We start from the raw sequence: 245669 nt of genomic DNA, 5'->3' as shown, positions 1-245669 counted from the left end.
GGGCGCCCAGTGCCAGGCAGCCGGGGCTGGGAGCAGAAGGGGCCAGGCTCACCCCTTTGCCCTGCGGCCCAGCTGGCGTCGGGCCGGCCGGGGAACAAGGCAGCCCCTGGCTGAGCGCAAACAGGCACAGGGAGGGCTGGGGGCCTGACCCATGGGGGGGGGGGGGAAGAGGGACTTGCCCTAGACCCAGCTCGCCAGGCCAGTGCTCTACTCACTAGGCCACACTGCTTCGCGCCCCATGTGGTTCAGGGCCGGGCCGAGGGGCCCACGCCCCGTTGCTTGTGTCCTGCCGGGACTGGGGCGCTGCTGCTCTCTCCAGAGGCAATTCCTGGGGAAAATGCTCCAGCCCCCCCCCCCCATTCCCTTTGGCTTCCCTGCCACTCCCTGCCCCCCCTGGGGGAATATTCCAGGCGCCCAGAGTGGATCGGTTCCGGGCCCTGCCTGTGTGGGACGGGGGGGGGGGGCTGGAGCCACTGGCTCTGAGCAAACCGGGCATTGATTGTGCTCCGGGGCGATCGAGACACCGGCCAGGCCGCCTGGGCCAAGGGCCTGAGTCCATGTGACTGTAGGAACCGGGGGAGAGAAGTTCCCTGCGAACCGCCCTGCTTGATTTATTTTTAGCGCAGCTTTCTGCACCGGCGCCGGGCTGCCTTGGGGAGAGAACCAAGCTCCCGCCCCGCTCGCTAAGGGCAGCTGCCCTTCCCCCGCCAGATGCACCACCAAACTCTTCCGGCTGGGGGGAGGAGGGGGGGATGATTCTGTGCTAGAAGAGTCGCCGACCAAGAGCAACCTCATCCGCATTCGCTAGCTCAGGCCAGGCCTGTGCCCAGAGCGAGAGCGGGGCCTGGCACTCGCAGTCTAGCTCCAGGGGAGAAGCAAGGAGGGGGAATTGATCCTGTTTCACAGATGGGAAAACTGAGGCCCAGAGGGGCTAAATGGCTGATCGGGCTCACACAGGGCATCCATCTCAAGCCAAGGGCGGCGCCGCTGTGGGCAAGCGGAGGTGGATAAACACCCTTGCAGGGGTTTAGCGATTCATTAGTGGTGGTTTCCGAACCCTGGCTCCTAGGCCACTGCCAGGCCCCGAAAAGAGGCGAGTCCGCCCTCAGCCAGGCAGCGTTCAAACAGCGCCCGCCCCCCCAGGAACGACGGGGGCACTGAAAGGCCCCCCGGCCCGGCTGCAGCCCTCGCTCCACAGCAGGAGCTGGACACGGAGCGGTGCAGGGCGCTCGGGGAAATCCAGCCGCGCGTTCAGACTGAGCCCTTGTGCCAGCTTGGGGGCCAGGTTCTGCGTGCGAGGGAGCCCCGGGGCATCGGCGCACGCTGCACAAAGCTCCCACGGGCCCCGGCGGCTGGCTGGCGCTGGCCGGGGTAACGCCGGTTCCTCTGCCGGGGCAGCCTGCCGATCACACCAGCTGTGGAGACCACGCGCCGGGGATCAGAGCAGAGGGCAGCCCAGGCCAGAACTCACGTTTCACCCTTTATTTGTACGACACGGCGCCTCCGCGGGCAGCAGACACGCGCGGGAGCAGACAGGCCCCCCAAGCCAGGCCGAGGCACCGCGAGGGGCCATGTGCCCCCAAGGCAAATGGGAACCCCCCGCCCCCCACGCTCGCTGGGCAGAGGGGCACTAAGGTAAACGTCCGTCCGAGGCAGCTGGGCCCTTGGTGTCAAACCTGCCCCCTGGCGCCGAGCGGGTGGAGGGGCTGGCGCAGCGCTCGGCCCTCCGGCACCAGCACACGTCGCATGGAACCAGCACGGCTTCCTGGCCGGCTGCTCCTCTCTTCCGGCTGAGCGTGGGAGAAGGTCCATTGGGGCCGGATCCTCCGTCCTGCCCTGATCTCCCCCTGAACTGATCAATGCGCCACGGGCACCGGAGAGCCAGCCCTTCCCAGGCCCTGCGGAGGGAAGGAGCCCAGAACGAGACTGGCCAGAAATGCCTGTGGCGAGGGCAGGGCCTGCCCAGCTACTCCTCTGCCACCTCCCCGGCCGTGCTAGCGTCCGGCAGCCGCTGGGGGACAGGGCTGCGGCTCGCCCGCCGGGCCACCTCCTGCCGAAGCCTCTCCAGCAGGCACTGGGCCGTCTGCGTCAGGCTGTGCTGTGGGGGAGGAGAGGAGATTTCACCCCAAAGATCGCAAAGGACTAAAGCCACAAACACAAAGATCAATTCACCTCCCCCGGCCACAAGCCACCTCTGGGGGGGACGCAGCAGCTGTGCACACAGGGAGGGCTCCCCCCCCGGCCACGCAGCCACCTCTGGGGGGGACGCAGCAGCTGTGCACACAGGGAGGGCTCCCCCCCCGGCCACGCAGCCACCTCTGGGGTGGGACGCAGCAGCTGTGCACACAGGGACGACTCCCTCCCCCGGCCACGCAGCCACCTCTGGGGGGGGACGCAGCAGCTGTGCACACAGGGAGGGCTCCCCCCCCGGCCACGCAGCCACCTCTGGGGGGGGACGCAGCAGCTGTGCACACAGGGAGGGCTCCCTGCCCCGGCCACGAGCCACCTCTGGGGGGGGGACGCAGCAGCTGTGCACACAGGGAGGGCTCCCTGCCCCGGCCACGCAGCCACCTCTGGGGGGGGACGCAGCAGCTGTGCACACAGGGACGGCTCCCTCCCCCGGCCACGCAGCCACCTCTGGGGGGGGGGACGCAGCAGCTGTGCACACAGGGAGGGCTCCCTGCCCCGGCCACGCAGCCACCACTGGGGTGGGACGCAGCAGCTGTGCACACAGGGAGGGCTCCCTGCCCCGGCCACGCAGCCACCTCTGGGGGGGGACGCAGCAGCTGTGCACACAGGGACGGCTCCCTCCCCCGGCCACGCAGCCACCTCTGGGGTGGGACGCAGCAGCTGTGCACACAGGGACGGCTCCCGGCCCCGGCCACGCAGCCACCTCTGGGGGGGGGACGCAGCAGCTGTGCACACAGGGACGGCTCCCTCCCCCGGCCACGCAGCCACCTCTGGGGGGGGGGACGCAGCAGCTGTGCACACAGGGAGGGCTCCCTGCCCTGGCCACGCAGCCACCACTGGGGTGGGACGCAGCAGCTGTCTCATGAGGACAGCAATCCCTCGCCCAGCTAGGCCAGGAAGCGAAGCAGGGTTTGCAGCCAGGCAGGCTGCGGGGGCTGGCGCCGGAGCCCATGGAGAGCCGCGGGGGCTGGCGCCGGAGCCCATGGAGAGCCGCGGGGGCTGGCGCCGGAGCCCATGGAGAGCCGCGGGGGCTGGCGCCGGAGCCCATGGAGAGCCGCGGGGGCTGGCGCCGGAGCCCATGGAGAGCCGCGGGGGCTGGCGCCGGAGCCCATGGAGAGCCGCGGGGGCTGGCGCCGGAGCCCATGGAGAGCCGCGGGGGCTGGCGCCGGAGCCCATGGAGAGCCGCGGGGGCTGGCGCCGGAGCCCATGGAGAGCTGCGGGGGCTGGCGCCGGAGCCCATGGAGAGCCGCGGGGGCTGGCGCCGGAGCCCATGGAGAGCCGCGGGGCCGCTCACCTGCAGAACATGCAGCCCCTTCAGACACACCACGGCCAGCTCGCAGAGCCCGTCGCCGGTCAGGTCCACGTACTCCATGGACAGCAGGGGGCTGGGGAAACTCCGCCTCCAGAGCAGCTGGAACCCCCCCGCCGAGGCTTCGCCAGCACCCGGGGCTCCCGCCTCCTCGTACTTGTAGCACAGCAGCTCCTGCAGCGGGGAGGGGGGGGGGGATGCTGGGAGCAGGCAGACAGAGGGGCCGGGCCAGGCTGCAGAGGGCGGCATAGCCAGCGGGGGGGGGGGGGGGGTAACTGTGTTCGGTAACTTCCCCCTCTGGCCCCCGAGCCATCCCTGAGCCAGGGGCCCGGGTCTCTGGGCACACGGCAGCGGGGGGTCCGGCTCGCGGGGGCCCCTGCCTACCTGCCCGTAGGTGCCCAGGAGGATCTCAGGCGCGCCGTCGAAGTCCACGTCGGTCACCAGGGCGCAGAGCACGCTGTCATACTGGTCGCTGCACGGCAGGATGAGCTGGTCGGCCAGTCCCTGGCTCAGGATGTCCCTGGGGCCGGAGGGGGAAGTTACCGGACACAGGCCGGGCTCTGCCCAGGCGAGGCCGAGGGAGGCTCCCCGGGGAGGAGGCTGGCTGGGTGTCACCGCGGTCGGAGGAACGTTCCGCTCCCGGCCACAGCCCCTTCGCCAGCGGAAGCTGAGGGGTGCAGGGGCCGTGCGCTCCCCTGGAGGGGCCCTGCCGGGCCAGGCTGTGGCGAGCTGGTCAGCGCCTGAGCCCTTGGCCCCCCGCCCGGAGAGGGTCCCACTGCGAGAGCCCCCAGCCCTGGCACTGACCTGTACACCACCGACAGCTCCAGGGTGCTGGTGACAAGGACGCTGTAGCCCTGCTCGCCGGCAGGCCCTGGGGGAGCAGACACAGCAGCCGTGACGTGGAGACCCCCCAGCCATGGCAGAGCTCGGGGCTGGCTCCCCCCACGCCCCGGCTGCCGCCCTGCAGCCCACTCCACACGGGACCCTCGGGGCCCAAGGCGCAGGGCATGGAGCCGCGCCCGTTAGCTCCCCCTCAGGCAGCCTCCAGACGTGTGACGGGTGCGAGGGAGGGGCTGTGTGGGGGGGGACATGCCCCAGTCGGTTTGTGCCCCGCGCCACGAGGGCACCGCGCATCCCGCCCCCAGCGAGTCCCACGCCAGCCTGCGCCATCCCTCCCGCCCCCAGCGCCTCTCCCTTACCGCTCGGAGCAGGGGGCCCCTCCAGGCAGGACGGGAGCCGGAAGACCAGGACCCTGGAGATGGGGCCGTCCTGCTGGATGCTCCAGGTCTGCAGCACCTCTGCGAGGGAGCAGACGGGGCTCAGGGCCAGGCGGGCGGAGCAAAGGCCCGGCCCACATGGCGGCTGGGCGGGAGTGTGGGGACAGGCCTAGCTCGGACCCATTCCCGGATCTGCAATCGAGAGCCGAACGGGCCCCGGCTCCCAACTCTCCAAGGCCCCGTGGGGCCACGACGTGCGGCAGGCCGGAGCCGGGGCAGACCCACGCCTGGGCCGTGGAAACGCCACCCAGCAGAGACCTGGTCGGCTGAGAGCAGGGCAGGGTCAACCCAGTGCCTCCACTCCCCCACCCCCAGCCTGCTGTCCCCCAGCCGCGCGGAGCCTCGCTTCGGCCGAGTCCCCTGCAGCCCCAGCGTCCGCCTCGGAGGGGAGGGGCTCTCAGCGGCCCAGGCAGGTGCAGCGCGGGGGGCTCAGCCTAGCCCCATGGGGCGGGGGCACCGGCTCGGCCCAGCCGATCCCAGGTCCGAGTCCCGGCCCGGTCCCTGCCCTGCGTGGCCTTGGAGGGGCAGCCCCGGCTCACCTCTGCTGGCCTGATCCACCTGGGCCACGCGCAGGTCACCGCTCTGGCACCCGAAGGCCGTGAGGCGCCGGCCGGAGCTGGGCATGTTGCAGATGTCCAGCCAGAGCACACTGCGGGGACAGGAGACGCGGGCTGGGTGCCTGGTGGGGGGAGGGGAGCAGGGAAAGGAGGCAGGAGGCGCAGGGACGGGAGCAGAGTCCCCGGGGTGCCCGACCGCCCTTCCCAGGGGCTGAGGGGGGAAGGAGGCCCCAGGCAGGCCCGGCGTGGGATGCTGGGGAGAGGCCAGGCACTGGAGCAAACAGCTGTCTGGACTCCCGCAGGGCATTGATGGGGGCCTGACCCCGTTTGGGATAATGAGCCCCTCCCCCCACTGCTGCTCCGCCCCTGTACTGCCCCCCCACACTGCTGATTCACCCCAGCACCGCCCCTCCCCCGCACTGCCCTTCTCCCCAGGGGACATGTCGCTAACAAACCGTTTCTCCTACTTGCTGGGCAGGTCCTGCAGCTCCGGGAAGAGGTTCTGCACCGGCTGCTCCTCGAACTGGTGCAAGCCTTCGTTCTGCCCGGGGGAGGCGGGCGTGTTAGCGTGGGAGCTGGACCAGGCCCAGCTCGGAGACACTGGGCCAGTCCCAGTTATTCCCGTTGACACCAGTGGAGCTACGGGTGGAACCGGCCCCAGCGTGTCTTTGAGGCAGCGTGGCCTAGTGGTTGGAACAGTCTAAGGAGACCCGGGATCTATTCTTGGCCCTGCCACCGGCCTGCTGGGTGACCAGGGCAGGTCATTTCTCCTGCCCTGTGCCTCAGTTTCCCCATCTCGAGAGGTGTGACGAGACTTGCCCGTGTGCAGTGCCGGGAGAGCGGCAGCGCTCGCATTCCCACCGTGCACTGGGAGCTCTCCGGGCGCTGCAGGGCTCTTGGCGTGAGAAGCAATGAAGGGCCCCGGCGGATTCTCCTGCGAAGAGCTTGGTGCTAGCTCAGCAAACGCGGGGCTGGGGGCAGAGGGACGGAGGGGCAGGCAGGGCAGCACAACCCCCCACTGCCCGTCCCACGGGATGGCTGGGGAAGCGCCGGCGACCTCCCCGGTGGGGGCTCCATTGCACACCAGGGCACGCTGCTGCCGAGTCCCCCGAGGCGGCTGCACGTCGGCCCTGCGCAAGGGACCCTCCCGCGGCGCTGCGTTCGCACGGGGCCCCGGCGCCCTCACCTCTTTGTACAGGTGGATGCAGGGGTCGTTCCCACTCAGCAGGAAGACGGTCTCCGGCTGGTTTCCGGCGTGGACCCTGCAAGAGCAGAACGGGAGCACAGTGAGCCGGGCGGGGCCGTTCCACGAGGTGCCGCGGCGGGAAGAAGCAGCGTGGCTGCGGAGGGACCCCCGAGGGCCGGATTAGTCTGGAACGGCGCTGAGCATGTCAGAATCCCGCGCGCAGTCCCCGCCCCCCCGCCACGCAGCCGCCTGCGGCGAGGGACACGGCAGCTCTTTGCCAACGGAGGCGAGACCAGGCGGAGACATGAAGTTGCCAGGGGGTTTAAGGAAAGCGGAGCCGTTTCCCTGGGTGGAACGGGAGCCGGGGCCCACTGGGGGCTGGTGCGCCTAACTGGAGAAAACTGAAAGGGCGCGAACAGTCCTGGCGCAGGACTACACCGAAAAGCTTAAGCTGCTGCAAGCTGCTTTGCAAGCGGCTGCATCTCCGTTTGCCTCCCGCCGACAGACACCCTGTGCTGGTGATGCCGTCGTGAAAGCCGACCCGACGCAGGGGGAGCGGAGACACTACGCCCCTCTCACTTTTGCCATCCCTGTGTGGAATAAATGTTGTGCTGTGCACCGAGGCATGTGCACAACCAGGAGGAATACATGCCGGCACTCTGCTAATCAGCTGGGTGGCATTTCAATCTCCTGGGTGGCCGCCCAAGCAGCCAGCTTACAGGAAACACGACTGTTCTCCCAAACTGCTCTGTTCCCTGCTCAGTGACCGCTCTGTCACCACTATCAATGCCAAGGGCCATGGAGACTGGAAGCCCCCTCAGGCGGTTCTGAAACGTCTTTCCCAGATCACCCCCGTGGCAGTGCCCAACGGCCCCACCGACCCCGCCCGCTGGACACGCCTGGTCTCCGAACGCTGCACTGGCAAACCCCTCGGTCTTCAACGTCCGTTTTACTGCTGCTGTTTAATGCCGGGAGGGGCTGGGTGGTCGTGGCACGCGGCGCGGGTTTGCTCGCGGGCGGCCAGGTGCGAGTGTGGGCGAGCAGTGTACGTACTCGGCATGGTAGAGCTGGAATGGGGTAAACTGCAGCTCCAGGTTCAGGCAGCTTTCTGGAGGGGAAGAGCAGAGACAGGTGAGCAGGTAATTTGCACCCACAGTCGGTGGGGAATTCGAACACCATGAGCCCACAAATCGCACCGCTGGCTCTCAGCGAGTTAGGGGTCCGCTCTGTAGCTTGGCGTCTCTAACTGAGGCTTTGACCCCACCTCCAAGGGAGGCAGTCGGGATCCAGGAGAGCGGCACTCGTGTCCCACCACTGGCACCGGCTCGCTTTGTGAGCCTGGCATGGCACACGTCAGTCTCCAAGCCAGGAGCGCCAGGTCGCCAGTGAAGGCAACAGCCAGTTTTCTGTTTCAAAGGGCCTCTGAAAGCTGCCGGGCAAACTCAGATTGCCTCCGAATGGGGTGCACCTCATGGGGGCGCAGGGTAGGGTCTAGTGACCATACTGGGGATCATGAGACAAAGGGGTTCCTAAGATACAGACACCCTCTCTCCCCACCCCCAAAACTGCTTTTCTGAAGGGCACAGATTTACCAGGATTTTCACACAGTGGCAGGAAGGGCCCTACCAAGTTCAGTCTATTTTGGTCAACTTCATGGTCACAGGATTTAAAAAATTGTGTATGTCATGATTTCAGCTCTTTAAATCTGAAATTTCACAGCCCTGCCATTGCAGGGATCCTATCCAAAGAGGATTTGGGGAGGGGAGGACACAGGGGTTACTGTAGGGGGGTTGCGGCGCTGCTATCCTTACTGCTGTGCTCCTGCAGAAGCCAGCAGCAGTGCAGAAGTAAGAGTGACAATATCACCCCATGTCCCCTTTAATCCATGCAGCTGTCTGTGGAGCTGGGCCCTCGGCCAGCAGCTGCCGCTCTCCGGAACTTTGTGACAACAATGTCATTAGCCAGGACTCCAGGGATCACAGCCCGAGCTCTAGGGAAAGCGCCAGGGGTCCTTCTGCAACCCGTAATGGGCCAGATCTCAGTTATGGCTTCTCTGAAAGAGGGACCATGGCAGGGGAGAGCACCCACTCGTCAGAGCACAAGCAGCTGAGTCACACCGGAACCTCTCTCCACAGCACCCAGCTTTCTCTAGAGGTCCCCCAGCTAAGTAAAGAGCCAGGCTGAAACGGCTTAGCTTGTGAGATGTGACAAAACCGCAGGCTTTGGGACGGCTGCCGGAGGCCAATTCTATTGCTCTCTGCTGCCATCGACAACAGCGCCAGGGCCGGAGGTCAGAGGTTAGCTCGCTTCCTTACGTGCGATGGAGTCCAGGTTATACTCCGATCCAGGCTCATAGTCACAATAAATGTTCAGAAATGGGCTAGCTTTGTCTCCAGAGTCCTACAGAGAGACAGAGGAGAAGAGGAATCCACCTGATTCTCACCAGACATGTGAGGAAACAGAACCTCTGGGGTTCATTTCAAAGCACAGCACTTTAGACAGGAAAAGTTATCATCCTATTTTTGTAAAGGGACGCTCGGTTCCGGGGAGCAGCAATGGAGATTCAATCCTGCACCTGGACTATTATTTATTGTCTAGGAGCCTGAGTCATGGACCAGGCCCACACAGGGCGAGGCAGAAACAGTCCCCGTCCCTTGGAGCCGACGGTGGAATTATCAGACAAGAGCTGGACGGAGAGACAGAGGGTCCCAAGGGAACGATGCTGGACAGGACCACAGGCAGCTAATCAGGGCCTCAAAGTTATCACTGCCCTGGAATGGTTCCGTGGCCTGTGGAACATTCAGCCCTTTCCACCGGCTGCGCACGACAACGTCGGAATCATTACTTCCTTGTACCAGTGGCACAGAGCAGGTCTCAGCCATTGGCATGCCGACTGTCTCAGCGAAGAAGCCTAAGAACTTGAGCTGAGTTTCTTCATAGGAGCCTAAGGGACTTAGGCACCCAAATTCTATTGAAACTTAGTGGCAATTGGGCATCTAAGTCATTAAACCTCTTTGGGTCTCCACTGCCGACCTGTATAAGGACAACAGCATGGACTAAGGATGTTAAATATCAACTAACTGACTAATCAAATAGTGGATAGAACTGTGAGGTATTCAGACATGACAGTAACTGGGGTCACATATGGTAACTAGATCAAACAACTGGGCTCCAAGTTCAACAGATTAGATCTTCACTCAGGACACATGGCAGAACTGGACACACAGAGCAGAATCTGCCCTGCAGCTGACTGGGTCACTGCTAGTTACTCCCTCTCAGATGTTACTACAGCCCCTTCCACAGAGCTACATGCGTTTTTTAAATGACAACAAATGCCATCTGCTGAAGGAAGTGGAGGCAGGAAAGCAAAAGCACATACCTTAATGAAAGTTATTCCCACCACAAGACCCCTTTTTGGGGGCGACTTGCTGAAAGTATCAATCGAGACAATTTCAGCATCAACTGCCAAGAAAAAAATAAATCATGTAAGAACTGGTTATTATTATTCACACTGGAGATCAGGTCTCACGGTGCTAGCGTTGCACACGCACAGATTAACAGAACAGCCTTGCAGAGTTTACAATTTTAGATTAACAGTTTAGATTTTTGCCAAAGTTGAATGTAATAGTAATAAACTACACAATACTGGACTCCTGTTTGCAGGCCTTATACAAACACAGGGTATTTTCCCATAACCTCTCACGTGCCTTTAAAAACAACGGCTACAGTGCATCAGAGGGTCTCAAACCACTTTACAAACGCAGTCCCGTTATCCTCCCTGAGCCACAGGCAGCAGGCCAGACAAAGAATCAGCAGGACGGCTGGGAGGAGAATCCAGGAGTCCCCGTTCTAACCTCTAGGCCCCTCCCCATTCCCAAACCCAGGGCTCCTTATTCCCAGCCCCCTGCTTCTATCCCAGCTGTGGTGGCCCCCTGCAGGGCTGCAGAAGAGGCGCACGCCAGGAGGAGCCGCTGAGACCGGTTCCTTCAGCAGCAGGGCCAGGGTAAGAAGGGCCGTAGGGGCCGCAGCCCGTCAAGCTCCAGGCCCGTCCTGTGGGGGGAAAGGAGCTGAGCACACGGCTGCTTCCTCCCCCGCCCCAGACGGTGGGAGCTGAGCCACCCTAAGGCCCCTGCCTTGGCCTGGAGCTCCACCCACGCAGCCCCCATTGGCCATGATTCCCAGCCAATGGGGCCGCAGGGGCGGTGCTTTCAGGTGAACATGCAGGGGGCGGGGCGGGGTGGGGCGGGGCCAGCTCTTCCCCCTGGATAAGGCCCCGCCCCCCAACCCGCAGCCCCCTCCGCCCAGCCCCATTCTAGGGCCCTCCCCCTAGTCCCCTGTGTGCCCCCTGGCCCCTCCCCATGACCTCTGACCCCAGTGACCCTTCACCCAGGTTGCAGAGAACTACAGCTCCCTGGCCCCTCCCCATGACCTCTGACCCCAGAGTGACCCTTCACCCAGGTTGCAGAGAACTACAGCTCCCTGGCCCCTCCCCATGACCTCTGACCCCAGAGTGACCCTTCACCCAGGTTGCAGAGAACTACAGCTCCCTGGCCCCTCCCCATGACCTCTGACCCCAGAGTGACCCTTCACCCAGGTTGCAGAGAACTGCAGCTCCCTGGCCCCGCCCCCGTGACCTCTGACCCCAGTGACCCTTCACCCAGGTTGCAGAGAACTGCAGCTCCCTGGCCCCGCCCCCGTGACCCCTGACCCCGGATGCAGATGGCCTGCGGGCCCACCCCGTGACCCCTGACCCCTCACCCGGGATGTAGGTGAACTGCAGCTCCCTGGCCACGGGCCGCAGCTTGGGGCGCAGCGCCTGGTACCGGAAGTGCGTCACCTGCCCCTTGAGCGTGGCCGCCAGCAGCCCGCGCGCGCCCGCCCCGCCCAGCGCCGCCAGCCCGTAGACGTTGCTCTGCGAGGCCAGGCGGCTGCAGCTGTCCTCGCGCAGCGGGCACCCGCGCCGCGCGCCCGCCGCCATCTTCCCGGCAGGCAGCGCGGGCAGCCCCGGGGTCCTCGCGCGCCGCCCGCGACAGCGGCGCGCGCGCGGTGACGTCACGGCCCGGCTCCAAAATGGCGCCCCGGGCGGAAGCGGCCGCGTCTGCTCTATGGGGGGGGGTGCCAGCCTGCCCCCCCCCACACGGGGCAGAGGCGGGAGGAGTCCGGGCTGCCCCTCACACGCGGGGGGGGGGTCTGACGGGAGCGCCCGCACGGCGGGGGGGGGGCACGTCCAGGCTGCAGCCGCGGGGCCCCCCCGCCGGGACTCGCTTTAGAGCAGCCCCCCCCCACACAGACTGGGGGGGGCAAGAACAGGCCCTTCCGTGCCAGGGGACATGGCGCTGGGCGCAGCGGGACTCCGCGCTGAGGCAGGGCCTGGGCTGGCCCCCCCCGGCGGTTGGGTGTTCAGCAGCTGCGGTACCCAACCCCCCCCCGGCTGCCAGGGAAAACGTTGTAAGAATTAGCAGCAGCTTTTTCCAGGCCTTTACACTTTAGAGCAGAGCTGGGTTTGTCGCTGCTACGCCTGTTTGAAGATGGGGTCACAGAACAGAAACAGCTGCTGTCTCATCACTGGAACAACTGCAGGAGGAGGAGGAAAAGCCCCCTGCAACACAGAAGGCTCCTTGGACCTTTAAAAACATGGCTGCAGGAGGGGCCGTTCTCAGCCAGGCACCCTGGTCCTGGGCCAGCTTACTCTACCTAACAATCAGCCTGTGCTTGTTTGTCATGCCAACCAGTCTCCACAGCTGCTTCAGTGTATTCCTGAACCAACCCTGCTTGAGCAACCCTGCCTCTAGAGTCCAAAGAGCTAGGCCTGTTAATGAACAGTTGGAACGCTTTAAGGCAGAATGTGATCCAAGGACAGGAAATACACACACAAGGTGAGCATCAGACCAACAAAAACACCAGATTAGAAAAAAGGTAAAAGCTCAGAGCTGTTAATTCCCATCGAGCAGATGTGCCCATGGATGACTGGACAGGCAGCTGGACTGCTAAAGGGGCGATTCGGCGATGATTCTGCACCCAAGGTGAAAAATATTATCCTCTTAAACAATTCTACAGAGAGTCACTATTTGTAACTGTGAAAGATGCTAATTTTATTCTAAGTAGTGACCATCTGTGGAGGCAGCCACAATTTTTATCTTTATCTCAAGTGATGAATCAAGCTTTGACAGGGAACGAAGCGGTACTGCTAATTTCCAGCCTTACCCCCGAGCCTGTCTTCTTTGTTCCAATGCCAAGACAAAATATTTGTGCTTGAATTTACTGAACTCAGCTGACACATTGCCAGCTCAGCTTGGGCTCTCTGGTGCTGACAGGACTGGATCTAACCAATGCCTCAATAACCAGAGCAGATTTAGAAAGTGATTTTGTTTGCTCTGCAGCCAGTGCTCAGAACAGGCTCCTGCTGTAAAGGGACTGCATGGGAACGGGAGAATTCAGTGGCAGCAAGAGGCACTGCTCCAGCATGCCAGGCCACAGGGAAGCATTGTGACTTTAGCTGCAGAGTTATGAAAATCTGCTTTTGCTCATGCAAAGTTTTATTTTTCTTGTGCAATTGGTCACTACACTCAGCAAGAGTCGCTTTCTGATGACATTAAAACATGCAGCAAGACTTCCTGTTTCTTCCAACAAACAATACAGAAGTGGAGATTACTACATGGTAAACCTGGAACTGCCTTGCCCCTCAGACTAGGTTTCAAAATCAAGAGAATGGTCCAGAAATAAAAACCTTTATGGCCACAAGTACTGTATGCACACAATACTGAATGGGAGTTCGGTTCCCTTCCAACCAGGTGCCATGCCCCCCACAGCAGGGGGCCTGCTGCCTCGGCTGGGAAGAGATTAAATTAGAGTCACCAAGGAAGGGTTTGCTAAGGTTATTAACGTACCAGAAGCACAGAACTATTTGGCTACCCACGCAGCATGGGAACGACCAGCCAGTCCAGTTCTCCCCTCTTGGGGCCCCACATGAAGGATGCAGCGCTCCCCCCCCCCCCCCCGCCCCCGGCTGTAGAGCGGCACTACAGCCACCCAGTCAGGAAAGAAAAGAGGTGTATTTCTCATGTCAGCACGTGTGACTGACAGTGAGAAGGGGGAAGGAGAGAACAGACAGTGAAGTGACTCAAGGAGCCTTGGGGAGCGAGAGGATGCCTGGGGAAGTATCTGCAGCCAAGATGCTAGGCACAGCCCTTGACTGAAATAAGCAGGAGCTGGGGAACTCCAGTTTGTGCTTCCCTCACATCCCAGCTCTCGGGTGGCTAGGAGAGGAAGCCACTACGTGTCACTTCCCAGCCTGAAGCCAGGCTCTCGGCTTGAGCGAAGTACTCAGAGCTCTGACAGTGGAGCGCCTACAAGGGTACGCTTGCAGGCTGGGGAGGGGGCACTCCTGTTCCCACGCCTGGTAGTGAGTCTGAAATCAGTGCTGGGGGAGCACAGAGGGGCCTGTTCTAAACCGCAGGAAGTGAGAAAAACCAATTTTGTGCTGTTTTCTGGAAGCAGCAAGAAGGGAGTCAAGGCTAAAGCCAGTTTAAGATAGTCATCTGTACGACTGACTATCGGCAGAGGGAACCCGGGCAGCGGGTTAGGGTGTTGGAGGATCACATCTGGGAGGAGTCTGCTGCCAGGCCGGGCACCTCTGCAGAGCAGAAAGTGATGTGTTTGGCCCAGGGGAAACAGCTCAGGGCGCTAGAGCAGCTGCGTCAGGTGGTTAGGTTCACAGGCCCCTTTGGGTTGTGAGGCAAAAGGGTTATGAGATACGGGGTAATACATCACTGAGTCAGAACCCTTCTCCTGCGGGCCCACCCCCCTCCCATCCCCAAAGAGATCCGTGCAGATGCTGCGGAGGAAAGTCAACAGTGACTGGGAAGGAGGGGTGGGGTTTAACGCAGATCCTCCTCTTCGCCCTGGATGGTTTTCTTGATCCGGAGCAGCATGGTGGTGAGCCACTGGTCCAGCCGCGAGATGGAGTCGTACTCCTTTACCTGCACGGTGGGGGAGAGCGCGACTGGCATGAGTGACACGCCACACGGCTGTGCTCCGCGGCTGGCCAGGCCCCATGCAGCAGGTCATCGCATTTTGGGATTCAGTCCCCTCACGGCGAAAGCCACCCAGTGCATGGCTGGTGAAAGCCAGCGTCTCCGCCCCCGCACCTGGGTCTGTAGCGTCACGGAGCTCTAGGCACGTGTCTAGGCTCCATGTTTTTAACCTAACTGGCGTTTTGTCAATTTAACACACAGCCGCATGCAGCCTGCTGTGCACGGATCTGCAGAAGGGCCAAGCTCCCCCGGTCCCCAAGGAAGCCAACAGGAGCTGCAGCCTGCGCAGACACAGACATCTAGACAAGGAAGTCAGGGGCAGTAACACCCCAGGGAAGTCAGGCAGAATCTGCCGGACACAGTGGGGCATCTCCGGGGCACCCTGACCCTTCACGTTTCACACCCACGTTCGCCCATCTGCGCTCACCGAGTCAGTGTAGTTGTCGATGTTCTGTTCCTCGTGAGCTTCCAGCAGCTTCTGAGAGGGGAAGAGAGGAACAAGGCTCGTTTCCATACATGGCAGGGTCTCCCAGAGTCCTGCTGCCCCTTCGGTGCCAAACCCAGATCACAAGAGCAAGCAGAGACCCTGCCGCTAGCGCGGTGTTTTAAGAAAGGCGAAACTCGCCGGGCTGGCGGGCAGCCTCAGCCAACCAGCGGCCTGTGCCTCAGGGCTGGATCTGGCGCTACTGGAGGCAACAGATTTAACGCACAAGTCGCAGGAGGGGCGGAGCCGCCCTGGCGGGTCACTGCAGTCCAGCACCCTCTCTGCACGAGTCCCTGTTGGGGAGCACCCAGCCCCCCGCGCTCCCCCGGTGACGGACCACTCGTCCAAGTGCACCAGCACCCTCCCACCTTGCTGCTTAGCAACACTGCAGCACAAGAGGCTTCCTGCACACCAGCTCGGTGCTCGGGGGATGGGTTCTCCAGAGCCAGACGGGGCCGGTGGCTCCTCATGCTGCTACGGGAGGAGGGGAGTCTGGTACGGAAGAGCTGGGGATTCAGGACGACTGGGCCCAGGGAAGAGCTGGTCTGCAAGTGCCCACCAGGGGCCAGCCAAGCAGGGCTGGCATTAGACTCATTGGGGCCCCACGCCCAGGGCCCTGCTGCACCAGGCCGAAGTCTGAGCAACTCTGAGGCAGGGGGTCCCTGCTGGCCCATCCCCAATGCTGGCCCTGGCCCTGGCCTTTCAACGCAGACAGCTGGGGCCCCGGTGGGTTTACAGGAGCTCAGGAAGGCGGCGGCCGAGAGCCCCCTGCCTCAGACCACGACAAGAGCCCTGCAAACGTCGGCGGTGGAGTCACGTCTCTGGGGATTCGCAGTGCGTTGGCTCTGAAACGTCCCCACCCAGCCATTTCTCCCACTGGCCCCTCTCCTGCCCCGAGGGGTCGGGGGCAGGCGCAGCAGGGTCCGAGCGCCAGGCAGAGCAGGGTAGAATGCCAGCGTCACTCACTTTCACCAGTTTGCACTCCCTGGAGTCGGAGAAGGCTGGGAACATCTCTTCATATTTCTGCATGGCCAGCTGGAAAGACAGAGGAGTGAGTCCCAACAGGAGCAGCCTAGACGGGAGGCTCCCTGGGACAGGGCCTTTGCTGGGTGTTTCTACCGGGTTCGGCCCGGGGCACCCAGGCGCTGCCAGGGTTACAGGTCACAGCATCCTCGGCCAGGCTGCTCTGCAGGCCCGTGGGCTGCCCTCGCTGGAGGGGCTGGCGAGGGGTGTTTCCAGGCCCTGCCCCGGAGCACCGGACCCACCTTGGCGTTGAGCATGTCGATGCAGAAGTGGCAGAGGGCCGCCTTGAAGAAATACTCCTTGGCGCTGTACTTCAGCAGGGGGCTGTCCATCGCACTGGTGCCCACCTGGAAGGCAGCGAAGAACCAAGAGGTGAGCGCCCGTCCGGGGCATGGAGCGGGGCACCCCCTCTGGATCCTCCTCCTCCACAGCAGGACAGGAGCAGCTGGCCCACCCACAGCCCAGCCACGGCCACTGCCAGGAGCTTCCGATGGGCCATCCCTCCCCTAACCGAGGGAGGCATCTACACAGCCCCGCTGAAAGCGCCTCAAAGCGAGCTGGGCCCCACAGGCCAGGCTGCCCTTGGCTCTCCCCGGGGAAGGGAGGCATCTGTGGGAGGACGACAGCTGAGACAGAGCCCCCACCTGCTCATAGATCTCGATGGCTTTCTGGTACTGCTCCAGCTGGGCGGCGTACGTGGCCACTTTCAGCAGACACTTGTTGGCAGAGCTGCAAAGAAACAGGTGCCAAGGAGCAGGCTGCTGGCGCCCACTGAAGCTGCTCTCCCGGCTGGCCCCTCAGGGGGGCGTGAAGCGCGCTCTCCCCTGCTTCGGGCTCCCTCAGATACACCCAGCCCCCCCAGCTGCCATGTGGTTTTCTGGTCCCCGGCAGCAAGAGCGCCCAGGATCCCCGCCTTGGGCGCGCCCCCTCCTGCTCCAATGCACACCGGGTGGAAGGGGCTTCCCCCACAGGGCCAGGCAGCCTCGCAGTGTGTTCTGTGAGCTGCCCCTGGGCCCAGAGGCACATGGGTTTGCCCGGGATCACTACGCCCATCAATAGCGGGGGACACGAGCGGGCTCCACACGGACCCTTCGGAGCGATACCACCACAGCCTAGACCCTGCACTGCACGGAGAAGGCAAGGGAGCAGGGGGAGCCACCGGCGCCAACGGGGCTCCTCCTCACCCTCCGGAGGCGGACGCGGAGCACGGGGAAAGCCAGGACGGGGACCCAGTTCCCAATGACCCTGCTGGCCTGGCCGGCACTCGCCCGCAGAGCGCCTGGCTGCGGAGGCAGGAAAGCAGCGAGGCTTACCTGTTGGACTCTTCCCCTTTGTAGTAATCAGCTGCTTGCTCGTAATGGGCTATGGCCTGGAGAGAAAGCAACAGGCCGTGAGCGCTCCCGGGGCACAGAGACCAGGACCAACGTCTCCCGGGGCAGCCCCGCACGGCACAGCTGTGGAGAGAACCCCACCCACAGCCCACTCGCACGGCCAACGCCAGACTGCCGGGCCTGTGCGGAGAGCAACGCAGCCGGGGGCCTAGAGCTTCCAGCCCCCGTCACACAACGGCAGCCCCAACTGAGACGGGCACTGCGTGAACTCCGAGTCCCTGACCAAGAGCGGTTACGCGCTCCTCCCCCGCGCCCCCAAAGGGGAACCAGAGATTCACTGGCTCTGGGCAGGTGCGCAGGCTGGAACCCTGCTCTCCTCGGTCATGGCCGTAGCTACAAGGCCACCCTGCCCCACCTCACGCGACAACGCAGCCGCTACCCACACAAAGCTGGTTTGTAGCCGTCTCCGAGTCGGCCCTGAGGAGCTGTTGTGGGACCACAGCCACCGGCCCCAGCAGGAAGCGTTTTCCTCCCACCAGCTCCCTAGCAGAACTTCACAAGAGACCTGCCCGGCCCCGGCTTCGCCAGCGTTGTGCCGGGCTAACCTAGGGAGTGATTTAAGCCGGGGACAAAGGCTCCTGGACACGGCCCCTCGCACGGGAGGCTTTGCCTTAGCTTACGGCAACGCAGAACAGGTGTGAGCTAGAGAGAAAAAAGCCACCATTGCCAGTTGGCCGCAGCACCAGCCTGCATATGGGCAGCCCCGGGGCAGCAGCCGATGCTTCAGCCCCCATTTCTCCTGGCTAGCGTCTGGTGAGTCATTTTCTCTTCCAGGAGAGGTGGGGGTCTCGTGAGCCAGGAGCGCGTCTAACAGGATTCAGCCCTAGGCCTCCCAGGCCACGAGCGCCAGCCACGGCAACGCTCCAGGCCAGCGTGCGCTGACCCTGTCTCCAGCTGAAAGCGCCACGAGACAAGCCGATTCATTCCCCTCCCCCGCAGCCTCAGGCCTCACCTTTTCGATGTCCACCAGCTCCGTCTCGTAGATCTCCGCTATGGAGATGTGGTGCTTGGCGGCGATGGTGAATCGGCCCTGGAAGAGGAGACACATGAACGCGCGCCCCCCAACACAGCCACTGCTGCCCTGGGACATCTTCTGAGCACGGCACCCGCGGTGGGGAGGGCGCAGCCGCGAACCCAGGCTGCCAAGGCTCACTGCCCCCTGGGCACCACAGTGGGCATCAGCGCACCCGGCGTGGCAGCAGATTGCGGAGCCACTCCAAAGCCTCGAGCACAATTCTGGATTCAGGCCGCCCTGCTCCGGTCAATCCCCAGGCCGAATTCTCTCCCTTGTGCCTAGTCACCGTGGCACCCTTTAGGCTGGTAGGGAAGGGCCAATCAAGAGACGCAATTCCAGCTACATTCATTATGTAGCTGGAGTCGATGTGTCCCTGCCATCCTCCCAACAGGAGGCCAATGGGCTCCCTTATTCCTCGGGGCTGCCCTCTGAGTTTGATTTAGTGGGTCTTTACTAGACCCGCTAAATCAAACTCTGGAAGATGGATCGTGGCAGCATCCTGTCCTCGGCTTCTGCCTCAACGTGGCCAAGAGCATGGTGGCTGCATCACTGATGCTCACAAGAAGTTTCATGGCACTTTTTGGGAGGGACTCGATTTGGCTGACAGCACTCTCAGCAGTGCCACAGGGCTGGGAACCCAGGGAAGATCACCCAACCGTTCCGTGGCAGCCCACAAAGAGAAAGCGAGGCAGTTACATGGACATTGCGGGACAGACTCACCATGTCTGTGTAGATCTCGATAGCTCTGATCAAACAGTTAATGGCCTCTGTTTAAAAAAAAAGAAGAAAAAAATTAGCACAGGCGTGTAGGGAAATAAAGCCACTCGGTAGCTCTTCTGACCTGCCTGGGAAGGATGTACCCATGTGTTTCTTTAGAGCCAACCCCTCCACAAAGTCAGGAGCCACCTAAGAGCAGCTGCTGAAGCGGACTTCAGGGAGCCGAGAGCTGGCGAGAGGCGGTACCTAGGCAGCTGGGCCTGTCGAGGAGCTAGTCAGGCGAAGGTGGGTTTATCGGATCCCCTACAGCTCCACAAGGCCACAGGGCGCAGTCCAGCCCCGCCTGGCCGCAGGGAGCAGAGCAGGAGGCTGCAAGGAGTGAGGGGCGCACGAAACAGCCCCTCACTCCTTGGCAAGGAGGAAGTGCTGTCCCAGGAGCTGTAGCGCTTGTTTTGGGTACAAAACGGTCCTTCTGCCTGGCTTAGGGCGTCCCAGCCAGCAGCCCACCTCTGGAAGGGAGCTCCACTACTGGCGAGGAGAGCAGAAAAAATAATCCCACTAATGAGAGGAAAAATACCACGAACCCCACTAGGACAGGAGCAAATCCCTCCCCCACCATCTCCCCCCCTTGCAGAAACACCGGCAGCTCTGTGGAGAGCCACGTGGCTGGGTAATCGGAACAAGCCGCTGGAAGATTAGGCAAATCCCCCGAGGATTACGTGTGTCGTCTCCTCGGGTTACTTCCTTATCTCTTCTCCCAAGCGGCTCTCGCTGTGCACTCGGCCTATGCTGGCGCCCACCAGGCCAAGGGGCACGGAGGCAGCACGCGAGGCCTACAGAGCACTCCCAGGCCTGCCTGTCAGCTGACGCCCCTTCCACAGTACCAAGGAGCGTTAGGTCCAAGAACCCCTCCAGTTCTCGGCTGCACAGAGCAACTCAGCTCCAAGAAGCTCAAGGAGGAGATGTCACCGTTTGCCGCATGGCCAGCCCCAGCGCCGCTCTGCAGGCTGCCCAGGCTAGCTCGTTTCAGCGGCTCTCCTGCTCCGCGTCACACCGAGCACGTCGGGGGAAGAGGGACGCTCCCAGGGGGCGGGGCTGGGCCGGGGTTACTGAGGCCCCGTTCCGAGCGGGAGGGTGCCTGCTGCGTCGTAGCCACCCCAGAGCAGGGCAGTGGCTCAGGCCGGACTGCAAAGCAGCCAAGCCAGGATGGAAAATCCCGTTGAACTGGTTATAGGCAGCGTTTAGCTGCTTAACTGATTGGGGGAGGGGGGTGCAGGCCCGTGTGGCGTGGGAGCAGCCCTTCGCCCAGTGGGCTGCTCCTGGGTACGGAGCAACCAGTTACGCAGTCACGGCCCGACTTCACTCCTGCCCAGAATTCCAGCTGCCGTCCGGCGAGACAGCCGCCAGCGCTCCGCCAGGGCAGCCGGCCCGGAAGCTCGCACAGCGTCCCAGTAACGGGTGTATCCCGGCGCAATGCAATTGTGCGTTGCACGGACCGCGAGCGGGGTGGCTCTCCGGCAGCTCTCCCAGCACGGCAGACAGCTCCTCCGGCTGCACAAGGGTTGCCACGAACTAGGGACCTCAGCGTGTCATGTGACAGGCCCACGGCCCAGCGGGGTCAACTCCCCCAGGCTGCAAGTCACCCAAGAGCGGCCAGATTGGGCAAGATGGACCTTTGCTCTGCCCCAGCAGCCTGTCTGCTCGCAGGGGCCAGTGCCAGGTGCTCCAGAGGGAGGGAACAGAACCGGGAATCCTCCAGCGATCCCACCTGTCGCCCATTCCCAGCCTCTGACACACAGAGGTAGGGACCCCATCCCTGCCCATCCTGGCTAACAGCCATCGATGGACCCAACCTCCATGAATTCATTTAGTTCTTTTTTGAACCCTGCTAAAGTCCTGGGCTTCTCAACATCCTCTGGCGAGGAGTTCCACAGGTTGACTGTGTGCTGCGTGAGGAAATCCTTCCGTTTGTTCGTTTTAAAACCTGCTGCCTGTTTACTCCTTCCCATAGCACAGGAACTGGGAATGAATAACTCTTCCTTATTTACGTCCATGCTGGCAAGCGCAGTGATCGGCTTCCAGTAGCGAAGGGTGCAAATCAGGGAAAGAATTTTTCCAAAAGGGGTCTGCAGTCCCTCTCTACCCCTCTCCGTAGGGATCTAGTGGCCACGACAGACCTAGAGCTGGATGCTGCGGCTCCAACTCAACATGCACGTTAGGTAGCCCCAGCTGACGGTGCAGTAAACCCTCAGCCAGGAGGCCAGGAACAGACCCGGGGGAGTTACTCCGTCCCAGCAGCCTGCCGGAGTGTGGCTCAGCTTCTGAAAGGACTCTCCCCGCCCCCCGCGGCTCAGCCCTCGCCTCCAGCCGGGACGTGACCCCAGAAGTCCCGACTTCCAGCTCCTGCGGGGCAGCCCCGGCAGAGCCGTTCCCGGCTAGCGCCTTACCTTGCGGGTCAGCTTTCTTGAAGGCGTTGCCAGCGTCCACGAAGCTGGTGGCTGCGTCGTGCTTGCTCTGCAGCTGCAGGTGGAGCTGGGCTGCCTGGCAGAAGGCATTCCCTGCAGCTGGAAAGGAAGCCACCAGGGTGAGGAGCGGGGCTTCCCGGAAGCGGAGCGCTTGGGCGGCCACTCAGGGGAGACCCCAATGCTGCCCAGCTGATTAGCAGGGACCTCCCCCAGCTAGGTTCTGTGGTGGTGCACATGCACACGTGCCTCAGTGCACAAGTGAAAATCATTCCGCACCGGGATGGAAAAGATTAGCGGGAGCACGGGTGAGGCCGTTTGCAACGCAGCCGGTCAGAGGGACACCCAGGGGTTATTTTGCAGGTGCAGCTTCCTCGTCCTGCAGAGCGAAGGAAGCCGACACGGAGGTGGCGCTGCCCGGCGGTGTCTGGCCACACGGCGGGGCTGTCCCCCACTCCGGCTCTGGGCATGCAGGGCAGCAGCAGCTGCTTCCTCTGACTGCGCGGTGCCTAGCCCCCACCCCGGGGCTCACTAGCAGGCTCGCGGCCTGGCTTTCAGAGCCACCGATCCCTTGCAGGACTCGGCACGCTGGGCAGAGACCAAGTTGCAGAGCCCCAGAGCCAACGGTTGCAGCTCGGTCCTGCTGGGGGACCCGCCCCCTCGGCCTGGCAAAGAGACCCCGCCCCAGAGCAGCCTACGTACCGCTCCAGTTCTTGACCATTTTGAACATGTTTGCCGCGCGGGCGTAGAGATCGCATGCTTCTTCTATCCTGGAGGAGCCCCTGCAAACAGACCAGCCGGCACCTCGTCAACTCACCGCCCTGGAGACCCGCACCCGCCATTCCAAGCCCCGGAAACGCCACGCCAGGGGACCATCTCTCCCCTCGTGGCCACAGGCCTCGGCCTACGATAACAGCTCCCCCACGGACATGGGCCAGAGTGAGCCTTTACCTCCCCAGATGCCGCTTCTAGCTGGCCTGCCACCCGCGCCCCCACAAAGACAGGAAGCCGTCACTGAAAGCCCAGAAGAAACAGGCGCCACTAGGCCACTGGTCACCAACCAGGAGATCAGGATCCACTGGTAGATCTTGGGGCCTCTAGCAGGGGATCCAGACTGGTTTGGCCTAGAGGCTGCCCCCCCCCCCCCCCAGCCGCTGCACATCTCCTGCCCTTCGCCTTGGAACTGCCCCACCCCGCTTGCAGGGCAGGGGAAGAAGAGGAGGCTGCGGATGTCAAGGTGCCTGTATCCTCTCTCCACTGAGCAGGGAGGGGGCACCAGGGCCGGGGATGGAGTTTCCTGGCTGCTTTGGGGAGTGGTGCCTGGCCAGGGCAGGGGGGAGCCCCACGGCTCCCACCCGAGGTAAGTCCAGAAGAGCCGGGAGTAACGGGGCATCGCTCACACCAGTGAGGCAGGGTCACCGGCTCAGGGGCTCAGCCAGGAGAAACACGTTCTGAACGGAGCTATCAGCTCCCGCCCGCTAATCCCCTCCCGTAACTGCGCTCAGCTGCTAATCGGGCAAAACAGCTGCTGGCGTGGGAGGGGCCCCATGAAAGCCACAGGCCTTCGGGATGGGGGGCCCCTAGAAATAGCACATTCCCCGGTGCAGGGCACTCAGCTGCCAGCCCATGCCTGCCAGGACCCAGCAGCGACAGTCGGTCTGCCCAGCAAGCCCAGAGGAGAAGTTCCCAAGCTGGGTCAGAGGCAGCCGGCTAAGACAAACAGGTCCAGTCAGACATTGCGGCAAGAAGGCACAGCCCCCAGTTGTGCTAATGAACACCCCCCACCTACTGAAATAATCGATCCCGACTCAACACACGGGGCCGAGGGGACTGGCAAGCCAAGCTGCGTGGTGACGGTGGGGTATTTCAATCAGGAGCGCTGAGCGTTCATGCTGCACTTTCCCCTCCATTCAGAACTCTGCTAAATTAGCGGCGGCAAGAGACGGAGACACCGGTAGCAGGGAGCGGTTTGCCGGTGCCTCAAGCAAGCCCTGCAGAATAAACGCTTCTATTGCCCTCCTCCAGGACTCTCAGGCACCCCGTGATCACTCAAAGTGCCACCTCTTTTACAGGTGGCTGAAACAGAGGCAAAGTAACTTGGTCTAATATTGCAAGACAGTGTGAGCGCCACAACTAGAACCCACGTACCCCACAGCCCAGCTCCTCTGTACCCCAATACGTGACTAACACCAGGGTGCTGCGGAAGAATTTCGACTTTATCTTCGAGACCATTTATACCCTGGAATCCAGACTGCCAGCTGGCTTAGCGCCAGGTGCGTTTGTTTGCAATAAACACGCTACTTTTACCTGACAAGCAACTATTCCCATGTCTCCCCCCGACAGGCGTTTTCGTTCCATTCGAAAATTGTTTGCACATGAGACAGACCTCGCCAAACAGCTTGTTGAGTCAGCGAGTTTTTCCAGTGGCTCGGATCAGCTTGCGGGACAAAGTTATCCCTCAGCCTCACGGTGGTTTCCAAAAAGGGGCCAAAGCTGGAGTCTCCATGGTTGCCGCCGCATGCGTTAACTGAACGTGCCGCTGCCCTGGGCGGCGCGTACACCACAGACCACCACTAACTGCAGCGGGACTGCATGAGCACCAGCGCTAAGCCAACTGAAGTCACAAGGGGCAGGACCATGGAAACTCTGGCCAATGGTTCCTCGCAAAAGCAGGAAAGAGACTAACGAGCTAAATACCCCGAGCTGAAAGGACTAACCCGGAAATGAGGCTGCCTGAGGAACTGGCTATTTGGAAAACAGCGAAGCAGCCCACTGCAGAGGTACGCCGTGCACCCAGCTCACGCCACTCCCCTGCAATCCAGCATCTCAACCCCAGCAGGCAGCTGGGCCCTCTGTGGGGTCCAGCTGGATCAAGGAAGTTCCATGCCACTCTGTGAGCCCTTACCCACCCGGGCCACCTGCTGCTGTGCGGATGCTGGAGTGGTGCAGTGTCCCCTGGGCTCCTTGGTCGAGTTGTTCCCCAAGGCTGGCCTTGCAGCTCTGCCCCACCCTTCCAGCTGAGAAGCAGCCACGGAGCGGCCCGACCGCTGCAGATTTCAGCAGCATCCAGCATGCTCTGCCACGAGGCGTTCGAACGTGAGAGATCAGCGCGGGAAGCCGATTATTCCACTGAAATATTGCAGCACACAATGTTCTACCCTATGTTCCCTCTTTATGTTGGTGCCACAAACTCGTAAGTACCAGGGTGCGAAAAGCAGAGAAACTGGACACTGCTCAGAGCGGAAGCGTGACCTGGTGGTTAAGGTGCTGGGCTCCAAACCCAGCTCTGAAACAGAGTTACCTGGTCCTCTGCATCGCACCTATGACAGAGAGCAATCGTTCCCTATTTCACAGGGCGAGGCACTCACACGACAGAGAGAACGGACCTTGCAGGTAGCAACATCCAGCATCTGACAAGGAAACTAGTATTGCTAGTTATGTCTGCAAAGCAGACTGCCGCAACTCACTACGGAGAAAGGCAAAATTCAGACTGAGGTTCCAGATCAGCGTCTGCGTCTTATTTACAGGTGCAAGTTTTAAGCATTTGACTTATGGAAGGCCAACATGTTAAACCTGAACAAAATGTATGTGGTAAGCGGTGAGATTTTGGGGGGAAGTATCCCTTGTTCAGACAAGCTGCTGCCAGTTAGCATTTCGCACAATGGGATCCGGTATTACATACCCACCACTTGTTTAACAGGAGTTGAAATCATCTCATTTGTGATGCGCTGAACACATCACTAGAGAATTCTGGTTGCTAAAAAATGTCCTAAAAGGTTTTCAGGGGAAAGATTTTAGCCCAAATCCCGGTGACTTAACAGGGCTTGCTCCCCTGGATTCCTTGGCTTTATTTAAAAATTCCCTTCAACGATGTCTCTTAAAAATAGAAGCTGTGCACGTGTACACCCACACTATACATATATACAAACAAGCTCAGCAGAAAACATTTCCCTCGCGCATTACAGGGCCACCTCTCTGTTCTGCTGCTTGTCCAAACTGCTGTTGGAGCACATACTTGGGAAGAGCAGAGCCGCACAGAACAGTACTACTGTGTCGCATGCCAGCGGGAAATCCAGGTGCCTAGAGCCAGGACACACCGGCCTGGAACGATCAGCTGGCAGCGTGTGCTGCATTCTCACTTGTTACAGGCAAAGAATGTTAGGAGGCAAAATTAACAGCCTCTTCTGGGGGAGTTTTCAGTTTCCTATTTTATTATTAATCACACTCCAGACATCAGCCACTTCCTCTCTGCCCTGGAGACCTGCCTGCCAGCCCACCCCGCAGCCTTTTTTTTGCGCTGGCGGAGAAACCCTTCTCTGTGGCAGCTCTCAAGGCCCAGAGCAGGGAAGCTAGTGACCCAGATGGGAGAACACAGCCTGAGTCATAAGAAGCTCATCCTTTGCTCCCCCACCCCTACTCCTCTGGTTGCTACTGCTGCTTCACTGAGAACCCCGCTGCAGCAGAACGAGATGCACAGCTGACAAGCTGCAGAGAAACAGTCCCCATGTAGGGCCCAGATTAAAGCCAAAAACGGTGCTGGCTTCCCACTCACCCCATCTGCCCCGATGAAACAGCATTTTAACCCCCCGCCCGTGCGCACACATGATGCATCCTTTTCAATGGGCAGCCTCCGGCCTCGTCGCCGCCACTCACAGCGCTCACTGCCAATCCCATTCACCAATAATGCAGGCCTGCTCCTCACAGAGCATCCCAAGCACCCTGCACAGCAGGGGTGGGGAACCTTTTTGGGGTCGAGGGCCACTGACCTGTACAAAGAGCAGTCAGGGGCTGCACACAAGTGAGAAGCGGGGGGACTGGAGCACCAGCACAGGCTCCCCAATACTGGAGGGAGGACCCTGAGCCTTGGGGGCCGGAATCAGGCAAGCCGGGGGCTGCACCTGGCCCTGGGCTTTAGGTTCCCCACCCCTGCGGTACAGTTTCTAGAATCCCAAGCAAAGGTATTTCTGCAAAAATCGACCCCCTTGCCAACTAGCTTTCCCTGCAATTTCTCCTATATTCAGCCCCCCCCCCCCCTTTTCCATTCAGTCCTACCCATTACCTCTGTATGTTACATTCCCTACTGTCGGATGCTTGCACCTGCCCATCGTTTGTAGACGGGACACCAAGCATGTTCAATTTAGATTAATCAACTAATCGAGTAGTCGATTATTTGCATCGACTATTCACCCAGTCGATCAGGGCGCCTCCACCTTTGACATGTAGCAACTGCCCCGCCAGCTCTCGCTGCATCTCCAAGGTGGACGCGTAGCGAGGAGCACGACCAGCCGGGGACTCAAGCAGGGCCCCGCACTCCCTGCTTTTGAAATGTACAGGAGTCCGGGGAGGCCTCTGGTAAATTTCAAAAGCAAACGGAGGCGGGGCCAGCGGGGGGCTGTTTGAGTCCCCAGCTCGGCCCAGGCTCCCCGCAGTGCGTCTGCTTTCGAAACGTTGCAAGAAGGCGGAAGCACCGCCAGTTCCCCGCTGCATCCCTGCCCCTTCTCCGCACAGAGGCGGTGCTGAGGGGAACCAGCTTTTACACCAGCTCCCCCAGCACCGGCTCCGCCTCCCTTGCTGCCTCTCTCTGATAGAGGCGGGGGCGGGGGGGGAGCTCCCTTGCTGCCTCTCTCTGATAGAGGCAGAAGGGGGGAGCAGCTAGTCAACTAGCATGCCAACTACCTGCTCCCATCCCCTACTTCTCCCGTCGCTTGCTGGCTCCCCAGAACACGGCCCCAAAATCTGCATCGGCTTTTCTCTAGCAGCCCTAGGGCTTGGTAAGCGCCTCGCTAATGTGACGCTCATGGTCACCCTCAAGCTGTTGGCCACTACCTCCTCCTCTGGCGAGGGAAGCCACGGAGCACTCACCACAGAACGTGCCTTTCGCTCCATTACGAAGGATCCGAAGGCCTAGTGGTGTTGATACCAGAGCTTAGGCTGGCTCAGCGGCCCCTCGCGAGGTGTGAATCTCTCACCCCCCGATGGACAGTCCCTCAACCCATGTTTCAGGTCGACACCAGGCCTAAGTGACAGTCGAGACATTGGCAGATACACTGGGGACTGGACAGGAAACCGACAGCGCACAAGAGCGAGCGGTGACGTTCTGAGCGAGACACCCAGGCGGTGACGGACTCTCACCCTCCACAGCCCAGACACACACACCTAGTTCTGCCAGACCCACCTCTACATGCAGGGGTCTCCACTTTTTGAATTGAAGTGCAATGCAAGATCCACCTCAAACCCAAACACGCTTTCCCCGCCTCCTTCCCACCCCTTCTGAGCCCCCCACCCCCTCACTCGGTCCTCTCTCCTCCACTCACTTTTATCAGGCTGGGGTGCAGGGGAGGGGGACGCGAACTCTGATCTTGGGCTAAAGGATTTGGAGTGTGGGAGGGGTTCTGAACTGAGCATGGGACAGGGAGCTGATGTGCAGGGGGGGGCAGGCTCTGGGAGGGTGTTTGGGTGCCTCAGGGCTAGGGCAAGGATTTGGGGAGCAGGAGGGGTTCTGGACTGGGGCCGGGGTTCGGAATGCAGCCTCCAGTTGGGCACCGCTCACTGCAGGTGGCTTCTGGGAGGTGGTGCAGGGGACTAAGGCAGGTTCACCCCGCCCCTGGTCCTGCACCAGTCCCAAAAGCAGCCAGCAAACTCTCCCCATTCCTGCGCCTTTCTGCTCTGTGGAGATGGGGTACAGAGTGGGGGGAGGGGAACCCTGACATCAGCACCCCCCCCCCCCCCCATCTTCTTCCCCTGCCGGCACAGCAAGCAAGAGGCTCCCGGGGGTGCAAGGCAGCTCCACGGCAGAGGGCAGGAGCAGCAGTGCTGAGAGGAGCAGATGAAGCGCCGGCACGGTCAGAGGCTCCAAGTTCTACCAGCAGATCCCGATGGACTGGTCGGTGACCAGGCCTCCGCTGCTCACGCCCCACGGGGTTAACCTCAGCAGATGGGGCTGTGCCCGCCCCAGTGCAAGCTAACCCAGGTGTCAGCCGCAATTAACGCTGCACCAGGGCAAGCGCACATCTTGATTCACTGCAGCCTCTCTCCCGCCGCCCAGCAGGAAAGGACTGTCCCCCGCCCCACAGCGCCTCCAAGCCGAGCAGCAGGGGGGCTGGTGTGTTCCTGTGATTAGACCAGGCCTCGCCGCCTTCCCTGTGCCTCGCCTGGGCTTCTGCAGCCAGGCAGCTGGCGGAGCTACAGGGTGAGCCACCTGGCAAGGCTGGATTCTCCCCCCCCCCCCCAGGGCTCACCCGGCCAGGGACCCCCCCCCGACTATCCTCCCAGGGCAGAGGCCACAGGGTAGACAGAGATTGTACCCCCCATCACTAGCCCCCCCCCGCACTAGAACAGCCCTCGGGGGTGGGGGGAGGGGCAAACCCAGGCTGGGCGGGGGGGGGGGGGTGAACCAGGCCCAGGGAGGGAGGATCGGTCGGGCCGGGGGGGGGGGGGGTCAGGCCCGGTGGGGGGTCGGACAGGCCCGGGGGGGGGGGTCAGGCCCGGGAGGGGGGTCGGTCAGACCCGGGGGGGGGACAGGCCCGGGGGGGGGGTCGGTCGGGCCCGGGGGGGGGTCGGTCGGTCGGGCCCGGGGGGGGGTCGGTCGGGCCCGGGGGGGGGGTCGGTCGGTCGGGCCCGGGGGGGGGGGGGGTCGGTCGGGCCCGGGGGGGGTCTGGCCCGGGGGGGGGGCCCCGCTCACCCGAAGAGGCCGGCGAGGAAGGACTGGGCGCCGCGCACCTTGCGCTCGGCCTCGGCCAGCAGCTGCAGCGCCTCCTTCTCCTTCCCGGCCGGGTCCATGGCGGGGGGGGGGGGCTGCCGCGAGCGCCGCGTCACGTGACCGCGCCCGGCCCGGCGCCCGCCCTTTTGTCACGGGACGGGGCCCTCCCGCGCCACGTGACCGCGGAGGGGGCGGTGCCTGGAGCACGTGACGCGGGCGCTCGGTTCCCCCCGCCGGAAGTGCCCTGGCTAGAGCGCCCCCGCCTGGGCAGGGGGCCCCTAGAGAGCGGCAGCGTGACGTGCCCCCTCGGTTGCTATGGAGACAAGCCCGAGAGAGCCCTATGGCGCCCCCTGCTGGCAGGCTCCTGTGGCAGGCCCAGTGCGCAGCGGGGTGACCTTGGAACCGCCCGGCGACCCAGCTGGGTTCCACGCGTGGCCGGCGCAATGTCGGTTCCTGTGGCCACGTGCCGCCGACTCCCCTCTCGTTTTTTTCCTACCGATATTACTAACGTGACGCACTGAAAACAGGGCCCATGCAGCGAGGGGCCTGCTGACTGCACACAACCAGTCAGAGCGCTGCTACCCTGCCATCCGGCGGCCCGTCCGGATAGGCCAACGGGGCAGTCGCCTACGGTGCCAAGTTAAACGGGGCGCCAAGTGGTGGTGCAATATCATTGAGGGGCTTGGGGCGCCAGTGGCTAGCAGCTAGTCTGGGGCCGCCCCTGACTGCAATCAGCACACCCCGCAAAATCTAGATACACAAGCACAATGAGCAATACTACCCTATCCTGGGGCACTGTCCTGGTTATGATAATCTTGCAGCCCACTGCAATGGACCACAGTCCAGTCCACTCACTAGCAGAGGTCGCTCATCACTGACTTGTAAGATTGAGCGATTCTTTAGGCCTCTCAGCAGAGAAACCCCAGCAGAGGCTTAGATTCTCATGGAGAGGGAGTGACGAAAGATCCTATGGAGATACATCTAATACCTTTATTCCCTCTGATGTATTTGCAAACATTCATGTTAATGTTTTCAGTGCAGCAGGGTTTTTGTATTTTGTTTTTGCTTATTTTAATATCCTCTGCCATTTCCCAGCTGCTACAGATTTCTCTGTTGCAGTGAAGATCCCATTTGCATGACTGCATGCTTTCAGTCCCTCAGTTTAGCACTGTAGAGGTCAAAGAAACCTTGCCTTGGGAATACTGTAGCTAGGTAGGCCATCATTTCTGACAAGGGAAAGAGTATAAAAGAAATGCAGTTATTAAAAAAACATCCTGACAGAAATTCACAATGACTAAACATTACTGTGCAATGCCTGGGTAAATCTAAAAGGAACACCAAGTGAATTCTTTAAAGATGTATAGTACTGTATTAATAAGGATTGTACAGCAGCAGCAAACAGAAACTATGGGGATGAGCTCTTTCATTCTACATTTTTGGTCCTCTGCTGTTGTATTAAATGTTGCTGCCCAGCTTTCCAGCCCATTGTTATTTGTATTAGAGTGGCACTTATAGGCTTCAACCAAGATTAGGACCCCGTCATGCCAGGTGTTGCACAGACACAAAATAAGAATCAGTCACTGCCCCCAAAAGTTTATAATCTAGAGGCTTATAACCTCCTATCACACATGGGCATCTGAGGCCTAGAATGCAAAGTGACATTGGGAGTGGGCTGCAGAATCAACAATGGAACTAGATCTGAGTCCCAAGTCAGATCCCTTCTCACCAGAAATCTCACATCTTGGGGCTATTGTGCATCACTACGTTGAACGTCTAATTCCAAATCCTTTGGCACTGGAGCTGCAGGCAGAAAACGGAGCTTCTATTCATTCTAATATTATTAGACCATGTCCCCATCAGGCTGACTTCTGCTTAAAAAGCAAAATCATGATGCAGCCTGTTATTTTTTATATGCATCATGAATGTACAATGCCACACTGTGCTCTTGTACTATGCACTGCCTGACCCCTTCTGATAGGACTGCAGGTTGCTTTTTTTTTTTTTTAATGCACACAGCTGCAGGAAAGATTATCCCTAAATACCCTGCAGAGAGCTGGGCGCGATCAGTTCTCAGTGATGACACTGTGAGTTGCAGTCACTTGGCAACTCCCATTCTTCAGTTGCTGTATTATTTGATTGATATAACAGGTTGGACCGCACTCCTACAATTGGGTTGACACCACAAAAGCCTAAGGAATTATTGCACTTACAGGACACACCATGGATTTGATGGGACTTTGCACGGTCTCAGTGATCCTGCCTTTAAGTCTTGAGCCTTGCCCAGTGGACCACAGCTGCATAAAGGGATATTTAATTAAAGTAGCATGTGCTGAATTAATTAGCTAAAGCCAAATTCTGGGTTTCAGAGACTCACAGATTTTAAGAAGGGACCTTTTGATCATCTAGTCCAACTTCCTGAATAACACAGGCCACAGATTTTGATGCAGCTATTCCTGTACTGAGCCCACAAATATGTGTTTGGCTAAAGCCTCTCTTCCAGAAAAGTCATCAAGTGTGGATGTGAAGACTTCACAAGATGGAGAACATGGAGGTTACTGACCCGTAACTGGCAGTCCTTTGAGATGTGTGGTATCTATCTATATTCCACATGATCTGCATGAGACAGATTTCTAGTAATTAGTGACTGTTGGACTTCCACAGTTCTCCTCCTCATGCTCTGACCGGACGGCATAAGGAGCAGTGCAGACTGACACCTCTCCAATTCCCCTTCTTACTGCAACTTGGGACGAGCCAAAGAAGAGGGATAGGAGGGCAGGTCGTGAAATACAGATAGGGTCCACACAGCTTGAAGAAACTCTCATTATAGGTAAGTTCCATTTCTTCTTCGAGTGCTGGTCCCTATGGGTGCGTCTACACCGCACCCTTAGCTCGAAATAAGCTATGCAATTTGCTCTACATGAATTGCATAGCTTATTTAGAGTGTATTTCAAAATAGCTTATTTTGTAATTTGGTACTGTCTACACAGTGCCAAATTTCAAAATAAACTGCTATTCCGAAATGTCCCTTAATCCTCATGGAAAGAGGCTTACAAGGACATCGGAATAGCGCGCCCGTTATTTTGAAACTAATTTGAAATATCAGGTGCACTGTCAAGACGTGGAATAGCTATTTCGGGATACTGGAAGTATCCCGAAATAGCGCTGCAGTGTAGATGTACCCTTTGTGTATTCCACACGTGGATGACTGGTAAGCGGTACTCGAACACAATGGAGGTGTTAGGAATAGACATGTGTAATGCTGCTGTCCCAACTGCAGCGGAGGCCTGGACCAATGCAGAATGCAGGGGAGGAATATGTGGCAACTGCTAACAAAGAATGATGCAGCCAGAAATCCACTTAACTAGTGTCACTGACCAGATGTCTGTCCTTGCAATCACTCCACTATAGCAACAAATCACCCAGGTAATGTCCTAATCAGCTTTGTTCTTTGCAGATAAAATGCCCAAACCTGTCTGACATCAAGAGAATGAAGTCTCTCCTCTCCTCGTTGGAGGCATGAAAATTTGGAAAGAATACGTTGATTCATATGACATTCAAAAATTAGCTTGGGGATGAATTTCAGGTGCAGCTGAGGAGAACCCCTTCTTGTGAAAAATGATGGTGGGTAAGCCACGAGGGCCTGCTGGCTCTGGCTGACAGGGATGGTAATCTACATGGAGAGGCAGGACACTGAATACATAGCTAGTGGTTTAACGGCTGATCTAGAGTGTACAGAGAGTATGAAGTTGCGTCCTATTGTGATGTAGGTTTCGTCACCACTAGGAATGTCCCAACGAGACCTTTGAGGGATCCAGTGGTTGGTGGGTTTGTAAAATGCAGTAGTCTTCTATTGCTGCTATGGACTCGCAGTGACCTAACAGAAAGTCCTGATGTCTTCAGGGTCAAGAGATAGTCTGAAATAGCAGGGATTCCTGTTCATGAGTCCTTGGACTTAGCAGCTCTGGCCTTTGCCCGAGCTTGTGCCTTGCTCATCAATGGAGGCTATTGTATGGCAGGGAAAGGGCGGGCGGGTCACCCTGACTTGGGTCCAACTGAGGTCTCCATAAAGTATTTCTTCAGTCAGAATTCTTATCCATGGCAGGCTTGGGAGGGAGAAGGGAGAGAGCATCAGAGGTACAGAGCAGAGATGAGACCTCTTCAAGGCAACAGAAGCTGTGCTCCCGGAGGAGCAGGGACAGGAGATATAAGATAGGTTCTTATACCCCAGGACTTTGGACACAGTCTTTGTCGGTGGGGAGAAGACTAAGCCATACTAACTATGCTATAATGATAAAGCTCTAACAACACTAATACCAAAAACTGTGTACAATTATATTTACAGCTTCTGAAGACAACGACACAGGCAGTTCTAGGCTCAGAGGATTCCATCCCAGACTATGTGGCGATAAGAAGGACCTGGAGAGGTGCTGATCCCCTAATTACCTTAGTTCAAGGAGGACAAGTGCACAGGTGCGGAGCAACGGACACATTAACTTGCTCGAACTCTCCGGTTTCGGGGTCATGATGTGCACAGGTGATTCGTGGCAGCACCCAGGAGGTGCACTGCCGTCCCGTGCCCCTGCCAAAATGTTGATTGATAAATAGGGTGCTCCCTCATGTCTCCTCCCTGCTCCTCTGGGTAGCCCTCCCTGTACCCCGTTCCCGCCTAGGCACGCATTATGGCATGCATGTGTACTCCCGTGTCAAATATACCTAGGGACCTGCATTTGAAGAAGCACCACTTCTCCATTTGGAAGTTTTTTTCCCCCAATGGCTAATTATCCACACGTTAAAATTTGTGTCTTATTAACTAGCTAGCCAAGGACAGAATTTTATTCCTTGATGTTGAAATCATTGATGATTAATTGGATTATTTTATACATTGAAGATGCAGAGGTATTATTATAAATATGAACCATAAGACCCCCCCCCACCCTGTTTGTACACAAGCATAAGTTTGTATGCATCTGTGCTCCGATGTGCCTGCAGCTTCATTGCCATCAAAGACTACATCCATTTCAGTTCAGATCACTTTTCATCCCAGTGTGAACTTTTGAGAGGAGCCCTAAATGAATTACTTCCAGATGAAAGGTTAGGTATCCCATTTCACTGCACAGAGCTCAGAGACTGCAAACAACCCACCAGCCCGTATTATGCCCATGGTAACAAAGCAGTGAGTATACACTATCATATGCCTGCTTGTTTCTTCATTTGTCTAAGTCTTGTTTCACTCTATGCACTCTAGGGTATTTTTCTGTGCTGAACACAATACCTAAAATTTACAAGTGTTTTAAAGCAGGGGAGGTAAAACAGTGATTCTTATAGCAAATTAATCTTGAGATTATTTTCCAGGCAGGGCTTCTTTGACCACAGCCTCTGCATATGACCAGCTGGAGGTTTTTAAAAGTGACGTCACCACTTTGGTTATTTCCACGGTCATCCAGCGCTCCTTTAACAATACAACGCGACTCTCGATGCATTGTGCAGCACCTTCCGTGCAAACGGCATGTCCTCCCCTCCTCGTAAGGCTTTGCAGAGTTAAATGAGGCAATTGCAGTAATGAATAGCAGCAGAGGGCAGGAAGAAACGAGGAGGCATTAGCATAAGAGATAAGCCTGGCTTGGACTTTTAAAAGACTCTCATGTCAAGCATGCTGAAACAGGTGCAAACCATGCAGAGACTGCAATTTTCGTTTGAAAATATGTCTTGCTCCCTTTGCTTCTTGCTGTCAAAGATGACCTAGCTAGCTTAGGTTTTTATATAGCCTCCATCACCATGGTATCTAATGTCGTCAAGAGATCTCGTGATTATAAAATAATAAATAGGTATTTCTAGCCACCCAGGAAATGCCACATCATTTGACATACAGCTTTCCTGTGAAATCTTCTGCACTATTTGGAGTGCATGTATCCAAGCGTTTTATAGGTGACACCGTAGAGTCCTGATTGCAGAGCTTTCTGTCCAAATAATATTTACATTCATGATTTATGATGCCTTCGAGGCTTGTTGGTCTTTGCCAGATGGCCCCTCCTCCTTGCTTGGAACGCTGCAGTGCAGTTGTAGATATCAGCTGCGTAAAAGATCACCTGTTAAAATAAGCTGCTTCTGTAAGCATCCCTTCTGATACTGACATAGGCAGAATGCTGGGCTTAGCTTTTGAATATGACGGAAGGAGGGAGGTAAAGGAGATTTAGAAGTCAGTACTTCACAGTGCACTATTCAGTGCTAGGAAATCAGAATCCTTTGCCAATGCAGGAAACCCTGCCCAACGGTCAGATCTCTTACAGAGGTTTTCCTTGGACACACCCATGTCTAGCCCTGCTATGCACCTGTTTATAGGACTGTTCCATTTTCTTGGGTTCACGGAGATATGGGAGCACCTACACAGAACAGACTGCATAAGGGAGAGCAATTTCCTCCACTGCAGGAATTACTGGGCGAAACTCCATGCCCTGTGCTATGCAGTAGCTCCAGCTAGATGAGTGCAGTGACCTGGAGATCTACAAATACACTGGCGGAAATGTTTACTGTACAACGGAGGCAATATTGACTTGCTTTGCAAATTCATGGCTGCCGGGGGCTACGTTAGCACTAATTATTACCATAGGAGAGAAGGACCGGGGCCAGATACTGATCTCACTTACAGCACTGTAAATCCTGTGGAGCCAAGAACAGAATCTGGCCCCCGCGCCAGCCACCCGCTTACTTGCCTAAGGCAGCACTGAAGGGCCCTGTCCCTTGTCGTTCTAATGATTGATCATTGTGTTTCCCCCCTTAAGAGCGAAATGGCAGATGTAAACTCCAAGAGGGCAGCTCAGTTCTTGCAGAAATGTATTAAGCCGGAGGACAGCGGAGGGGACGCACAGCCCAAAGAGGAGATAATAGAAGAGCCGCCTATGCCTGTCATCACTCAGACATACCCTCAGACAGTGCAAGGTACGTGCATTTCGCTGGCCTCTTTGTGATAATTAATTATACAGCAATGCCATTAGGTTGTTATCTGCCTCAGGCTTGGCTATGAAGAGCCAGGTCCCCGTGTATGGAGCTGTATAAATAATGGTCACACTTCACAGGAAGGGAACATTTTAAAGTAGTTTCCAAAAGATGAATAGATGTTATAATAGTTGATTAACCATTTGTTAAAGAGTCTCACAAGCCAACAGGTTATTCATAACCACCTCTATATGTTAGGAGCCATTCATGTCTGTGGCATGCTTTTAACATCAATGAAACCGGTATAAAGTATTTATAAATGCATCCCCGTTATATAAAGTGGGACCCAAATGGTACTATTAGAGCTTCATAACTAAAACCAAACATGTACAACTAATTTCTGCATGCTGCTGGGCAGTATGCTGAGCAGACCAACTTTCAGGAGGAACTTAGTTCCACATGGCACCAAGAAGCTCGGGAAGGTTGGCTGAACCAGACAGCTTCCACACCAACTCCTGAACTTACACACGTACTACTGGTCTCCCAGCATGCTCAATATTGATCCCTTTCCTACAGCTCTACCGTCCCTGTCCCTTATTTGTGTTCCTCGGCAGCTTGAGGCATGGTTTGCCTGCTGAGATCAACTGGACACATCTCACTTTATCAATTCCCTACTTTTGCATGAGGCTCTGGTGTTGATGGCACCCTGGGCTCTCATGTTCTCTGCCTGTGGCACAGTTTTAAGGCCGGAAGATGAAACGCTTTGTTCTAATTGAAGTAACTGGTCTCAACACAGGGGTATTTGGGTGACATTTATAGTCTGTGATGTAAAGGAGATCAGAGTAGGCAGCTCCTTCTGGCCTGACTCTCTATGCAGTCATGAAATGACCGTGCTTTCAGAGGTTGGGAGGGGGCTAGTACAAGTTTTTGGATTATATTAATAGCGACTTTGGCTTTTCTCCTCCCCCCAGAGGAAATATCAATGGTGTTCAACACCTACAGCGTGGCAACCAATCTCGGCCCTGCCGCCAGGAGGAAGAGAGAGAAAGGTGCGAATCACGACGGCACAAACACCTCCCTTTACGTGGACCGCCGCAAGTCCAAGGTGTGGAACTACTACACCAAGCTGGGAGATGCCTATGTCGAGTGCAACGTGTGCAAGAAGCAGCTCTCCTTCCACAACAGCACCACCACCATGCGGGAGCACTTGGTGAGAAAGCACAGCATTCGTGACACTTTGCTGTCGCAGCTGAAGGATGACCAGGCTTCTGAGTCTGACTACGTGGCTCAGGAGAACATGATAAAGAGGTCCCGGCAGATGACACCAGAAAACTACATGTACCATGCTGCATCCTGCTCGGAACCGAGGACTGATGTGATTCTGGAATTGGTGCTTGAAATGATATTCCGTGACCTCCACCCTCTTTCTGTGGTGAAAGACAAGGGGTTTGGCCTCCTCATTGGGTATCTAGAGCCTAATTTTACCCTCCCATCTCCTATTCAGCTCTCCAGCATGCTGTGGCATAGATACAATGTGGTGAAGCAGCACCTGGAGCGCTATTTGCAAACAGCCCAATCCATAGTCATCTGTGTGGAGTTCTGGGTGTCCCAGCCCAACCAGACATACTTGACAATCACGGCCAACTTCATTGATGGAGAGTGGCGCCGGGCAAGATGTACCCTGGAAACCCTGCTAGTGCACGAGACTAAAGGAGAGGGTGATTTAGGAGAGAAGCTCTACAGCATCCTGTCCGAGTTTGGGCTATCAAATAAGTCCATTTTCTGTGTGATGCATGACACCCTGCAGAACACAATGATGAATTCGCAGCAGCTCAAGAGGGTTTATGGCTGGACCAGCCTTTGCTGTGCTGCCCACATACTGCACTTGTGCATCAAGGCAGGGCTGGAGATTGAACAGGTGCAAGAGACTCTGACTGCAGCCCGGGGCATTGTGAGCTACTTCCAACAGGACGCAAAAGCCACCTGCTCGCTGAACAGCAAGTTGGAAGCGATCAACAAAACTAAGTTGAAGCTGGTGATGGATGTGGGGTCTCGCTGGATAACTACCATCGAGATGTGCGAGAGCCTCCTGGACCTCAAATGGGCAATCATGTCCTTGCTGGAGGAACATCCCAAAGGGACACTGGCTGTGCAGAACTTGGCTGACCACCAATGGAAGCTCTTGCAGGACCTGGTGCCAGTCATGAGAACGATTAAGATCGCCACATCGTTCTTGCGCGAGGAGCAGAACATCTCCATCTCTTCCCTGATGCCGTGCATCCACGGTATCGTCGCTGCCATTGGGCAGCAGTTGGAAGAGTCCAGTGATGTCATCAAGATGGTGGTGGGCAACATCAGGTCAGAGCTGATGCAGCGCTGGAGTATATCGGAGGACGAGAAGGTGCTGGAAAGCCCTGCGATTATTGCCTCATTTCTAGACCCCCGTTTCAAGGAGATGAGGTTCCTGAGCCCCAGCCTGAGGAGTGAGCTGCATAAGAGAGTCAAGAATATGCTGTCGCAGGTCTTCAACCACCAGTCCCCATCTTCTACTCAGTTCTGGGTGCCAAACTCAGATTACAAAGCGGAGGTAGGAGAAGCAGGGAGCCAGATGTCGGCTCATAAAGACAGAGGCCCAAGTGGCCAGTTCCAGAGCATGTATGACATCCTTTTGGGGAAAGACCCAACGGAGAGCATGCCAGAAATCCATCAGCAGCTGGAAAACTACATTGTGGAGCCTCTCTGCAAACGCAGCACCAATCCGCTAGACTGGTGGAAAACCAATGAGCACCGCTTCCCCGCCGTGGCAAGATTAGGCAGGCAGTATCTTTCCATACCAGCCACTGTCGTGCTGCCAGACCAGGCCTTTGCTGCCAACGAGAGCACGCTGGAGCATCGGAGAGCAGTCCTCGCTCCTGAAAATCTGGACCAAATTCTGTTCTTGCACCAAAATTTTGATTTTTTGGAATCAATGAGAAACAGTAATGAGATGCGGGGCAGAAATCCACTTGTCCAGTATTGAAATGCAGCAAGGGTGGGAGAGTTCAGAGGTGACGTGTAATAGTGTGTAATGTGTGTCTATCTTTTTGGTGGGATTTTGGAAAAATGTCTGGCCAACTTCATTGCCATTGAAACGATCCTTTGATGTCAATGGAAACAGAGTTAAGCCAATGCTGAGTGTTTCTCCAAAACCCTTCCTACATGTACAACCCTGTTTTGTTAACCACTTTGTGACCGTTTCATCCAACTCAAATACAACGTAATTCAAGAGCTGAAAGAAAATGTAAGTTCTACCAATTTGGACTTCATGGCCTCACCTCTGACTATGGCCCTCGGGTGTACTAGTAAAATCGTAAAGGATATAAAAATTCACATTGTAGCAACCTTTTTACAAAAGAAACGTCAAATATATTAATATATATAAATGTTACACTATTCACTGCTGCATGGATCCTACTGCTGCCTAGTCTAAAGCTGTGAGTTTTCATGAACCAGGCCACTGTCCATTATTTTGAGATGTTATTCAAGTTGCACTGATGGCTAAAAGCTTCAGCCCTCAGAGCTACTCTCCTCTTTACCAAGAGGTTGTTCTTGGTAACAGAGCGAAGCAAAGTTGTTCACCAAGGGCAGCCCTCAACAACACATCGTCCAATGGGTCACTACACTGGAGACAAATCCTGTCTTTTGTCAGTTTTCAGAGCCTGTAGATGGCTAGGCTGGGGGGGGAAGAGAGAGCAGAAAACTGCACAGAAGTTCCACATAAAGGGGCAGCACCTCCGCTGGTACAATAAATCAATCATCGAGTTATGCTGATTTATATCAGCTGATGACCTGGTCCATAAACTCGATTCTTCCCTCACACGCCTATTTTAAAGCCACGTAACTATCTTCAGTGGAGATATTCTTGTCTTACACTGATCTAAGTGGCTAAAGAACTGGATCATAGGAATTTTGCACACATGGTCTTGAAGCAGTTTAAAGTCCCCCTTTAATTAAACTGATGCAAACCCCCATCTGCTGGAACCCTGAACGCCTCCTCCCAAATCCCCATCTACCAGCTCTGTGGGCACTGGGCCATCCCCAGCATCGGTTCCCAGGACCAGGGCAGCTTTAGCGCTACCCCCAGAACTGAGTTGGGCATCAGTTGGGGGAGAGGATGGAGTATGGGCACGGCCAGGGCTTGGCTCAGTGGAGGTTAGGTCTCTCCTGGCCTATTATACTAACCATCCATCCCTGTGTGAATAGGGATCAATGTAGCTTATGTTGGTACATTTACAGGCCCATGCTAAATAAGTATGACCAATTTTAAATCAGTACACATATATTCCCAGTGGTTTGCACCTGCTGAACTAAACAGGATTTTAACTTTTTTTTTTTTAAGTGAAACCAGTGAATCTTCTGTGTATAGACAAGGCTTGGGGGCGTGACAGGCTTCAAAGTGAAGAGTACACTGAGCTAGCGGGAGGCAGGTTATGCTGATGCACTGCTCGAGGCTTTGTGTTTGTATTTTCAGAAGACAGCTGGTCGTACTTTAAGGTTTCCCATTGTAGCCACGAAGCTAGAAAGCTCTCTAGCTTCTTTAAACTTTAAAAAAAAAAAACCCTCAAATTCTGCAGAAGATAATTGGCAAATTTCCAGAAAAACTGTCCTACTTGCCATTGGTGAGTAAGTTTCTCAAGCCTTTGACCTGAACATTGCTGCTTCAGTAAATGGCTACAGAAGAGCATTTTGACTAGTAGGAGGAAGGATTTCATCATCTAGCCTCGTAAAACAACCTCCAACCCAGCAACACAATCTGTTTTCTGGTTCTTACCCAACGGTGGGGGGGGGGGAACCCTAGTTCTGTTTTACTCGCCATCCAAGCTAAAGAAATCCAACAACAATGCCACTTCACAGTTCTGCATTATTCTAGTGCTTGTGCAAACAATGTGAGAGGGGAAACTGGTGCAATACTTCATGACCCACTATGGTGCTTCACAATATTCTGAGATATTGACAGTGGGACTTGCAGACCGCTGATAAGATTTATAACAAATCAAACAGACCTTTAGTTTCATTGCTGGATCTTCTGCCATTCTCATCACTGTAGTATCTGAGTGTCTTCCAATGCTAAAATAAACAAGGGACTGACATGTCATGTGTGGCTCTCATTCTATTACTCTCCCTTAGGGGGAAAGTGCATGAGACTAAACATAAAAGGAAGAAGGGCTGGTGTGCTATATGTTATTATTTGTGACGGTCATGTTGAAGAAGTGAGGCTACATTTGAATTGGAAGATGACGAGGTTTGAAATTGCTCTGAATTCTTACAGAGATGGAAAATTCCACAGCCTTGGATGAGCCCTGAGAACGTTCCACCTCATGCATAAAGGAGAGTCATTGTTCCGACAGACAATGCCAGTGTTCCAAATAGGCCGAGTGGTCAGCTGGACTGACCGTCAGTTTTAATAGTCTTAAGATGCTAAAAAAATACCTCGAGGTCACAACCAATATCAAAGTAACTGTAGTAAAAAACAAAGTTCGGCTGGGATTGGATCTGTGGTGCAATTTTTAAAAACTCTTCTCTATCACTTGTAATTTCCAATTAACTAGTAAGCTCAGTTTACTCATGGGAATGGAAGACGTGCAAATTTGTTATTCCCACAGAGGCTGTTGGCTCCATGAAACCCTTTTGTTTTACTTTAGCATTTGCTCTACCTGAGAGAAGCTATGCTTTTTACTAAACCCCAAAGAAACATCCATTCCATTTTAGGTGGGTGTGCACCCTCCTGTCATGAGAGGTATCCGTAGGGCCACATGTGGCACACTCTGGTGGTGGCGCCTGGCCCTGCACTCTCCAGGTTCCTTCTTGTTGGCAATTCTGACAGTGGGATAGGAAAGTGGGAAAATGGACATGAGCAACACATCCCGAAGAAAAACAGTTACAAAAAGGTAGGGAACCGTTTCTTCTTCTTCAAATGCTTGCTCATGTTAGTTCAACTTTAGGTGACTCTCAAGCTGTAACCTAGGCGACTTGGAGTTGGATGCTCCTCCGTACCAGCAGTGAAAGGAATAGTGACTCGAATCAGGGTTTCTGCACGTACTAGGCAGGAATCTCATCGGGGACCTAAGCCTTTTGGCTAGCAAGCTGGGGTGCTGTGCTAGGGTCTGAAGTCAGTGAGAGAGATCTGCCAGTCTCTGCTGCTGCACCCCAATGGACTTGCTTTATAGTGCCAAGGATGGAGCCCCCTCTCTCTCCGGCATGGCACCTGTGAAGCCAGTCAGCTTTGCACTTTAGCCACCAAAACCACTTAGGGCACTGAAGGCCCCATTCTAGGCCCTGGAGCCCTGCCCGGGGTGGGGGATAAGTCCCTGGCCTGGCTTGGGGGTCTTACTGTAGCGATCCCACCGTGAAGGCCTAAAACAGATACATGGCCTGACACAGGTTCTTTGCCCGTAGGCCCTCTGTTCTTGGGCGCCGAGGGGCTCTGCTGCTTTCTGGGCAATGGCGAAGAGGCACAGTGCCGGGTTGAGTTTGGTGCTGGTGATGCGGTCTGCACTGAAATCAAGTGTACTCGGCCATGGAGGGCTCTGACGCAGGACAAACAGTCACCTCCATTAGTAGGGCTCTCGAGCAAATATCCCATTCCTGCTGGGACACATAGGACACTTGTCCTTCCTGTGGCTTTGAGACAACTGTCCTGTGGATCACTGATGGGCACTGGCCTGCTGCATGTTGAAGCCAGGCAAGAGAGGCATAAGTCCCTGCTGCTAACTAACAACAATACTTAAGAACTACTTAACTAATGCTATCAACCAAGTATTTACAAAAGCCTTAGAGATGAAGCCCACTGAGACAAGAATAAACCACCTACCCCCTTGCTAAACAAGGAAAAGTGCTTCGACTAACCACCAAGTGTGACACCAACCACCAAGTGACTAACCACCAAGTGAGGATGAAGAGCACTGCACAGAAGCACCTCTGCAGAGGGCACCACAGCCAGCCCTACAGATACTACTAAGGTAGAAATCTCCAACAAATGCGCACATGGGCGCATGCAGACTTAAAATGAAATCAACATCACATGAGCAAGCACTTGAAGAACTTTAGTTTGGCCTTTACCAGACTCTGCTCACCTGGCCTGTCACAAGTTTCTAAGGCATTTTAAGATCCAAGCAGATATAGTAATGATAATGACTTCTCTGTATACCTCATCCACCAAATAGCTGTATGAAGCTGGCACAGCGTATTGTTTAAACACACGGATGCATAAGATTCCATGGCCAGAAGGGACTGTTGGGATCCTGTAGTCTGACCCAATGTACAACACAGACCACAGATGAGAACTTCCCCAAAGTCACTTCTAAGCAGATTTTTAAGAAAAACAGACAGACTTAAACACTGTCAGTGATGGAGAATCCGCTTTGATAAGCTGCTCCACTGGTTAATAACCTTCAATGTTAAAAAAGTACACCGCATTTCCAGTTGTCTGAGTTGTCTGGCTTCAACTCGTAGCTCCTGGGTTGGTCTGCGCCTTTCTCTACTAGACTGAAGAGCATTATTAAATATTTGTTCCCCACCTAGGTACTCACAGACTGTAATCAAGTCATCCCTTAGCATTCTCTTTGTTATGTGAAATAAGTCTGATTCTTTCAACTCTAACATCCATGTCCTGCTCCATCAACATAGTATAACTAGTTTTGAAATAACCAGCAAAAGCAGTATAACAACTTTTACAACTAGAGCTCAAGAACCCAATTTAATAAGCTATGCAGTGAGCACATACAAAATAACAATACACAGATCATCACAGGACTACCTATTAAATCTGAAATGTAGGGCATGACCATCACGTTCCAGCAAAAAAGATATTAAATACAATGGCAATTTCTCATTGATTTTCCTATTCTGAGCTTTTCTAACAACAACAACTAAACCCAGAAACTGATGATAAGAAACAAGGGCTATACACATCCAACTTTTAAATGGAGGCAAGAGGGCTTTTTTTTAAATTAAACTAAAGCAAAAGTACAGAGCCTCTCATATTTGTAAAACAGCTATTTTACAGTCAACAACAACTATATTTTTTCAACCATGCATAATTGTAATTTAATGCCAGGCATGCATACTTAATTGAACACACAGGTCCTTGCTGTGTTAATGTAAGTGAAGATCATTTAATGCCTTCATGTCTCTTTTTAGTTAAATTTGACGCCAACAATGTTGTATTGGTGTAAATGCTAAAAACATGCAAATAGACGATGACATCCTACTGTATACTAATAGTTACAACTCGCCTTTCAGTACCTTCAAGTAGAGGTTTCTTTTCAGTCTCATCCGGGGCTTCTGCACTAGGAAAAATGGTGCATGTTTTCTGCAGTGCCCACAATGGTACAAGCTGAAGTGTGGGCTGGGCGTACTGTCATGTCAGCTAACCCTGCTCAGAGCTGATCAGATGCTAAAAACCATTTGCATGTTTTCCAAGTTCTGATAAGATTTCTACCACTGATACCCTGAAATCGAGGTTTCCCGGTTACCATTGGAGAAGGTCAATGTCTGAGTTTGTTTCTTTCATCTTTGGCTCATTTTTTAATGTTTTATGGGCCACTTAATATTTATTAGTGGCTCCATCTGCTCCTGCACGCGGTGGCATTTCATGTGAGCATTCCGACTTTTTATCTTGTCGAACACCCTACAAGTGGACAGAAAACAAGGGCCAGTTGTTAGTTTTCTTAAGGAGGCTAAACAGAATGGGAGTCCCACATAAAAGCTTTCCCTAGGAAATGAGTAAGAGACCCCCTTTAGTTTTCCTCTTAATTTTAGGGTGTGCAATGCACATGGAAGTGAGAGCCCAACGTACAGTGAGATACAGGTTAGTTTTATGGAAGCTTTTCTGGGCATCTTTGCAATTGCACCTCAGTTCTGACCCACAGCACTGCTTGGTAGTCTCCTCCCACAATCAGTTATGTCATTACAACTCAGTCCCTAGCTGTAATACTTTCTCTTCCTTTCCAGTGCAGCTTGAACAAGATCTACAAGTCATGTTGCACGGTGGTAAAAGACACATTTGTTTTGTAATGAAAGCAGACATGGAATTTGACCTCCAAGAAAAAGGAGATGATCACAAATGTGTTGGCAACAGCCAAAGGACCTATTTCTTTTTAGTCATATGATTCTCCCACAACATCAATGGCAGCCATGGAGCTAAACCCCCTACATCTCTTTAAACATGCAGGGCTTAGGCTGCAGATAAAATCAGCCATGAATCTACAACAGTGTTTCTCAAAGTGGTCCGCAGAGCCACTCCAAGAAAGCTGCCAATGGGCTGCTACAATTGGTTTATTTACTGGTGCTGTAGCAACCCACTGGCAGCCTTCTCAGAGTAGTTCCGTGGACCACTTTGAGAAACACTGAGCTACACCTTCAGGGTTCATTAATTGAAAGCAACATAAGCAACTTTGGTAAAATATGTTTTTACCTCAAATCATTTTGCCTTTTACAGTTAGAAATAACATCTAACATTACAACGTGAAAGAGATCAGAGGAAGAAAACACTTTCCTCCATCTTTTCTCTTTTTCCCCTTTTTAAAACTTTGCACACAGTTTTGTTGTTTCATTTTTGCCCATTTTCCATTTGTGAGGGTCTTTCATGCTGAAATGGGTGAGAAAAATATTTTTTTTTAAAGTACATGGTCATAAAATCACACAAATTGGCTAAAGAGGTTCAGGGAGAGATGCACCATGCATTTAGCTCATTTTTTAAAATCCTATTTTATATTTTAAAATAACTGGTGCACCTTTCATTAAGAATGTTTTATTTATAAATACAACTGAATTAATTAGACATGTAGAAATCTCTGAACAAAGCAAGATTAACAATATACCCCTACCTTTCGCACTCTTTACATGGAAATGAACCCTGATAGTCTGTGGTCCCAGGCTGGTCCGGCGTTCCCCTCTGACTGCATGCTGGACTATATGTCTTGTGTGATGCTTTTTTGTAATTCTTTGACTTTATCTTCATACCTTGTCTAGGCAGATAGCCATGCATTTTCTTTGGGCTGCACACACTCTGCAAATTATGGAATATTTGTTAAAATAGTAAATTCCACTTATTGACAACAAACCCAAATAAATGGTCATCCATTTCCATCACTATTCTGGATAATCTGTTGTCTCCAGGATGACCAAATCTGCAGATCTTATCATTTGAAAAAAGGAAATTTCAGGTACCCATGAATACAATTTCCTATTCTTCATCATGCCACGGTCACAGATCTGTTGAAAGGCATTTTAATAACTGTGTGCCTCAAGGATCATCCCCTGGGCGTTGAGGTGTAGAGAAGACTTCTGTCACAAGACAGGAAATAACACTGAGTAATACTGGATTACCAATATGCAGAACTTGATGAATTAATGTTTGCTCAGTAGATCTCAGAACAAAAGTTAAGACTGCTCTGCCCAGAGACTGTTAGTGTCCTAAAGGATTTGACTCTAACACTTGACCGAAGGAGGAATATTTATTGAATTTATTTAGAGAATGAATGTTCTAACAGTTCTGAGGACTACTAATCTGAATGAAAGGTACAATGCTGAGTCTGGTTAGAGTAAGCTTCCATCTTCAAATGAAAAACTCATCTCAAAGGCCATCATAAGGCTTACACTAACGGACAGGCGGCCTAATGACACCTGCGAAAGAGTTATCTGTTTGGGTAGAGCTTAAGGAACAGAATGCGGTTCTAAGGTTGAACTTTATGGCTTTGCAAAGTTAGAATAAGGTTAGTGCCCTAAGGAAACATTTAATGTTGGTATTTGTACATAACTTTGTCATCTTCAACATGCTGAGAACATTTTACCACAGAGGTCCGACCTTTGGCTTAGGCACAGGTAGGCATCTACGTAGGCAGGGCTATTCCAGGCTGTTTCACTGGCTTAACATGGTAGTTAAAGTGTGGACTTTCCAAGAGTCAGTAGACTAAGTTCAATATGCTGACCTCTCCTTTGGAATCCATGAGCACAATAATCACTTCATCCAACTATTCAGTTACATCATGCCCAGAAGAATCTGCCCAAGCATAGGGTCCGAACATTTCCACATCTGATCTGTCGTGGTGGCACTCTGTGAAGGTGACCTAATTGCTTTCTGTGATGAGATAACTGGCTCTGTGGCTATGGGAAAGCCAATGAGGTAAGGCAGAAAAAACTGGAGAACTTGAGGAGGTGAGACATTTTCCTCCTTCCAAGGACTGGTAGGCTTTGTTCCACTCCCAAGCTTCAAGCAGGCTGAAGTACTCATTGTATTGGATCTGTGGATCTCAGCACCAAGAACGGGCTTGGTTCTCATTAACATCTAAGGCTCTTTACACGGCTCTGCAACTTTAAAAGGGCCACAGTGTAAATGAGAATCATGCTCAATGGGACTCTAGTATATTTAAAGTTAAGCTCAGTGCTTTCTCGAACATGGACAGACCCAGACAAGTACTTAAGGTTTTCCTGACCTGGGGCCTAAAGTCTTGTCTACACTTGTTTTTTTGGCACTGCTGCCTGCAGCAGCTCAGCTCCACCAGTGGTACTGGTGTATTCAAGGCAGGGCCAGGCACTGCCGTTTTAAGCATCATGTCATGTGGAGCTGCTTTGAGCAGGGTCAGACAACAATGCCACACATGGAGCCCTATCTATACTAGTGCTCCTATCATTGCTAGCACCAGTAGAGCTGAACCTGTGACAGCCGTTGTGGATAACTGTTGCCAAAAAACCCTGGTTTAGACACCTCTAAAATGCCCTGGCTGCTAGAGTGCATCAGATCCAGGTTCTGAGTGCCTTCTGCAAGGTTAAAAGAACACTTCATTCTTACTGAAGCAACAGGAGGTGAAGGGGGCTCAGTTCGATTGTAGGACTGACCCTATAGCATTACAATTTCCCATCATTGAGTATCTTGGTGAAACCATGACAGACACATACACATCTGAGCCAAAGGCATTGATATCAATGGGGCGCTTTCCATTAATTTCAAATGGCTCTGGATCAAGTCCACTATCCTGATCAACTATCATAGTGATAGGTTAAGATTAGTGGCCACAAACCTCTGCAAGTGTACACTGGCAGAGCGCCATTGAGTGTAATGGAACTGTGCTAATCTACACCAGCAGAGAACACAGCTCCAAGCTTTCTGTTGTCTTCCGCAGGATAAAGGAAACATTTCTATGTTTAGCATTTGGAGTTTTAGGGTTCTATGGGCTTCCCCAGACCCTTCAGATTACCATTTGCTTGGAGTGAAGATACTAAAGCTCCTATAGTCAAGCCATTCCCACAGAATCTCTTTTTCTGCTGCTGTATTGCTGCTAGGGCTGGTATTCATAAAGCATAGATACCAGTGCTGAACATATACTTCTGTCTTACTTACAGACCTAAACTCACAGGAACCAACTTAAAAGGAATACTTGTTAAAAAACCAATCCTGCTGAAGACTACATTTTGCAGGCACCAAATTACCATACACAGTCACACTGAGGTGAATATATTTATACCATACATGAATCTGCCTAGTGAGCCCCTTTGAACAGTGAATAACCAATTAAAAACACATTCCTGTAAATGAACAGAACATGCCCCCCCCCCGATCTAGTTAGTAAGTGATTAAAAGTGACATTTGCTATTGCATGAGGTGAAACTGCAAAGTTCTCTAATGAAAAACCTGTTAAATGGACACCAAGCTATGAAAATAGCAAACATTTGGAGCCAGATTTGTACGGGTAGTTAGGCATTTACATGAATTTTCAAACGTATGTAGGAACCGACTATCCCTTGAAATGAATGGGTGACAGGTCTCTGTGTGCTTCTGAACATTTACATGGGCACATAAATACCTTTACAGATCGGGCCCTTGCTGCACTGATGCCAGGTTCTCATCAGGTTTCTGCTGCAAAAATAGTTCTGGTAAATTTTATTCCCTACGTGCAGTCATGACACAGCTCAATAATGCGTGTGCGCTGTGTCATGTACCTGGCAGGCTTCTGCATAACACTGGCACGTCAAAGGTGCCACTACGACATCAGCAGTGACAAGCTGAATGCTGACAGCACTACTAACGAGGAACTAGGGATTATTTTGAGGACTAATTAGGAGCGAAGAGTTGTCTTAATTCTCTTGTTTTAATTAGCCATGGTATCATAAAGTCAAGAGCAAATATTGCTACATAACTTCCTACAAGAGTAATGGGAAATGTGAGGCATGGTACAAAATGCTAACTAGTGAACATGGCTTGTTTGGGATTTTTTTTTTCAATATTATTCCATAGTTCTCTGCAAGTTAAACAAGGGTAGCATCAGAATGTTAACTAGGGAGGTGTTTCCTGAAAACAGCTTGCTGCACTCATGAACTCCACATCTCCTAAGGCAGTAGAAGATCTTTAAATTGAAAATCTGAATCTCAGACAGATTCCCCAATCGGTCTTTTTCTACCTCATCCTTCTCTTTCAACCTTCTTTCTATCACTTACTTTTGGTCGACTGAAGTCGAATTTTATTATTTTTTTCCAGATATAGTAATATTCAACACACTGGGACACACTCTTAGTCTGAATCTATCAGGAAAAAACAGAAGTAATCCACAGTTAGTATATCAGACTATCATTATTTGTGCAAAATACAACACAAAACCGGTGTCGGGGACGACGACGACTGTATTCACTCTCACCAACAATGGGTGTCCAGACACTGCAACAGCAGGAGCCACATAAGCACCTAGAAACATATATTTCTGATATCTACTCAGCCCAAGACTAGGAGCCAATCTGAGAGGTTTAATTAATTTATGTTTGTAACATGCTTTAATAGTCTTTAATACAATTTCATGCTGCCTCCGCTATAGTAAAGTAGTGTGCCTGAGCCCAACTCCTCTCCTTAGAAAAGACAGGAAGCTGCTGGTAAGGCATTCCCCCAGAGGGCTCTGGGCCTGGTTTCCCGCCTGGGTTGATACAGCCCAAATTTGGTAAACTTCCTGGCAGATTCCCTACAACGACAGCACAGAATTGCCTAAAGTTACTTGGACATATTGCTGCTTGCACATATGTGGTATAGCACACCAGGCTGCGACTTGGCCCAAGTTTACAGGCCAAACCGAAACCACCTGGACAGACTAGTCGCTCTTACACCACAGGTTCCCCAGTCCTTCTGGCAGTGGCTGGACCCACAAGCAGTGTGTATAGAAATATCCTTCTCCAGACCTCAGCCAACACTGTGGTGGGGAATCTGCTGAGATCTTCTATGATGGCCCTCATGACAAGGAAACAAGCTTCCAGAAGAAAAACTCTGGCCTACCTGGATCTAGCAGGGCTCTGATATACTCTACCTTCTCAGTGGGAGTTAAAGTTGATGTTACCACGTTCAGAATGAGTCTGAGCATGAGAAACATGGTCCTGCACACAGGCCCAGCCTTAGGGCAAGGCGAGCAAGGTGTTTGCCTTGGGCCCTGCGCCTTCAGGGCCCCGCGCTCGCCCGCCTGGCTGCTCACTTGCTGCCCTGGCTGGGAGCCCCCCGGCCACACAGTACAGCCAACCACAACATGCCGCCTTGGGCCCTGCAAACTCTTTGGCCGGGCCTGCCTCCACATGGGCCCAAGATTGGCCCTTGATTAGCCAGTTGTTCAGGTCGGGGGATACCTGCACTGGCTGCTTCCAAAGGAGGCCATGTACTTGGTGAACACGCAAGGGCTTGCTAAGAGGTCGAAGGGGAGGACCAGGATCTGATAGTGGGGTACTGTTTACCACACACTGAATGACGGAGATGTGAAAGTACGTGTCCTTCAAGTCAAGGGCAGCATGTCAGTCCCCCGAATCCAGAGAGGGGGATAACGGAAGCCAGGGAGACCACACAGAACTTCAACTTCTTCATGAATCTGTCGAGGTTTTATAAGTCTAAAATAGGCCTGAGCCCTCTGGGATTTGGAAATAACAGGAGTAGAAACCTTTGCCCCGGAGCGCTAGAGGAACCTCCACTATCACCCTGACTTGTAGAAATGTTTGCACTTCCTGTACTAGAAGTTACTCATAAGAAAGGTCCCTGAAGAGGGCTGGGAGAAAACAGAATGGGAGAGAACATTATTCAGCCCCAGGCATGGTAGAAATGGAACGGACAATTCACAAAAAGGGGGAAGGATCCAGGATGTGGACTGGCTGCACCTTCAAAAGGTTTACTTGGAAGCCCGGGATTGCCTTGTCAAGCCCTGGCCCTGGTTAGAAGAGGACTGTAGAGGACTCTGCCCATTTCTCCTACCCCCTTTCCTGCTATAACGCCGAAGTACTGCTTGCAGATTAGCGATTTGATGCTAGAGCCCCCTGGTGGATAGCTGAAGAAGTCCAGTTTCTTTGCATCCGGATTTCAACAGTTCTGTGTGTGCAGACAGTCAATGATGTGGGTTTTGCCTGGGCAGAAGCTGAGTGTCCCATCCCAGGATATACTCCCCAGGCACCATGTCGCTCCACAGCTCTAACAGTTGGCAAACGGTCTCAGTTCCTCTCCGCTTCGTATGCAACAGCAGATTGCGACTCATGCCAAAAGGATGCCAAATTTGTCTTGGGTTTTGGAGAGTGGTGGTGCCATAAGTCTTTGGGGGACAGGTCTTTTGCCGGGGCTGTGGCCTCCCTTACAAGACAGGTACCCTGCACTGCTGGGCTTTGGTGCTGACATGGGCGGTGCCATGTAGGGCCCAGGATGAAAAGCTAACTCCATAAGGAGGAGTTTAAGTCTGAAGATCCCCTCCCTTTTTGTTCTTGATTGGAAGCTCCTGCAAATCTCACCCTTATTGGTCTTATGGGCTTCCCCCAAACACTTGAAGCAGAAGTCGTGAGGCTCTCCCTTGGGCATAGGCTTCTAACAAGACCCACAGGGTTTGAAACTTGAGACTAAGGCATGCCCTGGTTCCCAAAGGGGAGAGTGTGTAGGGGCCAACCTGCATTAAAGGCTTAACTACCAACTAACTACACTAAAGACTAGCAACACTGTCACCCCCCCATGATTTATGAAAATTGGGTTATGAATATGAATATGCATAACTCGAAGATGCGTTAGACAAAATACCTCTTGTAGCCTATCAGTTTTAATCTTACAATCTGCTGAATGTGCATATCCGATTTCTGTGCATGTATCACATTTGTATGTGAAGTTAAAAAAATGAAGTGTTTATAGTTCTAAATGTGCTCAGAAGGGCCATTAGTGATACTTCAGGTTCTTAATGACTCAGTTCTCAAACCAAAGACTTGCTAATGGTCATGTTTGTCCTATAAGCCCAAACTGTGGTTGGCCCTAGAAAGACATGTGACCACACCATCTGGTACTGGAATCCATCTTGAACCTGATATTTTTCCATGGGGATGGGGGATGCCAAACAAAAGATTCCTGCCCTGGGAGAAAGTCAATCTAAGACTGGTCGACACTACACTTTTCTTCTGGAAAAAGCTACGTAAATTGCAAACCGCTATTTGCATATCTTTGTCCGCTTCTTTTTTCAGAAGAGGCTTTTCTGACATTTGGCCCGTCCACACTGGGACAAATGTCAGAAAAAAACCCTTTTTCAGAACATCCCTTCTTCCTTGTAAAATGAGGTTTACAGGGATGCCAAAAAAGTACATCTGCTCTTCCGGAAAAAAATTCAGAAGAGCAGACGTGTTCCCTGGACGCGGCAGAGTTTTTCTGGGATAACTCTGTAGTGTAGACATAACCTAAATAATGAGAAAAACTTAAAAAACAACCAATAGTCTGGTAGCACTTTAAAGACTAACAAAACATGTTGATGGTATCATGCGCTCTCGTGGGCACAGCCCACTTCTTCAGATGACCAGAGAAGCGATCTACCTTCAGCTGGCCTTTGAAACTTCCTGGGCCACCCTCCAAGGATACAAAGAACTTTGAAGAAGCTTTAGATCCAAGCTGATGTAAAGATCAACTCTGATTTGAAGCTCTTTACTGAAGATAAGAACAGCTGTTTAAGGTAAGAATCTGCATGTAACAAGTTTCTTGGTGGATTAGAACTAGCTAAGCGGTTTTTGTTCATTTTAATTTACTAACTTGCTTTGATCTGACCGTTTCACTTGCAACCGCATAAATCTTACCTTTCATACTTAATAAAAACACTTCTGTTTATTATCAAGTGCAGTGTAAATAACTGTTAGCTGGGGGGAAGAACCACTGTGCATTCAGTTGGAGTTTTGGTCCCATGTGGGGGTTGGTTTCCTGTGTGCTGAGAACTGAATCCTCCCAGAGCTGAACTGGATCAGTGCGTTGCTCTCCAGGGGGGGCGGTAACCCCAGCTCTGTGCCTGGTCTAGGGGAGACCAGAGGATCTGGCCCAGGAGGACAGGGAGGTAGGGAGTTCGCAAGAGCTGGAAGGTAGGCATCAGTGGCATGATCAGCATGCCAGGAGACAACCCCAAGGGGACTTCTGTGGCGTCAACCTGTCACAAATACTACGTGAATAAACTACTTACAAGACCAAGAAAGCGAATGCTAGGGAACTGGTTGCCCCAGGCGACAGACCAGAAAGCCCCAACCACCTCACTGGCAGTAAGAAGAAACTGAAGCAACAGCAGGGACCTATATATAGCTCCCTAAAGGCACCACTGCAGGGGGCTCCACAGCTGATCCAATGGGTACCGCTACCCTAATAATGACACGGACTGCAGCAGCACAGTTGGCTTTGTATTGCCTCCAGGAATTGCTTCTCCATGTCCCTTTTTCCATGGGGTATTTTTTTTGGGGGGGGTCATACCAATGAGGTCCTTGGCAACTGCAATGCTGTCTTTGGCCACTACAATCTCCTTGGAGAACAATCTGTCTGATTTTCTCTGCATGCTCAAATGCTGCCTCCACCTCTCTGCTATTTTAAATGACATGTGAAAACATTTCAGCCGGAGTTTTCTTTTTTCTTTCCCTCAGGTTAGGCAACTACTCAGCCATTGACAAAAGCCCTGTCCTTGACCATCTGGTTGGTTGGTGCACATGCCATGTCGGAGTTAAACATTCACAAGCAATCACTATTCGTATTGTAGAGAGGCTGTGATGGCATTTTTTTCTTATATGCATATCTGGGTTCTCTCCCTGAGATTCTTTCCAGACTCAGGAGAACCTCGGCCATGTATACTGGCATTTCTGTCTGTGCAGGGTATGCTGTGTGACCCTGCCATTGTGCCTGGGACACTGTCCAGGAGGAGAGACAGAGGTGAGGTTGGGAATGATAGTTCAGTTCTGGCACTGGAGTTTTGCTGTGCTTTGGAGGTGCTTATATGGTGTGAGAGGGGACATCAGGGCCTACATGGGAGTGAGCCATACAGTCATACCCTTTACATTCCACTTTGGCTGTCCTGGCTCTGCAGGACCTGAGACAGGTAAGGAGGAAGCAGAGAAGTGACTTAATTAAAAAGGCAAAGGGCACACCAGTGAGATGCCACACTCAAGTTATTCACCAAGATAGCCCCCCATAAGGGCTACAGAAGCAGAAGGGAATTGCAGACTGTTCCAGGAATAACCATGCAGCTTTTCCTCATAATCTACAAACAACAACTAAGCAATTTCTCAGTCTTACATTTTGCTTTATCTCCCCTGTACGGGGGAACATGGTGAAAAAGCAGAGAAAAACTGATAGGGTTCTGTGATGATTGCCTGAAGCATTTGCTTTTACCAGTTGAACTCTGTGTAAGTCTGTGAAAAGCTGTTAAGAGTTTTGTTATCCTCACAGCAAAGCATATTTACTATAAGAATGTGTGTTACAAGGCATTTATACTCAGCAGGGAATTGTACTCTTTGTAGCTTTATGGGCACACAATGTGCATGTCTACCTCACACAAAGTGAGAGCACTAACCAAACTGCTTTTCCTTTAATCACTGTCTCAATAAACTAGTGCAATTTGCACAAAATAATGTTTTCATTATTTGAATCTGCTGGGGGGAGAGGCTGAAGCTGCACCGTCCTGCCAACCACCATTCTGAGCTAGAGAATGGGGTGGGGGAGGTTGGTGGTACAGGCAGCCTTCCATAGCGTGGGCCTGAAAATGGTTAGTAGTCAGAGTTTCAGCATGAGATTGAGGTCAACTGCCCAGCTGCAGTCGCCACCATTTTGGAAAGATATATGGTGGAGGGGAGAACAGGCAGCCTGGGCTGGAGGCAGGGATCTTGGACTCACGCCTGTCTACAATGGGACACCTAGAACAGAAATGGCACAGCAGTGCAGTTTAACAATAATCAATTAAAACTTATATATTAAATTTCTAATCAATAAAAACACACATGCCAAGGTTCCCTCCATAGGATCTGGTCTGGGTTGCTGTCTGGGAATCATGCAAGCTGGCTGCCATCAGGGTCATGAGTCTTGAAGAGACTCTGACTTTCCAGGGAGATCTCTTTACTTGCCTCCTCATGCTCATTTCCCAATGAATTTTGTTGGTCTTGCCAGTCATTCTAAGAGATGAGGTGGCAGGGAGAAAGCAGGATCCACAGACCACAAGGTTCAAGTGGTCATGCAGTTATGTAAAGTCCTGTCCAGCTCCTCAAAACCTGGACAAGTTACATGTCCTCTGCCATGCTTTTTCCTTTATTGGACTAATGGTTGCTCGTGATAGAGACAAGCTTTCGAGATGACAAAGAGCTCTTCTAAGCTTGTCTTTCTCAGTAAGAGAAGTTGGTTTAACAAAAGATATTACTCACTCGCCTTGTCTCTCTAATATTCTGGTATTAGCACAGCTGCAACAACACTACATACAGCAGATTTCTTCCTGTCAACTTTAGTTTTAACATAAGTGCTCCTGAACTATTTGCTCTTTATTTGGCAATTTTTGTCTTCTCAGTCATGCTTCTTGAGGACATCTACCTAGCAATATCCACAAGATAATTATTCTGGCCACATGAACTTCCTGTATTGATGCTTCTCCCCAGATGGTGATGAAATCCAGGGTCTCAGCTCAGCTCCAAGTTTCTGCTCAAGGCATTTTGTAAGGCTTCTGAAATATTATTGCCACTAATGTGATGTACTAAAAAATGCAGACACAAAAAGACAGAATCTGGCACCTTTCCTGTTTATAAACAGGGGAGGGGCCAACTGAATGAACTGACCCCAGAGCAGCGGAGAGTACACAGATTAACAGATAGGTCAGTAATTGTCGCTTATGTGGGATACTCAATGGAAGACTGCCAGGGTGGACAATACATCAGACTAACTTGAATTTTTGCAAAGTCAGTTCAATTTGAAAAAAGACTTCAGAGTTCATGATAAATGTGGAGTCAGAGAGATATATTGTGTATACACAAGGATTTTCAAACAGGATTAATTTGACTTAATCCAGTTTAAATTACCTGTGTAGACAAGCCCTTAGCCTCGTCTCTTTGAACCCCTCACTCTAATAAACTCTTTTTTTCATTTGCTTCTGATTCTTGTTGGGAAACAACAACATTTTGGCTTTGAGAAAGAGTGTACCAATAACTCCTTTAATTAATCCATGAAGGAGTTTTAGTAATCTGAAAAAAAAAAATAACCTCTGCCTAGAGGTCTTACCTTCTTCTGTATCAGGTAAAAATCTTTTTTATGCAGACAAAAAGCTTTTTTAAACAACTGTTTCTCAACAGGTGTCCAAACATCTGAACCTAGTGGTAATAAGATGCAAATTATTAGATCACATTGCATGCTTAATGGACCATAACACAAAATTAAAACACTTGATTATTCATGTACACATTTTTCTCTCTCAGGGAAACTTAATTCCAGTCTATCAAAAACAGCAATCAGTAATATGTTATAAATGTCTGAAAAACTCCAATTACTACTGACACAGGAAATACCACATACTATAAAATATATGCACCACTGAAAAGAATACCACACGATAGTAAGCATCGATCATTGCCATGTTTCAGCATACTTTTCCCATTGGGTGTCACTGCAGGGCAGTGCATGCTAAAACGTCATGCTGTCACAGGAGAACTAAGGAGCTGAACATAAGAAAACAGTATAAACAAGGTTAAAATTGAAGAGGTGATCACATTTTGTAGCACTTCAGGGCAAGAATCTTTTGTTTGCATTTTTAAATGCATGTAGTTTTAAAGCAGAATTAAAGGCAAACCACAGTGTTATCAAATTATTGCATGACTATTAGTACCCCAGTTCACTGATCCCATTGTACAGATTTTGTTTTTAATTTACCTGTATAATGATAATTAGCAAGAGGGTGGGATGGAACTTTCTGAGGTCCTCTGAACAGCAGCATCTCTAGGGCCTCCTGCAACAATTTAATCCAGAATATAATCAGAGCCCTCAACAGTGAAGCAGGGAGATGAGTTTTGTTCTCAGCTATGCTGATGTAAATCTGCTGACTTTACTGATTCATGCCAGCATCACTGGCTATGTTCATGTAAAATTACACTCTCTAGGGGGCTAATCCAAAACCCACTGAAGCCCATGGGCGTTTTTCCACTGTTTTTAATGGCTTTAATTCATGCCTCAAGTGACTGAAGAAAAAAACATATTGCACAAACATCTTGTGGAGAAAGAAGCAGTGTGCTGCCATGTTAGGAGGGGTTCTGTGCTTCCATCATTTTGTGCCATCTATGCTAGTGAAAAGCAGCTCTACTGCAACTTAAGACCACACCCAGCTAGGGACATCCCAGGATGAGGAGTCTTCTCTGCCTGGCACTAAGGCAGACTACTCCCCCTCAGGAATCTCCGGCAGAAAAGACGCACCATGGGACATCTGGGGGCACGTTGCAGGACGGAGGGTGTGGCCATAGTGTTCTATAGGAGCCACTGTTCCTGGAAGCCCAAAGACTTAGTGAAAGCCAAAAGGCTGCTCTAACCTGTGTATTTAAACTCATGTATAAATCCATCCCTGTTCAGGAAAGAACATTGGAAAGGAGAAGACTGAGAGGTTAGCAGTTTTCAGGTTAGCAGTTTTCAGGTATCTAAAAGGGTGTCACAGGGAGGAGGGAGAAAAATTGTTCTCCTTGGCCTCTGGAGACAGGAGAAGACGCAATGGGCTTAAACTGCAGCAAGAGAGGTTTAGGTTGCACATTAGGAAAAACTTCCTGTCAGGGTGGTTAAACACTGGAATAAATTGCCTAGAGAAGTTGTAGAATCTCCATCTCTGGAGATATTTAAGAGCAGATTGGATAGAAAATCATCAGGGATGATGTAGACGGTGATTGGTCCTGCCGTGAGGGCAGGGGACTGGACTTGATGATCTCTCGAGATTCCTTCCAGTTCTAGTGTTCTATGTTTCTATGAAATATAATCCCATTGACTTCAATAGAACTTAAGTAAAATTTTAAACACATTCATGTTTTTATTTGAATAGATTTGTGTTGCTGAATCAGGAACATAGAAAAGAACAGAAATGAATCGTTGGCTGAACGACAGTGAAAACCCAAAGCAGTATTCAATAAGCTAAAGTGGAATAGCAATGGGGGTGTGTGGCTGATCCTGCATCCACCGACATCTCCAATGGAAACAATGATAAATCTTTCTTGATGGCCTATGAAATATGGCAGCATCACAAGTAGTAGTCAATAATTTTAAGATACGGAGATTCAGATAGTGACAATAGGATTCAGAAGGCTGCATTTAAGTTTAGAAATGCTGAGGCAAATTCTACTCTTAGTTGCAAGATGTGTAAATCAGAAACTAAAGGAATTACTTCAAATTCACACCAGCTGAATTTGGTCAATTATTACCGACAACTCAATAGCTACCTTACCAGAATATTGCCTTGTGCTTCATGCAGACAATGCAGGGCTAGTTCTAGATTGGTCCCTCCCCCGGGCATCGCACTGGAGCAGGCCACGTTTAATAGTCCTGTTACTGCAGCCACAGTCCGAAAGCAGAGTCAAATTCCGAGATGGAAATAGGAAACATGCATGAGAATATTAACAGAAAAGAACAATTGCAACACTCAGATGGGCCACCAATAAAACACTAAAAGAATGGCAAAATGTCGTATCTCTGTTTTAAACATGGCTTTGTCTCTGCTAAATCAGTGGACTTTAGCAAAACATCTCCTCTTTCAAAGTCACTGTAGATGAATTGGGACTAACAGAGATGTTCATGACTTTCTGTAATGGAGAGAAGCGAGTGAAAGCCCTATGGCTGTCTAATTTGTTTGCTCCAGCTCTACCAAAACTAAGCATATCACTAGTCTGTAATACAATTGTGTTGAAAAGAAGGTCAAAAAAAGTAACATTTTCCACAGCACAATGTAGTTAATGAGGGAGACAATGAAAAAAAACAAAGTTGCAATTACATCAAAATCATTTCCAATCATAAAATCTTGGGGTAGTCTTGAGATAAAACTTTTAAGACACCTCTGTCCTGTGTTTCCTGGTTGGTTGTGATGTCTCCCCAAGGTTTCCACACTAACGATGCTGCATGTTCATCATTTTCTAAAAGTGCTCTATCCTGGAGGTTTGGTATCTCTGCCTGAAACCGGTTTCCAATGTTAATATGTCTAAAATAATAAAAAGTGGGGGTTGGGAAAAATGAATTGGGAACAAATATAACTCATTAAGAATGCAGGTACACACAAACACGCACACGACAATACAGCTTTCAAAGCATATGAATGAGCAAGACGTAGTGTGATAAAAGTTATTTATGCTGTGCACAAATGTCTTTGCAAACCATAGCTAATGGATCTAATCTGTCCCAAGTAAACAGTAAGAGACAATGAGTATGCCTACACTGCCTGTGGGACTAAGCTTTCCATCCCATGTTATCAGGCTTGGACTAGCAGCATTTCTGCTATCAGTCTAAAATGTAGACTGTGCTTTAAATTTGCAGCTTGAGCTGGAGGGGCTTCTGAGTCTATTGTTCCAGCCCATTCCACAACTTCTAATTGCTGTCTACACTCACATTTCTAGATCGTTCACTAAGCCCTGCTAGCCTGATGCTGTTGACCAGGAAGCTTGCTTCTACAGGCTGTACCTGGTGCACTGCTGTATTATTCCAGTTCTGTGCCACTGTAATATCATCTAAAACAACCATGGTTGAACTCAGCCACATCAGGTCGATTTTATAAACAACTAACAGATCCCTGGGTCCTTCAGGGCAGGACCTTGGGGATGTGGGTAGACGGCATGCAATGTTTTTATTTCATCAGGTACTAGCAGCTTAACCCAGAATCCAAAGGGGCGACAGGAACTGTGAGACAGCTACCCATGGTGCATCACTGTCAAAGTTGAAAGTAGTCGTGCTATTGGAGATGCACTCCATTGACTTCATATGCACAGTGAATACACACGTATTTCTCACCTTCAACTATACAATACTGGGTGCTAAAATTCAACCTTAATAAATTCAACCTCTCTCGTAGTGTAGACATACCCTCAGCATCCAGGACAAGGAGTGAATGAAGCAGAGACGGAACACCTTACATCTATGGTGAGTGTCTCATGTGGTAAAGCACATTGGCAAGACAGGGAAGAAAAGCCTGAACTGAGGTACCTACGCTACTGTTTGTCTGGGAAAGCCACAACTCCAGTTCTGCTGCCAATCTTGAAATTACGAGCTGGTATTTTATATAGAAGAAAACAGTCCAGAGCTGTAGATCGTTCCCAGTGAGAGATATAACAGTGGGCTTAATAACTGATCTTTGGCTGGATTAAAGTAAGGCTTAGAACAGATGTTTAGTCTCAACTTATGGCCTCATTGCATGGCTTATTTCAATGCTATTTCAAAATAGCTTATTTCGTCATTTAGCACTGCCTACACAGTGCCGAATTTCAAAATAACTCGCAATTCCAAAATTCCTCTTAACCCTCGTGGAACGAGGGTTACCAGGATGTAAATTTTGAAATAACGGGCTGCTTCAATAGATGTAGAATAGCTATTTCGGGATAGCTCCACAGTGTAGACATATCCATATATATAATGAGCATTCAGTGAAATGTGTATGGTTAAAGCATTTTGTGTGCCTAAACTGTGTGTAAAACTCTTAGGATATCAGTATATTTTTCACCAGTATTGCTTTTATCTTCCTTAATTCTCAGTCAGCTCTGGCGACATGTGGTCTTCACACTTTTCCCTTATACACAGCTCGAGGGTTTGCCTTTACAGTTCTTGCTCTTGTAAACTGCATGAAACTCCTCAATGGTTTATCTTATTGCAAGATAATCCTTTCATAGAATTTCTTGTTACTAGGTATATTTAACCTAGATGGTGCAATCTTGTTAACAATGCCCCCTTCCAGATATGTTATCCAGATCTTAGCTTTGCATTACATTGCAAACCTACACAACACTGCTATATCCACTGCAGACAGAACTAATAAAGTCTTATTTCATTATTCCACCCACTATTGTAGCACTGTTACTCTGTCCATGTTACATATCCAATGACAAAGAAGACTCTGTCCTTCCTTAGCTAACCATAGCCCAAACAAAAGGAATATAATATCTATAAAGTTCCTGTTCAACTTTTTTTATTTAACAAGAACAATAATAACTCTCACACTATTAAACTCACTCTGTACTAATAAACTATTTAAAATTGCTAGCCAAGTATTTCAAACTAGCCAATTAGTCCGTCATAAGACGGGATTTTCTGGTCTCTTCTCCACGTCGGTCTTCTCTCCTGAGCCTCCGGTCTCTCGCTCCATCTCTCTCTCCTCCTCCTCTTCCTGCCTCCCCCCCTCCCTCTCTCAGCTCTCCTCCGCCTCCTGCCTCCCTCTCTGTCTCTCTTTCTCTTCTCCTCCCCCTCCCACCTCTCACTCGGGGGACCATGGAGCCCAAACAACCATTTGGGCTCCGCACTCCCTGTGCTGCATGGGGAGTGCGGAGCCCCAACGGTTGCTTGCGCCATTTGCTCCAATGAGGCAGCCTGGCTGAGCGGCACAGAAGTCAGCTGAGCGCCATGGCGGGAGGTGAAGCGGGGTGGTGACGTTCACAGCCAGGGGGCGGGGCCTGGAGCCGCTGTCATGCCGCACGTCACCACCCCGCCCCCCTTTCCCTCCCGTCATGGCGCTTGGCTGACTTCTCCACCGCTAAGCCGGGCCGCTGTGGGGGAGCAAGCGGCCGTTTGGGCCCCTCACTCCCCATGCAGCATGGGCCGCCCAGAGGGAACAGCCAGCATTTCAGCGTTACAGACTCACAGACATTGGGCTACTATATATATGATACCACCATCTGTCACCTCTGTTGATAAAAATGCAGTTCACAGAATTACAGCTATTAAAGATGGACATTTATATAGATAATAAGAATACTCAGAGTTATAACAGTAAGGATTTTTTAATAAGACAAGCTTTGAGAAGAGTTGTAAGCTCTCTTGCTTCAGGACATAAGCCAATCTAACTAGTGTGGGATCAGGAAAAATCTTTCCCTTGTGATGGGTTATGTAATAACTGCTTTCTGCCTGGTTTTTACACCTTTCTGTGAAGCAAAGGGTAGGAATACATGGGAAGTTCTCAGACTGGAGACAGGTAACTAGTGGGGTCGCCCAAGGGTATGTCCTGTCCTGGGACTAATCCTATTCAACTCTTTTATAAATGATCTAGAGAAAGGGGTAAACAGTGAGGCAGCAACATTTGCAGATGATACCAAAATGCTTAAGATATTTAAGTCTAATAGACTAGTGGAGCACTGATTGGATCCAGTGTGACAATTCCTATGTTCCTAGATCCTAAAGATGGAAAAGACCTAATATGTCTTAGAATGGGAAGTGACGGTCTAAGAAGGAGTACTGCTGAAAGGGATTTAGGGATCATAGTGGACGACAAGCTAAATATGACTCAACAGTGTGACACTGTTGCAAAAAAAGCAGACATGATTCTGGGTTGCATGAACAGGAGTGTTGTGAGCAAGACACCAGAAGTTATTCTTCCATTCTACTCTGCACTGATTAGGCCTCAATTGGAGTATTGTGTCCAATTCTCGGCACCATACTTCAGAAAAGATGTGGAAAAATTGGAGAAGGTCCAGAGAAGAGCAATAAAAATGATTAAAGGTCTAGAGAACATGACCTCTGAGGGAAGACTGAAAGAACTGGGCTTGTTTAGTTTAGAAAAGAGAAGACTGAGGGGGGACACGATAGCAGTTTTCAAGTATCTAAAAGGGTGTCACAAGGAGGAGGGAGAAAACTTGTTCCCCTTGGCCTCTGAGGACAGGACAAGAAGCAATGGGCTTAAACTGCAGCAAGGGAGGTTTAGGTTGGACATTAGGAAAAGCTTCCTACCCGTCGGGGTGTTTAAACACTGGAATAAATTACGTAGGGGGGTTGTGGAATCTCCATCGCTGGAGATATTTCAGAGCAGGTGAGACCGACACCTGTCAAGACAGTGCTTGGTTCTGCTGAGAGGGAAGGGGCTAGACTCAATGATCTCTCAAGGTCCCTTTCCAGTTCTATGATTCTATGTAACATGTTCTACTTTCCCTATTATACGCAGAATTGACACCTGACTGATTGCCTCTAATACATTAGATTCCTTGTAAATCTGGCACAACAAAAATGTTTAGACAAACAACCATTTTCCAAACTGAATTAAAACATTAATTTATTAATTCACACTAGCCAATCTCTCCCTTGTGAGGTAGGTAAGTATTGGTACCATTTTATATACATTGGGAAGCCAAGGGAGAGCGATTAAGTGGGTTGTCCAAAGCAGGGCCAGCTCAAGCCATTCCTGTGCAGCGGGCGCGCGATGCATGCGCGGCTCCGTTCCCGTGTGTGCTGCGCACCTTACAGCTGCAATCGGGTGCCGTGTGGCCCCCGGCCCTGGGTGTGCGGCGCCTGATGGCAGCTCTAAGTGGTGCCGCGCGGCCCCCAACCTCGGGTACCTGATTGCCGTTCTAAGGAGTGCTATGCGGCCGGGCGTGTGGCGCCCCTCACAGCTGCCATCAGGCGCCCCGCATAGGTTGGTACTCCGGGCAGCTGCCCGGCTAGTCCCCACCTTAATCCAGCCCTGGTCCAAAGCCTCAGTCAGAATCATTGTCAGAAATATGATTAGAATTTTGAATTTCCTGGCTTCTATCCTGGGCTCAGACCACTCCTCTCCACCTGCCTCACATTCATCCACAACAATATACAACAAAGCACTGAGGCTTGCCTCCCTTGATTCATCTTAGCACATTAACTTCTTTGCTCTTAAACAATCACAGTTATCACAGGAATTATTTCATCCCTATACAAACAAGAAAACAGATTCTCCTGCTAAGGTTTCTGATACGTAAGTGAGAGGCAGTGGATGAAATTAACAATGGCTAACTAGAAAAGTGGCTATGAGAGATGACAGAGCAGGATATCTAAACAGTCTAAGAAAAAAGGAAAAGACACAGAAATCTTTATTTATTATGCTTGCCTCATGCACAGCCCAGTCAATGTTCAATAGGGATGGCACTGGATATTTTGCAACTTCATTTTGGCCAGCGTCTGACATTATCTGGCCAAAAATGCTATTAATTCATCCAGTGATGCAAGACAGTGAGAGAGCCAGCCAAATGAGGGATTTGTGTGCGAGTGATGGAGGAGAGAGGTGGATGATGTTATTTTAAAAGACCTTTAAAACATTGTAGTTGCAATAGCCAAGATTATTAGCCTTCTAAAATTGTATTTTCCCTACTATGAATATTCTTCCAAGTTCCTTTTTTAATGGAGGTGTAGAAAAAAGGGATGCATCAGATAAAATGACTTGACAAACATCAGGAATTACACAGTCAAACTTTTTTTAAGGACTCTGTATTTCTCCAGTTCCTTTCCTCCAAACACTGAGGGTGTGTCTAGATTACAGGGTTTTGTCAACAAAAGTAAACCTGCGTCTACACTGCTGCTGAGTTCTGTCAACATAACGTTGACAGAACTCAACAGTTTTGTCGACAGCTGTAAACCTCATTCTACGAGGAATAATGCCTTTTGTTGACAGAGTTCTGTCAACAGAAGACGTTATTGCATCTACACTGTTCTTTGCGTCTACACTGTCATGTCGACAAAGCGGCTTGCTTAGTCGACAGAACTGGATGTAGTCTAGACGCTCTTTGTCAACAGAAGCTTTGTCGACAGTTTCTGTCGACAAAACTTCTGTCGACAAAAGCCTGTAGTCTAGACGTACCCTGAGTGCTTTACAACCATTTAATTAAGGATCACAACACAAATGTGAAGAAGGTATGTGTTAATATTTCTATTCAAGGATGGATAAACTGAGGACACAGAAAAAGGAAGTGAAATTTAAGCATGGTACAGTGGTTAAAACACAATAGCATACTTCCAAGTAAGAATATTCTAATTATTAGAAAATTAATAGTAACATAACTCTTATGAACAATGAAGCATCCTGGGGCACCTTAATTTACTGGAGCATAAGCTTTTATGGGCAAAACCCACTTGCACAAAAGCTTATGCCCAAATAAATCTGTTAGGGTATGTGTATACTGCTTTCCTCTTCCGAGAGAGGAATGCAAATGCAGCTGAGCAAAATTGCAAATGAAGCGCAGATTTGAATTTCCTGTGCTTCATTTGCAAAATTGCATCCAGGCACTATTTTGAAATACCCTATTTTGAAAAAAGAAATACAGTTTAGATGCTGTTATTTCAAAATTACCCGCAAATCTCATTTTATGAGGAGTAAGGGTAATTTCAAAGGAAGGGTTTTCTTTCAAAATAATCGCGTCTAGACAGCATTTCTTTTTTCGAAATAGGATATTTCGAAATAGCACCCGAACACGATTATGCAAATGAAGTGTGGGAAATTCAAATCCGCGCTTCATTTTCAATTTCGCTCAGCTGCATTTGCATTCCTCTCTCGAAAAAGGAATGCAGTGTAGACATACCCTCTGTCTTTAAGGTGCCACAGGACGACTACTTGTTGTTATATGCTCTGATACCTATAATTCATACGGCCCTTGTGAGGCTTTATTCATTCATGTTTGTAAGGCTCTTTTGGATCCTTAAATGGAATGATCTAGAAGTTCAAAGCAGGCCTCAATTCAGCAAAGTACTTAAGAATGTGCATAACACTAAGGACATTAGTAATCCCATTGAAGACAATGGGTCTACTAATGTGCTTAAAGTTAAGCATGTGCTGTATTGGTACCTGAACTTGACAGTACATTAGTGTCAAAGAACTGAACCCAGCAAAATGCGTCTAAACTCCTCTTTAGCCACTGAACAACAATTCATCCACTTGAAGCACTGTTTTCCACGTCATGTGAGTTCCATTCTCTCTTTCCCCTGGGATCGTGCTGCCCGCTTGGAGCCCAAAGAACAACTTTGAGTCTGTGGAATTACAGAAAACATAACAGCCCCATATGCAAATATTTTGCCTGTGTCTCTCTTTTTCAAACTCATGCACTGGGCTCTGTCTTGCATTCAAACTTTCTCATTCATTGACTCAGGCCAATGGTCCAGCTAAGTCTAGTTATCCCATCTGCTGCAATAGCCAGTAAAGGATATTGTAGAAGAGAATGGGAAATAGCTCTATTATCATAATGATCTACCCTATACAAAGCTATAGGACAGATTGAGGCAGCCCCACGCTTTGGGGGCCATGTGGCAGATGCCTCAACCGTCCTATGGGTGAGACAGACCTGGGAGATTATGGGGGCCTGGTGTGAGGCAGCAACAGGGGTCATACCACACACTCACCGCAATGGTGGGATCCGAAGTGGCCCAGCAGCCTGCTCTGCTCCACAGCCCTCTCCCAGCTGGCTGCAGTCTGCTTCACTGCAGCAGCAGGAAGCACAGCGCTGTGGCAGACTGGGAGGGTGGCAAGGCAGAGCAGGTGCTGGGCTGTTCCGGCTCTCACAGCCACGATGAGTGTGTATGGGGGTGACCAATGTTCCCTCTAAGTCAGTCAGCTCCCTGCACCAAGCCCTGAGCCTCTGACTGGGCGGGGCTGATTAATCACCTGTGAAGCTGCGCTGCTGCGCTGCTTAGAGGGAACACTGGGGGTGAACCCTGCTACTAGGTTCTGTAATCCCACGGCTCACATGGCTCAGGGGAAGAGGCAAGGGGCCAAAGCAGTGGTGGGGTGTAGGTAGAGCAGGGGTGGGGCAGGGTAAAGAATTGGCAGGGTGGGGGCAGGACTGCAGCAGGAGGGATACCCCAGGCCCTGCACCACCCTAGGGATGGCCCTGCTCAGTCACTTGTTTAATGCTACAATACAGAGTATTGGGGAAGGTTTTTTATTAATTGTTACTCTGTCCCTACTTACGGCTTTATGCTGATTTTGGTGTTATCTTTCACAAGAGAGAATCCAAAGTCTCCATCCATTCTGCCTACAAAAATATAAATACAATGAAGATAAACGCATTCACAGGACCCCTTCCCTTGGCCTGACTCGCCATGCTTATCTAAAACCTCTCAAAACCTACCTTGGCATTCTCACAGATTCCAGCGGAACTACTCCCATGATTATGTCTTTCAAGAACAGGCTCTCAACGTGAAACATCCTCACCCAATTTTTCGGGAGCTTGAGGGTTTTTTGACCACTCATCACAAGTTCTCTTCCAATAGCCATAACAGGCCTTTATTTTAGAATCATAAATGAAATTTAAATATCATACAATATGGGATCTGGAGCCAAATTCTGGCAGGAATTTTATTCCTCTTTTCAGAAACCAGCAGCCAGTACAGGAAGCACAAACTGGAAGATGTCTGCTCCTATTCTTGCTGGCTATCTATGACAGGAGTTGCAAACTCCTGAGCATTGCTGTGTATACCCCGAAGTCCGCCAACCACAGATTATACATGCTTTTAGCAGGAATAATCAGACTCTGGAGGAGGGAGAGCTATGCCCAAGGCTGCAGAGCAGAAAAATACAGATTTATACTAACTCAATTATGTACACCGCTGTTTTAGGACTGGTAATACTTGGCACTCAGAATGAGAACATATATAATGACTGAATATTGATGCCTCTATACTAATATTTGTACATTTCGGTGTAACTGTCAAATGCTAGAATGCTTAGACCAACACAACAGACAAGTAGTGCAAGAAACAATGAGGAGTCCTGTGGCACCTTAAAGACCAACATATTTATTTGAGCATAAGCTTTTGTGGACTGCAGGTCACTTGGTCAGAAGCATGAAGTTCTGACCAAGTGGGCTGCAGTCACAGGATTCCTCATTATTTTTGCTGAAACAGAGTAAAACAGCTACTCCTCTGCTAATTCAGTAGCATTTTACACCCATTCTGCATTACAGTAAATGTCTGCACAAAGGGCAGGGCAATAACCTGGGCCCATACAGCTAACGCCAGCAAACTGGATTTCTTTTCATTATATTATATTATATTAATTGTTGTTATTATTATTATCTGGATATGAACATTGTGATTTTGATTACCTAGAATGGTACTGTACAGCTTGTTGTGACCAGAACTAGTAGAGGAAGAACAGAGAGTGCTGAAATAAAGCCCTGATCCCTCCCGTATCGGGCTGAGCATAGGAGGCGGGGTATATGGAGAGCTTTGGAATAAGTCTCTCAGGAGGTGGTCAACTATGTAGACTGGTGATCGAAGATTACTCTCATGGCATCCTCCCACGGCTGGCTGCATCTCAGCACACAAGGCCGGAAGAGGTGGAATAAAGAGAGATTTGGGACGAGTTTGCCTCTTCCTCTTTTTTTGGGGCAAGCTTTTCCTGAGGTCCTTCTCATCATGGCTTTCCTTTTCATTAACCTGAGGAGACATTTTATTTGAAATGTTAATTGACCATAGGAACAAGTATGAGTCTCTGACATTTAAGATGTGTAGCTTATGGCCAACATGAGACACTTAAAATCATTTAACAGAGGAGAAAGCTTGAAATTACATGGGACTCATCTCATTTGCATGTTTGGATTTTTCTATAATCTCAATTTTGTGATTTATTTCTGGGACTAGTAATTAACAGTGAACATCAAGATTAATGAACAGAATTAAAGAAAGAAGAGGTTCTGCAGCTCTAATTCATGCAATTAGTCCCATTTAAGTTAATGGAAGTATTCATGTGAGCAAGGAATATAAAACAGAGCCTTACATAAGCTTCCTTGTAATCTTGTAGAGTTGAAAGAGTTATCATTGTGAATTCTTCCTAAAGAGTTCAGATATGCCCTAATTTGCCTTAAATCAAATGATTATCCTACACAATAATCAAATCCACCAAGCAGTGCTGATAGTAAAATAAAGTAAATATTTGCAATGACTTCCTTACAATTTTGCTAGGAAAGCATATTTGCTAACTTCTTAGTTTAAATATTCACCTGCTATTGGTGACAATTACCAGAGAAGGCAAATACTACCCAAATACAGAGAAAAATTATGTTTTGAATTTAACAAATTAAATAAACACAGTTTAATGTTGCCTTAACTGTGTAAATGCACATCATAATGTAGGGTATGTCCACACTACCACCCTAGTTCGAACTAGGGTGGTAATGTAGGCAACCAGAGTTGTAAATGAAGCCTGGGATTTGAATTTCCCGGGCTTCATTTGCATAAAGCCGGGCGCCGCCATTTTTAAATGTCCGCTAGTGTGGACTCCATGCCGCGCGGCTACACGCAGCACGGACTAAGAAGCCTAGTCCGAACTACCTAGTCCATGCCGTGTGTAGCTGCGTGGCACGGAGTCCGCACTAGCGGACATTTAAAAATGGCAGCGCCCGGCTTTATGCAAATGAAGCCCGGGAAATTCAAATCCCGGGCTTCATTTGCAACTCCAGTTGCCTACATTACCACCCTAGTTCGAACTAGGGTGGTAGTGTTGACATACCCTCAGATACTTCTCACAATCTTCTAGATGGGGTTACTGTATTAGCAGATTTATATATTTCCAACTGATTAATCTCATAGATTCTATTCATCAATCCCTTACACTGAAGTGAGATCCACTGCTGTGTAGACAATCACCATTGAAGTGCCACAAATTCTATTTTAAGGGTTTAAGTAGGACCTAAGTGGTGCATAGGCTTTTTCCTAACCATCTGGGCAGGGATGGATTTCACATATTGGTGAACAACTGCTCACAGGATTCATCACACCAAAGTCAATGTCGACCATTTAGAAAAACACAAATCACAACCCACTTTGTTCCTGGTCTGTTGGTTCACAGCTGTCACAGGTACAGAGACTGGGATGACTAGAGGTGCCACTGGTACATCTTCTAAAGTTTTCTTAATTTCTGATGAAGTGTTTCCATCTCCTAGAGACTTGAGTGACAATTTCTGAGGGTTTAAGTTTTCTGCATTGTACACCTTAACACAAAAAAGACTAATAAATAATGACAATAATAACAACAACAGGCATATCTCATAGCATCTTTCACTGAGAATCTCAAAGTGCTTTGCAAACAATTCTCACAATACCCCTCTCAGCTACATCACTATTATTATTATTATTTTATATATGGAAAAAAACAAAGACCCAAAGACTTTCTGCAAAGTAACATAAGTTAGTGACAGACCCAGGAATAAGTAGCAATTCCTTTTTATAACCATTATGCCACACTCCACTCCAAACTTGCCTCTCAAATCCTAAGTCTAGACTCTGATGCCACAGTAATTGAACTTAAAAATATTCTATTTTATAAAAAGTGACCAAAACGCAATATTTCTTATCTACGCAGTAGAAAATGTTGTAAGAAACAGCACTCTGGAAACATTACAATTGTTTAAAGTTGCCTACTAAAACAATAGTCACTTGAAGTATGTCTAATATGCTCACAATTCTAGATTCTGGCCTATTATTCTTAATTTTCAATACAAAGGTTAAGTTGCTTCAAGGCATTTTTATCCCCATAATCTAGGAACAGGTTTTAAAGAATCTTTGTGACTTTAATTCAAACTCCAATTAACTAACAAGCACTGAGGGATTCAATTTACTTTACCTGCTGTTCTGTCTTCCCAGGTGGCGAATGCCATTGTTCACTTTGGAAACACATATGGCTGTTCAAACCTTTTTCAGTATAGAACAGCTGACCGCAGGTCTTACAAACGAAACCACTTGCATATCTGTTACCATCTGCAGGGACACCACTGGTGTTATTACTAAGCATGGAAAGCAAGGTAAAAGGATGGAAAATTAACATTATATAGTTGAACTACTATTTGCAATTTAGTCTCTATCAATATTAGGTGCATGCTCGCATTCCCTTCTTCAGATCTCATTTTATGTCTAGCTGGAAAGAACTCTCTACAGTTCATTTATCAGTAAACTATGTTAACCAGAGAAAAATCCCCATTGGGACATAAATCATCCATGTTAGAAAGAGTTTTAAATATGAGATGTAGTGAAATGCCTTCTTGAGCATTTACACACAATGCTGTTACCACGTATGTATAAATGTCTCTTCCAAAGACAGACACACAAGATGGGTGAGGTAATATCTTTTACTGAACCAACTTCTGTTGGTAACAGAGACAAGCTCCACACCAATTCCTATAAAAATGACAGGACTGTGTAGCACTTTAAAGACTAACAAGATGGTTTAATAGGTGATGAGCTTTCGTGGGCCAGACCCACTTCCTCAGATCAAATAGTGGAAGAAAATTGTCACAACCATATATACCAAAGCATACAATTAAAAAAAATGAACACATATGAAAAGGACAAATCAAATTTCAGAACAGAAGGGGGATGGCGGGGAGGGAAGGGGGGAAGTTAAATGTCTGTGAGCTAATGATATTAGAGGTGATAATTGGGGAAGCTATCTTTGTAATGGGTAAGATAATTAGCATCTTTATTCAAATTTGAGCATAAAGTGTCGAATTTAAGCACGAATGACAGTTCAGAGGATTCTCTTTGAAGTGAAGTCTTAAAAGGTCTTTGAAGCAGGATGCAGGTAATCAAGTCGTTGAGACAATGTCCTTTCTGGTTGAAATGGCAAGAAACTGTTTTTTCTTTGTGATCCTGTCTGATATCTATTTTTGTGGACATTGACCCTTTGGCAAAGTGTCTGAAACGTTTGTCCAATGTACATAGCGGACGGACACTTTCGGCACACGACTGCATAAATTATATTTCTGGATGCGCAGGAATATGTGTTCTTGATCTTATAACTCGCTTGGCTGGGTCCAATAATGGTATCAGCAGAGTGAATATGTGGACAAAGCTGGCAATGGGGTTTGTTGCAAGGGAAGGTACCAGGGTTGGTATTAGTGTGGTATGTCCTGTGGTTGTTGCTAAGAATCATCTTGAGGTTAGGTGGTTGTCTATAGGAGACTATGGGTCTGTCCCCCAGAGCCTCTTGGAAAGTATCCTGTTCCAGTATAGGCTGTAGTTTATTGATAATGTGTTGGACAGGTTTAAGTTGGGGGCTGTAGGTGATGACAAGCGGTGTTCTATTGTTGGTTTTCTTGGGTCTGTCTTGAAGTAGATGGTTTCTAGGTATTCGTCTGGCTCTTTCAATTTGCTTTTTTATTTCTCTGGGTGGGTAGTTGAGGTTTATAAATGCTTGGTAGAGATCCTGAAGTTTCTGGTCTCTGTCAGTGGGATTAGAGCAGATGTGGTTGTATCGAAGGGCTTGGCTATAGATGATGGATCATATGGTATGTTCTGGATGGGAGCTGGAAGCATGTAAGTAACTGTATGAGTCAGTGGGTTTTCTGTAGAGAGTGGTGTCTAATTTTCCATTGCTGATTTGTAGTGTCGTGTCCAGGAAATGGATCTCTCGTGTAAAATGGTCCAGGCTGAGACTGATGGTGGGGTGTAGGTTGTTAAAATCATTGTTTAAGTTTTTTCTATTAGGGTGCGTCTAGATTGCAGGGTTTTGGGGTTTTTTTTTGAAAAATGGACATTTTTCTGAAAAAAACTTCACTTATATCCACACTGCTATTGCGTTATTTCAAAAGTAAATCGAAAAAAACAGAGGGGTTTTTCTGACATTGGTAAACCTCATTCTACGAGGAAGAACGCCTTTTCCAAAAGAGCTCTTTCAGAAAAAGGTGTGTGTGGATGTGGAAGAGAGAGAGATCACTTTTTCGATGCGCTTTGGCAGTGTGGATGCTCTCTTTCGAAAGAAGTTTTTTTGGATGATCTCTTCCAGAAAAGCTTTTTCCAAAAGAAACCTGCAGTCTCTAGACTAACATGGCTACCCCTCTGAAACTTTTGATATGTGGGTGATTGTTTTGATGTGGACACGTGTGACATTGTTTTGGGAGTGCCTTGTAACCCCTATATTCCTCATTTTTAGACCATCATGATCTTGTAAGGAATAAAGGAAAGATTGTGATCAGCTGAAAGTTATTTCTCTGTCCGTATATGTATAGCACCAATGCATATGAAATTACGTGAATGTGGTGTATGTCATTAAAACGTGATGTAAATTAGCCAATCAGCCAGATATTAGCTTACCAGAGACAACAGCAAGGACAGTAACCAACACCCAGGTGGGATGTCAGTGGCCACTGCCCAGCAAGGGAGCTACAATGCAATGACTCATTTGCACGAGGCCACACCAGCTGGGCTGTGTCTACACTGGGCCACTTATTCCGGAAAATCAGCCGCTTTTCCAGAATAAGCTGCGAGCTGTCTACACTGGCCCTTGAATTTCCGGAAAAGCAACGATGCTCTACTGTACAAAATCAGCCGCTATTCCGGAAAAACTATTCTGCTCCCGCTCGGGCATAAGTCCTTATTCCGGAACACTGTTCCGGAAAAGGGCCAGTATAGACAGCCCAGTAGTCTTTTCCGGAAAAAAGCCCCGATTGCGAAAATGGCGATCGGGGCTCTTTTCCAGAAAAGCGCGTCTACACTGGCCACAGACGCTTTTCCGGAAAAAGGGCTTTTCCGGAAAAGCTGCCTGCCAATGTAGATGCTCCTTTTCCGGAAAAACTGAAAACGGAATAGTATTCCGTTTTAAGCAGCTCCGGAAATTCATGCCAGTGTAGACACAGCAGGAGATTGCTTAACCTGGCCTGAAGACTCAGCAAGGCTGACCAGACATGCCTGGATTTCTATTTTCCAAGCACATGGTCTGAGGGCATAAAAAACAAACACAGGGGCCTATACTTTGCCTTTCTCCTGCCTCACCATGCTGCAAGCAATAAGGACATTCTGAACACTCCAACAGAGGGAACTGGTCCAAATTTCAAAGGTGAAATCTGTACTATGGATTGCAATATTCAGTAGTGTGAGGAAAAACTGCTTGATCTAGTTGTTGCCTAGTCTAATAGAGTTGTGTGCTTACATTATACATTTTTATTTTATTTTATTTTGATAACTACTCTGATGAATTGCCTAATTTATAGTCACTTAAATCTATCTTTGTAGTCAATAAACTTCTTTTACTGTTTATCTTTACCAGTGAATTTGCCTGTAGGTTGTGTCTACACTGGCATGAATTTCCGGAACTGCTTAAAACTGAAAACCGTTTTTCGAAAAAGTGCTCACACACGATTATGCAAATGAAGTGCAAGATTTGTAAATCCACGTTTCATTTGCATTTTTGATCAGGCTCATTTACATTCCTCTTTCGGAAGAGGAATGTAGTTTAGACGTGCCCTTAGTGGCACTGTAGGAAAGGCAGCTGTTTGTGCAGTTCCATGCGAACAGTCTTAATAAAGGATCATATTACATTAATCAATGCACTGTCTATAGAAGAATAAAATCAGTAGTCCATATTCTGCTCAAGCTACACTCGTGTAACTTCACTGAATTCAACTAGGCATGTGATAGTGTATACATGTAAATAGTTAACCAATGAAGGTAACATGGTTACATGCAGCATCCCTCCCCCTCCCCACCATGTTGCTGCCTCTGAGAACAGCAGTGCGAGTGGAGTGGGCGGATGACAGGTGGGAGTTCTCCGCATATACTGGCTCCCGTAGAGCTGTATGCCCCTCATCATGCTGCTGCCTCTGTATCAGAGGCAACAGTGCGGTGGGGGGAGGTAGGTGGGAACCAGTGATCATGGGGAGCCAGCTTTTAAGCAGGGAGCTGGGTCCAGGTGAGTACCGACAAGGCTTCCTCACAGTAGGAGCTGGTTGTAGCAGGGTGCATAACAGCCCTGGATACCACAGGAAGTGTCAAAAAGGTTCAGACTTAAGCACAGGGCAGCACATAGTTGCATCATCCAACGAGGAACCACAGGAATGAACCCAAAATCACAATTCCTCCTCTTCTTTTCCAGGGAGAAGTAGGCTTTGACACTCCCTTCCAGAGAACAGTTGACTTCTTTATTCAACAAACAATCAACTTTACTGGCTGGCACATAGGAAGATATACCCCAGCTTGCTTGCAGATGGAATATCAGGTGGGCAGTCCCTGCTCTCTAAACCAGTACCCCAGCTACCACAGAGATAAGTTCTAAGTAGCTGAACAGAGGGAGTGGAAAGGGAGCAACAGAGGACCAGGACACAAACTTGCTATAAAATAAATTACTGGTCATAAAATTATCCATCCAGTACTTTCCTCTCTGCCCCTACAATACATTTCAAAGGCTGGCTACTCATTGTGGATAGAATTCAGCACAACACCTGGGCTCAACTTAAGATCCAATTAAGCTCTTTTTGCACAGTGGTGAATCTCTTTTAATTTTATCTTAAATCTGCTTTTCATTCTTTTATTGCGAATCCTCATTCATTATGGAAATGTGTGAAAAGAAAAGGACTGGTCAGTTTTTATCATCTTTGTAATAACCTTCAATACTGCACTCAACTATCCCTCTGTCATACTTAAGATAAGTTACGATATAGCTTTCATGCTTATAGATTAGAGTCTGAAAATAGTTTTACGAAAGCTTTGTGGCTCTAATTCAAACATCTATTAATTAGCATAATCCCAGAGCTAGCAAAAAAAAAAAAAGGATACGTAAAAATCCAACCCTAAGGGAACAAATGCATCATTTGGACTTACTGCTAACCACACTTGAAGCCAAACCTAAATGTACAAATAAAAAACTGTCACACTATTTTATGTGAAGCTCTGTTAAGACTACAGTGCACCCTGCTTACCATCCAGCTGATCCAGCTGACAAGTTTTCTTCCCTCACTGCGTTATTAAGGCTGTAGATATTTCCACCCTGCAGTTTAAAAAAATCAAAACCAGATGTTATACTGTCCAAGATTGAAACTTACAATATAGTATTCCATCTTGAAACAAGACACAGAATGTCTGAGTTGTTTCATTTGTAAAAATAACACTTTGCAGTTATATTGTTTAAAATATTCTTAATGGGATCCCCAAGCCTATACGAAGATTAATGAATTTATCCTCATAACCTCTGTGTGCTTATACAAACAACACATGAATTCCAATCAATACCGTTTGTGTATCATAGGTTACATGCTTCCCATTACAAGACCCTCTAAAAGAGAGAGCAATTGTCAGCACAAAACCTCCTGCAGAGGAATGTCAGAGAGGGAGGAGACTTTCTTCCAACTTTCCAATCTCTCCAAGTGCTTGGTGGCCTCATGCAGGGATTTGTGGAGGGAAGCAAGATGTCCCATATAGACTCCAAGGAGCTCCTATAGCTTCTGGACCTTATGCAGGTATCCTAGAGCTGATATTCTTCTGTCCCAACTAGCATCTCACCCCTCCCATGGCAATGGCAGATGCCAGAGTACAGAAAGCCTTCTGCAGGGTCCCAGGAGAAAGGTGGGGAATAGGGTTGCCAGGTGTCTGGTTTTGAATCAGACAGTCTGGTATTTGAGCTTTCTGTCCGGGAAACAAATTGAGAAAATACCAGACATATAAATGTCCGGTATTTTCTAATTAAGTAAGTTTTATTATTATCATGAGTATCAGTACATAGTTGCATACTGCCTGGCTGGGACATGCTCACACTGTGTGAACGTGTCCACTAGCCAGGCAGTATACAACTACACAGTAGAGAGAAGCGGGGTGGGGCCAGGACGGGATGGAATCCCTGGGGCCAGACTCGTCCGTGCGCCCCACCAGGACCGTGCACGGGATGGGCAGCACCCCAGGATCTGCGTGCGCCCGGGCCAGCCCCCCTGGCCAGTCCCCCCTCCTCCCCTCGCGGCCAGCCCCGCTCTCCGCCGGCCAGTTCCCCCCTGGCCAGCCCTGCTTCCCCCCACTCCCCTCCCAGCTAGTCCTGCTTCCTGCCAGCCGTTTCCCCTCCTCCCCCAATCTCCCCTGGCCAGCCCCACTCCCCCCGACCTCCTCCCGGCCAGCCCCACTCCCCTCCCGGTCAGCTTCCTCCCCCCCCCACATCTGAGATCAAGTGTGTCCAATATTTTTTTGAAATCATCTAGTAACCGTAGTGGGGAATGGTACCACAGAGGCAGTTCAGAACTTGCACCCACATTATGGAATGGCCCTGTAGCAGAGTCCCTGCTCCGGCCCCTTGGGCTGGTCCACAAAACAGTCACAAGCCTTCTGATGCAAACACCTGGGCCTTTATTGTAGGTTCCCACCACCTTCTATTTACAACATTTACCATCCAGACAGCCAACTGCTCGCTCTCTCTCCACCTAGAAGCACACTGAGCCATGTCCTGGCTCCTTACTCCTCCTTCCCCTCTGTCTTCCTTCCTTTGCCTTATATAGCCCTCCTGCTGTAAGCCCCACAGCTGCTTCTGATAGCCCTGCCAGCCTGGGCTTGATCAGCTGTTTCCCCTTAACCAGGCTACTGTGGCAGAGCACTGGCTTAGCCAGCAGTCTGTCACAGGCCCATTGAGAATTGTCTGAATAAAGGTCATCTCTGTGCACAAGTGACCTTTCAGACTGCAGAAACAGCAGCAGCTCTTGTAGAGCCTAGTCAAAAGATGCATAAGACCCAAAAGGTTCCCTTTAATGCCTGATGATCTGGTGGACAGTTTCTCTGTGTTATCACAACTCTCCATCAGAGTAGTAGTTCATGAGGATGAACTGTTATCCAACTGCATGGGACAGGAAGTGCAACTAATAATGAACACAACAAAGAAATGATTCTCCACAAAACCTTGAGACTCAAAACTATTCAGCCACAGAACAGGTACAGCATGGATGGCATTCATGTGAGCTTCCACACCCCATTCCATCAATGACTACGTCTACATTGGCAAGATTTTGTGCAAATACTTTTAACGCAAGAGTTTTTGCATTAAAGTATTTGCGCAAGAAAGTGTCTACACTGGCATGTACTTTTGCGCAAGAGATGTGCTTTTGCGCAAAAGCATCCGTGCCAGTGGAGACACTCTCTTGCGTAAGAAAGCTCCGATGGCCATTTTAGCCATCGGGCTTTCTTGTGCAAGAAATTCATGTTGCCTGTCTACATTGGCCTCTTGCGCAAGAACACTTGCGCAAGAGTGCTTATTCCTGAGCGGGAGCGTCATAGTTCTTGCGCAAGAAGCACTGATTTCTTACATAAGAACGTCAGTGTTCTTGCGCAAGAACTTGCAGCCAGTGTAGACGTAGCGAATGTGTCTTGTATCTGACCTGAAAGGACTGTTTCTAAGGGTGAGAAGTTCACTATGTATAACTATTCAGCTTCTGCACTCACTGGTTATGCAAGCAATTAATTACCAATCATTCCCAACTGAGAAAGCGATTTGTACATATGTCCTTTACTATACTCGCGCACTTCACCCAGCTCACTGAACAGTCTGATGTTACCAATGCTTTATTACTGACTAGACAGATTTATCTGGCATTGCTTGGGTCCTTAACTGAAATAATTTTTGTTTTTCTTTCTGTTAATCATTACTCTATGGTGGACCTGGGGATGGGGGTTCAGAATGCAGGCTTCCTTGGAGAGAGAGGACAACCGTGGCTCTCTCTCACCGCAGCAGCTGGGGACAAGTGAGAAGCACCTCTCCATGGTTATTGCAGCTACAGCAGGCATAGAAGGGGAGGGGGGTGCATATCCCCCGGCTGGGGGATGAACAGACATACAGACAGACAAACTCTCTACAATATATAGAAGAAAGCAGTCTCTTTCTCCAACTCTGCCCCCTGCTGTACTAATGCGTTTATAGCTGCCCTGGTCACCTCTGGTCCCTTGTCGTCGTCCCCCTCGATCATTCTACAGTACAACTGTCCCTCCTGCCAGATTGTTCCCTTTCTGTTTTATGCAAAACAATTGAATTCCAGTCACATCCCATTGTCCTGGCACAGCCAAACCACTAACTTGTTTTTAAGTTGTAAGAGGAAGATAAATTTGTACAAAATTTGGTGATCCTTGCTCTTACAGTTTAGTATTTACTGAACAAAAAGACTCATAGACAAACACACAAACTCTCTCAAATATATAGTAAGCTAGAGCTCAAGTTGATTCAAGAAGCGAGTTGAAAGGGTTTGTATTACATTACTAAGCATCCTGTGTGACTCCATCTTGTTAAGTCATTTTAAACCTCTAACACTGGCTTAATTAGTTAATGCTTTTAATTCACTCTGAAATATGTAAAATGCCATCTAAATGCTAAATATTTTTAGTGACACTAAAGCTGTCAATGCTCATAAAATGCACTCAAAGGAACACAAAGAGATAATGAAGTCCATTAGCTAAGGCTAGAGTTAGGAATTGTAGGTCCTATTTCAGACTGGAAACTAACTTAATACATCATGTAACATATCTGTGCCTAAGTTTTCCAATCTATAAAACAGATATAATGTTAAACCCCCAAACAGAGGTAATTATAAATGTTTGTGAAGGGGATTAAAAAGTATTTTCAGATCTCAGGTTAAAAGCACAGCCTAACGTCCCATATTTTTATTCTTAAGCAAAGAAAAACATAGTTGTGCTGTGTAAAAGAATGTTGGGCCCACTTTATCACATCCTTCAAGCTGAATTTCAAAACAGCAACACTGACAAATAAGGCTTTTGTCAGACTACCAAGTGTGAAGGATGTCAGACCAAGCTTTACTGTTTTTGATTTATGAAAAGTAAAGAAATATTTCTGTGCAACCCACGGGAGCACTGAAAGATATCTTCATGATTAGTGACTAAGCCTAATACATAATTCACTAGAAGAACTGAATGAATTATGAGCTTTTCTCCCACATGTTAAAATAATGTAGTAATATGATCTTGACAAAGACATCAAGATCAACAGTAATGGTGAAACTATTTATTTATTCTGTGGAATACTAAATTTTTTTCAGTTCTGGTGTACTGTTTTTCGCCTGGAAAAAAGTTTATTCTGCAACCACAGTAACATTAGAACTTATCAGGTGAGCTGATTAGAATCCCATCACAATCCTGAACCAGATTTCAACTTGATTCCTCTTGGCAATACATTACTATAGCATAGTCTACCAGTACAGCCCTGTTAAAATGTGTATTTCCACTACAAACTGAAGTCTTCTGTACACGTTTGGTAAAGGAGGTCTTAGTTTTAAAATAATTTCCCCTATATATTTACACCCCAACATTTGTAAAGAAAATTTACGTGCTCGTTTTATTTTGTTTTTAACCTCAAAAGTTACAATGGTGATTCCACTTCTCAGCTAAAAAAATGGCACTTTGCGTCACTGCTCCAGTAATATGTCAGGACTTTTCAAAGGTTGGTAAGTATCATTAACCCCATGTTAAAGATGGAGAATCTGAAAAGGTTGGTTCAGGTTGAACCTCGCTAGTCCAGCACCCTCAAGACCTCACAGGTACTGAACCAGAGAATTTGCCGAACCACAGGAGGTCAATACTGTAGTGTAGGGTTACTCAACTTTGGAAGCCCCGGGGGCCACAATGATACTCACAGCACATGCCGAGGGCCTCAACTTAAGTGTGGTTGCATATACATGCCAATATATGCAAATTGCTTCTTTCAGACTGATGGGCATGAATACAAAGATTAAAGCAAGACTACATAACACGCAGGCCCATTTAAGTCAGTTTTGCTGATATTAATAAAATGCAAGATTTACCCAATTTCCACCCATATGACAGAACTTTTAATAAGAACATAAGAACGGTCATACTGGGTCAGACCAAAGGTCCATCTAGCCCAGTAGCCTGTCTGCTGACAGTGGCCAGCACCAGGTGCCCCACAGAGGGTGGACTGAAGACAATGATCAAGCGATTTGTCTCCTGCCATCCTTCACCAGCTTCTGACAAAGAGAGGCCAGGGACACCATTTCTACCCCCTGGCTAATAGCCTTTTATGGACGTAACCTTCATGAAATTATCTAGCTTCTCTTTAAACTCTGTTATTGTCTGTTACATAATGAGCAATGACAGTCCAGGAATGTAACTACTAAAACACATATCAACAGAAGACCATTATATTGACTCACCATTGTGGAGTGTGTTCCCAGCAGAGGCTATGTTCAAAGCATCCCACCTACAGGTCGCATGCTAAGCCCTGCATAAACCCAAACCACACTGTGGGCCGCAAACAAATGGCCCGTGGGTCGTGTGTTGAGTAACCCTGCTGTAGTGAGTGGGTCTCATTTTATTTTGCCGAGACAAATATATGGAATGATACTTGCAATGCATGACTGTACTGATGCACCATATATAAGCCTATGCCTAGCTACGACTTATCAGCTCTTTTCATAATAAAGTGTTAGTGTTGTATTGGCACAAGGAATAAATAGATAAAACATAAAAACCATGCTAATGCATACTGGCATTACCAACACTTCCACTGCTTGCATGGCTAATAGAAGATATTTGGGGGGAAATTAAAGCTAAATAATTGTCCAGAACACTGACAGCCAGTCTTGGTAGCTGTAAACAAACTTTACACAGCTGGCCGCGGGAAACTTGGCCACACCCATCATAAGCTGACATCCAGCAAACTAAAATCATGCAGGACCATGGATGTTACTGGACCAGAGAGTGCCGGACTAGAGAGTTTCAACCTGTATCATTATCCTTGTTTTAAAGATGGAGAATCTGAGATACAGATAGACAGATATACAAAGTTATTTAGCTACCTAAAGATGCAAAAACTCCCAAATGAATTAAACACCTACCTCCTAGTGACTTGCTGTAAGAAAAGCCAAGATTTCTGACTCCTCATTCTCAGCTTTAACCACTAAGATGCCATCTGTTTTCTGTTTATTAGTTTAAAAAATTAGAAGTTTTTTTTTCTTTGTTAAAAATAAAAGATTTGAACATACCTGAATCCTATTGAAAATGGTGAGTTTGTGGGTTTTTTCAGGCACATGACTGGATGAAGTGCCAGGTAAAGAAAAGGAAGCCATGGCTACTTGACTTGGAGAAGCTGAACAAGACAGGTCAAACTTTAGCTTCTCTTTGCGGACACTGGGCAAGCGGCGAGGTCTACCAGTACTGAAATGCAGTTTGCCACCTGTTCCTTTGCAAAATTCTTCATTCTTCTCTTTGTTGCTATATACAGAAGTGTTATTTTCCCGCTGACGTGATTTCCGATAAGTAGAGTTTCCCATTGCTTTATCACATACTGTAGGCTGAGGTTGGCTGGAGTTGGCAATATCTTTGAACCCCACACACCCTTTTAAGGGTCTAGTCTGCTTGGCAGAGTAAACAGTGTCTGAATTTACAACAGGGTCTGATGGGGAGTGAAAAGGTTGCAAAGTAAATGCTGCTTGCTGCCTTCCTTTATGGCCTTGTTCCTCACTAACAGATGCCACATCCTTCTGATACTGGGTCAAAGTCTTTTGCATAAACATAGGCGACCCTTCATGCTCTGTGCGCTCTAGAAGAGAATGAATCACATCAATCTGCTGCTGCTGTTGCAGAATACTTTGGAGTGGTTTTTCTACAGTCTGTTTCACCTCAGAAGTTGCTTGCTGTGATGGAGCCACCACCTGAGTGTGGGACAAAATGTGCTGAGTTTTGGTGAACATTTGGAGTAGGTGCTGCTGCACTTGCATATGCTCTTGGTTCACTGAGGATTCCATGAAAAGCTGCCTGAAGTGTGGGTTAGTGTCATTCTGTAACATACTATGCTTCTGAACATTTGGCCAGTGACAGGAATCAATGTCACATTCCTGTCTTTTTGCTGGCCTAAAGGTTTCCTCAAAACTGCTGAGCTTTGTTTCACTTGAGATTTCTCCTTGGGTCTTCACAAGTGCAAATGACACAGCCTCTGGACACTCATACATCTGTGAAAATGAGTCGAACACTTGCGAAGGTCCAGAAAATCCACCTGAAATATTCTGAGCTGTAACAGATGGATTATCAGTAATATAAACACTGTTCCCTTTGCTTTTAGTACAAACTGGCATGTTTCTGATCCACTGAAAATTACTGCCTGACTGATGGGAGGAGTTTGCAGAAATCTTCTGACCCCTAAATAATGGAAAACAAGGTAAAGTGCTGTTTGGCCAATAATCCAGCCCTGTAGTCTCTAAAGGAAACTGTGATTCTGAAAGCAGCGATGTATCAGTCAAACTGGTAAGTATGTTTTCTCCTGGTGCGATCACAGATAAATTACCAGGATTTATTATGGCATACACATTGGAAGAGGTGGCATTCTTTTGGCTAGGATAATGCTCCTTCAACATGTTCTCACCTGTCACTTCAAACAGTGCAGTCGTGCTAGATGGGATGCAAGAAACCTGATCAGAGGCAGAGGAGCAGGACTGCAGGGAACCTTTCAAGTCAGCCTCTGACTGCCCTGTAGAAGATGCTGGAGTTGATGGAAGCTTTTGATTTACAACGCTAACAATGCATTTCAGAAGGTCTCTATTGGGCAGGCCAGGATTTGGATATTTGGATTCGGAGTGTACAGCCAGCTTCTCCATTCTCATGCCATCTTGTCCATTTTGGACAAATGCATCATGAGAAGGTGATGAGACTTTACAGGCATCTTCATCACAGGTGGCCTCCTTCAATATAGACAAGCCATGTTGCATTTCATAATGTCGAAGCAATGAACGATGGTCACAGTAACTCTTATTGCAACCCTGTTCTACACACATAAATGGCTTTGTTTTCTGGTGTGTTAGCATGTGTCCACTCCTGAGGTAAAAAGACAAAAGACAAATGTGAAGACTCATATTTAAAATGGCCTGCAGAAATTAAATCACTTCTGAACTATTTCAGTTATCACTTCTACTGTTTTATTAAATCTTGAGGGTCAAATTCTGCCCTGACATATGCAGTGCGACTACAGAACTACAAAGGGTTTGCACAGAGTGGACCAGTACTGCTACATCAAGAAACCAGAATTGACCATTGAAGGTCCAATATGTCAAGACTCACTAGAGATCAGAACAAATGCTATATAGCATGTGAAAGCATGGAATCCCAGTTATAAATGGCACAAAAAAAATAATCTTTTACTGTAGTTCACAACATATTGGTTGCTAAAAATCACACAGTTGGTTGTCTAGTACAAGTGCTTCCAACACCTGTAAGTTTTTCCCTGGACCACTGATCAGAAAGAAAAATAAAAGGCTCTTAGTTGCTACTGCACAATACAAACTCAACAATTCTTCTGTAGCTGAACTATGTTTTATATGGCCCTTTGCGGCCCTTTCTGCACCAATGTGTTCTAGAAATTCCAGATATAACTTGCTTCTGCTATTGATATAGTTTTGTCATGTAATTTGATGGGGTCTGCTGACCTGACAAGTACCCACACAAAATACCAAGCACTGTAACTCTGCGTCTCACCCAAAATGAAACAGGAAAATGAAATACTACTGAAGTGGATACTATCAAATTGTTTTAAACATAAACTGAAAATAATTTTATGCCTTTATATTAGTAAAACGCCTACATACAGGTGGTCCTGCCGTTTAAAAGCCTTGCTGCAGATTTTACAGATGTATTTCCGTTCCTGGCTGTGAGTCAGGTTATGTTTGCTAAGAGAGCTGGCACTGCTAAACACCTTCCCACAGAGACTGCAATCCAGGACAGGGTTTTGAGAAGAGCTGTGCTGATGCTTCCCTTTCCTGGTACTACCAGAACGGGACTTGCCTTCTTGTTCAACTTCTTTAGGTGCTGTTGGGACTGGAAGCCCCAATTCTAAATAAAGGGTGAAAGTTATACTCATTAGATTACACACAGTGTAGTATTTAGCTACCCCAAAAATATAAGGTTTCTTAGATTTCCCTTTTTTAATTACCCTAATATTTTTGCTGGGAGCCTAGTTAAAGGGTAGGATAACTAATATAAACATGATGCATCAGTTTTATGTCTAACAATGTAACCTGTGATATGCAACACCTAGTTCAGGCCTATGTTCTCATACAGCTCTGACAATGCATCTTAGTTGCGGCTTGATATTTTAATCCTAAATCTCTTGAGTAGAGTCAAGTGTGCTGATTTCTGCCACAATGGTTTCCCCCTTTTGGGAAAAAAAGGGACAAAGGAGACTTTTCTCAATTATTTTGCCTTTATTGTGACCTAAGCAAGTTTATACTGTCTTCATAAATCTAAGATTCATTACCTATGAAATAGAATGAAATTCTGGAATATATCACCCTCTTTCCTATGAGCTGGCCTAATCAGTTAAATAAGATATGCACCAAATTTTATCAGAAAACTTGTATCATTCCCTTATTTGAACACTCCCAGTTGTACCTTTTCATTTTTTCTGTCTTCAAAGTTAAGCTATTGCATGATCACTGATTTGCATTAGCAGTGATGCTACCCTGTTCTTTTAATAACAATATTTTACTAAAGACATTCCCATTTTAATTTCTAATTGCAAATTTTGGAGAAAGTTCATTCTGCTAAATCCATTTCCCAGAGAACCAAGAATTAAACAGTATGTCTCTTTTATGCTTCAGTGAAAGCTTGTAATGTAGATGTTATCAGCATATTTAGCAAATCTATCTTTGTAATTTCTTTGAATTTTCCATTTGCAGCATGCGAGCAAGTTGCACGTGATTTGAACACTATATATTCCCAGCCTCGGGACAATTTTAAGGTGAAATAGTCCTATTATAGTTAATATTACAATTATTACTAGTAACTATTTTCTATAGAGCTATACATTTGCATGACAAATTACAAGACAAATAAAGACAACTGGCAAAATTTTCAAAAGCAACTAAGAAACCTATGTTTCATTTTCTAAAGGCAATTGAAAATTAGATTTTGGTTGCTAGTCACTTAGGCCATGTCTTCACTAAATGGAAGATCGCTGCTGCCATGATCAATCTTCCGGAGTTCAATTTAGCAAGTCTAGTTAAGACTTGCTACATCGAACTCAGAGGGCGCCCTCATCCCTCAGTGGCTGGTACTTCTGCTTCTGTGAGAAGTAAGGGAAGCTGACGGGAGCTGACGGGAACCTTCGGCTGGGGGGGACAGCGTGGAAACTCGAGACAAGGTACAACAACTCCAGCTATGTAATTAAAATAGCTGGAGTTGTCTATCTTGATTCAACGTTACCTTTTAATGAAGACTTGGCCTTAGTGTCATTTGAAAATGTTACCCAATGTCCCTGCCACAATGAGATTATCACTAGATTTACTTCAGCGTCTAAATTAAACTATTGAAGAATTGTAGTTACACTGAACTGTAAAAGGACATCCTCGTCACAACCCTGCAAAATTATAACCAAAGGAGATTCCAATGTACTCACCACACAAAGAAGGCTGTGGGCCAAAGTCAGACTCATCAAAGAGTTTAACAAAATCACAATCCTTCACAGAATACAAAGACAGTGCATCTAAATTGTCCTCCAAAGTGTCATTAGCCATATCTGCAGCTGAAAGGTTAGGATCTATATCTAGGCTGCTCAGACCAGTATACATTATGTCTCCTGTCTCTGAACACAGTTTAAGGTTGAGAGTGTCACTACAGTTCAGCCCTTGACTCTCTGAAAATCCAGGAATATGCATCTCTGATTGGATGAAGTTTTCATCAGTGAGGTGGTACTGGTCCATGTTTATCCACCTTTAAGGTCTGATCAGGGACTATGCTTTTGTTTCTGATAAACTAGGGCAAGACTCAGAGCTTGAAAAATGCATTAGTGTATATAGCAATATTCCTAAACAGAAGGGAAAAGGGAAAAGTTAGAGAATAGAGATGAACAGAGAATACACTCTAAAAATTAAAGCAAAACCACTATTGATGTACACCCATATGCAATCCTTATCATATAGGACTCAGGATAAATACTTCTGGTTTGTATTTTAGATGGAAATATGAGTTCAAATTAAAAGTGTTTTCGAACAATTGGAACTTTGCATGTGCAGCAGTTTAACCCACACTGATCATCGCGAACAGGTGTAGCAGAATTCATATTTTTAAAAATATATTTTTAATGAATACTGATGTTTATGTTTAAGCATTTTAAAAATGTTTATCAATTTAAATTTTCACAGTTGCACAAAATTGTTAGTTTTAAGCATTATTTTCTATTTTTATTTATTTAATTTTTCGTAAATGCGAGAAAATATGGGGGGCTAAATCAATAACTATTTAAAGATAGGATATGTTGAGATTCAAAAAGTTTGTTTTATACAATTAAAACACAATCTGTCAAAATCATATAAATCAAAGCACACAAAATGCATATTCTTAAATCAAACTCTAATATGCTCTCAAACAGCCATTTTCTTACTTTTTCTATGCATAAATTTCAGTTATCAATGGAATATTTGTCATAGGTTTATTATGTATGTAAGGTGAAAGTGAAATTTACCAGTAAAAATCTAATCCTTCCAAGATTAGTCATGAACATGAACATGGTGAGAAAGTTTAATCTCTATTATATTATTTTAGGAAATGCAACCTGCAGAAAAGATATTCAAATCAAGTTTGTGCACTGTATATAAAAAACATTATAAACAATTGCACTCCGTTAAATGCCAAATCAATGCATGTATCAGAACTCTGAATTATCCATGGAACATGCAACTCCTTACAATCACCCAGTTCTGCTGCAAGCATGAAAAATGTTCCCATTTATTCACTACATCATTTCAAAAAGTTCCGTGAATTACATGTATTTCACTGGGGTCAAAAGATTCCCATAAAAATATCCCTGTTGATATGTTTGTAACTTACGATACTATATGCCTAGAAAAAAAAAGTCTAGAGTACAGGATCTGCAGAGAGGTGAATTTCATCCAGTCTGCACCATCTCTCCAACAGAACATATGCATCTCAGAAGTACAATTTCCACAATCAACACAAAAACAGATTCTGCATATCTGAAAATAAAGAATTTCCTCACAGTACTCCTACCAAGGCAATAATATTTTCAAGGAATAGGTTTAAATCATATAGGAGATAAAATAATAAAAATGATGTGATTTTTGTTACAACTTCTTCTGTTTAGCTTTGTATATATTGGGTATGCTTCCTTTGTTTTCTACTTTCATATCTTGAATAACAGGAAAAATATTTAAGTCCTTTCCCACCCCCAATTTTTAAGTAATATTTTCATTTTAAGATCAAATATATTAAATTTCTTTCTCTCCCTCTCTATAGTTTTCTTTGTTTTAAAAGACAAAGAAGGTTGGAAAACTGATTCTATTAAATTATTACAAAAAATAATGCGACTAAAATTACATCCAACACTTCCATAATGGATCTTGCTGTTCAAGCAAACCTAATTTAAATCACTGGGAATTTCTGCTAAAATAAGGATGTAACAGGGACAAAGACTTCAGAAAAAAATAAAGACAATACTTCATTTTGTTAAATCAAGGGCACCCAAATTTGCAGAACTGGGGGTAAAACTAACTTCTACTTCTATTTGTAGAATGCCCCTCATGATAGCATTTAATGCCCAGCAATGCAAAATGTATGCTTAACTTTATGTACATTGGTCCCTTTGACTTCAGTGAAGCTACTTACATACATAAAGTTAAGCACATATGTAAGATCAGGGCCTAAATTTGCCAGAAGCAAAAGTACTGTAGCTAATTTACAGATAAAGGTCCCAAACATGAAGGCATTTATATCGACAAAGCTACTCACGTAAACTTGGCCTCAATCACATCAGGTTTTTAAATTAACAATAACACACAGAGCACTAATAATCTACTGATGCTCTAATCTATGTTGTTAGATTAAAAGCTCACTGCTTGCATTAGCCAACAATCAAAACCTGGAGTTGACTGATTTTGTCTTCACATTGTTACAGGTAGAGGCAGCTCTGGATTGCATTTTAGAACTCTTCAATCCACAGGCTGAAATGTTAGGATTGTGATCTGTTGGGTCAAAAGAATTGAGAGAATTTCAGTTCTCACAATATTTTTTTAATTCATCCTTTTAAAAATGGGGTATTAAGGAAATAAAATATCCTTAATATCCAGAACATCATTTATAATGTGTGGGGGAATGTTAAATTCTTTTTAACATGTTGTCTTTAAGGGCTGAAGACTAATAAATACATTATAATGGCAAAGCATTTGGAATTTTTGTTGTGGGGGTCTGAATTGCTTATGAGTAAGGAGAAAGAGCCTTATATTATAACCAGGGGAGATGTTAGTGGGTTGTAACTAGACAGTCAACGCAGCATGATAATGGGAGCATAGGATATTAGGGACAGAGAATCTTAGGTCACTGAATTTATGCTGTAACAAAGAAAGATCCTGAGATTACCCTAAAGTATGACCTCCTCATTCTTTTCTGAAGAATAAGAAGGGTGGTGGCACCTTTCCTAGGCTGAATTGAGGTGAAAGAACTTAATATTAACTGGCCAATGAACTAAACTAGTTGAATAAACTCAGCTGAAGACAGTATTCTTTGCACCTGAAGAGGTTATTGCTGTCAATATCTGGTTTAGCATATCAGCAAATTCTGGTTTTAGGTGCTTAGTTGGCAACTTCCACCAGTCTGATTGTTTTACTTTAAACTTCAATAGCAAACGTGCTTCTTGAATTATTTGTATTTAGTTTAAATGATTTTAATTTAGTAAATGTGTATGTCTTAATATAGGTTGAACATTTCAATTTTAATTTTCAATGGGTTTATTTTTTAAAAAGAAAAATGCATTTAAGTAAATACATCTGATTTCAATTTCAAAAGAATAAAAAAATGTTTAAATCACTTTTTATCCACTCTGACCCCTGGCCCTGTGAGAGATGAAAAGGAGGGAGGAGTCAGCCAGCCTCTGGCAAGGAGGGGGGATTGTTTTCTAGCTCTAGGCCCAAATGGGTTGGGACAATGCTCCTGGCACTGTGAGGATGGGGAAGACTGCTGTCCATGGTAGCAAAGGGAGGGGAGAGTTCCTGTTTGGGTAGAGACTACCTGTCCGGAGGGATGCAAAGGGACTGATATTACCCCTGGGGAGTTGCTCCTGGCTCTGGTGGTAGGACTCTGTGGGTTCCTTCCCCTGGTGGGGATAAGGCTGCTGCTCAAATTGGGAAGGGGGATGCTGCTCCTGACCCTTGTAGGATGGATACTGGACTATGATGGAGGGGTATCCTGGCCCCTGGAGGGAATAACTCCCTCCCTATGAGGGATGCCCCTAAGAATGTGTGGGACATCCCTACCCATGATGGGGATGGTGATCCCAACTGTGATGGGAATAGGGTGTCCCTCCACCTAGGGAGATGGGAGGGGGTCCCTGCCTATCATGGGAGTGATCTCCGCCCCAAACATATGGGCAGGGGAATTCCCAACTGTGCTGAGGGTGAGGGGGCAGAGAGGTCCCTGAGTGATGTGAGGGTCCCGGGCCCTGGAGGTGATGAGTGTGGAGGGCTTCCTGTCCATAATGGACGGGAGACTTCCTGCCATTGGCGGGGATGGGTGGGGGAGTACTTGTTCCCACAGAGAGGGGGGGTCCCTGCCCTAGTGGGTAGGGTGGGAGGTCCCTGTCTGTAATGAAGAATCCTGGAGGTGGCTGGCAGGGGAGGATGAATGGGAGTCCTTAACTGGGCCGGGGGTCCCATCCCTAGGGTGGGGGGGTCCCTACACCTGGCGAGGGGGTGTCCCTGCCCAGGATAGGGGGGCACTGCCCTGAGAAGTGGGACGCTGCCCAGGAAGGCGGGGGTTGTTGCCCAGGGAAAGGGGGGCACTGCCCCGGGGCGAGGGGCTGCCCTGGGGAAGGGGGTCTGTCCCGGGCGGGGGGGCTGCCCTGGGGAAGGGAGGGCTGTCCCAGGGGGGGGGCTGCCCTGGGGAAGGGGGGGCTGTCCCGGGCGGGGGGGGGCTGCCCTGGGGAGGGGGGGGGCTGTCCCGGGCGGGGGGGGGGGCTGCCCTGGGGAGGGGGGGCTGTCCCGGGAAGGGGGGGCTGCCCTGGGGAGGGGGGGGCTGTCCCAGGCGGGGGGGGCTGCCCTGGGGAAGGGGGGGCTGCCCTGGGGAAGGGGGGGCTGTCCCGGGCTGCCCTGGGGAGGGGGGGGGCTGTCCCGGGCGGGGGGGGGCTGCCCTGGGGGGGGGGCTGTCCTAGGGAAGGGGGGGCTGTCCCGGGCGGGGGGGCTGTCCCGGGCTGCCCTGGGGAGGGGGGGCTGTCCCGGGCGGGGGGGGGGCTGCCCTGGGGAAGGGGGGGCTGTCCTGGGGTGGGGGGGCTGCCCTGGGGAAGGGGGGGCTGCCCTGGGAGGGGGAGGCTGTCCCGGGCGGGGGGGGCTGTCCCGGGCTACCCTGGGGAGGGGGGGGGGCTGCCCTGGGAGGGGGGGGCTGTCCTGGGGAAGGGGGGGCTGTCCCAGGCGGGGGGGGCTGCCCTGGGGAGGGGGGGGCTGTCCCGGGCTGCCCTGGGAGGGGGGGGCTGTCCCGGGCGGGGGGGCTGCCCTGGGGAAGGGGGGGCTGTCCCGGGCTGCCCTGGGGAGGGGGGGCTGCCCTGGGAGGGGGGGGCTGTCCTGGGGAAGGGGGGGCTGCCCTGGGGAGGGGGGGGGGTGTCCCGGGCTGCCCTGGGAGGGGGGGGCTGTCCCGGGCGGGGGGGCTGTCCCGGGCTGCCCTGGGGAGGGGGGGGCTGTCCCGGGCGGGGGGGGCTGCCCTGGGCGGGGGGGGCTGCCCTGGGGAAGGGGGGGCTGTCCCGGGCTGCCCTGGGGAGGGGGGGGCTGCCCTGGGAGGGGGGGGCTGTCCTGGGGAAGGGGGGGCTGTCCCAGGCGGGGGGGGCTGCCCTGGGGAGGGGGAGGGGTGTCCCGGGCTGCCCTGGGAGGGGGGGGCTGTCCCGGGCGGGGGGGCTGCCCTGGGGAAGGGGGGGCTGTCCCAGGCGGGGGGGGCTGCCCTGGGGAGGGGGGGGGTGTCCCGGGCTGCCCTGGGAGGGGGGGGCTGTCCCGGGCGGGGGGGCTGCCCTGGGGAAGGGGGGGCTGTCCCGGGCTGCCCTGGGGAGGGGGGGGCTGCCCTGGGGAAGGGGGGGCTGTCCCGGGCTGCCCTGGGGAGGGGGGGGCTGTCCCGGGCGGGGGGGGCTGCCCTGGGAGGGGGGGCTGTCCCGGGCGGGGGGGGCTGCCCTGGGGAGGGGGGGGCTGCCCTGGGGAAGGGGGGGCTGTCCCGGGCTGCCCTGGGGAGGGGGGGCTGCCCTGGGAGGGGGGGGTCGCTGCGAATCGCAGCCGCCGCCTGAGGGGAGCGAGCCGCGCACGGGAACCAGCAACTTTACCCGTCGCCTCGCGCCCTTCTCGCCCGCTCCCGGCACGCGGCGCCGCCCCGCCCCGCCCCGCGGTCACGTGACGCCGGGCTGGGCGGGAAACGGGGCCGAGCGGCGGCGCCATTTTGTGAGAGGCAGAAACGAGGCGTTCTGGGGCGGGGAGGGGTGAGAACCCGGGAGAGGAGGTGTGAGGGGAGGGGCACGTGGAGGGGAAGGGCATGCGGGACGGGGGAGGGGCGAGCAGGTGTGAGGGGAGGGGCACGTGGAGGTGAGGGGTGAGGAGGTGTGAGGGGAGGGGCACGTGGAGGGGAAGGGCATGCGGGACGGGGGAGGGGCGAGCAGGTGTGAGGGGAGGGGCACGTGCAGGTGAGGGGTGAGGAGGTGTGAGGGGAGGGGCACGTGGAGGGGAAGGGCATGCAGGACGGGGAGGGGCGAGGAGGTGTGAGGGGAGAGGCAAGTGGAGGGGAGGGGCATGCAGGACGGGGAGGGGCAAGGAGGTGTGAGGGGAGAGGCAAGTGGAGGGGAGGGGCATGCGGGTCGGGGGAGGGGCAAGGAGGTGTGAGGGGAGAGGCAAGTGGAGGGGAGGGGCATACGGGTCGGGGGAGGGGTGAGGAGGTGTGAGGAGAGAGGCAAGTGGAGAGGAGGGTGGGAAGGGGAAGAGCTTGGAGGAGGGACATAGGGGCCAGGGGGGAGGGGAGAGAAGGCAGGAGAGGGAGGGAAGGGAGAAGTGGAGTGGGGGGTAATGGAGGGGGAGACGATGGGGAGGGGGCGGTGAGAGGAGGGCAGGATACATGCAAAGGTGGGAGGCTATGAGGGGACAGATGGCGGATGCGTGAGTGGGAGGAGAGACATGAGGGTGTTGAGAGGAGGAGGTGTTGTGGGAGGGGGAGGTGTGATGAAGAGAGGGGGAGAATTGTGAAGGGGAGCTTGGGAGAGACATATGGGAAGGTGCAGGTGGAGGAGTGAGAGTAAGTGTTTGGGGAGTGGGACCTGTGAGGGAGGAGTATGGAGACAGACTAGTTGTGGGGGGGTGGGGGGGAGGTAGGAACCATGCAAAAAGGAAGAAGCCCAAAGAAGGAAGGGGTTGGTTAGGGGTGGGGATGGAAATATGAGGGGGCTATAGAGGGAAATGTAAGGCGAGGGAGGAGGTTTATGAGACGGGAGGCAGAAAGTGTAACAGCACAGTTTGGAGAAAGTGTGAGAAAAGTGGAGAAAAAGCAGGTGAGACGGTGCTGTGACTGTTTCCTCACTCCTCCCTCCCTTCCCAAAGGTGGCTCATTTAGTTGTGAATTGAACATCTTTCTAAAGCTATAGCACATCACAAACCAGAAAAAAAAAGAAAAATGTGATGAATTTACCCCAATTTTAAGCAGGTGCACTGATTCTAATAATGGTTTTTGGACTTTTTACTCTGCATATGGTAGGGGTTTGCTCTTGGTAGGACATTTTACTCTGCGTATGGTAGGGGTTTGCAACTACACTCTTGGCTAAAAAGGAAGCAGATCACTAGTCCAGGCAAGGCTATAGAGAGGAAGACTCCTCTGTTGTGGGCATGTGATTCCAATGTCTCATGGTGTTACAGAGTAAAGTGTTGCAGGAGATGAGGAGAGTTGTACCATGCCTAACCATGATTGCCAACAAGTGTGGTTAACTGACATGGTAATGAAACTGAGCCTGAAACAGGACTACCCCAGTGCCTTGTGTAGTTATGAACAGTAGTGCAAAGGATAAATAAAATGCTATCACATAAAAATGATACCTCTTTCTACAAAGTGACATAGGGTTACATAGCTACATGGGGTGTAAGGGTGTGGGAAGCCAAGCCTAATGTTTTTATTCATGATCAGAGTTATTAACCTTTGTGTGCTAATGTAATTTTCATTGGGGTGTTACAATTCTATCTACTAAAACTCTTTTTGCAGTTTCATTTGAAGAAATAGCTGGTGTATTCTATCCCATAGAGGTTGCATTTCAGTAGAAAGCTGTGTGCATACTAATCAGTGAGCTAAAACTGGCATTAAATTGGTATTCAATATTACATGTTTGACAAGTGATCACAGCTTTGGTTTTATATTTTCAACAGCTAGCCCTTCATACTGTAAATTTCTCTAATGTACTTTGGTTTTCAGCTTAAAACATTCAGGCTGAAACATCACCAGGAGAGATGTGAACTTCCACCATTTACCTTAATACAGTATTAAGTTAATTTAATTTATTTCAGTTAAAATTCAAATGCTAATCATGACCAGTCAAATAAAGAACAATGTTAAATGTATCAGCATTTGAACAAACACATCAAGTTACTGCACTTACTATAACAGGGCCTATTATAGTCTACCATTTCCATGGTTATGGAAACATTCCATGTCAATAAAGCTGCAAGTTTAGAACAGGAAAATAATCAAATATCCTTTTGATTATGTAATTGTGACATTTGCTGCTATCCATTGCAATTAAATAAACGTAGATTTCAAAGTACTATTAGCAGAATAGATCTGGGATTGCCATGATGAGGTTGGCAAGATTATGTGGCATTTTTATATAAAATCCATTTTGAACTGATATAAATGACTACACAAGGTGAAGGGTTGTCCTGATTCAGATCCGGTTTCGTTACTGTGTCAGCTAACCACAATTGCTGGCAATCATGTTCAGACATGGTACAACTCTGTCAAGTAGGTTAGGATGAGAGTGACTCCCCTGAACTTGAGAATGCATGGAGAGGCCCCAGGCTTCCTATCTCTAGCTCAGGTAATCAAGCTGAAAGCCTTAAAAAGTGGCTAGACAGATTTCAGGAGAAAGCAGATGACAGCTTACTCTGGAAGCTGGGAAGAGAGCTTTGGAAATATGGCATGTCCTGTTCATGGTTTTTTTTTTAATGTTTTTGTTTGATTTGGTGTTTAAAGCCTGTTCATCTGAACAAAGGGAAAGTGGCCAGAGATGTTATTAACCTGCTTTAGTATTGGCTCCACCAGAAAACATGCCCATAAACTTGCAACTCAAAAAAAGTCCAGGTTTTTTGAACCATATGAACCCTGCCTCTAATATACTACATACAAAACTATGTGTGTAAGACAGATCTCAATAATTACATTTTATGTTTATATAGAGAGAGATATTCAGGACAGAGAATATCTAATTTAAAAATATATATCATTTAAATGTTTTTCCTGTCAAGTTAGAAATTAGAGGCCAAATTTATTTCTAGTTCGGCTCCAAACCGGACCTGAATTTGTCTCTATCTATATTTAAAATGTTCCTTTTTTTCTGATGTAACCAGTGCTAGAGATGTAAAATTCCAATGAACCAGGTAACCCATTAAATGGTAGGTTAACCTAATGTTTAACTGGTTAAGTGACTAAGAAGGATCCCAGGAGGGAGAATCGTTCTGGCACGGGACTATAGGTAGGGCTGCTCCCAGGGAACCAGTTAATTGTTACCTGATAGCATCACTGAGGAAGGGTAATGCTTATTGGGTAACCAGTTACCCCTTCACATGCCTAATAACCAGTGAGATTATTAAAACCAGTGCTTTTTTTGTGCTGGTAGTGCCCACAATGGCGTACTGTCACCTATTTTCCCAGCCCACAGAAAAAGAATGGGATTTTCCCTGAACATACTGGCACCTGTTTCCTGGGGCAGCTCGGCTCCTGACGGAAGCCTTCTTGGGACGCGCGGCATTTTTTTCCCCCGGCTCCCAATGCAGCACTATGGCTCTTAAAGGGGCCGTGACCACATTTCAGCCCCCGACATGAGGCTGGTTTTTTTGCTCAACAAGTTTGCCCCAGAGTACCTACACCTTTTCCCTTACAAAAAAAGCACTGATTAAAATTCAAGAGATTTTAAATGTCTTGTTTGACATCAATCATTACGTTGTTAGTTTTCTTTCTGTACTTCATTTGGATTGGAACAAAGTCAATCAGTTACCTTCTAGCGGTTGATTCTCATTTTTTAGCAAAATGCTGTCATATTTGATTTGCATACTTACAAAAAAATGTTTGAGTTCAAAAGACATTTTAATGGGCATTTTCTGCGTGTGGGTGTGTGTACTGAACCTTCAACCGATGGAGCTCATATTCTATGACACCGTTGGTGAGCGACTAAGCCAATGCTTGTTTGGCAAATCTGATTATAGAGGTCACATCAAAATCTGCCCTCTGTAGATGTTGTGAACTCTTCAGATCCTGCACTTTTCCTGTAATGTCTGGATACATTGACTCTTGAAGTGTTTGAGAGCCTGTTCAATAGTTTACTGCCAGAATAGTCTATCCTGAGCTATGATTTCCAGGTCATCGGGAGATACAGCACTTGACTTCACATTGGCCTTTAAAATATCTTTATAATGCTTATAATAACCACCAATAACAGAGTGCTTTCTATGAACAAGCTGGTCATAGAAGACCATCTTCAGCATCCATATATCATCTGTTCTCATGACATCACCATGAAACTGTTTTGTTCATAAACATTGCTTCCATGCCCATGACATCACACAGCCTGAGGACCTCTTTGTTAGGAATTTTGTCCCACCAATCTTCCTGAGGTAGCACACAGGGGCAGATGACCGTTTTGCAGGGCCCTGGGCAGCATAATTCCGTGGAGCCCCCCCTTTGCCACGGCGCATGCGCAGTGACGCTATGCGCATGCGCAGCGGTGCCACGGCGCATGCGCGGGGCTTTCTGAAGCGCGGGGCCCGGGGCAGCCGCCCCGTTCGCCCTGCCCTATATCCGTCCCTGGCAGCACATATGAAATTGATCGAGATTCAAAATGTGACAGTGATATATGGTCAATGACTCTGAGTGATACAGCAGGCTATTCAGGACAACTGCCTGATAAACTTCATACAAAAGTAACAATTTATCACTGTGGTCATTCCATAAGCACTTGGTCAGTATTCTGAAGGCAGCACTGGCTGTGGCTAGTCAAGCAGATACATCATTATTATCATCATACACAGGGCTTGGCGAGCCGCGCAAGCCCTGCTCACCAGCCGTGCTGTCGAAGAAGAGCCGAACCCGGCTCTTCCAGGTTGTAATCTACTCGCCACAGGCGAGTAGATTACATAGATTGTCAAGCCCTGATCATATATATATTTCCAGTGAATAAGAAGAAATGTTTTTATATATATTCACATATGCTGTATATATGAAAGTAGTTTTTCTCATTAGATTTTGTAAAACTTTTTAAAGTAAATTTTAAACTTTGTGTTTAAACTATTAGGAAGAAGAGTGAGTACCAACTATGTAAACAAAAAGAGCCAGGATCTTGTGTTTTCCTGGAAACTCTGCCATAGACTTACTGAAAGGCCATGGATGAGTTACTTAATTGTTCTTTGCTTCAGTTTGTCCTTTCATAAAAAGAGTATTCTATTGACCTATCTTAATGGGGAGCTGCAAGGTTTAATGAACTAATGTTTGTTATAATTATTAGAAATCTTCAGGTCTAGCAAAGGGAAAATACCATTATTATTTATAAGTATTCTTTAATTAATACCATTCTATTCCTTCCCAAATGTAATTCTTTTTACTATTATTCTAGAGAACTGATGCAATTTTAATTTTGCTGGGATAACCTTCTGTCCCAGAATGTTTTTTAAGGCCATTATTGCTCCCTCTGTAACCATGAAAAAGCTCTATTACCTATAATATAGTCCAGGTCATGCAGAGAGAGGAGTCATCTGCAGTCACCTGAATCACAGTAAAATAACTTAGAAGAGAAAAGAAAAGGAAAAAAATCAAAGAACTGAAAGAAAGTAGCCTACAGTGCTTTTAAAACTGCAGTGATCCAATATCCACTGACTGTTACTGACTGTTACTGTAATCTATTGGTTAAAGCAGATCATTGAATTAGATAATTTGAATTTATAATTAAATGCTTAGTCTTCATGTGAGATCCCTTCTCGTATGAGTTTCCCTAATAAACTAGGATGTTAGAGTATTAGAGGTGTCGAGCAGTTTATTTTTTGCAGTTTAAAATAAACAAACAAACAAAAATGCTTTTTTGAGACAGTGACAGAGAGTCCCAGCCCCACACTGGAGAAGCAGGCTTAACTAGACACACCTGGCTGAGGAAGTCCTGTCCCTGCACTCTTGCTGGGCATGGTCAGACTGCAGCTAAAGTATAAAGGCCTGGAGAGAGGCTCAGTCTGGGCTGGCTGTGGAGGAGGAAAGAGGTATTGCCAGGGTTCCTGGAGGCAAACCACCAATGGGACCAGACATAGAAACCAGCTAGCGAGACATCAGAGACACTGCTGAGGAACTGGAGGAAAGACCCTGCAAGGGGCCTGGTGGAGATTGGTAGGAAGTTACCCAGGCAGGAGGTTAAATCCCAAGGAACTTGGTGTGTTGCGGAAGGATTCCCTGCCAAGTTAGTGGTGGACCACACCACTGTTATTAGGGCCCTGGGCTGGCACCCAGTGAAGTAGGGAGGGCCCAAATCCCTCTGCCCCCTCCTCAATCCCCAACCCATGGGCCTGCACCCGCTTTTACTGACTCCTGCTGCTAGGTCGCACTACTCCAGTGAGAGAGGTGCTTGGCATTGACTCCAGCCGCTACGCCATAGCAAGAGGGCTGTGTGGTTAAGACAGCAGCTGAATTACTATATGCGTGGGGTTGGGGCGTGACTTCAAGAGCCCCAGGGACAAGACAGCACCTCCTGGGCACAGCACCCCATGACAACTGGTAGAGATTTCACCCTTGACATAAGGAGAAGAGTGAGCCGTAGAGAGATCAAGAGAAGGAGCTAGTAGGAAAAAATAAAAGTATCCCAGCAAGTTTTTTGAATGGTTATTGGAGAACCAGCAGAAACAGGCCGCCCAACAGCAGCAGCAATAGGCTCAGCTGTCCCAACAATCGGTCATCCAACAGCTACAGGCAGCCCAACAGCAGGAACAACAGCAGCTGCTGCTACTGGAGTCGGCCACCCAACAGTAGGCTCAACAGGTGCAACTGGTCCAGCAGATGGCAGCTCTGTGGCAGTCTGCACTGGCCTCTGTCCCTAATCTGACAGAGGATGGAGCCAAGGGCAATACGTCGAGGGTGCCCATATGCCTGAGCAAGATGAATCCCAGGGATGATCCAGAGGTGTACGTGGTTACCTTCAAGAGGGTCGCCACTGCCGCCCACTGGCCAGCTGAACTTTGGGCCACCATCTTTGCCCCCTATGTGACGAGAGCTGCCCAAACCACTTTCCAGAACTTAGACCCCAGGGAGGCGCTGGAATACCCCAAGGTGAAAGTGAGCCGTGAGACGTACTGCCAATGTTTATGCCAGGAAAGGTTCCTGCTGGTGGACAGGCCCAGGGCGGTAGCACAGTGGATCCAAGACTTTTGCTGTGATGGTTGGACCCCAAGCAGTGGTCTGAAGCTCAATAGCAGAGGTGGTGGCCCTACAGCAATTACTGCAGGTCCTGCCAAAAGGAGGCAAAGAACGGGTGCAATGACACACCCAAAGATGCTTGCCGCAACTGTCTGTTTAGCGGAGGATTATATGGCAGCTGAAAAGCCTGCAAAGCCAGACCAGAACCTGAATAAATGGCAGGTCAGGGGGCCCTGGAGGGTAAACGGAAGTGTGTGGCCCTCCTGCGCTGGGCCACCTCACAGCCCAGGACAACCCACCTAAATGAACCCGCTAGGGACACCACTGCCTGAGGAGGGATAGATGTTCCAATGGATTGGGAAGCTTCCCCCCAGGAGATTCCTGCTATGGCCAAAGGATACATTTCCAGAGTGATTGTCCCCTCATGGATTGCATTTATGGCCAAATGCTGGTGGTAGGGCAGAGAGCCTGCAAGAGAGACACGGCCAAGATAGTGGTGCCTGTCCAAATGAATGGAATGTACACCACTGCCCTAGTAGACTCTGGCTGTAGCCAAACCATTGTACTAGTGGGCGTGTTGTTTATGCCCGACCAACAGACCAGCTACAGCGCGTCCATGGGGAGGTGAGGTCCTCCCTGATGACCTGGGTAAAGCTAGAAGCCGGACATTGGGAAGGACTGTGTCAAGTCGTGGTGACTCCAAAACTGCCCTACTTGAGGGCAGGTCTGCTAGTACATCATCAATAGGCAGATTGCAGGACAACAACCCAGGTGAAGGACCCTATAGGCTCCGCAGACCCACCTGCCCCACCTCTTGCTGCCTCTTACAGCGGCCCTGGAGGGAGCTGTCTTAAAAGTCGGTTCCCCCCCAGCACTGGCTCTGTGGTGGCACCTGCCCTGCCTCTATATTGCTGCTTCTATCAGAGGTAGCAGCGCAGGGTGGTGGGGGTCAGGAGAGGTTGCCATGAAGCAGCCTCTGTCCACAGCAGTCCCAATCTCCCTGTGTACAGAGGCTGCTCCACATCCCATAGACAGCCTCTGTCTGCAGTGAGCTTGGGCCCATAGCAGGCAGAGGCTGCTTCACAGAAGCAGTTCCTGTCCGTGGTGGATCTGAGCTCCCTGCAGACTGAAGCTTCACCGCATCCCATGAAGCAGCCTCTGTCCGTGGGGCACTTGGACCCCCACGGATAACAGCTGCTGCCACCTAGCACTGCTGCCTCTGAATCTGAGGCAGCAGCACAGGATAGCAAGCAGGCAGTCCTCAAGGGGAGTTGGTTTTTTAAACTGTCTCCCCTCAGACTGGCTCTGTCTGCCACCCCACATTACTGCCTCTGTACCAGAGATGGCAGGAGACCTCCCAGGGAGTGGGGCCAGGAGCGCACTGGCTGCCGGCCCCACTCTAGGGGACTATCGAACAGTGGTGTAACTGATGAGAATTCATGTGGACTATTCAATTATGCAATAGCTAACATGCCTAGTAGTGTTGCCAACTTTTTGATTGCAGAAAACTGAACACTCTTTTCTCACCCATGATATGCCCCTTCCCCAAAGCCCTGCCCCTCACTCACGCCATCTCACATGTTTGCTCTCCCATATCCTTGCTTATTTGCTCATTTTTACTGTGGAGGGGTAGGGGTTTCAGGTGCAGAAAGGGTTGAAGGCTTTTGCTAGGATTGCAGGCTCTGGGGTGGGGCTAGGAATGAGGAGTTTGGGGTGTAGGAGGGGCTTTAGGGCTGGGCCATAGGTTTTGGAGTATGGGAGGGGGTACAGGCTCTGGGGTGGGACCAGAAATAAGGGGTTTATGGTGCAAGGGGGGCTCTAGGCTGAGCCTGGGAGGTGGGGTGTGTGTGGGGGGGTGAGGGTTCCAGCTGTAGGTGCAGGCTTTGGATTGAGGTCAGGGATAAGGGCTTGGGGAATAGGAGGGGGCTTCAGTCTGGGACAAGGGGTTGAGGTGCATGGGGGATACAGGCTCTGTGCTGGGAGGGTGCATCTCCTGGGGAGGGGCCAGAAATGAGAGATTCTTGGTATGGCAGGGGCTTTGACCTGGGGCAGTGGGTTGGAGTGCAGGGGGAGATGGGATGTGGGGCCATGGATAAGGGGTTTGGAGTTCAGGAAGGTGCTCTAAGCGGGGTTGGATGTGGGAGAGGGCTCAAGGCTGGGGCACAGGAGGAAGTGCAAACTTTGGGTGGCATTTACCTCAGGCACTCCCAGAAAGCAATTGGTATGTCCCTCCAGCTCCTAGGTGCAGGGGTGGCTGAGGCTTCTGCGTGATGCTACCCCTGCATCTGCGATTGGCTGCAGTTCCTGGCCAATGTGAGCTGTGGAGTTGGTGCTTGGGGTGGCACCTGTGCCATAGGAAGAGAGAGTACACAGTAGGGATGTAAATCTAACCTTAAACTGGTTCTTACTGCTCCTTCCCCCTTGTCCTCAGGGTTCCTGTTCCCAATTGCACTAGGGCTGGGGCTTGCTCTGTCAGCTCCTGGCTACCAGCCATCAATGTGGCCAGACTTGAGCAACACCCACTGCAGGCAGGGCCTGCTCTAGCTGGGCCAGAGCAGCCACTGCCTGTGACACCCATGAGGCACTGTGGACAGGGACTGCTTTAGTCCGGACAGAGCAATCCCTGCCTGTGACCCACTGGGTCCACTGCGGACAGGGCAACTCCAGATGCCCAGAGCAGCCTCGGTCTGCAGCAGGTCCCCATAGGGCTGGTGCAGCCCCCTGCCTACGGTGGGCGGGGAGTTGCTCCAGCCCCCATCAGTTAAATGGTTAACCTTTCACATCCCTAGTACAGAGACCTCCTGGCCATCTTTGCATCTTGGATCCAGAAGGGCTTGCAATCTGTTTCCAGGAACTGCATGCCACTGTGGCTAACCAGACTTTTAGGGGGGAGCCACCCATATCCCTTTTCGACCAGGTGTCTTTATTGAAAATTGGATGCTCAACAACCCTAGCTCCATGTGGCTTGAAAGCTTGTCTCTCACCAACAGAAGCTGATCCAATAAAAGACACTACCTCACCCATCTTGTCTCTCATTTTTAAAGCACTTTGAGGTTTAATAATGAAAAACAATAGGTATTATTTTCAGCAACAGTTGCTGCAGAATTACAATTTTTTTTTATTTATTCCCTTCTCCAGTGTTGAGCAGTGGACTTGTTGACCAAATTCTCTGCTTGTGTAATTGAGTGGCACTACATTGAAGTCAGCAAAGCTGCTCTAGTTACTCGGGATTGCAGGACCTAACTGTGGGGAGGTCTCCTGTCACTCTGATTAGCTTTTTGTTTTGTTTTGGGGCTTTTGTGTGTGTTTGTTTTTTAAGTGTATTGAAAAGAAAAGGAGAAATGATTGTAAAATTAGGGAAATATAATGCAATTTTAAAATCTGTATTTCTTTAAAAAAAATCAGTGTCACCTTCTTCTTCCCATTTGTAAATGTGCCCTGTGCATGAAGAGCTTGGTGGATGGGAACATCCTTTCAAGAACTACGTGGTTTGAAAGTTTCAGAAGGGTAGCCAAGTTAGTCTGTAACTGGAAAAACTTTAAAAACACCCAGTAGTCTTGCAGCACCTTAAAGACTTAACAAAACATGTAGATGGTATCATGAGCTTTCGTGGGCACAATCCACTTCTTCAGATGAAAGTGGTTTGAGTCATCTTGCCCCATGCTTAAGCCTAATTTGCAATTGTTGTGGGTTCTTGCCAGGACTTCTGGACAAGATAGACTACATTATACCTATTTAAATGTTCAGGTTGGGGTGGAAAAGCTCATGGGAACAATATTTTCATGTATGAATTAGGCTTCATTTAATTACTTTATAAGCAGTTCTGATTATGCAGGTGGAATGTAGTTATGAAGGGGAAACAATAATATCCGTCATCTTCATTTCCTTTCACAAACATTTTATTCAAACTGTTTTATGTTTAAAATTCCTGTACAGATTTGACAGTAGAATGCATAGCGTGGCCATTTGTGCTTTATAAAAGTTACATTCCTGACTAGGTTAGCTTTCAGCAGTTTGGCAAGCTGATTGCAAGGCCATTTACAGCCAGGAAATAGTGATGAGGCTGCAGGCGGCTACTGTGCTGCAAACTCTGTTCTCTCTCCTCCCTCTGTTAAACTGTCACTGCACTCAGTTTGCACTGCACTTTTATAGTGTAATGCACCAAAATAAACCCTTCCATAGTCCCACCCAGGTATAAACAGAATGTATATCTAATTCAAATTCAGCCAATCAAAGGGTATAAACAAAGCAGAAAGCCCTGCCTCTTGATTATTAATTGCCCACACTGGTCAATCACATTTAACCTGTCTAATCAGGATGCAGGATGATGCATATAGCCCTTCCCATTGCTTTCTGAGCTGCTCCACTTTTAACCAATCAGGAGAGGTCTTTCTCTCTCTGGTAGAACCAGTTTTTAATTGGTATGCTGAGGACCCTTGCTTGAGCTGTGCTTTGTACTGCCTGAACACAGCCAGTTTGAGATTGTGCTCGAATGTACAGTACTGGTAACCTTCAGTATATAAACTCAAAGTATGTAGACTGCTTAAATGCGTGTGCTCTTCCTGTATGTAGCTATGTCTAATATCCAAAACAATCATAAGGTTTTGCTAGCTACTTTGGCTTTCATGGCCATTAATAAAAAAACAAATATTGTAAACATGTAATATAATGAAATGAAAGACATTTTATTTTTTGTCTTAGCACTAATTAAGGAGCTGATTCTACAAATATTTACTGCCTAGTACAGTGCTTACTCTTAGTGGAAAGTCTTTGCAGAATTTGGCCCTAAAACTGTAAGTAATTGAGCCAGTTTTTTTGTTAAATATAACTTTGTGTTTTATATCAAAGTCAGTATGTTCACTTGATGTTAAAATATTAAAGAGAGCTTACATTTTAAAAAATCCTTTCTTTTTCATAGTAGTTAAATTATCCTGTAATTCCTTTTCATACTAATTGACTCCCATCAGCAAGACTAGATATTACTGTTCTTGGATGTCAGTTTAATCTTTTGCCAGTGTTACCATTACTAGAGGAGAGTGGGGAAGATTATTTTTTACCATTAGCCTGCTAAATGTCACTGGTTCTTGTGACAAATTATGGGTAATGTAACTGCATACTTATTTTGTCCAACACTAAAGTTCATGTTTTCAATCCATTTTGATTATGAAATACAATTATAAGAAACTATCATTTAAAACAAATGACTATAAATGGCTCCATGAACTATTTTTTTTGTTCCAGACCTGTAAACTTATTTTAAAATCTGAGGTACTTGCTGGACAGTCTTAAGAATCGCAGTAGCTAGTGCTGCTTGCCACTAAGGAAACCTTTCTTTATCTATAGTTACTAAGAAGTGCATCCCATACCCAACTGTAAAGTAACATAGACCATAATCCCACAAACACTTATGCACATGCTTAATTTTAAACACGTGAGTTAGGGACATGAATGTTTACAGGATTGGAGCTGATGTGACATACCAAGAGGGCACAATATGAATATAACTAATAATTGGTAAGAAGTACATACTGTGAGTAAAATCCTGGCCCCATTGAAACTTCTACTGACTTCAGCAGGACCAGGATTTCTCTCCAGTCAAGATTTAATATGATGGGAATTAGTGAAATTTCTCATCAAAATACACTTAATAATAGCTCAAGTCCAGAAAACCTATTTTAGGGGACGAAAGTAGCAGTCATTGAACATTATTTAAATTTGTAAATAAATTAAATTTGTATTCACTTACGAGATTTTTCTTTGCTTTCACAAAGCAGTGGTGGTCTGTGTTATCCACTGTAGACAGTTTAGTTTTAATGTTCCTTTTTTTCTATAATTAGTACTAGCATTACTATTCTGCATTCTTTCATGTATACCTATATTATGCATCCATTAAAATGATTATACATTTTATTGATTCGAGTCACTTTATTGCTGTTACAGAAAAATAAAATGATTATAATCCAGAGACTAAATTATATCAGAAGTTTCTATAGATATTAATCATTCCCATTTCCTTTGAAATAATATTTTCCTCTTAAATTGAGTGATCTTTATCATTCAAACTGAATTGATATAATGGGTTGCAAAGATTGGTGATTAATAAATAACAGTAGCAGCGCTATCTTAAACATTTTAAACAGTAACATTTAAAACTCAGTAATTGATTTTAGGGTCCCTTTCAAACTGCAAACTACAGATACGCTTCTTAAAATTTTACATATTAATGTTTTTACGGTGCTTTATAAAAATAAGCAGTTCCTGTGGTTCTTAAGCCTTGCTACTGTAAACACTTGCATACTTAAACTGTAATATTTATATGCGTAATCTAGTTTACTTCAGTGGGACTGCCCAGATACTTTTGAAGTTAAGAATGTATTTAAGGATTGCCAGGATCAGGGCCTTATACTCTGATTCTGCAGTGAGCTTTATGTGGATTCATTCCAGGATCGGGGCCTAAGAGCTAATTAAACAAAGGCAAGAAAATGAAGTTATCATTATCAAGTTGAAAACACCAAACACTGATTGAACCTTCTATTGAAGTCAGTGAAAAATGCCTATTGATGTTAATGGGATCAGGATCAAGTTAAATACATCCATCTCCCCACACACTCCCATCCAAATAAGTGACCTTGTAACCTAGAGGGAAAGTAAACTTGCTAAATTTTGTGCATTTGAGGCCCAAATGGCTGGAATCTTCTAGGCTTTGAGTATATTTTAAGGATCATTTTGAAATGCACAGGGAGTTTTAGTGTAGAGATCCTGTCAGCTGCTGAAATAATTTTCAGATCCATGTTGTATAGTTTTGCTTGAAGCAAAATTGGATAACTGGACCCCAATCCTACAATTACTTGTGCCCAGGATTGTGGGCCCGTGTTACTTGACTCTCTTGAGGACAAGTCTGTTCCACGCTGTTGACATTTTGTAGGTAACCAGTAGGTTGTATTGGGTTGCTTACCTGGGTGTTTGCAATTTTTTTTTTTAATTTTTACTATAGATAAAGCCAGCGAGACTTTCATTTTGGCCTTTTTTTCCAAGACCGTTTTAAAATTATCTTTGATGAAGAGATTTTGAAGTATGTGTTTCATCGAGACGTTCAGTGGAGTAGAATGATGTAACACCTGTTAATATAGATGCCTTTGAAAACATCTTTAAACAAATCCATTTTAATTTCTAGTCAAGCTGCAACAATTCAGAGCTTGTTTTTTAAAAATATAAAAGATTAGGTTTTAAGTGCTCTTGAAATAAACGCTCAGATGTATCCAGATGCTGCAAAATGTTTCCTCGTATGAGGGAGCTGCATAATAAACTGCCTTAAAATTACATTTGAAACATGAGCGACATTTGGCACGTCTGCCTCTTTAAATCTGACTCGTTCCAGCTTGACAGCCCGACGGTGCTTCCGTGCCGTCTCCCTGGCGCATGTGGCTCTTTCGAAAGAGGGGGAGGGTGGGGCAGCACCAATGCTTTGGAGGGGGGGAGGGCAAGTGAAACCTTTTTTTTTTTTTTTTTTTTTTTTTTTTGTAACTAGAGGCGAGTGAAGTTTTTTTTTAGCGAAGCCGAGTAACACTCGTTCCCTCTCCCACGGGCCGGGGCTTTTAGGAAGCGCCGCCGAAATGTGATCAGGCAGTGCGCTGAACCGCTATGTGTCTGTGCCTGCCGGGGTCCTGCCTCCGGAGCCCGTGCGGGGATGTCTCGGAGACCCCGCGCTGACTGCTGCTCAAACATCACGGTGAGTTTGTTACAATGTAGCAATTTCTCTTTAAATCTCTTAACTCTCTCTACCTGCAACTCAGGGCTGTGACAGGGCGAAAAAAACTGGGGAGGAGAGGGGGGAAGGGAGCCTTGCACCCCTCCTAGGGTAACATCCCTGTTCCCTTTCCATTGCTCCCCCAATCCAGTTCCCCCCCAAACAGCCTCCTGTTACTGCGTCTGCAGGTCACGTCTATAGAATACAATGTAGCTTTATAAAATGATACATAACGTGTTATGGTGTCGTGCACAAACAGAGCAATGGGAAGAGGGGTGCTGGGTGCCCCTTTCTCAGATCCCCACAGCCTTCTGAGATTACCCTTCTCCCCCTCCCTCTATAAAGGGGTGGGGGCTTTGGGAAGGAAAAAAAGAAGCTGTTAGTTTGCGGTGCTGGATGATTATGACTTGATTTTGATTTCTCGATTGAGGTTGTAAAGCCATCGTCTGTCTCTATTACCCCGCCCCCCACTCCTCCCAAGTAAAAATCAAGAAGGATGCCCACAGATTGGTCTTGTCTTATGCTCGATTTTAAAATAAATGTTTTAATGGAGAGGTGAAACAAAACGGATCTGGAGTGTCAAAAAAGCCTGGTCTTTATGGTTGCTGCTCTGCAAGGTATTACAAACGATACATTGGGATTTGACACGCTATGGAGCTCCACTGAGGGGGGAAGACCTGCCAGTTAAGGGTTATCCTTCACTTGCTCCTCCCTTATGAAATTTCATACTTGTGTTGTTGGAATTGCTTTGCAAACCCGTGTGTGTGTCTGCTCAGCCCTGATTTATTTAAAAACAATACAGTGCAGCTTTGGTTACGGTGTCTGGTAAAGAAAACGAAATGAACATTATTAACCTTTGTGGCAAATGGATGTCTCTCTACTTTTTTGTGGTCCTGAAGTTTGGCTGCGTACATTTAAAAATACATTTGGTAAATAAAATTGCAATTGATTATATCCATGCTGTTCATGTTTTCCGTTTGTGTGCCAATTATGGCTTGTCTTAAATTTTAGGTGGCAAAAATATATTTTTGACAGAGCATTGGCCTTATTTTGGGTGATGGAGGGATATTTTAACGCAATAATTCTGCTCATTTTTTTGTTAGCTTTTGCATATCTCTTTATTGTCAAATCTGGTAGATTTCTACTAAAATGTATCCAAATATCTATATATTTAAAAGGTTATCAAGGTAAACAACACACAGGCTTCACTGAAAAGTAATTGAATTTTGTGAATTAAACTTATTTGAACCAAAAGTAGAACTGACCAATTCAGACTGACTGGGACTATATGTTATTGATTAATTCTTTCTCTGTGATTGACCAGAACCTTTTGATTCAAACTCTTGTTGTCTGTATTGCTCTGTAGTGATATTTCTGCGAGCACAGGTGCTACATATCAAAACTGTTTACTGCCAGCTACACGAGGAAAGGTGTTTAGAAATAGCTAGATGCTGAGATGCATTGGTTCTGTTGTGCCCAAATTAGAGTTTTAAACAGCATTTAAAAAATAAGATCACATTATTATGCTCCATGATTCACTGAAGTGTATTTAGAATTTTATTGCTTTTCAGTACATAAAATATGATCAATTTTGCAATCGGTATTTTTTTAATTAAAATAATTGCACTAAACATCCATGATCTTTCTAGAACAAGAAGTCAAAGTGATATGGGTGGCTTTATTTCATTTATTTAGCCTCATTTATTGTTGAGCTTCAGAATAGTAGATATGTGGTTGTTTCCTTTTTAAGTGCTTGAGTAGTCAAGTACTTCGCTTTTAACGAATCTATTTGTGACTTTTTACAGATTACATCATTTAGAATCAAAACCTTACAATCTCTGCATTTTGTCCTTTGCTTTGTGTTCTTGCTAAGCTAAGCATTCAGTTATAATTGTAAGACTAATGCAACCTTTAAAATTGATCCAATGCAGCAGCTTTTAATTTTTTTCTTAGAGTTTGTGATTCCAAAAATGACGAATTGAATTGATCAGGGATCCTGTTTTCAGAGCTGTATAGTTTTGGTACATGTAGCATTTGTTCCTGAGCACCAAAGTTCCTGTCTTTTGCCAGATATTATTTGCTAATTTGCCACTTGATGCAGATTCACTGTACTATGCCAAGTGGGAACTGAAAGTATATAATTTTTTTTTTTAGTTCTATTCCAAGTGTAAATGTATTTCTAATGCTACAGTTAACTTTGATTTTTTCCCAAACCATTCTTAATTGAAAACATTAATATTTGGTGTTCCATTTTATTCTGAAATTACCATAGCATCCTTTTTTCTAAAAACCAAACACTACACTCCATTTTAGAGCCTTAATATGTGAAATATAAAACAATACACTTGTTTAGGTTTCTCCTATCCCTCTTTCACATTCAGAGTGAAACTACAACATGGAAGCTAAAAAGCCTTTATAGATGATATTTACAAAACATGGAGGAAATAATTCAGTGCCTAGAGATACACTTCTCAAAGTGCATACCCCCAGCTGTTTTATACACGAGGCAGGGTTTATGCCCTGTAGACAGACCAAGTTATTTGAAAGTGCACACTGACTTCTCTACTTTTAACAACCTGCTTACTTTTGACCCAGAATTTTCATTCCATTATTTTTGTAAAACATCAGGGGGAAGTCATTGTGTGAAGAAAAAGCAGGAAGATCATTTATACAGCATGCAAAGTGCATCTTAGGTGCTTTCAAGACAAATGAAATAAACAGAGCTCCCTATCCTAAAGAGTTTACTGTCATCATCCTGTCCTGTGGTGTGTTGTGGCTGGAAAGACTCAGGTTCACTAGGATTCTGGATGGGTGTGGGTAGTCTAGCTTTGGAACCTAAGGCCTTGATCCTGGAAACATTTAGGTATGACTACACTGGTGTTTACGGCCATTAATTTAGTGTGACTTCTCACCGAGTGAAGAGTCAAATGTGCTTATGTGTTTGCAGGATTAAGTCCTAGTTACAGACATGACACCACAAGTAGAAGTGTTAAATTATATGAGGGAAATAGGATGAAGGAAGGACAAAGGTTGTAATAATGCCGGGTAGTAGTTTGCAGTTATACAATTTATTTGAACTTATTACATACATTTTATATACTCATATATAACTATCTTTCTATGTTGTGATAAACACAAATATTTTTAAGTTGTGTTATCCTCATTTTAATATCTTGGAGAGTAGTTTAATGGTTGGGGTGAAGGTTTTTGGCGAGGGAATTTACATGTATAAAATGAGTTGCCTTTTTAAAGACTGAGGGAAATTATAGATAATCCAGCATGCTGTTTAGATTTCATTCCTTACAATTTTTTAAAAATATCTCACTGTTATACCCCAAGTCTTAAAAGAATTGGTACTAAGGATATGTTTACACTATGAAGTTTTTAGTAACAAAGGTGTGCAGCTCTGTTGCTAAAAGTCAGTGTATTTGTATACTGTCATCTCTGTTATCAACAAAACATGTCTACTCCTTATTAGGAGGTTTCACTCTGTGGACAGCAGAGTACTCCAGCTGTCAGAGCAGTGTTCACATTTTCATTTGCCATAGCAAAACATTGTTGCTCATGGATGAGGCAGGGATGAGCCTCCGTGAATGACAAGTTTTGTTGATCTGCTGCAAGTGTAGACATAGCCTAAGTAAAGATTAGTCCTCCAAATCTAATGGAAAAATTATGTAGATGGTGATGGATTTGGAGCTGTTAGAAAGGATGAAGATGCCACATTTAGTGTTAGTTTTCCCAAGTTCCTATTCTCCCCCCCCCCCCCCCGTGGTGGTGGTGGGGTGCTGCGGGAGGGGGAGAGTATGTCTATGTGAGGCACGGGCAATCCATGCCCTGGCTGGTATGATTTATTTGGGATTGGTCCTGCTTTGGGCGGGGGGCTGGACTTGATGACCTCCTGAGGTCTCTTCCAGCCCTGGGAGTCTATGATTCTAAAGTCTGGCTTTGTTTGTTTGTTTGTTTACTCACACAATGTACATCCACAGACATGGTTTGTTTTGCAAACATCTATCTTCCTCCTCTATCTTTCCTGAATAGAACTACTGCTTCTACTATAACTATTCACATTTAATCACTTACCTTCAGCTGATGTGCTTGCATGTATGTTAATCTGCATCCATTGGCAGACAACTAGGCTCTGCTTCCATTTTGGGTTCTCTCAACTCTGCAAAAAGTTGACACCAGATGGAGAAGTCTCTTAATGAATGAAGAATATGCAGAATATATGTGCATAAATGTTATATAAGTACCATAGGATCTGTTTGTAGTGAATTTTAATCTAGTTACATTCTGTCAAGCAATAGTGAAAATCCTGAATTATTTCATATGTGCAAACTGCAGTGCCAGTTATAAATTATTTCACTTTCGTTGTGCTGTGACTCTTTGCTGGTATTTCACATTAGTTGTTAGATTTTTTTTTCTGTGTACTAGTCAGGCCATATGTGCATATTCTCCCATTCACAATACTTTGTTTAAAAGAAATCACAACCAATTTCCAGTGGGTGATGCCTTCTCTGCATTAGAGAATTACACTGTGTGATGTGCCAGTCACACCCAGGCCAACATTAACATTTCAGAGCCTGAACAGTATGTCGTATTTCAGTAGCATTTATCTCCTTATCCACACAACTTGGCCTAGTGAAACAGCGCAAGCACATTGCCACCTGGAAATCTGTCCTATCGTTCATGGCACAGCCATAATGTTTAGTAGCTTGTGGAGATACAGAAAACAGACCAAAAACTTCCAAACAAGTGATGGGACGGTAGAGGACTAACTGTAATGTGCTAGTGAGTTTACCAGCATCCTTGCCCGGTTAGTAGTCATTATTTAGACTCCTAGAAGGGCCGATGTAAACAATATAAACTAGGGATGTAAAATTTTGATTAATTAGCTAATCAAATAGTCGATGCGGGCGCCTCTGTCTTTGAAGTGTAGCAACAGCCCCAGGGCCACTGTTACACTTCAAAGGCAAAACCGCTGCTGGGAGCACAGGGCCTATTGGGGACTCAATTAGTCCCCCTGCTGGCCCCATGTTCCCTGTAACGTTTCAAGGCAGCTGCACCACATGGAGCCAGGCTCCATGCGACACTGCTGCTTTGAAACGCCACGGGGAGCCCAGCATCAGGTATTTGCTTATCAATAGTCGACTAGTCATTCACCTACCTAATATAAACTATGCATTTAGAAAGTTTGTATGTATGGCATACAAAGGCTAATGTTATGTAATATGCTAAAATTCTCCAGTGTAGTCAGGGCCTTAATCTTCATGTTATGAGAACTACTTCCATACATTTGCAACCATAGTGGTAATCTCATTAGAAAGCCTGAATTTTGATGTGGAGACTGAGCTGTTTTCTTATTTCCTGAGATGGTCCTTCCAAATGAGTCAAGCCAGTTGGTGAGAGAGTGCAGGAGAAACCTCTGATGTAGGCTAGATAGGTTGAGGACTTCAGCCTTCCGTGTTGTCAAGCTACAATCCTATGCAGTTACACACTTCTCACAAAAAGTACCAGTACTGTTAGTTTATATACTCCTAATATCTGTGGTGGTTTTCTATTGAGGGATTCACAATGATATACTAGTGGCATTAGAATAATCAGGAAAGTAAACACACTCTTACACAATCTAGAGGGTAACTTCATAAATCACTTACATTAGGGACCATCTCTTTCCATGTTGACTCTCAAGGGAAGAAGGAAACTGTGCCTTCCTCTGTGTGCAGATGACTCCCATTAAAATAAATAGAAACCTTGCCAACATACATTTGAGGTATCATTTGGGCCGCAAAGAACCACTGTTTCAGAAGTAGTTCTGGTGCTGAGGCAAATATACTGGCTGTCATTCATTAATAATTTTCATTTATCAGTAATCTTTGCAGGATTGTTCTGTCTTTTCCTTCCTTCCTTTGAATAACATTTGATTTCACCTGCATTAACTGTTAACCATCAGAGGTATCCGTTCATCCCCAAAGCAGTGTTGCTGTCTCATTATTTGTGGTTGGAATCAGTCCATTTTTGCTTTCTCAAATCTGTGGATTCACACGTCTGTCTATTCAGTATCTTCCATATAAAGCATTCAGACAAGTTGATGGCACATCCCAGCCAACTCTGAATACACCTCAGAGTTTCCCCCCAGCCCCAAGGGCTTTGGAACCTCAACTGTAATTGTCATCCTTTCCATATCTGTCTCCTAGTAAAGACGTTTGAACAAGACTAACCTTTGTAGTACAGTAAGCAGCTATCCAGTCAGTCTTCTCATGTTCCCCCAGTTAGACTAAGGAAAGCCTGTTTTTTTTTAATAATCTTGGTTACCACTAAGATGCGTAATACATTTTCATTGAAAGTGCAAGTCACGGACTTTCATATTCAGTGTCCACTTTTATCCTTTTAAAAAAATAATAAAATGACCCAACTTGCCTTTATCAATGGATTTTATATGTTGGAAGATGTTTGAGGTCTTGTCAACACTGGGGATTTGTCCTGATCTCATCTGCTACCTACACTGAGTAGCTAAACTGGTATAAACCCCTAGGCTGTGTCTACATTGGCCCCTATTCCGTAATAGGGATGCTAATGTAGCACTTTGGAATAGGCAAATCCGCGGGGGATTTAAATATCCCCTGCGGCATTTGCATTAACATGGCTGCCGCTTTTTTCCGGCTTGTAGATAAGCCGGAGAAAAGCGCCAGTCTGGACGCTATCCTCCGGAAAATAAGCTCTTTTCCGGAGGATCTCTTATTCCTCTTATCTACAAGCCGGAAAAAAGCGGCAGCCATGTTAATGCAAATGCCGCGGGGGATATTTAAATCCCCCGCGGATTTGCCTATTCCAAAGTGCTACATTAGCATCCCTATTACGGAATAGGGGCCAATGTAGACACAGCCCTAGTGTAGACAGTAAAAGCCACTGTTACAAGTGGGTGAGTTTACCCCTTCCTTGATACTAGGGCAAACTTCACTCACAAATAGCTGATTTCCAGGTCAACACTAGGGGTTTGCACCATTGTAGCTATACTGGTTGCTGTCCATCAAAGGCTGAAATCCTCACTGTTAGAAAAGGACTTTAACAAGATTTAAAAAATTACCTGACACCACTTTACTTTAAGAGTAAGTTTATTAGTCAAGATGCAAATACCTGTGCTATCCACTGACCTCCCTAAACCCACATTCCCATAGCAGAGTAATGAAATAAAACAATTGTGTACTATATATAATTGTAACATTAATCAATCTTCTGTTTTGCAACTCTTTTCAAATGCAGTTTGCTACTGGAACTGATTGAATAGCAGAAAAAGTGGAATATATTTGTTGTTACACCGGTATTAATGTAGTATTGTTTGCCAAACAAGATTTTTCCAACTATAGAGGTGGTCTCAATATCACAAAAATTCTAGTTTTGCCAATATTCATTGTAACCCAATCTAAAACAAATAAGATATTGTAAATACATTATCTCCTACTTACTCCATCTCTTAAAAACAATGAGGAGTCCTTTGATACCTTTAAAGACTAATATTTGATCATAAGCTTTTGTGGATAAAAAAACCTCCTTGTCCGATGCATTGGAGTGGAAATTACAGAGGCTGGAGAATATATATAAAAATGGGTGTTACCTATCCTAACTGAATTGGCCTTAACACTGGTACTACACTTGATAAGTATGGCTCACTCCCACCAGCTGATGGGGAGGTGTGAATACCAATAGAGGGAAAATTTCCTTTGTAATGAAGTAACCATTTTAAATCTTTATTCAGTCCTAATTTGATCATAATTTTTACCCACAAAAGCTTATCCCCAACTGTTAGTCTTTAAGGTATCACCGGACTCCTCATTTTTGCAGATACAGACTAACACAATTACCCTGCTGAGACCTATATCTCTCTTGCTATTGTTTCTTTCCTTTCTTGGCTCCACTTTTTCTTTTTAAAAATAGATCAGTGGTTCCCAACCTTTTTGAGCATATGGACCCCTTTTCAATCTAGTAAAATGTCCGGAGCCCCCAAAGATCAATTTTTGCTAGTACAATTAAACCCTTCCCGCCACTCTAAAAGCTTTTGAATGGTAAGAGTGGGGTGACATATTCAAAAAAGAGGAGAAAAATGGTAAAAAGTGACTGACCCATTATCAGCCGCCTCCAGAGGACAGTCACAACTTGTCAGCTTCAGTGTGGGCTGAGAGACATGCAGACTGCAGGACACAGAGCTTCTCTGGTTCCATTGGCTGCTGTTCACCGTGCTTTCCTCTTCCCTCTGTTTCCTGCCCATCCATGAGCAAGGGGGTTCTCGTGGCCAACGGGAGCTCTGGAGCTGTTCCTCGGGGGTGGAATTTCGGGAGCATGGGGGGAGGGCAGCAGCCATGCATGCTGGGATGCTGCTTGCTTTTGATCCCGTTCTCTAGAAGCTAAGGGAGCGTGGGAAAGTGCTTGCATGGTGTGTGTGAGGCATACATGGGATGCATGCACTTTCCCCATGGTCCCTTAGCCTCTGGAGAACAGGATCAAAAGAAAGCCACGTACTAGCATGCATGGTTGCTGCGCGCCCTCCCTCTACCTCACTTCCCTCCAGGAGGGGGGTAGGAAGAAAAGAAAAGTAAGGATCAGGCCTACCTCGGTGGGCCCAATGCTTTTAAAAACTTTCTGTAGACCCCCTGCAGTGCCCTCACGGACCCCCAGGGGTCTGTGGACCACAGATTGTGAACCACTGAAATAGATCATGGTCTCTCTCTTCCAGAGTTGTCTTTTGGTATGTTTCCTTTTTCTCTCTTTTATTCACTTTCCAGGCATTGTATTGTCCATGTCTTCTGATATATTTTCTTCTCCCTCCAACACCTTTCTTCTTTTTTCTTTAACATATTCCATGAACCTCTTTCTCTTTCCCAGCCCCATCCATGCATGAAGAGGGCTTGAAAATTTTACCAGACCACCTAACAGCAAGATGATTGCTGGCTGCAGATGGATCTGAAAGAATGTGGGGGGGAGGGGTGTTTAGGGCAACTTTACCCCTCCATGAACTTTCTGGCTGCTGCAGGGAGCTGTTTTTGCCATTCCATTTCCCCAGCCTTCATGTTTTAGTCCCAGACTTCACTCTTTTACTCTGCTTTGACTTTTTGCTTTGTGAAGCATCAGCAGAGTGAAATTGACCTGATTCTTGTCATTTTCATTGCTGCCCAGAGAGAACTGGGTGTCAGCCATGAAAACTAACAAAACTTTGCTGGGTTTTGACGTTAGTGGAAGCTCTAAGCAGCAGCAGAGGCAGGAAGACAAAAATAATTGGTTCACATTCAGTTCAAAGTTTTATTTGTTACTATAAGCTGTTGAAATACCTGAAAGGTGATGTATTCACCAGACAAAGTTCCCTATTCATGCAGGGCAAATGACTTTTTCAAGTCTTTGTTAGAAAAGTAAAATGAAAATAATGAATAGATTTAAAAAACAGTATGAATAAGTGTAAAGCCAGTGGTCATCAAAAGTAATTGCTATCTGATCACCCTTCAACCATCCTCTCTGTAAGTAAAATATAGATTTAGCTCATTTCCTAGTAGGATGGGTGACCATCTCTTTCTCTCTCTTCCCCCCCCTTAATTGGTTTACATGGCTGCATCTACACTAATAAATAATGTGCTCCACAGTTCATCTTTGCTGCATCTATAGACAAAGCTGCTCAAGGTGGTTCATCCAGGTCTGGGTTGTAAGTCACACTGGCAAGAAAGCCACTGCATCTGCTTTATCTATTCTGTGGATCAAGGACATTAGTCTCCAGGGACTGTCATTCTGGAACCTTTCACCATCATAACATTCACTTATAGTATTTTTGACAACCAGGGTGATTAACAATGTCTAGATGCATTTGAACTAAGACTTTAGCAATGGGTCAGAAAACAGCCCATTGTTGCTCATTGTTTAGGCAAATCATGATGAGGGTTTTCAACTCAAGGAAGATTTCTGCCCTTCGCACAGCAAGTGCAGAAGAAGGCGTCCTTCCCTCCTCCTCCCCCCCCCCCTGGAAAAAAAAGAACACGTTGCTTCCTATTGTACTCCTCCTCCTGCTGTGGTTGAGGGAATGTGAGTCTGGAAGTGATTTCAAGCAAAATGTTACAAGTAAATACAGCATGTTGGGGGGAGGGGAAAGGCAGGGAAAGGAGAGACAGAAGGCAGTCAGGCTTGGAGTTTCATTGTTAAAAGGAAGGTCCCCAGACCTAGAAATGAGACATTTTAGTCACCACCTGGGGACATGGCATCAACTAGACAAGAACATGAAATTCTTTCAAACAGGGTTGTCGCATCTTTTTTAAAAATTGTGGTATCTTTCTAATAAGAGAGAGAATAATCCCTGATGCTAATTTGTATGAACAGCAGTAGATCCAGAAAATGTACTTGAAAATGTATCCTAACTCCTCCCACTAACCTTGGTTGTAATCATTGAGCACATTTCCATACAAAGAATCATCGGTCCCTCTTAAAGCTCCCCACTTGAAGTGGTCATCCTTCTTTTGACTTTCCACTGATGAGAGCGTATTCTATCATTTGTAGAACTGAGGCAGGCTGCTCCAGGCCTTCCCAAAATGAAAGACCCACCCCCTCAACTAAGTGGAAGGAAGCATTAAGCTCAGACTGCAGTTGAGTATGTGGGACCAGGAAAGAGAACACAGGAATGAGGGTGAGGTCAGAGGTTAAAAAGGAAGGAGCCAGAGAGAGAAACTGAGCAGAGAATCCTGGATAGCGCCCGTCATGTGTCAAAGGAGTCAGTGAATGCTGCCAACAGGGAATAGGCACCAATTCCCTCTCTACCTGGAGGTGTACTTGACCCTTGCTCCAGGCCCACTCCCACTCCATCTAGGGTAGCCAGGTGTCCGACTTTTGACTGGACTACCCAATTGAGAGGGGATCCTGGCTGCTCTGGTGAACGCTGATGGCTGAGCCATTAAAAGTCTGGGGGGCACAGGGCTCGCAGGCTCTGAACCTGGCTCTGAGTGGCTCCTAGGAAGCAGTGACGTGTCTCTAGACTGCTAGGTGGAGGCGCGGCCAGGGGGTTCTGTGTGCTGCCCTGCCCTGATAGGCATCTCCACAGCTCCCGTTGGCCAAAAAGCACAAGAACTGCAGGAGCGCCACCTGTGGGCATAGTCGGTGCACAGAGCTGCCTGCCTGTGCCTCCACCTAGGAGCCGGAGGGGTATGTCACTGCTTCCAAGGAGCCACCAAGATAATTGCTGTCCAGAGCCCATGCTCCTTTCTGCACCGCAACACCCTATCCCAGCTCTGAGCTCCCTTCTGGAGTCCACACCCAAACCCTGAGCCCCCCCCTGCACCCAAACTCCTTTGTGGAGTTTGCACCCCAAATCCTTTCCTATGCCTTCAGCTCAGTGCTTTAGCCTGAAGTCCCTCCCGCATCCTACACCCATCATTTCTGGCCCCATCCCAGAGTCAGCAGCAGTGGGAGGGGAGATGGAGTGAGGGGGGTCAGGGTTTCATGGTGTGCAAGAGGTGCTGTGAGGGAGGGGAAGTGGGGCTGCCAGCAGGCAGGCGGTGATGGGGGCTAGGGAGTGAGGGAGTTTTGCTGCTGGTGAGTGCTAAACACCTGCTCATTTTTTTCCCATGGATGCTTCAGTCACAGAATCGGCGCCTGTGCCTCGGTATCTACTCTTGTGCTAAAGCCGGGGACTGAAATCTGAATACCTGGGTTCTAGTCCTGGTTCTACCATTAACTTACTTTGGTTAAGAGACTGGCTTTCTCCATGCCTCAGCTTCTCCATTTGTAAAAGCGATAATAGCTTCATAAAGTGCACGGAACTGCTCAGATAAAATACACTTGTAAGTGGAGAGTGTTACTGTGAGAAACGATTACATCACGAGCCATTGTTTATGATGTCAGTCTCTCTTTCTTCCCAAATTTAACACCATTGCACCCCACATATAGGTAGTGTCAGTATGGCTGGACATGGACTTTCTTTAAGAGCTAGTGCTACACCTTAATTGGCGGATGGTCTGCTCTTGAGCATTGCATGACATTTTTTCCTGCTCCGTGAGACTGAACATACTCTCTACATTGTGCTTCTGTTGTCTACCAGTATGAGAGACCGGAGCCAGAGCTGAATCTTCCTCTCCCATCTGGGTAGTTCGCCACCTTTAGTTTCTTTATTGCGCACACCAAAAAGAATGCACATGGAAAAGAATGTTTGCTAAAAGCACAACAATGCAGAGGCCAGACTGACACTGTGCACATCATGAATGTAGCATCCATTTGTCACTGCCAGTGAATATGATATCAAATGTTGGTCTGAGACCTCTGCGAATAACTGAAGAAAAAAGGTATGTGCGCTTGAGGTCAGAATAATTTTGAATGTTCTTTGGTTGAATTCTTACATCTTCACTGCTGCTCATATGTTTGGGGGTATTTCAATTCCTTTCTATTTATTTGGGCCAAAAGTTTCCTTTTATAAGTGTGTGTATAAGAACATGTTATGTTATGCAGCTACTATATATTTGAGAAAGTTTGTCCATGAGCCAGCCTGCCTGTCTGTTCCAGAACTCCTCCTAAGAGCTAGAACCTCCAAACTTGGTACACAGCTTCCTCTTATCATAATGTAAACAATGTAAGGGTTGGGATATGTCCGGAATGGGATTACTTCTCAGAAAATCATACAGAAAAGAGACTCACCAGGCAGATGAGAGGGGCTGGCTGGGGGCGCACACACTCACACCCCATCTGGGACTGCTCCTGCTCCGCCTCCCACCCCCAAGGAGCTTCTTGGGGAGGGTGGGATGGCTGAAGCTGCTTCCACATTTGTATGGGAACATTGCTAGCTGTTCCCCTTCAGATAGTGAGGAGAAAGTGCACAGTTTTCTGCAATCCTCACTCTGGTTGAGGAAAGCAGATATACCTGGACCTGCCTCAGCCTGAGGAACATGCACCCCTCCCCTGACTGTGCTTGCTGCTGCTGCAGCAGTCATGAACAAGTACTTCTCACCTTGGCCCCAAGCTGCTGCTGCTGCTGCTGCTGCTCTGTCTGTGTGTATGTGTAAACACACACACATACACACACACACACACACACGACCCACACAAACGACTTCCAAAAGGTGAATGATTACTAAATATCATATACTTAGTCTGACTCCTCGATGCCCTGCTTTAGCTCCAAGTAAGTTTTTGTGTATAAATCCTTCTGGTATGCAAAAATCCTTAAGTGTGGTAGCTTCTTAAAACTTTCTTAAAATTAAGCATCTGCTATTAAAAATTAAATGAAACCAAAAATGATTATGTCCAGTTAAAAAAAAAAAAAAGTTCTACTGTAAAGTAGCATTTTAAAATCCATGCAGCCCAGGCTACAAAAGGCTCAGAATTGCATATGCTAGACATATTTCCTTCTGAGTGTTTCTTTGACTGATGGCCTGGAAAAATCTGAGGCACTATGTACACTACAGATAAAACTGTGGGACCCCTTTCAACATCTTTGCTCACTAATGAAATAGCTTGAGATCTCCTGCCTTAGTCCTCCACCAACTTACATATAGCCCTGTTTTGTAGCACTGTTCTCAGAAAAAACAAAGAAAAACCCTTTGTCCATGCAAGTTAGGGAAATAATACCAGAACCCTGCTGTTAATACCAACTGTTGCATGATGCCTGTATGTGTTTTGAATGGAGACTCTTGACATGACTCCATAACTAGGGTTGAATTCCATTCTGCACTTTAAAACAGTAATTCATGATGCCATCAGAGGCAGGGGGAAACAGAATTGGGGCGGGAGGGGGGGGAATGTTATTTGAAAGCAGTTTAATCTGGGGCCATAAATCCTAAAGTATCTTAATTCAAAAAGTTTTGATTGTTGTATGGTGCCCCTACCTGGTAGAGTTAAGGTTGATTTGGGTGCCTTGAAGGATGTCTTTCTTTCCTTCGTATATTTGGATTTCTTAAAGTGTAACCTCGATTCTAAGTTTCCTGAGTTTGTAATGCTTATTTTTTTAGATAATTATAGCATCTCTGTAATGTTCTTTTTATCCTTAAATTATTCTCAAACTTTGCCAATTTTAATGTATTTTTTGTCCAAGAACTTTTTTATATTTTATATATAAAATGAATGGTTTTTTTTTGTTTAAAACATGTATGTATGTATTGCTGAAACTTTTAAAATAGTTTGTACATTACTAAAATTTACCTCCAAGTGGTTGTGGAAATACCAGGTTTGAACATTCTGCAGATTTTCACTGTTACATTTCACACCTCTCCTAAAATTTGGGGTTGACAAAACTACTGCTAACATTGGCAAAGTGCAGTGCAGCTAGCTATTGTCATTAATGTAATTGAGGGAGAGAAAGTATTCTATCATGTTCAGTGTTGTTGTAATAAACTACATCCATTAAATCATTGTGCCCTGATTGATTATTTTTTTTACACATAATTAATGTATTTTTTTAGGCAGGAGAGAAAGGGGAGGAAAGTGTTTAAAGGCTTAAAATCAACAGAGGGGGGTGTTGTAAAAAATACCAAAGTACAGAAAAATGGTTATATAAAATGTAATTTTACATTGCTTTAAGTTACATATGTAACCACAGTAGTTTTTGTAAATATTATCCTGTACAGAGCCAGCTTCAGTGCAGCTGTATTTTATAGGAATCAGGCTTCTCTGGGTTCTGTTGGCAGCTCCTCTGGTCATGGCTCGGCCACTCCCTCCCCTTCCTGCCATTTTTAAAGGAGTCTGATAAAGGTAGACACCTGGTGAATTTCATTAGAAGATGGGCACCCAACTTCCTTAGGATACTTCTAAAATCCAAGTTTTAGCCTATAATATAGGAATAATGATATTAGGGCACTTCACATTGTTTCAGAAGTTTGAAGTTAACTAATTAATTGAAAAGCACTCAAAATCTTTAGATGAAAGGCACTGTGAAAATGTGAACCATTATGACTTTTTGCAACAGTTATGAGTTATAGGAAAATAAATGGCAAGGACAGTTAACATTTTTTGTCATTATATTCCTGGACTTGCATTGCTAGATAAGTAGCATTATGTAAATGACTTGACTGTTTTGTTAGAATGTTTGGCAGCTAACAGTTAAATTGTAGGTTTTTGATGCATAGTTTGTTCATAAACAATCATATTCCAGCTGACCAAATCCAAGTTTACAAAATAAACTATTTTTAATTCATATATGAACAGCAAAAGAAATGTTTTATAGCACAAATACATTTATAAGAAGAATGTTATTTGGGGAACTCCATTTTCACACCCCTCGTATATACTATGATGGTTTAAGGCCACATTTCTCAAACTGTGAGGATCAACCCCCCGGGGGGGGGGGTCACGATCAACTTAGAGGGGGGTTGCGGTATATCACAGTTTGAGAACCTCTGGTTTAAGGGACTATAACTTGTCCATTCTATTTCTCCCCCCAATATGATTCTGCAGTGAAGTCACCATAACGTTGATAATGTGATACATTCATTTCCATGGTAGCAGACTCATGTTACAAACACCATGACAATTTCCCTTCAAAATCTCTGACGTTTGGCGTTCTTAGGCATCCATTGGTATACTGCAGAGGAGAAACTGGCCTCTGTGGCACTTGACCGTTATTCAAACCATATAATTGGAAAAATCGTTATTTAAAACTTGGTTCCCTTTACCTTAATAAAATCTTTTGCTGTTCTTCTAGAGAACCTTTCATTTGAGGATCTCTGGGCTTTACAAAGTTGTTAAAGTATTGGCATGTCCACTTTGCAGAGGGTAGAAATTAAGGCACAGAGAAATTAATCCACTTGTCCAGAGTCACACAAGGAATCAATCTTTGGCCACCATATGTTTTGTTCTCTGTTCTGGTCTGGAAACTGCAGGTGTGTGGCATCACTGAAAATTGGATCACAGAAGTCCTTAGCCTATGACCCTGTCTAACCACTGGGTTACCCTTCCTTCCTTTAAACTACTGATAAGACAAATTGCATTTGGAAGCAAAAAGTAAAATGTCAAAAAGTAAAATGTCAAGCAATACAACATAGATCTGGACATGACCCAAAGTGTACAATTAGTTTCCTGTATGAAATGTTCTCCAATATGAGAACTACATTTCCATCTTTAGGTTTCCAGTTTTAGAATGCAAGGATTTTGAATTTTGAGAAGTAATTCAGAATTTTCAAAATCCAGTTGTAGGGGATACTGAGTGTCCTTCTTTGCTCCTCTGTACTTAGAATTAGACCCTTAGTCAGTGTCTCAGAACTGTGCCAACATGCTGCTTTTTATTCATGTTATAATTGTCTTTGCTAATACAGTACATACATGCAGCAAGATTTTTTGCAAAGTATGTCAATCTGCCTATGAGGCCAAAGTTAAAACAAAGTGTGTTTCCATTCCCTTCCTATCCCTTTCCTAAGAGATAAAATTATAGTGCAAAGAAGGCACACAAATAATTTATAGTAATGCAGGTTTCTTTTGGTGGAAACTGACTGATGTTATCCAAAGCAATCAGTGAAGTAGCATGGCAAGGCCAGCACATTCTAAAGAGAAATATTGCTTTAGAAAATCTGCAAGGATGATAGTGTCTGGTAAACACTCTATAAACTTACCCGCTATCTCGTTCTTTCTGTGTCTCGGTGGTTTACATTCCTTTCAACCTTACTAATAAACAGCACATCAAGTCTGAAAAGCATGAAAGCAAAAGCTAGACCTGGACAAGCCAGAACATTTTTAAGATAAAATCATCACCTGTAGGTTCTGGTTTAGCTCTCAAAGCTAGAACACTGATTTGTTATATACATCCTATGGACAAGGTATATAAAGTGACATGGGACACATTAAAACTGCTATGGCCACCAAGTAAGTTAGACACTTCAGGGGGTAGCTGAGTCTGTACAGGATAAACTTAAAAAACAGCAAATGGTCCGGTAGCACTTTATAGACTAACAAAATGTGTAGATGATATCGTGAACTTTTGTGGGCACAGCCCATTTCTTCAGATGACCGGAGTTTTGAGTTTAGATGTGCAGATCCAAAATAAATAGGGGAGAAGGAAGAGGAGGGAAGGAGAAAAAGAAGGGGGTGGTAAACAAGGAGCAGAGGGCATGAAAATATCAAAGGGAAAAACAAGTAGGCAGAATTGGTAACCTATAAGCACCTAAAGATTGGATAGTTAAAAGAAGCAGATAAGGATCATAGGATAGCATTAGATAGAAAAGGTAGTAAGGCAAGAATCTATACAAACAAAGAACTGTGGGCATCTTCATTGAATGTTAGGTTGATAATGTCCTAGCCATCCATTATCTCGATTGAGGAGGTTATCAGTGTAAGAATTGAATTTGTGGATGTATTGTAATTCCAACACCTCTCTGTATAAGTTAGTTTTTTTTTCATTGACTTTGACTCTTTCTTCAACATCAGGTGAGTCAGTGCTGGCCACGGTGATGTTCAACTCTTCATCATTTAGTACCTGCCACCCCAGTCTAAAAGTGCTCAAATCTAATCCGGTTCAGGCATGCTCCAAAGCCTGTTTGTTTAGCCAGGGTTTGAGTGGAGGGAGGGGTAAGGAGAAGGCTGGCTATAGCTGAGTGGAGTAGAATACCATCTGGAAGTGAGGAGCCCATGCTAGTTTTTGGGGGGTTTTTCCTTGTATGTCTTGCTGCGTATTTCAGCGTACAGTTAACAATCAAGCGAACACCTGGATCAATTAATGCACTTTTTCATTCTTGTTTTCATTATGCAGTGAAAAACAATGTTAAAAAATCATCTTGCCCTATCTTAATGGAATGGCACTACCGTTGACAGCAACAGTGCAAGGGGGTGGATGTTTGTGGAACGGTGATTTGACTTCTTTCTTGAGGGGTCAGTGTTACATCTCACAATTTTTGCATCCATGACAGCATGGTGCATTCTTGGCATTAGTTCTCAGAACCTAAATAGTTTACTCACGCCCCTTGGCTGTGTCTAGACCGGCAAGTTTTTCCGTAAAAGCAGCTGCTTTTGCAGAAAAACTTGCCAGCTGTCTACACTGGCCACTTGAATTTCTGCAAGAACACTGATGATCTCATGTAAGAAATCAGTGCTTCTTGCGGAAATACTATGCTGCTCCTGTTTGGGCAAAAGTCCTTTTGCTCAAAAGCTTTTGCGCAAAAGGGCCAATGTAGACAGCTCAGATTTGTTTTGCGCAAAAAAAGCCCCTATCGCCATTTTCGTGATCAGGGCTTTTTTGCGCAATCGGGGCTTTTTTTGCGCAAAAGCGCGTCTAGATTGGCACGGATGCTTTTCCGCAAAAAGTGCTTTTGCGGAAAAGCATCTGTGCCAATCTAGACGCTCTTTTCCGCAAATGCTTTTAACGGAAAAGTTTTCCGTTAAAAGCATTTGTGGAAAATCATGCCATTCTAGACGTAGCCCCTTATGAATAGAAATTAATAGCAGACAGAAGTATTCTATTGAACAACCTCGGAGTTCAGATTTTTTAAGAATTCCAAAACCCAGATATTCATCGTGTCAGCATTTGTGCTTTTTATTGAAAGATCTCTGCAGATACAATGATAAGATTGGATAATACAAAACATAAATTTCTGATTTAATGTGCAGATTTTTTTAATTGTTTTTGGGACTGACATTTAGGAATGGTTCAAATGGATCCATTGCTAATAAAATCCCTGTCTTTATCCTTCTGTCTGTCTTCAGAGCAGGAAACTCCAAGGATAGCTTATTATAATATTTTTTTTATTTCCCTTTTACAATATGACTTCACACTACAACTTTATTTTGTGTGTCCTCTTTCATATCGAGACTGTAAGCACTGAATTACAGCAGTAGTGAGACTGTGTGGAAGAGAAAAGAGAAGGCCAGTGGAAAACGAGCTGCAGAAGTGGTGAGGCAAATACAGGGCAAGATCTCATTTACACTAATAACTGTCATGTTGGGAGAACAGTGATGTCTCCTCTTCCCATACTTCGTTCCTAGAACATGGTTAAAACGTGACTTGATTTTGTTGGGACTGAACTGAATTCTGTTCCGGAATCACACAGCCCTGTTCAAGTCTTTAGACTGAGTGTGAGATCATAGTTCAAATATGGTTGGTTTTGTCTACATTTTAAACCCAAACCATGCATTAATTATATCTTGGGGGGTGTGAGGGAAGACTATGGTCAATTAGTATGATGTTGCTAAAGATATAAACGGAACTTCACTCAGTATTCCTCTCTCAATGCCTAAAGCTCATTTAGTACTGGTCTCCAAAATGGTTCCTGACAATATTTTCACTATGTATAAAGCAACTGCCATGTTGATACTGGATCTTCCAAGATAATGATAGTTGCTGTATAAATGGGACCAGAGAAATCATGTTTATGATACTGATTATATCAATTCCATGGATGTTTTTATATGAGCTCCCCACCCCCATCCATGGGACCACTATGGGCATGCTTGTTTTGAACACTATTCCTTTTAAAAATGTCTTGAAAATATAAACAGAGTTACATTTATAAAGAAAACAGAACAAATCCTGAGTCTGCTAACTATGTAGGATGGTCATTTATAACCTAAAAAGAAAACCTGAACTGTATGCTGACTTTTTGGGGGGGGGGGGGGGGAGTGAGCATGGGGGGGAGGGGGGGTTTAGAGGCTTTAGCATACAGGTGATTTCAACGGGAATTGCTTTTTAAAAAATCCGTTCCACTGCAAAAAGCTAGTGAAGACAGCTGGGAAAGGGTGGGGCATTCCTGCAGATCCTTCCGCAGGGCATGCATTGAAATGGAGATTTTTTTTGATTCCCTGCAGGATTCTTGCAGACTGCAAATCCCTCACTGGAGGCCCCCCAGGGAAATGATAATTTTCAGCTTTCTGCACTGTAGGAAGTGGTGGTGTTGTGGGGCTCTGCACATTCCACCCCATTCTTCCTGCATGATAGAAAAATTGTTTGTTGTGTGATGTTGGAAGAGGTGGTTGACACAAGAGGAAAAAGGGTTATTTTCTTTTTCGTGGGCATGTGTGTAACTCCTATTGTTGCTAATGGGATTTACACATGTGCACTGAGGTGAGAAGAGACCCACTAGATTTTTTTTTCCCAGAGAATTGCTATGATACATCTTGAACCTTTCCGAGCTTTCAGATGATCCCACAGAATTACTGATACTGTCATAAAGATGAGACAAGCATGGCTCTTAAAGGGAAGGAAAGTATTTCCAAAGACTTCCTCAATAATATAATTAAGACCAGTTAAATATTAGCCTCTTTTGAAATTTTAAAATACAAGTACACTATATCAGTATCTATAAATCTGGCATTGCATCCCATTTATACCAGACCCTCATATAAATTACAGTTTCCTCGCTCAGTAGAGCTCTGAATTGATCAGGCCTTAACCGTAGGAGCTGCTAAAATTTATGGTAATGATTATAGATATTTTTCAGTGGTCATGAGGATAATTTGGCCATTGCAATTAGGGGCAAACAAAATCTTACAAAGTAAGAAAAAATCTGTGAGTAAAAAATTCCCATTCGATTTCTTGTGCTCCTGTCTCAGGAGGCTAGTGATAAAAATAACTACAGATTGGGGCAAGAAAGATCAGGCCCACCAAGCCTTTTAATTGGCACATGGCCCGCCCTTGCCTCAGGGAGCAGTGCTGCTCAAAGCAGCTGGTTGCTCCCAGTGGCTCTCTGCACTGCGGGATGGGGGTAGGTGGGGGAGCTTCGTGTGCTTCCCCTGCGTACAGCAAAAATCTCTCAGCTCCTGTGGGCTGTAAATCCCTTGCCCCAAGTCACAACCTCCTTCTTCACCCAAACTCCATCTCAGACCCCATACCCTTTCCTGCACCCCAGTCCCCTACCCTCTGTCCCAGACCCTGCACCCCCACTCCATAAAAAATTGCAGCCCCTAACCACTTATCAAACTCTTGGAGTGGTCCTCCATCAAAAATTACTGCCCACGCCTGCTATAGATAGAAAATTAAAATATTTTGTACATTTTGTTTTATGAAAATCTGTATCTGAGTGTTTAGATGTCACCCATATCTTACTGATCCTTAATACTTTGCAATTAACTTTCTTTTATTTTGAAAAAGGAAAAATGATCATTAAATGCCTTATCATATATTCCTTGCAGATCCAAAACTTCAAGAACTTATTTAATCTTTAAACATTAGGTGAAGTGAATGGAAGGCAGACAAAATTGTAGAGATAAAAGTAAGAAATTAAACTTTAAAAATTAATTGATGGGGCAGATATAAGTCCAGAGGTTACTCTACCAACGAAAACCGAAGAAACGTACAGTTTGATAAAGCCATGGGGATTGGAGGGGATTCAGTTCTGCAGTGGTTAAGAGGATAAATGGTCCAAATGTTCAGCTGTGATTTTAGTGACATCATGGCCTTTCCATAGTTAAGGTTATAGTTTTCCTGTATAAATCGGGTTTGTTAGGGACCAAGGAAGTGTGTATAAATCAATCTATTTAAGATTTCACTTCCTGTATCTTAAGGTGGTTTTTTTTTTTAACTTTGGGACAAATCACGCAAAATACCTTGGAGAATGTTTGTTTGTTTTTTCTAACATCCTTGCCATATTTTTAGACCGCTTCACCTACAAATCTAAAATTTAATTTCTCCTGAAGGGCTAAACAGGATTCTGAGTATCTCCTGCTTGGTGCCCATTTCTTTGGCTGACCAGTCCCTGTGTGAGAAGTATTCTTTTGCTATTATGCGAGGGGTTTGTTGCTGTTACTTAGTGATTAAAAAGTAGTTTTCATGTAAGCACTGGCATACAGATTCCAAATCCAGGGGGTTAACAGGATTTCGCTGAACACACAAGTAGTAAGTTTGCTACTAGGCTTCCCAAGTAAGCAGTTGTGGGCTTTCCAAGGCATTTCCTTGTTGTGGGCTTCCCGTGGGCTTTAATAAAGTCAGAGAAAAAAAACACCATAAACCTTTGTGCATATGGTCAAAGGCTGTGTGCACATCAGACTTTCATTTACTCTGAGAATTGGAAATTGTGAACTAAACACAACAAAGAGACCTTTCTTAACCTTCCCATTATTGGACAAAAATTGACACCATTACAATCTTTCCTTTTTGCTAACTTCATCAGGGCCAAGCCAAGCCAAGCCATCTGAAATTTCACATATCTGAATTTGCTCAGGGTTGATTTTTTTTCTGGTATGTTTGGAGCAAAAAGAGATAACATTTAGGATACAGTGGGGTTCAAAGCAGAGTTGTCTTTAGTTTCTTGAAGACTTGTGCTAGGGTTTATTTTTTTGTTTTTTGGACTTGTCTTATGTCAAAAATGATTTGGCTTAGACCAGTGGTGGATGAGCGGTACTATGCAAGAGTCAGATATTTTTATCATCATTCTTTCTCGGATTGTTTGTAACCAGCAGTCTAGTCAGAGCCTTGTAACCAGCAGTCTAGTCAGATCCATATATATATATGTGTATGTATATGTATATGTGTATATAGTGTCTTGTTATACAATTATCAGCATGACATTTAATTCTTTGTGGATTTGGAGTCAGAAATCCATAAATACACGCTGTCCGGTATAATACAGAGAATGAATGTGTCTGAAACCAAGTGTTGCATATGATTTGTCTTACTAGGTAGTGTAATAGATTGAGAGATCACTGCAGATAGTCCCACTCAAAAGGTCTACTTCGCCAAGATAACATGGGTCTCAGGTGCTTAGGTAGGAAATGAAACAATCTAGAACAGGGCTACTCAACTTTGGAAGCCCCGGGGGCCACAATGATACTCACAGCACATGCTGAGGGCCACAACGTAAGTGTGGTTGAATAGACATGGAAATATATATGCAAATAGCTTCTTTCACACTGACGGGCATGAATACAAAGCACTTCCCACAATGCTCTGGTGCTCCCAGCACCTCCTCCCTTGGGGCTAGAAATGCCAAAACCCTGTTCCAGCCAGCCCATCTGCTTGCGTCTTTCAGTGCTCACCCTGCCTGGGAGATGCTTTTCCATTGTGGAGCATGTTCCCAGTGGAGGCCATGTTCAAAGAATCCCACCCATGGACCACGTGTTGAGCCCCATGTAAACCCAAACTGCAATGTGGGCCGCAAACAAACAGGCTGCAGGCCACATGAGGCCCGCAGGCCGCGTGTTGAGTAACCCTGATCTAGAAGATGTTCTGACATAACAGAGTCATCTGAGTCTTCTGTTTTCACTATGAAACAGCCATAGTTGATGATGGGTGTCTGGTATGGTTCTCTGATTGCCCTTCAATTATTGTTAAATATAGTTTGGCCACTAGTGTAGTCCATACCAAACTATTTGTTCAGCGCTTTTTACAGAAAATGTGGTTGACCCCTGGATGCTTCTCTTGACCCTGCTTCCCTTATTTGTGCGCACATAGGCTCTAGAGGTTGGGATACAAGTGTACCCCTGTTCTTTCCATAGCGTTGAATAATTGCATCATGTAGCAGTTGCCAGATATGAAAGTTCCACTAAGATGAGTTTTGTAGCTGTGTGGGTAGGTCAAACTGTCAGAACCTATGGGCACTTGAGACTTGTGTTATGACTATATGACGAATACATAATAAAAAACAATCATGAAAATTTAAGAGTTTTCAGTGTTCAGTCCTGTTGTGTTGGCAGCTATTTTAATTGTGGGATGGACTGTAAGTTACTAATGAAAGCTCCAGTAACACTGGTGATCAGCGTTCTCAAACTGATTAGAATATGGTTCACACTATGGATATAATATCAACTAAACACTTCTATTCCTAGTCACACTCCTATGGCTCACCTCCTCTTCACAACTCCGCAACATCTCTCTGGTCCTTTTATAGATGGAGAGACTGTTGTTGGCAGTAATGTAGATGTCTTTAGAAGCAAAAGGAAGTTGGAAACAGCAACTTGTGATCTGCCATGTCTCTTAACTACCAGCAAGCGCTCCATTGGACTACAACGTTTTGAGAATAGTATTAGAAAATATTGGCTCTCTGGGCATTTGGAAATCTGGAGTTCTTGGATAAAAGTGGCTGCAAGGGATAACTTCACAGATATAAGCTTCAGGGAGTAGCCGAGTTAGTCTGTTAGGGTATGTCTACACTGCCACCCTAGTTTGAACTAGGGTGGCTAATGTAAGCATTCGAACTTGCAAATGAAACTCGGGATTTAAATATCCCAGGCTTCATTTGCATGTTCCCGGGCGCCGCCATTTTTAAATGCCCCGTAGTTCGAACTACCTGCCCGCGGCTACATGCGGCACGGACTAGGTAGTTCAAATTAAAGCTCCTAATTCGAACTACCATTATTCCTCTTGCAAGGAAGTTTAACGGTAGTTTGAATTAGGAGCTTTAATTCGAACTACCTAGTCTGTGCCGCGTGTAGCCACGGGCAGGTAGTTCAAACTACGGGGCATTTAAAAATGGTGGCGCCCAGGAACATGCATATGAAGCCCGGGATATTTAAATCCCGGGCTTCATTTGCAAAATCGAATGCCTACATTAGCCACCCTAGTTCGAACTAGGGTGTCAGTGTAGACATACCCTTACAGAAAAAAACAACAAATGGTCTGGTAGCACTTTATAGACTAACAAAACATGTAGATGTTATCATGAGCTTTCATGGGCACAGCCCATTTCTTCAGATGATTGGAGTTATGAGTTTAGGATGTACACACCCAAAATTAATTTTTCCCCCTACCAGCATCTGTAGGAGAACGGCTCTGGAAACTTGTGGCACTGCAATGGCATGGTATGAGGGGTGCTGCCTTCTCCCCTCACCCCGAGTTCCTTCTTCCTTCCTCATCGCAACTGCTGGCTTCGACTCTTCGAAGCTAGATCTCCTCATCTTAGCAGGAGGGTTACACAACAGCCCCAGTTCCCAAGTTGGTCTCAGGGACATAGGAGAGATCCTCAGCTTTGGCGTCTTGACCCTCCCTCAGCTGGTGCAAGCTGCTGGGAAGAAGCCTTCTGCACCCAAGAGCCCCTAACAGATAGCTTGGAGCAACTGCAGGGTTAGGGCATGGTACTTCTGGTAGAGGTCTCCTCTTTGACCTTCCCAGATGACACTGTTACATGCTGCCCTCTCCTGGGTGCCACAGGACCATACAAAGGCACACCAGGAGCTCACAAGGCAGGTAGCCTCAAATCTGGAGCTACAGGTGAAGGAGCTGGAGGAGCTACAGGCAAAGGAGCTGGAGGAGCCAGCAGATGCCCTCTTTGGTGCTCTTGGCACAAGGACACATTGCCCTATGGCTGCACAAAGGCGGAGCATGCCTGCTTGAAGAAATCCAGCAGGTAATGTTCTACAAGGTTGACTTACCAAGCAAAGTGGGAAAGGTTCTCCTACTGGGCGGCGGAGTGAGGTATCTCTCTGGAACGTGCTGCAGTACAGTCAGTGCTCAGCTACCTGCTACAACTCTGGCACCAAGGCCTGGCACGCACTTCCATTGTGGTGCATCTTGACTTTCCATGCGCTGGGCCAAGGGATGATGATGAGGTTCCTGCAGGATCTCAAGCAACTCTGTCTGCATGTGCAGGACCCTGTCCCTCAGTGGGATCTTAACCTCATCCTCTCCCGACTCATGAGGCCTCCCTTCAAGCCACTTGGAGCCTGCTCCCTCTCCCATTTGTCCTGGAAGGTGGCATTTTTGATTGCTGTGACATTGGTGGGATGGGTTTTGGAATTCCAGGCCTTAACTTCAGAGCTGCCCCCGTCTCCCATCCCTCGTAGTTTTCTTCAAGGACAGGGTCCCTCTCTGGCCCCACCCATCCTTTCTACTGAAGGTGGTCGTCGTCGTCTTCCACTTGAACCAGGACATCATCTTACCTGTGTTCTGCCCCAGATCTCACAAGATGGAGGAGGAGAGAGAGGTGTATGCCCTGGATGTCAGAGGGCTTTGATCTGGAATGTACTAAGCCATCGTGCAAGTCATCTCAGCTTTTTGTCTCTGCATGGGTGGTCAGTCCACCAGGATGAAGGGCAGCGACATGTGACCTGTGTTCTGCGGGAGCCTGGCCCATCTGAGTGCTGGGTAAGCTGTTACCAGTCCCATTTGAAAATTCATGTCATGCGCCTTTCTTTGTCAATTACAGAGTATATTTTGGAAGACCCTGTACACACCTCCTAAAATCTGCGAAGGGGCGGAAACCAATTCCTACCTCTCCCTCTTTTAGCTCTGCCACTGCTTTGCAGTGTGGATGTAGCACAGAGATTGTGAGGGCGCAGTCCATGTTCTGTTAGACTGAAAGTGAAACTCTCACTTTCGCTTTCCTTCATAACATGAGACATGACACAACGGCTGAAAAGCAAGGTTAGCAAGATTTCTACCACCGAAACTAAAGGGTTTGCACGTCTACTAAGAGGAAACTGTGCATGAACATACACAGGGGTCCTTTTCTCTACACTTCCCGCAAACAACTAAGCAGCAACATTAACCTTTGTTCCCTTTTGTGTGACCTCCATTTTTACAGCGTCATCCTTTTTAGAATGTAAGATGGTTACTTTTTAGCTTGTGAGGTTTCAATGTCAGGACCTCTTCAGGATTAATTAAATATTGGTGGTTTTGGCATATGCCTTAGAGAGGAAAATATAAGAATTTATCTCTCCCACTTCTTCTCTCCTATTATTTAAAGAGCATTCTGAGGTAGAGGTTGGGTTTTTTTTCCCTTCAGAATTGCATCCAATATGTTTCTGTTTCTAAAAGACTTTTCTTTGTATCATGTTACCATTCCCAGCTTCATTTGTGTGTGTGTGCGTGTATGTGTAAGTTCTAAAAATAGTCTAACATCAAGTGTTATCCTACAGTAAAATCAAGTCAGAGCTACTGTTGGCAAGAAGCATCCCCTGCTTAGAACAGAATGAGGATCCGCAAAAGAAATTGCAGCTCAGCTTCTAATATTGTTGCAGTCAGATCAGCATGCTGAACACAGCTGTTACTGAAACATTTAAACATCTCTTTTGCCAAAAATATGTTCTTCTGTGTTCTAACAGGCAAAATGGGGAGAACTTGACATTGAATGTAGAAGGAAAATGGGGCTTCAGAACAGAATCTACTTCTAAACACATTTTGCCATGTTTATTGGAAGCTTTAGCTGCTGTTGTTTTTCCTAAAATAACCATTAGCAAATAGGAACAATTTCATACAGCCTTTTTCAAGAAGACTTCTTTAATTTCTCAGACATAACAATGTTTTAATATAAAGGATTAATTTTAGCATGTGATGATACACTGGAGCAATTTCCTAACTGTCAGGGTGGTTAAGCATTAAATAAGTTGCATAGGAGGTTGTGTAATCTCCATCATCGGAGATATTAAGAGCAGGTTAGGTAAACATCTGTCAGGGATGGTCTAGATGGCGCTCGGTCCTGCTGTGACTGCAGGGGACTGGACTTGATGACCTCTCGAGGTCACTTCCAGTTTGTGTTCTGTGATCCCCCTCCTCCCCCTTTACAGTATTAGGCTCTTGTTAATGGAAAGAAGGTAGTTTAGCTGAAGCCATTTTTGTGTATGTTTTTAAGAGCTTGTAGGCTTTTGTGAGTGTGTCACTCTGCTTACCAGATGCCTATTTTTAAGACTATTTACAAAGTGCGAGTAAGCACAGTTTTACATGGTTTCATGTGAGTAATACAGCAGATCCTCCAGGAGTGATATTGTCTCTCTAGATACAGTAAACTTCCGATAATCCAGCACCTTTAGGACCTAGGTGGTGCCGGATTATCAGATATGCCGGACTATCAGAAGGGGGGGGCTATGAGGGGTCTGGGGTGGGGTGGAGGGATGCTACCCCAGGCCCCCTCATAGCCCTCCCTTCTGATAGTCCGGCTCTGCCCCAGGAGTCCCCGATTCAGCCGCTGCTGGTCAGTTTCAGCAGCGGCTGAATCGGGGGTGCCTGCAGCAGAGTAGTTGGGGTGCTGCTGTGTTGGTCCGGTAGCGCCGACCCTTGGCGCCGCAAGACCAACCCGTCAGCACCCCAGCTGCTCTTGGGGACGCCTGGGGCAGAGCAGCTGGAGTGCTGCCGGATTGGTCCCGCAGCGCCACTCCTCGGCGCTACTGGACCAACCCAGCAGCACCCCAGCTGCTCTGCCCCAGGTGTCCCCAAGTCAGCCGCTGCTGATACTGATCAGCGGCTGACTCCAGAAAGCCAGAGGCAGAGCTGCTCTGCCCCGGGTTTTCTGGAGTCAGCCCTGGTCAGTTTCAGCAGCAACTGAATTGGGACGCCTGGGACAGAGCAGGTGGGGCGCTGCTGGGTTGGTCTGGTAGCGCCTAACCTCGGCGCTGCAGGGACCAACCCAGCAGCACCCCAGCTGCTCTGTCCCAGGTGTAACCAAGTCAGCTGCTGCTGAAACTGACCAGTGGCTGATTCCAGGAACCTGGGGCAGAGCAGCTCTGTCTCGGGCTTCCTGGAGTCAGCCGCTGGTCAATTTCAGCAGCGGCTGAATCCGGGACAGCTGGGGTGCTGCTGGGTTGGTCCCGCAGCCCCGAGGGGCAGCACTACGGGACCTACCCAGCAGCATTCCAGCTGTTCTGCCCCCTGCTTCCCGGATTCAGCGCTGGTCAGTTTTAGCAGCAGCTGAATCGGGGAAGCTGGGGGCAGAGCAGCTCCAATGGTCTGGCTGCCTGGAGCACTTCCGGGTTCCTGATGGTGCCGGACCATCAGGAGTGCTGGACCGTCAGATGCCGGACCATCGGAGTTTTACTGTATATTAGAAAAAATGTGCATTTGTCTGTCTTTCAGTCTGCCTGGGTCAGTTTGTTCAAGAACTCCTCCTAAATGGTCAGAGCTACAACCACCAAATTTGGGGTGTAGCCTCCTCTTACCCTAACTTAAAGCAAGGTCTGGGTTTGGTTGTGCCAGGAAAATGGGATCTGCCTGGAATAGGATTGTTTTCCATAAAATGAAGAGGGAGGGGGTACCAGGAGGGATAGTCATATTGCAGAGTGACCACAAGGAGCTGGCTGCATCAGTAAGATAAGTTAGGGGCCAGCTGGGGGAGCAGCTCTGAATGTTCATGGCCACAGGTAAGGTTCCCATGGTGAGAAGGATTCCCCCTGTGCTGGCTTCCATGCCTCAAAGCACAATGCCCTCCTTACAAATTAACTTGCCTTACGCAACTGAGGGCCCCTCCCAGGTACTGCTAGGGCCTGGGGCTTCTCCGCCTTGCGGCGTCTGAAGGGGGTCCGGGGCTTCCCTCCACTATCCCCTCCAGTGTGGCTCCTAACAGGCCAAGGGGCCTCCTGCCCCCCACCCAGCTCTTACTGGGGTCTGGGGCTTCCCTCCACTAGGGATGTTAAATTGAGATTAATTAACTAGTCAAATAGTCAATGGGATTTCCATTGACTATTCAATTGGCCTATAAGAGCACCTCCACCTTTGAACTGTAGCAAGAGTCCGGAAGTGGAAGGGGCTTCCTTTTGAAATGTACAAGAGCCCCATTAGGGCTCTTGCACATTTCAAAAGCAGAATTGCAGCAGAAGCAGCGCAAGTGGACGCTTTCAGTCCCCACTTGTGCCGTTTCTGCTGTACCTCTCCCTCCCCTGCCCCCCACGGAGATGGTGCTGGGGGGACCCTACTTATAGAGGCAGCAAGCGGGGGAGGGGGAAGATGACTAGTCACATACTAGTTGGCTCTCCAATAAGCTTCTGCTTATCTGTAAACCAGTCTCTTGCATTCCTGCCCTCCACCGTCCTGCCAGTGCTGCTCTCCCCATCACACGTGGCCTTGAGGACCTGCTGCTCCTCCCTACTCCGGTCAGCCTGAGGGAGAAGCCGGCAGGAAGCCTGCATGACCCTCCCCATCCGCCCTGGGGAGAAGTTGCTGGGTGGCCTGTGCTGCCCCCCCTCCAGAGGTGGGCAATGCAGGGTAAGTCTAGTCAGATGTATTTGAATTTGGCAGTGAGACAAGATCAAATATTGTCAGAAGTTAGGTGAGAGAGAATTGCAGCATGATTAATTGCTACATAACTGGTTAAGAATAGTTAATTGAAGGTAATAATGAACTATACAAATAATACAATCCTTCCTGAACTGTTTACTGCAGTAAGAAAAAGCAGAGTTTCAGTTAAAATGCAATTTAAATAAGCGTTTACCCAAACTCAATTGAACGGGGCGGGGGGGGGGGGGGCGAAATGTGCTTTCTGCTTAATTTTTAAGCTTCCTTGAAATTGAATAGAATTTCTTCCTTCAAACTCCATTCTTTTTAGTCTTAGTTGATTTTACTCTGTGTATAAGCATAAGCCACTGTTTGCCTTCATATTGTAATTCTTGGTTGGATCATAGCACTGCTAACTCTTCTATATTTAAGGGTTTTTTGGCATTCCCATTTGGAAACTCCCCTATTTTCCAGAGACACGATGCTCAGTATTTCAGGGAACAGCTATGTAGTCTCATGGGGGATGTTTAACATGGGGGCTTTTTTCTTTTATACATACTTTATATATTCGTAGAACTAAGTTCTTGGTGAGTGCTGCAGCTCCTATATTAATGTAAGATGCATTACAGTGCTCAAGCTCCCTGGAACAAGGCTTGCAATTAGGTTAGTACAATAGTTCTCAAACTGTGGATCAGGACGCCATTTTAATGCATTCCCCGGGGTTGGCGTTAGATTTGCTGGGGCTTGGGGTTGAAGCCCTTGGGGATTGGGCTTTGCCCCCTTGTCCATGGCAGTGGTATTAAGGCAGGCTTAGGTCTCCCTGGAATTATGTAGTATTTTTTGTTGTCGAGTGGGTTGCGGTGCAGTGAAGTTTGAGAACCCTTGGGCTAATATAAGTGCAGGTTCATTTACATGTCTCATTCATAGAGGAGTTTAAAACTTGTATGAGTGTGTTACTTCAGTTTAATTGTATACAGGGAAACTTGTATTAAATGACTACTCAAAGGACCAGCAAAAGTCAGTTATCTAATATGGGGGAAAAGAGCATTTCTTTTAAAGTAAAAGACAAATTACATAGAAACAAAGCAGATTCAAAGCAGTAGAAAACACAAAATGGTATCTCTTCTCTCTGGTGTTAAATTGATGTGTTGTCACCAACAACACTGTATTATTTTGTAGTATTCAGGACATAACTTAGTCTCAAGATTATGCTCTTATCTACTATGATCCATGAATAGTTGGTTTAAACCAAATTTAAACGTTGCTAAACTCAGCTTCTTGTGTACGGTCTTTGAATGATGTATGAGACATGGGTTTGCCTGTTGCAGTGGGTCATTGGTTACAGATGCAGAAGCAGAAACATTTCTGTGCAAGGAGGTGCCCTTTTATTTATTTTATTTCTGTTCAAAATTTGTAAAAAATCTTGTTTCAGGTAATGCCCATTGTGGGCTGCAGGGACTATATCAAGGATGTGAATTTCAACCTGGACAGTGAATTTCCTGTTTTATATCATGGTAAGCCAGACCCTTAAGGGTGCTGGTGTGTGCTTCATGGTTAAGATCACATGAATTTGTGCTTGCAAAGTTCTCTCATTCTTCCCTTTCTTAAGTTTAAGAATTACAACCAAAGTCCTGAAGAAGAGCTCTGTTTAAGCTTGAAAGCTTCTCTCTCTCTCTCTCTCCCCCCCCCCCCCCCTCCAATAAAAGTTAGTTCAATAAAAGTCCACCTTGTTTCTATAATAACCAAAGTCCTGACCACTTTGGGGCATTAATAGAAAGTAAATAGCCCAAAAGATCAGGCATTCAAGATAGATCAGTTTTTAGGACTGCAGATTTTGACAGAGCTCCCTTTAATCTTATTTTATACATGAAAGTAACTGTTTATGAGAGAGAGGTTTATTTTCTGGTATTTCTTTCCCTCCAAAAAAGATAACTAGAATGAAAAACTCCCAGTTAGGATAAATGATATGCAATTAAAAGTGTCGTTTTTTTTTAAAAGCCTCCTGGCTTTACATTTGAAAGACAGGGATAATCTGAACCACAAATGTGTACTCAAAAAAAGAAATATCAGTATTTAAATCTCCTCAATAGTCTAGTTTTAATTGGTTTTTATTTGTTGTTTCAAGTCTTGTTATCATGGGGTACGTTTTAATTTGTCTGGGGAACTTTTGTTTCAGTTGCAGGATACTGTTATGTTAATGCCAGGCAGAGTCATAAGGCCACCGTTTATTTTTGGCTTTGCTCGACAGACAATGTCAAATCAGTGACTTCTTGGCTTTGGAGAGTAGTGTGTTTCTGAAAATACTGGGAACCGGGACAGAGACCTGAAAATCCATAACCTGTTCTAAATTAGCTAATCTCAGTTTGTTCGGCAACAAGTTCATTGTGAATGATATTACGCCCCTATAAGGGGTTATTCATGCTAGATCTCACTTATCAAATACCAATGCTATCCTGATTTTAAAACTGGGAGAATCAAAATGCATGGATGTCTAGTAGCTTGCTGAAAGTCATGCTGTTTGTTGGGAGTGGATCCACGACTCCCTACCCCTCTTCCAGTGCCCTTTCCACTGGACCATGTTGCCTTTTTGGTACTCATGCTGGCAATTCTTGATGCATGCATTTTGGGAAAATGGACATTATGCTATAGAATTCAATTCCCAACTGGATACCAGTGTGTTATTTCAAAACAATTACAAAAATGAGAAGTCTGGAGAAAATTAGTTTCATATGTAATTATGCAAAACAATAAATCAACTGTGGTTATATACGTTAATCAGTTTCTTAACAGAAAGTAGTCCTAAAAAGAGAGTGACCAGGACAGGGTGACATCCCAGCACAATTACTTCAGTTTTATTGTTAATTCTGGTATTTTAGCGAAGTTCCAGGTTGCATAATTGTATTCTGTCTACCTAAAATTCTCCCTGTTGTTTCAGTTAGGGTATAAGCTTCGTTTCCTTGACGAAGCTACTGTGTAGAATTGCAGCAAGTAGTTAAACTGCTCTGTTCGGCCAGTAGGTGGCTGTTACTCATTGGCAGGTAAAATGATTCCTCAGTGTGTGTATATAAACAAAAATTAGGCAAAGAACCGACTCTTCAACATGCTACCTCCTGACATAAGTGACCACTGAATCCTCAAGCTTTCCAATACAGTGGAATGCTGTTTATCCAAGCCTCCACAATCCAGTTCTCTGAATTAACTGAGCCATCCTGCACCCATCCTCCAGTTTATCCAGATTTTTGATGATCCAATCTGTCCCCGGTCCCAGTTAGATTGGATAATCAGGGGTCCACTGTATAGTGTCTGATGTTTAGTTAAAGATCCACATCCTCTGATGATTCTCAGGCCTAGTCTACACTAGGAGTTTAGATTGAGTTTAGTCGCTTGAGGTCAATTTTCTAAACAGAGAATCTGCACTACCAAGACCATTCCATCCACTTTAAGGCTGTGGAAGTCGATATTGGTACGCCTGCTTTTCATGAGAAGTAACACAAAATTCAACCTGGTATGATTGAATTCACAATAGTGTAGACCCAGTGTAGAGAAAGTTGATGTTCTTGGCTTCCAGGAGACATCCCACTGTGCCTTGCTTTGGCCAGGACTTACACCTGTACTGCTCTCCAAGTGAATAGGAACTCCCCTCCCCCCCTCCTCCCCCCCCCCCCCCCCCGGAAAGTTTGAATTTCATTTCCTATGTGGCCAGAGTTGAGAGCAGACCTCAGAGCAGTCAGCACACCTGGCCAAGATTTCCATGAGCTCCAGTTCCTTGGAGCGCAAAAACGCGCCAGCATAGACTGTGCAGGAGATCTTGGACCTTACTGAGGCTTGGGGAGAGGAATCCATTTTCTCAGATCTCCGAAATAGCAAAAGAAATGCCAACGTTTACATGAAAATAGCAGATCACGTGGTGGAGAAAGGATACTTAAGGGACTCCCAGCGGTGCCAAGTTAAAATAAAAAAACCAAGGCAGTACTATCACAAGGCAAAGGCAAACAGATAGTGTAAGTGTCACTGCAAACATGCTGCTTCTACGACAAGCTGCATGTGATTCGAGGAGGGAGGGGACCTTGCACTGTAGGGTGGGGGAAAACCAATCAGAGTACCACGAAAGTGGCCTTGCACATTCGGACGTTTGCAGCCGCTGTTGACCGTTCCATACCTGCAGCACTATGCTGTCCCACCGGTCTGTGCTTGTGTCCCAGCACCAGAACCGGCCTTCCACTGCATCCAGATGATTGATTGCCAGCTATGTTTCCATGTCGCTGAACGCAAAGGCTTGCCTGTACAGCATGCCAGTGGCATCCCATGACAGGAGATACCTCCTCCTTGTCCTCTTCCTGGCATGCAATGCTTGCATTCTCGGAATACTGCACCATTAGGCGCACCAAGGTAGACCTCAGCATCACAATGGGTTGATGCAAAACGGGATCCTCAAGTGGGGCCAGGCTTCCTCTGTTGTGGCATCTGCACAGGCAACCAGGGCCAAAAAGGGCAAGTCAAGACTGTTTCCCGTTGATCACAAGCAAGGGGGGAGGGAATAGGCGAGCGCATTATGGGACGCTGACAACATGAACTCCAAACCTTCTGCTCCACAGCATACCCCAGAATGCAAAGCACTGCAGGCATTGTGGGATAGCTACCCACAGTGCATCGCTCTCAAAGTCAGCGATAGCACATCCCCAGCAGGGAGGCTATGTCGAACTAAGTTGAATTCTTGCGCACAGTGAGGACCCAGACCTTCAACTTTGCAGAATCAGGTGATGGGGCATTGGCCTTACTACATTCAACCTAATATTGTAGTGTAGACATGGCCTAAGCAACTAATTTTTGCTAGTCAATGTGGTGGCCATTTAAATCATGTTTCAGCATAGTTCTTAGTGCTTTTGGAATCCTTCAGTGTGAACCAGAGGATGGTTTTACTGATTTTAAATGTGTGTCATAGACATGCATGTCAGAATAAATTAAGTAGAACACTCTTTTGGGAGTGGGGGAAGTTTTAATATAATCTGTGGTTTTTCCTGTAATCCAGACTTTTAGGAGCGTTTGGGTACTCACATTAATAAGTGCTATAGGAATTCCTACGCATAAGTAATCATTTCAAGAGGTGCTTGGAAAAAGTATCCACTCTGACAATATAGTTTAAAATCCTAGCACTTATTGTATGAAACATGCAGTTAAAAAAAGAGGCAAACTGTAAAACAACTCTGAGCTTTTTTTAAATGTTCATGTTTTTAAAGGGATTGTGTCACATAGTTTATACTTGACAGGGCCCAGTTTTGATCGTCTCTACATGTCTTGTAATCTGGCGGGAATTGCCCTGCTGATTTTTAAAAGTGTATTCTTTTAAGAAAATCTTGAGAAATGAACACTCTTGCTGAAGGTGATGGTGTTTATAGTCTGCAATGTAAAGTACATTTCTACTGTAATGCTAACGGAAGTGTCTATGATTAACTATCAAAATGTCTTAGGAAAAACTTAAACAACAGTTCTCTGAAAACTTCCACACAGTGTGCAGCGGCGGTCAAAAAGGCAAATAGGATGCTAGGAATTATTAGGAAAGGGATAGAAAATAAGACCCAGAATATCTTACTGCCCCTGTATAAAACTATGGTACACCCACATCTTGAATACTGTGTACAGATGTGGTCTCCTCACCTCAAAAAAGATATTTTGGCCTTGGAAAGGGTTCAGAAAAGGGCAACTAAAATGATTAGGGGTTTGGAACGGGTCGCATATGAGGAGAGGTTAAAGCGACTGGGACTTTTCAGTTTAGAAAAGAGGAGACTGAGGGGGGGATATGATAGAGGTATATAAAATCATGAGTAGTGTGGAGAGGGCTGATAAAGAAAAGTTATTTATTAGTTCCCATAATAGAAGAACTAGAGGACACCAAATGAAATTAATGGGTAGCAGGTTTAAAACTAATAAAAGAAAGTTCTTCTTCACACAGTGTGTAGTCAACCTGTGGAACTCCTTGCCAGAGGAGGCTGTAAAAGCTAGGACTATAATAGAGTTTAAAGAGAAGCTAGATAATTTCATGAAGGTTACGTCCATAAAAGGCTATTAGCCAGGGGATAAAATGGTGTCCTTGGCCTCTGTCAGAGGCTGGAGAGGGATGGCAGGAGACAAATCGCTTGATCATTGTCTTTGGTCCACTCTCTCTGGGGCACCTGGTGCTGGCCACTGTAGGCAGACAGGATACTGGGCTAGATGGACCTTTGGTCTGACCCAGTACGGCTGTTCTTATGTTCTAACAAATAGACTAGTAGCACCTTGAAGACTAACAAAACATGTAGGTGGTGGTATGAGCTTTCGTGGGCGTAACCCACTTCTTCAGATGACACAACACATCTTATGTCCACATCCATTGCAGCCGACATCTCTGGCGATCTTCTCATTCAAACAAGCGATAGGGCAGAGGAAAGTCCCATAATCAAATGGGATCCTGATCCCTTAATTTCTGTGCGCTCCAGTTTTTCAGCTGTAATAATTTATCTCTTCCCATATGCTATGAGGATGGAAGTTGGAAAACACTTTGAAGATTGAAAGTACTCAAAGTGATAAATATTATTTGAAGCTATGCTGGCCCTTAATTCAGAATAACAGAGGGTGCATGTGCATGCAAAAATTACTATGTGGAAAAGAAAAAAAATAGCCTTCAAGTTTTTAAAAGGCTATTGTAATCAATGGAACAGCATTTAAAAACTGGATGCAGCTTATTTGAAGAAGTGGTGGTCAGGTCCCTTTTTAAAGCTAAATAACAAAGGATGCCTTGTATCAACTGCTGGTTCCGAGTGCTAGAAGTCGCTCAGTGTGAATCATGCTGACATGAAACAGGAAATACAGTAGCATGACTCAGTTGTTTCTTGTGTTACTCCCCCCTCTGTGAGAATGGAAACCTTGACCCAGAATCTCCATGCTTATAAAAATTGTGGTACTGCTAGCCAACCTCATAATTATAACCCTGTTCTTTTCAGGCATTCACCTCTTGGCAGTTCTAAGTTTTGTTTGCAAAGATACCTCTGTCACAGGGGTACACTGCAAACATCTGTGAAGCTCAAATGTTTGTGATCTTTTTCGTAGTTCTATGTATAAATCAGCAAACTAAGTTTGAAAAGATGTTTGCTTATTTAATAATCATATGCTGCACTTCTGTAGCATCTTTCATCTGAGACTCACAAATCAATTCATAAATGTTTGTTCAGACTTTGTTTAAACTTACGGTGTTGGTCAGTAGTAGCCCAGCTTCACAGAGGTGGAAGGTGAGACACAAAATGATTCAAATCAGAACTGGGAGTAGAACCAAGGAATACTTATAGACATTTCCATAATACAGCTCACTGAAACTCTTGAGGCTCCAATTTCAGCTATCCAGCTACTGCTGTAGACAGTGGTCTTCTCCCCTCGCTGTCTATAACTGATCCATTAGAAAAAACTTTCCAACACGGTTAATTTTGTAGTTTCCTGTTCAGGCAAGCACTGTTTATTCTCTGCATTGTCCCCTTCCACTCCAGCCCAAAATTCTTCTGTTTTGAATGGCGCTGGATTAGGATAGTGATCTTTGCTTAAGAATGTGTTTTAAAAATCCATTTAGATGAGCAAGGCGTTAGATAGATTGTTAATTGATGGCTATTGTAGAGCTGACTGACCGCTGGAAACATTGTTATTATAGGTGGTGTATTATCTAAGTAGTGTGTTGTGCTTTATTAATTTCTTAATGATGGACTATTTAGCAAAAAGTACGAAGAGTGCAAAGGATTTTCCTCAGACAACAATTCTAAAAAAAAAACCAAACCCAAGATTTTAAACTTGAAAATATTCACGTTTCTTGAGTGTAAGACATTGAATCACATGATCTTCTACACTGAAGCATTTCTAGCCTATGCTCATTCTGCCTACTTTGGAATTTCATCCCCTTATCACTGCACTACTTCCACTTCAAAAGCTGCTTGGTGCCAGTCACTGAAGAGGCATTTATAGGTGGATGAGCCTCTCTAAAGCTCCCCCTGAATAAAAATGCTACTGAAATTGATTATACACTGATTCTGGAGGTGATGAAAGGAGACGAGGGAGCTTAGTTGGAGAGAATCCCTTGTATTCTTTTATAACACACTCCTCTCTTCTTTTGAGAGTGTCATGTTCGGAGTTCAAGTACGTATGTGCAAGGAGGTCGACTTCTACAGGCTCTTCAGCGAACCGAGGTCTAAAGTGCATTCACAGATTAGAGTTTGGTGCAAGGGACAATTAGAAGAGGATGGTAACTTAGAAAGTTATTTTTTCTCTCCACTTTTCTTTTCATATTCATCTTTGTCCCTCTATATAATCTTCTGCAGTGTAAAAATCTAAAATCATTTGTAAATTGAGTCCAGGGCTGTTATAACAAACAATGGGGTAGAGGGGAATGTTTTTGATAAACTATGAAAAATAACTTGGCAGCATGCTTTCAGCAAAACAAAGCAATCTTTTGGAAATTACAGTATTCAGATGTTGAATAAAGAGGGGTTAACATTAAGACCTCTGGTAGGGTATACTTTCTTTCTGTTGAGCTCATCTGATTTGAGTGATGGGTTGTTTTTTTCTCCTTAATACAGAGCTACTCGGTATATATTCCATTGCTCTGTAAATTAGATTATAAAATTTCCTTGTCCTTCCTATATGTATTCATACTGTCTAGCACAATGGAGTCCAATCCTGATTTTTGAGCTGCCGGGCTCTATTGCAAAATACAAATAATAAAGCTTGTTATAATCACAAAAGATACTCTGTACCAAAGAGGCAGTAGTGTGGGGCACCAGCCAGCTGACCAGGAGCCATCTGTAAATGTTTGGGTAATCAATAAGCAAAATTAGTGATTAGCTGTTTAAACGTCTACACTCTTACATCCCTACTGTAGACCCTGGTTCTGTTATTCCTGAAAGATTTGTTTCACTCTTCATTTTGTTGTTGGCATATTTTAATATACAGGGCATCTGTCCCCAGTGCTTATTGGCTACTATTACAATCCTGCTGTTAAATTGAATATCAGTTTTAGTTCTATTCGCAAGTTTAGAGTCTCTTCACTGTTACAGATTAGCGCCTTTACATAATCACTAAAACTCACTATTAAGAACAACACAGACAAAAGTGCTCCATAAGAGGTTGTTAATTTTCCAGCTGTTTGCTCCTTCACTGTTCTCCCATGTCAGCGACCCCTTTATTTTCCTAATTTGAAATAGTTTGTGTTCTTCCAGTGATTGGTCATGTCCATTCCACCGGTCACATGTACCAATGCCAGGAATTTTTTTCCCTCAGTGCTATCTGGACTGGCCCTGGAGTGGCACCTCCATGGTGCAGTGTTAAGGGAACCGTGCGCGATCCCCACCCTCTGATCCTTCTTGGGGAGTGATGTGGACACGAACACATCTCAAAGAACATCAGTTTAGACAGCTGTATTTTCGGAGACCTCTTTTTCACATGTAAAACTTAGACACATGTCAGGTGGCAGCAGATTTTGGTGAAGAAAAATTCGGTTAATGGAGGTTATTGATAGTTTTATTGTTAAGCTAAATAAGTGGTGGACTGGTTCTTTTTCACTCTCCATAAATCTAAAATGACTGAAGAGGTTCCCCTCAAACTATCTGTGGAGGTGAGATCACTGTTGAGATGATTTAAGGCAAGTTTAGCCCAAAGAATTCTTGAGGAAATTATGAAAATAGAAGGGAGCTTATAACATCGGAGTAGAACTTTCACCAAAGCTTGGACAAGAGGAAAAAAGCAAACTTAATGTAGTACTCCCTTACCAGCAGGTTGTGAGGTTTAAATGTTTAAAGAGTTCTTTGGGATCATTGATGAAAACTCTAAAGAGAGGCAAACTATGATGGGGCTTTGAAAAGTCTCCACACAGAGGACTTGCTTGCATTAATGCAGAGAAAATTATGATCTCTCAGATTTATTCTTGTCTCTGGTCCTCCTTTAAGTAGGCTTATTTGCTCACCTTTTGTAAGTGTGACATCTTTCTCACTTATACACATTGCTGGTCGTAGTGAATTATGAGTCTGACTGGCTTTCATGATTTGAAATGGTGCCATATTCTATTCTTCTGTAGCAAATTTCCTGTAATTTATTTTAAATTGAATTATTTCACACTTTTAGTAACAGCAGTTGGGGTGGAGTGGACAGCTTGGAGATTTACCCTGAGTATTATCTTATTAATCAACCCTGGGCATAAGACTAAATTGGATCCTCATTTTGCTGATATCTGTGGTCCCTGCACAAAAGCTACAAGTGTTAGCCATCGTGAGAGCAAGGTCAGCTTCTCCCTTTCCGTTGTGCATTTAATCTTACTGACCCAGAATATGAATTGTGTTGGGAAATAAAAGGAAAATGCAGATGTGTTGTGTAAATTGTTGTAATTTCCAAAAAGAAGGGCCTGGCCTGGCCTCATGAGGAGCCGTGCAAGGGAGAGGGGAGGAATCCCCAGATCCCAGAGAGGAACATGTGGGCAGGGGCATCCCTAGGCCTCAGCCCCATGGGGAGGCAATCCCCAGGTTGTGGGTGAAGTGGTAGGGGAAAGGGAGAAATCGCTAGTCCCCACAGGAGCCTCACAGCAATGGGGGGAATCTCCGCATGCCCGTGTGGAGCGGGACAGGGGAACCTCAGGCCCTGTAGAAGGTTGGGGATAGGTAATGCCCAGGCCCTGTAGCTGGAGAGAGGGGAGCCTTACCCATAGAAGATGGCTTGGCTGGCAACACGTAACATGCCGGTCAGTCTAGTGCTGGTATGGCTGTCCCCAGTGCCCACTCGGCAGTGTCCCATCCCTGCTCGCTCCTCCCAGTGGTGAGTGTGAGACTTGCAGCCCTCCTCTCTCTGCCCCTCCCTTTCCATGTTGTGGAAAGCAGCACCATTCCCACCACTTCCCGTGTTCCCAGCCCAACCAAATCCTCACCTTGCTTTAAGTTAGCGCAAGAGGAAGCTGCCTACCAAAGTTGATGTCTCTCGCTGTTACTATTTAGGAGTTCTTGTACAGACACAGTCACATTTCATTTCTAAAATACAGGCAGTCCCCGGGTTACGTACAAGATAGGGACTGTAGGTTTGTTCTTAAGTTGAATTTGTATGTAAGTCGGAACTGGTACATATTGTAGGGGAAACTCTAGCCAAACATTTCTCCAGGGCTCAGTTTTATTCTCCCACACCTCACTTCCCTCAGTCCTTTATTCTCAAGCTGAGGTGTCTGCTGAGAAAAGCCGCTCTGCGTCTCCCTGGTCTGCTGGGGGTGGGGGGGCACTAGCTTCGCGTCTCCCTGGTCTGCTGGGGGGAAGCAGCTAGTGCGGGGTTGCCTCACCCTGTTTGTAAGTAGGGATCCGATGTAAGTCGGATCCATGTAACCCGGGGACTGCCTGTGTATACATCGAGAGATTAGATTTAGAAGGGAGAAAGAATGAACCAGTGGACAAGATGCTGGTCAGGAACTCTGTTTCCTGGTCTGCCACAGATTTACTGGGTGACTGTGAGCTTGTTGTTTGTATTACAGTAACACCTAGGAGCTGCATTCATGGACCAGGGCTCTGTTGTGCTAGAGACTGTACAAAACCAGAACATAATGTGCCTACTCCAGAGTGTTCACACGCATAAGTATTAAAAAGGAGGCAACGGTGGATACAGACATGCAGACTGAGGATTACAAGGAAGCAGTTCTATTCAGCATGATAGGCCGCGGTCACAACATAACCATGGCCGAATGGTAAAGCTTTTGTAGGTATCATGGGCAAAGGAGCTGCCCCTGTTCCCTAGTTGTAAATGGGATGCTATTGCATTACATAATCATTACGTTAATATTTGTGTGGTTCTCAGATATTGCTTTTTATGTGCTTACATCAACCACCATAGATAAAAACTATTATTTCTGTATTGCTTAGTGGAATTGAACTGTCATGGTTCCTAAAGCTGGTCTGCATTGTTAAGAATGCTTACACCATCCCAAATGATTCCTAGTTACTTAACCAAATAAAAGAAGCAGTGAGAGATACCAAGACATCTTTTAAAAAGTGCAAGTCAAATCCTAGTGAGGAACATAGAAAGGAGCATAAACTATGTCAAATGAAGTGTAAAGATATAAGAAGAAAAACCAGAAAGGAGTTTGAAGAACAGCTAGCCAAAACCTCAAAAAGTGGTAGCAAAACGTGTTTAAGTACATCAGAAGCAGGAAGCCAGCTTAACTACCAGTGGGGCCCTTGGACGATCGAGATGCTAACGGAGCACTAAAAGATGAAAAAGTCATTGCGGAGAAGCTAAATGAATTCTTTGTTTCAGTCTTCACGGCTGAAGATATTGGGGAGAGTCCCAAACCCATTCTTTTTAGGTGACACATCTGAGAAATTGTTCCAGATTGAGATGTCATTAGAGGAGCTTTTGGAACAAATTGATAAACTTAACAGTAACAAGTAACAGGAATAGATGGCATTCACCCCAGAGTTCTGAAATAATTAAAATGGGAAATTGCAGAACTATTACCTGTGGTTTGTAACCTATCCTTTAAATCAGCTTCCATACCTAGTGAGTGGAAGATAGCTCATGTGATGCCAATATTTAAAAAGGGCTTTAGAAGTGATACGATAGAGGTCTATAAAATCATGACTGGTGTATAAAAAGTGAATAAGGAAAAGTTAAGTTAGTTCTTATTCCCACAATATAAGAACTAGAGGTCACCAAATGAAATTAATAGGCAGCAGGTTTAAAACAAACGTAAGTTTTCTTCACTCAGCACACAGTCAACCTGTGGAACTCCTTGCCAGAGGATGTTACAAAGACTAGGACTTTAACAGGGTTCAAAAACAAGCTAGATAAATTCATGGAGGCGAAGTCCAACAAAGGCTATTAGCCAGGATGGGTAGGAATGGTGCCCCTAGCCTCTGTTTGTCTAGAAATGGGTGACAGGGGAGGGATCACGTGAGGATTACCTGTTCTGTTCCCTCTCTCTGGGGCATCTGGTATTGGCCACTGCTGGCAGAGAGGACACTGGGCTAAATGGACCTTTGGTCTGACCCAGTATGACTGTTCTTATGTTGCCATGCATTAGTTATGTCTCACAGCACCTGTAAGAATAGGTAAAGTCTCTTGGGTAAACTGAGGCATAGAGCTGTGAAGTGATAGTCCCAAGGGCATGGCGTTAGTATCAGAGCCAGGAACAGAATCTAATTTTTACTCTCATTCCCCCATGCTCAGCCCTAGAACATTCTCATAGGACAGTTACACTTACTCCTTTCCAAAGCAATGAGGCACAAACTTGCCTTCAGCTTTACCTCATACTCCTTTTTCCATGGACAGGAGCTATAGTGGGCTTGTCTCGACTGCCAGTTTCTGATGATGGAGTATTGATGTTTCCAGATAGAGTTTGGAGATTTTTTGATTAAACCAAATTAATCTGTTTTTGAGGCAGATTTCTAAATTGTAACTGCAAAGTAAGTAGGGTAATACTGAGCCAAGCCATTTTCAGCCTGCCCTGTTGTTAGGTTGCACTAGTTCTGAGACCTGATACTAAGTTATGCTGGCTCCTGAATCAAATAGTTGGTCTGTTCACATTACCCTGTTTTTGTATAATAATTTTAAGATTTAGAGTGTTATGATATGCCTAAGGTTTGAGATGCCTAAAAATAGTCCGCCTTTGATGTTGTAACTTCCAGTATTTTTCATATATGTTTAAAATTAGCCATCATATCAACACCAGAGACTTCTGTAACAAATTAGAAGTTACTAATTATCTTAATCATCATTTGTACTTCTAAAAAAATTAATTTCACGTTGATTATAGGCAGGTCTATTTTATTATCTTGGTGTCACACACACCCTAGCAAAATATGCACCTAGGCGCACACAAGATATACGTGGTGTTCAACCAGTTCTGAAGCAATAGCCACCATAGCCACATTCAACCAACCAAATAGCCACATGTAGCTAGTGGCTAGCATGTTGGACGCCACGGCTATATATACAGGTTCCATTTGTTAGCTATTGTTTATAAAGTAAATTCTTGCTTTTCTGCAAAAGAATCTTAGTCCTGTGGTAAAGATACCATTCAGAGCTCATGACATCACATTTACTTCTATGGCAACACATTGTTGCCTTAAAACACAGGGTTATGACAATCATTAACTCTGCTAAACCACTTTTCATTTGTCTAGAGCTTTGAGATCTACAAAGGGAAGTATGTACCATGATCCCTATTTTACAGATGGGAGATTGGGGCCAATATGCCAGCCTCTGTTATAACTGCCTAACATATTTTTCAGTTTGATCTTTTTATTTCTTTGCACTCCCATCTCTCTGTCTATATCCATCGGTGGGCTCTTATCTCATACTTAGAATGGAAGCTCTTTGGGGCAGCATGTCTATTCTGTGTGTGTTCAGCACCTAACACAAACGGGTCCTAATTGCTATGATGGTAATATTATTAACAGGGCTCGCCTAACTGCAGCAAGCTCTGCTTGCCAGCCGCGCTGTCCAGCGATCTGCACATGCGCAGATCGCCCGAACCCGGCTCTTCTGGGTTACAATCTACTCGCCACGGGCGAATGGATTGTATAATTTGTCGAGCCCTGATTATTAATAACTGGTTTTAAAAAAAAAAAAACTTTCCAACTGAAAAACCTGAAGGTTGGTGACAAAAGCTGGAAGAGAAAACTAGGTGGCTGTACTCCTACTTCCTACTTAAGCTCTTTACTGTGGTCCCCTGACTGTATCTTACATCTTTGGAATGACAAATAGAGAATTAATTAACATTTTGTTTCCTAATTTGGGGAAGTCTCTTTTCCTGTACCAAGATTTCTCTGGAGAAAAATTCTTCCTGAGACTAAAAAGGATCTCTAGCTTCTAATAATATTTTGCCATTAAGACGAAGAGTATGTCTCCTCTACAGGTTGAATCAATTTGCAGCGATTCATCCTGCAGAGGTCGATTTTATCATGGATAGTATAGATTTGGTAAATCGACCTCTGAGCGCTTTCCCAGTGACTCAGGACTCCACCAGAATGAGAAGAGTAAGTGGAATGGACGGGAGAACGTCAGCAGTTGATGTACCATGGTGTACATGTACCATGGTGTACTTTGAAATCAGCTACGTTATTTATGTATCTGAAATTGTGTAATGTAGGTTGATGGCGTAGGCAAGGCCAAAGAAGGAAGCTTTTGTTGAAGACAAAGCCTCTGTTACACTGAACTAATTAATGTTTTTTTTTTAATATCAGTTCACCCCCCCCCCCCCCATTCCATTATAGAAATGTATAACCCCTCCAAGATTATTTATTGGGGGTTTTCTCCCTTACAAAACAAAACAATTTTTTTGTAGTCTTACTATATATTGTAGAAAATATGCTCCTGTCTGTCTGTCCATCTGTGAGTCTGTTCAAGAACTCCTCCTAAACAGTAAGAGCTAGGACCATCCAATTCAGTATGCAGCTTCCTCTTATCCTAACTTAAAGCAATATCAGGGTTTGGATGTGCCAGGACAATGGAATGTACCCGGAATTTGATTGTGTCTCATAAAACAGAAAGGGAGGCAGGACAGTTGTACTGTAGAATGACCACAGTGGGGCAGCAAGGGAGCCACAGATGGGAACCAGGTCAGCTATAACCCCATGGGCCCACAGGGAGCAGGGGTAGAGAAAGGGACAGCTATCTACTATATATTTCAGAGAGTGTGTGTCTGTCCCCCAGCTGTGCCTGCTTCAGCGGCCATGGGGAGGTGCTTCTCATCTGGCCCCAAGCTGCTGCAGTGTCAGAGGGCTCAGGATGTCTTCTCTCCTTGGGACAGCCTGCAGACTGACCCCCTTCTCCCTAACCCCACTCTAGAACAATCTTTTACATGAAGAAAAAGAAAATTTGAGTTAAGGACCCAAGCAACTGCAGGTAAATCTGGTAACCTCATCATAGACAGACATCAAAATATTTTGTTCAGAACTGGTATATTACAATAGATTGTCTCCACATACAAACAGCCTAGAAAACTTCTCTAGTAATCTTTTCTGAAATGATATTTGCACATCCTACTTACTTCGAGCATTTTTGAAATTCAAGTTTTAGACTGAGGGTGGGTCCTTATCAAAAAGACTAATGCTCCCCAGACTGGCTTTAAACACAGTTTGTCAGACTAACGTGCATGAGTGTGCTTTACAGACGGTGAGCCTGATCCTCCTCTATACTGTGGCTCTTTGTTGCAGCCAGAGTGGCATAAAAGGTTCTTAGCATACATGAGGGCTGTGGGTATGTTCCCTCTAAAACCAGCATTTTTTAGACTAGGAATTAAGGGGCCAAAATGATAGTGATTAAAGTATAATACAAGAAGTTAGGAAATCTGGATTCTAATCTGTGTGGCCTAGACTAAATTGCTTAATTTCTCATCTCACTGCATCTTCCTTTAGCCTTAGTCCCATCTATATAGGATCAGCTCTTCAAGTCCTTCTCCATTCCAGTTTGTCTTAAAGCAGTTCCTTGGAAATCTCGGAACCTAATCAGATCCTATATGGATTTTTGGAAATCAATTCTGTGGATCCTTCCATTTGTCTAGTTTTCAGTCATCCAACCCTTCCCTCTCCCTCCCCATCTAAATTTAACACCCTGTTTCCTTTCTGTTCTTTAAGTTTTCATGTGCCCAAAACATCTAAGCTTGGATTCCCTCAACTTTTCTATAATTGGTACTACCTTCACACTTCCCCAAATTCATACATTCTATAAACCGTCTATATCTTGCCTCTCTTCTGATGTCTGTTAAACTTGTGAAATCCTTGTGATCCTTGAATGGAAGTTACTATAGAAGGGCAAAGTGGTGTTTATTTGTTTCAGTAAAAAGTGAAAAACACAGTCGTCATCTTTATGTGGAGACTTAAAAGCAAGAACTAGTTTCAGAACTGGGTATTTTTAACTGGTGATATTTTATGATTCCATTTGGCTTTGAATTCAGCTGCCCCGTTGCTGACATCCATTGTCAGCTATGGGTAATTTTCCTAGAGCAGATGAGGCTTGAAGTAGCAGCCTGGGGGGGAGTTTTTTTGTTTCATTTTAGCGTCTTAAATTCAGATTTCCTTAGACCACCAATAATACTGGTCCACATAAAAATGCCTCACAATTCAATACGACTGGCAGTCACTGCTCCTTAAGGTCCTGGAGTAACTGATCAGCATTTGGTGTAGGTCATAAATGAGGGGCACTAGTAGAACTATGTGATTTGGCAGCAAGAGTGGAAGTGGTAGGTTAGAGTGAAATGCATTCGCAGGTATGTGAAGCCTTATATATTGGAATAGCAGTGAGGGATTGCTAGTCAAGGATTGAAATGCCTTGGCAGATCTGTAGATGGAGACAAAACTAAACCAGCAATGGCTATGGTAGGTTAGGTGGGGAGATGCATTGGCAGAGTTGTTTAAGGAATATTTGCACAGCACCTAGCCTTGCTGTGTCTCTCAAGGCAGTCTTAAATTTCACCCTTGAATTTGCCCATGTGAATGATGGGGCATCCCCTCTATAATAAACAACGTCAATGTTTTGGTTTTTCCCTGTGAACCGTCACCAGCCTGCTGTACCTTGTCTGACAGAGCCCTTGTGCAATTACCCTTTGTGGTTATAATGGCATTTTTCGCCTTCCCTCTTCCTCACCCCCAGCTGTAACTCAGCAGGCAGCCTTACAGCTTTTGAGGACTGTGAGATTCAGACCCACTGCCATTGGTCAGGATGCAAATCACAGCCAGGCTGAAGTGGAGGAGAGAACCATGTGCTAGCATACAGTACCAGATGCTGGTCTCCATTGTGGGGGCGCCTTTTTTGCCTTAGGCATCCTTCATTGTTCAGCAGCCCATGGAGATGTTGGAGTAAAGGGTGTGTTGATAACTGGAAGAAAATGTAAACAGGGAGGATTTTCTGGGTACCACGTGTAAACTACCCTCAAAGAAAGACGTTTGCTGAAAACATGTTCTGCTGCTGCTCCTTTCCAGGCTGGCTTGGATACTTCCACAGTTCTTTGCTGCAGTGAATGAAGTCTGTTGTTTTGCTACTCTTCGTATTCATGAGTTGCTTTCGTTTTCATATGATGATGAGACTGTGGAAAAAACATATTTATCTTTGTGTACAGAGAGATGTGATCTTCCATTCTCGATCTCCAGGTCAGGCTGGTACGCAGGGCAGGGGGATCAAAGGGTACGAAAGCACCCCCATGGGGCCCCAAGTAAGTATGCTCTGGCTGGCCAGCCAGGGGAAGGCAGGAGCCTGAGCTGCCCTCTCTCTCCCATGCTCTGACTAAGCGGGGGAAGGCTGGGGCTGATTTTCCTGCTTACTGGGGAGGGGAGGGCATGAGGGAGGGTGCATTCACACCCTTGCAATCCACATTTACAAAAAAAGCACATACGCACCCCAGAAATTCATGCATATGGGCCTGCAGATCTATATCTGTATTTGTGGAGAATCTCTTATCCCCTTATTATAGTGTTTCAGAGAGGTTGCTGTATTAGTCTATTTCAGCAAAAACACCAAGACAGAAAGACAAAGGAAAAAAAAGGGATGCAGAAAAGGGAGCATGGCTAAGATCAAAATAAACCAACCCCTGGAGTGGTTCTTGCATTACAGTCGGCCATTTCCCATAGGTAGTTTCTTCATCTTCTCACCACTGTTGAAGAGCCATGTCCACTCTCATTTAATTAGCATTGATGTCACACTCCCATCTCTGTGTCCTCCTTGCTGTCTCTTTCTCTCCCATGTCTGAGGAAGGGAGCAGTAGCTCTCGACAGCTGATGCTCTAAGACCCTGATAAATGTGTTCATCTTCAAGGTGCCACCAAACTCCTGGTTGTCTTTGTGGTTGCTTGTGTGGGAAGGAAAACACCAAACATACCAACGCACACGTCTTTATTCAGAAGCCACCCGTAAGCAGTAGCCACGACTTTACCACCGCAGTTGCTGGAATAAGTGATTCTATATAACTAGCAGATGTACCCAGCGTTGCTCGGGTCCTTAGCTGTAGGAATGCTTGGGGTTGGTTGTTTTTTAAATAAAAAAGGAAACAGGTTGGGAGGTGGGGGGGACTCACAGCAGGGGGTTGGGTGTGCGGGGGGGCTCAGGGCAGAGAGTGGTGGGTGCAGGAGTGAGGGCAGGGACTGGAAGGGCCTAGGGCAAGGGGTGAAGGGTGGTGAAGTGAGGGCAGAAGGTGGGGGCTTCAGGGCATAGGGTTCAGTTGTGGGGCTGAGGGGAGTGTAGAGTCAGGGTGCAGGACCAGGACAGGGGGCTGGGAGAGAAGCTTACCAGGCAAGGGAGGTGCAGCTCCAGTGGCAGGTCTTCCCTTGGGGGGAGGGGGTGGAGCTGCACTCCCCAGCCAGAGGCCCCTCCCTGGCTGGCAACTCCTCCTTGGGGCCAAAGGTCCAACCCAGCTCCATCCAACTTGTCCAGAGGGTTGGGTCTCCATGGATCGGCCCCAGCCCTCCAGCAGCCCTCCACGCCCTGCGGCTGGTCTGGGAGGGGCAGGTGCTGTACCTGGCCTCAAGAATGCCTGCCTATTGCTGGTTTGCTCTCCATCCGATCAGGGTGGGCCCAAGACCTTCAGTGGCCTCCCTTCCTGCCGGGCCTGCAGCTAGTCCAGGAGGGTGAGGTCTCCAATGGTGCCTCCCCCTGGCCTGCAGCTTGTCTGTGGAGGCTAGATCCCGGGGGGGAGAGGGGGCAGGGTGTGCTTTCCAGCCTCTATGGGGATCCTGGTGGAGCAGGGTGGGAGGGCTCCCCCCTGACCGGCACTGTTGGGGCGGGGGGTCGGGCACTTACTTGGTCCGTTGGCCAGCAATATGGAGCCTTGCTTTGCAGCTTGCCAGTCTCCTGCTGATACAGCTGCCCCCAATGGTCACCTTGTAATATAGCATCCCCTGCACTTGCTGTCCCCCAGTGGCCACTCTGCAATATCACGTCTCTCCTCTCTACCCCCTTCTTTTCCATGTTTTGGAGAACATTCCCATTCTAGGAACTTCCTGTTTTCCTGGCACAAGCAAACCCTGACCTTGCTTTAAGTTAGGGTAAGAGGAAGCTATATCCCAAATGTTGTGCCCATTTTGGAGGAATTCTTGAGCAAACGGACTTGTAGACAGACACAAACTTTCTAAACTATATAGATTATCATCACTTATTTACATTGCCAGTTAGTATTGAGGTCCCCTTTATACAGACACCCAGGAAGACATTGTCCTGCTGCAAAGGACTCAAACTTTAATTGAATTGTAATTCTTCCTTAGTCAAAATTGCTTTCAGTGTTTCATTGTAGGGGAGCAGAATTATTTTTTTTCCTTGTCAGTTTTTAAAGGTCTGGGTGTTTGCAGACTCATCTGGTATAAAGGTGAAATAATATCGAAACAATATAAAATTATTTCCCAAATAGTGTATTTCATTGGAAGCTTTTTATGTGGTTTATCTAAATAGCATAGAGGAAAGTATGGGCAGGGAAAAGTAATTAATGTAATCAATTGATACTTCAGGATGCCAGTGATGGGTTGAGTTGTGTCTCACCTGAAAATAACCTAATTATTCAAAGTCATTGAAAGCAAAATACAGATTCTCTGCCAATAAGAGCAACATTTTTGCTCTCCAGCCTTTCTGTGGGAAAGTGGCTTTGAAAGGAAGCATTTGGCTCTGGCTTGTTGAGTTAGTGAGCGCCAGATTCCACTCCCAGTTAGTCATCATTGATGCTTTCCTCTTGAGTATTTGGAGACTTGAACTCGTGGGTTTTGGATAGCTTGGCTTTAATGCAGCCACAGGTACAGTTAATTGGCTTCAAGCATGGTATTTTTCGTTATTTATGGGTCTGTTCAAGGGATTATAAATCCAAGTATATTTCATGGTCCTAAAATAATTTTAAATACAAATCTAGAAAGCTTGCCATGAATTTTGATGCTTTCACAGCTCAGTGTTGATCACTAAACTGTTTTTGTTTTAATCAGTCATTGGTAAAAGGCAGTACTAGAAAAGGGCTTATGTTCCTTATATTTTCTGGCTTAGCATTCCCAGTGTGTCACCTAAGGACAGGTGGAGAAAAATATAGGGCCCAGTTCTGATACATTAGATTAAATAGATTGTCACACATTGAAGTAGTCCAAAGGATTTTCCTGGGGCTACTTGAATAGGTAAAGCTGACAGAACCAGTTCTTCAGAATCAAATGCTCTGATACTACGTTTGGTAGCTAATTATAGTGCACACAATTGCTTTGTGGTGGAAGGAAAACACACCAGTTTATTTTTCTGTTTGGAGTAGTTCTGTAAAATAACCAGGTTATTGGTTTGTCTGCCAAAGTTTTGAGCTATTTGGAATGAATCCACAAGCAATGGGAGGGTGGGGGCAATAGCCATTGCTTTTCAAAAGGTCTCCTTTGTGTAGGAGTTTTAGCATATATAAGAAAAAGCAGACTTGTCTGTTACTTGAAGAATAAGACAGAGTCAGAACTTCTGGCTTCTCTTCCTGGCTTTTCCAGTAAATCTCTGTGTGACCTTGGACAAGTCACTCTCCTTCCCTTTACTTCTCTCTCACACACTCAGTGTTTGCTTATAAAGCATGTTGAGAGCTGTGGATCAGAAGGCTCTATATCGGTGAAAAATAGCATTGATAATATTGGAAGAAAGAAGAGCATCTGAGGTTTCTTGGGGGGGCTTTCTTGTGTTGCTTGGAGAATTTTGTAACCTCATTCTTACTGACCTACAGGAAATAGAATTGTAAATGATGATGAGTAGAAATAGCCTTAAATAAATACCCGTGTGTGTGTGGGGGGGGGGGGCTTGTGGCCATCTGACTGAGGTGCTGAGTAGTACTAGGAGACCTCCATTCTGGCAGGAAAATCTGTTGTGTTTAAAAAACTCATCTAATTTCAAATGTCTGTTTTTTATAAGCTGGAAAGAGCCAGAACAACTTTATGTGCCAACAAACTTCATATAAAACATTTTACAAAAATTGTGACCAGAACTCATGTCAAAACGAATCCCTGGAGTCTTATTTAACATACACCCCCAAAAGTTTTAGATAATTAACATATGGCTTTTGTCAGTTCGTGCTGTTTTAATCTCTTCTTTTTTTTTTTTTTAACATTTGTCCAGTTGACTACATGCTAAAGTATGTGGCTTAGATCAAAAGACTTTTTATAGCTTCAGATCCATAACCTTTGGGCCTGATTCTCATTTACATCAGGGTCTGCTCATACTGTGAGTGACGTGTATAAAACCCTTCACATAAATGAGAATCAGTCCCCATCTATATGCAAAGCTTTCCAAAAGCCAAAGCAGGTGGGAAAGATGCACATTCTTTCTCTCTCACACAAGATGGGATAAGAACATTTTAGTTTTATTTTCTATGGCAGGATAGATCAGTTGCCAGGATTTCCATCTTGTTCAAAGGAATGAACATCCTCTAATTACATCCTGCCCTCCACTCTTTCTCTTGATGCCCTTGTCATGGTCACCATATATTTTATGAATATAGGAGTTGCCAGACTGGATCAGAGTATTTGGTCCGTCTAGTTCTGTGTTATAGAATCCTAGAACTGGAAGGAACCTCGAGAGGTCATCCAGTCTTGTCCCCTTCCCTCATGGAAGGATCAAACACCATCTAGACCAGTGGGCCTCTAAGTGCTGTCTGTGGCCCACTAGTGGTCTATGACCAACTTGCAGGTAGCGTGCAGGGTCAGAAAAACGCACGCACGCACACGCGTCTGTGCTAGCCCTCCAGCCCTGCGCTTCTCTTCCCCCTTCTCCCACGAGGTTGGAGCACCAGCTTCCCACAGGGTGTGGGAGTGATCCTCACAAGCTGTATCTGGCTTGCGGGAAAGGAAGTGGCTTTGCTGCTCCTCCTCTCCCTGACTGGAGGAATATCAGCACAGGAAACGGTTTACCTGGAGGCTTTCTCCACTACTCCATTGACCAGAATCACGGTCAATGGGAGCAGCAGGGTGGGGTAGTACTTGGGAGCACAGAGCTAGGTAAACATCCTCCATCCCTCTCACTCATCCCCTCCCGCCAAGACCCTGCACTCCTACCTCCATTCCACTCCTGCACCCTCCCTCCTTCCCAGACCCCCCTCCCCACCATCAGCCTGCTCTTGAACCCATTTTGTCATCATGGCTGGCTGGTGATCCGCGCAAGTTCTTTGTTGAGCAGGGTACTATCCTCAGAGGTTCAGAGAATAACTTTTCTCCCTCCTTCTTGTAATAACCTTTTAGGTATTTGAAAGTTGTCGCCTTTCAGCCCTCTCTTTTCCAGACTAAATAAATCCAATTCTTGCAGTCTGCCCTCCTAGCTCATGTTTTCTAGGCCATTAATCATTTTTGTTGCTCATCTCTGGACCTTCTCCAGTTTCTCCACATCTTTCCTGAATTATGGTACCCAGAACTGGACACACTACACCAGTTGAGGTCTAATCAGACATCTCATGTCTTGCTTATGACACTCTTGTTAATACAACCCAGAATGGTGATTGCTGTTTTTGCAACCGTGTCACACTGTCGACTCTGATTTAGCTTGTGTTCCACTATGACCCCAAGACCTTTTCATTTTCCTAGAGAGTCATTTCCTAGTCTGTATGTGTGAAACTGAGTGTTCCTTCCAAAGTGGAGCACTTTGCATTTGTCCTTGCCTAAATGGTCCAGTTTACCTCTGACCATTTCTCCAGTTTGTCCAGATCATTCTGATTTATAACCCTATCCTCCAGAGTACTTGGAACCCCTCTAGCTTGCTCTCATCCTCAAACTTTAAAAGTGTACACTGTATGCCATTCTCTACATTAGGAATTTTCAAAGTTGAGTCTCAGACCTGCCCGAGTAAGCCACAAAATGCTTTGTTTATCTAAGTGTCCATAGGCACAGAGCCTTGCGGCTCTCTTTGCCTGGAAACAGCAACCAGCAACCAATGGAAGCTGCGAGGTTCCCTGCCTATAGACGCTTAGGCTACGTCTAGACTACAAGCTTCTTTCAGAAGAAACTTTTTTTTGGAAGAGATCTTCCGAGAAAACTTCTTCCGAAAGAGAGCGTCCACGCTGCAAAAGTGCATTGAAAACTATATGCTTTTTCGAAAAAGAGCGTCAAAACTGAATGGGCACTCTCTTGCATGTAAGCTGTGATTGCTATGGATGGAATGGCCACCTGTGCTTTTTCCTCTTTCCTGTCCACACACGCCTTTTTGCAAAAGAGCTCTTTCGCAAAAAGGCTTCTTACTCGTAGAATGAGGATTACCAATGCTGGAAAAAGCCCTCTGTTCTTCCGATTTTCTTGCGGAAGAACACAACTGCAGTGTGGATGTTCCTCAAGTTTTGTCAGAAAAACAGCCATTTTTCCGACAGAACTCTGTAGTGTAGACATACCCTTTGATAAACAAAGCATCTCACTGCCCACCAGCGGCTTACCCAGTGACCCAACTCGGAAAACCCCTGATCTAAATCATTGATGAAGATATTGAACAGAACTGAACCCAAAACTGACCCCCCACAGAACCCTATTTATTATGTTCTTCCCACATGACTGTGAACCATTGATAACTACTCTCTGAGAATGGTTACCCAACTAGTTATACACCCACCTTATAGTAGCCCCATATAGATTGTATTTCTCTAGCTTATTAATTAGATGGCCATGTGAGCCTGTAACAGATATTTTACTAAACTCTAGGGCTATATCTACACTACATGCTTTTGCACAAAAACTTCTTGCACAAGAGCACATCCACACCTCAAAGCACAAGAATGGCCATCAGATCACCTGTGCTTTTTCCCATAGGGGTTTCTTGTGCAAGAAACCCCTCTGGAGCGTCCACACTTGCCTTCTTGCACAATAGCAGTAGCACTAAAAGCAGTTATGCCTCAGAAAAGGAAGTTTACCTATGGTGGAAAAAGCCCTCTGTTCTGTCATTTAACTGCCCATTTAATTGCGCAAGAGCTCATTTGAGGTGTGGACACGCTGCAGGTTTTTGCGCAAAAACCACAGCTGTTTTTGCGCAAAAATCTTGTAGTATAGACATAGCTTAGGTATACCACATCTTCCTCTTCCCCCTGATTCACAAGGCTTGTTATCCTATCAAAGAAAACGGTCAGGTTTGTTGGACGTGCAGTCCATGCCAACCTTACTTATCTTACTAACTGCACATCCACTAATGTGAATATGCCATCGAGTGCCAGCAATGCCCCTCTGCCACATAAATTGCCCAAACTTTACAGTCTAAAGAATTATTAGATACAAATCAGATATTCAAAATGGTCACACAGAGAAACCTGTTGGGAAACATTTTAACTTGTCCGAGCTCTCATTGATGGATCTAAAAGTGACTATACTCTTATAAAGCAATTTCAAAAAACAGCTGGAGAGAGAAGCTGCGGAACTTGCCTTCATTTGTAAATTTGACACCTTTAATCAACGTTTGAACAAAGACATGAACTGGATTGGCTGCTATATTCAACACCCTAACCACATCAAAAGCTATGTACCAGATATTTGAAAATGGATTCCTTAATTATTTGCTCCTCATGCAGAAGTTAAGCTGACTGGTTTGTAGTTTCCTGGGTTGCTCGTCTTTCCCCTTTTGTAGACGGGCACTAGATTTACCCTTTTCCAGTCTTCTGGAATCTCTCCTGTCTTCCATGACTTTTCAAAGATAACAGCTAATGACTCAGATACCTTAATCAGCTCCTTGAGTATTCTAGGATGCATTTCATCAGGCCTTGGTGACCTGAAGACTTCTTACTTGGCTAAGTAATATTTAACCTATCTCTGAGACCAGCACCAATTGCTTTAGAGACAGGAGCAAAAAATCAAAATATATCTCATGACAATGCAGAGTGTGTGTCTATACTTGAAAAGGGTTACTAGGGTAGCTATACAGGAGACCTCCTTCTAGCAGAGATGCAGCTAATTCAGGCCATCCTTGCTGTAAGTCTAAAATACGTTCCAAGAAACTTGGACTTACAGCAAAACAAAGCGGGGAATTTTTTTTCCCGCAGCTGACTTCCATTTGCACAAATTGATTTTTTTTTTTGGCGTGACTTAAGAGTGGGAAACAGGAGGACTTATAAGGCATCAGTTTCTACAAGCATCAGTGATTTTAGTGCAGAATGGATGTATACCAGGATGACTTACAGTGGGACCGCCCTGTTACAGCAAAAGAATGCTTTTGCCAGTATTCCTAAGACCAGTTCCTCGAAGGAACTAAACTGTCTCCGCCAAAGAACATTTTACTGAGGTAACTGTGTTTACACTGGGGCATTTGCTGGCACAGCTATGTCAGTTGTGCTGGCAAAACTTTACATGTAGGCTGGATCAAAGCATTTTCTTTGAAGCCATCAGGCTGTATATAACTTCTATATTCATCACTGGCATATTTGACGTTCAGGTTCTATTGGAAGAAGAGGTTAGTAAAAATTGCCACCTCCTTGCAATGTCACAGTGATGTTCTGCATACTGAATTCATTTTTTCCTCTGCTTAGGTATTTGACATTAATGGTGAATTATTACTTTGCCCTTACCCTACATACAAGATACCTTTTTTTAAAAGTCAGAATCCTCTCCCAAAGAGAGAGGATTCTCAAAAGTGTTGTAAATATGTTTGATGTTGATTTTGAGAACTTCTACAAAGAGGTGGGCAAGAAAAAAAAATGTCTTGCTGGCCGTACTTAATCCAGTGTGGGTTTGTAACTGAATTTAGTCCAAAGTGCCAATGAGGTGAAACACAGGCATTGATACGTCATTTAAAGAGGTGAGATTTGAATTCCTGGTCTCAAAAGGTGCTAAATTTAAACAGGTTTGGAAACTGAAAGCTGTTTATCCCAGAATAAGTATATCACCAGCGGCATTAGCTCAGGCTAGTTTACATTTGCTAGCAGGCCTCAACTTTGATCTGGAGAGAGCCCTGCTATGTGCAAAGAGGAGAATTCAGTCTCCCTGGGCCATTCAGTTTTTGGCATAGCTGCTGGGTGTCCTTTCCATAGCATCTACTTCCCGCCATAGCAGCCAAGTCTGCTGCCACTTGCCTGGGCATAAGGGTCAAAGACAGATGGGGCTTAGGAGTACCAAAAGGGTAAAGACTACAAGCAATCAGGAGTCTGAGACAGCGCGCTGTCAGTGAGAGCAACAGACTCATTGTCATGTGTCCGGAGGAGAGAGTCTCACTCTCTGGCAGATGCAGCCTAGGTACTCGCAACAACTGTGCCACTTGCATGTCAAAAGTCTTCCATCTGCATTAGAGACAGCGCAGCGCTAAGCACAGTTTGGTGCTGCGCAGGCTTTGCACCCGTAGAGCTCCTATAATGCACCGTCATCCTGATTGGAAATCTCTCTGCTGTCCTGTTGAGCAAACTGTCAGTTATGTTGAATTTTAGGCGAGTGATGTGGTTAGCATCTGGCAGAGAACATCAGATTTACTGCTAGCACTCAGATATTATAATAATGAGGGTGGTATAATGACTTGAATGAAACAGTCTTACTTGTCACTTACACCTCCAGAAGTGGAAGTCTGTCTGGTTGGTTATGATGATCATGCTTTATGTAGAGAAGATTCAAAGTATTTGAGAGACATGTGTTTTTTCTCTGCACATATGCCTCTGTTGAGAGGTTATGGAATGCTGTAACATCCCAAAAGAAAATGAAAAGGATTTGTCACCCCTTCAGTCAGATAAACTAATCAATTAAAAAAGTTCTCATCTTTTGTTCCTAGGGCAGATGGCTTAAAGAGCTGAGTGTTAGATTTGGAATACTCTTGTTTTGGAATAAGTCTTGGGAAGGTTAAATCTTCCCTCCTTTATTCTATGTGGGTCAACAGAGTAGCTTTGTATAGGTGAGTCTTTCAGATGAGACCTTCAAAACGGAGTTCTTGTCTTCAGTGTACGGGGAATTAACAATCTCATGACTTCACTGTCAGCATGTCTACAACTTTGCATAATATATAAAATGCACACATACTTAGTGTAGCTTTCCTTGTTTTGGCTGCTGTCCTCTCACCCAAAACAGTTGCTTTTCAGTGATTGCGTTTGTATTTGATTTGTGATGCATTTGAGGAACTTGTATATGGACTGAGCCATCAATTGACATCTCATCTTCTCTGACACTCTTGTTGAGCGGCTAAACCAGTCTTCAATTGGCAAATCTGATTACAGATGTCACATAAAAATCAGCCACCTGTGTGTATTGTGCACTCTCTTTGAATCCTGTGCATTTCTTGCAATGTCTGGCTATATTGACTTTCAAAGCATTTGAGAGCCTGTGCAATAGTTTGCCATCAGAACAATCTGACCTGAGCTATGATTGCCAGGTCACCAGGAGATATGCCTCACAACTTCATGTTGGCTTTTCAGATATCTTTATGATGCTTATACTGACCACCAATAGAGTGCGTTCCTCAAACAAGCTGGCCATAGAAGACCATTTTCGTATCCATGTACCATCCATCCTCGTAACATGACCAATCCAGCAACACTGTTTGGTCACAAGCATTGCTTCCATCCCTGTGGCACCACACAGTTTAAGGACCTCTGTGTTTTGAATTTCATCCCAGAATGTCACATGACCAATCTTCCTGAGGCAGTGCATATGGAATTGATCAGGATTCAAAACATGGCAGTGATATATGGTCCATGATTCCAAACCATACAGCAGGATAGTCAGTACAACTGCCTGATAAACTGTTACCTTTGTATGAAGTTAAACACTATGGTCATTCCAAATGCATTTGGTCAGTCTTCCGAAGGCTGCCCTGGCTTTGGCTAGTCAAGCAGTTATATTGATGGCAGTGTTTATGCTGGAGGACAGCACACTTCCAAGGTAGCAAAACTTTATCAATTGCCTTAAGGACAGTATCAGCAGCAGTGATCACTGGAGTGGGGGGGTCTTCCTGAACAGACTGAGACATCTCTTTTGTGTTCTTGAGGCCCACAGTGAGTCCAAAATGGAGAGCAGAGGTAGCAAAATGGTCATAAAGCTCTTGTGCATCTTGGACTGAATGAGCCAATAATGCACATTCATCAGTAAAGGAGGATCATAGATATTTGTAGGGAATGCTTTGGTGTGAGCCGGAAGTCTTCGGAGGTTGAAAATGCTGCCGTACATTCCTAACTGAATAGGTATGCCCAACACGCAATCCTTGAAAACAGCTCTCAGCATCATCGAAAAGTAGATGCTGAACATGAGAGGAGCAAGGACGCATCTTTTCTTTGTATCATTGATACTTCAAAAGGTACCAATATCTCTCCACTGTTAAGGACGCAACCCAGCATGCCATTGTGAAAGGACCAAACTATACTGATAAATATTTTAGGACAGCCAATTCACCAAAGTCCCTTCCAAAGTGCATTTCTGTAGACTGTGTCAAATGCCTTGGTCAGGTCAATGAAAATCACATAGAAATCCTAATGTTATTCTCTACATTTTTCTTGGATCCTCCTGTCTGTGAATATCATGTCTATAGCACCTCGACTGGCATGAAATCCACACTGACTTTCAGGAATTATGACATTTGTGAATAAATGCAATGACAGCCAGTTGTAGATGATGCAAGCTAGGATCTAACCAGCTATAGACAGCAATGATATGCCCTGGTAGTCATCACAGTATGCACAGTCCCCTTTTGTGTAGCTGTACAATTTGAACATAAAATATTATTGGATACATAATAGGTTTACATGGCCAAACCTTTGTTGCAAGTTTCAGTGAATGTAATGTATCACATTACGTAATGAAAAGGAAGAAGTCCTGAGAAAATGTGGACTCTACACTTGTTCTTGTTGGTGAACGAACATACAGCTTGAAGTGAAAACTGAAATCTTCAAATGAAATGTTTTTGCCAGTAGGTGGGAAATGTTCATGTCTTGAAGTCAAATTATTTCAAAACTATTTTTTTTCTTTTTTCCACTGAGGAAGCACACCTGTGTCTGAAAAGTGTGTTCTATGCCAAAGCATTAGTCCTATTAGATACCAGTAGGTTACTCACATAAATTGTAAATCTAAATTTCAGGAGCAAATTTCACTCTGCAGCATCTGCCATCTCCGTGTTGGGCTATGTCTTAGTGTTGATGTAATATATTTACGACCTCTCCAGGTGTTTGCTTGAATATCTTGATGCAGAGCAATACATTTTGCTCTGGAATCACTAATTACTGGTTCATTTAGCAGGGGAAGATACAATGTAAACTGAAAAAGTAGCAGCTCACTTTGATGGCTAGCCCTAGATTTCATCTCTGTGGGTGGGGTTTGTTGAAGGTGGTTGGAGCAATTCTGGTCAGTCTCTCATCCTGCTTCCCAAAGGCAGTGGGCCTTATTCATCATTGCCCTGCGCTAGGTTGCATTAATTCAGACTGGTGCCGAATGGTTCTATTTGGCTTAAGTAGCAATTCATGCTCACTTTGCATTGATGGCACATGGAGCAGGGGAACATGACATGAGGCCCATTGACTCTTGCGTTCGTGGCTTAGAATGGAAGCTCTTTAGGGCCAGGACTGTCCTTTCACTATAAGTATGCATTGTGCTTAGCACCTTGGGGCCCAGTCCAGGATTGAGGCCTCCATACTCTGCTGCAAAATAAATCATGTAGCCCTGATTAGCCATTCAGTCTCCAGCCTGTAACAATGCTTGGGATTCTTCCGTCCTAAGTGCAGGATTCTATACTTGTCTTTGTTGAACTTCATATTTCTTGCTAAATGTTGCTAGACCTTTGATTCCGATGTTAGCAAAACATCGCTCCAGTGGTGGAACATATAATATTTTCCGGGGCCCACAGACCACCATCTAGCTATCATTCTGGAAAGGGTAGTCTACTTTCCTGCTTCCCATCTTCTTTGAAGTAGTTATCTTTCTTTTACCCTAATTCTAGATTGTATGAACAGTGATTCACCGATATCCTTTGAATGTATAAGAATCGAGAAATATCTTACTGCTGGCTCTTGATTTCTAAATCCTCACACCACTACAAGTTTCTTCATGTTAAAATAGGGCAGAAGGAGGTGTGGGGACTAGCTAATTTATTTAATGGCATCTCTTAATGCCTTTTGATCACCTAATGAATATACGCATCCTGTCAAGATGTCATTTTTACAGTTTTGTGCAAATAAAACCTTTCATAAATAAAATTAATATCCCTCCAGGGAGATCTGAACTCTTTGACCTTGACCAGTTATTGAAAATTCAGACACAGAATTCAGAGGGATTTCTCTTCTCTGCTCGCTATTAAATATCTCTGGTCTCCTGATAATGTCAGTCACAAGGGATTGTGTTGCTGGGAAGGAAAGGATCATGCTATGTTTCTCAGTTATGATATAAGGAGTGTTTGTGATCTGTCACATTAGTCTTTGGAATACTGCGTGGCAAATACTTGATATGGAGCACAGTAGAAATTTACAACACATGGCTTACTTTGTATTCCCAGTTTTATGTTGGAAAAACAAAATGTGATGCAGGAAACTCCAAAATTAATGGGAAGTAAGGAGGAGGTCCATTAATTCACTGTGTCTTGGAGATGTCCATTGTGGAAAATGTACACATGGTGAAGTGTTCATACATACATTTTTAAAAGGCAGGAAACTATAAATGTGCGGTAGTATTAACACACTAGCATCAGCTTCCCAGATACCAAGATCAGGATCAGCAATGCAGCCCTAAAAGCAGCTGTATACAGTAAACCCACCGACCACCACGCCTACCTTCCCAGATTCAGTTACCACTCCCAGCACACCAAGAGAGCTATTTTCTGCTGCTAGGCACTCAGCTATCACAGAATACTCGCGGCGGAGAAAGTTTGGGGTATACACGTTTAAAATGCTCAACATGGCCTTCTCCAAATACAGATCCTCCATCCATGTCTGCCCGTACCATTTGGTTCAAACTCGTGGGGCTAGGCTGGAGTCTCTTCCCACCTCACAGGGTCCCCGAGTTTAGGCTCTAATCTGGACTTAGAAGACTGCACTGCAGTTAAACAGCCCCACAGCCAAGCCCCGCTAGCCTGGAAGAGTGCTGTGTAACCATGAAAGCTTGTCTCTCTTGCCAGCCGAAGTTGGTCCAATAAAGGATACTACCTCACATGTCTTGTCACTTTAATACCGTGGGACTCCACTCAGGTCCAGTACCACTGCACATCTTGCTCGTCCTCCAAAGGACACATTATGAGAACCAAACTAGAGAGATTTGGGATGACAGGTCATTAGAAGCTTGCCCAGTCTTAGGAAGTGAACCACAGAACATAAAAGGTAGAAAGCCATGATGTAGGAAGTCATAAAATTATAAAACCTGCCCAATTGAATGATAAGAAACATTTCATCTGGCCATAGCACCTTTTATCTAAGGATCTAAGTTAGGAAAAACTTCCTACCTGTTAGGGTGGTTAAACACTGGAATAAATTGCCTAGGGAGGTTGTGGAATCTCCGTCTCTGCAGATATTTAAGAGCAGGTTAGATAGACATTTATCTGGGATGGTAGATGGTACTGGGTCCTGCTGAGCGGGCAGGGGACTGGACTTGATGGCCTCTTGAGGTCCCTTCCAGTTGTAGTGTTCTATGATCTCAATGCGCTTTGCAATCCTTAATTAATCAGCCTCACGTCATATACATGAGATGCTTTAGGAGCTTTGGCCTCATGTTATGGATGAGAAACTGTAGCACAGAGACAATTGGACTTAGAACCTGCCTCCTGCTTCCCACTCCAATGCTTTGACCACAAAATCTTCTGTCCTGATCTTCAGCAGCACAGCACCTACAGTTGACATTAGCTTCAGGGAGATTGGTGGGAACTTGGGAGTTTTGAAAATCAGGCTAATCTCGCCTCTTCGTTTTTCTTCCTCCAATGCATTTGAAAATGACATTTCAACCAAGAATATGAAAGCACTTGCAGAAACTACAGTCAAACCAGACACATCTTTCAGTCCTTTTAGCCAAGTGTCTGCAGTCTCTGTTTTAAAGCATTGCTAACAATGATGCATATGGAGCAAGTGAAGTTTTAATCCGAATCTAGAAATGTTCATTTAATTAGCACACAAGCAATTATTATGTTTATTGTAACAATCATGTTTCAACTTTATAATGTTGTTTAAATGTATTGAACTCTGGACAAAACAGAACTCAATAACCTATGACTCCTGAGACATTTGGAAAGGAAATCATGTCAGGCTGCTTTGCTCCGAAGTGTCCTCCATTGGAAGTTCCTTTACTCACTGGTCTTTGATATTTGATTTTCTGCGGGACCATACAATTATGTAAATGGGTAGCAGCTTGAAATAGACCACATCTGTCCCAGCTAGAATGGACCTGTGCTACCGTATTTACTGTCACCATGTACCTTTGTGCAAAGAGAATAGGTGGAAAGCCCAAGAGAGTGAAACTATATAAAGAGCAGCAAAATCCTCCCTTTTGCCCATGAAAACAGATAATTCATGTTCATGTAGTGGCACTCACTATAATTTCTGGAGTTGAGTAGCAATATTAGAAGAGTCATATTTATATCCGTCTTGGGTAGCTACTGATTAGACAGAACTACTTATAAATTATTGTGATGGAAAACTATGCTCCTTGCCAGTTTCACCCAGTAATAATGACATGATATTTTTTGTACTTGGTAATTGCATTCTGCCTTGCTAAATTCTCCTTAACCCTTTTTCACTTCCAACCCTAAATTATGTGCTCTTGCACCACACTGCTAAGAGCTGCTTTTTTTTTTTAATCCCCAGAGGTGACTGCAGACTAATGGCAGGTGAATCAGTTTCTGTAGGTATCATGTAAATCAGTTTGGAAAGCACGTCAGAATGCTTTAGATAGAAGGTGCTATATACATTCAAATTGGCATTATGTTCTGTTCCGGCAAGGTCTGGCTGGGAACGTCTTCATCAATGTTTTGTTATCTATTTATATATTTTAGAAATGTCTGTCAGTCCATCCTTCTGTGAGTGTGTTCCAGAACTCCTCCTAATCTGTAAGAGCTAGGACCACCCAATTTGATATGCAGTTTCCTCTTATCCTAACTTAAGCAAGGTCAGGGTTTGGTTGTGCCAGGAATGAGACTGTTTTCCATTCCATGGAAAGGGAGGGGCACAGAGAGGAGGGACGTGATACTGATAGTGACCACTGGGGGCAGTGAGCTCAGGGGAGAGCTATATGCAGCGTGACCGCAGGGGACAGCCACACCACCAAGAGAGTGGCTAGCAAGGTTGGGACTCTGCTGTCTTGCCTGCCACCAGACCAAGTCTGTCTCCCCCCAAACTTTCCACCCCACCCCCCCAATGGCCCTGGGTTACAGCACTGGAGGGAGGGAAGAAAAAAGGCCCCTGGTGGCCAGTGGGGTGCTGAGGGAGACAGAAGGCGCCTGGCGGCAGGGGGAGGGACTGAGAGGAGAGAAAAGGCCCCTGGCGGCTGGGGGGAGAGAGCCCCACCCAGTAGCCCCCTCCCTTATTCTGTCCTGACCCCCCCAACACTCACTCTTGCACCCCCTCATGCCTCCGGCCTCCTACCTTGCTCCCCAATGCCCTGCCCTAACTCCTGCACCCCCACACCACCAACCCCCAGCCCTGAAAGATCCGGGCAATGGCCGGTAAGTCTTCTAGTTTTACACACACATATATATATCCAGGGCTCGACAATCTATTGAATCTACTCGCCCCTGGCAAGTAGATTTCAGTCCAGCACCCCGTTTACCGGCAGCGGGCACATGCGCAATGCGGCTCTTGCGCATGCGCAGTGCGGGGCTAGCAAGCGGCTTTCGCTGCGGATATATCTATATAAGAAGTCAGAGCAAGGGTCTTGACAGCTGTGATTACACTCATGCTTACTGAAAAATTGTTCAGGCAGTTGTCCTGAATGTCCTGCTGTATGGCTCGGAGTCATGGACAATATATTGTCGCCATGTTTTGAAGTTCGATCAGTTCCATATGCATTGTCTGAGGAAGATTGCCCACGTGAATTGGTGGGACAGAGGTTCTTGAGCTGTATGGTGTCATGGGCATGGAAGCAATGCGTATGAACAGTTTCGCTGGATTGGTCAAGTTATGAGGATGGATGATACACGGATACCAAAGATGGTCTTCTATGGCCAGCTTGCTCATGGAAAGCGCTCTATCAGTGGTCAGTATAAGCGCTATAAAGACATCTTAAAGGCCAATATGAAGTCATGTGGCGCATCTGCCAATGATCTGAAAACTCTAGTTCAGGACTGATTGTCCTGGTGACAAACCATTGTACAGGCTCTTAATTGCTTTGAGAGTTAGCGTATCCAGGCATTACCGGAAGAGCACAGGATCCAAAACGAACATACAGCACCTGTGGTTGGCGGCTTTTTATGTGACATCTGTAATTGGTTCTGCCAATCAAGGATTGGTTTAGTCCAGCGGTTCCCAACCTTTTCCAGATGGGGACCCATTTTGACAATTCAGGAAGACTAGGGGACCCAGGGCAATTCAAAAAAGGTGTGAATGGCTCCTTAAGAGCCACCTGTGGAGACACCTGGTGACCTTTTTGAAATGTAATGCCGACCCATATTTGGGTCCTGATCCGTAGGTTGGAAAACCCTGATTTAGTCGCTCACCAACAGCGTCACAGAAGATGAGATCTGTCGATCAACAGCTCAGTTCAAGAAGATGACTGAAAAATAGATCATTTTAAGCAAATCAATAAAACAAAGGGCAAAAGCAAATACAATTCAACAGGTTGAGGAATTTTTGGTATGGGGGAGTGCCTTGTGTTCCAAAAAATCCCCAGTGTAAATAGTTCTTTCAAACACAGCAATAATTTATTGTGCTAAATTTCCCTGTGCTGATTTTATAGATGAGAATGCATGACAGTAGAGTAGATGAAGTCTCATGGTCCTATGTTTCGAACACCAAGAAGGCTAGTTTTGCAGCTTTTAGTGCCTCTGTGTGTGCTATTAACACTTTGACAGTTCTTACAGCCTCCATCTACTCCCTGTGGTTCTCCATTAGACAGTCCCTCTGAATCCTGTCTTTAGTATATTCACTGCATGGTGAGAAGCAGGAATTCAATGGAGTGTACTACCACACTTAACATGTATACTATTCGAAGCATCTTTTGTTCCTGGGAGGCTGGTATTTAACACACAATTGCAAAGTAAACACGGGAAGGAAATGTTGGGGTCAGTGCATGACACTCGTTCTTGCAGAGAAACCAGAGTTGGCAACCTAGATTTCTTAGGGCCTTAGAGTTGGTAATTATTTCAGATTTTGCTAAAACCACAATTCTATTTCATTTTAAAAAGTCATAAAATTCTATTGTGTTTTGGAATATTTAAACACAAGTAAAAATTCAAACTATTTAAACAACAGTACGTATGTGAGTTCCTGTCTTCTTTAGGGAAATTAGCACTAGTATAAGTGCACTGATACATTTACACTGGTGAAAATCCTTTGCATGGACACACTGTACCAGTACAAACCAGGACTTGCACCAGTGGAACTTACATAATACATCTCATCAGTGCCTGTCACTCACACTTTGCTCTCGTGCATCATTTCTGCATTAGAGATTTCTTGCACTGGTTTAGCTTCACTTGTGTGAATTTCTTTGGATTGACTCTTTAGGACCTATCATCCGTTCTATGTAGGCCCTAATGATGATAGTGAAGACAAAAGGGACAGCAGTAAGTATACTTGTGGGGAACTTGAGAGAATTTGGGTTAGTTGCCAGCTCCGGGATAGGGATGGAATCTCCATGGACTATTTAATTAGTTGATAAGGGGGGGGCTTGTTATCCCACCACACCTCTGCCTTTGAAATGTACAAGAGCCACACACAGCTCTTGTACATTTCAATGGAAGAGGCGCAGCAGTTAGGACCAGCATGAGTGGGGACTGCTTCAGTCCCCACTTGTGCCTTTTCCTCGCTGCGCCTCTGCCTCCCCGTGGACATGGTGCTGGGGGGAACTGGCCTTCAGGCCGGCTTCCTTTCCTGCCCCTCTCTGATGGAGGCAGTGGAGGGAGGGAAGCGATTAGTCAAGTCACTGATCAACTAGGCGCTTACATCCCTGCTCTGGGACAGATTCTCAGTGTGAATTTGGCAAGTCTCTTAGGCCGTGTCTGTATGGCCCCACAGTTTGGATTAAAGGGTGTGTGACTAACACATACAGACTTTGAAGAGGACTATATTAGTGTGAACTCTGGACCCTTTGAGCTCATGCCCACAACTACAGCATCCATATGGGGGAGTTACAGGACTACACCCCCTTTTCCAGACTGCTGCGCAATGTGGATATACCCTTACTCGCTCTGGCTCGGTCCCCCATCCATCTGTTTATTCCTATGGGAGCAATGGTATTCCCCTTCTTTCTTACCAACTTGCGCCTCTTCCACTGCAGAGTTGTATCTGATAATACAAACAAGCCGGCAGAAGCCCTGTGGGGGTGGAGTGATTCTCTACATGCAATCAGGCATTAATTTTCTGGAGAGCACCTAAATACATCAAATATAAGTGAGTGTAAATAAGCACTTTAAATGTTGTTTTTCACTGAGCAGAAAAGCCCATCTCTCAGTTTTACCCAGCTTGCAGACTTTTTGTTTCCTGGATTACATCCAGCAATGTTACCCAACTTCAGAGACAGCACAGTCAGGTTATTGTGAATTGACTGCTGTTACCCTTGGAGCTACCAAGTGAGATAGGGGTTGCTATGAGGTACTGGCCTGTTACTGTAATACATTTTGATACCAGTACCTCAGTATTGAGTTTTCTTACATTTAGATTCGCGTTGTGATCATGTCCTAGTTAAGCGTGGATGAACCTAGTGAGCACTTGGGTGGGAGAACCCAAAGAAACACCAAAAGTCCTTCAGGAAGCAGTGCTTGTGATTCAATAAGGGAACCTCTGCCTTTTGTGTAGGTTCCTAGACAGGGCTGTAGCAGAGCAATAGGGGAACTCTATTTTCAGAATGAACTTTAAAATTCAAGTGAATTATCTCTGAGGATTAGACATTCCCATGGCAGTTTCCATGTCCTCCTTGAGTTTCAATTTAGGTAATTACATATTACTTCAATTTTAAAAAATGACCCTTGTGACTTCAGATCAGGACGAAACGTTTTTGATCCCTGCTGTTGTGGTGTTGGTACCTGCATTTCAGTGGTGGATGAATGATGCAATCTGTAAGTGGGTTAGGATCCTTCTAGATTTAAGGCTCTAAATTAATGTAGTTGGCATTATTACTGTAGCCTGTTCATGGCATTGTACACAAGGTAAACTTGAGGGGGCAAGGGTTTTTTTTTAATTTACATTCTTGTTCATAGAAAGCGGTCCAGCGGTCCTTTGGCATTAAGTGTACATCTTTCTCATCCTAAAAATAATTGTGTAAAGAGGACTCAGAAGTGTTAAAACCATACCATCTAAACATGCTAACCTCGGCCTCTGGGGTGCGGATTTCCTCCTCTTTGTTTCTGTGGAAGTGAGATGCACATCATCTTATCCTCATATGTTAAGCGACTGAATCTTTTTTTCCTTTTTAGTTCTGTGGTTTTTGGTATTAGCAGGATCACATGAAGGGGGTTCATACCACAGTGCCTTTAAACCCTTCCCAAATCACAGCTGCAGTGCAGATCTGACAGCGGGGAAAAAAGTCCCCTTTTCAGACCCAGTAACAAAAAAGGCTTTGCCTAGGGGTGGCATGATGCCACATTTGAGGTTTTCACAACAAATTCCTCAGTTTCACCATTCTGAGCTGAAAACTTCAAAATGTTCTTTGCCAGGATCTACAGAATGTCTCTGTATTAAAAGGTAATAAATGCAGGATATGTTTTAAATATCTCTTTAAAAATTAAATATTTCAAGTGTGTGACGAGTAGGTAATTTGATAGAACTTCCTGCTGTTGCAAACACCTGTTCATTTGAACCTGTGCTTACAGCAGTGGGAATCCTTATGTAAAATATTCTAATGAAGACATAGCTGAACTGGGCTTAATAGTTTCTCCTCAAGAGAGTCTCCAGGTTGAGGTGCAGTGCGAGAGAGAGAGGGGGAAGGTTGAATGGTGAAGCTCAATAAAAAGAGCATGTGTGTCCTTGAGCAGAGCGCTTAGTCCCTAAGCTCCCAAAAAATTATCCCCTCCCAAAGCTGGAAAATTGCAATTGGAATACATTGTATAGTTAAGTCTCAACAGAAACCAAAGCAGCCACAGTGAGCATAAAGCATCCTATTAAAAGGCTTTGTTTTATTGTGAAATAAAATCTGGTGAGGAGAGCTTGACTAATCAAATAAGCAAAAGTAAGTCAAAAGTAGCAGCAGCAGCAGAGCAAAAGGAAATACTGAATGTTGAACTAAAGCTAACATTTTATCTCACAATATAGGGTTTTTCAGATGCACTCAGAGATGAAAGAATCGAAAGCAGGAATAAAACCTACCTACTAAAATAAATGCAATGGGAAAGTGAAGACTGTGGATAAGTAAATGGTAGATTTGTTAAACTGTTACTTTGTTTTTATCTTTGAGATCAAATTACACAGTACAATTTTGAGAGTTGTTAGCTACATATAGTAATGGGGGATATTATGCAGATGCAGAACGGAAGACATTAATGTTTTATTCTTCAGGCAGGAAAATAATTGGTCCAGAAAATATCACTTCCAAAGATTTTCAGTCATTCATAACACTTGTCCTCAGATTTGTGAGTGACAGACATAACTCCATTATTAAAAACAAGTCATGATAAGTTATAGACTAGTTGGTTGTCAAGGGAGAATTTGGAAACAATCTTGAGAAGGGTAGTATTGAAGACCGCTTAAAAATTAATTTGATTGGTGTTAATGTAGATTCATGTCTCACTTAGCTAGTCCTTTTCTATATTCCTGGAAGTGCATTTCTGCTGCCATGTCACACAAAAGAATCGGAGTGAATATTGTATTGTTAAGATTCCCATGTAACATTTAACTAAAGTTCTGCATTGACATTTCTTCTTTGTGCTAAGGTCTACAAATCATTTACAATGGGTACTTCCGCCTCCTTGCAGATTGGGGACAGAACCAGACCCGTCAATCACTGGTAGCTGGGGCCCTACCTCTTTAACTTGTCTCCAGATTTTTTTCTTTCCCCACAGAGGCCTGTGGCTACCTCAGCCCTCCATGCTGCACAATTTCACTGAGGAAACCTCTAAACTTTAGTTCAAACTGACTACAAATTTAGTTCAGTCGTGTGTCCATCTGATTCCCATTGCTGCATTTGGTTTCTGAGCATGCTTTCTCTGTGTCTCACGCACACGCATGCACCTCGACTAGCTCACCGGGGACCTTGGCCCATTTTGTGGGCAGAGAGCAGTGTTCCTCTCAGCCTAGTTTGGGAAGCGTCTCCAGGCAGGAAATGGGCCATGCCTGGTTGGAAAGATCTAGCTGTCAGGCAAGCATCCCCCTCTCCTCCATTCCCATGGGGGGAGTAAAGCCAGAATAGCAGCGCGGTGTCTTGCCCTCACCAACAGCCACACTTCTGAATGTGAAACTTGGCCTCCTTCCTCTTCTCTCTCTCTGCTTCCCCTTCTATTTGAATGATGGGGGCAGGGCACTAGAGATCCCAAAGATGCTGCCAAGGCAGGAAAGTGCAAAAAGGCTATTTCACCCCCGTTGTCACTTCAATAACAGGTGTTCCCCCAATTTGTATCTCAGAGCCCTGGGAACACTCACTACCTGAATCCTGGGCACCGTTTCTGAGCACAATTTCACTCACTCCTCTGAAGCAGGATGATGGCTACAAACTCTCAAGGGCAGGCCTGGGCAAAGTATGGCCACCGGATCTGGTCTGCAGAGGCAGCGGGGACCCCTGCAGCCCCAGGAGACAGACTGACAAACACAGCTGCAGGGTTCCATTTCTGTTTTGAAACTGGAGGGGAGGGGAAAAGTTTTAGGAGCTGCCCCGCTCTCAGCGCATTCCCATTGGCCGGTTTCTGGGAGAAACCGGCCAATGGGAGCTGCTTGTTAGAATAGCAGGCAGCTAAGAAGAACCACGCTCCCTTTCCTGGGCTCAGTTATTCATGAAGCACATGGTCCCGCAAAGAGGCTGGCTGGCTGGGACGTTTTAAGATCTGCAGGCAGGCAGGCTAGTTTGGCAGCTGGCAAGTAAGTCTCTTTGCCACAGCCTGCTTCTGGCACCCCAGCCCTTTTCTGCCCCAACCCCCCCCCCCCAACATACCCAAAACCTCTGTCCCCCTCTGTGACGTAGTGGGGGTACTTGCTGGGCTGTGATGACCTCTGCTGTCTGGAGCAAGACCCAGCAGGGAAAACCTCACTATGCAAAGGTGATGCCAAACCTGTTGAACCAGACACCCCCCATGGAGAGGAACAAAGGAAGGGGGAATGCTGCCCTGGCTGGGGAAGAGGGTTAGTTAGTTGCTGTCTGGGAGCATGGAGGAGACAGTCTAGGGAAAGGGGCTGGAGTTTAGGGGCCCAGTCTCCCCCCATCTCAAGGGGGCCTGAGGCATCCTAGCCCAGCTCTGTGGCCAGATTACATCTGTGCTGTGCTGTATCCTGGAGAGGCAATAAACTTCCTCTATTCCACCGGCTGGTGCAGTCTGTTTGTGCCATTTCGGGGTTGCAGGAGACGGGGGACCCCCAACGTGCCGTCACACCCTCATACGCCTCCTCCCACATCTGGCACCCCAATCTTCTGCCCCAGATCACAATCCCTTCCTATCCTAGGTCACATCCCAAACCTCCTCACTCCAGTCCCCTGCCCTGGGTCACAACCGCCTGCTTCATCCCAACTCCCTCCCAGACTCCAGTCCCCTACCCCTTACGTAGGTCTGCCGCTGCTCCAGGCAATATAGAGTTACTGCTCCCCACTTCTGTTGCAGGCAGCCCTTCCTCACCCTACCCTTCAGCAGATGGCTGTGGAGTGACAGCAGTCCAGAAGTGGAGAAGCTGGTAGGCAGTAGGGATGTGAAAGTGTAAACATGTCCAGGGTTAACCCATAAGCTGGTTACATGCAGCACCTTCTCCCCCTCCCTCGCGCAGCTCGGAGTGGGAGGGGACAGGCGGGAGCTGGTGCTCACAGGGAGACAGCCTTTTTTCTTCCTCCCCACCCAGCACTGCTGCCAAGGCCTGGGAGGAGGGAAAGGGCTTGGGGCTACTTACTAGATGGCAGAGCCCTAGCCCTGCTGGCCACACCTTTGGTAGTTTGGCTGCTCCCAGTGGACTCTCTGCAGGATATCTCCCCTCTGCGGGCTCACTGTCCTCAGCATCCCTGGATCTTACCACTTAGGAGCAGTCCTTGAATAAACAATCTGACAGATAGATGCACACTCAAATACATCTATATCTATAGATTCTCAGTGGAAAGTAGTGGCCTTTCCACGTGAGCCTGTGTTTTCCAGTGAATTTGCCTTTAAAACCAGCAAAGCTTTAGTGAAGTCCTTTTTTCCTCATACTTAAATTCATTTATGAATGCAAGGGTGATAAAAGAAACAACATTTTCATTCATGAAACCCTTAAATGCTCAGAAAACTGCTTTGCACTAGACTAGAGTGACCGAGCAGAATGAAATTGTTCACCTTTTTAATTGGATGATAATCCGTGGCTATATACATTTTAAAGAGATTTCTCCTCCTTTTCTTCTTCTTTCCATCCCTCCTGGTACATGATGTAATCATGATGGGTTTTTTTGCATACCGTATCAGTCACTGTTTTGCAGACCTCTTGCAGTATATAATACAGTACAGTGTTATTTTATATACTGGCTTTCTCACAAGCAGGATCATCAGAATGTTTTAGAGAACTAAAAATATAATTAAAATTAAATGATGGAGGGGGAGGAGGAGGAGGTGGCTATGGTGTAACAGCAGTAGAGAAAAGTTAGGCTTTTTGGTGACATTTTAAACGAGGCGGTGAATGTAATAGCTACAGAACTACAGGAAGGTTGTCGAGGGGAAGGTTCTTGTACCCACAACAGAGGAGTCTGGTGCTAGTGGGCCTGCCTGATAGTCTGGAGCAAATTAACAGAGTGTTTTAAATCAGCCAATTTTGAATGGTGTCTTGAAATGGGCCAGAGAAAATGTCTTTGTGTTGTGTGCTTGAGGAAGCAGCAGGGTTGGGCCATGCATGTTGGAGGCTGGAGAACTGCAACTTTGCAGTTGCTTTTCCACTGCCATTCTAGGGAGGTAGAAGGAGATGAAGGCCGCATGGTGGAGTCAAGGCCATGGTCTAACTTCCCAAATGCTGTGAGTTCAGCCCGCACTGCTCTCCTCTCTGAATAGGTGGGCAAAAATGCTGCCTGGTGACTCGGTCCCGTCCAAACAAGACACAAGCACTGTGGGTCTCTCCGTGCATGGGTCGTTCTCAATTGCTACATTAGTGCCTTTGCCTTTCCTTGTCGTTAATCAGCCCCAGCAGTCCATTGTTCGGGAGCAACCCTACTCCAAACAAAACAGCGCCCTTTGAAAGAGAAACGGGTTTGCTAATGACCCAGATGTGATACCCTTACTCCTGTAGCTGTCCTTAATCTCAGAAACATTTCTTCTTCAGACTTCCACTGGCTGCTAATAAACAGTGACGAAGGGACACTCACAGGATAATTTTGAAAATGTCTTGAAAAATTATCCTGCATGTGTTCTTCTTCAACAGCAGAAGTCTTTGCCTTCAGTGTAGGACTTTAACATTTTCTTTCAGATTGAAGAAATGTACTTTGAGGGCTGGTCCCTATGTATATTCCCTTGTCTGTACGCACCTATTCCGTGTGCCAGGAGCCAGAGAGCTTGGAAAGCCGTGTCTGTTGGCCTGCAGTGTGTGCTCACTCACTGCATGCCTCTGCCCAAGGAGATAAAGGGCAAGGTGGTCTGACTGCATCGCCAGTTCCTCTCACCGCCGCGTGGTCTGGGTCAGAACCTCCAGTGTCCGAAGCTTCCACTTTCTTCCTTTTGTGAAAGTCTGTGTTTAGTTCTCTGTATGTCAGCTTTCCGCTTTAGAGCGTCACAGGTTTTAGCTGATACTTTTAGTGGTGTTGTTTTTTTAAGTTATTTAGTCTCCCCGATTTGGGAGCACCCTGTTCTCCATACCAAATTTGGGTGCTGGACTATGTCCAGGACCCCGGGGTTCAAAATTTGTGCTTTCTGCCCGCAGTCCTTCCCAGTCACTGATGGCCACCAGCTCTGCTTATACAGCCATGGAGTCCCCGTTGAACTCAGTCAGGGGGATCCTGACACCACCCCCAGCCCCCGTTTGTCATCTTGATTCTGCAAAGAGTGTGCTTCCTGCCTCAAGGTACCAAGGAGTGAAGGAGTCTTCCCCCTCCCAGGTGTCTCAGCAGGGTCTTGTTGGGAGAACAAGGGAGCCGTCTCATAAGCTTGAGGCTGTCTTCCTCCAAATCCCCTTCAAATAAGTCAGTCCAGTCCTCCTAAATCTGGCACTAGCTCAGCACAAGAGGTCTTAATGTGTCCTAAGTCTGAGGCATAAGAGCCTACGAATCTAGGGCTCCATTGGCACTGGCTCGCAATGTGGTGGTATCAGTGCCTCTGGTACCTCCCTAGCACAAACTAGGGACGTAAATATCGGTTAATTAAATAGTCGATTAACCTCATGAATTCTTATTGGCTACTCGACTGTTCTGTAGTTCCTCGGGGTGGGGCCGGCAGCCAGTGTGCTTTGGCCCCACTTCCCAGGAGCCCCTGCCACTCCATGCTGCTGCCTCTGTATCAGGCTGGAGCTGGTCTGCAAGGGGAGCCAGTTTGAAAACCAGCTCCCCTCACGGACCGGTTGCCTGTTGCCCTGTGCTGCTGCCTCTGATAGAGAGGCAGCAGTGTGGGGTGACAGCAGCAGCCCCTGTCTGGAGAGGGACTGAGCTCCCACACCTGACGTGAGCCGGAGCTTAGCAAGGCTGCTTGCCCGCCTGGCTCCTAATATGCTTTAAATGCAGAGCCGCAGCGGGGATCGGTCCCGGACCTGGCGCAAGCCAGGACTAAGCCAGGCTGCTGGTCAGCCTGCTAAAAAATGTACTGGCAGGGAGGGGAGAATGCATGTAATACGTAGCATTAACCAATCGGCTTTTGCTTATCGATTAATCAACTGCACTAGTGCATCCTTCGCACAAACCCTGGCATGTGCCACACTGGCAAAGACCGATCACCAAGAGAATCGCTCACCAGGGGTTCAGTGTTTGCTTTCAACATCTGGGGGGCAAACTGTACCTACTGCAGCTTTCTGTAGATGGCATCTTCTTGCCGCCAGAGCTACAATGTAGCCTTTATTTAATGCTCTTCATGTTTAAAAAAACCCCAAACCCTTTGAATTAGTGTTTTCGCAGCAGGAACTTGACTTCTGACAATGTGATTTTTATATGGAACTCGTGTGCTGAAGACTGCTCATTAACATTAATGAAAGAGGCATGTGCTTCTGAAGGGGACAATGATACAGTCTTCAGAGTTGTGGGGACTGTATTGTCGCTGAGTGTCAGCACTGGAGAGTTAATGGTTTTCTAGCTGTTGTCGAGCTGCAGCTGACAAACCAGTTTTCAAGTCCTTTAAGACAAGACAGCTCATTTGTTTCTTTATGGAGAATTGTGCCCACCCATTCTGTGCAACCCGCCTTGCTTCTTCCCCCTTTCAACAACCCTGGGAATGTCCAGATGCGTCCTGTAGCTGGTGTTGTTTGAGAGGTGGCCCTCTGGTGTCTAGAGATAAAGTACAATTGTGCATATTGGCTGTAAGTTACGTGAATCCTTTTGAGAACTTGCAGAAGATCAAACCATGACTTTGAAGTCGCTGGTGTGAGTCTTCCCCCTGTATTGTCTGAGATGAGAGAATTGTGATTTAATATGCAGAACATGGGGTGCTAAAACTAGGGAATAGGGTGTTTTATCCGAGTGGTACAGCACTAATCTCTTTAACACAGCCAAGTAGTTCTATTACTTGTATAGCAAATGTCAGCAAGCCAGGCCTATATATTCAGTCCGAAGAGCTGAGTTCTAATTTGGTTAACGTCCCATGATGGGTTTCATTTAGTAGTGAAACAGTGGGATTTGTTTGGCCCTGTCTATTCTGAAGAAGCCCATATAAGATGAAGTGTTGTTTATTGTGGGGAGGAGGGGTAAATTTGCTTCTGGATTCATGCTTCAAGGCATTAGCAAAGGACTGATATTCTCCTAAGCATTAGTTTTAATTGATGATGTGTGCAAGAGAGAGGCAATAAATAACTAAGGAATTGGCCTGCTCAATGGATAAGAGATGGGAGCTGGAGCCTTTCCCTTGTAGCTCACTATTTCAAAGCACCCTCAATCAGTAGTGTCTGCAAGTTACTGATGGCACTTTAGCATCCTATATATACTCTCCTTGTGGTTCCAGTGGACGAATATCCACATCAGAAAAACTGCAGCCAGAAATTGGCACTAGCTGTTTGCTCCTCTCTTGTCTCAGCAGGGAAGCTAAAGATTGAATGGAGGCTGATACGTTCCCTTATAAGTATGTTAGAGGCTTGAGGTATGTTACTGAAGGCAGCGTGTGGGCCTGCAGTTTGACTTGTCACTGTCACACTTTGGGTAAATAGGGGACTTCAAACTTCAGAGGCTGACAACCAGGCTCTTTCAACCAGCCTCAGATCGCACAGCAACATACATAATAAGAATGAAATGTAATAACACGTGCATGTATGCTCTGTGTGCTGAAGGGCAAAGACCTTTGAGCATCCTAAGCAATTATCTAGCTAACAGATTACTCAGCTTCCCTAAGCAAGATAAAATAGACATTGGATCTGTCTGTGGATGGACCTTTTGAGTTGCAAAATGTGTTGGTGTGTAAGGGGTGGGCAGGGGGTTATTTTTGTTTGAGGTTTTTTGGGGGGATGAGGGTGGAAGACAGTAATCAATGAGCGCAGCTTCTGCTGCGTGGTGTCATTGTATTTTCCTGATTTAAATGCAGTCCCTCTCCCCTTGTTTCAGTTGACATGGATGATGAAGATGGCCGGTGCTTGCTAGATGTAATTTGGTAAGTATACCACTTACTGAAACAGACCCCATGCCTATTTATCATCGTGTATACGATTTTAAGGGATGAGGGGTGTTAAATACTTGAGATTTCCTATTTAGAGTTAGAGTTCATTTCCAGAGGCTTCACTTTTGCACTCCTCTCAGTCATTTGGCTCCAGGCTTTTTTCCAGTTCTCTATGCATGGTTCAGCTCCCCTGAGCTCCTCTTCCGAGCCCCTACACTGCCTGCTTTCCAGGCCCTTCGTGAAGCCCACTTCTGCTGTGCTTTCCATTGTGAATCTTCTTATTCCCCTCTCCTAACCTCTGTCTTCGATTATGAACTCTTTGGGACAGGGACTGTCCCTTCGCTGATGTGCTGAAAGAGCCTCTCCCATGGTCAAACAAGGAGTCCAGTGGCACCTTACAGAGTTACACATGTATTGGGGCATAAGCTTTCTGGGCTGCAGCTCACTTGTCAGACCTACAAATCAGACGCATACTCAGAGATAGGAGTGTTATGTCAGTGTTCATGAAGCTAACTCAGGATGGATGTGGCCCATTTCTAACCGTGATAAGAAGGGGAGGATACTTATTCAAACCCATTCTGATGGTGTCAGATTAGCATATGAATTCCAGCTCAGCAGTTTCAGGTTACAATCTGGTTTTGAATTTGTTTGGTCAAGTGTGGTAATTTTCAAGTCTGAAACTGTGTGTCTAGAGTGCTTAAAGTACTTTCTACGGGTTTGTGTGTGTTATTGTTCTCGATGTCTGACTTGTGTCCATTTACTCTTTTTTGTGTAGACAGTCCAGTTTGTCTAATGTACATGGCAGAGGGGCATTGCTGGCCTGCCTCCCGAGGTCTGTGAAAGTGAGGGATCGTCAGCTAGGATAGATAGGCTATAGATCAGGGTGGGTAAGATGCACCCTGTGGGCCATTCTGCCAGGACTTGTAGGCACAGAGCAGTCCCACGCCACTTTAAGTGGCTGACTGCTTCCTGTGGCTTTCTGTTCCCAGCACTGTGAGGAGGGGGAAGCCTCATGGGCTGCCATCTGCCCCCAGCACAATTTCTCAGCTCCTGTTGGCCAAAAACCAGTCAATAGAAGCTGAGAGACTGTACTGGGGGCATGGGGGCAGCATGCAAAGCCTTCCCCCAGTGCCTGGAGCAATCAGCCTCTTTGAGTGGTCTGGGTCTGCAGCAGGCAGGGAATCTGCCTCAGGGTTCTTCAAGGCTGTTGGCCAGGAGCCTCCTTAGGTGAGTGCCTCCCAGCCAAAGCCTGCCTCTGGCACCCCAGCCCCTTCCCCTCCCCAACTCCCTGCCCTAGGTCACCACCCAAATCCTCTGCACCCTCCCTCCCAAACCCTGCACCTCCGCCTTCACCCTCCCCTGGGACAGAATCCTCTCCTGAACCCATACCCTACCCTGCACCCCAATCCCCAGCCCCAGATCACAGTTCCCTCCTTCACCCAAACTCCATTTCAGAGCCCACACCCTCTCCTGCGCCCTAATCCCTTACCCATAGTTCCCTTCTGCATCCAACCTCTGACTCAGACCCCACGCCCCCTCCATAGAAAAGTGTAGCCCTTGACCACTTTCCAAAATCTTGGAGTGGCCTCCCATCAAAAATGATTGCCCGCCCTTGTTGTAGATGCTTGATGATGTGCTGGAGAGGTTTTTTCTGGGGGGCTGGAGGTAACGGCCAACACTTTCTGTGTTGTGTCCTGTAGTAGGTGACTGGTGAGTACCCACCTGGCTCTGTCGGTCTTTCTTCACTTTCCCAGGTGGGCACTGTAGTGTTAAGAGCACTTAATAGAGATCCTGTAGATGTAGGGATTGGAGCAAATGTGGTTGTATCTTAGGGCTTGGCTGTAGACGATGAATCGTGTGATGTGATCTGGATGAAAGCTGGAAGTGTGTAGCTAAGTAGAACAGTCAGTAGGTTTGCGGTATAAGGGGTGTTTGCAATGTCATGTTCAGGAAGTGGATCTTTTGTGTGGACTGGTCCAGGCTGAGCTTGGTGGTGGGGTGAAAATTGTTGAAATCTCTGTGGAATTCAAGGGCCCCCTTCCCGTGGGTCTAGATGACGAAGAGCACATAGAGGAAGGACACTGGGCATGAGAGCTGAGGAAACGTTCGAAATCAGCCATAAAAATGTTATGGGACCATGCTGTGGGACCATGTGGGTACCCATGGCAGTACTGTTGACTTGCCAGTATAAATCATCTCCAAATCTGAAATGGTTGTGGGTGAGGACAAAGCCCAGCAACCCACTGTGCAGTGACATCATCTGGTGTTCCTGATGGCTTGTAGTCCATCTTTGTGTGGAACGTTGGTGTGGAGAGCTGCTACGTCCAGCGTGACCAGGGTAGTTTATTCTAGAAGATCCCCAGTGGATTGTTGCTTCCTCAGGAAGTCAGTGGTGTCTTGAAGATAGCTGGGAGTGCTGGTAGCATAGGGCCAGAGGACAAAGTCTATATAGCTAAATAATTCTGCTGTAAGGGTGCCAATGGTCAGACTCTAGGGGTCACTGTTGGAAGTCGACCTCATTCACCCAGGTTGAATTAGCTTTATTAACCGTGATGTAACACACCCATCTCTGTATGTATGTATATATTCCTGCCATCTAAGTCTTTCAGTTCATGCATCTGATGAAAGCTTATGCCCTAATTTGTAGGTCTTTAAGGTGCCCCAGGACTCCTTGTTGTTTTTGCTGAAACACACTAACACGACTGCCTTGCTGAAATGTATCACGTGTAGACTAACCTGCAAACAAGCAATAAATAATCATGAATAATTTTGTGACAATTTTACAGCAACCTTTGTGAAACTAAACAGCGTCTCTTCATGAGGCCCTGGCGGCCTTTACTTTCTCTTTAATCTGCTTGTATTCCCTCGATTTCACTCTTAGATGAACCAAAGACATTACCACAAAACTCAAAAGACAAAGTTTCCGTTGGAACTCTGTATTGAAATCATGAAATAGGTCTTAGGTCTGCCTAAAAGACTTTCTAAGCTGCAGTATGTTTTTGGCTGAGCCAGCTTTGATTTTCTTGTTTGAAACGTTTGTGGTTTCATGTCTTGTTGCACTTATTTTTGTTTGTTTGTGTAGGTTTAATTAAGAACTTTTTGTACTGCTGATTTCTTAAAGGGAAATAGACACTAACAGTTTAATACTTAAATAATATTCACATTCTGCTTTTCATTTGTTCCATTTAATGCATATGTGGATAAATCTGTCGTTTTTTGTGCCAATAACGATAGTGTCTCAGCACTGCACACTAGGCTTGTAAAATCCCAGTTAATCAGTTAAATGTTGGGTTTAGCTAATGTTTAACCAGTTAACCGATTTAAGAGGGATCTGGGCAGGGGACCCTGCCTGCAAGCCTTAAGCTCCCAGCCCTACACTGGGGCTAACTGCCTGGTCACAGCCCCAATGCAGGGGCTGGAGCTGCCATCCACGCCCAGCCTCCACCAGAATAGCTCCAGCCTGCAGGGCATCTAAACCCACCACAGACAGAGGCTACTCAGAGTGAGAGCACCCTGTCTGAGGCGGATCCAGTTAACTAGAACTGCTATGGGTGCTGCTTACCAGATAACCTTTCACCTCCCTACTGCACCCGCTTAGAAATGAACGGCTATAGTCCGTCTCGCCGCACTGTTGTCGGGGGCTTGTCAGGAGCAGTGCCTGGTGAATGCCATCATCAGTTAGCTTGTAGCCTGAGGTTAACTCAGAACAGTTAATGTTTTGGCAAACTGCTTGTTCACTGCAATATAGGCTAATCTTCCAAAGGGATTGATGCGATTATAAAACTGTTGTCAATGACTTGGTAGGTAGGGCTCTGAGAAATAACAGGCAAGGCGGAAAAGCATATGTTAGTGACACAGAAGGCCAAAAAGAAAAATTACCATTTACAATTGGGAAATTTCTGTGGAGTATATTTGTTTTATGTAATATAAAAATAGAGCATAAAGCTTTGCATGTTGTTGGTCATTTAGCTTTAGACGGTTGAAATCTTACATCAAAGTTACATTTGTAAAACTGTTCCAGGACAGCAGTTCTAAAGTGTGGGCCAGGACCCCGAAGTGCGTTGTGAACCCATTTTCATGGGGTCACCAGGGTGGGCTTAGACTTGCCGGGTCCTAGGCCTGAAGCCAAAGCCTGAGTCCCACCGCTCGAGACCCGCGCTGAAGCCTGACAATTTCAGCACTAGGTGGATGAGGTCAGGTTATAGGTGCGCTGGCCAGGCTGGGCTCTTGGGGTTAGGCTTTGGGCCTTCCTCTCCTCCTGGGTGTCAGGGTTCGAATGGGCTCAGGCTTCAGGCTCCCCTCCTGGGATCATGTAGCAGTTTTTGTTGTCAGGAGGAGGATGCAGTGAATTGACGTTTGAGAAGCCCTCTTTCCAGATACAGGGCCTGCTTGTTTTGATTCAAAATGCATCCACACTGACTCTGCCCACGAGGCTGAGAGAGAAACCAAATGGCATATTGACCCCACAATGCAACACTTTTCATGAAAGAACCTCATGGCTTTTATGTGGCTCCTGACAGTACAGTGTGTGCATATAACAGGGGTGGCCCTCCAAGCTGCCTATGACAGTCTTCTGTTTGACAGCCCAGGCATATTTGTCAGGGCTCTGGGCTTCAGCCTGCCTCCTGCTGAAACCACAAGCCCTGGCAGGCGTGCCCTGTGGGGTCGAAGTCCCTACCCCCACTACTCCTCTGCAAAGCAGAGGTCCTTGAGAGAATGGGGGATCTTTATTTTAGTTATGAAAGAGCCACGTGCGGCTCATGAGCCACAGTTTGGCCACCCTGGCATGTAAGGAGTTACTGGCCATTGCAGAAGCATTATGAACTGACCACTGACCAGTATTGTGCAGCTGGGGAATGACTATCAAAAAAACCAAACCCCAACCCACACAGTGATCCCTTAGCAGTAAACTGATATTACCACCCGTCAGAATGCAAGTGGGTGCCCAGTTATGTGACTATATTTATTAGAGACATGTATTTCTGTCCAGATTACATTTTTGGGGTCATACATTCCTTAAACAATTTCATATATTGTTTTACAGTGATCCTCAGGCTTTGAATGATTTTTTACATGGATCTGAAAAGGTGAGTAGTGACTTCTATTTGTTTTGTTAATCAAACTATTAAAATGTAATAATGTTTGACAGCAAAGTTCAAAGGGGGAAAAAACCTACTTTATGAATGTCTCTTGTTTTTAAGGGGTATGGATTAGGAGGCCAGAGGGGTTAGTACAGGCAGTCCCCGAGTTACGCGGATCCGACTTATGTCGGATCCGCAGTTACGAACGGGGCCGTCTCCCTGGTCTCCAGCAGACCAGGGAGAGGAAGCAAAGCGGCGGAGCACGTGGGCAGCGGACAGCCCAGACGTGTCTGGGCTGTCCACTGCCCGCGTGTTCCGCGGCTTTGCTCCCTGTCCCCCTGGTCTGCAGACCAGAGAGAGGGGGAGCAAAGCAGAGCAAAGCCGCGGAGCCCGAGGGCAGCAGGACAGCCACGGTGTGTCTGGGCTGTCCCGCTGCCCCCGTGCTCCGTGGCTTTGCTCCGGACGCCTGTGGTACAGCAGCTGGGGCGCTGCTGGTTGGTCCCATAGTGCCGCTCTGGGCGCTACGGGACCAACCCGGCAGCACCCCAGCTGCTCTGCCCCAGGCGTCCTGATTCAGCCACTGCTGGTCAGTTTCAGCAGCGGCTGAATCAGGACGCCTGGGGCAGAGCTGCTTGGGTGCTGCTGGGTTGGTCCAGTAGCGCCAAGGAGCGGCGGCGCTACTGGACCAACCCAGCAGCACCCCAGCTGCTCTGCCTCAGGCGTCCCCAGGTCAGCCGCTGCTGAAACTGACCAGTGACTGACTACAGGAAGCCCCTGCCCCGGGCTTCCTGGAATCAGCCGCTGATCAGTTTCAGCAGCAGCTGACTTGGGGATGCCTGGGGTTCTTAAGTTGAATCTGTATGTAAGTCAGAACTGGCGTCCAGATTCAGCCGTTGTTGAAACTGATCAGTACGTAACCTGGGGACTGCCTGTAATAGATTCTGGCAATGTTGTTTTTGTTTTGTCTCTAAGGACCCAATCCTGCAAGCTACTCCATGAAAAGCCACATTGACGTAATTAGAACTGTACGTGCATACAGCAGTTTTTGAGAATGGTGCCCAAACTAATCACCTGTGTTGTTAGCAATCCTAAATCCCTCTTTTAGTTATTGTTTGCTCAGGTCAGCAAAATAAGTTTGTTGTCTGTCTCTTAGGTAAGTGTCTACTTTACAGTATCTGCCACTACAGTTGGTACTTGTTTAGGGCTTCCGCAGAGAAGCTAAGTATTGAATGAGCCCCAGTGAAACAACTACCTTCCTGTCGCTTGATTTGGGGCTTTGCACATCACGTTTGAGGAGTGGTTGGCCAGGGACAGTGAATATGAAGGGAACTTGCCGGACTCTGCCGAAAGGGAGAACTTTCATCTGTCTTCAGTGACTGCCAGCCAACAACATCCCCTGTGTCGGCAGTAAATTCAGTTTAATTCTGTTTAAGTAAATAAAATATTTTTAATTGCAGATTGACAGTGATGATCTCCTTGACAACACAGGAGATGCAGCCAGTGCCTTCTTTGAGGGTGCTGGGGTATGTATTCATAATGGGGGGGGGGGTTAATTGTTACTTGGTAAATTCATTTTCAACATCTCTTTTATTGTTTCACAATTTTGTTTTTAAGAATTCTGTGAGTAAGTTATACAGGATGCTTATATTATTCCCCAAAATCTTGTAAACAAACATTGGGGCAGGGAAGAACAAATAGGTTCAGTGTACATTGTATGCCCCGTATGGGCGGTAGGAGGCAGGCAGATTGAGTTTATATGTACCTGCCACATTCTGTGTCTGTGTTTGTTTTTCTATAAACTTGGGGAAACTTTGAGGTCAGAGAGTACAGAGGGAGTAAAAAAAAAAAGTAGGATGAGAACACCAGCCTTAAAAGGTGATGGGGGGAAATGGGGCTGATTGTTACAAAGAAATTGTAAGGCTCATGTAGCATTGTCATCTTGGTTCTTATAATGTAGGATTGGAATTGGGAGTGCTTGGATCTGTTTATGGACAGATAGGGTAAAGTTGAAACGGGTTGGTATAGGCTCTGGAAATCGTCACTTGATTATTTTGCACAAATCTAACTGGAAACATGAACAATAGTTTTTATTTTCCCCCAAGAATGCTGTTTGTATTTGCAATATGATAGAGAGCTTAATGACTTTTTTAATCATTTGCTAACTACCTTGAGCTTGTTTTTATTTATTAAAAGCAACGTATTAAAGCTTTTGATGCTTTATGGTACTTGTTGGAAGGCAGAGAAGCTTTTCCAAGAGTTAGATTTAAATGATAGACTCTGTTTAATTTCAGGTAGATCCAAAAACAAATTGAACCAAAATTGCCTTGTACAAAACAGTGACCTGATAAAGCCAATGCTAAGGATTAGAGTATGTGATGATTATTTATTTATGATAGTAACCAGTGTGTGCTAGTCACTTCCCAAGCACTCAAGGACAGTCTCTGCTCTGAGGGACTTGTGGTCTAAGGTCAGCCAGTGTATGGATAAATCTGTGGAACACAGTGGAGACATGTCTGAGGCAAGAAGCGGTTTTGAATGTCAGTGGCAAGAAACGTTTTTTCTAGTTTTGGAATACGGAGATTTCCATTCTTTGTGTTATTTTAGTTAGTTAATACAAAGGCAAATTATATTTCCAGATGCTGTTGCTATCACCTCTCTTACGTTTATGCTCTAGATAAGTCTAGTTGCTAAAGCAAAAGAACTTCTGAGTTTGCTCACTTGGGTTCTTTTAGCAGCTCTTCCTCTCTCACCATGTGACTTAATGACAGGCACTTAATCAGCTTCCATTATGCACTTTCTTAGCACCTTGTGGGGATGGCAAGATGGCTTATAAATGTACTTAGCAAATAATACACAAACTGTATATTGTAATCATTTCACTGGACACGGCCAACTCTAGGTTGGGCCACAAAGGCATTTTTTAACAGCTCCCAGTAAGGATGCACAAATATCTAGTGCAGAAAGATTAACAATCCTGTTTCATGGGTTTGCATTAAATGCTTTTTTTTTCTCCCCCTAATCTTAAACCCTTTAGCTGCATGTACAAGAATCCTCTGGCAACCATCTGAACACTGAACAGAATCAGCCCACAGCCAGCGTCGACTTAGACTTTCTAGAAGATGACATCCTGGGATCCCCCTCAGGTGGCGGGGCGAGTCTTCCCAACTCAGACCAGCCCTGCGACATTCTGCAGCAGAGCCTGCAAGAGGCTAACATCACCGAACAGACTCTGGAAGCAGAGGCAGAACTGGACCTTGGGTCTTTCCAGCTCCCTACGCTCCAGCCAGTGGTCCAGACTGCCTCTGATGGCACGCCGCAGATTTTCTCCAGCGGAGCGGACCTGATTGGCTTGCAGCAGCCGGCAGTTCTGACCCATCAAGCCCTGGTGCAGCAGTCTGTGGGAGCTGAGGTTGTCAATAAGGCCATCAGCGTGCAGCCATTTCTCCAGCAGGTCGGCTTGGGGAATGTTACCATCCAGCCCATTTCCAACCTTCAGGGCTTGCCTAATGGAAGCCCAAGTGGAACGCTGGGAATTGGGCCGATTCAGGTAGTTGGGCAGCAGGTGATGGCTATTAACCAATCAGCTCAGCAGATCATTGCAAAACAAGTTCAGCCCTCCCAAGTAGCCACGATGCCTGTGGGCAGTTACATCACCCAGACAACGCCTGAGCAGCAGCAGGTCACCCTCGCGTCCACGGGGGTGTCTCCGCAGAACGCTGGTCTGGTGATCCAGAAAAACCTGCCCTCAGTGGCCACTACGACGCTGAACGGCAACTCCATGTTTGGGAACGTATCTGCCACCCAAGGCTCCCAGCCTCTCACCGTCACATCGAACTTAAGCAGCCCACTGGTGCAGGCCCAAAACGTGATCATCCACAGAACCCCCACCCCAATTCAGCCCAAGCCCACAGGGGTCCTCCAGCAAAAGCTGTACCAGATCACCCCCAAGCCATTTGGTCCCAATAACACCACCCTGACCATCCAAAACGAGGCTGCCCTGCAACAACAGAAGGCCCAACAGAACCTGACTTTCATGGCAGGCAAACCAGGACAGAATGTGGTGCTGTCCGGCTTCCCGCAGGGGCTGCCCGCCAACATGTTCAAACAACCGCCACCACAGCAGCAAGCCCTCAGTAAACCCATGAGCGTCCACTTGCTAAACCAGGGCAGCAGCATTGTCATTCCGGCGCAGCACGTTCCTCAGGCCATGCTGCAGGGTCAGAACCAGTTTCTTCTTCCGGGGCAGTTAGCCGGGGCTTCTGCTGTTCAGATACCCCAGCAGCTCTCAGCTTTGCAGGCTAACATGGGAGGGCAGATCCTAACAACTTCGCACCCTAGCGGCCAAGCCCACATCATCGCTAGCCAAGGGCCTGGTGGACAGCTGATCACCAATCAGGCCTTGCCTGCCCAAATCCTGACCAACCAGAACATAGCTAGCCAGCTGAATCTGGGGCAGGTGCTTACCTCGCAGAATGCACACGGCACTGCTCACATCCTGTCTGCACCTATTCAGCTGCAGCCTGGTCAGGTGGGTCAGCCGACTCTGTTCCAGATGCCTGTCTCTCTAGCTGGCAGCTTGACCACTCAGAGTCAGCCCTCTGTGGCAGCCTCACTGGCCAGTGGTGCCATCAGTCAGACAGGGCAGACTGTTCTCCAGGGTGTGACTCTGCCCAATCAAGTTGCTATGTTAAACGCCACTGAGAACCTCACCCAGGCTGTGAGCCTCCAGGCATCTGTCCCCACCAGCAGCCAGAGTCCCGGCCTCATTCAGCAGCAGCCCACATCCGGCCCCAGCCTGCTGCCAAGCAGCGACCAGTCCTCTCTACTGACCGTCCAGAGTGCATCCCAGCCTCCAGCTGCACCTCCACCTCCGCTTCCGATGAGTGTGCAGCAGCAGCCTCCTCCAGCACCTCAGCAGCCAGCACAGCTACCCGCAAATTCACAGCCCAGCCCTAATGTGGCATCCAGTCCAGAGAAGATCATCTTGGGCCAGGCAGCGGCTGGGACTGTTATCAGCCAAGATTCCATGCAGCTGTTTCTGCAGCAGGCAAGTGAAACATTTTAACAATCACATTCGTGCTACTGCTCGTTGGCTCACTTTTGCCTTCTTCATAATATATACAATAAGAGAGTTATTGGTTGAATAATGTTTCCTCGTAGACGGGACACTCTACAAATACTGTATTAGAGCACTCGTTTATTTTTTACAATGAAGTTTCAGAGGTGGTTATTCCATCTTAAGAGTGCTCATTTAGGATATATGGCTTAATTTATAACGGCTACGAGAACAGGGTGGCCTCAGGGAGTTGGTAATGAATATGTAGCCTTTTACCTACTTCGAATCTAGCCTAGGTTTGTAGTGTCTGGTGGCCATTGTCATCTGCTCTGTCCATTTGATGGCTTCTGTGGAGTGAGTAGGTGGCTGGGCACTTGGGCGGCCACCCAGGAGAGATTCAGGTGCTGCCCAGCTGATTAGCAGAGCGTTCACAGCCAGCAGCATATGTTTCGACTGGTGGTGCACATCCACACATGCCTCAGTGTGTGTAACAAAAATTTATTCTGCTCATGAGTGGAAAAGATTAGAGGGAACGTGTGTGATCTGGATGCAAGTACCACTGACCAAAGCTTCTATCATGGCTGGCAGTCTCAGAACAGAAGCCAGTAAATAAATATGCCATGTTGCCTGAGTTCCCAACTCTCCACTAGACTTGGTCTCCAGTTCTCTGCTGAGATGGGTTAAGGAGGGAAAACATACACAGGCACTGCTTGTGTTCTGCTGTCTGTGGATACACGTTAAGCCTCCAGACTTTCCACTTCAGCATCTTCCACCATCACAAGTTATGGATGTAGGCTCGACATACACTGCTGTGTGTAGGCACAAAGCCGCTGTAAAAGCGACGAGGAGTCCTGTGGCACCTTATAGACTAACTAAAGTGTAGGAGCATAAGCTTTCGTGGGCAAAGACCCACTTCGTCAGATGCATGTGGGTCAGAAGCAGCTGTGTCTCACCTCATCTGTCTGCTTACAAACAATCCGATTAGATAAGGCTTCTCACTTGTTTTGAGTATCTCTTTCAAACCGTTGTGTCTTTATTCTTTAAAAAGTGATGAAGAATTGATCCAAAGCCTATTGAAATCATTGAGTTGCATTAGAAAAAAGATAGGCATTTGCAGTCTTCTCTTTTTAATTCCTCTTCAATATTAGCTAAGAGTAGGGATGTTAAAATGCAATTAATTAAGTAACCATGTAACTGTTGAGTGGTTACACGCAGGGTGGCAGTCAGCTCCCTGGGAGCAGATGTGTGCCCACTCTGCTCCCTCTGATAGAGGCAGCAGCGCAAAAGTGGGAGGAGCCAAACAAACTAGGAGTCTGTGTGTAAGTGTGAAGGCACATGTTACACGTTCACATCCCTACCTAAGAGTAGTGTTTCAAGTTTACCATAATATGCTCACACATGCCTTTTTCCCAAAGACGATGGACCAGATTTATCTCCGACTCTCAATACTACTGACACCATTTGAGTTATGCCCTCTCTCTCCTCTCCATACTAGGTGAATTTTGCCCTAATGTCACTAAGAGCCTCTGGCAAATTACAAGACACAAAACTAGTGTCATCTGTGATTTTTCTTTATTTCTAGATTCCTCAAAATATACCTGCTTTCACCATTATGACATAGTAACTGCATAATCCATTAAAGTCATCACTGTTAGCTAAAAGCTGGGCCCTAGATGTAGACAGTAGTTTAAAAAAGGGAAAGGGTGGGGAGGGGTACATAACCTAATATGAATAGATTAGATTTTATCTTTTCTAATACAATTAAAGTTGTTTAAATTAAAAGAGTCTCCTACAGGTGGAACACAGCAGCATCCTAAAAGTGATAATGATACTAATTGTGCAACTCACAGAAGTGCAGAGAATTAGCCATCATAATCAGTTTCACTTTGGGGTTTACAAAATACGACTAATAATATTTAAATTACCTTTTATATAATTATACATTTCTGCTGCATGATGAAAACATTTAATTAATTAGCTGTTACAACACTCCTGTGCACTGTTTGAGAAAGTAATATTAGCTCCATTTTACAGATGGTTAATGTGAGGTAAGGAAGTTAATGACTTTCCCAAGGCTACAGAGCTTAGTTTAGAGCTCTGACTCAGGGACCAGAAATAGTGATAGTGAAACTGATGTCTCATTTCATTGTCTCAAGTGCAAAAAGTACACAAACAGTATCAGTGATGGTGAACAGGAAAGGGAAGCTCTAAGTAATTTAATTTTTAATTTTTTTGGATGTTGCTAGTAACACAGGTAGGGATATTTCATTTTAAATGTAAGTCTTTGATCTTGACAATGACCCTTTTAACAATCTAAAATGTATTACTAGATGCACTGTTTATTGCCATATAAAATAAATGTACAAATGCTGAAGTAGCTTGAGGAGGGAAATGGCACTGTGAAACTAAGAAATTCACAGAAGCTCTGATTTAGGAGAGAAAAGTGATCCTTGATGGATATTGGCAGGAAAAAACATTCACGTATTTAAAGCACAGATGACTTTCCGTGAACCCTGCTAGTGCTGCTATGGAATGACATTAAGAATGAAGTTTCAGAGATGTCTCCCGAAGTCTTGGCTTTGAGGCGTTTTGTTTCTATTTGTAGTTTGATATCGCATGAAATTCTGTTACCCCTTCTTGTATAAAGCTACAATCCATTAGGTGTGCTCCCTGCATTTCATAGTAGAGCATAAACTACTTTAATACAGTTCATGGCTGTGGTCAGATCCTGCAGGAAATTGCTGTAAAATTCTTCTGCCCATCTTCAGGGGAGGTAGCCTTATTCTGCAAGTTGGATCTGCATAACCCTAGTGCCTGTGAAGACAGAGTCTTGAAAAGTATCAATACCAATATCCGGGGGGAATGTGATAAAGAGCAAGAACAGAAAGTATTTACTTTTGACAACACTTTGAGGCATTGTTAATAAGGTACCATTAATAGCAAATGCCTGCATTGAATGGGGGCTGGATGGTGTGAACATCAACAGAATTGGATGGGGGTTGGGTGGTGAAAATCAGAAAAAAGAGGAAAGGAGAAAGAGCCATAAATCTGGTCAATGCTAAATGTGTTGGACATTTCAGAAGGATCGGAACCAGCAGCAGCAGCAGCAGCAATTTTATCCGGCAGCCCTGAAAATGCAGCAGGAGACCAATCTGAATCAGTCCACAGTACCACCACACCTTCCAATGCCTCTGCCCATCTACAGCATAGCCACAGCAGCCCTCAGCACCACAAGCAGTGTCCCAGCATCAGTGATAGTCAGCAGCAGTGCGGGCGCAGCTCTGCAGCCGCCTGCCAGCCGAGAGCTGACCCAGACTCAGAATCTGGCAACGGTGGAGTCCAAAGGACCGAATCTTATACCTCAGTTCTCAGCCAGCCATTCCCAACAGGCACTGGCTTGCCAGGTAGCCCTTACCTGTTGTGATTCCACACAGCCTGCTTTGGCCTGTCTTTCTGTCTTCCTTCTGTCCTTCGATTCCACCTACTCTCTTTAGTCCTTCCTCTTAGAGTGCCCTTTGGCTTTTTGCTTCCGCAGGAGACAAAATATTAGTGCATCTCTTAGGTGCACACTAGCATTTTTCACGTTTCAAAACCAAGATGGAAGTGGGGGGGGGGTGCGGTGACCTCTATAACAGTAACAGAAGTCGCCCTCTTGTGGTGTAATACAAGAAATAGTCAGAAAAGAATTTTGCTACCGTCACGTTTGTTTCCCTTCTTCCTAGGGCAGCATTTCTCAGAGTGGTCCGCGGATCCGCTCTGAGAAACCTGCTAACTGGCCACTCCGGTTTGTTTATTTACGAGCTCTGCAGCCACGGAGCCTTGCAGCTCCCATTGGCTCCGGTTCGTTGTGTGCAGCCAAGGGAAGCTGCAGGAAGTGGCGTGGGCTGGGCCACTACTTCTTGCGGCTCCTGTTGGCTGCAAACGACAAACTGGAGCCAATAGGAGCTGTGAGGCTGCTGGTAAACAAACATGAGCTGTCTGTTAGCAGGTTTCTCAGAGTGGCTCCGCGGACCACGCTGAAAACCACTGTACTAGGATGACTGGTAATGAGAAGCCTGAGGGCTCCATTCTGATTCTCAGTTACAGAGAGTACATAGACAGTACATTTGGCCCTGAATCCATGTGTGTGCGAGAGAGATTTTTGACTGGCCTCTGTGCTATACAGAAATGTGGAAATAACCGAGCATTCTTTTCTTGCTAGTAATGAGGCTTGCAACTGCAACAACAACAAAAGAGGTAAAAAGCAAAATTCTTAAGAAAACATATGCTTTAAAAAGTGTTTTTGACAGTCTCAAATGTAATCAAAAGTTTAAGGTCATTATGCGTGTGGGTTTTTATGTTATACACACATTTATGAATATTTATACATGCTTAAACACACATTTTCAAAATGTTTGTGTGTATATAAGTACACATAAATATTCATAAACATATTTCTATAGGAAAAGAGTTGTAGTGCACGGTACCTTCACATATTGGTAAAGAGCGGACTTGGATGACGAAATAGATCTTTTCCATCTCTTATGTCCGCGATTCCAATATTTATAGTTTCCAAATTCAACTCTCTGGTTCACTTTTCTAGGCTGGGCCTGTAAAGGTAGGAGAAAATGAAACAAATCCAGTTCCATCTTTGTTTTAAAATAAAAGCAGATGCATCACTGTTTTTAGGACCGCCCAGAATCAAAGGAAACTGTTAACTTTTTTATTCTGAGAAGACAGCAATCGAAGGAGAAGAATGATGTGCATGGTGTGGTTAGCAGACTTCAGGCACAATCCAAAGTGATCAAATGGTCCTGAGTAATATATCACCCGTGATCATCATGTAAGCAGCCTGGAGAAGATGAGGGTACAGATTGCAGTGTAGTGCAGTTTAGAAGCTTCCAGACAATACTGAAAACATCAGCATGCTGTGTGGGTGAGCTACAGATGTTTTCACAGTTGCCTTTAGATTCAGAACCGGGACATGTCCAGGCATTGCTGCATCAGAAGGTCTATTGAATCTCTTTCCCCTCCCAAACATACTGCCTTCTGGCCCTTATTGTCAGTCCGTTTGCCTACTCTCTGAATTCCTGCTGCTCTTGCTTGCTTGCCTGCAGGTTCTCACTAACGCTGGAAGCTGCTGCTGTCTTGCGATGCTTTTTCTTCTTCTGTCCCTTCACACTTGCACGCTGCTGTCCTGGTACATTTATGTCCCTGCCAGAGGCTTTATTCTTTTATTCTTTGTATTTTAGTAGAAAATTGTCGTAATAAGGATTGTGGTAGACATTAAAGTGGTGAGTTAGTCAGAAGGCTGCTCTTAGCCATAATAAGACTTGAGAACTTGACCTTATCATAGATTAGTTTTGCCGCTGTAATTTTAAAAGATTGTGGTATTGACCCAGCTCTCTGTCTAGGGACTTGCAATAGCTCGTGTCTTCACAGGGTGAGCTGAGTGGCTCTAATACAGTGGTAGTACATGTGCAGGAAGCCAGTACCCACATATACTACAAGCTTGCTCCTTTGGGTGGGAGGCACTTGGGTGTTCCTAGAGTTGTTCTAAGCAATTCAAAGAGCGCTTGAGTTAGTGCAATACAGAGGCAGGTAAATAAAACCAAGGAGCCCCTTGTGGCCAGTGCAGGGCTCCGGCGACATACCCTCATCTCTAAGGGAGGAACCTAAGTACGTTTTAAAAATAAAACTGGACACCACCTCCCTTGTGTTTTTCATGGGGCCAGGTTTGTGGAGCAGAAGGACAGGGCTTTATTTATAGTCACACACAGGTACGGATTTTGTCCCCCAGCAGTAAGGCTGTGTAGGGAAAGTTTGGCTATGCTGGCTGAGACCTGGAGCTGTTTTCGGAAACTGAAGGAACACGCATAGAAGTTTTATTCCCGAGTTTTTTCTTTCACTGACTTAAAAAACGTTTTGAAGGTATCTTCTAAGCAGCGGAGCTAGTGCAGTACATTGCAAGTGACCGTAGCATTCCCACAGACATCCCAGTGGAAATGTGTCCCTGAAATCAGCCTACCTATGCGCTGGTTAGCTCACAGAAGCCCCTCTCGGTATCTGTTGCTCAGTTCCTCAAGCTCCTCTGCCATGGAAAAGCCCATCGCAGAGTGACTTGAGTTCAGTGGGCTTTATAGGCAGCGTGGCAGCCCCAGGCTGTGTGTGTTTGCAGAGTGGTTTGCAGCTCGGTCGAAGAGTGTCTGTACAGCCGTAGTTGTGCACAAGCCAGCCTCCAGCTAGCACGGGCAGTAGTGGTAGTGAAGAGAGTGCAGCTTGGTCGAAGAGTGTCTATACAGCCGTAGTTGTGCACAAGCCAGCCTCCAGCTAGCACGGGCAGTAGTGGTAGTGAAGAGAGTGCAGCTCGGGAGCTGAATACGTACCCCAGGTGTGTACTGAGCTTGTGCTGCTCACACTGAAGTGTGCTGTCGACACTGCCAGCACTAGTGGGACCCAGGCACGCTAATCCCTGTGCGGTGTGTGCTGGGTGGACATGCCCTGAGTTGCCTGAAGAACACGTGAGCGTTGTGCTTAGATACACCAGCCCTGACTAACCTGTTCCCTCTTTCTCTCTTCGTTTCAGTTACCCGCCTCCCCGTCCCATTCGCTACCTCATCCTCCGGTGGGGGACAGCCCCCAGCTCCAGCCTGCACACCTCTCTCAGATGCAGTCTCCCCACCAGTCCCGCCCTCCGTCACAGCCCCAGCCACTTTCCCGGCCACCTTCCCGCCCTCACTCTAGGCCCCCCTCCCAGCCACAGACGTTGTCCCGGCCTCCCTCGGAACCCCTCTCCCGGTCCTGCACCCCTCAGACGCAAATGCAGAATTTGTATGTGATCCAGAATCAGATGGCATCATCGCCCCACGGGCCTGCTCAGCACCCTTTACGGCCTCCCTCGCAGCCTCAGGTACAGTTCCAGCCACCGCAGCCTCAGGCCGAAGGGCAGCCCCAGCTGGCAACGCCTCCACATATGCAGCTGCAAGTTCAGCTCGCTGCTCAGATCCAGCCCCAGACAGAGACACAGGTGCAAGCTCGGCTGCAGTCCCAGATCCAGGCTCCAACTGAGTCCCCTCATACTCATTCCCCACACTTCCAGTTCCCTTCCCAAGGCCAAATCAAACCACCAGCCCCAACCCAGACCCTTCACCTAACACCGGAGCAGCAACGGAGTTTTCAGATGGTCCCGAATCAATTCCAGACACTCTCTGCAATTCCTAACCCCTCTCCGCAAAAGCAGCTATTGGACAGGTTCCAGCAGGTAAATTCATTACCATGAAAGGGAGTAAATTAAATGTGGCCTGGGTTGTATCAATATAATACAACTTACAATTCGCCCTGTACATCAAGGATAATGGATGGGTCAGATGAATTAGAAAATGTAGCATTTCTGTCTAGCTTCTGGACAGGTATGCAAATCACAAAAGTCACCACCTTAAACTATCCTTTGGGCTCCCAAGGAGTTATCTTGCTTTTTTTGTCTTTAATATGCGGGGGAAGGAATTATCAGGGTATTTGTGTCCTGGGTAGTGCTCAGCATAGTGTCAGCCTTTAGAAGCTAACAGCATAGAATAGCGGTTGTTTTGGAGCTGTTTAAGGGCTTGGCTACACAAACTTTTAGGGTACGTCTACACTGGCGCTATCCCGAAATAGCTATTCCGTGTCTTTTGAGCAAGCCCATTATTTCAAAATATAATGGGCGCGCTATTCCAACGTCCTTGTAAACCTCATTCCGCGAGGAGTAAGGGATGTTTTGGAATAGCGCTCTTTCGAAATTAACTCGAAATAAGCTATGCACTTTGCGTAGCTCCAATTGCGTAGCTTATTTCAAGCTACAGGTGCAGTATAGATGCACTCTTAGTTTGCAGCATGCTGTAGTGTGAAACTATCCCTCACTAGCCTGCTGTAGACTACCTGTCTCTGTGCCCTCGGTTGCTGTGCGTTAATAGTTCATGAGCTACGGGGGGGTAGCCGAGTTAGTCTATAACAAAAAACTTAAACAACCAATAGTCTAGTAGCACCTTAAAGACTAACAAAACATGTAGATGGCATCATGAGCTCTCGTGGGCACAGCCCACCTGTCATCTGAAGAAGTGAGCTGTGCCCACAAAAGTTCATGATGCCATCTACATGTTTTGTTAGTCTTTAAGGTGCTACTAGACTATTGGTTGTTTTTAACAGTTCATTAGTTCACTTTGGTAGTCCCATTCCAAAGAGGACTAAATTAAAGTGAATGAACTAGCTCTTAATGTATCTTAGCACACGAATCAGCAAACTAGTGCAGGGACGATTCACACCCCAGCTTGTGACAAACTAATTGTTCATGTAGACAAGCCCTGAGTGTATCTTTGCTACGAAGTACTGTGTAAATGTACTGTATATTTTTAGAGAGTTTGTCTGTACATGAGTGAGTCTGTCTGTTCAAGAACTCCTTCTAAATGGGAAGAGCTAGAGCCACCAATCCAGTATACAGCTTTCTCTTATCAAAATTTAAACCAAGGTCAGGGTTTGGTTGGGACAGGAAAATGGGATGTGCCTTGAATGGGATTGCTCCTCATAAAACCATACAGAAAATAGACAGAATGACTTGGCTGGTGAAAGGAGCTGTCTGGAGGCACTACCCTCCCCATCCTTGTCCATGGCTGCCCCCGCCCCAAGCCTCCCACCCCCCAAGCATCATTTAGGGAGAACTGAAATTGCCCCTGTTCCCCCACCTTGTACAGGGATGTTGCTGGCTGTTCTCGTTCATCAGAGAGCCAGAGGAAAATGCCCCGTTTGCTGCATTCCTCACTCTGGCTGGGGAGCACAGGGGGCAGATGAACCTGAACCTGGACCTGCCCCAGGCGGAGGACATGCCCTCCTCCCCAGCTGTGCCTGCTGGAGCTGCAGCAGCAATGGGGAGGCAGTCGGGCTGTCAAGGCTGGAGCAGGAGAAGGGCTCCAGCTGGCAGCCCTTCAGGGGTGTAGTTGCTGTAGTGAGCCATTTGCATCCGCAGAAGCACCATGGTAGGGTAGACTCTGCCTTCCGTTGACCTAACTGTAGCGTAGATCAGCCTAAGTACTGGTACTTTGAGCCCGAGTCTCGCAGATCCCCTTCAATAAGAGATGGCTCAGGCCCTTATGTCTTAAAAAGCATCCGAAAAGTTCTTCAAAATGCACATTTCAGTTACTGCCTTTGCTGTCACTTTATCTGCAGCCGAAAGGCGAGCCAAACTCTTTGGGTTTCAATTACATATTAAAAGTAAATTTCCCTTGAAAGGACTTCTGGGGGCCGGATTGCTGTATTTCAAACGCACAGGGCATAGTTGTGTGATTTTTAACTTCTGGCCACTGACAGACCCGGAGATTCGCACTGTTAAGCAAAGAGGTTTTTATTTCTTTGACATTCACTGCCTAAAACTGAGACGCTGGGGCTATGGGGTGGAAGCCAGTGGACTGTGTTGAAAACACGAGAGCAAGGGAGGGTCCCTTTCTTTCCATATTTGCTGCTGGGTAGAAATAGTTATGGTAGGTAGGAGATTAAAAAGGAAGGTGAAAGGAGGAAACGATCCAAAAGATGTTGCTCCAGCATCTTTTCAGCCTCTGCCATTTATTCCACACAGGTGCCCCAGGGGATCATCCTGCAAACAAAACACCAGACTTCCACCAGCCAGGCGCCTTCAGCTCTGAGCCACTTCAGCAGCCAGCCTTCATCTGTCCTGGTTAGCAGCCAAGGACAGCCAGGAGCAGTGACAGCCGCGCAAGCCCCAGTCCACAGTCACCCATCTGTCCCCGCTGCAGTCCAGCCTTCTCCTGCAGGTGCGAGTGGCATGGCTCCTGTCCTGGAGGAGGGCATCAAGCACCACTCGCAGCACTGCCGCAGCAGAAGTCGGTGTTGATCAAAATGGCATCCACATATAAGCTGCTACAGCCAGGCCTCGTGTGCAGGGCCCAACCAACTCTATGGTCCTTTTTGGTCGATCTCACGGTCATAGGATTTTAATTGGAGGGGTCCTGCCCCCAAAAGGAGTTTGGGGTAGAGGCCCCAGAGTTACTGTAGGGCCGTGGTGTCCAACCTGCTACTTCTATAGCCGTATAGCCACCTGCTACTGTTACAGCCAACTAGCCACAGGTGGCTAGTGTTGGACACCATGGTTGTAAGCGGGGTTGCGTATTGCTACCCTTACTTCTGTGCTGCTACTGCTGGCGGCAGAGCTGCCTTCAGATGTGGGCATCTGGACAGCAGCAGCTGCTGGCTGGGAGCCTAGCTCTGAAGCCAGAGCCACTGCCAGCAGCAGGGCAGAGTAAGGATTGCATGGGATGGCATTGCCACCATTACTGCTGCGCAGCTGCCAGTGAAGTGCTGCCTCCAGAGCTGGGCGCCCAGCCAATAGCTACCAGTCTCCAGCAACCCAGCTCTAAAGGCAGCACAGAAGTAAGGGTGGCAAAACCACAACCTTGCTAAAATAACCCTGTGACCCTGTGCAGCCCCTTTTTGGGTTAGTGCCCCCGTTTGAGAAACGCCGGTCCCCGTCCCCCAGGACATTTCTAGAGTTTAAGCAAAAGCGCACAACACCAGATTTGCCCATCCACAATGCATTTTTCATGGCCGTGAATTTGGTAGGGCCTACTCTTGTGCTCAGGGACAGGAACCAGTCTGGGAAGGGGAAATTCTGTTACAGTTCTGTGGGATAGTGACTTTCGACTTCCTCTTTCTCTTCCTTTTTTCCCCTTCACATTTAGAAAGTGCCCTCAACTTTCATTGAACCCTAGGACCAAAAGCTGCTCTCAGTGACAGAATATAAATCTGAAGTAGCTCCATTGATTGGGGGCAGCCCGGTAACTCTGGGTGGAGAGTCAAGACTCCTTAATACCAGTTCTGCTGCTCACCGGCTGGATTGCTTTGGGCAAGTTGCTCACCTCTTTCAGCATCCAGCTCTGTCTAAAAAAGAGGATTCATGATATTTACCTTGTGCAAAGCTTCTTTGAGAGCTATGGGTGAAATTCACCTCATGCTGAAAGCTAGGGTCAGTGCGTCACTTAATCCTCACTGAAATCGTACTTTAAATATTGAAGTGGGACTTTCATACACAGGCCTTATGCTCATCAGCTCCACAGGGATGCATTTTAGACTACAGGTGTTCTGTAGTTTTCTCACACACCTGCCACATTTACTTATTTAGATTTATGCACTGTGCCTGTCAGCTGTTTTCATGCACTTTCACAAATAGAAAATCAGTACTGTTTTTAATGCTATGCCTGTGATACACTGAACAAACTAACACTGAAAAAGTCCACATTTTCATTTGTTCAAAAGAAAGAAAAATACGGCTTTACAGTGTGGTGGTATTTAGATTTTTCAGTTGCTTTCTGCTGTGTTGGCAGTAATGATTTTTGCATGGGTATAAAACTAAACTTTTCTGATTCATGGTTGTTAAAATCCCCTGGTGCGTGTCTTCAAGAGTAGAGGTGCCTAGCCCTCGTGTTCTGGCACAATTCCAGTTTTGATAATTGCATTCTGCTTCCCCACTGTCCCCCACATTAGTATTCAGTTGAATTAGGAGGTTGTCTTTTTCACTGCTTTTGCTGCCCTGTTGTGGAAGATTGCTGTGAGCTGCTAAACTGCTTGCAGAGGTGGCTGCATTTCACCAATAGCTGAAGTGATGAGCAAAATTTTCCCAAGTACTGCCCAGTACTCTACTCGAGATAGTCTGTAAATATACTTCAGGATGGACTATGCTGCAGGAATCCAAGACAGGTTGCCATTGTTGTTTAAAGCTGCCTCTCATTTTAAAATCTCTTCATATTTGCTAGGCATAGCTGCTCCAGTTCCTGCCGAGAGCAAAACGTTTCCCAGTGGCTCCACAGCTGTTTCTGGGGGGAAAGTGACCACAGTTCCAGGGAAGCCAGGAGCGCCTCTTGCCGTGCAGCAGGCAGTTCAGGTGAGGGCTCCTTTGTGAGGCTTCTTTGCAGAGTTTGTCCATTTTCAAGATGAACAAAACTTACCGGCTTGCACTCCAGGTTTGTTCTTTTTCTGCAAAAAGAAAGAATTACATATCAAATACTGTTTGACTCTGGCATATAATTACTGAGTATGCAAGTACTGTGAACTCCTAAACACAAAGAAAACAAATGATCCCTATTAAAATGAATTAGACCACTGGGGGAGGGCGCTGTGTTCCTCTTCCTTGAGGGAATTAATGTACTTCACAGTGTATTTAGTGGCATGCAAATACTGTTGAGAGATACGTTCTAGAAGTGCAAATTAAAATAATTACCTATCAGAAAAGATTGATTCAGAATGTTTGCATCTCAACACCAAAGAGTTCCATTCTGAACTATTTCGGTGATGACTGAAATCCTCATGGTGAGTAGATTCTTGCTGTGTGTTTTGGCAATCAGTTTGTAGACATTAAATTCACATGGGGGTCCCAAATAAAAGAGAAACTTTGTTTCTTTTGCAGGCCAAACCTGGAGTGATTAGCTCCATCTCCGGCCTGAATCTTGGAAAAGGTCCCTTGCAGATCCAGGTAGTTGGGAAAGGATTGTCACAACTCATGCCCTCGGTCCCAGTCCAAACCCAGCAGCAGGTGAGTTTACACCAATGTGTAGTAGGTTTTTAAATGGTAATTTTGTTAAAAGCTTTTCTTTTTGAGATCGTGAGTCTAGTGGAGACTGCTCGGTTTTTTCCTTCCATTACGAGCTCAGTTTTGTTTGACTGTCCTATCAGTGTGGGAGCTCCAAAGGAAGGTGTCTTTCTGCTGCCTGAAAGCTGCCATGTTTAAAGTGAGCAAAGCTGGTTTTTCTCAGAGGGAATTCTCCCTTTTCTTCTGCACTTTGGATCAGAATCTCTAAAATAATCCATCTGATATTCTTGCAGCCCACAATCCCATTTTTTCCTCCAATGCCCTTGTATAAATCTGCCAAACAGGGAGAGTTCCCTTTAATGTGGGCTGGATGGTTCTTCCCTTAGATCATCATTGTTTGCAGAGTTAAACAAATCTGCTCATTCCTTTCATGTGCATTCTTTTCTCTTTCTTACCAGTATGATAGCAAGCTTGGAGGTCTGAAAAAAACTCCTACACTACAGCCCAGCAAGGAAGCTTGGTAAGTGTTTCCCACAGAGAGTGTTGGAGCCTAAGAAATTAAAGGGAACAGTGTAAGGATAGCAGTCAGGTCACAGTTTAACCGAATATCCTGTTAACTTTGGAACTGTCTCATTGTATATTATGTTTGGGTATATGAGCACCCTCTGAGCAATGCTGTACACCATAGTCTACTCTACTTGGAAGGGAGCATGAGACAGAGATGATCGAGTAACAGAAGATGCCCTCCAGTACCTCTCCAGGGGATCCCAGGGTGGCACTTGATCAAATGTACATTTCTCACTGAAAAAGAGAACTCTTTCAGAATTTTGCTGTGCCTCTCTCTCCCTCCCTCCCTCCCTCCCTGATTGCACTCATTTTCCTTTCTGCATTAGTGCATTTGGGTTGTGCATACACATGCACACGCACATGGCTAACTGTGTATTACACTGCATTGGTTTGCAACCATGTGTGTCCTGTCTGCATGAAGTACGTCACACATGCACAGCAGACCACATTCCATCACTGCCTGTTTTCACTCAACTAGCTGTAGTGTCAGTGTGAGGAGGGTGCGACTGGTTTAACTTGAAGATAAATTACATTTTCCTTAATTGGTAAAACTGTAGTAATATAATTTGAAAGCTCCCAGGGGGCACTTTTATAATTGAGTTATAGGATGTCTGAGTCACATTCCTTGTATCAAAAGAACCTTTCGTCTGTTCTTGGAGCTCTTGCTGCTGCCCAGAAATATCACAAGATGTTATATAACTCAGTTATGAGTGCCCTTTGGCAGCCCTAAAACTACAGACAGTATTAGCAAGGATAGGTAACTGTGTGTGTGTTTGTGTGTGCGTGTGTGTGCGCGCCTAGTCTAGTGTGTGTGTGTGTGTGTGTGCGCGCACCTAGTCTAGTGTGTGTGTGTGCGCACACCTAGTCTATGCACATGTGTGTATTTCATGTTCCACACACCTAAAACTTCTCACTTTCTGCAGCAGAGAAGGTAAGCAATAGAGCGCCTTTGTAGAATGCTGCAATCCCTGCAAAAATTGGATATCTGTTGGAAGGAGGAGCAATAAGAATTTCCATCACTCATCACAGTGCTTTTACAGAAATCTCTCTGCTTCTGGGCCTGTTTTCCATACTCTTTACAACTGTCTGACTTGTTTCTTTTTTTCTTTGTTTAAGTTTCTTGGAACAGTTACACAAACATCAGGGAGCAGTGTTGCGCCCTGACTATAAAACTTCATTCCAGTCATTTGAAGATGCTTTACAAAGGCTTCTACCCTATCACGTATATCAGGGGATGCTCCCCTCTACCCATGACTACAGAAAGGGTAAGTTCATCTGTATATGCAAGGAGGGATGATCATTAATAGTCCTAGAACTATAGCAAAGTTTTTGAAACTTAGTTTAGCCAAGTAACAGAATATGGAGGTGGATCTCTCCCCGAGGGAGTAAACTCGGGTCTCTTCTTTTGATGTCAGTGTGATGGCACGTTGGGGTCCCCCGCCTCCTGCACCCCCGTAATGGCATGAACAGACTCCACCAGCCGGTAGAATAGAGGTGGTTTATTGCTTCTTCTGGATACAGCACAGATGTCATCAGGCTACAGGGCAGGCCTAGGATGCCTCAGCCCCCCTTGATATAGGGAAGGGGGTCTCGGCTTCTAAACCCCCCAGCCTGTAGCTGAGGCTGCTTCCTCCATGCTCCCAGACAGAAACTAACTAACCCTCCTCCAGCCCTGCCCCCCAGCCAGGGCAGCATCCACCTTCCTTTGTTTCTCCCCATGGGGGGTGGCTGGTCAGACCAGTTTGGAGCCACCTTTGCATAATGACTCACCCTTTCCCTGCACCCCAGCAAGTTACCCCCACCACGTCACAGTCGGCATGAGAGAGGTCACGATTGGTAGGTCATGGGGGAAATAGGTTTGTTCATACATGTAAAGGAAGCTGCTGTGTTTCCACTCCAGAAAAAAAAAGATAAATCCCAACACCTGAATAAACTTCCTGGAACCACATTTGAAATCTGGCAGTGTTGCAGCCCTTTAATCTTTCAAAGCTGGATGCACTGAGTTCCATCACTGGCTTCTGCGTTTGGAGCGTTTGGAGGAGACGTTAAAAACAGAGTGCTCTGCTTGAGAGGCCACTCATCATACTGTAAAGCTTTTCACAGGAGCTGGAATTTCTCCTGGTGTCCTCGGTCAAATTTTCTCTTTGCTGTTTGCCATCCTGCACCTCAGCAGTGGCTGCATTTTGTAGATTCCAAGGCCAGAAAGATCCATTGTGCTACTCTGGTCTGACCTTTGTAACACAGAGCATAGAACTTCCCCCAAGCGAATGTGAGGAGTGCTATGCCGTTTGTGACAGACCCCTTGAGCATCCAGGGATTGGAGCACACGGTGCTGCACGCTTTTTATTAGACGTTAATGAACCATTTGAAACTCACCTGTTTGTCTGTGTGGGATAGGAACCTTGTGAAGTTTTCCTCGTTACCAGTTAGTGCAGACAGCAGCCTCTTCGTCCCGTGCAGTGGGGCCAGTCTTCTCTTTGTGAGGTGTGTGACCTTACTCACCTTGCCTCTCATCTCTGGGGCGACAGGAGCACGTCACGCAGCTTTGTGAGGAGCAGATAATCAAATAATCCTTTGATTATTTCCACAAAGAAAGCTGATAACCCTATTTATAATAGTGTGCACTTGAAGCAGGAATTGTCCATTTCCTAATGCTGGAATTCAGGAAAGAAGAATTGTTCTCTCTCTAGATCATGTCAGTATGTAAAGCAATGAACAGTCTAGAGAAGAAAACACCGAGCAGTCCTGTGGCACCTTAGAGACTGACAAATACAGTAAGCTTCCGTGGGCTAGTCTCTAAGGTGCCACAGGACTGCTTGTTGTCTTTAAAGTAACAGACTAACATGGGTCCCCCTCTGAGTATAGCCAATATGCACCAGGTGCTTTTATTTATCTTCCTATAACAGAAAAGTGAGGGAGCATTGTATTAAATTCACATTGGAAACTGATACTAGACATTCTATAGAAAGTGGCCAGATGCAGCCTGCAGCCCACAGCCCGGCTCATAGTGCTAGAGCTGGCCCTGGGCTGCATATTGCCCCGCCTTGACCTATGGAGATCCTTGCTAGGAGACCCAAGGAGGCCAAGAGCATAGCAGGAGTGAAAGGGTTAATCCGTGTATATGGATAATGAGACCACCCACAGTTACGGTAGACAGGCTCCAGAATACATTATATGGACATAACCCCTTCTGTTTCAGGGCCTAAGCCAGCCACTGACTAGGGGAGAAGCAAAGAGGGGGGAGGTATTTAGGAAGACATTTCCCTGTGGGTAAGTTAGTCCATAGTTGTCCTGTTGGGGTGTTCTTAGTCCCTTCCACTCGAGGATCTGCTGTTGCCCTCTGTCAGAGACCATACATTGATCTAGATGGGCCCTTGGTCTGAACCAGGCTGGCGATTCTTGTGTTCCCAAAACCATGTGCTGAATCTCTCTCCTGCTCCACATGTTCAGTTGATTCACTGCCCGGAGCTGTCCTGACAGACTTGCAGCGCCTGCCCTGGCAAGGGTTTGCAGTCACAGCTGGCAATCTCTGGGATTCATCCAATCACAAATGAGGCTGCTGAGTTTTCTTGTACCACTACTATTGGTATAGAACATTAGTCCTGTTTCTGCATTTCCCTGTCAGCGAATGGAGGCTTTCCTTTCAGATGTAGCAAGATAGCCCAGCAATGCCTGTGTGCAAAACAAACAGCCTCCTTTCTTTACCCCTTCTTTTAGTAGATGAAGAGTTTGAAACCGTGTCAACCCAACTGCTGAAACGCACGCAAGCTATGCTGAACAAATACCGCCTGCTGCTCTTAGAGGAGTCTCGGGTAAGATTGGCCTTTATGTGCTACTGTGCTCAGTGGGATGATGGTCAGCATGATTGTCAGGCTGCTCAAATCTGCCCTGTGCTTTTGTAGTGAGTGTGTTACATTGCAGTGTGACTGACTGACTAGTGACCATATAAGGGCTCAGCTCTGCACAGTTGAAGTCAGTTGATTTCAATGAGATTGGCTCAAGCTGTAGGTAGGGAGATTGGGGAAAAAGGCTTTTACCTTTTGGAAGGAACTCATCACAATTATGTCAGTTAATGTTTTATTTTACTTTTCAGTTGAAACAGGATATTAGTGAGGGGTAATTTTGCAGCAACCCTGGAACTTCTTTTTAATGGGGAAAGTAAAGCTTGGTCAGAGCAGAAGTACAAGAAATTAACTTGGAGTACAAGTTTAAATTAAAATGCTGTAAGGAAGGCAGATTTTCCATTCTGGGGACCCACCGCCCAAAAGCCCGGAGTGAGGAAAAGTGTTTTTCAGTGCCTGAGTTAGACATGTGCCTGCTCCGTGAGAACAAGCAGTAGTCAGTGTCATGCCATGGTAATTCAGTGTCACGCCGCAGTAGTAGTGTGGGTTTCCCATGAAGCAGAAGCTGGAGAGGCTTGTAAGTTGTTGTTGGGTCCCTAATTTCTGTATGGGGATAAAAGTGTCTTCCTTTTCTTCCAATTCTCACCTGTTTTATATTCTTGGTCTGCAGAGAGTTAGTCCTTCTGCAGAGATGGTGATGATTGATCGAATGTTTATTCAGGAAGAAAAGACCATGCTGGCTCTTGATAAACAGCTAGCAAAGGAGAAACCCGGTAAGAGAGATGTTCTTTTTGTTATCTGTGTACCTCGCTTGATCGTATGCTGCTCCTTTTAGAAGCTAGGCCCAGTATTTTCCTGCCTTTTACGTCATTAAGGCAGGAGTGGAAAACTTGTGTCCCATGCCAGCTCTCAGCCAGCTGCCTCTGTAATAGTTGGGTCACTCTGCAAAGACCTCGGGTCCCATTTTACAATGCTTTTGTATGAGCGGAGTGGAAGGCTGCTCAGAGCAAGACTGAGCAGTGTGTGCTGAGTTCTGTAGGCTTCTCCGTCTGTCCCTTGAGAGCAAAGTCAATGGCTGCAGACTTCTCCATTTTCTAAAAACTAGGTGCAGTCTGTAGACTCCAGTTCTCCATTTCCCTCCTTTTGGGTGCCTGTAAATGTAAATTTGTGGCATCTTGTCTCAGTGATTTCTGTTTGTTTGGCTCAACTTGAGAGATCTGGAAAGAACCCTAGACCAAGGAGAGAGTCTTTGTGGCCTAGAGAAGAAAGAACAGCTAGGCAGTGGTGTCTGTAACATGAACAACCCCATTCCCAGGGCTCTCAAATTGTTCCTTCTGGGCACGCATGATCAAAGGAACACGGGGCTTTTAAATGGTTGCGCCCCTCTCCTTGTGTGTTGAGCAGAAGCACATGGGGAAAGGTGAGCCAGTCTGGGACTGAATCCTCTAGGAGGCAGAAAGAGAGAAAATTAGCAAAAGGAAGAGGGTTGAAAAACAGAAGCAGCGGCTAGCAAAAAGGGACTGAGGGGCGTTATAGAACAGGAGATAAATACCAGCTGCAGCAGGGTGAGTGTTGATTTGTAAATATGATGTTTACAAATGTCAGGAATTACATGAAGGAAAGACTGTTTAGTGATTGAAGAAAGTCTGAGTCAGGACTTCCAGGTTTCTAATCCCAGCTTTTGTGATGATTTGCTATAAAACAGGAGTAAAACTTCCCTTGTGGGCTAGGGCTTTTTTTAGGGTGAATCGAGTAATTAGAGTAATTGTTAGATGCGAGGGAAAGGTGAGAATTGCCATTAGTTTTGCGGTTGACACACACTTATTGTTACCATTTTTCTAATGGGTGTTTTCTCCATGTACCATTTGGCTAGACACTGACGTTGTGTGTTTGTTGCAGATGAGTACGTCTCCTCCTCTTCTCGCTCGCAGAGCCTCACTTCCTCTCTGGCGCTTGCCTCTGCGTCCAGCATCGCCCCGGCTTCTGAGAACCTAAAGGTGCCTGCAGTGCAGACCGCTACCCAGATCCACCCCACCAAATTGGTGATCAAGCACAGTGGCGGCTCCCCTTCTGTCACGTGGGCTAAAGCTTCCCCTTCTTTGGACGGCGATGAGGATGCCCTACCCTCGAGGAGCAAGCCCCCGATCAAAACGTATGAGGCCCGGAGCCGGATCGGGCTGAAGCTGAAGATCAAGCAGGAGGCTGGTCTCAGCAAGGTGGTCCACAACACTGCCTTGGACCCCGTCCACCAGCCGCCCCCAGTGTGCACTGTCATTAAACCATCTGAGCCGCACTCTTCAGCCGCCGCCGCCGCCGCCGTCGCCGCCACCACCGCCGGGCAAATGAACGGGACTCTTGACCATGTCACCTCAGCTCCTGTGGAGAAAAAACCCCTTGTGACCTACTGCAGGCTTCCGCTGCGTAAGACTTACCGGGAGAACGTGGATGCTTTTGTAGCAGATAAAGCCACCGATGCCTGTCCAAAGGGAAGCATCCCGAAGGTGGATACGATCCCCAGCCCTCTTGTGATCAAGCAGGAGGAAGGCTCCAAAGGCGTGATCACCTCTCTCAAAACCCATGAGCCCCCCGCTGTGGCTGCGGCAGAGAAGAGCAAGCTGGAGGAGAGCGCCAAGCACCTGTTTTTCAGCAGGAGTGATGCCCGTTCTCTGGTGATGCAAGGCAGCCCGGCCCCTCAGAAGACCGATGACTCTACCAGTGGCCTTATGAAGGAACTTGCAGAAGTAGAGGATGAGTTTTATCATGGAATGATAAAAACAGAGCCCCCTGACCACAGCTCTGGCTCAGAGCTCACCTGGGAAGTGCCCCTGCCTCCAGCCAAGCGCAGGAAGTCCGAGTCCTTTGACGTGGATAACGCCAGCTTCTCCAGCGACAGCCCCCAGGACGACTCCCTTAATGAGCACCTACAGAGTGCCATTGACAGCATCCTCAACCTGCAGCAACCTCAGACTGGGGGCCAGAGCATCCGGACCCCCTCCTCCTCTTACAACTCCTCTTCCTCCCCTTTCTCTTCGCCTGTCCACCGTACAGACACTTACCTTGCCCCCAATCACAACGGCGGCCTTGGAGCAAGGACGTTGAACAGATAACAGAAAACCAAACGGCGCAGAAACTGGACACAGAGCAAGGACCGAAGAAAACGCTCTTGCTGGTTGAAACGGTCGAGCACCGTGGGTGTTATTGGTGCCATCTACCCAGAGACCTAATGGCTCGGGCCTGGCACCAGCAGGAGTGGGGGAAGAGGGTGTCCTAGTGATGCTTCATCCGAGGGTTGAAATGATGGGCTATGGATGTTGTCAAGTACAAGCTGAGGCTGGATTTACAATACACTCGTCTCATCAGATACACCCTAGAACCGCAAGTGAGAAGCAACCAGGCGGGTGGGAGGGGATTGACGGGCCCATAGGTAGTGCTGGCTATGTAATTTAGATTCTGTAACAAATTGCTAATTTGAGTATCTGATCAGTCTTCTCCTCTCCACCCTCCCCTCCCCCCCCCCCCCCCGAAAAAAAAAATTCTTAAACTTTGAACAGATTGCAAGTTAAGCCAGTGAGAGGCAAAAGGGGACTCTGAGGAATCGCCACCGGGGCAACATGTATTGTTAGTTTTTAAGTTATTTCACGGATCAAGCCGGACCGTGTGGAACCTCTCATTGGTCAGCAAAGGGCAAAATGTCAAGAAAGGAAACGCAAACACTAATAATGAAAAGAAAGTTTACAAATAAGCCCGTAAGTTTTACTCCTAGGACTCGGAGAACAGCTCCCTTGGGAGCAGCGGTGGGTGGGACTCGCGGACGCAGCACAGGCAAGATGAGGAAAGGGGGGTGGCTACATTGCTTTTTGTTGTACTCCATGGCAACCTGATATTTTCATAGCAACCAGGCGCGGTGCAGTCAAGCTGTGTGAGGAGCGAGCCGGTCTGGCCTTTCCCTGCAGCATGCCAAGGCGAGGGGGGTGCTGATAAGGGAACGCTCTGGGGCCAAGGCGTCGCGGTTCAGTGTTCTGCTTGGAGCAAGCAAAGGCAGAAAGCAAAAATGCCAAGTGCGTGTTTACATGCTTCACATTTCGGCTTTGCAGCCTTTATTGTGGCTTCAGTGTTTCCTGTACTCTTCTTCCGTGCTCTCGGTCCCCCTCCTTGTCTTGCTTTTCCACAGGCTTTCCTTATTAAAGCCATGAAGGGGATCCCTGTTTTCACAGAGTCTACTCTTGACATGACCCTCCGCCACCTGCCCAAGGCAGACTGTCTGGAGCTCCCTAGCAAAGCCTTGCCCTATTCAGCGAAAAGTGGAGGCTGGGTGCCTCTGGCAGTCTGGGACGTGAGAGTATTGGACTGACCCAAGTCATCCTTTTCCGAGCCATGCCGAACACGCTTACTGTGCCAGCAGACCCTCTTCTCCTCCAGCATCCTCAGTTTTGGTCAGTCCCTGATTTTCCTTTTCCTTTAGTTCTGCTCATCTTGGCTCTTTCCACATCCCATGGGCGCTAGACCTCCGAGCATACAGGGAGGTTTAGAAGCCCTAGCAAGTGTGTATGAGCAGGTGGATGCCGTGATAGATCCGATACCAGACCTTTTGCTGATGCATGTCCAGTGGCTTTGTCAAGATTGAGTTCTAACTCTTTTCTTGTGTCGAGCCGTCCCAGCAGTCTCTCTAATTCACACGGAAGCTAGGACTGCCACTTTTCTCCCCAATCCTAGATTTATCAGTTAAATGGTGCCTAGTGAAATTAACATCAGGACATTTTATTTCAGTTGGGGTGGGGGGTGCTGTCTTTCCAGCTTGGTCTTCCTTTTCTCTTGCGAGCTTATCACCATACTCGTGGTCAGTCTCGCACCAGACCAACACGTGGACAGTGGTTGAGCGTACTGTGATACAGAAAGTGCCAGGAAATGTAATGATTTCACTACAAATAACAGACAGACATTCTTCCAACATTTACACTGGCGAATGCCAGAAACCCTGAGGAGAATCTATTTATTCCCATTCATGCCTTATTATTTCTTTACCCAAATCTGTGGTGACAGTGGAAACACATGGTTTCTTTCCACTGCTCCCCCACAGGGGTGTGTAGGTAACCATAACTGAATTGTATTTATATATGTATGGTGTGTGCATGTCGATGCTGTAATCTGTAGGTGTGGCATTCATCCCATTACAGCTTTTTCACTGATTGTTACCTCCCATTTTTCCTTGGCAGTACGTGGAGTAAGGGCTTTGCATCAGTGCCAGCGAATATTTGTGATGTGCCACTAGGCCTGTTTCCCTCCACAGCTTCTTGATGTCATTTATTGCCACGGGAGAGGAGTACAAATAGGCTGCTGTATCAGCACACCACCTTCTCGCAGTCTCTCGTGTTGGCAAGCCCCTGCTGCTTTTGATGAGATCCCACAGTTCACATCCAGATGGGGGAAGGGGATTTGAGAGGGAACACGTCTCCTCTTGCTGGCTTGGAGTGCACAGAGCAAAACGTGTCACTCTGCACAAAAACCTCCTTTTCTGTCAGTAGGCAAGACAGATAATGATCAAAAGCAGAAGCAAGTACTCCACGCCCAGCTGCCCACAGTGGGGATTAAGAAGTGGTGAAATATCAGGAAGGTAACAATAAATAAGAAGGAAGTTAAAATAAATACACTAAAAATCAACTTGTGTGAGAATCTCAGGCTCCCCTAAAATCAATTGCTCACAACCGGGTTGGTAACTCACAACTTCCTACTCACAACTGTAGTGTTACATCAGCAGCCACGGGGGTGCCTGACGCCAAGTGAAGGGGGGCGCCTGTTTCCTAGCACCTTTGTATTGGATTCTTTACAGTATTTCTTTCTTCAGTTTCTTCCATGCACTGAGTGCTATAAATTATTGGGTTTTGATCCTCCTAACATTCATCTCACTGATGGGTTTTTATTGAAACAAGTCCTCCTTTTTGCCTTGCTGCATTGCCTTTAGGAACTTCATAAGAGCAGGGCATTCAGAGAAAAACAAGTCGGTTACTGCTTTGTCTGGTAACTATGGGGTAGAACAGAAGTGACACTTTTCTGTGTCCCTTGCTCTTCTTATACATCCACACACCGCCCACACCTCAAGACCCAGGCAGTTCAGGAGATACTGTAGAACTTCCTGTGTGTTGTGCCTGAAAGAGCCAGAGGTCTGAGTGACAAACCCAACTCTGAGGATGGTGACATTAGCATAGATGTATGCTACTCTGACATCAGTGTCTCCTGGGATTTGCAAATGTGTCCCTGAGGGCAGAGCAGAGAGCAGGGCAAACCTGTCTTTGTGAACTGGGATCCAAGGACCCAGTCTGGCGACATTGGCAAAGTCAACTGAAGAGGGACAGAATCGTCAGTGTTCTCAGTCAGAACTGTTTGGATTTGGAAGGTTTTCTGCTGCTTTTTTCCCCTTTCCTAAAACTGATTTACGGTTCTACCCTGCCCAGCGCGCGCGCGCACACACACCCCCGAATACCCTGAATTTCCACTGCTCTCAGACTCCTGTAAAAGGAAGCTGGTTAGCGTTGTGTGTCGATTAACCATAAGGGGCCCCTGAAAGAAACACAAAGCTGCCATCTCTTACTACTCCATGGAAGTTTAGTGTTTTCTTACCATAGCAGTCCCAACAACAGGATTTGAATCTTAAAAGGCACAACCCCCACACCACTGTCCCTCCACATTTTAGTCACTCATACGTTGTCTGCTGGGATTCAGTATATCCCAGTGAATTCTTTCCCCGGCCAAATTGTAGTCCCATCCAAATCAGAGGTAAAATCCCCATTGATTTCACTGGAAGGAGGACAGACTTCCTGGAAAGTTTGCCAGCTCTAGAGAGAGTAGAACTGAGTCTGCAAATGTACAAAGGCTGCTTCTGCAAACAGATGGATTAAGATTATGCAGGGCCCAGATTCCCCCAGATCCCGTGTAACATTCTTCCATCAGTATCAGTGTGTGTCACTCATGCCACATGAGTCAGAGCAGCGTAGCACCTGGTCAGCGCCTGTCCTGGGCCATAGAGTAGTATGTGCGCCGAGGGGCCAAACGGATTGTCACGGGGTGGGGTTCCCTGGACTCCGGGCACACACTCCTAGGCAGTTTGGCCACCATGTACTTTATTTGCAATGTGCTCTACAAGTGTTTGTCCCCACAAGTCAAGGCCCAGGGCAGGGGACAGCTCACTCACCTCTTGGTTGCCAAGAATTCCCCCAATCTTTCTTCTCGTCTCTTCCGTTATCGTTTTTCAGACAGTGAGTTTTACATCTTTTGTCACGCACAGTGCCCTCTTACGCGCTTTAGAGTCTCCAGTTCGTTGCTTTGAGACAGGCCTGTTTGGCCTCGGTCGGGGCCACCTAGTAAGTGGCGGCTTCATATGCTTCCAAATCCATGTTGTTTTTCCTCATGTCTGCATGTGAAAAGAGAAACACATGGGCCGGCTGCAGATGAAATGCAGGCCAGCCCCTTGGCTAACATCCCAGTGTTTCACCAACAGAGCTACTGAGCCCCAGCAAGTTGTGCTGGAGCGTAGCTGCTTGAGATCTTGCTGGGGAGCCAGATGAACTGCATTCAGCTACCGGCTCTAAATCTGATTTTTTTTTCTTTTGCTGCTTCCCTTTCCAAGAAGGGAATCATAAATCGTAATGTCCAGGGCCTGGGACTTAGCCATAACTGCATTCACATTTCTACATATTCTCATGCGCTCATTAGCAACAGACTTCAAACTTGGTCTCTGCGACTGTGAATGTTTGTAACTCATCAAGGCCTTTCCCTTTCTCGCCCAGTTCTTGGTGGTTACCATCGTCCTGAAATCTGCAAACTCCATTTCCCATTCAATAGCCGCCTCTTGCTTTATAGCTCGAGAGACTCAACTAGAAAGGAGTCAGCAGCTTTCACCTTCTAGCTCAGCGCTCAGAAGTCCCATGTAAGCATCTCAATGGAGCCACTAGATTTTCAAAAATACTCCACTGTTCCCACTGTCCTACTTGATGCTGAGGACTTCTGGAAATTTGGGCCACATTTCTTGCCCCTCTTTCTTCTCTTCATTCCTTACCAAAAAGAGGCCTTAAAAGTATTCATATGCCACTCATCACTCCACTCCAGGAAACAGAAAAAGGGGAAAGTAATTTAGAACAGAAGCAGCTGTTGCATTTCAGTGGACAGAATCAAGTATTTTAGAATCAGTGGGGAAGGGGAAGTGTGACAGGAGGGCTGGGGTCTTTAAGGAGTAAGTAACTTGGAGGTGAACACAGCCCTTAAGAGCTGTGTGCAGGTCGCTCTCGGGGAGTGTGGAGCACACCGGAACAGCCTGCTAAGTTCCTTGTTTTCAATTCTTAGCGTTAAGTTTGCACAATCCGTCTTGCCTTTGCCACTCTTCTCCCAGCTCAGTACATGCTCACGCACACAAGGCAGATCAAAAATACCCAACCCATTGTATAAAGCAGCATACTTCAGAGTGTGCATGTCACCCCTCGCTGTGAATGCATGTGACAAAGAGAATAGAGAAGTGTATGCAGTCGGGTCCTTCCAGCTGGGAGAGTACGCAATTGACAAACCTCTCTAGTCTGTTGGAAGATAAAGAGCTGGGTTTGGAAAACCACGTGCGGGCTCTTTTATTACCACCAGGCCTTATTGTCACATGCACATTAGCTACCCATCGATGTCCAACCTTCGTGTTTGTTCCCCATCCTATTCACTTCCTGCTGCTTTATGCACATACCCAACTGCCTCCTGACATGTTGTCCTTGCTGGAAAACAGCAACGTAGGCTGTTCTATGCACCCCCAAACAGAGATCAGATGGCTGCTGGGGAGAACAGTGACTGCTCACCTAAACTATTCTGCAACGTCAGTTTCTTTAACCCTTTGTGTCTTGTGAAGTAGAGAAAAGTGTGTGTCTTAAGGAGAGTTTGCAGTTTAATGAAGACAGTTTTAGGGGGCATAATTTAACCAAAAAAGAAAAAGGTCTACTTTTTTTCCTTTGACAAGCGTGTTTTAGCATTAGACCATCCACCACTGATGTAGGTTTTCTGGATAGTTATGTATCAGGTCGGTACCTCTGGCCCACAAGCTTTCTAATTTACTTTAAAAAGATTAGCAGTGTTGCTTTTCCATTCACAAAAACTGCCGGATACATTCTGCCTTTGTACCCAGGTGTATTTTAATTCCTCCATTTGGGAAGCCTCAGTCAGACTTGTTACGGTTTGTTGCTTGTGAACTGCCTTTTGTCCGTTCTGACGCGTTGGCTCTAGGTAAGAAGGGAAGTCTCCTGTTTTACCACAGAAGACAAGCAAACCAGAAGTGATTTGATTTTTTTCATTGTTATTACTGAGGTTTTAATTTTGCATTTGAACATTGCTCTGTGCCACTGGGCAGGAAGATACAAATCCAAGGAGAGAACCCCCTTTTGGATTGGCTTGCCCCATGGCCCTCTGAGCCCTTCCTTGTCTGTGATGAGAGGGGTGGTTAGGTAGCAATAAGGAATGACAATTCCCAGGCTAAAATATTTGGCGTTTTCTTTTTTATATATACATATATATATATAAAAATGTGTATTAAATTGTTTGGTTTTTGTTTAGTGTCTAATTTTTTTAATCGAAAAGAAAGAGTGGCTTTGGGATCATTTGAGCATTATTTTGTTTCCTTTCTCTGCAAGATGGATAACTAAAACCAGAGACACCCCTTTTGGACACAGGCTGATATGCGTTGGCTTTCTCACTGTTACAGGGAAGTGCACTCAAACTTTTTTACATCTTCCCACTGTTTTGAAATTAACTTGAAGTGACCGTACCTTTTTCTTTCCACCGTGGGGAGGGGGGTTCTTTTCACCCCTCTTCTGCACATTTCAATTTACATAGTTTTGCAGGGGGATAGTAATGAGTTTTGATTCCCAGCTGTCCCTGTCCATGTCAGCTTGTCTCTGATGTAGAATTAACCTGAAGAGGAAATGCAAGCCAAAAAAAAAAATCATGGCAAAAAGGAATTCTATCATCCCCACCTGTTCATTTAGTTCCCCCTCCCCCCAAATAAAGTAAGAGCAACACTTGCAAAAAAGGAGAGGGAAAATTCCCCACCACTGAACCAAGTAAAACAACCCCCTTTTCTTTCTTGCCCCGCTGGTACCAGTGAACGCTATCACAGTTTGAAACAAAATATAGTACTATAAAATAATTTTGTACTGTATTTATTGTGTATAACAATTTTTTTAAAGAATTATGTACATTTAGTACTTCTGTGTAAATTAAATTGCTCTTCTTTTTAAATACTGTATATGAATCGTTTTGTGTTTCTTTCCAAAGACCTTGAGACTAGTTTGCAAATGAGGAGGTGGGTTATTATTTATTATTAGTTGTGTTGCATGTCTTACCCCTTCTTTGCTGTGCTTTTGTTTAAAAACCGTCTGTCTACGGTCGTTTGCAAGGGAGAGAAGGGCTTTGTTGGTATCTTACCAGTATGTCTAGGAACCCGATCACAATGCAACAGCCTCCAAACGGGACCCAGAGTTTCTCTCTGAGGCGATACGGGGAAGGGCTGTGCTGACCCACAGTTTGGACTCCTGCAGTCGGATCCTTGCTTCATGAGGTGGAGGAGTGTGCCTGCAGCAGTCGCTTTGCATGAGGGTCCGGCTTTATAACCAGGTTGGGGACCTGGATGATAAATTAGTCTCTGGACACAGCGGTATCTGGATGCCTCGCAATCTTGTAGTGCTCAAGTGTGTGACAGATCTGCCTCCCGCAGGAGCAAGAATGAGACGGGTCACTGGATGGGTCTTATGTCTTCACCTGGCGCCGGCACCAGACAGCCAAGCAAAGTGAGTGGAATGACCATGCCACCTGCCAGCGCCCCAGTGAATCAGACGGGAGCATTTCTGACCCGAGCCCTTGGGAAGTTGTGCACTGAGCACAAAACAGTTGATAGATGAACAACCATTCCCACCTATCGGCTGCTCGGTAAAGGGTGTGGAATAGGGATGTGCTTTGCTTTGTCTTTGCAATGGCACCTCCAGTGTTCATGGAAGCGCTTTGACCAGGCAGTTGGGGGAGTATTTTCATCAAACGTTCGGGTGTTAAGTGGGATAAATAGCAGATTTTTTTTTTTTTCAACAAAGCCCTGAACTACGGGAGTCAAAACCAAAACTGCTTTAGTTAAATTTCGAGCGGGGAACAAAATAATTTCCCACCCAGCCGACCCCTGAGAGGTGCACAGCACCTTGGGCTCATAGCCTAAGCTGCCTCGAGAAGGGCTCCCCTGCACTTTGAAATCCGCAGCCACAAGTCTCAGCGCTCAGGTCTGCGATTCGGGCTTTTACAGTGGCACGAACCACAGGCTCTGGGGGCAGTTCGGGCCCTGAACTCCCCCACCCCACCCCGCACACCAGCGCCTGTGCGCCCCCAAGCCTAAATATCAACCCCGCGGCTTTAGCACTGTAGCAAGAAACCCACAACTCCAGGCTGTGGGCTTGGAAACTCCTGTGGAAAAGGGCTTGTTGCGTTCACCCCTGCAAATCAATGCACCTTCAGTCCAGACATTTGATACACGGGTTATTGGACGCTCAGTTCAGCTGCTGCGTCTGGAGTAAAAATTCACCTTCGCTGCCCAAAAAGTGTTTGTTGTATTGGGCCCCGCTGCTGAGCAACACCTCGGAGCCACAGGAGCTGAGCAGTCCCGTGTGACCCACCCCTGCCGCCGGTCCCCTGTGCACCACCCTCGCCAGTCCCCCCCCCCCCGCACCCTTGGGAGCTGGATGTGAGAGAGGCCCAGCCTGCAGCACGAGGCGCGACCCTGCTCCGTTCCAAGGGTGGCCCAGTGAAGGGATCTGGGAAAAGTGCAACGGTGCCAGGCCTGGGCCAAAGCCCTGACGACGAGAGACGTACAGAGCTCGGTCACTAGTTTATTGAGAAGCTGAAGCGGTGCCTTGACGGCCGTGCACAGGGCTCTTTGGGGAGGAATTGGTGGGGCTCAAAAGGCTCTTTAATCCAATGGAGTCAGGGCTGGGCGGGAGGTGGAAGCCGGACAAATCAGAGTGAAGGCGCAAGGTAACGGGCCACAACCGGCCCCTGGAATCCGCTCCCAAGGGACGTGGCAGATTGGCCGTTTCGGGAAGATCGGATCCCGGCTGTGACTCGGGAAAGCGTCTGCTTGGGCTCAATGCGGGGCTCCCTGTGCAGCGGCCTGGCCTGCGCGATACGGGAACCCAAACTGGATCCAAAGGGCCGTCCTGGCCAAGCGAGTGCAAACTGATTTGCGCACAATTACGTATTTCTCCCCCAGTAAAATCCCCCCTCGTTTGGTCTTCGTGGCCGATCCCTGGGGAGACGATTCCGCCAGCTCCGCCGGCTTAGGTCAGAGTAGCAAGCTCCAGCCACTGAAAGGCAGAAACGAGGGAGCCGGTGGGCAGGCGCGTCGCGTGTGGAGATGTGCCCCAAGCCCTCCCCCTTTGGGAGCTGCTGTAGGAAGGCGGCTGCGGGGCCAGAGGAAAGAAGCCGGGGGGGGGGGGGGTTGTTACACTCGGGTGGGGCAGGAGGCCCCCGGTGGGAGCTCAGCAGGCCCCGCGTGGAGCCTGGGCGATGCTGGGTGGCGCTCTCGTCCTTTGCCACTGGAGTGACGGCTGCAGGGTTAGCCCGAGACACCCTCAAGCCTGGGAGGGCGACTAGCTGATGGAGAGCCCTGGCCAGCAGGTGGGGGGAGGCCTGGGGTGGAATTACCAGGCTGAGGGGTGCCGGTGGGGGGTGGAGGCAGGCGGGTACTAGGAGGGTCGGGCTGCATGGGCCCAAGGGGATCAGCACCGTTGTGGAGGAGGAGTCTGGAAAGTTGGAGCCTGGAGTGGGGTGAGACGGGGGGGCCTGTGGCTTGGGCACGAGGGCGTCTCTGCACTGGGCCAGGGCTGAGGTGCAACAGGAGAGCTGCTGGCGAGCCAGGCGGAGCTGGGAGAAGTTTGTCTGCGCTTTGCCTGCCTCGGGCCAGCCCGTCCTGCTCCCCCGGCTCAGCAGGGGCTGCTCACGCCTCCCCTGCGGGACAAGGCCAGGGCTGGCGGGGGGCTGCAGCCCCTGCCTCTCACCTCCTTCTGCGTCAGGCTGATGGTCCCCGCGCCGGTTTTGTCGTACGCTTGGCACTGCCCTGCTAGCAAACAGAACGTGAGGCCCGCAGGCAGCTGTTGCCCCTGCAACGCTCCCACCCCAGTGCGCGCCCCCTCGGCTGCTCCTCCGCCCCGGGCTGGGCGCACTCGGGTACCGCTGCGATGCTGGGGTGTGGCAGCGCCGGGCACGGGGCCGAGTGGCTGCGCAGGGAGCCCAGCCGGGGACGCAGGACTTCAGCCCCTGGGTCCCCGTGTGCACCACTCTTGCGCCGGTGCTAGATCCCGCCTGCTCCGCGGGCCCAGAGTTCGGAGCCCTTGGGCCTGGCTCGGCACAGGCTGCTTGTGAGCCCTGGGGCTGGCGTTAGCCACTGGGAGCAAAAGCCGGGCTGGAGCCGTAACCTGCCCGGCTCTTGCTGCGAGATGCACCCCTCTTCAGGGGGACTGTGCTCCCTTGGGACTCGCCTGCGTCAGACTCAACCCTCCGGCCCGGTGCCACCCTCCCTTCTCCGTCTCGCCTGTCCCTGCCAGCGCCCTGCAGCGAGGGCTCTATGCCCGGCTGTGTGCAGAGGGGGGCAGGGTGGGGTGCAGAGGCCTGGGGACGGTGCAGACACAGGGCTTGGGACGTGCCCACAGCGGTGGGGCTAGAGCAGGGTTTCCCAGCTATGGGTCAGGACCCACCTATGGGTCGCCATTACATTTCAAAAGGGTCGCCATGTGTCTCCCCAGGTGGCTCTGCCCCCCACCTCCCCCCGATTTGAATTGCCCGGGGGTCCCCAAGTCTTCCTGCATTGCCGGAATGGGTCCCCATCTGGAAAAGGCCGGGAACCGCTGGACTAGAGGGGCGGGGCCCCTCCGGTAGCCATGGGGAGCCGGCGCTTACGGAAGACGCCTTCCAGCTGCACCATGCAGGACAGGAAGCTGTCGAAGTCGATCTGCAGGTAGCGGTCCCGGAACGGGCGGGTGATGGCCTCCCGCAGCTGGTGATTCAAGTGGAAACCTGCGAGCCAGGCGGTGGAAAGGAGAATTCCGGCCTGAGCCGCGCCGTCTCGCAGCCGGGCTCTCGGCGGCGTCTCCCGTTGCCCAGAGCAGAGGCACCTGCTTGTCTGTGGGCCTGGGGGGCTGTACGGCCTAGTGGTTACAGCACAGGCCGCGGGACCCCAGAGCCTTTGCAAGTTGCTGAATGGCCGAGGGGCAAGAGACTCCCCATTGAACAGGAGCCCCAGGGCCTGGCACGGCCGCTCCCCAGGGTTGAATCGAGCTTTGGCCCATGCGCGGGGCCGTGGCACAAGCCGGATCAGGGCCCTGTTGTGCCCGGCGCTGTACGAACAGCCCTGGCCGGGGCGTAAGGGGGGCGGGAAGCCACCTGCCCAGTCCCCGGCCGGGCACCAGGCAGAGCCGAGCGTCCGGCCGCACGGTGGGGGCCCGGTTTAACACCAGCCCCCGTTCAGTCCTGAGCACGGGGCCCGAGGGGGCCTGGGAGGAGCCTCCAGGGATGATGGGGGGGGGGGGATCACTGCTGCTCCCCAGGGACCCTGATGGGCTCCAGCTGCCACCTGGGGCAGGGGGGGGAAGCTTCAGAGGAGCTGGGCCATGTGGGGGGAGGGGAGCTCCCCTTCTTTTCCCCACAGGGCTGAAGCACAAATATGCCCCCCCCCCCCGGTTCTACCCTCCCCCAGCTCTGACTGGGCGCCACTGAGGGCTCCCCCATCCCTGTGCAGCAGCCCCCCCCTCTGGCCAGCTGCTGCCCCTGCTGTGCCCCCCCCTTCTCTGCCACTGAGGTGGCTCCTTGCAGGCTGCCCCCTTTGGAGGGTGCGGCCAGGCCCCCCCCCGCTCACCCGCGTCGTCCAGCGCCAGCTGCATTTCGTGGACGTTCATCGCGCCGGATTGGTCCATGTCGTACGCCCGGAAGATGCCCTGTCAGCGGGGGCAGGCGTGAGCGTGGGGGGCTCAGCCCCCCCCCCAGCCGGGCTCGGCCCCCCCCCCCCCAGCCGTGCTCGGCCCCCCCTCCCCTGAGCCGGGCTCAGCCCCCCCTCCCCTGAGCCGGGCTCGGCCCCCCTCCCCTGAGCCGGACTTGCCCCCCCCCCTCCCCTGAGCCGGGCTCGGCCCCCCCCCCCTGAGCCGGACTTGCCCCCCCCCTCCCCTGAGCCGGGCTTGGCCCCCAGGAGCCCAGTTCAGGGGCTTGCCCTGCACTGCGGCCTGAGCCTCCCTGCCCCCGCGGCACCGGGCGCGGTCGCCTGGCTGGAGGGCGGAGGCAGCGGCCCAGGGTCGGTTCGGTGCCCCCGGCGGGTTCCTCGGGCGCGTGGCCCCCTGGGGCCGGGGCCCCGAACCGCGGTTCCCTCTGATCGTTCCCAGCCACGCGCGGAATATTTATTTCTGTGCACGGCCGCATGGGGAAGTGCACCACGGCCAGAAACACAGACCTAGCTGGGGGTGCTCTGCTAACCCGCTGGGCGGCCCTGGGATCGCTGCCCCCCCAGGCGGCCCGAGGGCTGCTCACCTCCCACTCCTCAATTTTGCTGCACAGGTGCCTGAACTCCGCCAGCCTCAGTTTCCCCGTCTTGTCGTGCTGGTGCCGCTCAGTGAAGGGAAAACGCCAGGCGGAGACGCGCGTCTCTCCTCTCCGTGCTCCCGCCGGGCGTCTGTGGCCACTGGGCCCGGGAGCGTCTCCCCAGCCAGGCAGCCGCCGCTGTGACTGGGGGTTGCCCACCCTCCGCTGCCCAGGCAGGCGTGAGGCTGGGGGGTGCCCCTAGCGTGGGACGTGCCCGGCGTTTGTGGGAACCCAGGAGGAGCCAGGGCCAGCGCCCATCACTCACGGGTCTGGCCTCTGGAAGGCGCCAGATTCAGACCCCCTCACCCGCCTGGGAGGAGCCGCGAGGGGGGCCTTTCGTCGAGCGAGATCTGCCCCTGCCCAGGCGCCCGGCGCACCCCCAGTGAAGGTCACACTTGCCCCGGCCCCGGGCGCCCAGCTCCAGCAGCAGAGGGCGGGGGAAGAACCTGCAGCAGGCAGCCCCCGGAGAGTCGCTGCCCTGTGCCAGGCCACAGCCCCATGGCCAGCTGGAGCAGCGGGATGCAGCACAGCCGAGGGGCCAGGCCTGGTGGGGAGATCCCCGGCCCCAGGGCGGCTCTGCTTCCCCAAAGGATACGTCCACGTGCCGCAGGATCTGCCGGGAGACCTCCGGCCCGAAGCCGTCCGACCGCAGGTGGCTCCCTGCCAGGGCCGGCAGGTGGGTTAGAAGCCAGCTTAGCGCAGGCCGGGAGGGGCGCAGGGGGCCAGTGCTCCCCATGGGGCGGTGGCGTCCGGCTTCCACGAGAGCAAGGGAGAGGACTCTCCCGGGGGGGGAGAGAGGGGGCAGGACTCCTGGACTCTCTTCCTGCCTCTGCCACTGACGGCCTGTGCGGCCTTGGGCAGGTCACTTCCCCACTCCTGTGCCTCAGTTTCCCCATCTCTAGCTGCCCTGCCTACCGTGGGCGGGGGAACAGTCCGTTCCCCGCCGTGAGCAAGAGGCCGCCTGGGGAGGACCAGCCGTCCGCCCTCCACACCGAGCCCACCGGAGGGAGGGGGCAGAGTCCGGGGCATTTGGGGGTTAAAGCGCCTCTCGGGTGGCGGAGCCAGGGCGCGTGGAGCCGGCCGGGGAGGGCGGAGCCGATCTCGGGTACTCACGCGTGGCCACGAACTCGTTCAGGAAATCCTGCAGCCTGGCCACATCCATCTGCTTGTCCTGCCAACCAAGGTACCAGCCTCAGTGCCCTGCGACAGCCTGGGCAAGCCCCTTTGCTGCTCCCTGCCTCAGTTTCCCCAGTCCACTAGGGAGAACGGTGGGGCGAGGGGGATGAGAATGTGGAGCTGCCAGGCTGGGTCAGACCAGAGCCCCAGGGGCCGGTCTCTGCGAGTGGCCCCTCCCGGGGCTGAAGGGGACGGAACAGGCCAGTTATCAAATGATCCGCTTCCGGCGGGCAGGGGCCAGGGGCTACCCCGAGCACGGGGCTGTCTGTGCCCAGCACGGCTCACAGCCAGTGGCAGGTCTGCCCGCCACAGACACGCCCGGGCTTCACCTGTCCCCCAGCAGTGAGTTCCACAGGTCCCTGGGGGGCGTGGCCTGGAAAAGCTCTTCCCGGCTCCTGCCTCCCAAGCTCACCGAAGCCCCCTTGTTTGTGTCCCAAGGGGCTTGAGCCTCCCCGAGTCGCGGCTTCAGCAGGCTCATGCGGTCAGAGCCCCCCAGTTTTCCCTCGCCTGAGCCGCTCCCCCCCCAGCCTGCGTGAGCGGCCGGGGGCTACGGGGACACGACCAGCCTGGGGCCCCAGGACGAGCCCCAAGAGCAAACCCAGCCCAGCCGGAGCCCGGACCCCCAGCAGGGACCCCACTCACCGGCCCCGCCAGCTTCAGGAAGGCCTGCTCCAGCTCCCGCTCGGCCCGGATCGGCTGGGGAGAGAGGGGCCGGGCTCAGGGGAGAAGCCCGAGGGGCTGGCGCTGGGGAGGGGGGCGGGGCCCCGGGGGGAAGTCGAGTCCCCGGTTTCCCACGTTGACGTGGCTCTTTCCCGGGGCGGGTTTTCTCCTTCGTGTTTCTAACCCGCCCCCGTTTGCACCCCGGCCCCGCGCGGCTTCCCCCTGGACTGGCCCCGGACTGGCCCCTCTCCCCCCGGCCTGGCCCCGGCCTGGCCCCTCTCCCCCCTGGACTGGCCCCGGCCTGGCCCCTCTCCCCCCTGGACTGGCCCCGGCCTGGGCCCTCTCCCCCCGGACTGGCCCCTCTCCCCCCTGGACTGGCCCCTCTCCCCCCTGGACTGGGCCCGGACTGGCCCCTCTCCCCCCTGGACTGGCCCCGGACTGGCCCCTCTCCCCCCGGCCTGGCCCCGGACTGGCCCCTCTCCCCCCTGGACTGGCCCCTCTCCCCCCGGCCTGGGCCCGGACTGGCCCCTCTCCCCCCTGGACTGGCCCCTCTCCCCCCGGCCTGGGCCCGGACTGGCCCCTCTCCCCCCTGGACTGGCCCCTCTCCCCCCAGCCTGGCCCCGGACTGGCCCCTCTCCCCCCGGCCTGGGCCCGGACTGGCCCCTCTCCCCCCTGGACTGCCCCTCTCCCCCCGGCCTGGGCCCGGACTGGCCCCTCTCCCAGCGGCTGGGCCCAGATTGGCCCCTCTCCCCCCTGGACTGGCCCCTCTCCCCCCGGCCTGGGCCCGGACTGGCCCCTCTCCCAGCGGCTGGGCCCAGATTGGCCCCTCTCCCCCCTGGACTGGCCCCTCTCCCCCCGGCCTGGGCCCGGACTGGCCCCTCTCCCAGCGGCTGGGCCCAGATTGGCCCCTCTCCCCCCTGGACTGGCCCCTCTCCCCCCGGCCTGGGCCCCTGGCGCAGGCTCTGTCCCCTCTGCGGCTCGTGTTCGTCCCCCCGGACCCCACCTGCCCGCAGCACAGGGCGCGGTAGCCGGGGGGGCAGGGTCCGGGGCAGGGGGGCAGGACAGGCTGGAGGCGCAGGGCTGGGGTGGGGGGAGAGGTGGGAGGAGGGGGCACAGGATGGGGGTGCATGGGCTGAGGGGCCCATGGGTGCCAGGGCAATCGGGGAGTGCTGGGCCCCCAGGAGGCAGGGCACCAGCACACAAGTTCCCCCAGGGGGGCCCTGAGGGTCCTGCCGGGGGGTCCCAGCAGGCGGGCGGCGCGTTGGGGGGGTTGCTGGTACCTGGGGGGGTCTCAGGTCTGCTCTGATTTCATCATCCAGTTCCCTGGAAGACACACGAGCGTCACAGCGGAGCGCAGCGGCCGGGGCCCTAAGCGGGGTCCTGAGCCCTTCCCCCACCCTGGGCAGGGGCGTCCTTTGCCCCCCGGCCCGGTGCCCCCGCAAAGCTCCAGTGGGACGCTGGCCCCGCCTCGCCAATCGGGGCAGGTTCCGGCCGGCACGTGCTTCAAATGCGTCGCTGAATCGGGGCCCGAATGGCCGGGCTGTTGGGCAGAGGGCGCCCCCCCCACCAGCACAGGGAGACCCCGGCAGGGCCCGTGCCTCTGGGGAGCTGTGCAGGGCTGGGTAAACTGAGGCACACAGGCAGATGGTGGAAGACTTGGGGAAAGGAGCTGGGTCTCCTGAATCCCAGCCCCGCTCTCCCCACTAGGGAATACTCCTGGGAGAGCCAGGAAGAGAACCCAGGAGTCCTGCCCCACGGCCCCCACTCCCACCCCACAGCTGGGCCTGGAAGCCCCTTTCCGCCCCCAAGCCCCGCTCTCCCGCCTCCCAGCCCCTGCTCTAACCCTCAGGCCGCGCTGCCCCCGTGGCCGGGACTCACAGGGCCTCGTGGTCCTGCTCGGTGAGGACGCGCAGGGTGAAGTCGCCCTCCTGCATGGGGCGGCCGGTGCTGGGGACGACGAGGTAACTCCCTGGCGGCAGGCGGTGGCGGGCGGCCACGTCCCGCATGGGCAGGTGCGAGGTCTGGGCCACGGGGCGGAGTTTGGGGAGCCAGGCCTTCCTCTGGGACACGCTCGCCAGCGCCAGGTACTGCGGGGAGAGGCCCCGCGTCAGGGACCCGGCCCCGAGGGGCTCACCCCCCGGGGGGGCTCAGGCCGGCCCTGCCCGCGGGACCCTCAAACCGCGCCCGGGCGCCGGCTAGTTACCTCCTCGGGCACCTGCAAAAGAGCAACGGGGGCGGGGGGTGAGCGAGGGAGGGATCCGGAGACCCCCCCCCCCCCGAGGCGTCACACCCGAGAGGGGAGCTCGGAGCCGGCTGCTCCCTGTGTGGGGCGGGGAGCAGGGTCCCCCACCCCTAGGCCCTGCCCCCCGGCCTGGGGGGAGGTGGGAGGCGGACGCGGCTCGGCTCTGCCCGGCTGCCGACTCCCCCTCTGTGTGCTCAGCGCAGCGACTGGCCCCGCCCATGGCCCAGGCAGGCCGGGGACCCGCTGGTGTCCCCAGGGGCTCGCAGACACGGGGGGGCCGGCCCAGCCTCACCTCCAGGATCTCGAAGCCGATGGGCAGAAAGTCCTGCCCCTGCTTCCGGCCGCGGCGCCGGTCCCTCTGCGCCAGCGCCACCAGCAGGGTGCAGCCGCCGGCTCCCTCCGGCGCCCGCAGGCGGACGTGGTACTGGGGGTTCATCCAGAAGCCGTCTGCGGGCGAGGCCGGGCCAGTCTCAGCATCCGCAGGCCGGGCCCCCCAGGGACCTCAGTGCTGGGGGGCCAAAGAGCCCCCCCAGCCTGCAGCTGCAGCAGCCCCCCGCCCCCCCAGCCCCTCGGAGGGGTGGAAACGGCCCGTCACTGATCCACTCACCCCCGGCTCTCCCTGGGCCCCCCCGCAGAGCGACACGCCCACTCGGGTCCTGGGGGGCTCCTGCGCCTGCCCCCTCTGCCCTGCCAGTGCCCCTCTCTCCATCCCCCAGCCCCTGCCCCACAGCCCTGCTCTGCCCCCCACTCCCACCCCGCAGCCCCTGCCCCCCTCCGCCCTGCCAGTGCCCCTCTCTCCATCCCCCTGCCCCACAGCCCTGCTCCACCCCCCACTCCCAGCCTGCAGCCCCTGCCCCCCTCCGCCCTGCCAGTGCCCCTCTCTCCATCCCCAGCCCCTGCCCCACAGCCCTGCTCTGCCCCCCACTCCCACCCTGCAGCCCCTGCCCCCCTCCGCCCTGCCAGTGCCCCTCTCTCCATCCCCCAGCCCCTGCCCCACAGCCCTGCTCTGCCCCCCACTCCCACCCTGCAGCCCCTGCCCCCCTCCGCCCTGCCAGTGCCCCTCTCTCCATCCCCCTGCCCCACAGCCCTGCTCCGCCCCCCACTCCCACCCTGCAGCCCCTGCCCCCCTCCGCCCTGCCAGTGCCCCTCTCTCCATCCCCAGCCCCTGCCCCACAGCCCTGCTCTGCCCCCACTCCCAGCCTGCAGCCCCTGCCCCCCCCGCCCTGCCAGTGCCCCTCTCTCCATCCCCCTGCCCCTGCCCCACAGCCCTGCTCTGCCCCCCACTCCCACCCTGCAGCCCCTGTCCCCCTCCGCCCTGCCAGTGCCCCTCTCTCCATCCCCCAGCCCCTGCCCCACAGCCCTGCTCTGCCCCCCACTCCCAGCCTGCAGCCCCTGCCCCCCTCCGCCCTGCCAGTGCCCCTCTCTCCATCCCCCAGCCCCTGCCCCACAGCCCTGCTCCGCCCCCCACTCTCACCCCGCAGCCCCTGCCCCCCTCCGCCCTGCCAGTGCCCCTCTCTCCATCCCCCAGCCCCTGCCCCACAGCCCTGCTCTGCCCCCCACTCCCAGCCTGCAGCCCCTGCCCCCCTCCGCCCTGCCAGTGCCCCTCTCTCCATCCCCCTGCCCCACAGCCCTGCTCTGCCCCCCACTCCCACCCCACAGCCCCTGTGATTCAGTGGAGTCCGTCTCTGGGGGCTTCCGGGGGGCCAGGCTGTTACCCCAGAGGCCGGAGCTCCTGCTCCCGCCGGCCGTGTGGCCGATGCGCCAGCGCCCCTGGAAGCAGGCCGCTCTCCAGCCCTGCCCCGGCTCCGTGCCCGCCAGGCTGCAGATCTCCAGGGCGTCGAAGCAGCGCAGGAAATCGTCCATCTGCATCCTGCGGGGAGAGACCCGCAGCCCAGCCCGGCTCAGGGCGCCCGATCCCTGGACGCCACTGGGGCACCCGCCGGGCCTCAGCCGCTCCCCCGCACTGAGACCCCGGGGGCCCGGCTGCTGCCTCGCTGGCCAATAGCCCCGGCCAAAAGGGCAGCCTGGCACCCAGAACCCAGTCCGGGAGCTGCCACCAGCCTGCTGGGTGAAGCCGGGCCAGGTGTGGCCCCGCCCCGTGCCTCAGTTTCCCTCCCCACCTTTGTCTACTGTAACTTCTCTGCAGCAGCAACCTTGGCTTGGGTCTGGGGGGCGCCCGGCCCGACGGGCCCTGATCTCGGGGAGGCCTGGGGGGCCCTGATCTCGGGGGGGTCTGGGGGGCACCCAACGGGCCCTGATCTCGGAGGGGTCTGGGGGCGCCGGCCCAACGGGCCCTGATCTCGGGGAGGCCTGGGGGGCGCCCGACAGGCCCTGATCTCGGGGGGGTCTGGGGGGCACCCGACGGGCCCTGATCTCGGAGGGGTCTGGGGGCGCCCGGCCCGACGGGCCCTGATCTCGGAGGGGTCTGGGGGCGCCCGGCCCGACGGGCCCTGATCTCGGGGGGGTCTGGGGGGCACCCGACGGGCCCTGATCTCAGAGGAGTCTGGGGGCGCCCGGCCCGACGGGCCCTGATCTCGGGGGGGTCTGGGGGGCACCCGACGGGCCCTGATCTCGGGGGGGTCTGAGGGGCGCCCGGCCCGACGGGCCCTGATCTCGGGGAGGCCTGGGGGGCACCCGACAGGCCCTGATCTCGGGGGAGTCTGGGGGGCACCCGACGGGCCCTGATCTCGGGGGGGTCTGGGGGGGGCCCAACAGGCCCTGATCTCGGGGGGGTCTGGGGGCGCCCGGCGGGCCCTGATCTCGGGGGGGTCTGGGGGGCACCCGACGGGCCCTGATCTCGGAGGGGTCTGGGGGCGCCCGGCCCGACGGGCCCTGATCTCGGGGGGGTCTGGGGGGCGCCCGGCCTGACGGGCCCTGATCTCGGGGGGGTCTGGGGGGCACCCGACGGGCCCTGATCTCGGGGGGGTCTGGGGGCGCCCGGCCCGACGGGCCCTGATCTCGGAGGGGTCTGGGGGCGCCCGGCCCGACGGGCCCTGATCTCGGAGGGGTCTGGGGGCGCCCGGCCCGACGGGCCCTGATCTCGGGGGGGTCTGGGGGTGCCCGGCCCGACGGGCCCTGATCTCGGAGGGGTCTGGGGGTGCCCGGCCCGACGGGCCCTGATCTCGGAGGGGTCTGGGGGTGCCCGGCCCGACGGGCCCTGATCTCGGAGGGGTCTGATCTCGGAGGGGTCTGGGGGGCGCCCGACGGGCCCTGATCTCGGAGGGGTCTGGGGGCGCCCGGCCCGACGGGCCCTGATCTCGGGGGGGTCTGGGGGGCACCCGACGGGCCCTGATCTCGGAGGGGTCTGGGGGCGCCCGGCCCGACGGGCCCTGATCTCGGGGGGGTCTGGGGGGCGCCCAACAGGCCCTGATCTCGGGGGGGTCTGGGGGGCGCCGGCCCGACGGGCCCTGATCTCTGGTATCAGCTGCCCAGTCCCAATTATAATCCCTGGAGCCAGTGTCTTACCAGAATTCCCCGTCTTCCTTTCTCACGTGCAGGGTCTCCCGGAGCTGGGGCTGCAGCCCTGCCCAGAGGGGGGAGCTGGACAGAGGGGAGAGGGGCGTGGGTGTTAGATGGGCTGCCCCCGACGCCGTCCCTGAGCCCTGGAAGCTGCGGCCGGTGCCGTGAGCCGCTCCGGGCAGGCTGTGGGGTGTGGGGCTGGTTCCCACGGCGTGTGAGCAAGCGGCCAGTCTCTGAAGGACGCGCTGGGTGGCCGTTGGTTTCCCTGGGGTCCCAAGGGAGTCCGTGCTCCCTGTGCGGAGCCAGCTCTTGGGGACGGAGCCGGGCCCCGCCTGAGACCCTCGAAAGAGGCTCCCCGGTGCGCCGCGCGGAACTCCCTGCTGCAGGACTGGCCCGGCCCGTGTCAGTAAAGGCCATTCCCTGGCGTCACCGCCCTGAGTCCCCCGCAAGGGAAACTGACCCCCCCCTCCCCCCCGGCTCCCTGGACGCCTCGGCTGCTCCTGGCGGGGGGGGGCAGCCGGGCGCCCACGATAACAGAGCTGGGGGTGAGCGCGGGCTGCGGAGGCAGGGGGGCCGTGACCCCGGGCCCCAGGGGTACGTGCTGCTCGCCCCGAGCCGCCGCAGCCTGGGAGCGCAGCATGGGGGCGCCTCGGCCGGGCCCCGTCCCCCCCGCGTCCCCGTCTCCGCCCGCACTCATTCATCACTCCACCGGCCCGTCCCCCCCGTCCCCCCCCGCCCCTGTCCCCCACCCCGTCCCCGCCCCCGCCCGCACTCACTCATCACTCCACCGGCCCGTCCCCCCCGTCCCCCCCCCCCGTCCCCGGCCCCCCCCCCGTCCCCGGCCCCCCCGTCCCCGTCCCCCCCCCGTCCCCGTTCCCCCCGCCCCCGTCCCCGTCCCCGCCCCCGCCCGCACTCACTCATCACTCCACCGGCCCGTCCATTCCTTCTCGCCCCAGGGGTTCCTCAGCCGCAGCAGCTTCAGCCTCCGGCCGTCGCCCTCCAGCTGTGCAAGGACACCAGGGTGGGGGTGGGGGTGGGGGTGGGGGTGGGGGTGGGGGGGTTGTGTTGCAGGTCGGGGCCGGCCGTGGCTTATTGCTTCCTGGTGCCCTGCCTGCCGCACCCGGCGCCTCCTGGCCTATCCTTGGCCTGGTCTCTGTTTGTACAGCGCCGAGCGCGGGGGGGGGCTGTGGCAAGCCTCCAGGTGCAATGGGGGTCCAGGCAAACCACTGCCTCAGTTTCCCCATTGCTGCAAAGGGAACAATGCCCCTTTCCTGGGCTGTTTACGTCCCGGCTGGGAGCAGAGGGACCCGGTCGGCACGGCCCTTCGGGGGGGGTTGGCCCCTGACAGCCTGGCGCTGGGGGCGGGATGCCCCTGCAGGCGGGAGTTGCAGTGTGAACCCCCCCCCCCCCCAGCAGCTCCTGTCCTTCGGGCTGGGCCCCCCCCGTCCGCTGGCTCTCGCCTGGCACCACGGGCCCCCCCGGCCGCATGCGGGTGAGATGCTCCCCTGGCACCTGCGCCCTGGGCCGGAGCCCAGCCTGGCGGGCGGGCGGGGACAGCGACTGGCCGGCCCCTGAGTTCAGACGCTCGCCCCGAAGGGCAGGGAGTGTCCGGGGGGGGCCCTGATCTCGCTCGGCCCTGTGGGGGCTCCCGGCTGCCCCGCGCAGCACGAACCCGACGGGCCCCCGAGCGCCACGCGCCGGCTCACCGTGTGCACGCCCGTGACCGAGTAGGCATGGCCCTGCACCAGCCCCTCCGGCGTCTTGCCCTCACTGTCCTCCAGCCTGCTGACCTGGGGGGGACGTCAGACAGCCCCTTGTCACCTCCGCTGCCAGGCCCCGGGGCGCAGAACCGCAAACCAGGGCCGACCCCGATCCCGGAAGGGTCTGGGGGCGCCGGCCCGACGGGCCCTGATCTCGGGGGAGTCTGGGGGCGCCCGGCCCGACGGGCCCTGATCTCGGGGGGGTCTGGGGGCGCTGGCCCGACGGGCCCTGATCTCGGGGGGGTCTGGGGGGTGCCGGCCCGACGGGCCCTGATCTCGGGGGGGTCTGGGGGGCGCCCGGCCCGACGGGCCCTGATCTCGGGGGGGTCTGGGGGGCGCCCGGCCCGACGGGCCCTGATCTCGGGGGGGTCTGGGGGCGCCCGGCCCGACGGGCCCTGATCTTGGGGGGGTCTGGGGGCGCCCGGCCCGACGGGCCCTGATCTTGGGGGGGTCTGGGGGTGCCCGGCCCGACGGGCCCTGATCACAGTTCAAGTCCTGCTGCTGCCGTTGTGCCCTTGACTCCCGCCCCGGCTCACCTGGATGTGGGTGCCCATCAGAGCCCCCTGGCGCAGGGCCGCCTGGATGATCTCGAAGAGCTGCGGGTTGGGCAGCTTCAGCGGGATGCTCTCCCCGACCCCGCCGGTGAAATCCACGAAGGCCTCGTTCATGTACCCGCCGCTCATGGCCTCGTAAGAGCCGCTGAGCCTGGGAGGGGGCGGAGGGGGCAGGGTGAGAACGTGGCCTGGGAGGCAGGGCGCCCCCGTTCTGTGGCCGGGGGGGTGTTAGAGCCCAGGCTGCCTGAGACTTTGGAGGCCTGGGTCCAATTCCTAAGCTGGGTGGCTTTGGAAAGGCCCCCTGCCTCGGTTTCCCCAACTCTCCTCTGGGAGAATGCCCTTTCCTCAGCTCTCTGGCCGTGCCCCATGGCAGGCTCTGGGCACACCCCCCCCCCAGCTGGGGGGCAGGGACCAGCCCACTCACTTGGCATAGGCTTTCTCCAGCAGCGCCATCCAGAACTCGTTGCGCTGGCGGGAGCGCACGAAGACCAGTTCTCCACTCCTCACCGGCAGCCGGTCGTCCACCACCACGTCCACCCACTGCCCGTACTGCCAGAACTGGGGGAGAAGCCGTGAGCGCCGGGCCCTGGGTCCGGGGCCGAACTCGGGCAGCTCCCAGCCTCCGGGCCGCATCGCAAACCCCGGAATAGCGGCAAGGGCGTGCGGCCGTTGGGCGCCCGGAGCCCCCGGGCTCATGCACTTGGCTCCGGGACGCCAGCCTGGGGCGCCTCAGTGCCCGGGCCGTGGGCCGGCGCAGTCTGGGCCATGCAAGGAACGAGGCCTAAAGTCCACTCACTTGTGGTCCCATTCGCCTCTATATGGCCCAAGCCCTCTGGCTGGACTACATCTCCCATCATGCCCCATGGCCAGGGAAGCAGCTGTGATGCATCCTGGGAAATGTAGTCCAGACCTGGGAGCCCTGCCCATGCAGGAGAGCAGGCACATGAGACACCTCCCCCCCAAGAACTACAATTCCCATGAGGCACCACGGAGGCAATTTAAAAAAATCCAACTATTGCTGGGCTTTGGGCACTTGGTGGGCCCCACCCGGCCGGCTCCCACCAGGCGCCGCCCCCTCCGCTTGGAGAGGGGCCCCATGGGGGTGCGGGAGTAACTTGGGGGCCGAACTGTGGGTGCGTCGCGCCCCTTCCTGCAGGCCTTGTGCTGGGGCCCTGCAATGCGCCAGCCCCGGATCCCCGGCGCCCTGAAACTGCCCTCGGCCCCTCCCCCGGCAGGGCAGCACCCCCTCCCCCGCCCCGCCTGGCCCCGGCGCTGCGCTACCCACCTGGAAGTGGAAGATGCCGGCGTAGTCCCCCGGGGCAAAGCTCTGCCCACCGGGCACCACCCGCTGCAGGAGCCGTGGGTAGAGGGTGAGGGAGGCGGCCGCGGCCAGGAACCAGCAGTTGCCTGTGCCGGGGGGGGGAGGGGGTGTGTTTATAGTCCTGTGGCCACGGATCATTTGGCGCGAACGGCGTCGGCTAAGCCCGTCGTGCTGCCTCGGAGACAGTCACCCTCCTGCTTCCGGGCGCCCCCTCCGACAGGCACCCACCCCCGGCCATCCCCTCCCCGCCAGGGCATCCAGGCAGCCTAGGAACCTGGGGGCAGGATCCGGGCAGACGCTTACCCAACTGGCCCTGCTCCACGTCCGTCCGGCTCATGCCCTCCTGGATGAACACTGGGGCCTGGCAGATTTCCTGCGCGAGAGAACAAAGCAGGGAGCATCCCAGCTGGAGGAGAGGCCGGCGCGGGAATTATGCAGCCGGAGAGGTGAGGGTCTTTTCTGACACCGCCCTGGCGGGCGTCACCAGGTGGCGTTGTTGCGGCTGCACCCTGAGCGCGTGGGCCGGGTGTGCAGACCTGCGGGGCAGCTGTGAGTTGGGGGTACACGAGGGTTTTGTGCAGAGGCAGCCTGGGCAGGCAGGGAGCAGGGGGGAGTGGGCAGCGAGGTTGCTCTCTGCCTTCCGCGCGGAGGAGTGTCAGTTCCGGGGCATTGGCGCAGCTCTGAGATTGGGCCCTGCGTGCTGCGTGAGCCTCTCGCAGAAAGACTGGGGCATGGATGCACATAAAACACATACCAGCTGGGAGAGACCCACCTCCACATCAGTGATTTCTCTCCCAACGGGAAGCTGACCTGCCGGGCTGCAAACACCCGCTGCTGCTCAGTACGGGCAGCATTGGTGGCAGTAGTGGGATACGCCAGGAATACTGAGCGTTCTCCCATGACTGCTCCTTGTCCCTAACATGCTGACCGTCCCACATTGCCAGAGCCCCTTGCGTGGCCCCCGACCTTGGACTCAGGTTGGCGCCGGGTCTCTTTGCCAATGAGGCTGGAGCTCTGTGTTCAGCCCCTGCCCCGGGACACACCCTGCTGCAGAGAGAACCAGCAGTAACCTCTGCCCGCTCCCATCTCTGCAGAGTGAAACATTAACCCATGCCCACCGGCGCGGTGCCAAAGTGACCTGCCGCACCAGGCTCCGAGATCGAGTGGCCAGCTCACTGAGCGCCTGCCCCCTGGGGTGTGCAGGGACAGAGTCCGTCCCCCCGACCCAGCCTGCACCGGAGGAAACTCTGGGGTCATGTATTGCACCAGCCCCGAGAGCAGGGCCACTTTGTGCTGCCCCCAGCGCCCGTGAGAGCCAGGCAGGCCCTATCGTGGGAACCAGCCGCCCCATCGACAAGGGCGCAGCATCCATGCAATTCAGCTGGGGAAACTGAGGCCCAGAGAGACGCAGTAACTGCCCAAGGTCACAGGGCCCTGATCTCGGCCGGGGTCTGGGGGGCACCCGGCCCGATGGGCCCTGATCTCGGGGGTGTCTGGGGGGCGCCCGGCCCGATGGGCCCTGATCTCGGGGGTGTCTGGGGGGCGCCCGGTCCGATGGGCCCTGATCTCGGGGGTGTCTGGGGGGCGCCCGGCCCGATGGGCCCTGATCTCGGGGGTGTCTGGGGGGCGCCCGGCCCGATGGGCCCTGATCTCGGGGGGGTCTGGGGGGCGTCCGGCCCGACGGGCCCTGATCTCGGGGGTGTCTGGGGGGCGCCCGGCCCGATGGGCCCTGATCTCGGGGGGGGACTGGGGGGCGCCCGGCCCGACGGGCCCTGATCTCGGGGGTGTCTGGGGGGCGTCCGGCCCGACGGGCCCTGATCTCGGGGGTGTCTGGGGGGCGCCCGGCCTGATGGGCCCTGATCTCGGGGGTGTCTGGGGGGTGCCCCACGGGACTTTGATCTCATCTGGGGACTCCAAGTGCCAGCGGCAGGGGCACCTGAGCCCTGTCAGCCGCGGTGCCTGGGCCCTACCTGCGGCCGCTTCCACTCCAGCCCGCGGGTGGCCTCCGTCCCGGGCCCGAGCTGCAGGTGGCCCAGGGAGCTGGGCGCGGCGTCGAAGAGCGGGTCGGTGAAGAGGCGGTGCTGCTGCAGACACTGCTGCTTCAGGGCCCGGTACTCCTGCTCCCAGGCCGGGAGGACCTGGGCGGGCTCCAGGCCGGGGTCACGGAGGAGACGGACGGTGATGCCGGGGGGAGCCATGCTGAGCCGTGCGAGCCTCGTGCGACACCAGGCACCTGTGCACCTGAGTGTGACCCGGGCGTGTGCTTGTGCAAGGTGCAGGTGCGGCGCTTATCAGCCTCTGCCAACTGCCGCATCCTGCTCCTGCCAGCGGGATGGCTCGGCCGCTGTTAACCCTTCACGGGCCGGGGACTGAGCCGTCCGGCCTGGGCCTCCAGCAGACTGGTTGGGGATGGAGCGAGCCAGAGCAGGACTCCTGGGTCCATAGACACGTCTCCTCCCTGGACCCAACCTTCCCCAAGGGCGAGGGAGCTGGCGTGTTCGGAGCCGGACCCCCCTCCGCCACGCTCCCACTGACATCGACCCCACCCCCAGCCAGAGCCAGGGAGCGAACCCGGCTCCCAGCCCCTGCTCCAACCACTAGACCGCACTGCTCGTGCAGGAAATAGACCTGCCTCGCCGCCCCCAGCCTGGCAATCTCCCTCCCTGCACAGACCCAGGCGCAGAACCCGGGGGTCCCGGCCCCCCGGTCCCCACCCCTCCAGAGCCCAGTGAAGTCAGTGGAAAGGCCCCACCGGTCTGTGCACTTTGGCCCGGGATGGCAGAGGGTTAATTCTGGCCCTGGGCCAGGCGGGCGCTGCCTTAGCTACAGTGCGCTGTAAAACCGAGTGTTGGGACGGCCGCCCTGCGCCTGCTACTGGTCTCACGCAGCCCTGCCCTGGCGGGTCAGAGCCCGGCCCCCTGGGTCCGGCGGGGCAGATCCCGGCTCCCCTGGGCCTGGCGGGGCAGATCCCGGCTCCCCTGGGCCCGGCGGAGCAGATCCCGGCCACCCTGGGCCCGGCGGGGCAGATCCCGGCCACCCTGGGCCCGGCGGGGCAGATCCCGGCCCCCCTGGGCCCAATGGGGCAGATCCCGGCCACCCTGGGGCCGGCGGGGCAGATCCCGGCTCCCTGGGGCCGGCGGGGCAGATCCCGGCTCCCTGGGCCCGGCGGGGCAGATCCCGGCTCCCCTGGGCCCAATGGGGCAGATCCCGGCCACCCTGGGCCCAATGGGCAGATCCCGGCCACCCTGGGGCCGGCGGGGCAGATCCTGGCTCCCCTGGGGCCGGCGGGGCAGATCCCGACTCCTCTGGGCCCGGCAGGGCAGATCCCGGCACCCTGGGCCCGGCGGGGCAGATCCCGGCCACCCTGGGCCGGCGGGGCAGATCCCGGCTCCCCTGGGCCCGGCGAGGCAGATCCCGGCTCCCCTGGGCCCGGCGGGGCAGATCCCGGCTCCTCTGGGCCCGGCAGGGCAGATCCCGGCGGGGCAGATCCCGGCTCCCCTGGGCCCGACGGGTCAGATCCCAGCTCCCTGGGCCCGGTGGGGCAGAGCTCCGGCTCCCCTGTGCCTGGCGGGGGCAGATCCCGGCTCCCCTGTGCCCGGCGAGGCAGATCCTGGCTCCCCTGGGCCCGGCGGGGCAGATCCCGGCACCCTGGGCCCGGCGGGGCAGATCCCGGCTCCCTGGGCCCGGCGGGGCAGAGCTCCGGCTCCCCTGTGCCTGGCGGGGCAGATCCCGGCTCCCCTGTGCCTGGCGGGGCAGATCCCAGCTCCCTGGGCCCGGCGGGCCAGATCCCGGCCCTCCTGGGCCCGGCGGGGCAGATCCCGGCCCCCCTGGGCCCGGCGGGGCAGATCCCGGCTCCCCTGGGCCCGGCGGGGCAGATCCCGGCTCCCTGGGCCCGGCGGGGCAGATCCCGGCTCCCCTGGGCCCGGCGGGGCAGATCCCGGCCCCCTGGGCCCGGCGGGGCAGATCCCGGCCCCCCTGGGCCCGGCGGGGCAGATCCCGGCTCCCTGGGCCCGGCGGGGCAGATCCCGGCTCCCTGGGCCCGGCGGGGCAGATCCCGGCTCCCTGGGCCCGGCGGGGCAGATCCCGGCCCCCCTGAGCCCGGCGGGGCAGATCCCGGCACCCCTGGGCCCGGCGGGGCAGATCCCGGCTCCCTGGGCCCGGCGGGGCAGATCCCGGCCCCCCTGAGCCCGGCGGGGCAGATCCCGGCCCCCCTGAGCCCGGCGGGGCAGATCCCGGCTCCCTGGGCCCGGCGGGGCAGATCCCGGCTCCCTGGGCCCGGCGGGGCAGATCCCGGCTCCCTGGGCCCGGCGGGGCAGATCCCGGCTCCCTGGGCCCGGCGGGGCAGAGCTCCGGCTCCCCTGTGCCTGGCGGGGCAGATCCCGGCTCCCCTGTGCCTGGCGGGGCAGATCCCGGCTCCCCGGGCCCGGCGGGGCAGATCCCGGCTCCCCGGGCCCGGCGGGGCAGATCCCGGCCCCCCTGGGCCCGGCGGGGCAGATCCCGGCTCCCTGGGCCCGGCGGGGCAGATCCCGGCTCCCTGGGCCCGGCGGGGCAGATCCCGGCTCCCTGGGCCCGGCGGGGCAGATCCCGGCTCCCTGGGCCCGGCGGGGCAGATCCCGGCTCCCTGGGCCCGGCGGGGCAGATCCCGGCCCCCCTGGGCCCGGCGGGGCAGAGCTCCGGCTCCCCTGTGCCTGGCGGGGCAGATCCCGGCTCCCCTGTGCCTGGCGGGGCAGATCCCAGCTCCCTGGGCCCGGCGGGGCAGATCCCGGCTCCCTGGGCCCGGCGGGGCAGATCCCGACTCCTCTGGGCCCGGCAGGGCAGATCCCGGCACCCTGGGCCCGGCGGGGCAGATCCCGGCGGGGCAGATCCCGGCCCCCCTGGGCCCAATGGGGCAGATCCCGGCTCCCTGGGCCCTGCGGGGCAGATCCCGGCTCCCTGGGCCCGGCGGGGCAGATCCCGGCACCCTGGGCCCGGCGGGGCAGATCCCGGCTCCCCTGGGCCCGGCGGGGCAGATCCCGGCACCCTGGGCCCGGCGGGGCAGATCCCGGCTCCCCTGGGCCCGGCGGGGCAGATCCCGGCACCCTGGGCCCGGCGGGGCAGATCCCGGCCCCCCTGGGCCCGGCGGGGCAGATCCCGGCCCCCCTGGGCCCGGCGGGGCAGATCCCGGCTCCCTGGGCCCGGCGGGGCAGATCCCGGCTCCCTGGGCCCGGCGGGGCAGATCCCGGCCCCCCTGAGCCCGGCGGGGCAGATCCCGGCCCCCCTGAGCCCGGCGGGGCAGATCCCGGCTCCTCTGGGCCCGGCAGGGCAGATCCCGGCGGGGCAGATCCCGGCCCCCCTGGGCCCGGCGGGGCAGATCCCGGCTCCCCTGGGCCCGACGGGTCAGATCCCAGCTCCCTGGGCCCGGTGGGGCAGAGCTCCGGCTCCCCTGTGCCTGGCGGGGCAGATCCCGGCTCCCCTGTGCCCGGCGAGGCAGATCCTGGCTCCCCTGGGCCCGGCGGGGCAGATCCCGGCACCCTGGGCCCGGCGGGGCAGATCCCGGCTCCCTGGGCCCGGCGGGGCAGAGCTCCGGCTCCCCTGTGCCTGGCGGGGCAGATCCCGGCTCCCCTGTGCCTGGCGGGGCAGATCCCAGCTCCCTGGGCCCGGCGGGCCAGATCCCGGCCCTCCTGGGCCCGGCGGGGCAGATCCCGGCCCCCCTGGGCCCGGCGGGGCAGATCCCGGCTCCCCTGGGCCCGGCGGGGCAGATCCCGGCTCCCTGGGCCCGGCGGGGCAGATCCCGGCTCCCCTGGGCCCGGCGGGGCAGATCCCGGCCCCCTGGGCCCGGCGGGGCAGATCCCGGCCCCCCTGGGCCCGGCGGGGCAGATCCCGGCCCCCCTGGGCCCGGCGGGGCAGATCCCGGCTCCCTGGGCCCGGCGGGGCAGATCCCGGCTCCCTGGGCCCGGCGGGGCAGATCCCGGCCCCCCTGAGCCCGGCGGGGCAGATCCCGGCACCCCTGGGCCCGGCGGGGCAGATCCCGGCTCCCTGGGCCCGGCGGGGCAGATCCCGGCCCCCCTGAGCCCGGCGGGGCAGATCCCGGCCCCCCTGAGCCCGGCGGGGCAGATCCCGGCTCCCTGGGCCCGGCGGGGCAGATCCCGGCTCCCTGGGCCCGGCGGGGCAGATCCCGGCTCCCTGGGCCCGGCGGGGCAGATCCCGGCTCCCTGGGCCCGGCGGGGCAGAGCTCCGGCTCCCCTGTGCCTGGCGGGGCAGATCCCGGCTCCCCTGTGCCTGGCGGGGCAGATCCCGGCTCCCCGGGCCCGGCGGGGCAGATCCCGGCTCCCTGGGCCCGGCGGGGCAGATCCCGGCCCCCCTGGGCCCGGCGGGGCAGATCCCGGCTCCCTGGGCCCGGCGGGGCAGATCCCGGCTCCCTGGGCCCGGCGGGGCAGATCCCGGCTCCCTGGGCCCGGCGGGGCAGATCCCGGCTCCCTGGGCCCGGCGGGGCAGATCCCGGCTCCCTGGGCCCGGCGGGGCAGATCCCGGCCCCCCTGGGCCCGGCGGGGCAGAGCTCCGGCTCCCCTGTGCCTGGCGGGGCAGATCCCGGCTCCCCTGTGCCTGGCGGGGCAGATCCCAGCTCCCTGGGCCCGGCGGGGCAGATCCCGGCTCCCTGGGCCCGGCGGGGCAGATCCCGACTCCTCTGGGCCCGGCAGGGCAGATCCCGGCACCCTGGGCCCGGCGGGGCAGATCCCGGCGGGGCAGATCCCGGCCCCCCTGGGCCCAATGGGGCAGATCCCGGCTCCCTGGGCCCTGCGGGGCAGATCCCGGCTCCCTGGGCCCGGCGGGGCAGATCCCGGCACCCTGGGCCCGGCGGGGCAGATCCCGGCTCCCCTGGGCCCGGCGGGGCAGATCCCGGCACCCTGGGCCCGGCGGGGCAGATCCCGGCTCCCCTGGGCCCGGCGGGGCAGATCCCGGCACCCTGGGCCCGGCGGGGCAGATCCCGGCCCCCCTGGGCCCGGCGGGGCAGATCCCGGCCCCCCTGGGCCCGGCGGGGCAGATCCCGGCTCCCTGGGCCCGGCGGGGCAGATCCCGGCTCCCTGGGCCCGGCGGGGCAGATCCCGGCCCCCCTGAGCCCGGCGGGGCAGATCCCGGCCCCCCTGGGCCCGGCGGGGCAGATCCCGGCTCCCTGGGCCCGGCGGGGCAGATCCCGGCCCCCCTGAGCCCGGCGGGGCAGATCCCGGCCCCCCTGAGCCCGGCGGGGCAGATCCCGGCTCCCTGGGCCCGGCGGGGCAGATCCCGGCTCCCTGGGCCCGGCGGGGCAGAGCTCCGGCCCTGCCTTCATGCCCCGTGTGGTGCTGGGCCGGGATCGGCGCGATGGCTCCCCAAGGCCCCAGCCCGTGTGCGAAGCCTGCGGCTCAGCGACGGCGCGTGCGGCTCCCCAGGCTTCGTGCCCCCGGGTTCCTGTTATTTGCCCTCTGCCGCCGGGGGCTGGGGGAGCCCTGGCCGGGCGGGGGGGTGACGTTTTGGGGCTTTTCCGCAGCCCCGCGGGCAGAGTCCTCCCGCGCCCCTGACTCCGGGACCAGGGGCGCTGCGGCGTCTCCTGCGCCTCCCCGGGCCGGCCCGAGAGCTGGGCCC

General features: G+C 49.3%; 6 protein-coding genes across 22 annotated transcripts; 2 read left to right on the top strand and 4 right to left on the bottom strand.

Annotated features, from left to right (window-relative positions):
* Nucleotides 1-1467: 1467 nt before the first annotated feature.
* On the bottom strand, nucleotides 1468-11536 carry KPTN (kaptin, actin binding protein). The gene is made up of 12 exons (XM_075917988.1): nucleotides 11278-11536; nucleotides 9899-9981; nucleotides 8835-8919; nucleotides 7573-7627; nucleotides 6520-6595; nucleotides 5801-5874; nucleotides 5316-5425; nucleotides 4699-4797; nucleotides 4304-4370; nucleotides 3884-4019; nucleotides 3485-3673; nucleotides 1468-2098 (listed from the first exon to the last, which is right to left on the bottom strand). The coding sequence occupies exons 1-12, from the start codon at nucleotides 11495-11497 to the stop codon at nucleotides 1967-1969; spliced, it is 1326 nt and encodes a 441-aa protein (XP_075774103.1). The 5' UTR covers nucleotides 11498-11536; the 3' UTR covers nucleotides 1468-1966.
* Nucleotides 11537-13034: 1498 nt separating this feature from the next.
* NAPA (NSF attachment protein alpha) lies at nucleotides 13035-29485 on the bottom strand. The gene is made up of 11 exons (XM_075917989.1): nucleotides 29326-29485; nucleotides 22347-22426; nucleotides 21630-21746; nucleotides 19186-19232; nucleotides 18403-18480; nucleotides 17373-17428; nucleotides 16704-16788; nucleotides 16302-16406; nucleotides 16003-16071; nucleotides 14980-15030; nucleotides 13035-14498 (listed from the first exon to the last, which is right to left on the bottom strand). Exons 1-11 carry the CDS (start codon nucleotides 29421-29423, stop codon nucleotides 14397-14399), a joined length of 888 nt encoding a protein of 295 aa, XP_075774104.1. The 5' UTR covers nucleotides 29424-29485; the 3' UTR covers nucleotides 13035-14396.
* Nucleotides 29486-32821: 3336 nt separating this feature from the next.
* Nucleotides 32822-39543, top strand: LOC102457710 (E3 SUMO-protein ligase ZBED1-like). 2 transcript variants are annotated; one of them, XM_075917955.1, is made up of 4 exons: nucleotides 32822-32964; nucleotides 33686-33813; nucleotides 36123-36279; nucleotides 37248-39543. In XM_075917955.1, the coding sequence occupies exons 3-4, from the start codon at nucleotides 36129-36131 to the stop codon at nucleotides 39293-39295; spliced, it is 2199 nt and encodes a 732-aa protein (XP_075774070.1). In that variant the 5' UTR covers nucleotides 32822-32964; nucleotides 33686-33813; nucleotides 36123-36128; the 3' UTR covers nucleotides 39296-39543. The 2 variants fall into 2 exon arrangements, with proteins under 2 accessions (XP_075774070.1, XP_075774069.1); XM_075917954.1 differs by lacking the exons at nucleotides 32822-32964; nucleotides 33686-33813 and adding an exon at nucleotides 34403-34516.
* Nucleotides 39544-43979: 4436 nt separating this feature from the next.
* Nucleotides 43980-92584, bottom strand: ZNF541 (zinc finger protein 541). 5 transcript variants are annotated; one of them, XM_075917982.1, is made up of 18 exons: nucleotides 92499-92584; nucleotides 88940-89172; nucleotides 87657-87746; nucleotides 86592-86999; nucleotides 84784-85027; nucleotides 82192-84016; nucleotides 76138-76205; nucleotides 71073-71232; nucleotides 70273-70440; nucleotides 68554-68887; nucleotides 67419-67482; nucleotides 59584-59726; nucleotides 58980-59083; nucleotides 57434-57509; nucleotides 56789-56877; nucleotides 49750-49833; nucleotides 46143-46324; nucleotides 43980-44944 (listed from the first exon to the last, which is right to left on the bottom strand). In XM_075917982.1, the coding sequence occupies exons 4-18, from the start codon at nucleotides 86893-86895 to the stop codon at nucleotides 44842-44844; spliced, it is 3948 nt and encodes a 1315-aa protein (XP_075774097.1). In that variant the 5' UTR covers nucleotides 86896-86999; nucleotides 87657-87746; nucleotides 88940-89172; nucleotides 92499-92584; the 3' UTR covers nucleotides 43980-44841. The 5 variants fall into 5 exon arrangements, with proteins under 5 accessions (XP_075774097.1, XP_075774099.1, XP_075774096.1 ...); XM_075917984.1 differs by having other exon boundaries at nucleotides 89044-89172; XM_075917981.1 differs by lacking the exon at nucleotides 87657-87746.
* Nucleotides 92585-93655: 1071 nt separating this feature from the next.
* Nucleotides 93656-221544, top strand: BICRA (BRD4 interacting chromatin remodeling complex associated protein). 11 transcript variants are annotated; one of them, XM_075917971.1, is made up of 18 exons: nucleotides 104198-104332; nucleotides 104504-104595; nucleotides 107402-107531; nucleotides 148841-149061; nucleotides 184139-184184; nucleotides 189235-189277; nucleotides 190729-190794; nucleotides 192306-194318; nucleotides 197408-197731; nucleotides 200893-201567; nucleotides 203908-204103; nucleotides 206099-206226; nucleotides 206749-206874; nucleotides 207330-207391; nucleotides 208555-208703; nucleotides 211156-211250; nucleotides 211951-212053; nucleotides 213180-221544. In XM_075917971.1, the coding sequence occupies exons 5-18, from the start codon at nucleotides 184144-184146 to the stop codon at nucleotides 214385-214387; spliced, it is 5229 nt and encodes a 1742-aa protein (XP_075774086.1). In that variant the 5' UTR covers nucleotides 104198-104332; nucleotides 104504-104595; nucleotides 107402-107531; nucleotides 148841-149061; nucleotides 184139-184143; the 3' UTR covers nucleotides 214388-221544. The 11 variants fall into 11 exon arrangements, with proteins under 11 accessions (XP_075774082.1, XP_075774086.1, XP_075774081.1 ...); XM_075917967.1 differs by lacking the exons at nucleotides 104198-104332; nucleotides 148841-149061 and adding an exon at nucleotides 93656-93707; XM_075917966.1 differs by lacking the exon at nucleotides 148841-149061.
* A 1463-nt stretch (nucleotides 221545-223007) lies between these two features.
* CAPN12 (calpain 12) lies at nucleotides 223008-241175 on the bottom strand. 2 transcript variants are annotated; one of them, XM_075917975.1, is made up of 20 exons: nucleotides 240041-241175; nucleotides 238374-238443; nucleotides 238035-238156; nucleotides 237174-237307; nucleotides 236732-236900; nucleotides 236142-236225; nucleotides 235353-235438; nucleotides 234442-234516; nucleotides 232692-232846; nucleotides 231269-231423; nucleotides 230613-230821; nucleotides 230015-230057; nucleotides 228717-228770; nucleotides 228012-228069; nucleotides 227494-227558; nucleotides 226848-226916; nucleotides 226186-226264; nucleotides 225231-225347; nucleotides 224333-224391; nucleotides 223008-223639 (listed from the first exon to the last, which is right to left on the bottom strand). In XM_075917975.1, the coding sequence occupies exons 1-20, from the start codon at nucleotides 240266-240268 to the stop codon at nucleotides 223613-223615; spliced, it is 2058 nt and encodes a 685-aa protein (XP_075774090.1). In that variant the 5' UTR covers nucleotides 240269-241175; the 3' UTR covers nucleotides 223008-223612. The 2 variants fall into 2 exon arrangements, with proteins under 2 accessions (XP_075774090.1, XP_075774091.1); XM_075917976.1 differs by lacking the exon at nucleotides 240041-241175 and adding an exon at nucleotides 238843-239592 and having other exon boundaries at nucleotides 223009-223639.
* Nucleotides 241176-245669: the final 4494 nt, after the last annotated feature.

Source organism: Pelodiscus sinensis, unplaced genomic scaffold, assembly GCF_049634645.1.
Source record: "Pelodiscus sinensis isolate JC-2024 unplaced genomic scaffold, ASM4963464v1 ctg82, whole genome shotgun sequence".
NCBI classification, from domain to species: domain Eukaryota; kingdom Metazoa; phylum Chordata; order Testudines; family Trionychidae; genus Pelodiscus; species Pelodiscus sinensis.
This window is presented reverse-complemented; position numbering and strand designations above follow the sequence as displayed.

Excerpts from the sequence above, each read along its gene's own strand:
- ZNF541 (XM_075917982.1), bottom strand. The coding sequence starts at position 86,895 with ATGGACCAGTACCACCTCACTGATGAAAACTTCATCCAATCAGAGATG. Across the intron at positions 76,206-82,191 it reads CCATTTTCAATAGGATTCAG|GGTGGAAATATCTACAGCCT; the intron begins GTATGTTCAAAT and ends TTTAAACTGCAG. Across the intron at positions 70,441-71,072 it reads CTGGGAAGACAGAACAGCAG|GTGTACAATGCAGAAAACTT; the intron begins GTAAAGTAAATT and ends TTTTGTGTTAAG.
- KPTN (XM_075917988.1), bottom strand. The coding sequence starts at position 11,497 with ATGGCGGCGGGCGCGCGGCGCGGGTGCCCGCTGCGCGAGGACAGCTGC. Across the intron at positions 4,798-5,315 it reads GGTGGATCAGGCCAGCAGAG|AGGTGCTGCAGACCTGGAGC; the intron begins GTGAGCCGGGGC and ends GCTCCCTCGCAG. Across the intron at positions 2,099-3,484 it reads AGGGGCTGCATGTTCTGCAG|CACAGCCTGACGCAGACGGC; the intron begins GTGAGCGGCCCC and ends CCTCCCCCACAG.
- BICRA (XM_075917963.1), top strand. Across the intron at positions 204,104-206,098 it reads AGTCCAGCCTTCTCCTGCAG|GCATAGCTGCTCCAGTTCCT; the intron begins GTGCGAGTGGCA and ends CATATTTGCTAG. Across the intron at positions 211,251-211,950 it reads TGCTCTTAGAGGAGTCTCGG|AGAGTTAGTCCTTCTGCAGA; the intron begins GTAAGATTGGCC and ends CTTGGTCTGCAG.
- LOC102457710 (XM_075917955.1), top strand. The coding sequence starts at position 36,129 with ATGGCAGATGTAAACTCCAAGAGGGCAGCTCAGTTCTTGCAGAAATGT. Across the intron at positions 36,280-37,247 it reads ATACCCTCAGACAGTGCAAG|AGGAAATATCAATGGTGTTC; the intron begins GTACGTGCATTT and ends TCCTCCCCCCAG.
- NAPA (XM_075917989.1), bottom strand. The coding sequence starts at position 29,423 with ATGGACCCGGCCGGGAAGGAGAAGGAGGCGCTGCAGCTGCTGGCCGAG. Across the intron at positions 17,429-18,402 it reads AGCTGGTGGACATCGAAAAG|GCCATAGCCCATTACGAGCA; the intron begins GTGAGGCCTGAG and ends CTTTCTCTCCAG. Across the intron at positions 16,789-17,372 it reads AAAGGGGAAGAGTCCAACAG|CTCTGCCAACAAGTGTCTGC; the intron begins GTAAGCCTCGCT and ends GTTTCTTTGCAG.
- CAPN12 (XM_075917975.1), bottom strand. The coding sequence starts at position 240,268 with ATGGCTCCCCCCGGCATCACCGTCCGTCTCCTCCGTGACCCCGGCCTG. Across the intron at positions 235,439-236,141 it reads CGGTCACGGGCGTGCACACG|CTGGAGGGCGACGGCCGGAG; the intron begins GTGAGCCGGCGC and ends GTCCTTGCACAG. Across the intron at positions 230,058-230,612 it reads GAGCAGGACCACGAGGCCCT|GGAACTGGATGATGAAATCA; the intron begins GTGAGTCCCGGC and ends TGTGTCTTCCAG.